The 272,718-nt window shown below is 43.3% G+C and overlaps 4 protein-coding genes and 1 long non-coding RNA gene across 25 annotated transcripts; 3 read left to right on the plus strand and 2 right to left on the minus strand.

The window, feature by feature from the left end:
* Window positions 1-19,898: 19,898 nt before the first annotated feature.
* Window positions 19,899-32,419, minus strand: LOC310686165. 3 transcript variants are annotated; one of them, XR_014515729.1, is made up of 4 exons: window positions 31,331-32,419; window positions 29,016-29,103; window positions 27,038-27,111; window positions 19,899-21,533 (listed from the first exon to the last, which is right to left on the minus strand). It is a non-coding gene; the product is annotated as an uncharacterized lncRNA (long non-coding RNA). The 3 variants fall into 3 exon arrangements; XR_014515730.1 differs by lacking the exon at window positions 31,331-32,419 and adding an exon at window positions 30,883-30,948; XR_014515731.1 differs by lacking the exon at window positions 31,331-32,419 and adding an exon at window positions 30,235-30,874.
* Window positions 31,029-61,775, plus strand: SGMS2 (sphingomyelin synthase 2). Of its 8 annotated transcripts, none has more exons than XM_083459305.1 (7): window positions 31,029-31,126; window positions 31,216-31,316; window positions 53,059-53,728; window positions 55,271-55,388; window positions 55,519-55,672; window positions 58,633-58,799; window positions 59,786-61,775. In XM_083459305.1, the coding sequence occupies exons 3-7, from the start codon at window positions 53,274-53,276 to the stop codon at window positions 59,987-59,989; spliced, it is 1,098 nt and encodes a 365-aa protein (XP_083315431.1). In that variant the 5' UTR covers window positions 31,029-31,126; window positions 31,216-31,316; window positions 53,059-53,273; the 3' UTR covers window positions 59,990-61,775. The 8 variants fall into 8 exon arrangements, with proteins under 8 accessions (XP_083315431.1, XP_083315430.1, XP_083315429.1 ...); XM_083459306.1 differs by lacking the exons at window positions 31,029-31,126; window positions 31,216-31,316 and adding exons at window positions 33,279-33,443; window positions 33,573-33,721; XM_083459309.1 differs by lacking the exons at window positions 31,029-31,126; window positions 31,216-31,316 and adding exons at window positions 33,279-33,443; window positions 33,573-33,717.
* Window positions 61,776-70,644: 8,869 nt separating this feature from the next.
* CYP2U1 (cytochrome P450 family 2 subfamily U member 1) lies at window positions 70,645-85,709 on the plus strand. Its single transcript, XM_083459242.1, has 6 exons — window positions 70,645-71,476; window positions 77,140-77,775; window positions 81,298-81,459; window positions 82,525-82,692; window positions 83,525-83,732; window positions 84,088-85,709. The coding sequence occupies exons 1-5, from the start codon at window positions 71,032-71,034 to the stop codon at window positions 83,701-83,703; spliced, it is 1,590 nt and encodes a 529-aa protein (XP_083315368.1). The 5' UTR covers window positions 70,645-71,031; the 3' UTR covers window positions 83,704-83,732; window positions 84,088-85,709.
* A 2,888-nt stretch (window positions 85,710-88,597) lies between these two features.
* On the plus strand, window positions 88,598-109,223 carry HADH (hydroxyacyl-CoA dehydrogenase). Its single transcript, XM_083459338.1, has 8 exons — window positions 88,598-88,807; window positions 94,262-94,390; window positions 96,695-96,852; window positions 100,975-101,101; window positions 103,077-103,166; window positions 104,243-104,315; window positions 107,267-107,383; window positions 108,769-109,223. Exons 1-8 carry the CDS (start codon window positions 88,688-88,690, stop codon window positions 108,885-108,887), a joined length of 933 nt encoding a protein of 310 aa, XP_083315464.1. The 5' UTR covers window positions 88,598-88,687; the 3' UTR covers window positions 108,888-109,223.
* A 4,232-nt stretch (window positions 109,224-113,455) lies between these two features.
* On the minus strand, window positions 113,456-216,192 carry LEF1 (lymphoid enhancer binding factor 1). 12 transcript variants are annotated; one of them, XM_083459279.1, is made up of 13 exons: window positions 215,596-216,192; window positions 214,575-214,812; window positions 211,298-211,361; window positions 209,328-209,461; window positions 154,030-154,162; window positions 146,754-146,844; window positions 142,777-142,860; window positions 140,451-140,573; window positions 138,889-139,051; window positions 132,180-132,287; window positions 130,202-130,250; window positions 129,125-129,165; window positions 113,456-114,668 (listed from the first exon to the last, which is right to left on the minus strand). In XM_083459279.1, the coding sequence occupies exons 2-12, from the start codon at window positions 214,788-214,790 to the stop codon at window positions 129,131-129,133; spliced, it is 1,200 nt and encodes a 399-aa protein (XP_083315405.1). In that variant the 5' UTR covers window positions 214,791-214,812; window positions 215,596-216,192; the 3' UTR covers window positions 113,456-114,668; window positions 129,125-129,130. The 12 variants fall into 12 exon arrangements, with proteins under 12 accessions (XP_083315405.1, XP_083315404.1, XP_083315400.1 ...); XM_083459278.1 differs by having other exon boundaries at window positions 214,575-214,815; window positions 215,551-216,169; XM_083459274.1 differs by lacking the exon at window positions 129,125-129,165 and having other exon boundaries at window positions 215,545-216,187.
* Between the last annotated feature and the right edge of the window lie 56,526 nt (window positions 216,193-272,718).

Genomic DNA, 272,718 nt, shown 5'->3' on the forward strand with positions numbered 1-272,718 from the left:
CTTGGCGGAGAGAGTAGCGGAGATGCGTGATGTCTTTGTTATATTTGTTTTGCATAATAAATACACAAGCAGAGCATACTCAAAGCAAATTGGCTTCTATAGCAGGAAGCAAAACCTTTCATTCTCCCTCAGATTTGTAGAGCAACAGTGGATGGGCCCCCAAGTCTGCCTCCTGTCAGTGTTAAAAGAATATTCAACAACTCTCTTAAGGAACTGAGAGTTAGTACAGTGGTACCTCAGGTTACATACGCTTCAGGTTACAGACTCCACTAACCCAGAAATAGTACCTCGGGTTAAGAACTTTGCTTCAGGATGAGAACAGAAATCGCGAGGCGGCAGCACGGCAGCAGCGGGAGGCCCCATTAGCTAAAGTGGTGCTTTAGATTAAGAACAGTTTCAGGTTAAGAACGGACCTCTGGAATGAATTAAGTATGTAACCAGAGGTACCACTGTATCTGGAGAAGGGGCCATCTGCATTCCAATGCAGTGTCAAAAGAAGAACCTAACTTTAACCTACAGGCTTCCCATTTCAGAACATTGCCATCCAACTTGTGGAAGGTGATCAGTGTCTTGCTCACTGCTTCAGGTCCCCAGTGTTGGTCTGAAGAAAACTCTGATTTGGATGATGCGCCAGTCACCCCAGACCCCTCAGGGAAGGCTCCTAAGAAGAAGAAGCACCTCCTCAGGATCAACCCCCCTGCATCCTGCTGCTTCTGAAGAGCTTTCCCTGTGGTGGAAGCTCTTGAGAAGCAGCACCTACAGAATTGAAGCCTTCCTCTCTGCCGGGAGGGAGGAAAGAAGGTCAACAACCATCCTTTATCCACCTCTTCCCTAACTTTCTCTTCAGTTTGGGGTGGAGCTGAAGCAGAATTCACCCCTCCCTGCCTTCGGCCTCTTTTTTAGCATTTCCCAGCCTGCCATTTCCTGTCCCTTTCTCCTTGCTTGTCCTCAGCTTTCCTGTTTCCTTTTCCTGGCCTGGAATTAATCATAGTTTCCAGGTCAAGCACCCCCATAGGATTTGCAACATGGTTGGCTCCTGTCATCGCTTTCTGACTGCCTGAATCTACAGCACAGACAACAGCCTCGGATGAGCTGCTTGGCTCCTGGACCTCCTCCAGCTGCCCCACCAGAGAGTGCAGAGTCCCCTCCTCTCCCCATCCTTTCTGTCTTGCTCTTACATACAAGGCACAGAATGGCAGATGTAATGAGTCACAATGTAAACAAATGGTTTTCTATGAATTCCTGCATTCCAAGCTGACTTTCCTTGGATGCATCACCGGACTATTATCCAGACCGTCTACCATTATCTTTATTCCCCAAACCATTAGGGGGAAAATACTGTTTCCGCAGGATGTTTCCAGATTTTGGTATGCTGGAATTAGTCAAGACATATATAAATAAATTTTCTGCAAAAACAGAAATTTGTCACCACCTGGAACAATTTCTGTCAGTCTTTTCACGTTGTGTTCTTTTTGGTTCACTGTGTGCTCTGCTTTTGTTTCTGGAGTCTACGAAATGTACACACACGGAATGTTGACAGTCCTTCCTAAGGCAACAAGAGTCCATAACTTGTTTGGGGTTAGATCTTTAAGTACCAACTCTCAGGGGTGAATACTGGCTACATAACAGAAACTGCCTGGTCGACAAGACCCTGGAGAGGGACTGTTTGTTTTTAAAAACATGCCGTGGGCAACAGCCCTCAGCAGGTGTTGGCCTATAACTAGTCTCAATGGATTCAGGTAGCAGGAGATCCTACTGAGAGCTCACCGTCCCTTCAAAAAAAGCAACATTGTGTAGAATTGCTCCTTGCGGAGGATAAATGTTCACAAAAAATATTGGTTAGTTGTGGTCGGTTGGGTGCTTCTTCAAAATACTTTCTCCTCTGTTTCTTTTTCCGTTCTCCATTCCAAAGCCAAACATGCTTGCAATCATTCCTTCTTCCAAACTGGATCCCCACCCCATCCAATCTTCCACCATTTGCAACCCCCATTGCCCTTTAATTCACCTTCCGTTCCATCTTTGCTCTTTGGAACATCTTGTTGCTGGCTTCCGTGCTTCTTTATAATATAAAGCAGAACACTTCTGGAACACCTATTTATCTTCGAAGGATAAACAGTTTATTCCATATCCCTTTTAAAGAGATTTGGAAACGCATCCATATCTCTAAGAATAGAGATAACAGGGGAGTAAATGCAGGCATGTCCAACGTGAAGCTGGAAAGGATCTGAATGTCATCACGTTCAGCCTCTGAACACCAGTGGAGAATCGATCACCATCATTTCTTAAAGTTTCTTATAGAAACCAGGCAAACAGTTTGGCTCCAGGGATCTGGGACAGCTAACAGCCTCTGTGTTCTAAAGTCAGCTTTTACTCAGACTGCACAGCTAAGGAAGGGAGCAAAATTCAATTCAGTTTGCATTCAAAGGTGAACTTACCTAATTCACATTTCTAAAACAACATATGGGTCCAAACTCAGCCATCCTTTGAAATCCACACTTCTCTGAACTTTGTGATGCGGTTCTTCACTCAAGTAAATGCATATACTAGGGTAAAGGGTGCTTATAAAGATATATATTAGCAAAAATACCATATGGAAATGCATTATATCAGGGGGAAATGCTTTACAAAATGTGTCCTGTATATTAGGCAAAATGGCATACAAAATGTATATGTTTGGACAAATTTGCACTAAAATGCTGGTGAAGACATGCTTTTAAAGAAAGACAAAGTGCAAACTGATGTGGAGAAGTGAATGTAAGATTGGGGAAATTAGAAAAAGATACCTTCATGGTCTTAGTGCAGCACTCTTAACCTCTATGCCACATGTGCTAATTGAATCCCACCTGAAAATAGTGTCAACCTGGAAGTGATCTCAGTTTAAGGCAGTTACCTATGTTCCGAAGATATATATTTTTCAAAGTGCAAATTACTATTTGTATACCTTTATGCAGTATGTTCAAAGGTTGTTGACTTTACTGATCAGATTTTAATCAAATATCTCTCTGAAATTAGATTGCAATCCTTCAATGTGCTGCAGAAAAGTATGTTAATAGGGAGCTTTTGTTCTCCAGAAAATTATAATGTGGAATCATACTTCAAAATGCTAGGGCAGAGTGGGGGGGGAATGAAACCTGCCAGTAATTTTTAAGAAGGGAGGGCAAAGGGGTATCAAAGAAGCTAGTAAAAAGCTAAAGAACAAAGAAAGCTTTGAATCAGAAGACCAAATGTTTTCTTTTTCTGGCAGAATTGCTAGAACGCAGGTGCCCAAACATTTGCCCTCTATTCCTCTTTCTGCCTCAACTTGCTGTTAATATAAAGAGAGCTCACCTGATGATTGCCGTTTAAACATCCTCACTCTGTGAACTGTTTTCTCTTGATATACTTTGTGCAATTGCACATTGTTTCCTCTAATAACCATATAGTAGTTCTGTTTGTTCTCTGTTGTAATCTTTTTTGTTTTAGATCACTATATAGCATCTTAATGTTAATTTTCTGAGCAAGCCCTCCTTCTATTTCCTTTGCAGTACCGGTCATTGCAATTGTTATCTGTAAGATTTTTTGTAGCTCACATGGTGTGAACTATTCGTATATCTTTTCTCTATGGCCCTACATAGTTTTCTTTTTCAGAGTCATCAGGTGAGGGTGTGCGTGTGCAGAGCTATTTGATATGCCCAGTGTGTAAAATACAGAGTTCTCTTTTCTGTGCTTGCATCTGCTGGATCACACCCTGAAAAGACTTCAGATGGGTTCTTTGAAATATATTTGGGAAGCCAGTTTTCAATTGCTCGCTTTTAGCAGTGGTACGGGAAACAAGAAATAGAAGCCTGCCACAAGGCAACCTTATGAATCTGTTCTTCAAGAGTATTAAACAACCCTTGTTAAAATTAGAACGTTGCTTAAATATTTGCCCAGCCCACAAAGGAACAGAGACTGAGGTCTTCTTTCAGTACCCAGGTCTAGCTGAATAGGAATATAGGAAGATGCCTTATAAAAGGTCAGCTGATGAGCTGGATCACGCAACACGTGCAGACTCTTCCCCGTGTCCTTCCTGCTGCTGTACTAAACTAAACTAAACCAAGGTTTGGCTTAGCATGTTGTCCAACTGGAACTCATGGCCAAGGCCCCTCCTCACTAAATGCAAGCTGTAGCCAAGAACAAACCCTGCCCTGCAAAATTCAGAGAAGTACAAATGTTGGAGAATGGGTGTGTTTTAGTTCTCGTGGTGTTTCAAATGGCGCCAATCTGGTTGGTTCACATTTAAATGCCAACTGAATTGAATTTCTCCTCCTTACCAATAGTGTTACTTTCCCCCTCCCTCATGTTTATGCTCCTTCTATAATGTTTTCTCTGAAGTACCATTCACCAAAGGTACCTTACAATGTTAATTAAAAGCTTATTCCTTGAAAGCACTGCCCCCTATCTTGCTTACTTTCCAGGGAGGCTAGGAGATTAGCAATATTCTAGGGAGAGGGGCTTAATTGCTCCCTAATTAGTCAGTTTCTGTTCTGAACTAGGATGGAAGAAGCTTTATTTACTGGGGGTTTTATTGGTTTTCTTGTACAGCCCTCACTCAAGGCAGCCCAGACAGTAGACACAACCCTGAATAGGGTCACCAAATGAAGAAACCAGCAGTTGTGTTTACACATTGAGAAAGAATGCTCTCAACTGTTACCTTTATTCATTCCTGCCAGAGGAACCGTCACCACATCTTGAAGATCCCTTTCATTACTACTGTGCCTATTACATAACATTTGCTTGCTTCTTTCCACTTATAACCAAGGAAAACAGACCTTTTAAACATGGCAACAAATCCCTTCAGTTTGAGAATTTGTTTTACCCACATACAAGGAAGCCTTTGGAAAAGTTACGCCATTCATTGGGGTGGGGATTCAAGTGAAGTCGCCCAAATTTCAACCCTATGATCTTTTCCTTAAATGGAAAGTCTCCTTGTATTTCAAAGAAAACCAAAACTTGTGTCTTTAATTTTGGTACAGTCTTCAAAGGTTTGTTTTTACCCCCTAAGAAATTACTAGCACATGGCAACAAATATAATTATCCATTTTGCCATACATGAGATTTAAAGCTAATGACTGAGCCCCTTGGGCTTGCCAATCAAAAGGCTGGCGGTTTGAATCCCCGCGATGGAGTGAGCTCCCGTTGCTCTGTCGCAGCTCCTGCCAACCTACCAGTTCAAAAGCATGCCAGTGCAAGTAGATAAATAGGTACCACTGTGGCGGGAAGGCAAATGGCATTTCCATGTGCTCTGGCACTTTTCACGGTGTCCCGTTGCGCCAGAAGTGGTTTAGTCATGCTGACCACATGACCCAGAAAGCTGTCTGTGGACAAATGCCGGCTCTCTCGGCCTGAAAGCGAGATGAGCGCCACAACCCCATAGTCGCCTTGACTGGACTTAACCATCCAGGGGTCCTTTACCCTTACCTTACCACATGAGATTTACAGCATCCAGTTTAACTTTGGGCATCTCCAGACATCCTTTTTATTGTGCTCATGTTGGTATTAGGGGAGCCATATGTGCTTCCCCTCTCAATACTTTTTGAACCTACAAAGGCTTTAGGGTGGTCATATGGCTTCATTTCCAGTCAGTGGGTAGCCTTTTATTTCCTGCTGAAATCCAATAACTTTTCATACTGCAAATGTTCTGGGGGAGGGGGTTTGTCCCACTTTTGCTGCAGCCCTTCCAGACAGCAGTGATATGGTAGCATTTGGGAAGCATCACAGAACAATTAAGCAGAATAAATACACCAGTAATGGCCTATTATTGCATTAAGAGAATCTGTGGCAAAATACACCATCAATTATCTCCAGTATGCTCCTCAATCCTGACTCTACTCTTTGCTTTTCTCTCTGCTTGAGCATAGGTCCACTGGAGCAAGCCTGGCCCAATACATTTTGGTACCTGAGGTAAACCACAAAATGGCACCCCTCTCCCCACCAGGGAAGAAGGCAGGAGCGAAGATCGACATCAGGGACAAGGTGGAATAAAGAGCAACATCAGGATCCATTGCCCCTATGGATCCTACCGCTTGAGGTGGTTGAATCTCCTCGTCTCATGGGTCTGCCAGACCAGCACTGGAGAAAGCTTTTATTTGTAAGGGGAAAGACAGCAAATAAAGGGAAGAAGTAACAGTCAGTGAGGCAGCACCTGTAGGACCTGACTGCTCTCTTGATGTTCGAACACTGGACCAGAATCACAGTAATTCCATTCCAAGCAACTTGGTATTGTGTGTGCTGGTCCCGGGGGTAAGGTACCGTGAGTGTAGCAGAGTCCACACGAAGAGGGGCGAGGTCCGATGCAGAGAGCCGGGCGGGGAACAGGAACTCTGGAACAGAAGGCTGAGCAGGTAACAGGAACACCGGATGGTCGGGAACAGGAGGCCGAGCAGGGAACAGGAGTACTGGATAGTCAGGAACAGGAAGCCGAGCAGGGAACAGGAGTACCGGATAGTCAGGAACAGGAGGCCAAGCAGGGATCAAGAACACAGGAAGGTCCGAAGCCAACAACGACGTTGCTCCCGCAACCTGGGGCCGGCCTGACTGGGCTTTTATCCTCTTCTAAGGTCAGGGGCGGTCCCGACCCCCAGGAGCCCCGCCTCCTCTGGCCTGAAGGCGAGCACTCCTCCTGGGGGCAACCAGTTCCCTTCGCCTCTCTGCCCTAAGCCTCTGCAGATCAGGAGAGGCCGAAGGGTTACTGGGCCCTGGAGGAGGCTCACCTGTGGCCACTGAGTCATCCAGCACCTCTGGGGCCAGAATGGTTTCACCTGGTGCCTGCTCTTGAGTTTCCTCAGCATCTAGGCCTTGCCCCAGTTCAGCCGGCCCTGGAGGCGGGGACTCCTGTGCTGGCTGGGATTCCTCCGGATCGCTCTCAGACTCAGAATCCCAGGCCATCACACCATCCCCCCTCCCAGGCCCCCCCCTCACTTGAGGGTCCGGACCCGGCTTGCTGGGGTACGCCGCATGAAACTCCCGGATGCAGGCAGGCGCGTGGACGTTGGCCACTGGTTCCCAGGAACGGTCCTCTGGCCCATACCCCTTCCAGTCAATGAGATACTGCAGCCTTCCCCTGCGGTATCGGGAGTCCAGAATGCGTTCCACCTCGTACTCAGGCTCTCCCTGCACCAAAACTGGCTGCGGCCGGGGACGGTTCGGGTGGAACTCGTCGGGTGGGGCCACCGGACTCAGAAGGGACCTGTGGAATACCGGGTGAACCTTCAGGTGTGCTGGCAACCGGAGACGGAATGCCACAGGCGAGACCTGGTTCACGATAGGGAACGGGCCGGTGAACCGGGCGTCCAGCTTCCGCGAAGGTCGAGAAGGGTGGAGGTGGCGAGTGGACAGCCACACCAGGTCACCGACGTGAAGTTCCGGCCCCACCTGGCGGTGGCGGTCGGCCTGGACCTTGTACGCCTCCTTGGCCTGGTGCAGCTGCTCCATCAACAGCTGTTGCTGGGACTGGAGCTCCTGAAGCCACTCTGTCACCGCAGGGACCGCAGATGCCGGCAGCACATCCGGAAACAACCGTGGATGAAAACCATAACTGGCTTGGAACGGGGTCTGCTGGGTGGACGCATTCACCGCGTTGTTATAAGCGAACTCCGCCAATGCTAGGTGGTCGACCCAGTCGTCCTGCTGGTAGCTGCAGTAACACCGGAGGTACTGTTCCAGCACCGCGTTCGCCCGTTCCGTCTGGCCATCAGTCTGTGGGTGGTAAGCAGATGAGAGACAGACCTCTGTCCCGAGGGCCTGGTGCAAAGCACGCCAAAACCGGGACGTGAACTGAACGCCACGGTCGGACACTACACGCTCAGGTAGGCCATGCAGGCGGAAGACATGCTGAAGGTACAGCTGCGCGGTTTCCTTAGCTGAGGGTACGGATGGGCAGGGGGCACAGTGCACCATCTTCGTGAAGTGGTCGGAGAAAACTAGAAGGCAGGTGCAGCCACGAGACGGGGGTAACTCCACTACAAAGTCCAAAGAAACTGTGTGCCAAGGACGTGGTGGAACCGGCAACGGCTGAAGAAGGCCGGGGGGTCGCCCGGTAGGCCCCTTGGCCCGCCTGCAGACGTCACAACCAGCGACGTAGCGAGCCACGTCGGCCTTCAAACGGGGCCACCAAAACTCACGGTTTACCAGATGGGTGGTCCGATACCGCCCAAAGTGCCCCGCCGCTGGCGCATCATGGGTCATCCGGAGAATCTCAGCCCGCAGCAGCCCTGATGGGATGTACAGGCGCCCGTGGTGCAGCAGAAGACCCTGATGCGAGACCAGCCCTGGATACTGAGGGCATGATCCTTCGGCCAGTTCCCGGAGTCGTTCCTGGGCCCAAGCGTCGACCCGCTGCTGTTCCCGCACCCGAGCCTGCAGTGGCTCAACCTCCTGGGTGGCCAGGAATGCAGCTGGCGGTAGGATCGTGGTGGGTGCTGCTTGCTGAACCGTGTCTACGTTGTCTTCGGGTTTCCGGGACAGGGCATCCGCCTTCTGGTTTTGGGAGCTAGGGATGTAGCGGATCCGGAACTGGAACCGGGAAAAGAACAATGCCCACCGGATCTGCCTTTGGTTCAGCTTGCGGGTGGTCTGGAGGTATTCCAGGTTCCGGTGGTCGGTTCTTACCTCCACCGGGTGTCGTGCTCCTTCAAGATGATGGCGCCAAACCTCAAAGGCCACCTTGATGGCCAGTAGTTCCCGCTCCCACACGGTATAGTTACGCTCCGCTGGGAGGAGCTGGCGGGAATAGAAGGCGCAGGGTAAAAGTGGCGCTTCCGGTCCGTGCTGCTGAGACAAGACGGCACCGAGAGCCGTACTGGAGGCGTCAGTCTCTACCACAAAGGGTCGAGAAGGATCCGGATGTTGCAAGATTGGCGCTCTCTGGAAACAGGCCTTCAACCCTTGAAACGCCTCCTCCGCCTCCTTGTCCCAGGAAAACGGCGTCTTGGGGCGCAGTAGTCGGGTCAACGGGGTGGTGCGGTGAGCATAGTCCGCAATGAAGGTCCGGTAATAGTTGGCGAACCCCAGGAAACGCTGTAGGTCCTTGCGGTTCCGAGGTGCCGCCCATTCTCGAACCGCTGCCACCTTCCCAGGATCCATCTGCACCCCACCTGGTGAGAGTCGGTGAGCCAGGAAGTCCACTGACCGCTGATGAAACTCGCACTTGCTGAGCTTTGCATACAGACGATGCTCGCGCAAGCGCTGCAGCACGGTCCGGACATGGCCTTCGTGGCACGCCGGGTCACGGGAGTAAACCAGAATGTCATCCAAGTACACCACCACGTACTTGTCTAGCAAGTCCTGGAACACGTGGTTGATGTACCGTTGGAACACAGCAGGCGCGTTGCACAAACCAAAGGGCATAACCAGGTATTCGAACTGTCCGTACCGGGTCCCAAATGCGGTCTTCCACTCATCCCCGGCGCGGATCCGAATCAAATTGTAGGCACCCCGGAGGTCTAGCTTGGTGAACACCTGCGCCCCTTGCACCCGCTCCAGTAACTCCGAAATAAGGGGCAAGGGGTACCGGTCCGGGATGGTAATTTTGTTCAGGGCCCGGTAATCATGGCAAAGGCGGAGCTCCCCACATTTCTTTTTAACAAAGAGCACTGGCGCAGCAGTGGGCGAGGTAGAAGGCCTAATGAACCCACGCTCCAGGTTCTTGCGCAAGAAGTCCTGTAAAGCCTCGCGCTCTGGCTCTGTTAACGAGTATAAGCGACTCACCGGTAGAGGCGCTCCGGGCTGGAGGTCTATGCCACAGTCAAAGGACCGATGCGGCGGCAGCTGGTCTGCCCCCCGTTCCTCAAACACGTCGTGATATTCCCGGTATTCAGCGGGGAGCGTTGCAGCAACCTCCTCAGTGGGCGCAGCTGCTAGCATCTCAGTCTCTGCAGGAGAACTGGGGTCTGGGAAGTGTACAGTCCGTTTGACCCAGTCAATCCGCACATTGTGAGCCTCCAGCCAGTCCATCCCAAGCACCAGGGGGAACCGGGGCATGGAGGCAATATCCAGAGTTCGCATCTCACGGTGCTGCTGGAGGCACAGGACCAGGGGCTGGGTCTCCTGAGTGACGGCACCCGAACGCAGGGGCCGTCCGTCGATTGCCTCCACCTGCACCGGTTCTGGCTTGTTCCGAAGTGGCACCCGATGCTGGGCAGCAAAAGCAGCGTCCATATAAGAGCGGGTTGCGCCCGAATCCACCAGCGCATGGGTAAGAATCCATGGCCCTCCTGGAGGGTATAGATGTACCGGAACCATAAGGTGTTGTAATTCAATTGGTGCGGCCCCATTCTGTGCTGTTTGGGACCCCAGGTAGCCAGGGCCATCAGCTACTGGGGTTTGGTGGTTTCCCTGCGGCTGGCGTTTCTCAGGACAGGACCTTGCATAGTGTCCGCTTCCGCCACAATAGAGACATAGATTCCCCTCCCGACGCCGCGACTTCTCTGCGGGGGAGAGGCGTGGCCGCACTGCCCCAAGCTGCATAGGTTCCTCCAATGACTTAGCTGGGCCCGTGGGGCTGCTGGTAGACACTGGGGCCAAGAACTGGAGATGCCGGCGGTCCCGAGCCTGACGCCGGTCCTCTAGCCGATCGTCAATCTGTAGACTCCATTGAATAAGGGTGTCTAGCGTGGTGGGGCGTTCCATTGTTGCCAGCTGGTCCAGTATCTCATCTGAAAGCCCCTCGAGATACTGGTCCCGGAGAGCCGAGTCGTTCCAGGTCAAGTCCTGTGCCAGCAGCCGGAATTCTGTGGTGTATGCGGCCACCGTGGTCTTGCCCTGCCTCAACCGCCGAATCGCCCGGTTGGCTTGACTCCCCTTCTGGGGGTTGCCGAACGCGGCCTCCAACAGATTGCAAAACCCCCCGTAGTCTGTCAGCAAGGGGGAGTCTTGCCTGAGCAGCGGCAACGCCCACTTGGCCGCCTGGTCCTTTAACAAACTAATCAAAAAATGCACCTTGGTGCGGTCGTCAGGGAAATTCCGGGCGCGGCCCTGAATATACAGCTTGGCCTGGGCAAGGAACATGGGAAAGCTGGCCGGGGCCCCATCAAATTTCTCAGGCAAGGCCACTGGGTACTTGCCAGAAGCCGGGGCGTCGGCCCCAGGAGCCGGTAGGGCGTCCAGACGCTGCTGCAGTGCCGTAACCGCGTTACTGAGCTGCTGCACGGTGTGCCTCAAAGCCTGGTTCTCCTGGGCTATTGCTAACAGTGTAGCCGCTTGGTCGGCCATGGCCTCTGACTCTTCCCGAACGCACCCCTACGAAGGGGGAGTGCGGGTGTGGCGGGAGCAAACTGTGCTGGTCCCGGGGGTAAGGTACCGTGAGTGTAGCAGAGTCCACACGAAGAGGGGCGAGGTCCGATGCAGAGAGCCGGGCGGGGAACAGGAACTCTGGAACAGAAGGCTGAGCAGGTAACAGGAACACCGGATGGTCGGGAACAGGAAGCCGAGCAGGGAACAGGAGTACCGGATAGTCAGGAACAGGAGGCCAAGCAGGGATAAAGAACACAGGAAGGTCCGAAGCCAACAACGACGTTTCTCCCGCAACCTGGGGCCGGCCTGACTGGGCTTTTATCCTCTTCTAAGGTCAGGGGCGGTCCCGACCCCCAGGAGCCCCGCCTCCTCTGGCCTTAAGGCGAGCACTCCTCCTGGGGGCAACCAGTTCCCTTCGCCTCTCTGCCCTAAGCCTCTGCAGATCAGGAGAGGCCGAAGGGTTACTGGGCCCTGGAGGAGGCTCACCTGTGGCCACTGAGTCATCCAGCACCTCTGGGGCCAGAATGGTTTCACCTGGTGCCTGCTCTTGAGTTTCCTCAGCATCTAGGCCTTGCCCCAGTTCAGCCGGCCCTGGAGGCGGGGACTCCTGTGCTGGCTGGGATTCCTCCGGATCGCTCTCAGACTCGGAATCCCAGGCCATCACATTGTGGTAGGACAGACCCCATAATAACCATGCTGTTCACGCAAACCCTGTTGTTCACCTGTACCCAGGTAGTAGCTGATGTGCTAGTTTTTGTCCCGTTCTCCCATTAATTCTTGACCCTTTGCTTTCATGGCTCTTAAACATGAGCAATCTTTGGTCCTTAGATGTGTTGGTTGCTAGACATGCAAATAGGTGAGAAATGAAGGAATCAGTGTTGATGCCAGAATTTTTCTGATGCTTTGAAAGCAGACCAAGTCCCTCCATGCAGGTCTGCAGGAAACAACATTTGGTGGGGCTCTCCCAGCACAAAGTCTAAAGGGACACACATATAGTCTCTAATTTACTTCTCTTGCTCAGCTTCCTGGTGGCACCTCTCCCACTCATCTGGGAAGTGGTTCAGAAGTGGAAGGTAAACAAACAAAGCATCGGAGCTGGTGTCATATGAGACATTATTATATAAGACACTTCTTAGGTAAAGATCACATCTTCAGCAGTATTGTTCTCCTTACCACCACACTCAAATCTGTAGGTTACCACAATACAGTAGGTGACTCACTATTGCCACTCCCTGTGGTAGAAACCAACAAGGGCAATGCTGTTGAAGCAAAGCATTTAGGATTTAGGATGCAACAATGTACGAACAAGTTTAAAGCACTTATGTTATTTGGAGGTTTAATTTTTCTTGTTTCTTTTTCAATCAAACCATACATTTAAGGCGCACATTTACTGCTTGGATAGCCTTTCATAGAATTACAGAGTTGACTCCAAGGGTTAGCTCGTCCAACCACCTGAAATGTGGGAATCTCAGCTCAGATTGCCATCCCACCTCTGTTTAAAAACCTCCAAAGGAGGAGACTCCACCACCTTCTGAGGGAGTCCATTACACTGTTGAACAGCTCTGATTGTCAGTAAGTTCTTCTTGGTGTTTAGTTGTATACCTGGAGGAGCATCTCCACCCCCATCATTCAGCCCAGACACTGAGGTCCAGTTCCAAGGGCCTTCTGGGAAAGTTACAGGGAACCAAGCAGAAGGCCTTCTCGGTAGTCATGCCTGCCCTGTGAAACGCCCTCCCGTCAGATGTCAAGGAAATAAACAACGGTCTGACTTTCAGAGGACATCTGAAGGCAGTCTTGTATAGGGAAGTTTTTAATGTTTGATGTTATGCTGTGTTTGATGTTTTAATTTGTTGGAAGCTGCCCAGGGTGGCTGGGGCAACCCAGTCAGATGAGCAACATATAAATGATAAATTGTTGTTGTTGGAATCTTCTTTCTTGTAACTTGAAGCCATTGGTTCAGGTCCTAGCCTCCTGAGCAGGAGAAAATAAGCTCGCTCCATCTTCCATGTGGTCAGCAACTCACAGGAACTCAGTTCCGGCACCTCTCTTGTCATTCTAAGAGAATGAGGGGTGGGTTCATGGTGAGCCCCGGCACCAATTTTTGTAGAAAAATAGCACTGCCAATGGATAGCCTTTTAAATATTTGAAGATTGATATACCTCCTCAGTCTCCTCCAGGCTCAACATACCCAGCTCCCCCAACCATTAAAAAGAGGGCTTGGTTTCCAGATCCTTTATCATCTTTGCTTCTCCCAAAGAAGCCTGAGAACTGTAGCTTAAGTGTGCTGGGAACTGCAGCTCTGTCACAAACTACACTTCCCATGATCCTTTTGGAGAAGCCAACACTTTAAATGTAGGTGGAAGGTGACCTTCTTTCTACTGTGTCTATTCCTTTCCTCTGATGGGCACTTTGGGTAGTTTCTTTAATCCTTGAGTTTTGGTCAGCCTTTACCAGGAACCAAGCCTTTAGTGTGGCAGGCCCTGAGCTGTGGAACTCCTTGCCAACAGACGTTCGGCAGGAGTCCTCCATGATTTCTTCCAGGCATCTTTTAAAAACAGTATCGTTCAGACAGACAGGAACAGGAAATTCGCCCATCAGTTTTTATTGATAGATGTTGTTGATGGTTTTTACTGTTACTATAGGATTGTGTTTTTAGGTGTTCCGTATACCAGCTTGCTATAATTTCTATGGATGTGCAGTTTGTAAATATTTAAATAAAAATAAATATTATTCATTGCCTTTGTTTGCTGCTTTGTACAAAAAGAAAAGCATCACAGCAACTTAAAAACAAGTTAAAATACAAAGAGGTAAAATAAATTAAAAACCAATAATAATAATAATAATAATAATAATAATAATAATAATAATAATATCTTAATATTCCTTTCTCTTTGTGTACTTTTGAGGGTCGAAATGTATAAAGATAATGCTTTTGGTTACAATGCACAAAATTGTATTGATTGCTTTGATTGTATTCTGCTTCTTCGCTGGAATCTCCAAGCAGCAAGCAACATTCAGAAAATAATACAGATACAGTACAAGTACTTCACAATCCCTTTCCTGACTCCTCCCCTCTGCTGCTTCACCTTTTCAGGGCAACTGCCCTGTCATCGCCATATGATAGGGAAGTGACAAAGGGCACAGTGCATCTGATGCAGAAGCAGGCAATATCTTGTCAGGGACTGGCAGGGCTCTGAAGAGTGTGTGGCAATGGCTGGGGGACGCTGACCCAGGAGAGGAGGTCAGCAATTTATGGGGTTTTGTGCCACCCATGAGGCATCTGTGAGGGCTGGAGGAAGGTGAATTTATTTATGAGTGTTTGTGAGAGCCAGTGTGGTGTAGTGGTTAAGAGCGGTAGTCTCGTAATCTGGGGACCCGGGTTTGAGTCTCCGCTCCTCCACATGCAGCTGCTGAGTGACCTTGGGCTAGTCACACTTCTCTGAAGTCTCTCAGCCCCACTCACCTCACAGAGTGTTTGTTGTGGGGGAGGAAGGGAGAGGAGAATGTTAGCCGCTTTGAGACTCCTTAAAGGGAGTGAAAGGCGGGATATCAAATCCAAACTCTTCTTCTTCTTCTTCTATGTCCCATCAATGTGAGGATTTCAGCCTGTGCAAGAAGACTGTCCCCTTTCTCTTCCCCCTGTGTGTTCCCTACCCATAGCTGTCAACCGTCCCTTATTTGGTGGGAAACTCCCTTATCCCAGCGCCATGTCCCGCTGCTGTCCCTTATTGATGATGTCCCTTAAATTTCCCGGGTTTCAAAGGAAGTAGCTCTTCTCCCTCCCTCCCTGCCGGCCAGGGAGGATCCAACTGCGTGGCTTGGCTGCCTGGCCCGCCCCCCCTCCGGCCTCCCCTCACCAGGGTAACCATAGAGAAAGCAGTTCAGAGAGAGAAAGAGGAGGCAGAGGCGCGGGCAGGTGTTTCAAGGGCTAACCATAGAGGGGGAAAGCGGAGGAAGGACCGCAAGTGCTTCTCCCATAGATTTGTAGTGGTAGACTAGCATAGATGGTCTGATCTGCGGGTTTACTTCAGGCACTATTCCCCCCCCCCTTCCTCCCACCCCACCTGATGGAACTGAGAGCTGCAGATGGAGCACAAGAGAAAAGATACAGAACTGCAGCAGCATCTTCGTAGCTTGGACTTCGTTTTGTGCAAAAAGTGGTTGCTGCTTGTAGTTATTTAATTGCAGTGTTTCATCAGCTGGTGTCTTGAGCAGCAACCTCTGGAAGCGAAGGGCTAAAAACCAGCGCTGCTCTCCCAAATTATCTGGTCCCTTTTAACTTCGTATTTCATCTGGTTGACTAAAATCCCTTATTTTGGCTGCTGGTCCCTTATTTTCAAATCTGTAAGTTGACAGCTATGTCCTTACCCCTTCCCCAAAAGCGATCTAGGAGCTTCCCCAACCCCATGGAACAGAGTTAGAGGGTGCACAAGAACAGACGAAGAGGGAGGGACTATTCCATTACACAAGGAGAAATAATTCTTCTGATGGTACAAGAGATTTACATAGCATTCCACCTTGTTTACTTTTTCTTCCTTTCTCTTTCTCTTTGATTTCTGCAGCATCCCTATAAGCCAGAGTTGGCATTTCACATCTAAATATTATAGACCCTTTCATTTTTCCAAGCCTATTTAAGTAATTTGTACAACAGTTCCACAAACTACTGATCTGTTAACAATCTAAAGCGCTGGTTATTTTCTATAAAGCCCTACACAGCTTGCATCCAAGCTATCTTTAGTACAGTGGTACCTCAGGTTACAGACGCTTCAAGTTACAGACTCCGCTAACCCAGAAATAGTACCTCAGGTTAAGAACTTTGCTTCAGGATGAGAACAGAAATTGTGTGGCAGCAGCGGGAGGCCCCATTAACTAAAGTGGTACCTCAGGTTAAGAACAGTTTCAGGTTAAGAATGGACCTCCAGAACAAATTAAGTTCTTAACTCGAGGTACCACTGAACTATATTCCCTCAAATGAACCTGCTCAGGGTTTGAGATCTTTGGGAGAGGCCCTTCTCTTAGTCCTGCCACCCTGACAGGCATGTAGATGAAGGCAGAGCCTTCTTGGTGGCTGCTCCTAGACTTTTGAACTCCATCCCTAGAGAAGCTAGAATGGCTCCCTCCTTGTTGTCCTTCTGCCAGTAGTTGAAGACTTTCTTCTTCCAACAGGCTTTTGGGAACTGACTGTTTTTAATGAAAGGGCTAGTGCCGTGCTGTTTTAATTGCAATTATTGGAATGGTTTTGATAGACTTTATATTTGTATACAGTTGCAATTCTATTAATGTTTGGGTTTTTTTTACTTTTTCTGTTTGAGTGATTCTTGTTTTTATCTGTAAGCTGCCTTGAGTCCCATCAGGGAAAAAGGAGGAATAATAATAATAATAATAATAATAATAATAATAATAATAATAATAAAAATAAAAATTATACACACACTCACCACCAACCTACATCCTTTGCTGAGAGAAATGACAATCCTAGAAGGGTCAGAAAAGAGTTAGCCAGTCAAAATTTGCAACAGAATAATACTTAGCAATAACTGTATATCAGAACAGACATACTATATACTGGAAAGAAGAATCTCATTAAAAGAGATGGATAGTTAAGTGATTATTCCTGAGACTGAAACACATTAAATTATTTTAAAAGATTGGGGGGGGGGGAATATGAACAAAGTTTATTGGTCTTTTTCTTGCCAACAGCTTTGATATGTGAGTAAGCAGATAAATATTTGGATTTTGTTACAGATGGCTACATTTCAAGCAGAATGAGTCTCGCAGGAAGGAGCTATGCATCACACACAACAGTAATCATCATGGTGATTTTGATTTATATATGGAATACCACCAATATAAAAGTTCAGGGCTGTGTTCAAGTCTATCTCAGATTTGAGGGAGTCCTGATGTTAACCCTCTCCCACACTGGGAGATCCTGAGACAAGGGTGTGGAACCTCAGACCCAGGAGACAAATGTGGCCCCCAACTCCTCTTTATCTGGTCCTTAGAATCCTCTCTAGGCCACACCTCCTCTCCCCACACTCTGTAAGAACTAGCCTACCGTAGAAGGAGTACATTTGTAGGTCTACCCACTTTTGAATCTGGCTCCACACACCACTGGCATGGGGCTCTCAGAAAGGTTGCAGCCCAGAGAAAAATGGGGCCGTCAGGCTGAGAAAGGTTTCCCACTCCTCACCTGAGGGGCTTATTGGACAGTACCTGGCCAGTAGCAGCGGGAACAGCAACAGTGCTGGGATCAGCACCAGAAAGCTGCGCCTGATTGGCAGGAGCGAGCCAGCAGCAAATCACATCGAGCAAGTCAGAGTTAACTAAGGTTACCAGACGTCCCCGTTTCCCGGGGACAGTCCCCAGATTTACGAATCAGTCCCCGTTCAAAATCCCAAAGGACCCCCAAAGTTGTTACAGGTGCCACATACTGCTGCTAAGCTTGTTGTTTAAGGTGCAAATAAACTAACCAATTGCCCATGTTAGCACTATGAATGATCTGTGGCCTAGAAAGCTCTCTTCAGATTGCTACCTGATTATAAATAAATGAAGTTTTTACTTAATTGAAATTTACTCAGGAGGAACAGGAGATGGTTTCAAATACCGTATTTTTCGCCCTATAGGACGCACTTTTTCCCCTCCAAAAATGAAGGGGAAATCTGGGTGCGTCCTATGGGGCAAATGCAGGCTAAGTCCCGCCCCGCTCGGGATGGCGGCGCAGAGCTGCCTGCTGTCCCGGGATCAGCGCAGCTCTGCGCGGCCACCGGGAGCCGGGGGCGAAGCCCGTCCCGCTCCAGATGGCGGCGCAAAGCTGCCTGCAGTCCCGGGACTGCAGGCAGATCTGCGCCGCCATCCCGAGCGGGGCGCTAAGTCCCGCCCCGCTCTGGATGGCGGCGCAGAGCTGTCTGCCGTCCCGGGACTGCAGGCAGCTTTGCGCGGCCATCTGGAGTGGGGCGGGCTTCGCCCCTGGCTCCCGGTGCCCGCGCAAAGCTGCCTGCAGTCCCGGGACTGCAGGCAGATCTGCGCCACCATCCCAAGCGGGGCGCTAAGTCCTGCCCCGCTCTGGATGGCGGCGCAGAGCTGTCTGCCGTCCCGGGACTGCAGGCAGATCTGCGCCGCCATCCCGAGCGGGGCGCTAAGTCCCGCCCCGCTCCGGATGGCGGTGCAGAGCTGCCTGCAGTCGCGGAATCAGCGCACTTCTCCCCATCGCCAGCCCCACAAGCTCGGGGGACAGCGGGGAGGCAGAGCGTGCCTTCCCACTGTTCCCCGAGCTGGTTCTTCCAGCCCCGCACCTGGGGGGGAAATAAATTTTTTTTTCTTTATTTCCCCCCAAAAAAACTAAGTGCGTCCTATGGGCCGGAGCGTCTTATGGGGCGCAAAATACGGTAAGTACCATATGAAAATGGGAGCATATCCATGTGAGCATAATCAGTCTGAAGACTGTGACTGCCCATTAAGGGCTTGTCCTTATATTTACTGAAATGAGAGAAGCAGTTGTACTTGAAGGTAACTAAAATAAACTTTTGGCTCATAGCTATAGGACAGCGGGTATACCACAGGTGTTATTAACTCCTGTCAAGAGTGTTTCCATGGCAAAGTACAACAGCAGTTGCTTGCAATGCTAAGAAATGGCTGTGGCTCATAGGAGGAGATTTCCATGACCAAGAATGCACAAACACCACAGGAGGTATTAAAAAAGAAACAGTAACTGTTTACAACTGATTACTTACTTGAAAACTACCCCTTATTTATAGCACGTTGGGTGTGTAGTGTGGGCATATTGCAAAGACCCTGGCTGGGGGAAGAAAGGGAGATGAAACTGTGGATTTCAATAACTCACAGAGTGTCTTTTAACCCAGTAACTCTGTAAAAGATCCAGGATTAGAAATATTATGGGAAATGATTTGGTAAGATCTTGCACAACTTGTCCTATGTTAGCTTTCTTGCCTTTGTGAATGGGCAAGAAAGATGGGAGAATGGCTTGTTCTTTCATCCTCTGTGTGACCAAGGGGGAGAAGGCAAGTTAAGCCTGCAGTTTTGGATAGAAATCACTTCCAGGTGACCTGTTTAATGAGAACTAGCAGTCTTATATCTGGCATTGCTTGGAAATTCTAAGAATAAATAAATAAAAATACCCTGCTCCATGATCTCAGAAACTATCCTGCCAAATTTGGTTAAACTCAGTGCCTTTTTGAAATGTTCAGTCTGCCATCTTGATTCAAAATGGCATCCAGCTATATCCAAGCAGAGATAAAAACTTGCTGTGATTTCAGGAACCACCTTGCAAAATGTTGTTAGATATCTTAAGACGTGTCCAAATGCACAAAAGAATAGACAGGCAAAGAAAAAAACCTGACCAAATTATATAGTAGCTTCACTTCCTTCATTTTGATTTGTTTGTGAGGAGGTTAGACAAGGTCACATCAAATATCCAGTGCATTTTCCTGCCACTTTCCTTACTTTAAAACATCCACACAAATTCATGAGGAGGAGCCGGAATCCAGCTTTCAGAAAATCTATGGCCGTTTTCATCACCAAAGAGGAATCTAAATTTGCCATATAAATAGCAGACTGTGGAGTACCAATCTGTAAGGAAAGATTCAAACTGAATATGCTAATTAAACGGTACATAATTATTTAACACCAATATATAGCAGTAATTACAGAGCATACACCACTCTCCATAAATATTATAAAAATGTCACACACCCTCCAGGAGATACAGTTTGATCAGAGACTTTCTATGTTAACCTTGGCTGGCATTATGTATATGCCACCCACAAGTTTGCTGCCCAGAAACTGCTCTGTAATTTTGTATCCAAGATTTGCTAGGTGGAAAAAAGAAAATAGAAAGATGAATTCTCAAAATCCTTTTAATTACGAACAGGGTAAATGTTTGATCTTTCCACCTTCATGCTTGCAACAAACCCAGCAAACCACCAGGCACATCTGATTTTTGTAAAAACATGCAACAGTTTTCTGTTTTAGGACAGAACCACACTCTTCTCCTTACACACTCCTAATTTATTCCTTAAATCACATAGATTACACTGCACCAAAAAGACTTTTTTCTTTTCTTTTGAAGGGTTGCAGTCTCTTGGGGCAATCTCTCATGGCCGACATGGCAACAGTCCTCCAAGCATATATTTTTAATTGTGCATTCATTCTGATTTGTGCTCAGGATGATATCAGGGCAGTTATATACTGTAGAATCCTGCATTGAATACCTGACATACTGCTTTGTTTCCAATCAATGTACATCCTGATACTTCCTGCAGAAATCCTGTAACTTTCTATACCATAATTGTGCTAAGGTTTTGTCCCGCTTTTGGTTCTGTATAGTGGAACAGCATCCCTGCAGAGAGCAAAAATGTAATAACACTGGGGCAGCACTGCAGAAGTGAAATGATGTGTTGGCGGTCCTGTATAAATCCATCACTAATGCGCTGATATTGCATCAATGAAATGTTGCAGAATACACCTGGGAGTGAGAAACTAGTCTATAAGGGCTCTCTACCATGCTTCTACCATCTCCTTTGATTTTGGCATGGGCAAATATTACATTTTGTGGTGTTGTGCTGGCATAGCTATTGGCACAGCTCAATCTTAAGTGTTTGCATACTAAAATCTGATTTGCAGCAGCAAATCTTGATGAGCATGCTGCTAGATAGGTTGGTAAATGAAACAGGAAATAAGGCTTAATAAATTGAATCAGTTCCACCCACCCTACAGCCTCCTTATTTCTTCTCAAAGAAAATCTTCAGAGTCCTTTTTATATCTTAGATTATTTCTTGATGATATTGAAACTCTTAAGGCTATGCCAGCATGAATAATCAAAAATAAGGCACTGTTATAGAGCACTGTGGGATGACTCAGCAGCAGTCCTATATTGCAAGGGCAGTTACTTGGAATTTGTCCCAGTTATAGATGCTAAAGCATTTCTATGTAATATCTAATTCCCATAATTTGCAATTTCCTTCCGAAGTCCTTTCAGGCACTACCTTGAATCAAATTAATATTCAGAACACAGACTGCAATTCAGCGGCACGCAGATTGCATGTTTCCAGAGAACCTCTGCATCATGCATTTGGTACTCTAAGCACAGTGATGTGAAGAAAATGTTTTACTGGAATTTCTTGTTCTTCTGCACCTGCTGATTTCATCCCATTTTCACCACCACTGTTATTTACTTCCCCTAGTGTAAATCTGTCCACAATTTCCACCTTTCTTTTCAGCGCGATTCAAATTAATAGCCAAAGTGGTACTGCCAAGAGTATGAACAGCTGTAGATGAGAGAGTTGGTAAGCATTTTATTTTTCTGACCGAATCTGCTCTGCTCTTCAAAATATTACATTGAAATACTGTAAATAACTTTTTAAAAACCCACAGGTGAAAGGTATACGTCTTGATTATTCCCCCTTCCCTCAAATTTCTCAAAATTCTTTCTGCCTATTATGTCTGTATCATCATTGTCATCATAAGGCCTGACAGAGGCATGGGGAATTCCAGACTAGGGACCTGAATGCAGCCCCCACCCCATCCTTTATTTCTGGTCCTTTAATCTCTCTCCAGGCCATACATGCACCACTTTGGTCCACACTTTTCTCAGGTGCTTTGGCCTGGCCGGAATGTGTCTTTGAACTATACTAAGGCCTCTTTACTTGATGTCATGTGCTGGCTGGACGCAGAGGAGTAGTGGGAGGCACTACCTGGTGAAACCCCAAGTAAAGAAGGCTCAGAGGGAGAAGAGAGAGCAGACTGGGGGGAGGAGGTGTTAGAAGCTAACGAGGTAACAGGGTTTAGTGAGATGGAAGAATCTGTGGTAGATAGCAGTCCAGAACTGGAGGCAGAAGGGGAGGCTAGAGAGGAAGGGGACTAAGAGACAGCTGTTGAGGAAGCCAGGCTGACTCCCCTCCTGCAGTGACCAGCTCCCTTCCCTGAATGTATATGTTGTGGTGGGAGGGGGAGAGGATGTTGAAAAGTTCTGGGTGGGCGTGCATTTCAACATTCAGTGTGGTTGTGACAGGATAAACAGAGACTTGTACATTCATTTCAAAATGGGATCTGGTATTACTTGAGTTAGTACAGGTTTGTTATAGCTGAGCCATTTCTTTGTTAGGGAGATTGGTTGATATTTTTCCAATGGGACATAATGGTTGGGAAATATTCTGAAGATCAAGAATTGGCTATCACAACTTTGAAAAAGTGATGCCTACCAACTGCCAGGGGAGCAGCTGACATAAAGGTGGGTGGATGCAGTTAGGAAACAAACCAGCTTGGAACAGAGACAAAGAAAGACAGAAGCAAAGAGAGACATCAACTGAAGACTAAGCACATCTTGGAAGTCATCTCTTGCTGAAGAGCTGGTGTAGGATAGCAGGTCTGCTGCTTATTGGGCTTGCTTCCACTTATGTTTGTATATTCACAAATAAATATACTAATATGAAATATTGTACAGATTCAGGCCGCAGCCTTTTTTATCAGGCTTTTAAAAGTTGTAATATTGGCTTGGAAAACTGACACCTTATTAATGTTATTTGGCATTTGAAGGGTTATAACTTAGTGGGAGGCAGTGGAAGACAGGAGGGCCTGGCGTGCACTGGTCCATGGGGTCACGAAGAGTCGGACACGACTAAACGACTAAACAACAGCAACAACTTAGTGGTAGAGCATCTGCTTAGCATGCAAAAGATCTCGGGTTCAATTCCCAGCATCTCCAGCTAGAACTGGGAGAGAACCCTGTCTGAAATCCTGGAGAGTTGCTGCCAGTCAGTGTAGATGGTACTGAGCTAGATGGGCCAATGGCCTGACTCAGTATAAGGCAGCATCCTATGCTCCTCGTAATTTGCTTTTAGGTATGTATGTTTTGTTTTTTGTATGCAACCTAGGCAATAGAAAGCTAACCTAGGTAGTATTGCCCCTGGAATTTCTTGCCACTGGTCAAGTGTGCAGAAAGTGTGCATCTATACATTCAGATCTGCACATTGCTTATGTGTGCATAATTACGGTATTTGATTTTAAAGTAAATTCTGGAGTTCTTTTAGAAATATTAAGCAGAACACAAGCAAACAACCATCACTTGGAAAACATCAGGAAACCAAGGCTTACAAATGTTGGGTTATGTGTGGAAAGAAAAGTGAACACTTTTAGCTGATGCTCACAAAGCAGGCCCACTGGGAACAAAACATAGTGTCTGGGAACAAAACATAGTGTCTGGACAAACACTGCCATAAAAAGTACTAATGGATTGGAAAGCACAGGGATTTCATTTTGGCAGGCTTTCAAGGTTTAGCTCAGCATCCCAGGCTTATGTGGAACTACCGGTTTCTTTTTGTAGCTGCTTTGACATGTGGTTACATTAAATAGACTCTGTAGCACTTTCCGTCCTTGGAATAGGTTCCAATTGAAGTACATTCTACGTTGCTTTTAGTAAACCAAGACCAGTATTGATGTCTTCTGCTGCCATTGTTGTCATGCAAAATAAATATGGAAGAAGGATGATGAGATGCATCCATCCTATCTAATTAGAATAGGAGGCAAAGGCACAGGCACCATTCTTAAAGACACTCTGACACCCAAAACTGATAGCACCAGCAACGGTACTGGCCTGCTACTTTGATCCAGCAGAGTTGCTGTCTGTCAAGAGACTGCCAATGTGCAGTCAGGGCATGATCATTACAGTGCAGGTCACATGAGTCACTTGAATGTCATCACCAAATCACAATTCGCCAGCTCATTCTTTTGCATTGGCTCAGCTAACAAATCTAAAGTACACAAAATTCTTGCAGCACTGTGTTTCCTGTAGAATGTAGACACATGCCATTTTTAGGTGTACAGCTAATGGCTTTTCAAATATTGTTTCAAGGCACAAAGTACGGATGTGACGAAAATCTGTTTGCAAACATATGTATCATAAAGACACACTAACTGGAAAGCTGTAGTTGGTTGCAGCCCTCTCTTGGCTATACATGCAGCAGCAAATATGTCTGGCAACATGAGAAATGGACTTCAGTTTCAATATTAATAATCCCAGTGAAAATTCTACCACACCTAGTTTTATGTGTTCCTGACTGATTTTCATCTGAGTCAAGCCCACACTTTTCCTGGACTGTCCCAAAACTCTTGCAACTATCCTGAGAGTTTCTCCTTAAAGTTCCAGAGATATCAGAACAACATTGCTGTCAAGATACAATAGGCACCCACTATCTGCACTTTTCAGAAACAATGGAAGACACTGTTGTTCTGATAAGCCTTCCTAGCTGGCTGAATACGTCTCTACCATAGGTGTCCATTTTGGATTGATTTTTAACTCCTCTCATTGTTTTTGTACTGTTTTGTAACTGGCTTTTAAATTGTTTTTATTATATGTTATAAATCAACTTGGAACATATGTGGAAGGTAAGATATTTCCATTTATTCAGGCTTTTGGCAGTTAAATTACAATCTGCTGTGGTGTTCATAATAATGTTTCAGGGTACGTTCCTCTTAAGGAAAGAATAAAGGCTTAAGAATTCTGGTTATTTATATTTATTTATTAACTACTTAGATTGCCAACCTAGTTTGGGTATTGCATTAGAGTTACTGGTTCCTGCCCCTCCTGCCCAAATTTATTATATAATGCAGGAAAATTGTGTGACTTGAAAGAAGATTTGGTTTCTGTGCTCAACCTGCTTACAATTTAAAATAGCAGCTTTGGCTTCTTGAATATATTTGTTTAGAAAACAAATCTTCTGGGGATTATCTGCCCTGCAATGCAATGCAGGTGGGCCAGCTGCAGAGCATTAAAAAGCGGAGCACAGATGGGAGGTCTGGCCTCAAAAGGAAGTGGGGAGGGGAGGTAATACCATTTGGGTGGGGATAATCCTGGGTTTAGAAGGTGAGACAGGGTAGGGTTGGTTGGGCAACACAGTGGAAGGTTAGCTAATTACTCAAGGTTTTGGCTGAATTCCTCGAAAATAGCTTACAGTCTTTTGCGTGTTAAGTGTAGTTTCAAAAGTATGGCGTTGAAATTACTGTCATTTTCTAACTTTAGATACTGGGTGTCCAAAAACAGTAAACAAAGTGTATTTTCACCACCACAACAGCATATCATAGGCGTATTTATTCCTAACCTCCCCTTTTTTATATTTCTTCTGGATGGAAAAGCAACACCGAATTATTACTTTCCCTGCAAGGGAAGCTTTGCAGTTAACCACTCCCATAAGTAGTCAAAAGTTTCAAAAGAAGAGCATTTGTGTGTGAAAAGAATACAGTACTGGATACCTTAAGTGTTTGCAGTAGTATTTGTTTAATTCATAAACATGGTGCTACTTTGCAAAGAAGTCTTCCCCTTCTACGCTATACAGACCTGCCCTTGAAACATACTTTGGGACCGGGTCAAATACATGTTGGCAATGTAAAGAAAAAGAAGGGATTTTTTATCATATGTGGTGGGAATGTAGAGAAGTTTTAAAAAGGGGGGGAAATGATATATAATGAATTGAAGAAAATGTTTAAAATGACATTTGTAAAAAAAACCAGAAGCATTTTTGTTAGAGATTGTAGGACGAAACCAGCCAAGGAAAACAAAGAATTTATTTATGTATGCAACAACAGCGGCAAGAGTCTTGATAGCACAAGGATGGAAGAATGAGGAAACCCTGACAAAAGAACAGTGGCAAGAGAAATTGATGAACTATACAGAACTGGCTAAACTGACATACAAACTACGAGATAAGGACAACTGTGACTTTAAAGAAGAATGGGAAATTTTCACAAAGTACTTAAAAAGACAACCAAATGAATTGGACTCCTTGGCAGGTTTTGAATAAACATACACAAATTTATCAATTGATAACATGGTAGACAGATAATGTGAGGATTTGTATAATTTTATAACATGCAGAGAATAATATGGGCTGAGAAATCAGAGAGAGGAGCTAAGGGAAGTCTCGGGGGGGGGGAGGGTTTGAGGGGTGCTGAAATAATCAATATGATATGTTTTGATATGTTGTTATGTTGAAATTGCTAATAAAAACATTGGGGGGGGGAGAAACATACTTTGGGAAACTGTAGATATAACTGTATAGAAAATTGCCTTAGACTAAGTTGTACGCTGACTGGCATTGGATCTTCAGGTTTTCAGATGGGAATCTTTCTGAGCCCCAGTTGGAAAGGTCAGGGGCTGAACTTTGGACCTTTTGGACCAGTGGCTTAGCGTGGGGGGTGCAGGGGGGACCGGCCGCACCGGGCGCAACATCTGGGGGTTAGGGTTAGGGGGCGCAAATCCACGGGTTAGGGGGCGCAAATTACTTGCCTTGCCCCGGGTGCTGACAACCCACGCTACGCCACTGTTTTGCACACAAAGTATGCACTCTACCCCTGAGCTGCAGACCTTCCGAAGTATACACTGAACATGCATACAAACTGTATGCACGCTTTTTCATAAGTTGTGCATCAGGAAGAGGGTCCAGTGCAATCTCCTACGCATGCTCAGTATCTCTTCCCAGTGGGATCATAGAAACTGCTTTATTCTGAGTAAGACATTCTGTTCATCTAGTTCAATATTGTCTACACTGACTGGCAGTGATTCTCTAGGATTTCAAACAGGGGTCTCTTCCCAGCCATACCTGAAGAAGTTGAGGAGTTATGCTGGGACCTTTTGCATGCAAAGCACTGAGTCACAGTCCTTCTTTTGGATGTGTGGCAGATGTCACAGCCCTAACATAGTTCCAACGATTAGTTAATCTATGCAAGTAAAGAGGTATAAAGGGGCTGAATAAGGATTATGAAGCTGTATTGACATTACCTGTGTTCATGTAATGGAGTCTTTAGTGGTTTCACTAAAAGATATGTTTCAGTCTGTTCATTTGTTTACGTATTCTGTGAAGGCATTCAGCAAACAATATAAGCTTTAAAACACCTACAGTTCCTCTTTACTTCAATTTTGAACACTGTGAATGTCCAGCACTCATAAAAAACCTATTCTAATAGGATTTGGTTTAAAACCAACACACCTCCCATTCAAAATAAAGAGCACATATAATCCTTTGCATTGTTGTGCTTCTCTCTCTAACATGCAAAATACAATATAAATCATGGTTTTGCATGAACAAATATATGCATGGCTTTATGGAATGAATATTATGGTCTCATTGCTTTGCTGCTGGTTGTGCTGCTGCTGCTGCTGCTGCTGCACTACCCATGACTAAACCTTGGTTTGGCTTAGTCAAAATAAAAAAATTCCTTCCAGTAGCACCTTAAAGACCAACTAAGTTAGTTCTTGGTATGAGCTTTCGTGTGCATGCACATGAAAGCTCATACCAAGAACTAACTTAGTTGGTCTTTAAGGTGCTACTGGAAGGAATTTTTTTATTTTGACTATGGCAGACCAACACGGCTACCTATCTGTAATTGGTTTGGCTTAGTGTTACATCCAAACATGTGGTTGTGGTTTGTCTCCACCAGACAAAATGCCAGAGGTAAGCAAAAAACAAGCTTTGGTTATGGCTCATGGTTTGTCTGGAACAAGACAAGCCACAAACCTGGGTTCAGACATAACACTAAGCCAAACCGTGGTTTAGTCACAGATAGTGCAGCAGCACCAAGGGAGGAGTGCTACATACACAGTCTTCAATCTGAAAACCCACACATAGTTTGGCTTAACGTGATGAGGAAACCAGATCAATGTATGACATCAGCAAAACAGTTTAGACAAAGAGACCTGAATTAGTTTACTATAGTAGATAAAATAGTCTAGATAAAGTAGTCATACTTGTTCTGATCAATGTATGCCGTAATGTTTGTAGAGCTGTGAATAGTATTCAATTAGTAGGAGTGAGATTGGGCAACAAACATCTAGCCAAGCAAGAATAGTGTTCATTCCAAAAACCTTTCTTCAATAGTGAACTCAACTTTTCCCATTCAGGAATTGCAGTTATGTAAACAGCTGCAGCACTGAATTTCCTGTCATGTTTCTCTTGCTGGCACAGGAGCCACATTAGCTAGGGAGTTGGCAACTATAGGTAATATGCATCTAGCCACTTTCTCCATCTTATACCTTCATATGTATGCCTGTATCCATGATTATAGACACCCAGCATTCTGAAATAAAAACTTTTTAAAATATTTGTTATCATTTTCAAATAATACACATACAATGCAATCTAGAGAGGAAGTCACACTTTCACAATCATTATGTGTTTCCATATTTTCTAAATAAGAAGTTGCAATTCTCAAAGTGCTTTAACAATCAGTCCCTCTTCCTAGGGAACTCTAGGAATTGCAGGTGAGTGAGGGGAATAGGGATGCCTCCAAAATTCTCAGCACCCTTACCAACTGTAGTTCCCAGGATTCTTTGGGGGAAGCCATGACTGCTAAATTGGCATAATGGTGCTTTAAATGTCTGGTGCAAATGTAGCTTCAGTATTTTGATGGAGTCAGTTGCAGCAGAAACTCTGCAGGAGTCTGGGCAATCTCAGGCAAAATTTATTGAACTGAGTTCTCTAATGTGCATATATTGTTGTGTTTCCCCTGGTGACAGCCACAAATTTAGCATATGTAGCATTTATTATTATGGAAGTGGAGATCTGTTAACTATCTGTATGACATGCAGATAATTATTAAAGGGAACCCAAAAATGTGGAAATTCTGCTGATGCTGATCTCATGATTCTGCATTTCCAGCCACCAGATAAAAGCAGAGGTGGAAGGAGCAAAATGGGTGTTCTGTGTGGTTTGTGGAGATTGTATTATTAGAATGCTGGGGTGAGGATTAGTTTCACATACTGAATTGCGCAGTTCCTGTATGGTCTTTGCTCTCTGACTCATTACCTTCCTTCAAAGTCGAGGGGTAATATCTCCTTACCTGACAAGCCTGTTATAAAGACAAAAGTCCATTAATGACGGAGGTGCTCAGGTGAGAGTTTGTTTTAAAATTTAACTATTTGGTGGAAAAAGTTGATGTAAAGCAGAGGTGGAACACAGAAGTCACATTGTACTGGTTAATAGACAAAGAAAAACTACTCAAATAAGTATACAGCAAGAGTGTAAAAATGGTCTAAACAAAGACTCCTGACAACAGTGCAGCCAGTCTAAGGGACACAATTTTTCATCTCTTTCCTTCCGAACTTTGGTGCGACTCCTGCATTCTAGCCACAATGCTTACTTAAAGAACTGCCTGGCATCTTTCTGGAAATCATCACAACTTTAATGCACGAGCTAGGCTGTGTCCATTTATAGTAATACCATCTCCAATAATACCACTGCTGATCTCATGAAAGAAATGCCGCAATGAAAAAGAAAATTGAGTTTGCTTCAGCTCAGATGAACAGAAAAGTTTGCCCTGGGAAGGATTTTTTTAAGAAAAGAAAAAGAAAATAGAAAAGAGGAGACTGGGATCAAATTTCCCCATCGAAAAGCAAATGCCCTACTGATAGGCTTTTGTTGAGAACAGAATTTTTCTTACATATTTAGAAATAAAAGCTCTTAATGTGTGGGGGGTTTTTTCTTATTCTACAGAATTTGTTTTATTTATTTAGTAAATTATGTACACTTCATCTGAGGATCACAGGGCAGTTTACAATATAAAACACAAAAATACATAATATAGTAACAAACAAAAAGAGTAATGCAACCCTTCCCAGTCATTGTACAGCATATCGCACTGAAATAATATGAAAAGGGTTGCATCTAATATTATAGTCATGCTCTATTTGGCCTGAAAATCCTGAAATCACAAAACAAGCGTTTCTGGGCTAACTGATCTGTTGTCAACTGTTGTTTGAAATATATAGTGGAATTTGCTGATCAACTGTATGTGATCAGTTAGTGAAATAATCTCAGTTTGGGAGGGAGAAATTAAAATTCTCATACTACAGTTATACCTTTCAATGCCTTATAAACCACTAAACGACAAAACAGGTTATATTATATGCAAGTTTTGTCATATGACCGTAAAAAGTTATACCTATAACTATAAAAAACAATTCATGGACCACTGACTTACAGAAACATCCCCATGCCTTTTGATGTACCAGTATGTGGAATATTGACTACATAATTTTGGCTCCACATAGGTGTTGGTAACTTTATAAATTTATTAGCAGGGCTTTTAGCACAGGCCTGCACTTGGGCTTTTCCTAAGGGGGAAGGTGAATTGTGCTTAAAAAGGCAATGTAGCATTAATTCACTGTGACCAAAGGCAACCCAAGAACTGTTTATCTGTTTTTACTGTTTATGAAGTAACTTGAATTTAAAGCTAAATATTGCTGTTGCTTAATATTGAGCCTTACGCAGGGCATAAAATGGCCAGAAGTGGCAAGCAACAATTTCATTAACATTCTGTACGAAGAACATAATAGCTTGGCTGTTTTGATCAACAGGAACCTGTTGTCCAAAAAAGCCCCAAACAAACAGGGTGACTTATGGTATTTATTTTGTTCTTATTTCCTACTCCGTCCCAGATTCTCAGGATGGCATCCTGATGATCTCATGTACCATCCAAACAACTTCATTGAGACAAAGATTGCAGGTGGCCATTCACTGAGTGATAGGAATTTGGAATTTGGGTATCCATACTGTACACTCCTATCCACTACATCTGGATAATGTACTCCAGATAAATGGGGCACACTTAATTCAAGCCTCTCTTCACTCTCCTCGCAGCCCTTTCCCTTTAACGCTGCTGTCGCCAGCATTGCTCATCTGCCACACAGGCAAAATGGCTGGCCTGGGAGAAGGGGCTGAGGTAAATCTGTCACCGTTGCTAAGCAACCGCAAGCCACACTTCCTAGGCACTGCCAAGCTGGCTGCTCAATGCTAGGCCTACCAAGCCACGCGGAAAATGGGGCAGCCATTCTTGTCTCAAGGACTACCACCACTTGTAGGAGTTTTCTGAGGTAAAATTTCCCCTTGACCACAGGTATTTATATAATATCCTGAGCTCAAAGCTTTCAAACCTAAGCATGATGTTCTTATTTCCTTCCAGGTTTAGGCCCTTGGTGCAGAAGACATACTTCTGGTGGGACCACCGGTTGTTAGTAAACATCAGCCGTGCAGAATTGAAATTCCGTGCGCAGCTTCCTCGAGGTGAACATTTTTACCTGTGAAATATTGCCAAATGTATTTCCATTCACAGATAATACAGATGGTCCTTGTTACGCTTCTCACTTCCGCTGCCCAATCACATTTGTACAGTTGCAATCACACACACCCTTTCTGTGTAAAGTCGCCACCGTTGTTTCACTAGCCTTGCTCCTCTGGCTTTAATAACATTTGGCAAAGATACTTAGCATGGTGCGGAGACAAAAGTGGTGGAAATAGCTTTATGAATTGCTACTGGTCTGCATATCGGGCTACTGACAAGGCCCAGAACTAGTTCTGATTCATTTCATTTGGCCTTTTATTTTTCAAAATGACTTTCTTATGTAAATATCTTTTCTCCTGCTCTATAATCGTGTTGAAAATGTCTTACTAGGACTCTTAATAGATGTGCAATCCGATATTAGGCCTGCTTACTTGGAATTAACCTCCATTGCTCAATGGGGCTTACTCCCAGGTAACAACACAGTCCTATCTATGCCTACTCTGAAGGAAAACTTAGGCCTCATCTGCATTATACACTGAAAGCAGTTTCATGCTGCTTTAGAAAAGTCACAGCTCCTCTTCCCTCCAAAGTATCCTGGGAACTGTAGTTTGGTAAAGGTGCTGAAAGTTGTTAGGAGGCGCCTATTCCCCTCCCAGAACTACAACTCTTAAGAGTGGTTGTCAACCTTTCCCTTTTCTTGCGAGGAATCCTATTCGGAATAAGGGAATTTCCCTTTAAAAAAGGGAAATGGTGACAGCTTGTCAGCTCCTCTTCCTAAGGAACTCTGGGAATTGTAGTTTTGCGAGGGGAATGTGTGTCTCCCAACAACTCTTGCCACCGTTAACCAACTACAGCTCCCAGGATTGGGGGTGGAAAGGAAGCCATGGCTGCTCTAAATGCGTAGTGCGGATGGCGCCCTATTGAAGTCAGTGGGATTTACTCCCAGGCAAGTTGAATTAGAATGGCAACCTGAGCATGCCTAGGGATTCTAGCCTTGGTTTATTTCCAATTAAGTACTGTAACTTCAAGCATCACTGCTGTAACTTGTACTTTGCTCTCTGGATACATGATGGTCTGGGAAACCTGAACTAATTTAGTGCAGGTTGGTCAGTGCTCTCTTACTTGAAGGCTAGGTGGGCTTTTTAAGTCACTGACTTTAACCCTTCAGCTAAATTGCTGGCAGTCAGCCAAGCACATTTCTCGGCAGGGCTGCCAACTTGAATAAAATATTGGAGGGGCAGGTAAGCCCCACCCTGCATAATTGTTCACATAACGCTACGTGCACATACTATTTGAATGTCAATGCCCATCAACTTGGAGGTCCCTTGGAGGCAAATATTTTTTTGTGGGGGGGGGGGCAGCGAAGGAACCTCGGTCCCTAGGAGTTGGCTCTTATGTTTGCAGTGGGTGGGGAAAGTTTGAAGGACGACAGCTGATATGAAAAGTGCGCCACGGAGGCATAAGAAACCATGAAAGAGGATCCTTGAAACGCTGAAAAGAGCAGCAGCAGTTAGAACGATCGGATTCTGCCCATGTTTGATCCTAAAGGGAGTTCCTTCTTTTGAAGAACGGTTTAAGGTAGCCGGAAGATCAGGAGCAGGATTATCCAGACAGGAGCTGGCTCGTTTCCTTGCAGAATCCGCTCCCCAACTCTCTCCACTCTCTTAATTGCAACGCGAGTTCAGTGCATGCACCAACCCGTGCCTTGATCCCTGTAGCAGATCCCTCCTATCCCCACCTTTAGCGACAGACTGTGGAGCAGGGCTTCCCACCCCGGTCGATTAATTTTTTTCCTCCCCTCATTTTATTTTTATTTCCCTTCCTGGGTCTCAACCGGTTTTTCTAGCCCAGCCTTCTTCGCATAGGAGCAGGGCTAGGCTGACTCACTGTTTGGAAATGGAGTGGGCGTGTGTGTGAATGTAAGAGAATGAATGATGTCAGGCGAGGCTGTGGCAGGGAGGCAGGGAGAGGGAGGGGACGAGCGGAGAGCATGAAACTGGCTGTAAACACAGCGGCGCCTCCAGAAGCAGCCACGGCCCCGCCAGTCCAGCCTGCCTCGAGGCTCCGTCTCCCAGGAGCCGCCCTCGCGCAGAGGAAACCTCTCCAGCTGTTGCACTGCCGAGGTAACGGTGCGTATGGCATTCGCGTAAAGAGGCTGGGATTAAATAAAGAAGAAGAAGGCGGGGGGGGGGGGGGGGAGAGCTGCCTGCAAGGGAAAAGGAAACTTTCTTCTAGCTGTTTCTTCTTGCGGCTCCTAGCCCAGTGGTGGGAGTGCCTGCCTCTAGTTCTGGCCAGAAGGAACTGCAAATGCCAAGGAGCTTGGTTGGAGGCTATGCAGGAGACTTTCCTGCTGAGTGCTGGAACGCAGAACTAGTTCGGAGGCTGTTCCCCTCTCCAAATTAAGTAGGTAAGTACAAGAGCTGGTGCGTCAGCCAAGGGGTTACTTGTGTATATTGGAAGGAACGAAAACTCCATGGCGCTCCCCCCCCCCCAGAAAAATCTAATGGGGGGATGGGGGAGGTTTGTGGTGCCAAATATGTGAATGAAACTAACCCAGTACTGCTTTTTCTTAAAATGCTTTATATTGCTTCCGAAACTTCTTTATCTCCAACAAAACCTTTTTATTTTTCTATCTGCTTGACTCCAGTTTTTAATAGGGCAGTCCTTTGCATGTCAGTTCACCAGTAAATCCCACTGAGTTCAATTGGCCTTACTCCCAGGGTAGTGCAGGTTGCATCCAAAGCAGAAGGACGTTTCTGGGGACTTAAATAAAAGTTGACTGTATAAGATGGTTTGTTGTAAATATGAAACAAACTGACAAAACATTTCTGGCTCAATTTCATTGCCGTAAAATACATGTATTGTGAAAACTTCAAATGTAGGTAAACTTTTCTTTAGCGTGTCACAATTACATAGTAGTTTTGAACTTGGTAATGCCCTGCTGGTTTTGACTGAGCTTTATTAGAAATGTGTAGAAATGTTCTGTAATTCAATTTATCTTGAATAGTTTTTAGAGACTTTGGAATAATGTTTTTTTAAAATGGTAAGGTTGCTTGTACACATAACATTGTTATACTACGTAGTTTATTATCTAAAAGCAGAGGTTGGACCACTACTGTATGAAATGCAGTTTGGGCTGGATTCAGGCTCAATCTTGCATAGAATACAGGCAGAACAATTTGAATCCTTTTTATGTAAGGCTGGGGGTGTTTAATTGGATGGAGGTGTACCTCTCCCAGCTGCTGTTAGCCAGTTACCTGTGCATCACTGCTGGAGTGGAGCTTCCCCACTTCTGTCTGCTGAATGTGGTATTTCAGGGGCAGGGCTGAGCCAGCCTTGGATCTGTTGGATCCAGAGCTGGCCCTGCATCTGTGTGACAGCGTTGCGTGCAATTTGGATCTGATTGCTGTACCAGGTCCAGGCCAGTATTGTGGTCCATCTTCAACCTCAGCTACATGCATAGCAGGGCTGCAATGTACTTGTGAGCCCTCTGCTCTGTAAAATCCAACCGGGGTGGAAGGAGTTTACCTTGCTCCATAAGGTTGTTGTGTCCAAATGACGTTTCATTGAATTTAATGGGTTTATGCTAAGCATGATTGAGCCTGGCTCCCATTATTGTTTTAAAACAAAAAAATTCGGCTTGCAAACAAAACGAAGTGCTTTCCATATTCCCATTGTTTTGCTTAGTAAGATTGTGTTTGGTAAGTCTGTTTCATGGATGTAGAAAGTCTTGTTAATAAAAGACAATTGTCGTCCCCCCCCCCACAAAAAGTGGTCTCATAGTCTTTCTGTCAGCTGTGTAGTGGGTACTGTAAGCACAAATGTTTGCAAATAACTGCTTTAAAAAAGTACTTGTATTCTTGAGTATTTCGCTTGAGGGATATGGTATAGAGATAGCAGCAGGTTTTTAGATATAGGTTTTAAATCTAAAACTTATTTGGAAGTGAAGGGTATTGACAACAGTAGGCCTGTCTTTAAAGTAAACAAATTTAGCATTCAGGTGTATTACTTTTTAAGGTAGCTTCCATCTGGTTGCAACCCAAAGCCATTCAATCCTGAGTAATCTTATAGATAACTCTGTAATGTGTGGAGGATTACACATAGCTACTGAATGAGGAAGACTAGGCAGGAAAAGAAGACAATCTATAACTAGCAAATATGTGACCTGTTACTTTGATGAGTTTACAGTTGTCAGTCTGTTCCCAGAAGACTTCTTTCTTTCTTTCTGTCATTGAAAGTACACTCCTGCCTGCCACATTCTTCAATCAGGCTGAGAAATCAGTCTCTCTCTGATCATAAAAGTCTTTATGATCAGTTCACAAACTTCATTTAAATAAATTAAAATATCATAAAAATCCTAATTATACTTTGATTGCTTTGTTTTGTATTCCAGCCTATAATCCCTTGAGCACTTGATACTGAAAGATTTTTGCAACTCTTCAACATACATATTCTTAATCAACACGTCTCATCGTTATACATCATTTGGGGTTTAAACTTTTAATGGCCACATATTGAAATCTCTCATTTCCTTCAGATTATATGTATATCATGTGAAACTGTTGCATGTAGTAATTTGCATCCAAAGAACCATGAGCAAAAGTCAATTAACTACTAGCAGTTCTCCACGAATGCTTGTCCAAGCATTCATTTAGTGCTACAATAGGTACCGGTAGATTCCTCTCAAGCTTCAGCAAGTAACAGAACATCTTTGAGTTTATAATAATGTGAGCAGAAGAAACTTTCTGCATCCAACTCAATGTTTTCTGAATTCTTAACTATATAGTAGAAAATTGGAAACTGCATGTTTGTTTTCCATTCACATAATTAATTATATTAATATTTGAACAAAATTAAGAAAGCAGATATCTAACAAGCATTTCTTTTCAACGTATTTAATCCTATTAAAACACAAGTATGTCTACAGTTAAAGAAATAGGAAAGCATGATAGTTTGCATACTTCATTATAAAGGGTAAAGGGACCCCTGACCATTAGGTCCAGTAGTGGCCGACTCTGGGGTTGCGGCGCTCATCTCGCTTTATTGGCCAAGGGAGCCAGTGTACAGCTCATGTGGCCAGCATGACTAAGCCGCTTCTGGCGAACCAGAGCAGCGCACGGAAACGCCGTTTACCTTCCCGCCGGAGCGGTACCTATTTATCTACTTGCACTTTGACGTGCTTTCAAACTGCTAGGTTGGCAGGAGCAGGGACTGAGCAACCGGAGCTCACCCCGTCGCAGGGATTCGAACTGTCGACCTTCTGATCGGCAAGCCCTAGGCTCTGTGGTTTAACCCACAGCGCCACTTGCATCCCATACTTCATTATAGATGGGATATAATTTGCACTCTAAGCCATTTTTTAACTGCAGTTATTTCCTTAGGGAGGTATCTTGAAGCATAAAACAGTTGAGAATTTTGGTTTACATTTTTAGTAACTGTTACGTTTATATTAAAGTTTGTGACTGCAATGGTTGCTAGCTTTAGGGTCTCTTTTTCTTAAGACCCCAGTTCCATCTACAGTCAAGGTTGTTTTATGGAACAGCGTGCATCTTCTAGTTTAAGAATTGCCATGTAGGTGTTTGCCTCTCATTCCCTTCTCCTTACAATACTCTCCTTGATTTTGATTCAGTTTCTGTATTGGGCAAAAAAAGAGCACAGCTACATCCATTTTCACATTGCAAAACAAGGATCAGCTTGTGTATATGAAATTGTAACATGAGAAGCAGCCCTTAATGGCTGTAACCACTGAGAATAATCATATTTACAAAAATGGGAGTACTTTGGAGTAAGTGGTTTGAAGACTGCAGCCAAGTAGACACTTTAATGTTCTAGGGCTGCCATCACCAACTGCTCAAAAAGAATGTGAGCAGAAAACTACCTTTGCCAACTTGTGCATTCCTCTATTGGTGTCCTCTGCATGTTTGCAGTCTATGTTACAAAGGGATGTATATTAATGGACTTTGCTTGTCTATAGGATTGAATGTGGACTTTCCCTTTTCTATGATTTACTCTAGCTTATGAATTATATTTTTATAGGCTATTATTTTTTATTTAATTTGTTTTATTTGCAAAATATTTATGGTAAGTATTAGCTTGTCTAATTTGCATTTAGGTAAGATAGTCTTTACACAATATTTTTAGCACTATATAAATGCGGGTACCATAACACTTCATTTTAATATGGATACAGAACAGCTATATGCCAAGCAGATGCTGGAAGAATGGCTCTTAACAGAGACATTGCTGTCTTTGCAGATCTCAGCCTGTTAGGAGGCTTATTGTACCATGGACACTACTGTCCCAGATTATTCCAAAGGGCATTAAGAATCACAGACAGTACTGTCCCAGCAGATGCTGTGAGATTTATTTAGGAACTAAAACAGGCATTGATGGGAAAGTTTCTGCAAGACAGATGAACTACTGTTTCCTCAGATGTGCATCTGCTCAGAGAACTGTTTAACTATACTGGCCATGAGCTGAAACTTGGGCAAAGTCAGTGCCATTGACCTTGGTGGGATTTGCTTTTGAGTAAATATGCATAGGATTGGGCTGGTAATAATAAAATAATAACAATTTATTATTATTTATTTATTTATTTATTTATTTATTTATTTATTCCACCCATCTGACTGGGTTGCCTTAACTACTGTGGGCGGCTTCCAACAACTTAAAACACAGTAAGACATCAAACATTAAAAACTTCCCTATACAGTGGTACCTCTGATTACGAACTTAATTCGTTCCGAAGGACCGTTCTTAACCTGAAACCTCAGGTACCACTTTAGCTAATGGGGCCTCCCACTGCCACTGCACTGCCAGCACGCGATTTCTGTTCTCATCCTGAGGTAACGTTCTTAACCCAAGATACTACTTCCGGGTTAGCGGAGTCTGTAATTCGAAGTGTTTGTATCCCAAGATACCACTGTAAAGGGCTGCCTTCAGATTTCTTCTAAAAGTCAGATAGTTGTTTATTTCCTTGACGTCTGATGGGACGGCATTCCACGGGGAGAGTGTGACTACCGAGAAGGCAGCAGTCCTATACAGTGGTACCTTGGTTTAAGAACAGCTTAGTTTATGAACAACTTGGATTAAGATCACTGCAAACCCAGAAGTAGGTGTTTCGGTTTGTGAACTTTGCCTTGGAAGCAGAACATGTTCCACTTCCTGTTGAGTGTAAATTGAGTCCCCCACAGCTATGGGAAAGCACACCTTGGTTTAAGAACGCTTTGGTTTAAGAATGGACTTCTGGAATGGATTAAGTTCGTAAACCAAGGTACCACATTTGGGAGTAAGGCCCATTCAACCTTCTGGGACTTATTCCCATATACAGGATTGAGCTACACTGCAGTTCAACTTATTTGTAAGTACATTCCAATTGAAATCAGTTGGATTTAGAGAGCCAGTGTGGTGTAGTGGTTAAGAGCGGTAGTCACGTAATCTGGGAAACCGGGTTCGTGTCTCCGCTCCTCCACATGCAGCTGCTGGGTGACCTTGGGCCACTTCTGTGAAGTCTCTCAGCCCCACTCACCTCACAGAGTGTTTGTTGTGGGGGAGGAAGGGAAAGGAGAATGTTAGCCGCTTTGAGACTCCTGAAGGGGAGTGAAAGGCGGGATATCAAATCCAAACTCTTCTTCTTCTTCTTCTTCTTCTTTACCGGTACATCTGACCTATGTAAAATATTCGGCTTTTGAAAATGTAAGTTGTACCGTCTCACTATTTTTTGCACATTTCCCAGTTTAAGTAGAGAAAAATAAAATAAAACATGGACTGTAAGATAGTAAAAATACACGTTTCTTGGTTAATGTGTATACCATGGTTATCCTGTTCAGAAAAACTGGGAGAGAAAAACCAAACAGATAATTGGCTGAACATGTGCCAACACTCTGGTTTTCTTTCTTCCTGTCATAGCACAAAGGGTGGGAACAGTTGAATAGCTGCTCATTCGTGGTAAATTGTGGTTAATAGCTTATCTTTGCATGCAAGAGTGGTTAATGACTGCATAGATATGTGGCATCATACTGCATAACCGATGCTGCCTGAATGAAGGCAATAACATGTTGGAGAGAAGTGCATGGTAGCAGTTATTGCTATAGAATTTTTGTTTTCAAGTTTAGTTGTTCTGTATATAGTCATTTTTTAATTTAAAAAACTTAATTTAGGTGAACCACCCATACTTTATTAGTTGTCCAAGATTACAAGGCCTATTATAGCACACTTTTGGGCTTTTTATTTCAAGTTTTTAATGGTAGGTAACTTTTTGGAATGCACATTGCTGTGGCTAGTATATATTATATGTCAATAGGTACTAGATGGAAGATAAAAGTGATTTGGTGCCAGTGCAAAGGACTCTCAGTCTTTCTCTTTAAACAAAACCAGGGGAATGCCAGTTTTTCTCAGTCACTGAAATCATAGTAAAATTATATAGAAATACTGTATGTTAGACATATACAGAACAGAGGTGAAGGGACTGTATCAGAAGACTAGTAAGAAAGGTCACAGTGTGGATTAGCTAATAAACTTTAGTTCAGATAAAGTATATAGTATAGATCAGGGGTCAGCAATGTTTTCTGAGACCAGTCCGGTCCACTCCCTGGCAGACCTCTTGGTGGGCCAGAGCGTGCGCACCCGCTTGTGCTCTCAAGTTATTTCCGGTATTCTTCTGGGTTGGAAGAGTGCCAGAAATAGGGTGTGCACAGCTGAGTGGGAGGAGGCAGGCAGACTCCTCGGAGGCCCCAAGGAGCATGCTGCCGCGGCTAGCCCCGTCCTTGGGCGCAGATGCCCCAGGTGCCTGATCAGCTTGCTCTGCCACTGTCTCACACAGGTACAATCCTATGCTCACAGAGATTTGTACAATACACTAAATCTGCTGCTGTTTAGGCCTGGTTCCACTTCATGGCTGCTTTGAAAATAAGAATTGTAAAAGGAAAAGTTACGTGCATATGTTGTGAACCACCCTGTAATCTTCAGATGAAGGGAGGTATACAGATTTAATAAATAGTAATAAAGTGATAATTGTACTGTCCATGGCTGTTCATCCAAGCATGGAGATCCATGCACGTCACAATATCTTTGAGCAAATCGTAGATGAATGTGGACGACACATCTGCTGAGGACTTGCATACATGTTAAACAATTATTGTGTCCTAATCTTAAATATGATAGACAGAAAAGCCTTCACCGATGTTATAAGTTTGTGGCTAGGCAATACTATCCTAAAATATCTGGATTCAGTAAAGGGTTAGAATTTAAGGCACCCCCATATTCCAAAGTCTAGTGGGGGCTGGAGTTTAAACCAGTTTTTCTGTGTCCAGGAAACAGCCTGGCAAGAGAACCATCAAGAAATAATAACTGGAATGGTTGGGCCTTTTAGGAAGGCCATTAACAGAGACTCTCTGGGTCAGAGAGAAACTGGGAAAGCTTCTCCATGAGATGAGAAAGTTAACAACAACAAAAAAGGCCATAGTTTTAGGAGGGAAGGGCAAAATTGCAGTGGGAGATGAGGTTAGCGAATTGGGGAAAGTCCCTTTTACAATCTGGAGGGGGGTGTGCAGAGCATGAAATGGGCAGTCTGTTTTATGCTGCAGAGAAGATCAGACATGATGTTTGGGGTCTCTTGGAATCCAATGCTGCAGCAATAGGAGGAACAAGACCCTCTTGGGGTGTGAATTCTCTGCCCTCTCTCCATCTAGGCCCAGGTTGTATACATGTGTAAATAAATCATATATCATAAAGACATCACAGTCTCCACTGTGTCTCTTTGTTCCAAAAGGAAACACAGAGCCTGGTAAGCGTGCCTGGTACTTCTAGAATCTCACACTTCTCAGAGATTGGGTTGCCTTGTAGCGATATGAAGTGGGGGGGATGTGGAAGAAATCACAGGAGGGAAATGGGTATTATTGAATTATTATCCAAAATAAAAAAATTGGCAAGATGTTGTTGGACAGACAAAACATTTCCCCCCAAGGAACAATAATTTGGATTAGTGAAATCCATTTTTTCAAGATAGCTATATTTTTAGATCAGTATTCTTAACTTGTAGTCCTGTAGATTACCCCTATTTGTTTTGTTGTAGTGCATCCTGAGGTTGTTTCATGAGGCCAACAGTCTTATTCTTAGATGCTCTTTATTATGTCAGCTGTGGATCATAACAAATAGGCTTAATCAGTATTGGACTGTTGTTTGTTATGTGAGCTTCCCTAGGTTTAGAAGTAAGTCTTATTGACTGAGGAAATAATGTTTCTATTTCTTGTCATTAAATCTAAGTTTGCTTAGTCTCTATGGATGTTGTCAGTAATTGTGGTTCATCCTCCTTTAGCCTGTTGGATCAGGCCAAATGCCTGTCTCATTCAGCAGTCTTCTCTCACATTGGTCAAACAGATGCCCTTGGGCAGATGCCCAGAAGCAGAACCAGAGCTCAACAGCACTCTCCTCACCTTCAACTCCCAACAACAGCCACACAGAGGTATAGTGCCTCAAATAGTGAAGGTAGAACCTCAGGCTTCATCACACACATTAATATGCTGTGCTACGAGTATCACTGTAGTGTAGTGGTTAGAGTGTTGGACTAGGACCTGAGAGACCAGGTGACCTAGGGGAAATGTATCTCAGCCTACCATTACAGGATTGTTGTGAGGATAAGTTGAACATACGGAGAACCATGTATGCCCTTTTGTGTACTTTTTAGAGGAAAGCTGGGATACAAATATAAATAAACAAACTATTGTTTGTTGTGAATGAGCTTCAGACTCATACCCCACCCCTTTTTGTGTGGCATTGGAGATGAGTTTCGAAACTTCTGCTTCTGTTTTTCTTTAGATATAGCTTGTTGTGTCATATGGTTAATATTAACTTCTTTCAGAGAAATGACAGTTAACATTAACCACAGTTAGCCAGTTGACAAGAAGCTGGGTAAGCAGAAACCTCCAAACTCCTCACAACTGCACTAGAGCAAAGAGGGTAAGTAGATTGTGAGCCTGAGGTTCACCTGGGCTTATTTGTGTCAAACTAAAAATATAGTTTAGTGTGATGCTTGAACACAGCCAATAAAATAAAATGTTTTGAGCATTTTTAGTAAAGTGAGAATTGAGTGGTGGAGCAATGTTGTGGTGTAAGGAGAGTCTGGTTGTTAAGTGATTGTGTATGTGGAGGTTGTGTATTTAGATTTGGGTAGTGTGAATCTGTATGTAAGCGATTTTGTTGATCGTATTATATTTTTAAAGTTCATGAGATTGTTTAGATGCTATATACTTGTGCTGCATTTTTATGTATCTTCTGTCATCAGAGCCAGCCCACCCATGAGGCAGGGCGAAGCAGCTGCCTCAGGTGGCAGAAAGCATAAGTGGCAACATCACCACTGGAATGTGCCTCTTGGTGAGAGGAACGCTTTCTGGCATGCAGCATTCTTATCTTCCCCAGCCTTGGGGCAGAGCAGACAAGCGGCAAGACCTTGACCTTGCAGAACTCCCTCCTCTGTTCTGTTTTGTTGCGGACGGAGGGTGTTCTAGCATTGGGGCAAACAGGCTTACACACAGCAGTTAATTACACATGCTCATCTAGCTAGGGATGTAGATGGCATCCTGCTTCCATATGCATAGTGCCTTTAATTAAGCTGGGGGAAATGCATTGTTTCTGTATTATGGTGGTAATACCATATTATAAATGTTATAGTGGTTCAAAGTTCCTCATCCACAGTTCCTTTTCTCTTTTATCTCTATTTAAACACGTCCATAATTATGCAGCATTATTTGAGATTGTTTTCTGCTTTAGTACTCTGATTGTATGCATGCCTGTATGAAAGCCAGGCATGGCATCTAGAATCATTTGGACATGTGTGAATCCACAATTTTAGCCTGTGCTTTGTTTTTGAAAGACTGATATATATATATATATATATATATATATATATATATATATATATATATATATATATATATATGTATGTATGTATATGTATATGTATATAGATATATATATCCCTGCTATCTTAGATATAGCTGTCAAGGAGCAATAGGGCTAAAAATCCAGCAAAACTGACAAGAGTTGTGGCCCAGGACATTCCTCTTTCTCATCATGAAATGCTTTTCTAATATACTGACTGCTCTTTTGATGTTCCTTTCTATGATAATGAAAGGATTACAATTTTACTTTTTTAAAAAAAAATGTAGTTGCTAATAATTCCAGAAAGCAGCTAGATCACAGTTGTCTATTTTTCTGTCAGGCAAGTGATAGTGATTCTCGATTATAGAGATAAATGGGTTAGGATTGTCTAATGTTGCTTCTGAATAACCGGGACCTCACTGATGTATGTTGCAATCATTTTACTGGTGAATAATAGTGTTAATGTGCCAGTTACTATGGTAAAAGGTAAAGGACCCCTGGATGATTAAGTCCAGTCAAAGGCAACTATGACAACATAATATAACATATTTCAGTGAGAGTTTTTAGCTGTGTCAATAGAAACCTCTTTAACTTAGACTTTTTGGGGTAAAGCCAGGCTGTCAAATGAGTATCATGCACACCTTTATTTGTGCTGGTATTTACAGTGGTCTAGCTAGGGCGGTTGGGACCATTTTGGTGTTATACAAAGGTTAAAAAGCCACCCATCCCAACTTCAGTGGGCCAACAGCAGAAAATAAGAGGCTGGCTATAATAAATGATATATGAAGTCCTGATACCGTACTGTTTGCTGTGCACCAATTGCGGAAATCTTTGATCACTAGTGTTGTATGGCTGATGCTTCAAGGAAGGGTTTTTCGTAACATTCTTCACATAAATGGGAACTAGTAGGTGAAGTGCCATAGCTCTGCGATAGAGCACATACTTGGAAGGCATAAAATCTTCATTCAATCCCTGGTACCTCCAGTTAGAACGATCATGGGTAGCAGGAGGTGGGCACTGCTGTCTGAGACCATAGAGAACTGGTGTCAGTCAAAGTTGACACTGGTTGCATTTAGGTATCATGCTGAACCATAGTTTATCTTGATGAGAATGACCCTAGATCAGGGGTCTGCAACCTTTAAGACAAAAAGAGCCACTTGGACCCGTTTCCGAAGAAAAAACAACTGGGAGCCGCAAAACCATTGCGACATTTAAAACATATCTCCGGAGCCATAATCTGACAGCGGGCGGGAAGGTGACATCGGGACGGTGCGTGACTAACGCACGCACCACCCCCATGCGCCGTCACAGCCAGTACAGCGCCCGCCACAGTGAGGAGTGTCCGGGGCACACAATGCGCCTCCTCCCCTCACTAGTATCCGCCCAGGAGCCGCAGCAAAGATGTAAAAGAGCCACATGCGGCTCCGGAGCCGCGGGTTGCAGACCCCTGCCCTAGATGATCCTTAAATTCCAGGGCTTTCTAACCCCATCTCCTCTTCCAGTGTGACTGCAATGAAGTGATTGGAAGCTTTCATTTAGCAGTTTAGCATTACATCTGACTCCTAAATTGTGGTTAATTTTGACTGTGGTTTGTTTGAAACAAGGCAACTTCATAAACCACAGTTTGAAGTTAGCTTAATTTAAACAAACCATAGTTTAGAGTTTAACCACAGCATTTCAAACAGCATTCTTTCCCAGCCCTGCATAGAGATGCTAGAAATCGAACCTTGAATCTTCTATATGCAAAGCATGTGGTAATTTTCTATTTCATACATTGGATCTTATCCTTCCTACAAGAAACTTAGGGGAATTCTAGTGTCCTAGCAACTTTATGAAATGGGTTTGGCTGAGAAAAAGTAACTTGATCTAGGAGGACTTACCTCTAGGTTTTTTAGAGGCTGACAGCAAGAAAATATTGTGTTCAAGGAAAAAGCTAAGGGGATCAATAAGAAGCAAAGTATTTATTTCACATAGTTGATACTACAGTTGAAAACATATTGATGGAAAACATCATTACTAACAGACCATTAAAATGAAACATTGACTAACGTAAGAAAGAATCTGAAATGTAAGACGTCTGATGAAAATTACCACCTACCAAATCTCTGCTCAGCAAAAGTTCTGAATAGGAATTTTTACACATCTGAATTACGATTACATCATAAACAGTTCCAACTTTGCCCTGAGTTGCCTCAGAATCTTTCTGAGTACATGTACAGCTCAGCCATTATGTAAAACTGTTGAGCATGAACTGGTTATGATGGCAGTTCAAAGTGTCACTTGGGACATTGTATTGTGCCTAGGATTTGGATCAAAGAACATCTTAAATAGTCAGGTCAGACGGAAAAGTAGGATGTTTTTCCCTTTTAAGCTTCTTGGACTTTCTTTAAACTTGTGTGTATGTTTACTGATTCCCAACCTAATGCATAGCCTACAGTGATTGGGCCACATAGATCCGCTGAGATTCTGCTGTGCAGCCTGCTGAATCCTCTTTTAATATGTATACTTAGTTTCTTTTATTATTTCTCCTCACCCCAAAGGAATTACATTCCTCTTTGATTATATGATGGCAGAAATATTTGGTATGATGTTAGTGGCAAAGAACATCTCCTTCTGTTGACTGCTCATCTTTTTGTTGTTGTTGGCGTCTGTCTGTCTCAAGAGACTATGGAAGAGTGTCTCATCAGGGGTAAAGGCAAACTATTGGAGAGTTACATCGTCTGCTGTGGGTGTAGAGACCAATACACAAGAGACATGTTTTATTGCAGCTGGGGCAGATGAAGGCTTCTGGTTTTGCTAATGCAGATGCACCGTGGCATTTCTTCTCTCTGCACTCCTCCTAGCTTCTGTGGTCATTGTTGTGGCTACATAACTTGACTGTTGCAAAGTGCCAGTATTTGACTGTAGGTACTGGCCTGCTAGAGGTGTTAAGAAGTATGTGCTATGCATTATCAAATTGTGATTTTTTTTTGCCCCCCCCCCTTTCTACTTTAAAAAGATAAAAGCAATACATTTTCTGGGAATAAGGCAAGTGCCACCAATGTTACACTAGCAAACTCACAACCTGAAACACATCAGAGGTCTAAACTCCCCTGGCCTTTAGTGACATCTTTGCCATGGAGATCATCTTGGGTAGAAAGATGAGGCGAAAATACTTTATATAAATGTGGGAAATGTCTGTGCTGGCAGTTTTGACAGTGCTAAAACTAGTTGCTCTTTGGTTGTTGTTGCTTTTTAAAGTTGATGAATATTTCATGCCTCAACTGGTTTGTTTATTTATTGCATTTATATATTACTTATCTGCCAGTGCACCGAAGGCAGCTTCAGTACAGCTATACCACCTAACAGACGCAGTGCAAAAAGAAATGGGTGGGGATGGAAAGGGGGAAATAGAATTGATACCTAAATTTGGTTATGTAATGTTGCATAGTTGCTGTTATGAATCATGACCAAGTGGAATGACCCATGAGACATTTGTGGGAAAGGAGGAGCCAGATAGCAACCACTCTTAGTGTGGTGTAGTGGTTAAGAGCGGTAGTCTCGTAATCTGGGGAACCGGGTTCGCGTCTCCGCTCCTCCACATGCAGCTGCTGGGTGACCTTGGGCCAGTCACACTTCTTTGAAGTCTCTCAGCCCCACTCACCTCACAGAGTGTTTGTTGTGGGGGAGGAAGGGAAAGGAGAATGTTAGCCGCTTTGAGACTCCTGAAGGGGAGTGAAAGGCAGGATATCAAATCCAAACTCTTCTTCTTCTTCCTTGTAGAGATACTATATGAGATGAAATGTATATTCCTTTTTCCATAGTGTTCATAGAAACAACATTGCTTCGCCTTTCACAGGGGCATTAGTTTCTGTTGTACCTCAATAGTAATAGTAGAAGGAAAGATGGACCACTTCATATCTCATCCTGTATGTCTGGTACCAAATGGACAAAGGACTCTCTCCAGAGTCCTTTGTCCAGAGTCCTGAAATATTGGGTGGTCTAAAAGAAAAGAGGACACCTGGCCATCTTAAATCAAATTTTGTCCTCCATAAGTGTTTTTTTCAGAGAAAGATAAGGGATTTAGATTTTTGCAGGAAATAACTTGTTTCTTGAATAAAGAGTGCTAAATTACAATCAAGTTTTGTATAAATTTTAGGAAATTGTTAAATAAAAATACAGTCGTATCTTGGTTCTCGAACGGAATTCATTCCAGAAGCCTGTTTGACGTTCAAAAACCAAGGCACAACTTTCAATTGGCTGCAGGAGCTTCCTGCACTCAATAGTAAGCTGCGTAAGCCGCGTCGGGTGTTCGGCTTCCAAAAAAGGTTTGCAAACTGGAACACTTCTGGGTTTGTGGTGTTCGGGAGCCAAAACATTCGAGTCATACATCAGCATAGCGTGTGTAGCTGCTTCCTGTCACACAAAATAATAAATCATGTGTCAGGAACAGCAAAAATAATCTAGGTATCTTTGGATTTAATTTTTAACTACTATAGTTGTTCTTGCCATCCCTTTATATTTATGTACCAATGCTAAAACTTTTCACTATGGACAGGGAGTCTATATTTTCAAGAAATGGAAAGAGAGACTACAGTAAAACTATAGTAAAGCTTCTTAACTTAAAATGTAACTGTATTTCTTTATCTCCATGTTTTCGTTGCTGTGTATTCTGTGGTAACATCTTGCCTCATTTAGGAACAAATTACAGTTAGGTATCAACTCTTATATAATTAATACACAAATATTCCAGATTCCTATGTCACTTGACAACCTCTCATGGTGATAATAAATATAAATGACACATCCTAAATATAGCTGAGCCACTTCTTCTTGGTGGGGCATGTGACTAATTACACTTTTCCTTTTGCTGACTGTTGACTCACACTTTTTAGCTGGGTAAAGGAAAGTACATATTACTCACTCACTCTCTTTTAATGCCTATGACTAAACTTTGGGCTTGTCCACATCAAACTTTACTGTGTGTTTGCAGCTGTTTGCATTCCCATTTAATTTGCATAGTCCACATCACATTACCCTCAAACAACACCAGTCTCTGTAAATTCAGGTTTACCCAATATGGGGATAATCCAATAATTCCAATCCACTTGGGGCCCCAAATGGTTTTGGAGAATACTTTATCATAGAATCACAGAATTCCATAATTTGGAAGGTACCACAAGGGTCTAGTCCCGTGGTTCCCAGCACGGGGCACATGCCCCACAGGAGGGCAATTCGAGCTTGTTTAGACTAAGTTAATGGCCTTTTAGGCTTCCTCCACGTGAATAGGAGTTCACTTTTGAATAATAAGAATTATATATCATTGGGCGGGGGGCATCAGGATTTTAGAGATGCTTAGGTGGGGCATGGCCAAAAAAATGTTGGGAACCTCTGATCTAGTCCAACCCAGATGGACAGTTATTTTTACCAAGTATGATAATTATGGAGTTCATCCCCACCCTGAACTCTGACTTCTTCTCTATTCCAGTGCACAACCAAAAGTTGACTCTACATCCCAACTTGCTTCATCCTTCTTCCTCAACATGCTTTGCTTATAATGTATTGTGTTTAAAATGCAGTGCTTGAAACTATGGTGATAATGGGTCACTGTGTTTTGCTCTTGCTCATAAAAGAAGCAATCATTTGTCTAATGAGCTTTATGCCTAATGTTTATAAATGATATTGCAAAGTAAAGTGCTTGATTAGAGAAAAGCTTGCTGTCTGCCTTGATTTGATGGTTCTCTCCTGTGTCTTGAAAGCTATACTTGGAGATCAGCCTTTTGGCCTGAAATAGCCTATGGCCAAAGCAAAAGCATAATGCAATTGTATTATGGTTCTTTATAACTGAGTATCTTAAAAGACATTGCCAGTTTTGTACACTAGCCAGTGGATATAAAAAACCTGGTAAAATCATTTTGTACAGTACAACACAAGGATGTAACAAATCCAATTAATGATGACTTTAAGCTATGATATTGGGAAAACCCGCAGGTTGTGCTGCAGAGTTATGAAGCATGTAGAATGCATTATTAAATACCACAACAACAGGGATAAGCTATCCAAAGAGAAGCACTACTGGACATAAAACTATCTCCTTTCAGTATATGTTCATTTACTGAAGCAGTGAAGTTTATCTTCTCATTTTGTAAACAGCTTAAACTGAACTGAATTTGAGTTTTAATAGGAGGCATTCCTTGCTTTGATATTCTGGTTTGTATGGAGCCCTGACATCAGTTTCCTCATTCAAATGTCATGGGAAATTCTGTTGTGTTTGATTTTTGATTTTTGATTTTGTTTTGTTTGCTGTCGGAGGAAGAAGAAAAAGGTGAGGCAAGAAGGAGTGCAGAGAAACACTAGTTCCTACTGTTTTAGGGACTCAACTCCGGATTTGTGTAGGGTTCTTAGCTTTTTTTCTTCCAAAGATATCCCATAAGGCAGCGGAGTTTCTCAAGCTTACAGGTTATACACATGAAGATACTTGTTTCTTTCTATACATACAGATGAGGTGCCAGGAGGGAGATGATTAAGCTGCTACTTGGAAGGCAAACATATTTCACACAAATTATTGCAATCTAAAGCAGTATTTCTCAAACACCTAATAATTAGTTTATCGCTCTCTCTTTTGTCTGGGTTAAAATTGAAGGCATGCTTAATTCTTGCATTCAAAGACATGGGAATGTACAGTGGTGCCTCGCAAGACGAAATTAATTCGTTCCGCAAGTTTTTTCTTCTTGCGGGTTTTTCGTCTTGCGAAGCACGGTTTCCCATAGGAATGCATTGAAAATCAATTAATGCGTTCCTAGGGAAACCGCTTGCCAGGCTGGCGGTGCGGAGAAGGGCTTTTCTCCGCACCGCAAGCCTTCAGGACAGGTACGGGAACAGAGGGGAAGGGGCGCAGCGCTTTCCCTCTGTTCCCGGGGCTTGCGTGGGAGGAGGGTTTTTCCTCCCCACCGCCAACATTCAGAACAGCATTCTGAATGTTGGCGGTGGGAAGGAAAACCCTCCTCCCACCCCAAGTCTTCAGGAAAGCCATCCGATGCCGGCGGCGGGAGAAGGCTTTCCCCCTCCCCCTCCCGGCATCGGAGCTTCGTCCCGATGCCGCGCGGCGGGGGGAGACGTTCCCCCTCCGCCGCCGGGCATCGGGAGGAGAAGTTCCCCCTCCGCCGCCCGGCATCGGGGCTTCGTCCCGATGCCGCGCGGCGGCGGGAGACGTTCCCCCTCCGCCGCCCGGCATCGGGGCTTCATCCCGATGCCGCGCAGCGGCGGGAGACGTTCCCCCTCCGCCGCCCGGCATCGGGGCTTCGTCCCGATGCCGCGCGGTGGCGGGAGGCTTTCCCCCTCCGCCGCCCGGCATCGGAGCTTCGTCCCGATGCCGCGCGGCGGGGGGAGACGTTCCCCCTCCGCCGCCCGGCATCGGGGCTTCGTCCCGATGCCGCGCGGCGGCGGGAGGCTTTCCCCCTCCCCCTCCCGGCATCGGAGCTTCGTCCCGATGCCGCGCGGCGGCGGGGGGCTTTCCCCCTCCGCCGCCCGGCATCGGGGCTTTGTCCCGATGCCGCGCGGCGGCGGGAGGCTTTCCCCCTCCCCCTCCCGGCATCGGAGCTTCGTCCCGATGCCGCGCGGCGGCGGGAGGCTTTCCCCCTCCGCCGCCCAGCATCGGAGCTTCGTTCCGAAGCCGGCGGCGGGAGGAGGTCCGAGGACAGTGGGGAAGACGCGCTGCGCTTCCCCGCTGTCCCTGAGATTTCCCTATGGGCTGTCGTCTTGCGAAGCAAGCCCATAGGGAAATTCGTTTTGCGAAGCGCCTCCAAAACGGAAAACCCTTTCGTCTAGCGGGTTTTCCGTCTTGCGAGGCGTTCGTCTTGCGGGGTACCACTGTATTTTCTAAACCCATTTCCTAAAACAATGTGTAGGCATCCTCCTTGCTAGTTCAGGGTAGTCTGTAATACTTGATCCTGTTGCAGAACAAGGCATCGGACTTCCTATACCCCAACCCCTATAAATAAGACTGGGTTTTGGGTAAAAACAGGCCACAAATTTATTGAACACAGATGAAAGAGGTTTGGCTTGGGCGTGGGGCAATCTAAATACTTCTGGCCCGCCTGCTGGAAGCGACGTGTGGTCAATCCAGGTGGGGGTTCCTACATCAAATAGGGTGTTCCCATCAAATAGGGTGGACATGGCCACTCCCTCTGATCCCTTTACCAGGATATCCCAGCGTTTGGAGGGGCAGGCGAGGACTACAACCTCCCCTCGGTCCGAAACAAGGGATTGCCCCAATGCTCAACTATTACTCAGTTTGAACTTAGGTATCAGCTGATATTTCTAGGACTCTTCCATGTCTGTTGGCTATAGTGTGACCTGCCTCAACAAATTCTTGCATTCCCCTCCTTCCCATGATATTTCTTTGTTGCCCTTAATACTGACCATAGGAAAATGTTCCACAATATCTTTTGGTTCTGAAGGGCATAGAATTATATCTAATATATTGCCTTAACTTTCAAAGCACACTTCAGCCTCTCTTGTGGCAATGACTTGACCAACCAATGCTAGCCTAACCATAGTTTACAGCACCACGTAAATAGAAAACTTAGATTTTGCTTACTGTCCGTAAAAATATAGTCATCATACGTTAAGGTTTTAGAACATTAGAAGCCAATGTCTGCCTGTTTGCTCATTCAAAATTGCACTTTGTGTTTTGAATGATTTTCATTTTCATTTTATTTTTAACTTCATTTGGATTTACAGTTACTGTACTGACTGCATTATTTCTAAAGGAGTGATATTGTAGTGACAGATTCTTTTATTTACACTGTTGTGAAAACAAAGGTGAGCCAGAACAAATAAACTTCAGTGACTAGAATGTTCAGGACTCATTCCTTTGACTGCTTACTTGGTTGTGTATTGTTCCTGGTGATCTTGACCCAACTGCTTTCAGTGTTTGGAGCATACAAATTACTTGGTTTCTAATGGCTACAGATTATTTGGTGCTGCTTCTAGAGATCAAAAGGATAGTGTCAGGCTTGGCTTGCATAATGGATAGGGGAGAGAGAAAGCAAAGATCAAAAAGAACTTTGCAGCTGTATCTAAGGGCAAGCATGTTAAAAGGGAAATGGTTGGACATTTAAGAGCAGAATAAGACATAGGGACAGAAATGTATTTTCCTCATTCTTAAGGACATTCTGTTCCCCTTTGTAAATGGGCATACTTTAAAAGCTGAAGTTTTATCTGTCCCATCAAACTTATCTGCCCTATCTGTATCTGATATTACTCATGAATTAAGTGACTTGCAGCACATGGAGACGCTTTGAACCAGTACCAAAAGGCATCTTCTCCTCCCTGGGGCAGGGCTCAGACTGGAAAACTGAAATAGTAAAGAGAATCAAAAGGAGTGTACACAGTGTAACTATCTGGCATTGCTGAATAGCCACAATTTATTCCCATATTTATGAAATTATAGTAGTTTGGCACAACTATGAAGTCAAATGCAGCCTACCAACTATCTAACTGCCCCCTAGCGCTCAAATGGGTCTATGTTTTAGAGATGTGTTTACCTGTGATTGGATAATAAATTTTGTGTGTGGTTGTTGTAAGGCTACTGGCGGGCTGCATTCTACATAATAGATCACAAGCTTGTAGAACTCTGATAAAAAGGAAGGACCTTATCGTATTGAAGTTGTGACTTCTGGATAAGCTTGATGACCAGCAACTTGCATTTTAGAATTGCTAGGTACTGAAAGCAACTATTAAGAGCTCAAATCTAATGTCCAGCCATCTCCCAGGAAAGCTGTACTGGACATTAGAAATGGTCGCCACCTGTGCTGTCCAACATACATGCAAAGGTAACTGTGACGATTTTTGCAAATTTTACATCTTTGTCAACTTTAATTGCAGAGAATGTATTGATGGTCCCTGGAGGAAAAGCTTGTGAGACACTCTCTGGAAAACTGAAGCCTTAATTGAAAGTTAAATTGGAATCTCCAGTTTCTACATGCTTATTAAAGGACCAAGATTGGCTGGAATTACGGGAGGCAGACTTTAAAAGAAGCAGGAGATAATATTAGAAATCAGACAAGAATTTTTTAATTTTGCTGCACGTGTTAGGCCTGATGGATACCATAGAGACAGCAAAGCTTGAAGAGCACATGGAAGTCCAGAACAATGAAACTGCAAATGGTTATGCTCGACCCACACTCACTGTCAGTGAGGAGAACAAGAACAGCAGCAGCAAACCAAAGGGTTTATCCAATGGCTTGCGGAAAGGCACTAAGAAGTATCCAGACTATATACAGATTTCTATGCCCGCTGAATCTAGAAACAAACTTCCTTTAGAATGGTGGAAAACAGGCATTGCCTTTGTGTATGCTGTCTTCAACTTAATTCTAACGACTGTCATTATCACAGCAGTACATGAGAGGGTGCCTCCCAAGGAGCTCAGTCCTCCATTGCCAGATAAGTTTTTTGATTATATTGATCGTGTAGAATGGGCTTTTTCTGTATCAGAAATAAATGGAATTATACTGTTTGGATTATGGACAATCCAGTGGCTGTTTCTCAGATACAAGTAAGTTGCACAGCTTCTTTTCTGCTTCTTATTAAAGACCAAACTAGATGTCAGTTAAATACATAGGCAATTATGTAACTTGTCTGTCTTTAACTAATTAATCACTTACCTACAGGGATCAGAATAGAAATCTGTTTTATGGCATGGCTAGGGATTTTAGAAAAAAACTGTATGAGGGGACTTCCATTCCAGTCTCATTGGGGGAGTGATTCCTTTACAGTGAGAACTGAGCTTCCTCAACTGTGCAGGTAGCTTAGGAAAAACTGAAATGTAGTGAACATTACACATATTAAGGACACATCTAGTTTGGCCCTCCCTGAGAGAATTCAGAGTTTTACCTATTAACCATAATTATTATTAATCATGTGGACTTGCAAAAGAAAGGACTGAGATACTAGAAAAAAGATACACGCAAGTCTGCAATAATGCTGCTATAGAAATGGTAAGTGGTGTTGCCTAACATTTTGGATTATCAGTTTTTCCTTCTTTATATAATTATGTTTAAAACAAATGGATTTGTAACAAAGATGCAACATATTTATATTTAATCTGAATGTGATTGAAGATGCAGTCCTATAGCAATTTATCTGGGATTAATTCCTGTTCAACTCAATGGGACATACTTCTGAGATCACACATGTAGAATTGTTCAATTCACCTAAAAGAAAACCAGCACAACAAATATTTAATATGTGCTACTATCTGTATTCCAGTTCATCAGTGCCAAACCCTTCATGCAGAGAGTAGTTCTATGGTCACAACCACATACAGGAAGAAGCTAGTAACATGATGAATTATGCAGCTTCCCAAAGTTGGTTGTATGGGAAATAAGCAATCAAGTCTTGCAGGAATTGTCACTGCTCTACAGCTGTTTTACTCAAAAATATGTATATGCCACCTTCCTAAAATCTAACCTTAAAAGTGATATACAACAATGATAACAGAACCCATAAGATACACTTGGGTGGTTAAATAATAGAGAAGTGCATGTCTTAGTAGTTCCACAAGTATGAATTGATCTTTTTGGAGTATATTGGTGCCCATAACATAGACATATTACAGTCAAACGTTGCAAATCTTGAAAAATGCACAACTTTACTGTAAAATTTATAGTGTCATTGGCCCAGTCCTGTGGAACATTCTTTCAGTAGAGATTCAGCAGGAAATTTCCATTTTAACTTTTAAACATCTGCTGAAAACTTTTCTATGCTGGCAGGTTTATGTGGACAATTAAGAAACATATTCTGCAATAGTTAGCTTGTTTGTGATTTTAAATTTTTGCTTGGTTTTTATTGTGTATGTATATATAATTGTTGCAAACCACTTTGATATTTTTTGACATTGCAGTAGAAAAGTATTTTTTATAAATGAATAAAGAAGAATGTGGCTGTAACAGTTTTCCTGTTGTACTCATTATCCTATGCTATGGAGTACAGATTAAGAGTGGGAAAGATATGTTGAATTTTGCAGACATAGTCTTTTTATGGAGTTGTACTTATAGCATAACTACATGAACAATCTCTCTTTAATATTATTTTTCAGATCAATAGTGGGGCGAAGGTTCTTCTTTATAATAGGAACTTTATACCTTTACCGCTGCATTACCATGTATGTCACCACTCTCCCTGTGCCTGGAATGCATTTTCAGTGTGCTCCAAAGGTAAACCTAGTAAATGCAAATTATATTTATTTTACAAATCAGTTGGCTTGGAGTTCTTTATCCAACCAAACACTTCCAGTCTCCTTCAGCTTGTGTTTCTTCTTATTTTGTTCTCCCTATGACAAACTAGCTAAATGGAAATTCTCAAGCCAAGGTTCAGCGGATCCTGCAACTAATTTCCGGCGGTGGACTGTCTATAACAGGCTCACACATCTTATGCGGAGATTTCCTGTTCAGTGGTCACACTGTAGTGCTAACACTCACTTACCTATTTATCAAGGAATGTAAGTTTCAATTATACATTTTTTTTTAAATTTCCATAAATGCTTAGCTATTCCACTGATTTTTATACTAGTTTCAGTATTCTGTATGTGCACCAATCTAACCAAATGCTTCTGATTTTGGATTGAAAATAGCAGAAAGTCTGGGCCAGTTCTGACGTTTTGGCCAGTGCATGAAATACTTTTAAAATTGCTCCATTTGGTGACTCTTACATGGTAGATCAGTCATGTGAAGCAGCTTACCAGGTTTTTCTGTGGGAATGTAATTATCCCAAGGAAAAGTTTGTACTTAAGTGGAAAATATGGGCAGGATTGAATTAATGAGTGCCACCAGGAAACCACAGGCAAGGACTTCCACTGGCCACAACTGGGGTTTCCCCTCTTCTTCCCCCCAGGTGTCCCCTGAAGTTGCCTTGGGTAAGGGAAGAGAACTCCTAGAACAGAATGTGGGTGGAGGAAAGAGCAAATTGATAAACCATGCAAGCAGCAATGCTTGCGCTAAGAGCAATCTGCTTTGCACTGCATTGAATTCCTGTCTGTTACTCAGTTCACTTGATGAACTGCTCCACACCTAAAGCCTTTATTTTCCTAAATGTTTCGTATGGTTTTAGGTGGTCTTAGTGTGGCAATCCTAATGTGCAAACTAGGCCTCATGGTCTTAGTTTTTGGTTGTTTTTTTAAACACAGCTATCTAATTTGGATGGCTTGTTGCAAACTGTTCCTTCAGTTAGAAAAAAGAAAAGATGTTTGTGTTCCCAAGCCTAATTCAGTTACTATAAATTGGTGTAGGACAGAAATAATTGCTTACCTTTCTCTTTGGCATTGTCTTCCTTGTTGTTTCTTTTTGCCACGAGGTCTCATAAAATAAATATTCCCTTATTTATTTACATGTTTATGCCACACTTCCTTCAGAGAACTTGGGGTTGCAGAGAAGGTCCCTTGTGCACTTCATCCTCATAACAACCTTACGGGGTCAAGTAGGCTGATAGAGAGTTCCTGGTCCAATGTCAACCAATGATGGGTCTTCCTAGTCATTGTCCAAAACTCTACCCACTTCACTACACCAATTTGTAGTTCTAGAAGACTTACGCATGAGTACTGTATTTTGGTTGTTAGAAGGCTGGTGCTACAAAGAACAAGCATGTCAAAAACTGGGTTCCATATAAACTGGAAAACATGCCTTTCATTGGCATATGCATGTTCCTATTAACATGAATATACCTATGTAGGTTCTGTGAAGCCTGAATATGTGACAGTTTCTGGTAATGTAATATACATATTACATTTTAATACATTAGTGGAGGTGGGAGGAGAACATTATGTGGACATAATGTTCCATGAGTAGTTGGTAAATAGCCGTTTCATGCACTATTTTATGTGAGGATGTTGTCACAGATGTACTGTGGTCATGTTTAATCATCCCATTTAATGTTGTTGTTTAGTTTACCTATCTAGCATTTAGCATATGCCCTTTGCAGAAAAAGAAAAAGGAAAGGAAAGGAAGGAAATTATTACTGACATGGGGCTATTACAGCCATTCTTCTTCACTAGATTGTCCTGTGAACCCTGGAATACTGCTGGCAGGGTTTTATAAATAAGTGGTGTGGACTGTACATCAGGATATTATCTACTAATTTCTTGTTCCTGTATGATTATGGGGTTGGGGGATGCTCTTTGAAGCAAGAGCAAATACTGCTCCATTATTCTGAAGCTGAGTGCAATATGCTCCACTGATCTTTCTGAACAGGCATTTTGCCAATCTGAAAGATGCTTCCTGTGTTCTCATCCCTGTTTATCAATATATTTAACTCCCTGGCCAGAGATGGCTGTACAAGCTTCCTTCCCTCCATTTTGACATTTATTTTTGGAATGAGCAATAAAATGCAGTAGTGCACTGGTTTGTTTGTATTTTTAGTTAATTACATAAATTGGATTGAATTTATTTGAAATAGGTACTGGTGCTGTTATTCTTCAAAAAACACAAAGGAAATGAATGATTCTCTGATCTAATTTCGCTATCTTCTTTCCTTCCTCAAATATAATTATGATTAGTGTGCTGCCATGTAAAAAGTGGCCATGGATTGAAAAAGAAAGATAGTATTATGGTGGTGGGAACCATTTACCCCTTTGAATAAATGGATTAATTTTCTTTTTTACTCGTATGCTTTTATGGATGTCAGATTGTTGCAGCACAATTTTAAGAGCTCTTAAATGTAAGTTTTGTATGAAGGGTTATGGTAGTGATGGTTCTGTAACACTCCTTCCATTACCTGCCAGTACAGTATGTTCCTTCCTCATAGTGCCAGATAGCAAGGACGAGTGACAGGAGGCTTGCAGCAAGTTGGAAGAATATGGGGAACAGGTAGTAAATCTGATCATTATTGAGCTAGGTGGTACTCTTTGGGTGCCAGATTGGAGCCCATATTGCTAACCCATCTTTATAAAGCAATGTTGGTGGTGCAGATTATACAATTGGCCTTGAACACAGGAAACTGCCATTGGTCCATCTAGTCCAGTGCTATTTACACCAAGGGCAGTAGCTCTCCAAAGTCTCAGGCAGAGGTTTTTTCCTTGATGGAAAATTCTTTTAATTGAATAATCCAAGGATTAAGCCCAAGACCTTCTGCATGGCAGTTGTGTATTCTGCCATATCCCCTAGGAGCATGAGTCAGATATGTATTGTATGGAAACCCAGCCGGCAACATAGTGCAAATTGAGCAAATCAGCTGATTAGCCAGCATTCATATATTTATCTCCTGTTAAATTTACTCTATGGGATCAAATTATATGGCAACCTGTTCCTGTGAACTAAATATAATATTTTAGTTTATGTCTCTGTGTGTGCATGTGCATATCTATGCATTTGCATTCACAAATTAGTTCAAATTCATATTCATCTGTTTTGCTGCTCTAGATACAATTCTCATATGAAACCTCTTTAACATGCTTTCCTTCTTGGGCAGATTCACCTCGTCACTTTTGGTGGTATCACTTGATCTGCTGGTGTATGAGTGTTGCTGGAATAATCTGCATCCTAGTAGGACATGAACATTATACTATAGATGTTGTCATTGCTTATTATATCACCACAAGGCTCTTCTGGTGGTATCACTCAATGGCTAATGAAAAGGTGAGTAACGGGAATACCAGCTTCTAAATTAATGTTAGGTACTTGAGATACATAGTACTGCTTTACAAAATGTATTATGTTAAAATGAGATTGCTGAATTATGCTGGACTTTCTAAAGGCATTTTTACTCCCCCCCTGGAAATCTCATGGGTCAACATCTAATAAAATATTGGTATAATCCAGAAAAAAAGTTAGTCATGGTGAAGTTTATTTGAATTTAAGGCACTAACATCCCAGTCCCACACTGAGGAGTAAGACCTGCCTTTTCAATCAGTTATCATTTCAAGTAAATGTGCACAGGAATCCCACCATAAACATCTAACTGCACACATTTGTTGCAACTGTGTTTTGGTAAATCATATCCAGTACCTTAACTACACTATACACGTGAATCTTTAAAAAAAAAAGTCTATCACAAATCTGGTTCAGTTTAAATGAATGCCTTTCTAAATTACTGGAACTTCCTTTACTTAATTGTGAACCAGTTAACTGTAAGTGGAGAGGCATTTTCACTACGTGAATGGAATGCTGGTCAAAAATATTGTAGTTAGTCTGGAAAACAAATAAAGCCATTTGCTGTAAGTAGCACAAAAAATGACCAAAAGAAAATTTCTATATGAGGTTAAGCAGGTTTGAGCTGCCTTCATGGGAGTCTAGGAATCCCACGTGTATGTCTCTGAACTCCTTGGAGTAATACGAGGAGTTAATAAATAATACTACTTTGCCTGGTTTTACTTTACTGCCCTCTGTTTCAAATGGCGTCAGTTATCACAAAATTCCAGCACGAAAACCAATATGGAGCTGAAGGACAGAGAGAAACTGATTGTCCTATCTGAATTATACCTATGTTTTATATGCTTTTTACTCCATGGAAGTGCTTTCTTTCTAAGGAAAAAATAAGAATTATTCCAGTGGTTTAAATATGTCTCTTTTTAAAGCAGTCTCAGCAGGATCTTAATATATTTTTCTCCCCCCTCTTAATGCAGAACTTGAAAATCTCATCACAGACAAACTTTCTCTCTCGAGCATGGTGGTTTCCAATATTCAATTTCTTTGAAAAGAATATACAGGGCTCCGTGCCTTGCTGTTTCTCATGGCCAATATCTTGGCCCCCTAGCTGTTTCAAGTCTTCATGCAAAAAGTATTCCCGAGTTCAGAAAACGGGAGAGGACAATGAAAAATCCACCTGAAGAAAACGAAGACAAGAGAATGTATTGTTCTTTACTTCTACCAAAACATTTGTGCTATAACCAAAGCTCTTAAGATGACTAGATTGTTAACTGCAGAAGTGGACCAAACTTTGTGCAACTGATCTGAGAAAAGACAATTGTAGACACAAACAAAATAATTATTGCCCCTTGGTATATTTTTCTAGTCATATTGTACAGTTTCATCCCACTCTTCAGCGCTAGTAGACACTGGCACTCAGTGGCACTCTGGTGCCAACAGAACACTTCCTGAGGAGGAGGAAAGCTAGGACATTGGTTTCTTAATGAGATTCAGAGGTGCCAAAGAACACATCACACCATCTGTTGTTAAATATCACTCATCCCACAGAAGCACTGAAACAAAATATCTGCTTTAGACTCGTGGAGTTTGAAGAGCAAAACCATAGTAAACGATAAAAGGCACAATACTGGTCTTTCTAGCTATATGCAGAGAGTAACAGAAGTTGGCAAGCAGTGGTCTTACTATTCTCACTAGTGAAGGCAAGACTTGTTTTACATAACTGGTGAAACCAGAAGTGAACCTTGATCTTTTTATACACTCTTATGGGAATGAATATATTATAACCCTGTAATGCCACCACTGTTTCCATATACTCTAGCTACCCTCTATTGTTTTTTACATTTTTTTAAAAAAATAAGTGGCAGTTTTATATATATATATATCTCCATATATGACCATAAAACCTATTTTACCTGATGATACTGTAAGTTAGAAATAATGTCTACTAACATCGTCAGCATTCAACAACAGGAAAAAATAATTTATTGTTAAAATGCATATATGTAAGGCAAGGGAATTATTTAAATTTCTGCTGGTCAGCTTGCATGAATGTGTGGTGCATGTGCATAACACATTTTGAGTATATGCACTTTGCAGCGAATGCTCAAAAAATGGAGGATCTGTAATTGAAAGAGAATGTTGATACTCCTTCAGGCAATGACTGAAAATACCACTGAGTGCGGACAACCACATTGTTGGCTCTCAGAGGTATAAATTTGTAATTTTAAATAGTCATAAAATTCCTGCAGGATTGTTAACATTGTTTTTGTGATTGTACGTGGCTGTGCATCTACACATGTATAGCAAATAATACATAAACTTGAGTGAACCATTTAAATGCTGTGGGAGACAAAACTTCTCCTGATCCTCCAGTCACTCACTGGCTTTGATCTTCTGTAACGATTTTTTGAAGACTTAAAAAGAAATGGTGCGATTTTTGCAAAAACTATGGAACAGTGGGCCTGAGAGCTGGATGTGATACATCTACAGATGAACATCACATTGTTTTTTTCCTTGGTGTGAATTTGAGTTGTTGTGCCAAGGGTATTCACTGCAATAGGTGTGTTTGTTTCACTATTACCTAACACTATATTTATTTATTAAATGGTCATGTGGCCAGTCTGCTACTTTATTGTTTACAGATTTTTTTGGTTGAACAAAATGTTTCTGTGTAATATAAAACTGTATATGTGAAAACACCCAAACATTTATTAAGTTAATGTTTAAGAAAGCTAACATGGCCCACTTTTTTTGTTCTGTTTTGTACAGGAATCAAACAGTGTCATTACCATTATAATATCTAGTAGTTAAATGTATTTTTCATTGTTGCCAATTACTTTTCTATAAAAAAATCAGTAAAAGGAGCAGCTAGAGAAATAACTATTGAATTTGCTTAAGTCTAATCAGTTACTATAACTTTTTTTAAAATAATGCTTTAAAGAGTGACATTAAAAAAAAGTAATGAGACAATTTGACTGGAAAATTTATTCTAATTTAAAATTCAGTGTGTAGGTCTGGGTGTTTCTTTCATTCACAGGCCAGGCCGTTAAGCTAATTCTGGTTTTCAGACTTATCACTTTGGCAACAACAAATCTTAGTACAACAAATAATGCATCATGGGAACAGAAGATAGTGAAGTATGATAATTCAGCCAGAAACCTTACTTTTATGGGTAATTTTTCCTTCCTAGAAATATTTAACTTACTTGTTCTCAGGCCAGTTACAGGTACATACATAACTTTTTTATGTTAATAACTAACAAGGTTAATAACTAACCAGTAAACGATTAGATGCAGTGGCTAATAAAATGACAAAATCAGATTTAAAACTCAAGGCTAAAACAAACTTAACTTATTTTGATTTGCATTGGAGATGGTGGTCACGGTCCTGATAAATACAAAGGAAAGTATGTAGAGGGACTCCTGATACATCAGTCACCCCAAGTCCTATTTCAGGGCCACTTCAAACATGGCAAAATGTATAAAGGAGAGAGCATTTCTGTATGAATATAGCATTCAAGCTGTGTAGATCAACAAAATGTGTGCATATGTTTGCACATTAACAACCTACACCTATCCTGCATGCAACTTTGCTACAACAAAGTGGTTCTCATGATGCATTTTATCACATTTGAAGCAACCCTCAAGCTGGACTGAAACTCACATGTTTCAAAAGCAAGTGGCAAAGTTCGTGGTAAATTTCTGTGTGGACAAAAGGCCTTGTGTCTTTTCAATACGTTGCATGTGTATTAGGGGTTCAGCCAGAAATTGAAAGCTACACTTGCAAAAATAGTCTCTTCCTTCAAGTCCTCAACCTGGTTTCTGTACATTAACATCAAATTGCTAACCTTTTAAATTTCTAAGGTAGACCACCTAGGTTTGAGGGCACCATCTGTGACTGAAACATGTACATTTTATCTCCTAGACGACAAGTGTAGATCAGAGAAAGTTGGACTGTTTATCTCCCATTCAAAATTGGTGAAACTTGAGCTGCAATTTTGTGCTTTTAAAAAAATTATTATTCAGAGGGACTTTGGCATGCTTCTCTAAATTGCTTTCAACACTAAAGCACAAGGATCTGGTATTCAAATAGTATATAAATGCACTGGCCAGTTAATTAAAATAAAGAGATATAATTGAACTTAATCAGCTATACATCTATTTCCATAATTCACAGTGAAATTTGAGCTTCTTGGTTTCTGATTATTCTTGTTTTGGACGAGAAATACTAAAGTGGAGAATAAATGAATCCATCTCCTTAGATGGCAAGTGTAATTTGATAAGCTTGTAGATAACTGTTAGCAAAGGAATGCCTAGTAAACTACAGTAGCACACAGCTTGAAAACAGCTTCAGGATTAATCACCTGACAAATAGGGAAATAGGGAGAATATTAAAAATGATGCAATTTTTGTTGACCATGTTTATTCTGGTCTTAGTGAGCTTTTTTGCTCTTGTTCATTTCAGTATATTGCTTAAAAGGCCTGCACAACTTATGACAGACATGTCTGCTGAATACCTTAGGGCTTAAATAATCCTCTTGGTTTTGCTGTCTACAAAACCAAACCAGGGGAGCTGTAGAGTACCTGGCTGACCATCATATTTGGCTGGGAGGCTGCATTTGGCAAGATGGTCACAGGCTATGAAGGCCTGGCCTCTGGTATTAACTTTATTGCCAAATATTTCCAATAACTTTATTGCTTGACAAACCGACTGAAAACAATCGTAAGAAAAGAAAGTATACAGGATAGGAAGGAGCTTAAATAAGTTTCATTATCTCTTTAAAACCATAAAAAATACCAGTCTGTACTCTGAAGTCTCCTTCAGCTGTCAAAGCAAAGGCATCCCAAAAGCATAGCTCAAAAGCTTGAAATATGATATACATAAAGTCAAATTTGTAACTGGCACAGCGAAGTAGATAACGTCCATCCCAAAGTAAAAACGAACCAACAAATGAGAAACAAACAAAAATCTTAGAATACATTCAAAATCATTATTGTGGTCACAGCCCATCCTCCTTTTGTTTCCTTCCAGTTTTATGGATTTTTATTGAATTAAATATTCTTTATACAAGCCACAGCAGTAAAGTTGAAATTTCTTGGGCATGTCCCCCCCCCCCCGGGGTGGGATGTGCATTTCTCTTGTGATGTCAGTGAAGTGCCTCTGATAACATTTCTAAAATAGCAAGTTCTGTTTTAGGTGCTTATTTAAAGATTTTGGCCATAGTTGTATCTTGTAAAGAAAAGGGGGGCAGGGAGAGTGCTTTAGTATGATGACTGGCAACAAAAGTCTTGGATATGTTACTAAACCTAGATATATAATCCAGTGTACGTAGCCTCTGTGTGTAGTGCCTGTTAGCCCCCTAATGGACACACATAGTGTTGCATTTCTGTTCAATGTCAATCAGTTTCAATGAGCATATTCTTGTGGCTGAATCTTTAAAGGTTTATTAATTCAAGTAAAAAAGGCACTGTATGCCCACATGTTTTGCATTAAATATAATTTCAGTTTACTTTTTGTCTACAACACTGTTGTAGTGTATGCTTCTTAGGTCTTTCTAGTTTGGCTCAAGAGGCAGAAGTGAATATATTATGACTAGATATGCAGTATTTTGTGGGTTTAAACCCAGCAGTTGTAAGTATAAGATAGTGCCATCTGGATGAAGTTTTCAAACCCTTTACCTATGATCTGTCAAAACAGATCCTATGGCTTGGATCTAGTTGCATTGAAGTCAGTTGGACTCTAATCATCATGACTATCAGCACAATCTTAGCCATGTCTCCTCAGAGGTAAATTCTATTGAATTCAGTAGGGCTTACTTCCAGGTAAGTGCGGTTATACTCAGGTTGTTTATTCCAGTGGCACCCGAGTTCAATTAACTTGGGCTACAATCTGATATTCATACTTTCCGGAGAGTAATGCCCACTGAACTCAATGGGACTTACTTCTGAGTGGACATGTGTAGAATTACACTGTTAGTCTGGATCCAGCTCGTTGTATTTAATTTTTAAAAATCCTCTGAACTTTTTGAGTGCTGATATATTTTGATATAAACACCCTGAGCAGAATAAATATTTCAAAGCTTGGATTTTCATCATACTACAGAAGCAGATGTTGAACTCCCTGCAAAATCAGGATAGTGAGAGTTGCACTTGTAGTCTAGCAGCAACTGGAGGTCACAATGTTGGCTACCCCTGCTCTAACATATCCTGCTTTTCCCCAGATAAAAGTTGACTGGGATTCGCTTCCTTTATGCTAAAGTAAGCAAAAAGAGCAGCTAAAATTTACTCTGGTAAATGTTGCTTGAGGATACCTTTCCCAGTATTATTAAAAAAAAAGTTGCACTACACTATCTGTATACTACCGCATAGAGGCGTGCCTAGGGGTTGGCAAATTTGGCCCCCACCAAGGGCACAGGCCTGCCCCCCCTTCCGTAAAAATCACCCCAGGCTTATATATTGCACTCGTTGCTCCCCACCTCCTTGCTCATCAGGCGCTTCTCCTTTTGCTCAGGGGAGAGAGACGGCTGATGGAAAGGGTACTCAAACCCTTCAGCCTCCTCCTCTTCCTTTCCACCTGTTGTTCCTGCTGACACCTTCCCTCCCCTCCCCTTCCCTTTTATTACAGCAGCCCAGCAATCAGCAAGGGAGCTACAGCATCTTGTTTACATTGGATTCACACACCGTTTACTGGTATTGCGAATGAACAAGACCCCTCCCATGGGTTGGGATGGGTGGGTGCATGAGTGTTGGGAAAGGCTTGGGAATATCCTTGATCTCAGTGGCGTAGCGTGGGGGGTGCAGGGGGGGCCGGCCGCACCGGGCGCAACATCTGGGGGTTAGGGTTAGGGGGCGCAAATCCACGGGTTAGGGGGCGCAAATCCATGGGTTAGGGGGTGCAAATTACTTGCCTTGCCCCGGGTGCTGACAACCCACGCTACGCCACTGCTTGATCTTACTTACTTTTTCCCTTTTCCCTCCACACTTTAATGTGGACATTAAAGTGATGGAGAGATCAGACCTCCCCCTGCTGTCCTTTTTGGAAACAGCCTTTGCCATGAATGAACATAAGGGCAAATTTGCAAGATAAGCACTAGGTATTTGTGTGTGCGCTTTTGGATTTAGAAGACAACATATATGTTTACACCAATGTGAATACATAAAAAGGGCATTGCTGCATACAATCAGCTACAAAAACAGAGTCCTGTTTATACTGAAAATAAAATACCTGAACTGAAGGAAGGAAGGAATGGTGAAGCTGACATACATTTTGAAGGAAAATGTAACCAATCCACTTGAAACTATTTAATTGTAATAGTTTCTCAGCCAGCATTTTTGTTGAGGAAACTCATGGAGTGTTTTATTCCTTTATTGTAAATAGAGCTTCACACTGCAAGCCTTTACATGTCTACTCAAAAGTAAGCTCCACTGAATTCAATAGAGCTTACTCCTAGGAACTGGATAATTACTTTGCAGTCTTACACTGTGCCTGGGCATTCTCACAGTTTTGTTTCATTCATTCATTCATTCATTCATTCATTCATTCATTTATAGCCCATCTTTTTCTCTAACAGGGACTGGAGGCTGCTTAATCTATCTAGTCTAGCATTCTGTTCTAACATCCTCTTGGCATTAAATCCACATCACACACCTGATATACTTTATTACTTCCTCCAGTGCTTTTTTTCTGAGGGGACGCAGGGGTACACATACCCCTAAACATTTTGTGAATCTAAGTTTGGTCTCATTGAGGGGTCAGTATTTCAATATGAGTAGGAAAATGAGAGTACCCCTAAAAATCTTTTTAGGAAAAAACTCACTGCCTGCAGGTATCACCGGAATAGCTTGGGAAGCTTGAGTTAAAAAAGAAGAAGCCCAAAATACCAGGGTTGGTTACTGCCGTATTTAGGATTTGCTATTTTCTGCTAGTTATGGATTTCTCCCTTCTGATTCCTTGCTAAAACTGTAATAAAGTGTGGGGATGAAGACATTTCTTTAGTTTTTCTTTTAGAACATGAAGCTCCAGTGCTAGTGCAACACACATTTACTTGTATGTGTATGATAGTCCTGTGCAAACTAATTTACACAAATGTATGTATAAGCCCTGTTAAACACAGAGTTACTTCCAAGTAAACATAGATAGGATTGGATTGCCTGCATTTCTTCAGTCCTGTACTCAACAGAGGTAAATCTGCAATCCATGCACATTTACTTTGGGGTAAACCAAAATTTTAAAATCTCCTTATTCCACCTTTAACAGGTTAATAGAGATGGCTGTGTTTCTACTTACACATAAATAAATGAAAAGACTAGTTCCTTAGATTGTGATCCTAATCACACAAGCAAGTAAGCCATATTGAACTCAATGGAACTTACTTAAACACTCACAGGATTGTAAATGTAGTTCCCCACCCCAGGCCACTGGGGGCTTTTTTTTGAAAATGTTACTACCGTATTTCCTAACTTGAGACAACTCAGTCCAGATAAGTGTGTTTGTTTAGCTGATTCCATTTGTTTGCAAGCAACACTCAAAACATCTGTGTGTTTTTTTAATCACTCAAATCGTGGCATTGTTTCCTCCAGCAGTCATGAAGCTATAGGAGCTCTATCTCTCCCACCCCATAGCCCAAAAGCAAACCTGTTTCCATTTTAAAAAGTACAGTATCCTGCTATGAAAAACACTTAGGTCTGCTCATTCTGATTAGGGGCAAATGACATTTAGAAAAGATGCCCTAGCAAAATACTAGTTGTGCAGGGAAAGGTTGTAAGCAGGGATATATCTGTGTGTTTGGAACTGCAAACTTGTAATAACACTTCAATACAGTACGATCATAAACTGCTCAGTAATGTTTCATTCACTAATGTTGAACCTTTACAAGCGCAAACATCCACTGTGAAAATCAATGGATGTGCTGCCCTTCTTAATAGAGGAACATTGTCAGCAAATCATTACCTAATATAAAACACCATTACACTGAAGATTAAAGACCTTCTCCTGCTGCAGTGAAACAATAGCGCAAGGGTAGTTAATGCGGTGTCCTCCAGATGTTTGGGGCTACAACCCCAGCCAACATGGCAGATTATCATGGTGGTGTAGTCCACAACATCTGTAGGCGGGGCAGCCCAACTTTTCATACCAAGTGGGCTGTAAGAGTACTTTGACATGAAACATGCAGGGCACACACTACCTTGTTACACTGAGGCCAAATTTTGATGCCCCCTCCAGCCCTCATACTGCTTTCTTAAAGCTGGCTAAGTTAGGTGCTGAGCTTTTGGAAGGAGGGGTGAGGCTCTGGCAGGGTCCCAAAGTCTAGCACCTCACCCAGCTTTGGAAAGGCAGCACAAGGGCTGGGAAGTACATCAAATGTTGCAGAGGACCGCAAAAAAGGCATGCTTGATCTGAAGGGCATTACGTTGGCTATCTCTGCAATAACCCTAGACACTTCCCTGAACATAGTCTGTTTCTACACTATACATATGTTTTAAACATATTTGAGTATTTCCACTCAATAAATCCTGTCCACTGTAGACCTATTACGAAGCTATCACTGCTAAGACACAGTTATCAGCATTTGCACAAAATCACAAATTCATGATCCTTGGGGGGGAAAGCAATACAATTTTAGCTAATTTAAATATGTGTGGTAGATGTGCCTTTTTGGTCTTGGTCCTATCCGGACAGTAGCTTTGTGACGTTCTACTTGTAATATACAAAATGGGTGTAGAGGATATATCCTAGGAAAAAAGAGAGATATCTCTTTCAACCAAGTCCTTCATTCACAATAGTTAGCAGCAGCAACTGATCAACATCTACCGATCAATTCTTGACAGTCCTGCAGTCTAAAAGAGCTTAGTACAGGCTGGCTTGACCTGTGCAGTGTTAAATGCAGTCAAACTGCACAATCTCTTAATAAACTATGTGAGTGTGTGCAGATCTCAGAAGCAGCACAGTATAAACACTTCTGTGTGGTAGAGAAGGAGAGAGCTGCCAAGAGCTGGCAGGTGCTGGAACAAACCTGTAATACTACTTAAAGGTAGGGCTTTTTTCAGCCAGAACTAACCAAAACTCAGTTCCAGCACCTCTCAGGTGGGCACCACTGCCATGATAAGAGAACAATGATAATTTCAGGCACCTCTTTTTCTAGAAAAATAACACTACATAAAGGCATATATTAGTGCTTTGCTACTACATTAAGAAATGGTGCCTTTTAAAATCTCATTCTAATAGCATTGTATGCCTGTGCTGTGATTGATAAGTTATACAATGAGAGATAAACATTATGGCAGGATTCTGATTTAGGTGACTGGCCTTATGCAAACATTTTTCTTTCATTCATGAATCTGTTTTCCATAGATTTTCACAGCCTTTGAAGTTATTTGTTCTGTAAATTGCAGACTTTATGTACACTTACCAGTATTAGCGGTGTGGTATGTTTTGTAATATTCTGAAAAACTTCACTGCAAAACAATGCTATAAGAATAAAGTGCCTACTGAAAAAATGGTTGAGAACTGCATTTTGAAATGTGTTTATTTAAAAAGTATAGTCTTCCTTGATCACCTATTATTCTCTGGTTCCTACTGTAGTGTGCTTTTTTTATTAAAGTTAATTCTGCGCAAGAATCCTTGCTTTCTGTAACCTGCTACATAATGCAATACTTTATTTTGCATAATATGACCAGTGGCACATGGAAAGATGAAGGCAAGTACTTGCCTGAAGTCCTGGGTACTGAAAACACCACAATCTCCCCGCTATGTTCAGAGGAACACAAACCCTGGTTAAGTGCCAAGACCCCTGAAATTTCTTGCTACCGCTCAGCAGGGATTGGAGTGGCCCTGTAACAGTAGAAATGGGATGGATAGATTAGGCACAGCAAGACAGACTAAGGACCTGGTCAGCTTCACTGTGGATCTCAAAATTGTATCACTGTCTGACGCGGGGCGCAAAATGGTTAATTCTATCCTGGTTGCCTCCTTGGTTTCTAAGGCTGATGATGAGTACGTTGTCAACAGTTTTGGTGACTTGTGTTGTTTATTGTCAAGGGCCTTTACAGTTCACATCACATAGTATAAACTATCACAAAATTAAGTGTAGAGCATCCTTATTATCAACAATGTGTTATTGTACATTATGGAGGGTGTGCTGGTTTGTATATGTTAAATGACAAGAGGAGGGAGCGGCCATGAGGTGGAGTTCAGAAGTTCAGAAGCAGGGCAGGGCGTGGAAAGGAGTTGAAGCGTTTGATAAACTTCAGTTCACTTGCTTTGGGTTTGAAACAGCTGATTTCAGGTACTATCTGTCAGAAATGGCTTGGTTTCTTTTGAGTAACAATAATAGCTCTGTAACACACAGAGTGGCCCTCTATGCATTGGCTGCAAAAAAATATCAGGATAACGCATTTAGATAAAATCCCTGTAAATTGTTGTGGTGACTGAGAGCTTTACTCTGAAATCAAGCTAGATTTAAGCTTGTTGATGTCTTTGGCACCTTCTCTCTCTTACATCATGGATGTCGGCTTATATTATGAATGCATGTTCTGTATTAGTTTATTAGCCCTATCGCCACAAGTTTAGTCAGCTGAACAATAAACTTATGAACTAGAAACTACTGCAGATGGGTGCAATGTGGCAGAATCAAGGGACGCGTCCTGAATCAACTAATAAAACTCCAATCCCACCCTGAGAGATATAAATACATAAAATAACAAGAACAAAACAATGCTTGCAGAATGCACCTGTCCTACAATAAACATGGGTCTGGAAGATGTCCCCCTCCTTTTCCGCTTTCTCTTCGCCTTTGACCCCTTCGCTTTCTCCTCCCTCCCCTCCCTCCCTCCCTCCCTGAACTCTGCAGCAGGCCGCTGCAAGTCGCCAGCGTCACCCAGCTTTTTGCAGCAATCTTTGCGCTGGGGTCTTGGGCAGAGAGAGAGAGAGAGAGAGAGAGAGATAGATGGGTTGGGGTGGAGCGCAGCGGAGAGATAAGGCTGCACGGTCAAAGCCAGGGAAGCCCTTTCCCCGGTGACGCAGCGCCTCGGGGGAGTTCTGTCCGGAGCTGGGCGTTCTGATTGCGCCTCCTCTCCCCCGCGGGCGGCCAACCAGAGGCGGAGGAGGAGGCGCCGCCGCGAAGAGGATGTAGCGGGATCCGCGGAGGGGGACTCCAGGGGGCCGCAGAGCGCGCGCAAGGGAGGTTCCGCGTTGCGCACGGCTTCTGTCTGGCGAGCCCGCCCTGATGGAGGATCCCGTTAGCTCGGCGCTGCTGGCGGCCGCCGGGCTGCTGCTGGCGCTGTGGTGGCTGCTGAGCCGCCGCCGCCGGCTGCTGCAGGGGCTCCCGCCGGGTCCCAAACCGTGGCCTTTGGTGGGCAACTTCGCCTTCGCCTTGGTGCGCAACCCGCTGGTGCGCAAGCGGCTTCTGAACATGGTCCGGCAGAAGCAGCTCCCCAAAGGCGAAGGCGGCGCCGGGAGGGAGCAGCAACCACAGCAGCAGAACCCCCCGCATCTGCTGCTCACCGCCCTGGCCAAGATCTACGGCAGCATCTTCAGCCTCTTCGTGGGCAGCCGGCCGCTCATCATACTCAGCGACTTCGAGGCCGTGCGGGACGCCCTGGTCAACCAGGCCGAGGTCTTCAGCGACCGGCCCAGCGTGCCCCTAGTGGCCCTCATCTCCAAGAGGAAAGGTAAGGCAAAGAGGGCGGCGTGGGGAAGGGGTCAGATCCGCAAAGGGGCAGTTCGGCCGCCCTTCCCCAGGGTCGTGGGTTTGGGGCCCGTCAGACAAAAGAGGCCTCCATTGCAGGGGGTGGAGACCCTTCTAACTCCCCAATTCTCTAATTCTGTGACTCCTGGCAGCTGCATACGTTGGCCCGTGAAGCGGAATGGCAGCAGCCGGGTGAATGTGGCACCTGTGGCTGGGGTATATAACTTGAATAATAATAAAAACCCAAGAAGGAAGTCCTATTAGGATTATTGAGTGGCAGGCCCAGCTGCAGGGCTCCCTTGGAGTGCCAGGCCCCGGGCATGACAGTTGGGCGACATGCCGTGATGAAGGGGTCAAGGAGGGAGTGAAATACGTCTTTGATTGAGGGGCTTGATGAGAGTATTTCTTAGGATTAACAGAGTGCTTTGCATATATTGCCATAAGCCAGATGTTCTTGGGCTTCAACTCCCATCTCTCATTGCCAATTTCGCTGGCATCAATCCCTGTAGCACTGGGGTTGCAAACCTTTCTTGGGCCTGTGAGCCCATTTGCAAACTGTCATGGGCATCCCCCACAAAAAACACACAACCAAGCACTATTCTGTTGGTAGTGAATCTTAGAATCCAAGAATGGCAGAGTTAGAAAGGGACCTCAAGGGTCCAACCCCTTGCAATACTGGAATCTCAGCATGCAGTTCCTCATCCAGTTTGAAACCTTACCGGATCCTGCTTAGCTTTGTAAATGTGCTAGCGGTTTTATTGCTGCAGCAATAAAGTTTAACAGGAGATAGCTGAGTACTTAACTTCTCAGATAGTTGGTTCTCAGATAGAGTAAGATAAGTTACTTCATTGAGGCCTCTGGTGATGCTGCAGGCTGCATCTTTTCTGCATTAATACATGTAGCTGTTTCCAGCATTTCTTTGCCAGCGACACCTGTGTGTTGAAAGCTGCAGACTGTTGTAGCTGATTGCATATGCAGATTTCCCGTTGCCTTTCAGGTTTCCCATATAACCTACTGCAAAGGGAAACCACAGGCACCTGTTGTTGAATACTGCGGTATAATATGACAGTGGTGAGAGAGATACGTTTGTGAGTTCTATCCCTATTCAGGATTCTTCTTTCTAACAAAGAAACTTTGCTATCTGATGCTGTGTTTGTTTTTGCAGCTTCCCTGTCAGTCTAAAATAGTTGGAGAGGAGCACCAGATAACTAGGCAATCTCCCAGTTCTGCCCAAACAATTCACTTGGACTTGTAAGAAGCGCTGCGCATAAATGTAGTTTCCAAATACACTAACAGGGATTTTTGTACAGTCAGCAAACACACACATACACCCCCGCCGTGTAGTCAGGAGTTGCAATTTCGACAGTCTTTGGAAGTTCCCCTCCAAAGTTTCTAGCAGGATGAAAGTAGAGTTTGAAAATATTGAGGCAGTTCTTCAAATGGCTCAGATGAAGAGACAGCTTGCTCCTCGTCTGCCTTCTGTTCCTTTATCCCTTGCTTGCCTTCTGTTGCCCATTTTCATAGTTTCTCTGCTAATTTTGCAAAACAATAAACAAACATAAACTCCCCCTAAAGTTCCAGATTAATATTGTGCAACTCTTTTGTATAATCGTACATGTCCAAATTTGGTTCTCCTGGGCAAAGAATAACTGTCTTCTGAAACATAGTCAATTCTTGGTTGTGCAAGTCCAAAAAACAGCAGCTCTGCCTTCTCAGGTAGCCCAACATCTAGCCTTTTAAGCACCATAGCAGCTTTCAGAGATTTGTACAAGGAGCAAAGGAATTTAGAGTAGCTCTCAGTAGCTACTTCAAAAAACGATGCTGCAAAGCTAACATGACTAGAAGCATTTGCCTTTTAACATGGGACCCATTCCTCTTGTCACCGAGACATTTGTACTAAGGAAGTTTTACACTTAGAGGTTTTTGAGCAGAGGTTGGATCATGGATGCTTTTTAGCTGAGATCCCTAAATTGTAGGGGGTTGGACTAGATGACCTTGGGTGCCCCCATTCCAACTCTATGATTCTATAAAATTGAATAAAAACTGCGGGAGGCAGTGGAAGACAGAAGTGCTTGGCGTGCTCTGGTCCATGGGGTCACGAAGAGTCAGACACGACTAAACAACAACGTTGCTTTGAAGTAAGCAGAATGTGATTCCAGCATGTGTCTTAAATTAAGGGCCTTATCTAATTAAAAGGCCCCCTTCTCCCATTGCCGCCCTGCTCCCTACTGATTGGAGGGATGGTATCGGGAAGGGCTCTGAGGAAGGCAGGTTGATGTGGCAGATGGTATGCCTTCAAAAGTCCAGGTCTCAAGCTGTATACAGCTTTGTACTAGGGTTTGTTAAAATGCGTATACAGTGGTGCCTCGCAAGACGAAATTAATTCGTTCCGCAAGTTTTTTCGTCTTGCGAGTTTTTCTTCTTGTGATGCACGGTTTCCCATAGGAATGCATTGAAAATCAATTAATGCGTTCCTATGGAAACCGCCTTCAGACCAGGTCCGGGGACAGTCTGTCCCCCGATCTCTTCTGAAGGCTGGGGGGGGGGCAAGGGCTTTTCTTCCCACCCCAGCATTTTAAAAAACCCCGGGACAGCGGAGGACTTCTCCGCTGTCCGGGGCGATCTTAAAATGCTGGCGGGCGGCATTTTAAAATCGCCTGGGACAGCGGAAGACTTCTCCGCTGTCCGGGGCGATGTAAAAGCCCCTGGGAAGGCAGGCAGGGGGGACAAAGAGTTTTGCCCTCCGCCCGCCTTCAGAAGAGGTCCTGGACCTCTTCTGAAGGCGGGCGGGGGGCGAAAGTCTTTGCCCCCCCCCCCGCCTGCCTTCCAAAGCCGTCCGGGACAGCGAAGAAACGTGCTGCCTTTCTCCGCTCTCCCGGGAAGGCAGGCAGGGGGGAGCAAAGACTTTCGCCCCCCGCCCGCCTTCAGAAGAGGTCCTGGACCTCTTCTGAAGGCGGGCGGGGGGCGAAAGTCTTTGCCCCCCCCCCGCCTGCCTTCAAAAGCCGTCTGGGACAGCGGAGAAACGCGCTGCCTTTCTCCGCTCTCCCGGGAAGGCAGGCAGGGGGGAGCAAAGACTTTTGCCACCACCCGCCTTCAGAAGAGGTCCTGGACCTCTTCTGAAGGCGGGCGGGGGGCAAAAGTATTTGCCCCCCCCGCCTGCCTTCAAAAGCCGTCCGGGACAGCGGAGAAACGCGCTGCCTTTCTCCGCTCTCCCGGGAAGGTAGGCAGGGGGGAGCAAAGACTTTCCAAAAGTCTTTGCTCCCCCCCGCCTGCCCTCAAAAGCCGTCCGCGATAGCCGGAAGCGCTTCCCTGCTATCCCGGACTGCTTTTAAAATGCTGGCAGTGGGGAGCAAAGCCTTTCGGCCCCCGCCGGCCTTCCTGGACCTCTTCTGAAGGCCGGGGGGGGGGGAAGGATTTGCTCCCCACCACCAGCATTTAAAAGAGGTCCCCGGAGATTTCCCTATGGGCTTTCGTCTTGCGAAGCGAGCCCATAGGGAAATTCGTCTTGCGAAGCGCCTCCAAAACAGAAAACCCTTTCGTCTTGCGGGTTTTCCGTCTTGCGAGGCATTCGTCTTGCGGGGTACCACTGTATTAGTGAAGATAACATACAGAAGTAAATTATATTTTGTGTATATTAAGCAAAGTTGCATATAAACATAGGTATAACAGTAGAAATTTGTGCTAAAATGCTGGTGTATTTTCATGGGGGCTTTTTAAAAATAAAGAATTGCAAACTGATGTGGAAATGTGGAGAACTGAATTGAACACTGGAAAAACGTGAAACTGGGAGAAGCTGAAATTGGCAGATTCACCCATACCTAATCATAAGTGATACCTCTTCAGCAGCTTACTGATAAAAGGGTCGGTGTGGTGTAATGGGATCCCTTGTGGCATTTTCAGCTGGAGCAACCAAATTCATACCCTTGCTTGGTCTCAAAGCCAATTGAGCAAGTTGATATCTTGGCAACAGTGCAACTACAGTTTCATCACAAGTATAAATGCCCTTGGGTATACAATAGATGGGAAGATATGGTACCCTTATAACTTGTTATCAAGACTGTGTGTAAATAATACTATTATGCAAGTTTGGACTTGAACATTGGAGCCAGAGTGTCCAACTTTCATGTGTATTCATGCACACACTACCAAGAGCTTTAGGGTCTTTTGCTAGAGTTAAGGTGTGTGTTTGTCATGAATATCTGTTTACCCTTCACTTTATGCTCACAAGAAGTTCTTGCATAAAATAAATAAATATTTATTTTATGGTTTATTACATGAAATGAAAGGGACGGAATATATAAATGCTGCTTGAGACAGCAAAATTGCAACTTAAGCAGGCAGCAAATTCTACAGTACAATCGCATCTGGATCTAAAGAGTGAAAGAATCTCAAAAGCATACTGAAAGTGAGCGTGGCAATTTTGCTGCAGAACCCATGCTACTAGCAAGGCAAGAAATGGAAGGGGGTACCAGTCCTGTAGTGAAGCATAGCGTCAGGCTGGTCCTTGAGAGCATAGAGTGAAAAGGGGTCCATGTTGGAGCTTTGAGAACTAACAGCCATTGAAAATCTAGGGCTTAAGTACTATTTTCAGCCAATGTATTCTAATGGAGAAGGGAAGGGGGTCTTTGAGATGAGCAGTTTTTATAATTCCAATAACTCTGGTTGTTCTGTTGCCTCTTCCTGTAATTTTCTATTTTCCATTTTGTATTTTTTTTCTGCTTAATTGAATATAATCCTAGTGAGCAATGACTAAACTGGCTATTCTTGTTTGTTTCTTGTCTTACTGTTATCTTGCTATTGCCTAGGTGGAAACCATTCTTTAACCGGAGTTGTTGTTTAAATTTTGCTGGTAACTAGATCCAATTATCATCATCAACAATAGCAACAACATGTGGTTATCTTTACACAAAGTATTAGAATCACATAATCATCGAGTTGGAAGGTACCCAGAGCATCATCTTGTCCATGCTCCTGCTGCACATTGAGGAAAAGATTCCTGCATTGCAGAGGGTTGGACTAGATGACCCTTGTGGTTTCATCCAACTCTGCAATTCCGCGATGCTATGATTCAATGAACTTTTTCATAAACCACTCTGAGGTTTTGGGGTTGTTGTTTTTTACAATCAAGCGGTGTGTAAATATTATGAAATATGAAATAGGTAAAGATAAAGGACCCCTGGATGGTTAAGTCCAGTCAAAGGCGACTATGGACTTGCAGCGCTCATCTCGCTTTCAGGCTGAGGGAGCCAGCGTTTGTCTACAGACAGCTTTCCGAGTCATGTGGTCAGCATGACTAAAATGGTTGTGGCACAACAGGACACCATGACAAGTGCCAGAGCGCATGGAAATGCCGTTTACTTTCACTATTTATCTACTTGCACTGGCATGCTTTTGAACTGCTAGGTTGGGAGAAGCTGGGACAGAGCAACAGGAGCTCACCCTGTCCTGTGGATTCAAACCACCGACTTTCCAATCAGCAAGCCCAAGAGGCTGAGTAGTTTAGACCACAGCGCCACCCACGTCCCATGAAATGAAAACAGGGGAGAACCCAGGATTTCCTGTAGTTCGAAGCTTCAAGGTATCTTACAAACAAAACCGAAAACTCTGTTCTCGATTCCAATGTTTTCCCCCTTTCTTTTCCTCCAGGTGTGGTTTTTGCGCCTTACGGTCCGGTGTGGAAGAAACAGAGGAAGTTCTCCCATTCAACCCTCCGTCACTTTGGATTAGGAAAGCACAGCTTGGAGCCTAAAATAATCGAAGAATTCAAGTATGTGAAAGCCGAGATCCTGAAGCACGGGGACAAGAAGTTCAACCCCTTCCCCATAATTGGCAACGCCGTGGCGAACGTCATCTGCTCGATGGCGTTTAGCAGGCGATTTGACTATGATGACGCCGGCTTCAAGACCATGTTGAAGCTCATGTCTCGTGGTCTGGAGATAAGCCTGAACAGTCACATGATTCTGGTCAACATCTGCCCTTGGCTCTACTACCTCCCAATCTATCCTTTCCGAGTGCTTAGGCAGATTGAGCTGGATATCACTGCCTTCCTGAAGTCTATTATCACACAGCACCGGGAAAGCCTCGATAGCCAGAATCCCCGAGACTTCATTGACATGTACCTCCTTCATGCAGATGAGGAAAGGAAGATAGACAGCGAGAGCAGCTTCACTGAAGACTACCTGTTTTTTATTATTGCGGACCTTTTCATCGCAGGCACAGACACCACATCCAATACCCTTCTCTGGAGTCTGCTTTATATGTCGCTTCACCCGCAGGAACAAAGTAAATGTCATCCTTTCTCCAGTGGCTGATTCTTAATTGGGTTTGCTCTTATTATGCAAGCTATCCATTTTGGGGGGTTTTTCCACAGCATTGTTCGGAAGAACTGGGTGTATAATATGGCCACAGCTGCACCCTTCTGATCAAATCTTGCATGGAAAACAATCACCCGCTGCCTCTAACAGGGAACACAGTACTTTGGTGCTGAAAGGCTATCCATGGGTACTAGTCAAAACGATGTCCCCCTCCCTCTCTAGGCACACACACACCAACACACAGGGCTGCCACCCCTGTTGCTCACTCTGCTTGCCAACCACACCTCCTCACCAACCCCTTTGCTAACTCTCTTCCCTCACACCTGGGTGACCAACCCCCCCCCTTGCTTTAGACTTCGCCCACGTCCCCTCACAGCTTGCCCCAATCCTCGCTCCCTTTTAAAGGAGGGTGGGAGGCGTTTCAGAGAGTGGTCCGGCAAACTCCTCTCTGAAGCGTCTGTCCCATTCTGTTATGTCTCGCTGCGACTGTGTTTAATATAGGGCACCTCCCCCCTCCTTCAAACAGCTTGCCTTGGCCAGTGGCCACCTGTGCTGCTCGCTTGCCTACCTGCCTGCTATTCTCTCATGCTACAGTGTAAAGACAGCTTTCCATTTTTATCTTATCTTATCTATGAGGCAGTATATACCTCTGAATTGTAGTAGCTGATGGAGGGAGCAGTTGTTCTCAGGTCTTCCTTTGGGGCTTGTTGCCATAGGCATCTGCTTGGCCATGTCAGGAGTTCAGCCTACACTCGAGTAGGACCCCGGCAGAGACACATGCCCGACTGGCATGTTCTCTCCCTCCTGGTCGATTGTTCCAGAGCTTTGTAAGCTTTCTTCAGTCCGAACATCACAGCGACTGATGCCAACCAACACTGGCACATTTAGAGATCCGCAGAGTTTGTGCATCATGCGCGTGACAGACCTCAGCATTTTGACTAATCTACTTTATCTACATATAAACACATGCGGAACACTGCAACATAGCTCCCTCTCTCTCCAGCATCAGACAGCAAAGAGAAAAAGAACAAAGGACAATAGTCCCACTTCACGGAACACAGTAACACAAACATCCTGTCTCCGTCACTTCCCACTCTGTGGAGTCAAAACATATACCGCCATGTGATAGACAAAAATCCCATGACTGCAATCATAGATCAAGAATTCTAACAGGCCATTGGGTGAATAGGGTCCCGAGCTAAATGAGGCTCTGTTGGATCCAAGAGGGCTCTTATTACGTTCTTATAGGAGCCCGAAACAGGGTCACTGAGGAAAAAGCAGATAGCTATGGGCATGCTTTTGTGAATCCCGAGGTATGCAAAGAGACAAAAAGCAAACTTCAAAATGACAACTCCCCCACACACTCATGCCTAAAGTTCAATGAGTACTGGACATAGAATCATTGAACTGCAGAGTTGGAAGCGACCCCAGTGGTCCTTTAGTTCAACCCATGCAATGCAGGAATTTCAGCCAAAGCATCCATGGCAGATGGCCATCCAAACTTGGCTTAAAATCCTCCAAGGAAGGGGAGTCCACCACCTTCCGAGGGAGACTGTTCAGCTCTTCCCACCAGAAAGTTCTTCCTAACATTTAGTTGGCATTTCCTTTCTTGTAACTTGAATCCATTGGTTTGGGTTATACCCTCCAGAGCAGGAGAAAACAAGTTTGCTCCATCCTCCATGTGACAGGTATTTGAAGATGGCCATCGTATCTCCTCTCAGTCTCTTCTTTCCCAGGCTAAACATTCCCAACTCCCTCAACCATTCCTCATAAGGCCTGGTTTCCAGACATGTTGTTTTCCCGGGAGCATGGCATTTTGAGTGTTGGTGGAAAAAGAAAAACTGGAAACCAAGGAGGAATAGCAAATTGGATTCCTTGAGACTCTTAACAGCTTATAGGAGTGTGGGAACTTGTTTGGCCTTTGAGGTATTGTTGGACTCTAACTCCCATCAGCCTCAGCCAGCATGGCCAATGATCAGGGATGATGGGAGTTGTAGCTGCAGGCAGAATCAGTGTTTCTGTGTTTTAATACATTTCTTCTCCTCTGCCACAACACTCTCTAACCCACTCCCCAATTCTGTAAAAAAAACCTGGACAGTTTCAAGTAGATGGCTGCAGATGGGGTTCATTTTAATAAGTTATTATACATACAGAGCCAGATTTTCTTATTACTGGGTTGTATGTCTCATGGGGCAAAGACCTAGAGTATCCTTGGAGTCAGGTTATATTAAATATTATATTAAATAATAGTTGGGTTATATTAAAAGTGTAAAGTTGGTTTTAATGGTCACCTAATGTTTTTAATATATTCCAGCTTTTATTCATTCTCTTTCCACCCCATAGCCATTTTGATTTCTAAATCACATAGCTGTGATGAGCAGCTAAAATCAGTCAATTTTACTGCTTGGTGTACATTTAATGCTTTCTGTTTCCCAAAAGTTGATTCTCTTAGTTTCTTCCAGAAAACAGACAGCTGCGTTTTGAGTGTTTGTTAGATGCGTAGTGGCATGAATGTCAAAAGATGATGGTGTGATGGCAGTCTGTGGTACACAAAGCTCTCTGAAAGGTGTTAACATGGCCTTCACTGTAAAGACCTTTTCTAATCTTATCTAATTCACATACAGTTCCATTTATTTACCGTGGCTAAAGTCGCTTCCAGGCAATCTGTTTATTGAGCATCCATCCTGTTTAATGTGGGCAAAGTTTGGGGGGATGTTAGGTGACATTGGCTACTTATTGAACATTTGTTTTGCTCTACGTGCAGAATAGCTGACCTCATCTCAAGCAATTTCCATCCCATACTTTCCAGTACATTTCCCATCACTTTCCTTATTGCAAAAAGCCTGATTGTATGTGTGCAAGAGCCCAGCAAACTTTTACTGCACAACCTGAATTTGCTAGTATTATATGATTAAATCCCACCTGAAAATAGCAAAAATCTGGAAGTGCCCTTAAGTCAAGTATGTTTAGGATCACAGCAGTAATACTTCTGATTGTAGACACTGGAGGGCAGTGTTTGACATGCAATTAGTATTTAATTTGTTAAAAGAGAGAGGTCTGAGTGTAATCTCTCTCTTCTTCTTTTTGCAGCCTTGCTCGCTAATCCCAGAAGTGCATGATGCCATCATAGAAACCTAATGTAAAGTAAATAAATTGCATAAAGCCCATTTAGCTAGGGTTGCCTAATTTGAAGAGCAAAAAGGAGGCGACTCTCATTTTAAATACCCCTACTATATGTAGGCTATAGAAGCTGTGATATATTGCTGAGAGGGGCAGGAGAAGAGAAGAGGAAAGCCTTCATCCACCAGCTATGTCTATGTCTCATCCAGAAAGTATAGCCAGAGACATTTTGGCAAATTTAACAAAATCCACCTGGACAGAAATTTTACCCCTGAAAAAGAGGATGTGTCCTGGAAAAAGAGGACACATGGCAACCCTAATTTAGCCATTTAGTCCCAGTGCTCATCTTACTGTCTCTTGTTTTGCACAGAAAAGGTCCAGGAAGAAATTGAGTTGGTCATTGGGCGCAGTAGGCCTCCAACTCTTGCGGACAAGGCATGTATGCCCTTCACAGAAGCAACCATTATGGAAGTTCAAAGGATGACGGTGGTTGTACCTCTTTCAATTCCTCGAATGGCCTCAGAAACTACAGGTAAGTGTTTTTGATGGGCTGCTGCTCTCATGTTTTGGTACGAGTTCATTTAGCCAAAAGCTGATTTTCACATTGGAGAGAAACAAGGAAGGCTGAAATTTGAACAAGCTTTCTTATACTAGGTCTGTCCTATCAGGTCTTTTGGTCTATCCTAGATTGGCAGCAGCTTTCCAGGGTTGCCAGGGAAAGGAGAGTCTGGAGTTTCACAGGCAAATTGCCCATTATCACGTATTTATCTGCTTTATAGAGCAATACCAGAGCTGAAGTGAGAATGGACTGTGGTCAGGCGTAAGAGAGCCAATGTGGTGTAGCGGTTAAGAGCGGTAGACTCGGAATCTGGTGAACGGGGTTCGCGTCTCCGCTCCTCCACATGCAGCTGCTGGGTGACCTTGGGCCAGTCACACTTCTTTGAAGTCTCTCAGCCCCACTCACCTCACAGAGTGTTTGTTGTGGGGGAGAAGGGAAAGGAGATTGTTAGCTGCTTTGAGACTCCTTCGGGTAGTGATAAAGCGGGATATCAAATCCAAACTCTTCTTAAGTGCTTGAACTGTTGTGCACCTCCAGGCATTGCACATGTAGTAGATACTTCATTAATGAGCTGCTTTTGCAACTAGTCAAGTCACCCAGGGCTGATTTTCAGCTGCTGTAAACTGCAGCTTGGACTTTGCAGTGTTGCTTCACGGAGTGTGCTCCTCCTTTAGTTCAGATCGTATCTGTTAGCAGCTGGCAAACTTAAAGCAAGCAACCCCTGTGTTTACAAAGTGCTCTGATAACAAAGGGTCTGTGTTTTTGGTAAGCTTTTCGTTTTCTGTGCCCTTGGTGAGGGTTTTATTTGCCCCTTCCCGCTCCCAGAGAAGTCCACAATACCATTTTAATGGCACGTAGAAATACACAAGTGTGCATTCTCTCAGTCACGAAGCAACACTTTCCCACAACCCAACCCAAACACAAGCATTTTATGTTCCTTTGATTAATATGTCTGTGTGTAAAATCTCTCCATAAGGGTAATGCCATTTATTAATTTGTGAACCTCTCTGGTTGTGTATATGTTGTTGTTGTTTTAAGTGCTCCAGGGCTACACTATTCCAAAGGGCAGTATAATCATTCCAAACTTGTGGTCCGTGCACCGAGATCCCAACATATGGGAGAATCCGGATGATTTCCACCCAGCAAGGTTTCTGGATGAAAATGGCCAGCTCATCAAAAAAGAAACATTTATTCCTTTTGGAATTGGTAATTCAACTCTGTTTGGTGTGTGTAGGGAGGGATGGGGGTGCAGATTGTGGGGACACCATTTCTTGATAGTAGGACATCTTTAAAGCAGTGTACATTAAGTATTGTATGTTCAGCATTTATGAAGGCCAGGAAAATGCTTGCTGGTCTCTCCTATTTATTTTTACTTTATTTTATTAGGGTTTATATACTGCCCTTCATCATAAGATCTCAGAGCCGTTCACAGTCTATTATAGTCCATTACAGGGGAGGAAAGTCTTCAGGCTTTGTTTTACTAAAACTCCAAGGTTTAAAGTGGTTCAAAAGTTAAAGAACAGGATTTACCTCTGAGCACATTCTAATGCTAGAAATTTGCTTTCAGTACCAGAACTGAATGGAGCTCATAGTCATTCCACACAATAGTCTGCTCCTCCTGCTGCTTCCTTCATTTCAGCAGCCTAATTTAGTTTGGAAGTTATTTTTTGTTGCAGTTATTGCTATTGTTGGAAACCCTTCCCAGTCAAATCACCCAGAGTTCAACAGGGAGATTCTAAGCTACCTTCTGCCCATCTCTGGTCTATTAAGTTATATTTAGCTGTCTTATATGGGACAGGATCCAGCAAAACCAGTTTAGTCTGATAGTGAATAAAGATTTATACCATTTCTTTTCAGGGGTCTTTGTGCTTAATAAATTTGGAAGCCTGGTTATCATAGCGTATGTCCTGGACCTCGTAGCATTTCTTTCTTTCCTTTTTTAAAAATGGATTCCCACAGAGATTATTAATATTTATTTAAACTGTGAAGTTTCCCCCCCCCCTTTCATCTCTCTCACCCACTTTGCTTTCCTTTTCAGGAAAACGTGTGTGCATGGGAGAACAACTTGCCAAGATGGAGCTGTTCTTGATGTTTGTGAGCCTCCTGCAAAATTTCACATTTCAATTTCCCGAAGACATGGAGAAGCCATCGATGGCAGGAAGATTTGGCCTGACTTTAGCTCCACTTCCATTCAACATCATTGCCTTAAAGAGATGAAGGAACCTCAGACAAGAACACTGCATGAAGTTTGTATTACTCTTACGAAAATTCAGGGCTATATATGAAATGCACTTCAGTAACAAAATCGCCAACCCTGAGCAGGGATGGGAAACCTGCAGCCCACAGGGTACTCACAGGCTCATAAAGCACTTTCCCCTTAGCCTGTGGGCTCTTCCATTAAATGTGTTGAAACTTTTTGAATGCGGAAAAGGAATAAAAGCTTCTAGTCTTCGAAGTTGCCGGATGACAAGTGACAACTGGTGCAGAGACTCTTAATGTCAGGCATTGAGTGGCTTTTTACATTAGCTTAGAAATGACGGAGGAAAAACATAAAAATTCAGTTTTACATACAACAACAGTGGGTATCCCTCTCTTATACAGGAGTTGTGACATCCTTTAAAATGGACACATTGAAGGTACAGAGAGATGTGTAATAAAAACAGGATTTGCTGTGGTTTTTGCTCCTGTGGGGTGAGTCTGACTTCTATCCGCCTTCACTGTGAAAAGAGCAGCCTTACACACCCCTGATTCAAGTCTTCAGGGTTGCCCTTCCCTCATGTTTCAGACTGATTGACTGCTTTTCTTTCTTTTAACTTTCAAAGCATTGAGTGTGCATTTGTTCCATTAAATGTGCATTTCATCCCCTTTAATACTAAAAACATAGAAGCATTTCTGAAGTGTTGAAAACTCTAGCGGAGGTGGGTTAGTGACATCACCATTCCAGACAATCAGTGCTGTGCACAGCTGGTTTCTAAGAACATAAAGAAGAGCCTGCTGGCCCATCTAGTCCAGCACCCTGTTCTCACAGGGGTCAACTAGATGTCTGTGGGAAACCAGCAAGCAGGATTTCATCAGAAGAAATCTCACCTCTCCTGTGGTTTCCAGCAACTGGTATTCAGAAGCATTGCTGCCTTCAACCATGCAGAATCTCTTTCCTCTTCGTCCAAGGAGGGAGAAGATCACTTCCACAGGAGGCTCACAGCTCAAATTATATGTACATCTGTAGGTACACGAGGTTTGTCTCTTGGTACCTCTGTTTATTCCTGCTAATGGGGATATGAAGGCACAAACGGTAATGCATGGATCCACACACAACAGGAACATTTTGTGTGCGTGGTTAGCATGAATTTAGGCAATTGCATCCCTTCACTGTGCTATCGTGTGTGCATCTGAAATACGGTAATTTTAAATAAGGGCCATCTAGGAAGATGGCTGGCACATAACAGTTCCCCCAGACACATGCATGTATGATAATAATACATGCATATCCTGGGAGGTAAAGCCATACTGCCAAAGCCTTGGGCTGGCCTTTTTGGCAGAGGATAAGCTGCTTTGATATAATCATGGAGTTCATTTCCAATTCATTACCTTGTAAAGGAAGTAGTGACTTGAGACAAACGGGGTAGGAGCTTATGAATCAACACTGTGCAGGTATGAGCTACAGAAAGCCTGCAGTGCAGAGGAACCTTTAGGAAAGGTGACTCGGACTCCTTGGGCCATTCTTAGTTAACTGGAAACTTCAATGGAAAAACTAAAATTGCACTGCTAATTTTCAGCTGACTGCTGTTAAACAGCCTGAGTGTGGCGGGGGCGACATGGCTGGCAATGCAACTGATTCTTTGTATGGCATGTAAGCCCTCTTGTAATAAGGCAGCCTTTTTAATGAAGCACTTTATAATTTTGTCAGGATCCAAAGATCTGTATTTCTATATTTTAGTAGTTGTTAAGAGCCTCGTGAATGATAATATATATTACATGGATTGCCTATATCTTGCTGATGTTTACCTTGCCTGCTTTATTTCTTCCCCTTCCCCCATGAAAAACAAAACAAAACGAATGCCTTGTTTAGAATTTTAGTATGGAATATATAATTGCTGTTAGAAACTAGCATTTGAGATCATTGCTGACTATTTTTAAAAGGTGCCTATCTTTCTAAATACAGCCTGAGATGTGTTTCTCAGTATGAATCTTTGTCTAAATAAACCTTTTTATTTTAAAAGCAATACTGTCTGGAAGCCGATTTTGCTTTTTAAACAGATATTTAGAGCATCTATTGTTACCTGGTTTCTTATTGGTCCCTCAAATAGATATTTCGAGTGAGTACTGTAAGTTTATGTAGCCGAAACAATACTATCACTGCACATAAGGGGAGTTATCAGAAGGCTCAGAGAAACCCTGAGATTTGCAGATACACAAAAAAACAGAGGGGGGACTCTGTTTTTGAAACTGGTGAGGAGTGAATATGCTTTTTTGCAGGAGGACTGGAATTGGCGATGTGGAAAGGAGGACATGCTAGGGATCTCTTAACAAATAATCCTGTTCCAATGATTCTTTCTAGGAAACCACAAACAAAGTGGTTTACAAAGTGCTGCAAAACAGATATGCCTTCAAATCATTTCTAAATCAGCTATATAATTTTAAATATATGCTAACGAGCTGCTGAGCTGGATCAGCTGTTGCTGTAGTGACTGGCTGGAAAAGTTGCACCCTAGCATAGGAACACAGGAAGTTGTCTTGTACCAACTTCTGCTCCATCTAGCTCAGTATTGTCTACACTGGTGGGCAGCAGCTCTCCAGAGGGTCTCTCAACTCTTCTAGGAGATCCTGGGGACTGAAACTGGGACCTTATGCACTCAAAGCAGGTGCTCTACCACTGAGCTGTGACTCTTCCCGTAATTTAGGGTACCTCACATAACAGTAAGTCCCAAAGGTCATAGCACACTTATTTAGCAGCTGGGATATTGGGGTGAATGGCAGGTAATAAATTGTAATAATAATAGACAACTGGATCATCTGGCAGTGTTTAATGCAAGTGGGCACACACACACACAGGGAATGTGTGCCGGGAATAATAATAATAATGTGTGCTGCCCTGTTTTCAAGTGGAATCCCGTTGGATGTTGTAGGAAACAAGAACGCTGGCCTGGATATAGCTTGGATGTGTTCTAGAAAAACACTTTATGTTCTTGCTGCAATTTTTTAATTGCTGTACTTTTAAAAGTGTATAAAATATTTCAGTTGACTGATGGCTATCTCCTGAACATCTCAGCCTGATTTACTTAGAATCAAAGCAACCTTTGATTGCACTGTAACTTTTAAGTGTGCACTCCTATGATCTGGATGTAATCCTCTTGCTGGAAATGGCATCCTTGTGCAATATTCATCTTTGAACTGCCCTGGAATTCATCATGTTCTTGTTAATTTTATGCCAATTACAAATAGCGCTGTCCTTTGGCTTATGATGCTGTTATGTATCTCTCCTTCCTTTCAAAGTTCTCTATTCCTACCCCCACCCCCACCCCCCAAAAAACCCACTATAACTTTGTAGAGTCAATTCTGCAAAGGTATAGTTTACAAAAGTTTAGCACAATCTGTAATGTGGGTGAAGGAGATAATTTCTCAACACCCCTTGTTTCTGCAAATGTTACTCAGGCACAACGCAAAACTCCAGTGTACACTCCATAAGAAACCTGTAGAAGTGTGGAGCACATGGCAATATACTAACAGCCAAGAGGACTGGATTTCTGCAGCTAGTACTGACTATGGTACTACCAGAATGTGGCAGCTAGACTGGTGACTTGGAGTGGCCGCCAAGACCACATTACACCCATCCTGAAAGACCTACATTGGCTCCCAGTACATTTCTGAGCACAATTCAAAGTGTTGCTGCTGACTTTAAAGCCCTAAACGGCCTCGGCCCAGTATACCTGAAGGAGCGTCTCCACCCCCATCATTCAGCCTGGACACTGAGGTCCAGGTCCGAGGGCCTTCTGGCAGTTCCCTCACTGTGAGAAGTGAGGTTACAGGAAACCAGGCAGAGGGCCTTCTCAGTAGTGGCACCCACCCTGTGGAACATCTTCCCATCAGATGTCAAGGAAATAGGCAACTATCTGAGTTTTAGAAGACATCTGAATGCAGCCCTGCTTAGGGAAATTTTTTAATGTTTGAAGTTTTATTCTGTTTTTAATGTTCTGTTGAAAGCCACCCAGAGTGGGGTAGAAATAATAATAATAATAATAATAATAATAATAATAAATAATATTACGGTAGGTCTTTTTAGATGGCAAACAGTCATTATTTGCTTTCACTTTTTTAAAGTAAACAATAGTTTTGTGGCTCCATATGTCATTGTGGCATAAGCTAGAGCCCATTTTATCTTCTACTTAATGGCGCAGCAAGTTCTAAAGTTTGCAGCGACAGACTTGCAGGGCGACCTCACAAACTCCATTTTACTCAAAATCAAAGACCATTGTGTTCCATGGGGTTTTCTCCCTAGAATGTTTTAGCACTGCAGCCGAATCCCTTTTATATATAATGGCAGTAACAAACTGACTCCTGCAGCTGCTGAGGCAGCCATGAAAAGTTTTAACGCCTAAGCATGGACCCCTAACAGAGCTGCACTCCTTAATCACCTACAGCAGGCATAGGCAAACTCAGCCCTCCAGATGTTTTGGGACTACAACTCCCATCATCCTTAGCTAACAGGAAAGGGGTGGTGGGAGTTGTAGTCCCAAAACATCTGGAGGGCCGGGTTTGCCCATGCTTGACCTACAGCCTTCACTACACTGACCGGTACAAACTACAAATCCCAGGATTCCTGGCGGGTGGTGGGTGGGGAGCCAGGTGCTTTAAATGCAGGCTTCAGATGTGACCTTTGCTACGAGTTTTCCCGGGGGAATATTTTGAGCGTGCATTTTTTTCTTTTCTTTTGCTGGAAAACAACGTCTGAAGCCCGGAGCGGGGTAGGGTCGGATATTCCAGGGGGAAACCAGCTGGACACCTACGTTTCCCCTAAGGGCCCTAAAGCAAGCAAGGCAATGCAGAGGAGAGCTGCCGAAGTGGCGGAGGCGGGGACGCCTTTAAGGCCCGAGCTCCCGCCCTCTTCCCCATTCTCCTCCTCCTCCGCCGCCTGGGCTGCAGCTCCGCGCGCGGCTCCGCGGCGCCCACCCCCTCGACCCTTCCTGCTCCTCCCCGGTTCGCCATGGCCTTCGCCACCCGCCCGTTCGTGCGCTTCTCGTCCGCCACCGCCGCCGCCAAGAAACTGGTGGTGAAGCATGTGGCGGTGATCGGCGGCGGCCTCATGGGCGCCGGGATCGCCCAGGTGAGCTGCGCGGGGGGCGGAAGGGGCGCTGCTGCTGCTTCAAAGGGGCGGCAGCTGCAGCAGTACTTAAGTACTTGCCAAGAAAGCATTTTCTCTTTTTTTATTCTTAAAAATTTAATCCCTCCTTGAATTGCACCGAGGAATTTGGGCGCCCCGAAACCTCACAAACTCCCAACAATCTTGTTCCTCTGTGTTGGCGAAAGAGCTTCTTGCCAGGAAAACTCCTTTCGAGTTTAATTTCTTAACGCCTCTTTACAAGTGAAGGATATTGGTAGGTTATGCAAATGTTATTGTAAGGGTGTCTCAGAGCAGCTGGGAAGCTTGGTCTCCCGACGTGGTAAACGCGCCCCGCCCCTTTGCCCCTGACACGTGTGTACGGTACACACGTGTGTGTTGCAGGTCTTATTAACTCGGAGGCTTCCCGCCCACTTGAGCGCATGGCTAGTGCAGGCTTGTTGCTCAGGTTCTCGTGCCTCGGCTGCGTGGCTTTTTGAAGAGCAGAAGCAAAATTGCGCTTGGGTGTTTTGGCTGGGAAGATGCACATTTCATATCAGATAGGCAGCAAAATGCATGTGGCCTGAGTGGAATGTGGTTGGGCAAATGTCATGGTAAGTGTTCAAGGTCTTAGGCAGGAGGAGAGAGCGTCAAATTTCAAGTTATTATTACATATTTACCCCGGAGGGTGGGAGAGAGAAATTAGAATTTTCTGCCCCTGCAGAAAATGCATTAACCATCCAGATATGTGGGATATTTACCTCAGGAGGACTAATAAAGAGTAGTGCAACTTAACCCCCCTCTATGATCACATGTTTTGTCATAGGGTTGCTTAATTTTTTTGCAGCTGTGAGGGCCCTTTGCAAGACTTGGTTGCCTGGAGTTGAGGGTTCCCACTTCAAAATTAACACTAGCAGCAAAGGAGCTCCCAAACCACCTGTCTATGCCAAGGGAGAAACCAGTATTGTGTTCAGTGGTCTTGGATTGTGCAAATAGTAGACCATAAAACACAATATACAAATTCACTGTACCCTGAGTTCCCTCTGTGTGAGGCTGTGAGCAGTGATAAGGGAGAGGGTTTTTTTGGGGTGTGGTGATAGGATTGTGGACCTTCTCTCCAGTCACGTGTGATTTTTATACCTCTCCTTGTAATCTGCCTTTCCGGATCTGTTAAGAGCTGGCGCCTGTCTCTCTTAGGTTGTGGATGTTGCTCAACAATATGCTGCAGGGGAGTAGACAATACTGCTGTTGCAAGTTACATGCATGTCACATTGGGTTTCACAGAGATTCTTTAATTGTGGTTTTGCTGTTGAATTGTAAACCGCTATTTGGAAAGGCAGAGGAAAAACTTTACAAATGTTTGCTCTTCTGCTTGTTTTTCCAGAGACTCAAAAGTGGTTAACGGCAGTGCTGTTTTTCTAGAAAAAGAGGTGCCAGAGCTCACCATGAACACCTCCCTCGTTCTATAATAATAATAATAATAATAATAATAATAATAATAATAATAATAATAATAATATTTATACCCCGCCCATCTGTCTGGGTTTCCCCAGCCACTCTGGGCAGCTCCCAACCGAATATTAAAAATACAATACAGCATTAAACATTAAAAACTTCCCTAAATAGGGCTGCCTTCAGATGTCTTTTAAAAGTAAGATAGTTGCTTATTGCAGTGTTCCCCAACCGGTGTTCCGTGGCACACTAGTGTGCCGCAAGACGTTGCCTGGTGTGCCGTGGGAGGGAGGCGGGCGAGTCGGGCAGCGAGAGGCGGGGCGGCGGCGGCGAGGAGAGGCCGCCCAGCGCGGGGCTCTCGCCGTCTGCCTGCCTGGCTGCCTGCGTGGCGCTGACGTCACGGGGCTGTAACGTGCCCCACATAGGCACACGCGGGGCGGCGAGCGAGCTCCCTCCCACATCCCATCGCCGCTCGCTTCGGCCGGCCTACTGGGCTGTCGCAGGCGGAAGGCCTGCGCATGCGCGAGGTTTTCACGCCTTCGGGATTCCCTTCACGCCTTCCTCCTCCCGGGTCCTTGAGAGCGTGGGAAGCGGCAGCGCGAGACCGGCGTTGAGCCTGGTAGGTATTGCGCTTGCCAAGGCAGTCATTTGGGAAATGAAAACTTGCAAAGCAAGCAACCAGTTCAATCTGAAGTACGTGTATGCTTAATATCCTGTATCTGAAACCTGTTCTGCCCCCTCCCCCCCACTTGGTGCCATTTTCATCTACACATGCAGCAGAGTAAGTTGACCCAGAATAGTACCAATTCAGATGGCAGATGGGAGAATGACAGTGCTGAATGCTTTCCCATGTAGAACAGTCCCTGCAAATAAAAACCTAGCATATTTGGAAGAGGGATGCTAGCCTAACCATTACCTTCTATGCTGTTACTATTTTTTTATTTTTTTTTACATAAGTAAAAAGTGACCTTTTCCCATCTGGCATGGTGGTGTGCCTCAAGATTTTTTTCATGAAACAAGTGTGCCTTTGCCCAAAAAAGGTTGGGAAACACTGGCTTATTGCCTTGACATCTGATGGGAGGGTGTTCCACAGGGCAGGCATCACTACCGAGAAGGCCCTCTGCCTGGTTCCCCGTAACCTCACTCCTTACAGTGAGGGAACCGCCAGAAGGCCTTTGGCGCTGAATGATGGGGCCTACCTAAGAGGTGCCGGAGGTGAGTTTGGGCTGGAAAAAAGCCCTGATAATAAAAACAGACTAAAGCACAAAAGTGGGAACACCAAAAGGTGTTTCCCACACACCCCTCCAACAGTACACCTCTGTCTTGTGGGGAAATTGAGTGAATTTTCAAATAAAAAATGATTTGAGCTTTGCATAATCCCTCTGTTTTGTTTTTTAAAAATTGGTCTGATCCATTCCTGTAATGCTGGTGCTTGTGTGTTTTTCTCTATAAGATAATAATAATAATAATAATAATAATAATAATAATAATAATAATTTTTATACCCCGCCCATCTGCCTGGGCTTCCCCAGCCACTCTGGGTGGCTTCCAAAAGAATATTAAAATACTATAATACATCAAACATTAAAAGCTTCCCGAAACAGGGCTGCCTTCAGATGTCTTCTAAAAGCCTGGTATTTGTTGTTCTCTTTGACATCTGGTGGGAGCGTGTTCCACAGGGAAGGCGCCACTACCGAGAAGGCCCTCTGCCTGGTTCCCTGTAACTTGGCTTCTCGCAGTGAGGGAACCGCCAGAAGGCCCTCGGTGCTGGACCTCAGTGTCCGGGTAGAACGATGGGGGTGGAGACGCTCCTTCAGATGTGTTGAAGTGAGAGGAATATAGCAATTAACTCTATAACCAGACTGTTACTATACTGTTCAAGTTTCTATTTTTAACATATCCAAGAAGCACTGCAGATTGGTTTTATAGTATCATTTCTGTGTTCTTTACTTAAATGTCTCTTTCATTCTTTGCTTATAAAAACATTAAAAACCCAACACCTGTAACTACTCCTAGCCTGCTTCCCATTGAGCACAGTCTTAAATAAGATTCATCTTCCTCTCCAGTTGGCTTCTATACATGCAGTGATAGGGGTAACATCTTGTTCTTTGTCTCAGGCAGCAAAATGCATTGTGCTGGCCTTCTTCCCAAAACTGCTTACTATCTTCCCTATTTTGTAGATTCTTTTATGTAGGAGTATGCAAGTCTTCAAGTTACTCATGGTCTGCAAGTGAAATGACCATTTTTGCTGTCTTGTATTCACTAAAAAGCTGGTGCAGTAAAAGGCAACCATTTATTTATATACACCCTATAAGGAAGGGTATTTTGCTAACATCATAAAAATGCACTACCCAGCTTATTGCAGAAACCTTTATATATATTTTTAAATATATATGTTAAATTTCCAAGAACATCTCATATTGCAGAGAAGAGATTTTCTTCTAGAACTAGGTCTTGCCATGTCAGAGAATGTCTGTTTTTTTGGGGGGTGGGAAATGATTGCTGTTACAAAGTAACTTTTCTAAAGCAGGAAATGAGTTCTGTTACCATGTTTCATCTCTGTGGGTGTGACAGGTGAAGGTTCATCTTGAAAACCTTGTCTCTTTTTGCTGAGTGCCTTTTGCTCCAGTAAGGAATGTGAGGGTTGGCTGAGGCACATTTTCCATTTGCAGTGATACTGCCTGCCCTTTGGTACCTAGGGAAATGTTTGGTCTTCCCTCACAATTCATCAGTTTCACCCCTCCCGCCTTTTTTTGTTTTTTCCCAGAAGGTAGAGGGCTGTAACTACCTCGCCCCACCACTTAAGACTGCTTGCTTAAATTCTTGTTCCCAATTGGGATCACTGGCACTTTGGGCACATAGCGATGACAGATGTTCGAAGTTCTTCAGAGCTCCTAGATTTTCTTATGGCCTGAAGGGAGGACTTCTCTAGGTGCACAGATGCATATGTTTTTGTTACTAAGCCCAACACTTCTCAAATTGAATTATTCTTTAGGGGGCACGCTTGGGCACAACCAGTTTCAGTTGCTAGTCTGAAGACTGTTGCAAAAGTTTGCTGCCGAGTTTGGGCACTAAAACTGGATAAGGTTGAGCTGAAGAAGATTCGAAACACTCAAACAAAACACACGTGGCATTTTCTTTTCTGCTTATCCTCTTTATGTACCCAGATGATAAACTGGACCAAGGCCCTTTGCTTTTTTGCTTTTATAATTTTGCAATTTTCATCATGGGTATATTTTGTTTGCAAGGATGTAACACTGGGAAGGTTGGATAATCTGTCTGATAAGGAGATAGGTTTAGAGATCTGAGCTCCATATAGAAGGTAGCTCTTTATCCTTGTTGGCAGCTGCTGAACAATGCTGGTTTCTTTCTGTAGATGTTTAGCTGCACTTTTTGGCACTGAAGGGCCATAGCTCAGTTATAGAGCCTCTGTTTTTCATGCAGAAGGTTTCCAGTTCAATCCCAGGCATGTCCGAATAGCATCGCAAATGGCCCCTGTCTGAAACCCTGAAGAGATGCTGCCAGTCATTGTAGACCAGGCATGGCCAAACTTGGCCCTCCAGCTGTTTTGGGACTACATCATCTCTGACCACTGGTCCTGTTAGCTAGGGATGGTGGGAGTTGTAGTCCCAAAACAGCTGGAGGGCCATGTTTGGCCATGCCTGGTATAGACAGTACTGAGGAAGCTGGAGTGATGGTCTGATTTGCTATAAGTAGGTTCCTGTGTTGCTGATCCAGAGCAGTATAGTGGTTAAGAGTGTTGGGCTAGGACTGGAGTTCTATGAAGCTAACTGAGTGATCCAGGCCAGCTACAATCTCAGCCACAAATCCACCTCACAGATTTGTTGTGAAGATAAAATGTGAGGACAGAACCATACCTTGAACTCTGGTTGTTAGCCAGATATAAATGTACTAAATAATTAAATATTAGTAATGGGTGCTCACCTCTTTTTCCCATGGGTTGCTTTCCTTTTTCATCATTATTTTTCTCCCCTGTTTTTCCTGTAGATTGCTGCAGCCACTGGCCACACTGTTATATTAGTGGACCAGTCAGATGAAATACTGAATAAATCCAAGAAAGGAATCGAGGATAGTTTGAAAAAGCTGACAAAGAAAAAGTTTGCAGACAAACCTGAGGTGGGATCTTTATTATTTATAAATATTGGAAATAATGGTTGCATGTGATAAATCTACCTTGTTTGTTTGGTTGTAATGCCTAGATAGACAATTGTTAGATTAGCATAATATTTTAAATAGATTCCTTTCAAGAGCTGGGGTGAATTCCACACTTATAACAACTCTGCTCTTTCCCCTACCCCCAACCTCGGTCAACAAGCAAAAGCAAACTTCCATACGTAGGCTGATTTTTTGCACGTTACCCTTGCAAAAGGGAATTGTAAGAAGGTGATCTTGCATTCAGTACCCAAGGCTGCCGACAGTCTACAACCCTTCTAACCACTTGCTTGTGTGGACCTGCACATACACACGTCTTAGCAAATTGGGGAACTGAATCTTGCCTTTCCCATCCTTACATATTGCGCCTAGTGATATGAAGATGACGTCAATCGTGTGTAGGGAAAAACCTTAAACACGATGCAGAGTTCCCAAAAAGAGACCAGAGGCAGTAGTACTTCATCCAGCAGAGCTTTACTTGTGCTGAAGGCAAAGGGGTGTAATGGTCACAAATCCAGATACATTCAGGATTGGCACAGTCCCTAAAAATATCCATTTGCAGCACTTGCAAAAACTTACAAACTTGTAACAAGGGTAAAACTTAACACTGTAGCATACAGAAACAAAACACCACACCAGAAGGCAGAGAGAGAGAAAGAGAAAGTAAAACCCAGGCTCCTTCTGGCCTATACAGTGGTACCTCGCAAGACGAATGCCTCGCAAGACGAAAGAGTTTTCCGTTTTTTGAGTCGTTCCGCAAGACGAATTTCCCTATGGGTTTGCTTCGCAAGACGAAACGTCTTGCAAGTTCTTGCGAGTTTGTTTCCTTTTTCTTAAAGCCGCTAAGCCGTTAATAGCCGCTAAGCCGCTAATAGCCGTGCTTCACAAGACGAAAAAACCGCAAGACGAAGAGACTCGCGGAACTGATTAATTTCGTCTTGCGAGGCACCACTGTATTTATAATCAGCATGATCTTAATTGGAAGAGATAAGAAAACCAGTTCAAACCAGCTTCCCAGAAGGTATAACCCAAACAACTCATGACCCTTCTGCCTGCTTCTCTCACGCAGAGAAGCTTCTAGTAGCTTATAGAATCGTCTTGTATTAATCAGAATAGGAAAGATCTGTACACATCAGTGCACTTTCTGCACTGACAGATAGTGGGAGGGCAATGCAGTCCTTTTCTCATGGCCAGACCGTTATTTAGTTAAGTTTGGACTGACAGTGGCAGTTCCCCGCTGTAAGGGTGGTGGACCCATTTGGATGGCCCACCCTCAGAGACTGATGGAGCCGGATATGTTCCTGGATGTTCTGGGGAGTTTTTCAGTTGATAAAGCTGGTGATCCTGTCAAAGCCCTGGTCTCTCGATATGAAATGATGAGATGAAATGGGAGGTTGACATTATCGCTCTTGAGTGTCCCTTCTGGCTTTGTGCAGCCCGAGCTGCTCCAGGCTATGAAAAGCCGGACAAGAACTGGAGCGCAAGTGGTTCAAGTCTTGCTGGAAAACTGGCTGAACACTGGTAAATAACACATAATCATGTGTACCATGTGGCAGTATGGACTGTGGAAAAAGTCTCATTTTTCAGCTTGCATTGCGTCCCCAAGTAGGTAGCCATCGGAATTATTTCTGTTCCATTGTCAAGTCAGTTATTGAGGCTATTCGCTTTTCTCTTGAGTTAATTTACCGTATTTACTCAAATCTAATGCTCACCATTTTTGGCCACCTTTTTTCACAAATTACATTGAGAAAATTAAGGGCGCACTAGATTCAAGTAAATACGGTACTTTGCTAGTGGCTCCCTATTTGTGGACTGTTCTCCCCAGGGACGTTCCGCTGGCGCCTTCATTATACACCTTTAGATGTCAGGCAAAAATGTTCCTTTTTAACTAGGTTAAACTTGGTTGATTGACATCTGCTGCCCTTTAAAATGTGTTTGTAAGGGGGGGGGAATTATTGGGTTGTCTTTGTTTTCATTATGTTTTTATTATGTATTTTCTGTTTTTTATGAACCGCCCTTCGATCTACAGATACAGGGCGGTATACAAATTTAATAATAATAATAGTCTATATTGTGTGTTAGGAGCAGCAGTGTGCTAGGAGACTGGGGGATTGCAGCATTCATGCACAGCTAGCAGGAGCTCTTAATTTCAATGTGCAGCACTATATTTGTTTTATTTGTTGAAACACACTTTTTCCGTTGAAATTGTAATCCTTCCCATGAAGGCAAATGAAATGCTCTGTGAACAGATTTTTGTTTTTTTCTCAGGCTGGTGCTGAGTTCATTGAGAAGACCTTAAAGAACCTGACCACGAGCACAGATCCAGTCTCTGTGGTCCACAGCACTGACCTTGTAGTGGAAGCCATTGTGGAAAACTTGGCAGTAAAAAACGAGCTCTTCAAGACATTGGATAAGTTTGCACCAGAGTATGTTCATAAAATGTTACAAAACTAATGCAGAATGTCCTTGTTATCTACTAGTTTTCACTAAAATATGGGCCTGTACAGAGGAGGGGAGGCAAACTGAAATTTCCTATCTAGTCACCCTTTCCCACTGATATTTAGCTCGATATTTAGACTTTTCGGATGCTTCCAGATGGGGACTTGAATTTGTAGACAGATTATTGGGATATCACAAAATAGGTTGTTGCTTCCAGGGTTTCTCTCCCCACTTTCTGAAAGCAGATTAAATGGGAGAGGGGACTGTGAGCTGGTATGTAAAACCTACGATCGTTAAGCAGACGGTGATTATTTCAAGATTCATTGGTGAGCTTTTACCTCCTCCCAAAAACTTGGGCAAAGAGGTGCCTCTTCAATTAAAAGTGAAAAAGAAAAAAAAATATTGCAGCTATTTCACCGGCAGTGCAAACTGAGATGCTTCAAAAGAAAGCATTCAGTATGAAGATTTAAGTTCTACAGGAAGTTTGGAAGTTCATCGTAATTCCGTATATATTATTCGGTGGTAGCTAATCATTTGAAGATTCCTGTTTCTTTCTTTTTTGCTCACGGGGAGAGAGGCCTGAGAACTGAGTGAAGATACTAACTTCTGAAGCGAACGGAGGTGGAGCAGTTCTCCGCTTGTGAGCAAAGATTAAAAAGATATCCCTGTGCCAAAGAGCCACCTCCAACCAATTATTTATGTAAAGTCCCGCCCAGGCCTCCAGCTGTTCATGCCAAAGAAATTTAATCTTTGCTACCACTGTAGTTTCTGAAGAATCCTACCCTTAAGTGAGCAGCGTTATACTTTCTTCTAGACTGATAAAATAACCAGCTAAGAAGGCTGAAGGGGGGGGGGGGAATAATATAATACAGACCTATTCTAAAGTGGTATATTTATCAGATTGACTTGGTTATTACTGAATGTTTGTGGGAAGTCTGCTGACTCCTATTCTTCTTCCACAGTAGACAGTAGTCTGTTACATTTTACATTTATTATTTATTAAAAACATTCTGTGCCACCTCTCGCATCAAGTCTCAAGGTGGTGTACAGTAACATTTTAAAAAATAACATTTCAGTGAGATAAAGATAACAGCTGACAATCCAGGGTAAAATTAAGGTCTCACTGAAATTAATTGCCCACAAATGCCTGGGAACATAAATATGCGTTTAACAGGCTTTGAAACACCATCAGTGTTGGTGCTTGCATCAGCTTTGACGGCAATCCCTAGACAGGGTACCACTGCGGAGAAGCCCTCTCTGGCCATAGAATCATAGTATTGCAGAGTTGAAAAGGGGCCACAAGGGCCATCTAGTCCAACCCCCTGCAATGCAGGAATCTTAGCTAAAGCATCCATAACAGACGGCCATCCAACCTTTGCTTTAAAACCTCCAAGGAAGGAGAGTCCACAACCTGCTGCTAAGCAAGTCTCCAAGGACTGGAGCACAACGTGGGGGCCTCAGACCAAGTAGGGTAAGGTGTTCCTTTGACTAACCAGGTCCCAAGTTTAGAGCTTTACAGGGGAGAACCAAAGCATCAGACTTGGCCCGTAACCTCTTGGCATGTAATAGCAGGACGCCCCAGTGAATAGCTTAGCTGCTGCATTTTGCAATACAGGCGACTCCCCACTTATGCAGAAGTTTCGTTCCAGGCCCCTCCGTGTGCATAAGTGAAATGTGTGTAAGTGGGTTGCCCATTGCAATGCCTGCAGCTTTCTGCCCAACAGCTGTTGAGCTGAGTAGTGTGGCAACAGCAAGAGCTCCCACGTGCCATTTTGGACCCCTTGGAGTCGTCCTCCTCTTGGACTTCTGGCTCATGGACATCCTCTTTGGCTCAGGCCATGGGGACTTTTCAGCTCTCTCCTGCCATTTCAGGTTAGAATTTAATTACTAACATATTTCCCTGCAGTTACGTGCAAGTGAGGAGTCGCCTGTATAGTTTCAGCCTCCAGACCAGCCTTTAAGGAAACCTCACAGTGCATTACGGTAGTCCAGTCTTGAGGTTATCCGTGCATGAATTGCAGTGGCAAAAGTACCTATGTCCAGGAAAAGTTGCAGCTGGCCTACCAGCCATAACTGCAAAAAGGCATTCCTACTGACTGCAGCCACCTGGGCTCTGGAACAAGGAGCGTCACACATAATCAGTTCAGAAGGGTACTAGATTAATCAAGTGGCAAACTTTAAACTGCAGCTAATATTATTATTAATTAATTGCACCACACAGTTGAGTAAATCTTGCATTAAACCTGTTAATAATTCACTGGAATTGATTGGGCTTTACCACTTCTAGAAGCCCCCCCTTTTTTGTACATTTGGACCACATTCCTGTCTTCCTGTTAACAGAGACTTTATAAGAGACTTATAAAATTAGTTCATCACAGAAAATGAGTTCACTAGCTGAAGCAGAATATAGAACAGTGAGTGGTGACTTCTGAACCATACTATTTTAATTTTTATTCCCATTATACAGCCCACAAGGTGGCGCTGCAAATATGGGAATAGATTTTATTAAGGGTATTGGAGTGGTGCTGGAATTTTAAAGGATGCACTTTAAAAGAGTGCGCCATGTAGACGCTTATTCTGAACTGAAAGCTTGTTGGAGGGACATCTGGCTATGACTTCTGTGTCACTGAATCTTTACTTGAGATTGAGAAAGACACAGCATTTTGAAGGCTGAAATAAAATGAAAGATGTAACTTTTTAACACTGCAGCTAGTAAGGTTTTGTTGTTTCTGGGTACATGGGACATAATGCAATTGCTGCATGTCTAAAGAGCAAGTAAATCACACAAATACAACCAACTTAAAATACAATTGCAATTTATTTTATATTAAGTGTCCTAAGCCTGCTGTTTATTAAATTCAACCTTAGAGCGGGGTAAAGGTAAAGGGACCCCTGACCATTAGGTCCAGTCGTGACCGACTCTGGGGTTGCGGCGCTCATCTCGCTTTATTGGCCGAGGGAGCCGGTGTACAGTTTCCAGGTCATGTGGCCAGCATGACTAAGCCGCTTCTGGCGAACCAGAGCAGCGCACGGAAATGCCGTTTACCTTCCCGCCAGAGCCGTACCTATTTATCTACTTGCACTTTGACGTGCTTTCGAACTGCTAGGTTGGCAGGAGTAGGGACTGAGCAATGGGAGCTCACCCCGTCACGGGGATTCGAGCCGCCGACCTTCTGATTGGCCAGTCCTAGGCTCTGTGGTTTAACCCACAGCGCCACCTGCGTCCATAGTAATCATGATGCTTAATAAAAACCACTTAATAGGCATAACTAATGTAAGTTAATATGTTGCATTACAGTATAAGTAGCAGAAGGCCAGGCCCCATTTCCAGCAATAACAACTAAGACAAAGGACTGGGTGAGGAAATACGTTTTTACCTGGTGCCAAAAAAACATTGGGGTAACTCAGAGGGAAGTTCACCCAGGAATTGTGATATCTTCTATAAACTATTACTTTAACATGCTCTATGTGGGGCTGCTTTGGGAAAGTGCTCAGAAACTTCATCTGACTCAAAGAACATTGCTAACTGGGGCTGGCTGTAGGAAGTATACAGCTGCCTTGCTAGAACAGCTTCATTTTCTACTGGTCTGTTTCTGGGCAGAATTCAAAGTACTGGTTATCACCTATAATGCTCTATATGGCTTTGGCCTAAGCTATCTGAAAGACCATACTGCCTCATACGAACCTGTTCAGGTTTTGACATGTTTAGTGGGAGGTCCTGCCACCCTCACAGGAACGCTTGGTCAGGAAGCAAGAGAGGGACTTATCTGTCCCTGCTCCCAGACATTTTAATTTCAAGCAGTAAATTTCCAGGGTTCTGTCTCTTTACTTCTGTAAAGTGTTGGACCAGGACCTGAGAGACCAGCATTTAAGTTCCCACTCATCTATGAAGCTCACTGTGTGGTGTTGGGCCAGTCACTGCTTCTCAGCCTAACCTACCTCACAGGATTGTTGTGGAAATTAAATGAGGAGAGAGAGAGAACCATGTATGCCACCTTGAACTCCTTGTAGGAAAAATGTGGGGTATGAATAAAAATAAATAATAGCCTATAGAGTCCTGGAAGCAGAGAACATGCAACTGATGCCAAATGCATGTCGTTTCTCCACAGGCATACCATATTTGCCAGCAATACTTCATCATTGCCCATCACGGAGATAGCCAATGCTACCACGAGGCAGGATCGCTTTGGCGGCCTACATTTCTTTAATCCGGTGCCTTTGATGAAACTTGTGGAGGTAAAGGGGTTTTGAAAATGTTCTAAAATGTTGCAGCATGGCTGGAGTGTCTTGCTACCTGTGTGTTGCAGAGGTTCTCCATGTTTGTTGGTTTGTTTGTTTCACCTTCTGTCTCCACGTTTGATCAGTCATGATCCCAGGGCAGGTTTTTGCACCACAGATAAAGGTAAAGGGACCCCTAGCCACTAGGTCCAGTTGTGGCCGACTCTGGGGTTGCGGCGCTCATCTCGCTTTATTGGCCGAGGGAGCCGGCATACAGCTTCCGGGTCATGTGGCCAGCATGACTAAGCTGCTTCTGGCGAACCAGAGCAGCACACGGAAACGCTGTTTACCTTCCCGCCGGAGCGGTACCTATTTATCTACTTGCACTTTGCTGTGCTTTCGACCTGCTAGGTTGGCAGCAGCAGGGACCGAGCAACGGGAGCTCACCCTGTTGCAGGTGATTCGAACTGCCGACCTTCCAATCGGCAAGTCCTAGGCTCTGTGGTTTAACCCACAGCGCCACCCATGTCCCAGCACCACAGATAGAATCATGTTAACTTACAGTAAAAACCAGGATGTGATTTAAACATCAGACTTTTTAAAACAAAATTTTAAAAAATTGAGCAGAAAGAATAGAATATTGATTCACAACTATCACATTATGTTAGCACCCTCAGAAGGCCTGGGGGGAAGATGTCACCAACAAGTGAGTGGGGTCTGTGCTAGCCACACCCGCCAAGTGAGGGTTTCCCATAGTGATGTTTGTTGTTCTGCTCTGGTCATTTCTAGTGCTATTTTGATAGCACAGGTGTTCAGAGGGTAAAAGCTGCTCAATTAAGCTGGCGCTCAATATTCAGGTGGGGCTCCATTATTCCCTCTAATGGTGAGAGTCGAGAGAACCGGAGCCACAAGAGGGCTTCTGAGGAACAGGTGAGCTTACCGTACTTCCGGCTGATCGTCCCCGAAAGAACAAGGAAAGTTCTTCAAAATGACTGTCCCGGGATAGGAAACTCCTCATGACCATAACCACATATACAGACCAGTGAGATCTTACATGTGAACAGAATGCAGCTTTTTATCCAGAAAAGAGTTAGATGATTTTTTTTTAAAATCACTGCATGTAGACTTTTTCTCATGAGTAGCTGACACAGGTATAGATTACTTGTACCTAAGGAAAGCATGGTATGTGTCCACCAAACCTCCACATTACCTGCCCCCCCCTGCAAGATCCATGGAATGTGAACCACCTTGAGATCTACAGATAAAGGATGGTATACAGATTTAATAAATATCAGTAATAATGTTCAACAAGTGGATAGTCTGCATACACAATAGTTGAGCTGTAGAAATCATAAAAGTGTATGCTGTCCTTCACCTGTTGATCTCAGGGCAATTCACAACATAAAATTACATTACAGTGGTACCTCACAAGACGAATGCCTCGCAAGGCAAAAAACTCGCTAGACGAAAGGGTTTTTTGTTTTTTGAGCTGCTTCGCAAGACGATTTTCCCTATGGGCTTGTTTCGCAAGACGGAAACGTCTTGCAAGTTTGTTTCCTTTTTCTTAACATCGTTAATACAGTTGTGACTTGACTTCGAGGAGCAACTCATAGAACATGGTGTGGTAGCCTTTTTTGAGGTTTTTAAAGACTTTGGTGATTTTTGAAGCTTTTCCAAAACTTTCCCGACACCGTGCTTCGCAAGACGAAAAAAATAGCAAGACGACAAAACTCGCGGAACGAATTAATTTCATCTTGCGAGGCACCACTGTATAAAAACCACAGAAGACATAATAAAAATAAGAACAGCAACAGAACAATAATCACCTCCCCCCCCTTCTGCATGTGTAGGGACAGCGTGTACCTGTGTTCAGTGTGAGCAAGTATTGTGTTGGTCCCTCTCTCAGGATGGCTTCTTTTATGAAAGTTAAACTTGTTGTTGACGTAAAGAGAACCCCCCCCAGCCCACCCACCTTTGATGATTTTGTTCTTAGGTTATCAAGACGCCAATGACCAGCCAAAAGACTTTCGAGTCCCTCATGGATTTCAGCAAAGCATTGGGGAAGAATCCGGTCTCTTGTAAGGCAAGTATATTTTATATTGTGGAAGGGGGGAGGTCCAGGTAAGTTCAGAGTGCTTCAGACTTGGCTGCATTGGGGAATTTTTCTTCTTTGCTCATGAAGTCATCCTTTAAATTTTAATTAAAAAAAAAAGTCACAGACAACAGGTTGCCAAAAATGATTTTTTTAATAAGACTCAGTGCTCTGCCAGCCCCCTCTGCCTGCCTCTTACCATCCGAGGGGTGGTTCTGGCTGTCAGCTGCCTCCTTAATTTCATTGCTGCCTTTGTAGAACTTGAGCAGGGAAGAGGATGGGCAGAAAACTAGAATTAGTTGGCTCTGTCTGCCCTTGGATGTGGTTCCACCGAGTGTTGGTCTCACTGCCTTCTTCCAGTCGCAGAGGCCAGTCACCGCCATTACTGACTAGATTGATTACTAATGATCATCATATCTGAAAGGCCAGTCCAAGCCAAATTGAAGAGATTTGGGGCAGGACGGGAAGAGAATAGTAGAAACGACAAATATTGTAGAACAATTCATGATGCTCATGAGATAAGCTAGTGTGCTGTAATGACTAAGACTAAGCTCAGGAAGTCATTGATTTAAATTTGCCAGTAGGTGATCTTAGACAAGTGCTTCTCAGCTTCAGCCACCATCACCAGCGGCTGCCAGATCTACATAATATAATTTATTGACTGTTCGTTTTGGCTCTTCACATTCTTGCTGTTTGGTTTCTGTTTTAGTAACTGCATTTTAATTATGGGTTGTTGTTGTTGTTGTTGTTGTTATTGTTGTTATTGTTTTTTGTAATCTGCTTTGAAGTGGAGGAGAAGGAGAAATAACACACAAACATTGGTTAATAATACTAGTCTAACTTGCAGAGTTACAAGCTAATGCACGTGAAGCACTTTGAACATTGGAATGCGTTCTGTAAATGCTAACATAGTATTTTTGTCAAAACAAGGAATGCATCAATTGTCCATTGTATTCTGTAGCTGATTCTCCTTCCTTTTGCTTTCAGCGTAGCAGGCACATTTTGAAATAACTTACCAGTATAGAACTTGATAGGGTCCACTTTAATCCCTGTCTTTCTGTTGACAGGACACTCCTGGGTTTATTGTCAACAGGCTTCTTGTGCCTTACCTGATGGAAGCAGTTCGGCTCTTTGAGAGGGGTAAAGATAAGCAGAGTTCTGCTTTGTGGGATATGAATGGCTTATTTGTGTTGTGCTGTGGAACGTTCTCGAGCAATCATTTTCTCTGGCATTTCATACTGTGTCAGAAATCAGAAAGAAAAATAAATTCTTGGAACTATTCCTGTTAATGTGGGCAAATTACCTCTATGAAGTAGGTACTTGTGTGAAAATGGTTGTTTTTTTGTTCAGTTAGATAAAACCCTTTTGGCATATGCACACAACTTGAGAGTCCACACCAGATCTGTTCTGACATGTGTTTCCTAATTTTCCCATCACTCTGCTTTTCTTTCATTGTAAGTGCAGCATTGCTCTTATATTCCCTGTGTGCTCAGTTTGTTCATTATCTAGCTGTGTTGACAATACAACATGGACTAGAGAGCTGGTGCCATTTTGCATACTCTGGTGGCACTTGGTTAGTACAGTCTGCATGGCCACAATCCAGCCTTTTTGATAGAGCACAGTGTGTTTCTTATCTGCCATTACAACTCTTACTCATTTGTTAAAGATACCCCCCCCCCAATACGCAAAATTAGCTTATTGGGCTATGGTACATAGGATATCTCTGGAACTGGACCTATTAATTACCATTTCAATTAAACTGGGAAGTGCCAAATTGCAGTTGGAGGCATTGTACTGAACAATGTTCTTAAGCTTTTTTATTTTAACTCTATGTACAAAATTGGAGCCAAAAAGAATCTAGATACATGAACTGAAAAGTGAGTATTAAAAAACATACATCAATAGGCATAATTAATAATGAGTTTTGTTCTTCTTGCCCAGGCTGGGTATACTCTGGGCTAAAATATCCAAATTGTACATTGGGTTCTGTAAAGACCTATGTCAGGTACAGGTGGCCTGCTGCAGCAGTGGGAAATCTTGCTCAGAGATTTTTTGTTTGCAAGCATGGTGCTCGCACTTTCAAACCCACCTTTATGTCATCAACATTAGCCTTGCATCTGGCATTGCTTGGGAATTTTAAGAAATCAGCAAAATAAGTGCAGTTTTACATCAGTGTTTAAAATCAGTGCAATTTTAAAAGATCCAGTCCGCCATCTTGATTCAAAATGGTGTCCATTTGCAGACAAAAAGCCTGATTCTTGATCTCAGGAACCATCGCACAAAATTTGGTTAAGATACCTTAGGCGGTTTCCAAATGCTGCATCGGGGACAAACAATTTCCCCAAAAGACATAGTTGATGCCGTTAGAGATAGGAAACTTGCTTTAAAAAGACTGGTCTTTGGGAGATTGGATCCTAGGATCTACCCATAGTTCTCTCTTTGCCAGTCTTTCTTACATTCCTGGGCCAGCACAAATACTTTTGAGCAATGAAAATGTCTTGGGGCATTGTGATCCATTTCTCTTCTCCGTGTACCATTTTACTGCTACAGTGGTTCATAGGGTAGATGGGGGTTGAAGAAAGCAGTTTGATGGGAGTAGGAATAATGAGCCGAGGGCAAATTAACTGCTAGCACAAAGTGCTGGACAGTTCCTGCCCTGGTACTGTGTTGATGGAAATAAGGAATTACTATTTTTGTCTTTCATACCTGAGAGCCTGGCTTGAAATGAGCCTTGTCGTCTTCAAAGGAAACACGCTTGTTGTGTGAAGAGCTAAAGAGAAAGTTACTCTGTTGTAACTGTTCAGATTAAGCCCCCTTTCATGGTTGTCTGCTATTAAGAATGTTATTTCAAACATTTTATTTGGAAAGCAGCCTTCCCTTGCAGATGAAAGACCTCCATTATCAGGATCTCCGCAAATATATTTTAAATATTAAAAGCTCCCTTTGTAGTTCATAAAAGTGTCTTCAGCTTGTGAAACAAAATTAACTATACTTCTTGCTTATCCATCAACAAATACTGCTAATTACTCCTCAAAGGCAGTATAAGAACAAATTAGAGTGATTTTTCAAAAAGCAAAGGAGTGGCATTATGGAAACAACTTTTGTTTTATCTGAAAGCTCACCATATAAAGTGCTTCAGTTAAATGTTGCATTCCTGCATGCATAAAATATATATCCATTTTAAATTTACATGGGTGAGAAACGGGATGTGGCTTTGTCTGATTAAATGTATTCTTTAATTTAAGTCTTCGCCCCCTCCCTTCGGCTAAGTAGCATCCTGATTTTTGTTTTTGATGTGGCTTTTAAAAAATTTAAGACTTGGGATTTTAAGAACTTGTTGGAAAATGTATTAAAACTAATGTGGTAAAAGAAAAAGAAAAAAGGTTGGCATCTCACTGCAACCCGATGTTTTGCTTTAATTGTGCCAGACTTGAGAGAGGTTTTATTCATTCCAGCAGGAGAGGTAAAGGCCAGTGTAATTCTATGTATTAAATTGTAGTTCATGGCTTGGTCCTTGGCCTTTTGCTCACACCCTCCTAAAAAAAATAAAAAAATCAAAGTAAGATGGAAGTTCTAGCATATGATTTTTCAGACTTTCCATTTTCAGGGAGCGCTTTCTACTTTAACACAGCTTTCTGAAGAATCGCCTAAGCCTCCTGCCATGGAATCTCTTTACACTGCACAGGATTCTGTTTGCTGTGCTCATGCTGGGCACTGAGCCTGCATTTTTGCATCAGCCTCAATGCCTGTGCCTACTGCCATGCAGACCCTGCTGCTGTGCCCACTCACCTCCATTTGCAGGTAAATGGGGAGAGGAGTGATTCAAGCTCAGAATGACGCCACTGACCCCTGTTAAAAGCAGCGCATCAGGTGGTCCCCATCCCAAACCACTGGGAAGCCACACCTTTTGTGATCTATTAACTGGTATTCGGACGTTGTGCAGTTTCTGCAGCAAAGCCCTTCTTAAAAGCTGCTGCTTTATTGAGTGCAGAGCGCAAATGCCTTAGTGAGTTGGAACCAAGTTTTAGGCCTCGAAAGAAGGGAGTACAGATGCTGACCTTTGTTAACCCACCTGTCAATTGTGTCCTTAGGAGATGCAGCAAAGGAAGATATTGACGTTGCCATGAAGCTCGGGGCTGGCTATCCCATGGGCCCGTTCGAACTCCTGGACTACGTTGGTCTGGATACCAGTAAATATATTATAGATGGTATGTACATTTTTCCTGACAAGCTTGATATATACCATATTTTTCGCTCCATAAGACGCACCTGAGGATAAGACACACCTAATTTTTAGAGGGGGAATGCAAGGGGGGGGATTCTTTAAAGGGAGCGCTGAGCAGAGCCTGTATGCATCCCAGGCTCTGCTCAGCTCTCCCTTTCACGAGCTGTGAGGAGTGCGTGTGGGGCGCTTGCAGGCTTTTCCCCGAGGAGGGAGAAGGGCAGCCCGTCAATGACGGGCTGCCCTTTTCCCTCCTCAGGTACAAGCCCCCAAGAGCCGCACACACGCTCCACGCTGCTCTCTCAAGGGAGCGCGGCTCTTGGGGGCTTTTCTGGGAGGTGGGGGAAGGGACAGAGCTGTGCGCTCTGTCCCTTCCCTCACCTCCTGCAAAAGCCAGGGATAGCCCCGCGAAGCCTCCGCGGGGTATGGGAGTGAAGGCTCCCTGTGCCCTGCGGAGGCTTTGTGCGGCTAAGCCAGAAGCTAGAACAGCTAGACGGAGTGCTGCACAGTGCTCCCTCTAGCTGTTCTGGCTTCTGGGATAGCCGCGCAGCCTGCATTCACTCCATAAGACGCGCACACATTTCCCCTTACTTTTTAGGAGGGAAAACGTGCATCTTACAGAGCGAAAAATACAGCATCTATTTTACATGCATCTTTCCTTATCAAAAGAAACCCAAAGTGGCTCACAAGTTGAAATAGATATGGTGTGTCCCCTGCCCCCTGTTCTTGCAAACTGCTAACGGGGCTTTGTGAAACTTCAGTTGTGTTGAATTCTGTTGCTGTTCTCACATGGGGGGAAAGTGGCTGTTCCTGAGAATCACAGAAGAGGGTTCCTTATTGTCTGTCTCAGTCTTGCTTCTGGTAAGAGTGAGCTTGACTAAACTACTGTTTATGGTAGGTTCCCCCCCTCCCCACTGCGAGGGGTCTTTGTCAACAGTTCCCTTGGAGGTGCTAAAGATGACAGTTGCATCAGCACAATCCCTATGTTAGGGAGAGTTTTAGTGGTCCTGGGGCTGTGTGTGTGTGTGTGTGTGTGTGTGTGTGTGTGTGTGTGCACTCCTAGAGCAGGCTCAGGGAACCTGTGGTTCTATTGATTTTGGACTATCGTTCTCATCACTATGGGAATCTGCATAACATCACCTGAGTCACTAAGACCTGTGCTTAGTGGAAGAGGTGCTGGATTTTCAGAATTTAGTCCTAGAATTCTCCTCCAGTCCTTTTTGAGCAGGTGAAGTGTGCAGTTCCTCCCTCCATTCTCCACTACCCCAGGTGAGTTAGTTGGGAATGAAGGCCTTGAAAATAACCAGCATCTGATCAAATTGAGACTTTACGTAACGGGCACGCGCTGCTCCTTTCCCCCTCTCTCACCAGGGTGGCATTTGTTAGAGCCAGACAACCCTCTCTTTGCTCCAAGCCCGCTGCTGGATAAACTCGTAGAGGAGAAGAAGCTGGGGAAGAAGACTGGAGAAGGATTTTACAAATACAAATGAACTTGGCCACGTTTTTCCAGAGTTAAGGATAACCTTCTTGTGCCATTTGGATGTACTTGGAATGCTGCTTAATCAGGCCTTTTAAAAAGAAGTAGTCAACACTACTATATAATCAAAATGCACAATGTGTCTTGAGGCAATTGTTTTCCCGGGTTAATGATTTTCTCGATCTATGATTCTGAGAGCTTTACATTCTCAAAGTGCCTTTCTTTCATAAGCTCCCTGTCTCAAAGGCCAAATAAAAGGGGTCTGAGTTAATAAGACTTGTAACAAGCATCCTGTTTAAGAGGCGGACACTTGAATGCGAATAAAATAGTCCCGAGATCATCTTGATAAGCAGCACACTGCTTTTAATTTATCTTTTTCCTTCTTGGCCAGTAGGTGGCATTATGACAGCATTGTTGTGAATGCAAGTGGAAACACAGTTTTTGCATGTCAACCAGTGACATTTTATGAAAGGCAAGCTTGCACCTACTGGTGCAAATGAGTGATACCTTAACCACTATCTCCTTTATTCTATTGTCTCTGTATAGGTTTTCAGCTTTAAACCTGGACGCGTGTACTTGCCTTACTTAATAAATAGAGGTGAAGGAGACAGCAGCCGAGAGTTCCTAAGCTACTTAATAATTTTAAAAGGGGGGGAGGAGGCTCCCTTGCTAAGGAAACTGAGGTATGATCTTTCGAGCCTTCGTTTTTCTTCATTTAAAAGCCACCCATCTAAGTGTGGCTACAACTGCAACTAAAGCTTATGCAGATTCCACTAAATTCACAGCACAGGTTTCCACCTCTGCTTTAGAGTCTCAGGTAGGAAAAATACTAGAGCCTTGCAGAAATTATGCATGAAGTTTGAGACAACTGCTTTTGGCTATGGGGGGGGGGGCGGTACCTAAGAACTGGATACAATGCCAAGATAGCGAGTACAGTGGTACCTCGGGTTACATACGCTTCAGGTTACAGACTCCGCTAACCCAGAAATAGTACCTCGGGTTAAGAACTTTGCTTCAGGATGAGAACAGAAATCGTGCTCCGGCGGCGCGGCAGCAGTGGGAGGCCCCATTAGCTAAAGTGGTGCTCCAGGTTAAGAACAGTTTCAGGTTAAGAACGGACCTCCAGAATGAATTAAGTTCTTAACCTGAGGTACCACTGTATAACTGTTTGGGGTTTACTTCTTTTTCCATATACCTGGCTAAAATTACATTAAGAGTCTGGCAAGGATGCAAAGCCAAAAGGAGTGAAAGTGCTTTGCATGAGTGATATTTTTGTTCAGGTTAAACTATATAGAGTTTAAATTCTCCATATAGATGCAATCCCCACGAAAGAGAGCCTCGTATTGCCTAATCCCTTCCCAGTATTATTATTAATTACTACAACTACTATTTTAATAGGTTGTCCTCCGTTCACCCTAAGGTCCCAAGGTAGGTTACAACAGTTAAAATACAATGTTAAAAACAGCTTAAACAATCGACGCCTGCAAAAATAGGGTGGCAGGTGTCAAAGAGTTGGGTCTTCTGCATTTGCCGAAAGCTGTATTTTCACAACTAAGGGGCTGCCACAGTGGATGTCCTCTCCCAGCTCACCATTTCCCTGAGATTCTGAGGGTGGTGGAACTACCAAGAGGGACCTTTCTGCTGAACTTTGACTTTCCCTTCCCTTTTGGAGAATACTGGGCTGGCAAAGGAAGAAAATTAGTGTTTGGATCTGCATTATTTTATGGCTAGAGATAGGAAGGAACTGGAGCGAACAGAAATGCAGGAAAATAAGTGGGAGTCAGAGGCTTGTTAGAAAGTTGTACTGTGACAAGTGTTTCTGTCGGCAGCATAGCTGTAAACCAGGCATAGGCAAACTCGACCCTCCAGATGTTTTGGGACTACAACTCCCATCATCCCTAGCTAACAGGACCGGTGGTCAGGGATGATGGGAGTTGTAGTCCTAAAAAAACATCTAGAGGGCCAAGTTTGCCTATGCCTGCTGTAAACCAAGATGATAAATGGATACCTGTCAGAGCCCTAAATTGTCAAGATTTAATTGTGAATTAAACATTCACTGAAGTGAATATATAGTTCACTGTGAAGCTTGCTTGTCTCCCCCTGCCGCCACCTCCTATCAAAAAAGACTATTGGTACTATCACTGATCATCTGAGTTGGGCACCTGACTGATGGTGCAATGTTTTTCTCCTACCACTATTGGTGCAGAACGAAACGTGATGTTTGCTGTTCATAGTTATCCTCTCCCTACAACATTTAGGAAAAGCCGTGGCTTCCTGCCAGCAACAGCCAGTCACATGGAACAGAAGTAAGGGAGTGGTTTAACAGTTAATCCCGCTTCCCAGGGAACTCTGCGAATTGTAGCTCTGTGAGGGGAATAGGGGGGATTCCTAACAACTCTCAGCACCCTTAATGAACTACAGCTCCCAGAATACTTTGGCGGAAGACACGGCTGTTTAAAGTCATAGTGCTTTTATACGTATGGTGTGAATGTGGCCTCAATATTATATATATTACTCTGGCAACGGCTCTTGAGGGTTTCAGGTAGGGGACATTCCCAGAAGATGCTGGGGATTCCACTTCTCTCAAGGGCCTAAATCACTCTTAAAACAATAGAAAAGTCATGCTAAAACTAGTGAATCATTACATTTTATGTATGACCTTTGGGTGGAAAAGTGCAAGTATTCAGCCTGAATTTTGGACACTGTTAAAGGATAGTCTTGCAGGTTACCCTTGAAGTGCTAATTGAAAAATTGAGTCCACCTGTGCATCGGAGTGCCATTTTTGTCCTCATAGGTTGTACCAAGTTTCTGTAAAACATGTGCTTTGCAAGCGTAATTGAATGCTCACAGCAGATCCCCAAGGGCCGTATGTGAAGTTGGTGCATAGGAAAAGTGGCTGCTAATCTCTCAAAACAGAGGTCACTGTTCAAAGCCAACAGCCTTTCTGTTCCAGAGCTCAAGACCCCTAACTTGCTCAGCTGTCTGCGATATCAACAACATATCGAACAAGGAGGCCTAAGCTAAGACAGTAGAAACTTCTCAAGTGAGGCAGTCACAGCAGCAGGTTGCAGTACTATGTCAGACTTCAGAAGATGAAGCAGCACAAAACGGTAGGATACACATAAGTACTTAAAGGGGGGAAAGGGGAATGCTTAAGATAAGAGCAGCTGTTTTCAGGCCTTGTCAAGGCATCCTTTGCCAGCTGTTCCAATTTGTGGTGTAAACATCAAAATGAACGTGCAGACTCTGCTGCACATTGTTCAAATTTCAGGGGCTCACATAGACACATAAAAGCTGCAATGAGGTTAGAGGTTCAGAAGTGGCGTTGAAAAGGTCTACAGGCTTACAAGAGTTGCTCTCAGACCTTAAGAACCACCAGTGCGGCAGTGAACAAGGTTCAGGTGGCAGAAGGCAAGGCGGCTGATGGCCTTGCATGAGTTGGGATACTTGGAAACAGGCTGTGCGTGCCATGGCAGCAGCAAAACTAACCACATCTTCCCCCAATAAACACTGAGACATACCCCTGAAAGTCAAATTCCAGCCCACCACTCGAAGGCAGCTTGTAGGGGGATGGGGCTGGGGAAAAAAACAGAGGCCACTGCTCAAACAAGGCAGTGCCTTGTGCAGCCTGTTTTATAACCATCTATCTAGACCAGGCATGGCCAAATGTGGCCCTCCAGCTGTTTTGGGGCTACAATTCCCATCATCCCTGACCACTGGTCCTGTTTGCTAGGGATGCTGGAAGTTGTAGTCCCAAAACTGGAGGGCCACATTTGGCCATGCCTGATCTAGACGAAGCAACCTAAGTCCAGATGCAAACTCTAGGACAGCAGTGGGGGGAACCTTTTGGACTTGGCAGACCAGTACCTCCTCACCAGCTTGGCAGGCAAAGTTGGTATCATGTGACTGAGAACTGGCTTGACCAGCCCACCTGGTGAAGTTGGGGAAGATAGTGATTTCAAAGCATCACTCAAGGCTTCCAAAGAGCCATGCTTTGAAGCTGCAGATTAGCAAGCTTGAATTCCCTGCCCTGCTTTGAGTTCCACCCTGCTTTCCGCGTGGATTTAACTGCACGCAACATTTTCCTATGGCGAACTTGATCATGAAGCTGAACCAGCCACATCTCTTACCTGCCCCATACCTGACATGTGATGTCAGGGGTGGGGGCTTGTTCTGGAGAAGAGCCACCTGCTGGACAAAATGTAGTCCATGGGCTGAAGGCCCCCCCCCCCAAGGACTCACTTGTCAGGTTTTAATTGGGATTCACTCCCACAAAGGCATTTAAAACTAACGGAACAGCTGATTATTTTCCCCCAGCGGGTCCTCTTGCACTTGTTTTGGAGAGCATTGTATAACTATTGGAAGTGGCCTTACACTGAGTCTGGGTATATTAGTCCTTTTAGCTCAGGTATTATCTGCACTGACTTTCAGTGGCTCGCCAGGGTTACAAGGCAGGCAATCTGTCCTATCCAGCCAGATGTTGCAGATTGAACCAGGAAACTTTTTGCATGCAAAGCAAATGTTCTTCCTGCTGAGTTATGGCCCCTTCTTCCCCTGACTCATTTAAACAGCCATAAAGTATTTTGTAGTTTTATTACAAAGCTTTTATTTTTTAAAAAAACAAACAAACAAAAATGCTCAGCACATTAACTCATACTGGAATGACAAAATATATATTGGTTGACAGGTATTTTTGGCAAAAAGGTTTTTTTTAACTATTTTTTTTAAAAAAATGGGTACATCGATGCTCATTTCAACAACTGGCATAAAATCCCACTAAACAGGCTAACAAAAACAGATACAAATACAGAACAATTGAAGTAATAATAATTCAAGTGCTGGGCTTTTTTTTTTTCTTTACAAGGAAATTCAGGGTAGGTGGAGGAGGAGAGCTCGCTGTAGTCAGACCTGATGAAATATCTTGCCTTTACACATACTGAGTAAATGAAATAGATGAACATGGCTGGTGATCAGCTGATGGGTTATGTTTAGTATTAACTCCATAGTACACATATACAATGAGGATGGTTATGCTACAAAGTGTTAACAGAACAAAAAGCCACAGTCCTCCAAACATTTTGGTTCCTCTCCTGCAGGGTGGGGCAGCGGGGGGGGGGAGAGGATAGGAATTTCCTTTTCTTAAAAAATAAAGGGGGGGCGCGTTTGGATGCTTCTTTAAAAGCTCAAAAAAATGTACACCAAGGAAATAACTAAAACATAAAAAGCATTCAAGTTTTCTTTTTTTAAAAGCTAAAAATCCAAGATCGATCCTTTTGCAGCATTTAAATAAACTGGGTTGTGCCTTCCTTGACGAATTTAAAGTGTGTTCATTTCGGTGTGAAGGGCCAGGATGGGAGTTGCTGCTGGTTTTTTACATCATTCTGCTGGCTGAAGCAAAACAAAAACACAGCCGAACTATATTTGCTGCTGACTCAGCACTGACAACGCATGAGAGATACAAACAGGAGTGTAAGGCGGAGCGAAGACCGAAAAGGAAAGAAGCTACTCTGCTGACTGGGGAAGTTCTGACATGTTCTCCTTGCTCTCTTTTATTGTGTTAAGATTTGGGACTCCATGATAGCAAAGGGGCCTGGCAGTGATTGTCTTTATGGTTCAGTGTCTTTTTAAGCAGTGACATTGGGGCAAGTGTTGTCGGCATCCTAGACATACTCCTTGATGGTGGTCTGTGCAGATGAAGGACATGCCTGGAGATTTTAACAAGCTTCCATTTCGAGAAGGGGCCCTGATGTCGCTGCCTTTGCTTTGCACGTTGAGAAAGCGTTTCTCTTTCCACCTGCAGGGAACAGAAAGGTGAAAAGTTTTAGGGTATATATTTAAGTATGAAGACACTTTGTTATTTGTTTGATTATACTACTTTTTAGCATTTAGAGTAGGGGCATGGAACCTCAGGGTCTGTACCTGACTTCCACATGCATAGCTGTCAACGTTTCCCTTATTCCGAATAGGATTCCTCACAAGAAAAGGGAAAAGTTGACAGCTATGTCCACATGTCCAGCATAAGAATAGAACACAGCTGTGCCCATGTTGCTTATATATGTGTGTGAGACTGGGATCACACAGTGATTGGTACTTGTGTGTGCATATAAAATACACAATTGTACAGATAAACACATGGATAGTTCCTTTCACACATGACCAGGGATGGGAGCCAACAGGTGTGATTCTGCTTTTCCTTCACATACTCTGTGAATGTAGTTTGAAGGTCAGACTAGGATTTTATAAGCACACTAACTGAAATACATTATACTGTTTTTTCCATTGTTCACAGTGGTTACAAAACAAGGTCATTGCTAACAATAGCCAACGATTAAGACTAAGCACCCACAGAAGGACTGCAGTCAAAAGATAGCTTGAAACAACAGGTCCCACAGACTTTGTGTAACGACAGAAACACAATAATGTCCTAACTGCTACGGGGAAGAGAGGATTCCTTAGCGTCATAGTAAAAAGCCTACACTCTGCGCTGTTGCTCTTTGTACAGTGCTTCTCGCTTACAGAGCCTCAGGCTATTGTTGTTGCTTTGAAAAACAATACAGCCCTAGGGAAAACCTGGAGCGCTTAAGGCAAATGTATCAAGCCAGGTATATGGCTGGCTGGCAATTTTTCATATTGACCTCCAATAATGGGTTGATACAGGATATTCCCTTATTACAGGAATCCCCAAACTCGGCCCTCCAGATGTTTTGGGACTACAGTTCCCATCATACCTGACCACTGGTTCTGTTAGCTAGGGATGATGGAGTTGTGGTCCCAAAACACCTGGAGGGCTGAGTTTGGGGATGCCTGCCTTACTACTTAGGCATGAGGCATGGTGATGTTGCTACATGGTTTATCCAGCTGTTGACTAATACTACGGTTGCATTTTGAGAGGCTGACTCCATTTTTCAAAAAGAAAAAAAAATCTAGTGTTTTCAAATCTGTGTGCTTGGCTGATTAAATTTAACATGAAACATCACAATTCTAGCACATCACAATTCTAGCACACCTTTATCAGAACTTAAGCATGGACACTCAACAAGCAGTACATAGATGCACCCAACACCTGTATTTGTTCTCCAGGTTATTTAAGTGCACAGAAGATTGCACTGACTGTCTTTCCACAGCGCTAATCATATATTTTTTATTTTGCCCATCAACATATATGGCACCTGCCTTACAATCAAGTGTACGTAATCACATGTATGTATGAGCGAGGGGAGGAATGAACCCAAAATGCTTCATGAATAAAACTGCTACAGAAACACAAAGACTGTTGCACAGTGCTTAAGATTACAGTGTATAGTTTCTTTTTTCTGTACTTGCTCATATGACGTGCACCTGCTAGGACCCTGATTTTTACGTTACTGTTTGTTGCAGTTAAATCTTCCTGATGTTTTTAAACAGCATAGTCAAGTGCTTTCTGGGAAAGTGCTGCTTTCAGTGGAGGTGGTCTGTAACTGACTAACCTACTGTGGCATCTGAATATAGACTGCATTTTTAATCAAGGCATATATTGGCTTATATCTTGATCAGGTTCCTAAATTAAAGAGAGAGTTTAAAGATTTTCAAAAGTTTCATGCCAGGCAAGAAGGCTAGCTGCTTAAGAAAACACTGACAGTGTTTTCTTCCTAGACAAGGGGCCCCTTGATTGATAGCAGAAAACAATTCTCAAAGTCGTAAAAGCTGGAATTACAGGCTGAAGAGCAAGGTTACGGACCCAACATAATTAAGAGTTAGTAAACAGTAAAATAAAACCATGTGCCTTAAACTTGAGCCACAGGACAAAAGGTCAAGAGCACATGGAAAACAAGCAACTGGCTGGAGAAGGGGGGGGGAGTATGAACAGGGGAAGAGGCTCTTTATTTCCTATTTTATTTTGAGGCTGTAAACTGTTCCTTCCTTTTACAAAGGCCTTATTTCTTTTAAGAGGCTACCTGTGTTGTGTATGAAATATGCTGGCTTAAATGTAATTATGCAAAGGATCTAGAAAGAAAGAAATGTTAAATTCTTATTTCATAGAGTCATATTGCTGTAGGAGACCACAGGGGCCATTGAGCCCAGCCCCCTGCCAGAAATGAGACGCCAATCGAGCACTCATGACAAATGGCTGTCAGACATTTGTTTAAAGACCTCCAAAAGGAGATATTTCATTGATGATGCATGAGAATATGAACCCAAGGTCTCTGACATCTGTTCAAGATAAAAATTTAAAATTATTAACCATTTGTTTTAGAAGGCAATAGGGCAAGGAGGGCAAGAGGTGAGCTGGTAATTAAGATTCCTTGTTGAGACACATGTAAGATATATTAATACTTATTTGTCATTTATAGATGTAACAATATATAGCTCTTTGTATTCCATATAAGGACAGAAGGATATGGGTGTATCTTAAAATTGGTTATAGCAATCAGCCAATAGGAAATTCGAGCAGGCTGATTGAACAGAGGCAGCCACAGGAGGAACAAAGGGGGGTGGATTAAGGAAATATAAGTGCTGGCCATAATGGCAGGAGGGCAGGCCAGAGCTTGGTAATCATATACCACTGTGCCTCTTATTTATTTGTCTGACAAATAAATTATTATTTTAATTTCTCTGTTGCTGCGTTGAATATTTCATTCCAGCTAAGCGTTAACCACAAGCAGGGTGCTACACTACTTCCCATTTCCTCATAAAACTCTTACTCCCCAAATTAAAAACCAAAACCAAAAAACTGCCTCAGCTTCCTGTCTCAGAAAACTGCTCCAGAAAACATGGGGATCAAAAGAGCCATGTGACAAGGGCTTTGGTTTTCCAGGGAGCACAAAGGAGAGAGGCAAAGCAAACAGCAGAGGAACACTGGCAAGAGAGGGAGAGAGCAAGAGAGCGCCACCCTGCTGATTTATATTTACTTTGGGCCTTTTCATCCCAGATTTTCAAAGGTTTGGTCCAGGTTGCTCTTCCTGGGAAGGTTTTCCTCTCAGTCTTACATTAAAACATTGTGTTTCCTGTTGAGGAGCGGCCTTGAGGCGCCAGGCCAGCAGTTCACAGAGCCCGATACAAACACTCCAATTCAGAGTCATTCCCCGTTACCAGCCAGGAATGCACTCCTTGCTGAAGGAAATGAAATGCCCTTCTGTTGAGATGGTTCCCGCTTTTCCTCCTCTTACCAGCAGCCCTCCTTTGAAGTGAGGAGGTTAAAATAATGTTCGTGGCCTCGCTCTGGCCGCCTCCTTCACGATAGCGGACCTTTTTAATTGCCATAATTTTCCTTCAAACTGCCACAGTTGCACTTTCTTAACAACCTTCTACCTCTTTCCTACACTGGACTACCCTTCCCCCAAAGTGGAGGGGGTCTGCAAATACAATAGTTAAAATTTCCCTGGAGGCTACCCAGAGTTCAAGATTTTATGCCTCTGATTTTGGTTCGTGCGTTTGTCTGTGCTTACACATTTGCCAAGAAATCATATAGTGAATCAATTCAGTAGCTCTGCTGAAGTCCGTGAACTAAAAGTCCTTTGCCGGCTCTAAATACCTATAGCAATAAATATTAATAAACATCCAAACTCCTGCAAGCATGAGCTACAAAGGGGAAGCGGCTTCCATTCCTTGCCAATAAGTTGATTGGAGCCTTAAAGGAACAGCTATGGTGTTGCCTTACAGATATAAAACAGGTCAAGCCAGGATTCTTTTCAAGAAACCACAGGTATGTGCTACAGAGACTGAAGACTTCCCACATCTAAGGCTTCACTGGAGGGCTGCAGCTGAAGTCTCGCCAAGCCAGGCATGCCCAAGCAAAGTCCAAGCCGCAAGTGAAGTCGGCGCAATCAAAGACGGCAATTACAGCTCCCTGGCTGTGGTTAGGCTTCAAAGCAAAGCGCTGCGAGTCACATTTTAGCATATGTGAAGCCTTGAGCCCGAGCCACAACGAGATCCCAGTATGCTGGGTTATGGTGTAGTGCAGAGAACTGACTGCAGAGAAATGAAGGAAACCGTTCCTCAGAAATAAAAGTTGGGCAGAAAGGGGGAAGAAAACGGTCCACTGTTAAAAGATAACACTGAAATTTTGGCAGCGAGAAAGGGTGCATAATTTGAGACCTGCGACATGCAGAGATCAGAGGCTGAAATTTAATTCCCCCCACAAAAAGTACCCAACAAGGTCTTGCCTTTTTTGCACTGCATTTTTAAAAGGGGTGTGTGAGCGAGTGGAGACACATTTACATAGGAGTACGTTTTTTCGTTATTTCAGTTGGATTTGCTCATGAATAAATATGTTTTCAGGCTAACGTTTATGAGTGAGTCGGAGCTTAAAAGGGACAGGAAAGTGAATCAAACCCAAGTTCTGCCATGACAGCAACCTCATGATTAAAACCACAGAGAAATGACAGCCCTTTTACTCCAGAGCTGCTTAGAGGGTGCCCTTCCATTCCCCCAGGCATTTTGTTCCTTTCTACAACACTTTATAGTTAAGCTCTATAGTGTACTTGGTTGCATCCTAAACAAACTTCCCATTGGCATTTCCTTAACTGGTCCAGTGATCAGTGCCCATGCTTTAAAATATACGAGAAAAGCTACATTCCATAATCTCCGTCCCCCCCCCAATCTAAGCAACATCTGACCATCGCCTTCCAACATTTCCTCATTTGTCATGCATTCCATGTCAGTCATTATCATTTTTATTGCACCCCTCTGAGTTCAGTTATCAGTTCCATCCCACAGTTCTTAAACCCCGATGATCTAAACCCAAGCTCACTAATTTAATAGGGTGCAATGTCAAGGAATCACTAACTCCCTTGTGTCATTCTGTCAGGGCTGCAAGTTTTATAAATCACTAGATTGACCAACTAAACTTCTGGCTATTTGATATTAATCAGTCGGGGGTGCAATTTAAGGACACACTGGTTGTATCAAATCAAGGCTTCAGGATGGGGGAAGACTATAAATCTAAGGCAGGCAGATGCCATTTCCTGCTGATTGTAATATCTAGGGCAGCCAACCAAGTAAATTTGATTATTAATTAATTAAACTGTATATTAATATAACCTCAATACAGGTGCTAATCTTTTGATATTTTCATTATAATAGTGTACCAGAATTATTGTTTTAATTAGATAAATATATATTCATATGCATTTTACTTAGTTAATTTAAAAGGCAAAGGATTCATCCATTGTTGGCAATCCTAGGTTATCATCAACAGGAAATGGCATTTACCTTCCTTGCCCCATCTGATTTGATACAATCCAGTTGACATTATGATCAGTGATTTGTGCATCAGGATTCTTTTCCCAATAATGATCAGTAATTGGGGGAGAGGCAATAGTGACACTTGCAATGCTTTGTCTTCTCATGGCAGATTTTAGAGAGAAGCAATACTTCAAGCAGTGCAACCCCATCGCCCGTGAGAAACATGGGCTTCAATCCATTTCAATAAATGACTGCAAATAAACCGGTTCAAAAATTAATTAGACTTTGAAAAAGGGGAAAGTTTCACTTTAAGGTTTTACTTTATGCATGAATACATCTATACATCTATCTACTTTCTGCTATATTTCTAGAGCACCTGGGGCAGCTCACATCTAAAAACTTATCATATGAAAAATGTTAAACCAGCTAAACTATAGTCGTCGTGCCATATAAGAGCAATCTAATAAGGGAAATAACACAAAATCAGCCCACTAAGTTAAAGTGATTATAAATGGTGCCCAAACACCATTACCAAGAGGGCAGGGAGTGGATATCTTAGAGCAGGGAGTTCCACATCCTCTTGGGTGTCCTAATCAGCTACAACTCTGATGGCAGCAGGATGTAATGGCGAGTTTCCATTGATGAGCTGAGAAAGCAAGGCCACATTGGAGGAGGCAGCCTTTCAGGTAACCTGGATCCAAGCAGTTTAGGGTTTAAAGGTAATTGCCTATATTTTGAGTTTAGCTGAAAACAGACTAGAAGCTAGTGAATCTTGCACAACAATGGAGTCTTAAGCTCTAAAGAAATGACTCTTATCACACAACTGGCTGCACCATTTTGCACCAGCTGTAGTTTCCAAATACTTTTTAAAGACAACCTTACACAGAGAGCCCTACAGTAGTCTAAACTGGATGTAACCAAATCATGCACAACTGTGGCCTGGTCTGCCTTATCCAGGAACAGGTGTAGTTAGTACACCAACCAAAGCCAGTCAAAGTCAGCACCAGAAAATCTAGGAGCAAAATGGGAGGTAGTAGCACTCCGAAACCGAACTGATTCTTTTAAGGGTAGAGCAACATCGTCAAATCGGGTTGAACCTATGTCGCTACACCATGTACTTCTTGTCTAGGTTAAGTTTCAGTTTCTTAGCCCACATCCAATCCTTCAATGACTTCAAATACCCAATCATGACCTTCGCAGACATGATGGAGAGTATTGGTGTCAGCATACCGATGGCACCATACCCCAAATTGCCAGATGAACATGTCCAGTGGCTTTGTGCATATTTTAAATGGTTTGGAGGGGCACAGGAGAAAGAGAGAACCTTGTAGGACACATAAGCTAAAGTCCTGGTTGTCAAAAGCATAATTCCACCAGCACAACCTTCTAATACCTAGAAGCTTAAAGAGGAGGAGGCCAGGACAGAGAATAAAGAAAGAGCTGTGAGTGGAGGGGGGGTGTCTTTTCCCATCCTTTGGGCCCCTTGGAAAACTCAGCAAACCTGCTGCACTTGGCACTGGGTGTGGAGAGTGCAGCTGAATGGGACACAGCCATGGGAAGCCTGAGGAAGTACAATCCACCTTGGGCCTGCCCATAAAAAGCAAGTCTAGATTGAGGCACTAGGGTGATGCCTGCTGTTTCCAGAAATTCTTCTTGTTGTGTGACTTTTGTGGGTGACCTAGGTGTTTGTTTGGACCCTGGGTGTGAACCTGGAGGGAGGGAAGGAGGGTGTGTCAGAAGGAAAATGAATTGATGTGTTTTGTGTGTGTGTGTGTGTGTGTGCGCGCGCGTATTAGTAACTTTGTTTTAGTCTAACATTTTTATATGTAACTCTACTTTTGTAACATTTTGTTCAAGTTGTCTGTTGTTGCTTCCTTTTTTACACCACTTATAGATACTTCAAATATATTAAGCGGTAAAGAATTTTTTTAAAAAATCTGATAATCAAATCTACTCTCTAGGAAGGATTAGAACCACACTGTAAAACACTACTCCCCCAAATTCCATCCCCAGCTCTATTCATATGAAGCCATTGTCAATGGAGTTTTAGATTATGCAATTATTTAAAAGTGTACATATTTGGCCCTAAATCTGCAAGACAGTCAGAGACCGGGGAGAGGTGGAAAGATACTGCCTAAGATCTGGAAATTTGGATTTAAATGTAATTTCCAACAGACAGTCTTTGAAGGGGCTGTGAAACATGATATTCCCATGGAAGTCAGTTTGAACGGGTCTATTTACATGGGCTCTGACCACAGTTATTTCCGGGTCGGAGATAAAAGTAATGTGATCATGATGACATTATAGGCGGCTGAACCAGAAATAGCCTAGAGTTCATCTGTCCTGTTAAACTGAGGTCTGGACAACTGGAAAGCAACTGGGTTCATACAGCTCTCATAGTAATAGCAGGTGCTGCAAAAGCCATTTTTTATCTGAGACCCATCAATTCTTCATCAATCTGCACTGTCAAAGAGGAACATCCAGATTCAGCACTAACCATGGATACTACAATTCCCTTGTCTTTTCTGGACATTTGCGCCACAAGATGGGTTAGACAAAACCACAGTCAACTATAAGTCATAACAGCAAAAGGGAGCTTTCATGTCCATAGTGCTGCGTTTCCCAATCTGGTGTCCTTCAAATCTTTTCCATTCCAGTTCCCATTCCTAGCCAGTCCCTTTCCTAGCCAGCATGGCCTGTGGTTCAGGGATGGTGGGAGAGGAGTTGTAGTCTTAACAATTTTTGCTGGCCCCAGACTGGGGAAAGCAACACAACAGTTCTTGCTATCAGGTACCAGACTCAAGAGTTCAACAACAATGGAGGGTTGTTGCCTTATGCAAGGAATCAGGAACTTGTCTTCCAGATGTTGTTGGATTACAGCTCCCACAATCCCTCACTGTTAGCTATGCTGTCTGAGGTTGATGAGGGCTGGAGAACAACAATTGGAGAGCCACAGGTTCTTCATTCACCCCTGCCTTATGGCATCCTTTGAGCCTCCCAGATGCATTTGATTGGGCACACACAACTGACTAGATTAGCCTTTAACTTGGTCAAGTGAAGTTGTTCTAGGATGACAGCATGAAATACACATGTTTGCAACAGCAACACTTAACTGGGAAAGAAGCAAGTCCAATTAAGCATTTCATTCTCCCTCTCTCCCACCAGGTGTCACCCTGTTATACACAAAACAAGAAGACTGAAGTTGTTACCTCTCTGCAGTCTTAACAGTTTAATAGTGAAGGCTGGACTGTACGTCTGGTGTGCCTTTGCTCTACTCAGTGGGAGTTGCACAGAATGCATTTGCTGCTACATCTTACTGAGTTAGTGATGTCATCATATTATACACTAAACAGTTATCAACAAATAGACTTGCACTCTCATTTATGCCCAAGAGTTGAGATAACAGCTGAAGAATTTTAATTTACTAGCTGTAGGTGTCACCAAACCTCAATCAATCAATCAATCAATCTTACCACGATTGCAGATCAGCGACAAGTTTAAACCTGGATTTCATACAATTAACTGAAAATCACAAATATTTTTTTCCTTCCAATAGTTAGAGACGTAATCTTCCCCATCACTTCCCCTGTCACATAATGGCTGATTTTCAAGGCTTGTTCTATAGATATACAACTAGTCTGGGGCAACCAATTTCTTAGAAGACTCAGAGCAAGATCCCCTTCTGACTCTTCACATGTTAGCACTTTAAAGAAGATTGCCATGCAGTGAAATTTTGATGTATTGGTTTTGCACAACTGTTCCCTCATTTAAATACATCCTCAAATTTATCATAATGGGGCTGATGATTCCAGCTTCTTGCCACTAGAGAGTGCTTTTCAATCAAATGTATTTGCCATAGAAGGACAGCAACAATGTGCTTAAATTTCACTTTGTGTGAGAAAAAGTAATATGCAATCTGGGCCTAAATCAAAGTACAACATGGTGTTATCTTCAAAATGGTCTTGATGGGAGGCTTTGCTCAGTACTGTACTCTTAGCTGGCTGGCTGTCTTGTTCTCTCTGGCAGACTAATTTTCCCTAATTAGACAAATGGGCTTGGTCTCCTCTTTGAAACGGCTTAGGAAAAATCACAGCCGCACAGCAGGGGCAGGGAGACACTTTCAGCCAATAAAGACAGCGGTTTCTGCTAAGAGCAGCTAGCAAGTAGCGGGGTCAAAGAGGAAGAGGGGTGTGTGGCCACTGGGAAAACATAAAGGAAGGAGAGCAGAGTGCTTGCCTTCCTTTGTTAAGAGAGTATTATATGAACCTGCCTTATAGGTCTTTACGTAGATAAAGATTACTGCACTATTTTGGCTTTTCTGTTTGCCTTACTTTACCAGAGCAGTAATAATAGCCATTGTCACTGTGGGCATTGTACATGGGGATGAGAACATATATATAATCATTAATGAAGTTACAGGTAGGTAGCCATGCTGGTCTGCCGTAGTCAAAACAAAATTAAAAAATTCCTTCCAGTAGCACCTTAGAGACCAACTAAGTTATTGGTATGAGCTTTTGTGTGCATGCACACTTCTTGAAGTGTAGCTGAAGTGTTAATTTTGCTGTGAATTCACATGTGGAAAGAGACAGGAAAGGGAGGAAACATCACAGACAACAGCCAATAGATGGCCATCAAGGCACCTGCACAAGTACGAAGTGGAATTAGGGTATATACTAGCTGGTAAGGAAGAGCCATGTTTTCTAGGTAAAGATACAGCACACCCAGCTCTGGAAAAATACAAATAGCTTTCTAGAGAACTTGTCAGGACTGATTCCCCCCACCCTTACACCTAGCTGAAATCCATACTTACGATGAAAGCTACTGCTGATAAGTATTAGGAAATGCAAACAGGACAAAAAAAAGGCATACTCTAAAAGGGGAATGCAAGATGAATATAATCATCCAATTTTTACCTATTGAGCTACTTAATTCTTTTTATTTCAATACAGGGGCACCTCCGGTTACAAACACTTCAGTTTACAGACTCCGCTAACCCAGAAATAGTACCTCGGATTAAGAACTTTGCTTCAGGATGAGAACAGAAATTGCGTGGTGGCGGCAGCAGGAAGCCCCATTAGCTAAAGTGTACCCCAGGTTAAGAACAGTTTCAGGTTAAGAACAGACCTCCAGAATGAATTAAGTTCTTAACCCGAGGTACCACTGTAAAAGCAAACACACACACACACACACACACACACACACACACACACACACACACACATATTTCAGTGTTTAGGGAAGCTATGTGTGTTGCAGCAAGACATTATGAGCTGCACAACTGAAGGTATGGCTAGCCAGACATGTTTACATATTCCCACCATTTAGCACATGGGCTTTTTCATTTTCTATTATATATCCTTAGACATTTCAAAGCAATAGTTATTAGCAGGCAAATACATAAACCACATAATTTCTCTACTACTCTATGTTGCCTCTGGATAACTTAGTATATAGTCTCATATCAGAGAAATTTTGCTTAGCAGTTAAGTTTTTCCTCTAAAGAACTAGGGATATGGGATAGATTTGGTTCATTCCACAGTTTGAAGCAAACCTCCTTGGTTCACAACTCCTGTGCCAGTGTTCAAATCAGAACATGGAAATGCAGATTGGATTGCATTTCTTAAAAAAAAAAAATTCCATGGCATAGTTCACTCATGGCATACTACTACAACATCTGATGGGAGGGCATATTTTTACAAAGTGGGCCAAGGGCTGTCTAAAATGTTCTGTCATTTTCAATATGCTTGAAGTAGCCAGAGGGCACCATGATTACTGCACTCATTGAAAATATTACCTAAAAATCCAGGTGTTTTATGATATCAGCCTCTATCATGCCCTCCTCAGCAGGCTGCAATCCTATACATGCTTGGTGCAAATGAGCCCTATAGGACATGGTGAGATTTACTTCTGAATAAACATGCATAGGATTGTGCTGCTAGTCTCAGTTGAAGTCATCAGTTTAAGAGGTCCCAAATACCGTATTTTTTGCTCTATAAGACGCACAAGACCACAAGACGCACCTAGTTTTGGGAGGAGGAAAACAAGAAAAAAAAAATCTGAATCTCAGAAGCCAGAACAGCAAGAGGGATCGCTGCGCAGCAAAAGCTGCAATCCCTCTTGCTGTTCTGGCTTCTGGGATAGCAACGCAGCCTGCATTCGCTCCATAAGACGCACACACATTTCCCCTTACTTTTTAGGAAGGAAAAAGTGAGTCTTATAGAGCAAAAAATACGGTACTTTAGCCTTTCCTTATCGGAAAGAGATTCAAGCCGTGATCATTTTGGTTGACTTTTTCTTCACCATTCCCAACTCTACAATAGGGATTTCCTCAGTCACTAAGGTCATTAGTTAAGCCCCGCCCCCCCGTGGAGTCACATGTCCACTTAGCAGCCAGTCAGAGTAGGGCCTTTACTAGCACCTATCATGTTAAACAGCCTCCAGAAATTAAGGCATGCAGAAACTATTTTGTGTTTTTGGCACTTGCTGTAAACCTTTTTGTTTACCCAAGTGTTCCTGGGTGGTTTACACCGACTGACTACTTGTACTGGATTCTCTTGGATTCTGTGGGCACTGCATTTCTCTTGTTTTCACAATGCAAATGTTTTAAAATAAATGAAAATAAAATACTACCCTTTTCTGAGACAAGGGCAGCAGAACTGTACACAGTGTTAAAAATGTGGCCAAACCATAGAACTGGATAATGAAAAAACTGACAGTTTTATTTTCATTTTCCCTCCTAATAGTTATTTATATTTGTAACTAATAATTTAAAGTCATATTCGTAACTGTAGGTCATAAAACAGCAAACACACACACACACACACACACACACACCACAAACAGCTTAATAAAACTCTAATGATTAAAGTATATCACATTATGCAACAGCTGGACTTGGGGGGCAAGTGTGAAACCACCCTGAGAAATTATTAAGTAATGGCCATGTTAGAGGCTTTTCCCCACAATAAGTCACATTCTGCCGTGTGTGTTGGAAGCTTTTATCATCTGCATTTGTTTTGCTGGAAGCCCATTTCCTATGATGGGTACTTCCTGGTCCTGCTCTCTGCTTAGGGCAAGCTATAGCAGCAGCTGTGTGTACACAGTGCCAACCCCCCCCCCCCAATTCTATCAACAGGATTATGAAAATTAAGCCAATTTGCATATATCTACTTTTTTTGCACAAGAGATTTGGGGATTTAGAGGAGTCTGGATTAAGAAGAGGGACAGCACTAGGAAATGAAGGAGAGGGTAAGGAGAGTTGTGTTGGCAGCCCAATGAGGTCAGGAAGACAAGTGAAAGGAGCTCATAGGAGCTATCCAGGATATTTAATGCCTTTCTTCCTGATCACTGGATGCTTTCGGCTAGAGTCTCATTTGGTTCCTAAACTCACAAGGCTTTTTAGATGATCAATTTATAGCACAAAAAAACGAGCAGTGGTTCGGTCATCTGTTGTATTGAATCCTCAGAGAAGCCTATCTATTTAAGGATATCTAATTCTCCCAAAAGCAATAGCTTGGTGGGAAAATGTGATGTTCAAGATAACTGATCCAGACGACATGCCTTTAACTTGAGACACAAGACTTTTATTCATTCGTTCATTCCATCACTCACTCCAACCTCATGTTTTGCGATTTCTATGCATGGAATTGGTGTGACTACATTCTATATCAGGCTTCCTCAAACTCGGCCCTCCAATTCCCATGATCCCTAGTTAGTAGGACCAGTGATCAGGGATGATGGGAACTGTAGTCTCAAAACATCTGGAGGGCTGAGTCTGAGGAAGCCTGTTCTGTATTATTCAAACTTTCAATGAAAAATGTGAGATGAACTGCTGTAGGATCATTAAGTTCCAAATCCACCACAGAAAAAAGTAGAGAAAGGTTCACTTGGATTAAAAAAATATGAAACAAAACAAAACCTCCAAAACTGCTTAAGGATAGGCTACAGTTTCCGTCATCATTACATTTCCTTTCATAAAATTAGTCTGAGCAGCAGATATAAAGCATCCATTTGCAAATGAGCCAGCAGAGGGCTTTCTAGAGGTAGGCAAAGAAACAAAATCTGTGTGATGTTATTGAACCCTTAACACCATATCCCAAATTCAATAGCATCAAAGCTAATTTATATCTAGATTTCTGCAAACACACCATGCAACACATTAGCTCATTTGCTAGTAAACTAAGCAGTAGAAAAGCCTATCATGGCAATGCAAACTTAACTTTTGCATTTTTAGCAGACATTTAGTTACATAACCATTGCTTGTTTGTTTAGTCGTTTAGTCGTGTCCGACTCTTTGTGACCCCATGGACCAGAGCATGCCAGGCACTCCTGTCTTCACATAACCATTACTGGCATTAATTTCAATATCTACCTTAACCTCCGCAACTTTAATCCCTTTGTAAGTACTGCAGTATTTACCACACCCAACATTTAACACATGCATTTATAGGAGATAGGAGTCAAAAGAGATTAAATAAAGATCCACTTCCTTATAGCATTCATAACTATGACGTTCAAACATAACAGAACATTAGAATGTCAAGCCAGTGCTCCCTTCTGCTGCCCAGCCTGCAATATACTTGTAACTGATTATGGCGATTTAATTTCGGTGCTTAGAAACCATTCTAACTCGCTTCTAATGAGGATTTGTGCAGTACACTGCCAGCCAAAATGGTTCAACTACTTAATGCAGGGATAGGGAGCCTGTGGGTCCCCAGAAGATGCTGGACTCCAAGTCCCATGACCCCACTAGCTGGGGCTGATGGGAGTCAGAGTCCAACAACATCCAGAGGGCCAGAAGCTCCCCATCCCTGACTTTGTGAAATCATTTTTGTGCCCTACAGGCAGACTTGCAGCTAGTCAGTGAGGTATGATCAGTTTGGTTCATGCAAGTTAAATAACAAAAAGAGTTGGGGCTAAAATACACAGCCGGTATAAAAACCATCAATTGTGAGAGCATTCATTTGAGGAGAAAGCACTTTAAAAAGCCATGTGCTATATAGTTCAAGAGTCAAAGTGAGAGAGACAATTTTTAAAATAATAATAATAATAATAAATTTAGCAGAAAGGCTTTAGAAATATTCTTACCATGCTTCAGATGTAGGCAGCTGTCATTCGTGGGGCTGCACCTGTAGAAGATTGTTGCTTTTAACAAATTTCCATTGAAGAATTTATTTTATTTTTTGCACACTCCAAATAAAAGGTATTTTACTAGGATATTGATTGCCGATTGATTTCCTCTGCCTTTCATGGTTCTTATACCAGCCATTTTGTTTTATTTAATATACAAAAAAGTGAAAGGACCTCACTGATGCTTTGAGCCAACCTACCAGGCAGCTGTAAAGACCAGCTCCTCCTGTCTTTTTTAAAATGTTTAATTACATTAGAGAACTATAGGAGAATATATGAAACAGTGCAGCATCCCCATACCAAATCAGTCAACCAGTTATCTTCACAGTGAGGGAATGTGTAGACCCGAGATACCTGTTGCTGCCTGTTCCCTCCCCACCCCCCTACTCCTGGAGGTCAGTAGAGTCAGTAGGGACTATGATTCAACCAGTAGTGGCTCCCAGCTACTACTTGTTGAAGCTAGACCAGGATGCAGATTGGAAACAAAGGAAACAGCCCTTTTTAAAACAGCCATGCCTGTATGTGTAGGGGTAGTGGTGGCAATTCTGCAGCTACTGCAAACAATTTTCAGCTGCCATTGCCATTAGAGCATGAGCTTGTACAAAGAAGCAGCAAAGGTTGGATGCCCTATAAATGGTGCTGCTTCTGTCAGTGCAGACCTCTGGCGAAGAGCACTTGGAAAGTATTGTAAACTGCGCTTGCAGGTGTTATCAGTGATCTCCAGGCTTTCTGCCTGTACTGACCTCCAAGAAAAGGGAAGGCCACGCTTCCCTTCCAAATGTCGAAACACAGTACAGAGCTGGATTCCATACATTCCCTCAAAATGAGAGCAAGTCTACAGTTTGACACCCCACTGAGTGTAGAAGGAAAAGGCAATAAAGACAGCAGTAGTATCCATTAGAATATGTACTATTTGATACAGAAGTGTTTGTGCGAAGAATTCTATATATAGAACCAGAAATAAGCATTAAAGGAAGTGCTGAATTTTTAAAGTAGCACACATATTTAACATGAAGCTCTACTCATAAAGCATACCTGCGGTAGACTCTTGTAGCTTTTCTCTCTTCCTCTTCTTTTTCTTTCCCTATATTAGGCAAGAAAAGTGGGGAGGGGGGCAGACACTTTTTACAATCATATAATCACCTTCCTACTTAACATTTCTGAAAGGGTGATAGCACATCAAAAGCCATTTCTGATTATCTCCATGTTATTTTTAACTATTATATTCATTTGGGGTTTTCCAGCCAAAGCAAATTCAATATCTCCATATTTATGTGATCCCACAAGGATTATTCTTCTGACAATTTTGCCTATATTCAGGTACAAAAAACTTAGGAGTTTCAGTGTAGTGTAAAAAGATCCTCCTCAAAACTGAGCTCTAGGCTCTGCAAAGTGCCTTAAACCTTACTCAGTTGTTTAAGTGTGAAGAGTACTTCTTTTAGTAGAAATCATTTCAAGGAAGAAAATATCCTAGATGACTATACTTGCAGGAAGCAGACACATTGAAACTTGTTTCAGAAAAATGCTACCGGACCCCAGTTACATATATTATAATGAGTAATAGACTAAAACAACATTTGAAGCCATGATTCAAGTTGTAGGCCTGTATTTGTAAGCCAAAAGCTCTATATAACTGTAATAAGGAGTGGTAACGTGAAATGCTGCAAAATGATGCATTTCTGCAACAAAGAGTAACATATAAATCTGTGCTCTTGCAAATACTCATGACTGCCTCAAAACATTTTGGTCAGGGTGTTTGACAGAAAGCAAAGCATTTTCCAACTGGAAAGAGATCGCAGTTTTAAAGGTCGGACTGGCTATCACATGTTTTCAGCATAAACTCTCAGTATAACCAATCTATACTCTGCAGCACATGTTCTTAGCTCCTAGTAGCTGCATGGTTACAGTACTACCCTCCTCTTGCCCATTTTAACACAATTCATTATGATAAAACAAGTCTTTCAGAAGAGATTTAAATTAAGAGCAGACAAAAGGTTTTATTAAGTGAATGTAGGTTCTGGGCAAAAGAGATTCTCTCTGCTCTGAAGCTCAGTGGCTCTTTTATGGAGTTTTACTCAGGGGCAAGTCTATTTACCTATCATTAACTAGGCATACTGGATTATGGCTGTAGCAAACAAAGGATTGAGGGTTTTTTATGAATGTGTGACACACTGCATTTTCAAAGTAAGAACTAGGTCTGGGATTAGGCTTCTCTTTGAATTCTTTATTTAGGAGTGATCAAGGCTCAATCTTAGCTAATTCCCAGACAAATAGTTTCTAGGCTATCATGGGTATGGAATTTTTTTTTAATACAGACAGATAAGTTTCAATGAGTAAATGGCAAAATGTTCAACATTAACAGTATCATCATTGGGTTTTGGTATGAGCGGTGTAGCTTGTTAATTTTTTTTCATAATTAAATATGTATAATTTTTTAAAGCAGCACTGACTAAACAATTTAATTTTTATAATTAATTTATAATACATCTGCAGCTGAAGATGACTGTTCTTTTCAAATCAAGGTGTAAAATTTAGTTCACATCCATTCTACCTACTTAATAAAATAAAATAAAAGCCATACACAAGCCTTAAACACAAAGCACAAACATACAGCTCAGATTAGTTCCAGGAAAATCCAACAAGCCACCTTCAGAAGAGATTCATTGTCTCTGTTTTTATTAACCATGTGATAAGCATGCGTCAAAAGAGTTATCAGGTGGGGGACATATGTGAATTAGTGCTCCAGATGTTTGCAAAGCTATCTATCCCTTAATTGCCGTTTTGATGTTATTTGTCACATGGCATAAAGCTGGACCAGGAACACACCCATGGCCAATTCCAGATTAGTTTGGGATATGCAGAAGCAATCTAAAGAAAGGCAAGAGAATCAATGGCACTTAATTCAAAGTGAACACAAGGCCGACAGTGCATCTCATTGCCCAGCTGCTACCCTCACCTAGACTTTTAACTACTGCAAATTGCGAGCTGAAGAAAGTGTAAATAATCGGCTTACGTAGTTGTCCCTTGCAGACCAGCCTGGGTAGAGCTGCATGTGTAGCTGCCTTTCTTTCCGAGCTAGTTCATAATATTTAGCTTGTTCTTCACGGGACAATGCGTGCCACTGCAAATAAGGAGAGAAAGAACGAATGTTACGTTTTTGTACAAGAACGTGCTAAAAATAAAGGACAGCATTAGTTCTAATTTCTCTGGGTCATGGGAAAACACAGAGTGCTCAATGATAAGGTAAGAGAAGCTCCATATTATACACAGAGGATTATTTAAGTAGTAAGATCCGTATGAATTCTAACCCACTTTGTTGGCATACCCACGGTGATAGTGTTTCAAGATAGACTCAATCTCCATGGAAGACTATCAACCACGATGACTATGCTCTGCCTCCAAAGTCAGAGGCAGTATACCTCTCAATACTAGATGCTGAGAATCACATGGGGGGAGAGAGTGCTGTTGTGCGTTTCTCCTGTCTGAGAGCTTCCCATAGAGATCTGGTTGGCCACTGGCAGAAGAGGACGCTTTGACTGGATGGCCCTTCAGCCAGCAGGGCTCTTCTAATGTTCTTAGGCAGGGGTCGGCAAACTAAAGCCCGGGGGCCGGATATGGCCCACCGGGCTCGTTAATCCAGCCTGCGGACCTTGCGAACTCTGCCATCCATTCGGTCAGTCCCTGCTCTAAACCGGCGTGGTGCGGAGGCCTCACCACTCAGGGACTGACTTCCATGATGCTGGCGTGGCAATTCAACTTGGAAAATTCTCTTTTCATCATACTGCTAAAGATGTTGAACTGATACTTGGAAAGAAAAAGAAATCTGGACAGCAGGATCTGAAGTTACTATTAGAACAAAAAATGGCCTGAAACCTAGAATATATTTAGTTTTGGTACATAAGAGACCCAAAAGCCATTGCAAAGTTTTGAGACCATGAAGTGAGTACCATCTGAACAGACAGACAGGTGAAAGCAGTCTATCTTGATAGTTGCTTTCTGCAAGTGAGATTAATGGTAGCAGTTGAGAGGTGGGACACAGAAGCAGGAGATAGGGGCTTGGAGTAAGAAGTCACCCTAGTTATAAAAAATAACAATCTTTTTAAAGTCAGCTACTCTTACTCATTGTGTACATTCATGTCCTTGCATGGTCAGAAGCATCACTGGCTCTAATCTGAGCACCAGTGATGGGGCAATAGAATATCATGTTTTTCCATCTCTCAAAAGGGTAGCAGGTATGTTCATTCTTTAGTGGGAGCTCTGTCACACTTCCAGTCATTCCTTTCCTTTGGGAGCATTTATATTTCCCGATTTCCATCACAGACTGAGGCTGGAACAACATTTTTTATTGCTGTGGTTACTACTATAGTCTTCAATGAACTTTTGAGTTTAATGTTTCAAAACCCATTCTGATTAATTGGCATTTCAGGACTGGACTTCAGCTGTTCCAGCGCAAGGCAATCTTTAGAACAAGTGAACAGCACTCTCTCTCTCGCTCTCTCTCCACATACACACACCTTCTCCAAGCCACAGCAGCTTTTGCTCTCAAGAAGCAGCCAGTTCCAGCCCCCGCAGCTGCCTGTCAGCTGTTTCACAGCAGGAAGTGAGGGTAGAAGCTTAGGGCTTCCAAGAGCCAAACAGCAGGGAACAGGGGAGGGAGCCAGCAGGGGACAGAGCAGTAGCACAGAAGGTATGCTGCTTTCCTCCCAAGGGGCTGATAGTTTTCTTATAAAAAGGTTTGGGGTCCTCCAGAGGGAATCACAAAGGTTAGATCATCATCTCTGCATCTATGTTTTATCACCCAAATGTAATATTCTGAATAATTTGCCATCATTATGCAAGACACTGTTGTTACCCAACATTTTAGCAACTCCTCATTTTTTCCTGTCTCCTTTGTTTGTTTATTGTTTGCTGTTGGTGGGCAATTACACATGTGGTCAGTTTTAATTTAATTAACTGATGGGATCGGTTAGGGTTTAGGAGCAATAGCAACCCGAGAGCTGTGGAAACATGTAGCACAGTTATCCCAGACTTCTATACAAATGTACAAACAGTGCTTAAAACACTGTATTAATTTATTTGGTAAGTGGGAAAGGTTTTGCGGCAGCAACATTTCAACGCTTTTAAACAGAACTCTCTCTCTCTCTTAGTTTGTGTACTGAAGTTGCTTTGGAAAGAAGTCTCAACAGAAGTCTGGAAAGATTCCCACAACACCGTTCTCTCCTCCCTCCAACCCCCAGCTACAAGGTGATTTCAGTTGTGCGCCATCTGCCACTGTGTTCAAAGTTTGGCTTTTAGCAGGCCATCGCAAATACTATAAAAGTGATATTTGATGTAACATGCCAATAGTCAAATCCTCTTGTGTGTTGGCAGATGCACAGAGCCAGCTGACCTCAGGCTAAAGCGACTTGTGTACAGACACAGGAAAGACTTTCCCTTCAAATATGTCCTTCGGAGGCAGCGTGAGCAAACAGTCCATTTATTACCCCATAAGTTCTGCCTACGTAGGACGGGCCTCAGTGAGAAGCCAGTGTGCTTCCCTCATCCTTGAACAGCGTGTGTTTAGCAAGCAAATTAAACATTCGGTGGCTGGGAAAACCCAAACACGGTGCATAAAGTGGTGGGCAAACATAATGCCCCCTCTATCGCTAGCTGAAATGTTGGAATAACCATTCTCTGTTCTTCTTTGTCAAACGTGGTTAGCTGTAGAGAATGTCGGATTTACAACTCGGGGCGGGGGGGAAGGGCTGGTAACTTTACAATATGTGCAACGCTGCACAGAAATGCAGCCTAAAGTAAGAGCGGAGAATGAGAAAATACAAAATGAGCAGGTCCCTTGGCTGAGCCCTGCAAAGGGCTTCCTCCAGGCATGGAAGCTACAGACATGCACTTCAACAAAATGAATACTCACTTGGCCGTCAGACACACTGTACACCCTTACTTAAGGCAAGTTGTCCTCTGAATACTAGTTACTAGGAATTGCAGATGGGCAGAGAGTGCTGTTGTGCTCATGGTCTGCCTACAGGCTTCCATAGGCATCTGGTTGGCCACTGTGAGAACAGGCTGCTTAACGAGATGTTCCCTTGGCCTGATCCTGCAGGCTTGTCTTACAGGGAACAAGGCAAAGGCAAAGGGAACACCCTCCCATCAGATGTCAAACAGATAAACAATTTTCTGAAGACATCTGAAGGTAGCCCTGTATTGGGAAGTTTTTAATGTTTGATGTTTGCTGTGTTTTTAATATGTTGGAAGCTGCCCAGAATGGCTGGGGCAACCCAGTCATATGGGTGGGGTATACGTATTATTATTTTCTTATATTTTTATTTCTTAAAGCAGCATACATACATTTTTTTCCCTCCCCATCCTTCACTCAGTGCTCTTAAGTAAAAATGTTTTATTGCTGTTGTGGTTTAGACTGGCGTGGTAATTCAACTACATAGATCCATCAAAATTGATGGACCTAACTCAGTCATGTTCATTAATATCAACGGGTCTACTCTGAGTAAAACTTAGTTGACTACCACCCTAAATTGTTTATTAGCTAATTATGTATTTTAACTTTGCATACAACCTTGAACCTGCTGAAGCACAAAGAATAATAATCATGATATACATTTGAAAATAAATAATCCATCACCTTCTCATTAACTTTTAGAAGGAACCCTTTTCCTTAAGGAATGTTCTGGGACTGGGGAACCTTGTAGTAGGCAATAGCCAGCCAGTACAGTGAACAACCAGCTTATGTAGCAAATTTTCATCCATCCTCCAGAACTCAAAGCTAGAGCACGATGAGAAATTTGGACTGAATACACCTACAATGCTTCCAAATTGTCAACACTATTTTAACAATGTTACATCTGCCTTCATCTAGGACAGAGTGGTCCAGCATACTGCTCAAGGGCCACGTGCAGCCTGAAATACCATTTTTGGTGGCCCTTGACAACATTTGATGCCCGCTCCCAGCCCTCGGGATGCCTTCCCAAAGCTTGGTAAGTGAGACACTGGGCTTTGGGAAGGAAGCACGAGGGCTCTGACAGGGTCCTAAGTTAGTGCTTTCCCAACTTTGGGAAGGAGGAAGGAGGGCTCCAGGATCCTACCAGAACCTCGTGACTTCTTCCCAAAGCATGGCACCTCACTTAGCTTCCAGAAGACAGTGTGAGGGCTTGGAGAGTGTCAAATTTTAGCCTTTGGGTTCCGTGTCAAAGTACTCTTGCAGTCCACTTTGTATGAAATTTTGGACTGCCCTGATCTAGGAGGACTATCAATTGTTTTGACCCATGCCATGGGTTCTGAAATGTATGCATATTATTGAATGTGGTGTGGAAGTTTCTCTCAATCTGCCCAATAATCTTCAAACTTCTATACCCCAAAAGTGGTTTGTTTCACAACACAAGTGTAGCAGACAGTACATTCAGACTCTTTTGTCCTTTAAATACCAAAATATTTGGCATGAAAAGTTTTTTAAAGGTTCTGAAGAGGTACTTCCATGGAACTAAATTTGAGTGTACTTTCTAGAGTACAGCTACAGCTGTCTACCCAGAAAGGCAGCACTTGGATTCCTGCCTAGGTGCTATCCTTTGTAAACCATTATCAAACACTGAGACCAATCATGGAATAAAGGACATAGGAGCTACCTTGGGAGACGAGAGGTAATTGGACTTGTAAGTCTTGCAGAAAGCTGTCAAAATATAGACAAGAGCTTAAGCTAATTCAGTGTTTGTGAAAACCAAAGAAGGTATATTCTGTCCTATGGTGTATTTACACAGCATAATAATAAAACACAGAGAACGTGCTTTGATAGAACCCAAGCAATAAACATTATAGTATTCTTTGCAAATAGAGCCCTAATCACTCTGACGCCAAGTCTCATTTTAAAAGCCAAGGGTTTAAGTAACTGGCAAGCATAGTGAAAGCTAAAGAAATATCAGAAGAGAATTAAAATTCAGACTTAAAATGAAAGTCTCAACTTGCAAATTCAACAAAATAGTAGTCATATTGCTAATACCAGTGGGTTTTTTCTGCGGGACGCAGGGATATGCATACCCCTAAACATTTTGTGAATCTAAGTTTGGCCTCATTGAGGGGCAGTATTTCAATATGAGAAGGAAAATGAGAGTACCCCTAAACTTTTTTTTAGAAAAAAAAAGTACTGGCTAATAGTTTAAGGAAAGTATCACATGAAAATATTGCAGAAGAAAAGGAAGCATGTACTGCAAAATGTAATTCTTTCTTCCAGCACAACTTCTGCATATTTTACCATGGCTATTTGTATACATTTGTTCAAATCAAAGCATGAAAACAAGTGGCTAACAAAGGCCAATCTAGTGTAGCATTCTCTTACTACAGTGGACAGCTAGATGTGTATGGGAAGCTCGCAAACAGGACATACCGTATATTTCGTCCTACAGGGCACACCGGCCCATAGGACGCACCACAGGAAAAATTATTCCCTCCCCCCAGCCGCAGCTGCCGCCCCAAGCCTTGCGCACACCTGCCCGAAGCACGGGGCACCCTCCAGAGGGCTCCGCGTGCTTCGGGCTGCAGGCTGCCGCCCCAAGCCTCGCGCGCCCGGCGGGACCTCCCGCCGGGTGCGCAAGGCTTGCGGACACTCGCCGGGGCTGCAGGCTGCTGCCTGCAAGCCTTGTGAGCCTGCAGGAACTCCCGCCGGGCTTGCAAGGCTTGCGGATAGCTTCCTGAAGCCTAGAGAGTGAGAGGGGTCGGTGCGCACCGATGCCTCTCGCTCTCCAGGCTTCAGCGAAAGCCTGCATTCGCCCCATAGGACGCACACACATTTCCCTTTCATTTTTGGAGGGGAAAAAGTGCGTCCTATGGGGCGAAAAATACGGTAAGTGCAACAGGATTTCCCCCACTCATGTTCCACTGCCACTGACAGTCTTATGACACATGGCGAGCACACCTGCGTGAAATATGAAGCTGCCTTTTACTACTGGTGCGTCTAGGGCAGAGGACTGCTTTCATGTGGCAGGCCAGAATCTTATCTCCCCTCCATCTCCACAAACGAACTTTGACAGGTGTATAGGACAGCCCACCTGCCAATCATCTGACATCCTAATGATGCCAATGATTGACACTTGTAAAGGTCTTTTGTGCTGCTTGTTGGGCTCTTTGGAAGCACTGTGCAACAGAGCTTTGTGAGCACTGCCAATTGGTAGAGCCTGCAAAGCCCCTTTTGGCCAACACCTGCCTTTACCTGCCACACACCTGGTGTCATATATGACTGCAGGTGTGGGGCTGGTGGGTGTGGCTGGTGAGTGTGGCCACCAGCCTGGGAAGTCTCATGAATCCATAGCTGTCAACGTTCCCCCTTTTTAAAGGGAAATTCCCTTATTCTGAATAGGATTCCTCGCAAGAAAAGGGAAAAGTTGACAGCTATGTGAATCAGAGATTCCCCACTTCTGGTCTAGCCTAGTGTTGACTTCTCTGAAAAGCAGGTCAGGAGTCTTTTTGGTTCTCCTACCTGAGAGCCTTGTAAATGGAGGTCTGTGGACTTAAATTTGACCCTTTATGCATGCAAAACACGTGCTTTACCTTATGGGCCCCAGCTTTATGACACAACAAGACTACTTGCTTTCATTTTAAACTGCATCACATAGCTCCCAGTAGCCAGTGACTACGTTGTCGAGGTGGGTACCGGGGCAAGGGTTTGTTGGACGGCACATACTGAACACCGAACATGCACATACACAAATACGGTTGTGTCATACCCTTCTGCCAAGAATCTGATTGATAGCTGCACTTTCTTTCAGAGTACACTCTGCTACGACATTCGCTCTCATCTCTTTCATGTATAACATGAAAGCATTCAGAGGCTTCTTAATGTGAGGTCTTTTGGGCTCCTGTTCTTTCCTCTGTTCATGCTGAGGCTTCCTAAAGGTAGCAGGAGGAAAGGAAATACAGAAAGAGCAACTGTTACCATTTTCAACACGTTATTTCAGATGACCAACTATTTTTCTGAGCAGCCGTGCTTGATTGGTTATCACATTTTTGGAGAGAAGAGGAAACACCCTATATGTTCTATCACAATGTTCCTCCACCAGTGGATTGGGTAGTCCTCAGTGCCACAGCCTATCCAGTGCCTCCTAACTGGCTTGCCCCACCAACCCCTGATATAACCCCAGGCTTCTAGTTAGATGAGTGCTAGCACCAGCAACCCCTTGCATGCTGAGTCAAGATGGTCAGGGGCCAGAGAAGTTCCAGGAGTGGGGCAGGGGTGGGGAAAGGCATGAAGGAAGGGGCTAGAAGATGGGAAATGTTGTAGGAAGGAGAAGGGAATATAAAAGAACCAGGAGGGAGGGAGGGAGGAAATAAACTGGCAATGTGTTGTGTTGTTCTTTTGCAGGAGGGTGGTGGTGGGTACAAGTTGAGTACAAAGAAGAGCATGAAAATAGCTTACAGGATATGGGTAAAAATCTTTTGAGAGACAGGTGGGGATGTGAAGCAGAGAAAGAAAGAAAGTAAGTAAGTCTTTTCCACTTAAGAACATTTGGATCAGCAAATTCTGCCTAAAATCATGAGGACATCACATCAACTCCAGAACAAATATCTGTACTTGAGGAAAGCTGAGCTATGGAATTTCATTCTAGGGTTCAGTTCCCAAAAGACCCATTTCGTCAAGCTTGGGAACTTTATCACTGAAGAATGCCACTGGTCCTAGGGATGGAGGCAACTTTTCTAGACCCTTGTCACTTTTGCAAAATTCCACGTTTTGCATAATTATTTTGGCTAATTCCATTCTATCTCTGCATTAACTTGCATTTTAAATAATATTTAAATACATATTTAATATTTTAATATGTACTTTCATGTGTCTCCTCTTAAAACTCTGAAAACATTGGAGAAGCCTGAAGTCCAGTGGACAGCTGCATCCCGATATACTCATTACTCTGAGAGGTGAGGATTTTGTAAGCATGCAACTAACATGGGAGTTACGTTCCGGGGATTGCACCTAAAGCCAAAATTATGTAAAGTCAAAACCCATTGGGTACAATGGCGGGCAGGATTGCCAAAGTCATTTCCCCCAGAACCCTGCCCCCTTTCCATCCCCCTTTTAATTTTTTTATATATTTTTAAAATACTAATGCAATCACTATTTCTTTGTTGAAGAATACCAAACATTGACATGATATTTAGACACAGATTCAGTGATTTCCCATGGGAAGTGAAAAAGAGAGAGACTGAGACTACTTATTTGCCATGCTTACTCAACTTTTAAGGCATTGCAGATGAAAGACCAGAGATTGCAATTAAAGACCAGAGGAAAACTCACACGTGCATTAAGTCACTGTCTGTGTGTGGATGTTCTTGTTTGACTTGAGGTGTTACAATAGCTGGGTGAGGGATTCCAGTTGTGTGGGGTCCTGGAGGACCAGGGATCATATGATGTGAAAACCTACAAAAAAGAAAAAAAGTGCAGTCTTCTTCATAATGGGAACTCAAACACAGTATAGGATACCTACACATCACTCAAGACAGGCCTAGGAGGCAGTTAAGACACCATGATACACCAATGTGGGAAACAATTATTTGGCTAAAACGTGTGTTACAAATAGGGTTTTTAGTCTCCTGTTATCTGTGGCTTTGGGAATCTGGAATTAGACACAAGTGAATTTAACATGGCCAATAATTTCAAAAGAATAAAGCCCTTAACCAAAAAAACTGTTTCCACACAAGTATAAAAGATATTGAGTTATCCACCACCAGCCAACAAAAGGTAGTAATTGTCATGCAGAAAATTAAAAAAAAACCTCCAACAAAGGTAACTTGCGTATCTTTAGAAAGGGACATTAAAACCTGTCTTACATTTCATCAACCTTACTTGATCACATATCAAACTTTTAAGTCCCCAAGCGTGTGGGGGAAAGAATATGGGCTAGTGTTTTGCCTTAGGCACAGATCCAAATCAGTGTGCTTCTATTGGGATGGCTCATACTACAGATAAATTGAAATAAATATTTAAAATGGAATTACTGAACTAGTTTACTACTTCCCCTTTGAGGCTTCTTTGGTTTTATCTCCCCCCCCCGCCCCCCGCCTGAAATGTGTTGGTAAGGTAACCTTCTTGCATATTCCATCAAGAAACTCACAGGGCAGGGAAATTAGCCTGTGCTCTTAAAGAGCACACTGAAATGTTTTTAATGGTGGCTTGCTCAACTAGGAATTTGCAAGACATCTTATTCCTAAAGATGCATAAAAACAGTGATTAAAGGGGGAATCCTATGACAAAATCCACCAGGATGAGCAGTTTAGGATGCAGCAGATCTATGGCTCAGCCAGCTGATTCCTGTCTTGGCCAGCATTAAGTCCCAACCCTGGCTCAGCTGAAGCTCATCCTGCCTTAACCAAAGCTGGCGTAAATCAGCAGAAAGGGATGTGGTGGGGCGTGATCAGAGGGGAGGACTTAGGCTGGATCCTAAACCCATTCAACTTGATCACGTGACTTGGCAACCTGGCATAGAACACTACTTTAAATACCAGGTTTAGGCACAGCAGCAGTTCTACTGCTGAATGAGGTTTGGATCTGGTGTAACTTTATGCAAGTTTAACTTACACCAGTGTGCTCTACACCGGCTTCTTGTGCATAGGATTGGTCCCTACGTGATAAAAGCACATGTAAAGAAATGTGATAGAACCCACACCTAAATAGCAAATGCCTGTGTTAATCAACAGTTGTGTGTTTTAAATATGTGTAAAATATGCAGAGGTTCACTGAAACCTTTGGGTACACCAAGCACAGGATATAGAGGCCACCTTCCCATAGTGCGGAAATGTAAAGTGTGACGCGAAAGTGTTGTCCTTGCCATGTCCCAGTTAGTGCTGCTTGCTTGCACTAACACTGCCACCCATTCACACGCCACTATTACAGATATAACCATGTGTACACAGCTTCTTTGCCTTTATTTTAAAACAGATTTGGGCTTGGAAATTTCTTTGAGGTGCTGCAACCTACATGAAAAGAGTAAAGCACAGGAGCAGGGAGTGAAGCCAAAGCGACTCTGATCAAAGGAGTGACCATTTTATATTTAGTGGTTATATTCATGGGGTGCAAAACGACAAACACCAGTGCAGTTTGAATGACTATCTGGTCTTTTATTATAATTATTTTACATTTATATTCCACCATTCTTTGCATTACCCATAGTATTACTTAGGGTTTCCAAGAAGTCTTCTATTCAGGCACTGATCAAACCCAGACCTGTTTAGCTTCAGCAAGGCTGCGGTAACATGTGCCTTTAGACCAACGTTCCCCAACCTGGTGCTCTCCAGATGTTTGGGACTATAACTCCCATCCCTCCTGACTACTGGGCCATGTTGGCTGGGACTGATGGGAGATGTAGTCCAAAATATCTGGAGGGCACCAGATATTGGGGTAGGCTGTTTCAGATTCCAGCCTTGACTATATGCTGAAGGTCATTAAAATGAGATTTAGGTAAGCTGTATAAACACAGTATAGTTTATAGGTATAAATGCATTTTAGCTGACTGGGGGAAGGGGGTAGCAAGCAGAGGCATACACCAGGATGCAAGCAGGGGAGCAAACTGCCCCTCTAATTCCAGCAGTTACACCTCAGCCACTCATTCCGCACCTAGACCTACCTTGACATGGAAGTGTCGACTGAAAGTGAGGGTGGGTAGGGCTGCCTGAATCCACTTGAGATGGGATATACAGGCTGACCTTGCCTGAGGTCACAGAAGAAAGGAACCCATCAATAATACTGTAACAGAAGTGAGCCTGCCTTTTTACCAAACACCAATGAGTTGAGATGCGAGCTATCAACGAAAGCATACTGCACTGCATTCTGATTTAGGATTCTACAGCAGGCTTCCTCAACCTTGGCCCTCCAGATGTTTTTGGCCTACAACTCCCATGATCCCTAGCTAGCAGGACCAGTTGTCAAGGATGACGGGAATTGTAGTCTCAAAACATTTGGAGGGCTGAGGTTGTGGAAGCCCGTTCTACAGATTCCCTACTGAGAAAGACCACCACCACGGATCTTGGGAACATTAACTTGAAGTGGATAACCTTCAACGCTACCTTTAACCTTTAACACTTTCTATAAAATGGATTCGAATAAACTAGAATTTGCTTTGTGATAAGGGGTGCAGTATCGACTTGCCAATGAAACCCTAGAAACTATAGTTCTGTAAAAAGAGGGTGGGTGTCTATTGACCTCTAACAAAGAATCCTCTGTAAACTGCAGTTCCCATGATTCTTTGAGGGGGGCTCCATGGCAGTCAAAGTGAGACAAAACTTATACTCATAGTTCCACTGCAACCAACAGATGTTTATACGTCAGTCTGCCAATATAGTACATTAAAAGTGGGAAGGTTTTTACCATGGGACTAATTATATTTCTGAAAAGTGTTAGTAGCATCAGTAACTCCCAAAGAACATTAATTTGTCAGTAAAGTCACTTCAGGGTGTTGCAAGATATCATTATGATGATTATCTGGGAAGATAAACCTCCACATCTAGCAAAAAGAGCATATATGAGGCCTAGATCCTAAGAACAGCTAGCTTAACAAACATATTCTTAAATTAACAGGATTTAGGAGTAAAGGATAGGTTTTTGTCATGCAAAATAAAGAAATAATGAAATGTTACTCAAATAACCATTAAAGTAAATATAAATTTCAATTTCAGTGGTACTTCAAATTTATATATATTCTTCTATCAGGATGAGGTGAAGAGGACATACGGTACATTGGAAATGTTAAATTTTGGAAGCTGATGTTACTTCATATGTTTTGGACTTTTCCTTATTTATCTATTTTCTGGCAAAAAGTGCTGGTAATAATATAACTGGCTGCAACATTCCTAAAACATCTAAACTGATTCTCTCTGCATATTTAAATGAGATCTTAAATGAAGAGGATTTGGATTAATGACTACTATCTTACCTATTGCTAGATTGCTAGATCAGTGGTAACTAAAAATCTTTAAAATCCTTCTTTCAGTGAGTGGATAGTAGCTTTTGATAAGCAGCACGCTTTACTAAAGTTAGCTATTACAAAAAAGGCCAAGAGGGTGAACACACAATAAATTTATGGAAAAAATAAGATGATACATAATAAATACAGGTTAAAGATAACATCAAACCTAGTTCTTTAGTATAATTAATATAATTCCTTTCTGGCAACTATACTGATTATAGGGTGCTGAGTTAATTATTTTAACAGTCCTGCCAAATCTTATTGGATCAATATATTTGGGGAAAGATTGTGTATATTTGTAAACCAATTGCATTTTTTAATATTTATGATTTCTATATGAAGGCGGCATAGTGGATTCAGATTCCTGAAATGCGGTAGTTTGAGTGCACCATACAGACAAGCATAAGAAGCACCACTGCAGCTTCATAAGATTCTATTTTTGCCTAGTCTTTTCTAGGCAAGGTATTGAGGCAGCTTATTGTTTTGTTGACAGCATCACTTTTCCATGACCTACTGAAGTTACCTAGTATGGTTTGAAACGATGCAAACAGTTCTCTTTTTTCGGTAGTGAAAACTAAGCATGTATTTTTACCGAAAGATGTGTATGCAAGCAACTTGAGTGCAAAACATGAATCTTAAGAGAGGGAGAGAGAAAGCAGGGCACACAGAAAACAAACCAATGAACTCTTGGTTTGAAGTTCCAGTCTTCTTCAGAATGCCATATCTCACTAGCACAAATTGATTGCTTCAACTACTTTGAACTTTTTCTGCTTAGTTTACATTGTCTTTTCCTCCAGCTTGCATTGATGCAACTTCTGAGCAGGATTCAACACACTTAAGTAGCAAAGTTCAGAGAGAATAATTGATCTACTCTTGAAAGGCTTCGCTCAATTCTATTTAAGCAGAGCTATCGATTGACAGATTTAATGTTTTAAGAAATTGGCATTTCCAAAGCTATTGGCCCTTTCTTTTGCTCACCATGACGGTCTTCACACTTAAACAGAGCTCCGCGTGTGTGCAGTAGGGAGGGCCAGTGCACCAAAGGGTTGGGAGAAAAGAAAAAGAAATCCAAATATAGCACATTTTCAGCTACAGTAAGCAGAGTGTAAGAGTAATCTCTGCTAGACTTCATCATTTGTGTTATCAGCATTTTCCTCCAGATTCACCCTCTTTGCAAAAACATCTGCATTGAGAAAGCATTTCGAGGAAATGCCAAAACTTAAAAGCTGGAATCAAAACCATGAGAAAGGCTTCCATAGTGTAAAAGCAGCTGTGCAAAAGAGAACAGGCACCACACATCCTGCTCTTTCAAATTCTCTTCTAATTACAAGGTCATTTTGAAAAGTTGCAGCCATTTTTTACTCATGGTGCTGACAGCCATTTTGCTGTTATTTTCCAAAATATTGAGGGAAGATTACTCAAAGATTTGGGCCCAATCTAACAAGGTGCAGAGAGCCTACAGCTGTGGAATTTTCATGTCTGATGTGTGTGGCAAAATGCCAAAATGCACACTCCCAGTATAACAAATCCAAAGAGGTGCAGAAATTGCCAACTATAGAACTCTAAAGAATATATCATTTTAGCTCACTACACTCCAGATGTCATTCTTTTGTTGTCCGTGTCTGAATCACTCTCTTGCTGGATGGCAGTGCAATTTATTAACATGACTGGGGGAAGGTTTACTGAAGGTATACACAGGAATACACAGTCACTCTGCAATGGCTCTTCTTTAGATGTGATTGCACCATGAAGTGCTCGAATAATTGTGTTTTCACTCTGTGCCCAATGGTGGCGCAATGGGTCAGTGTGTCTGTCTGGTAATGGGAAGGATGGTGTCTCAAGCCCACTCAGGGATACCTGTGGACAGGATTCCTGCATGGCAAGGTGGCTGGACTCTTAGGGGTCTCTTCCATCGCTACAATTCTAGGACTCTATGAAAAGGACCCATCTGCCACATGGACAGTGCCTTGAGCAAATCAATTGCAATTATTCAGTGGCAAGAAGGCAGTGCACATGCTCAGTGGCATTCATGTGCCTGACCCGATCCTGAACCCTACAAACATTTAGAGGAAAGGCCTTGTGAGCACTGGGCCAAATGAACCATGTTGAAGGTACAATACATACTAGAGTTCAGTACAGTCATACCTCGGGCTGCGAACGTGTTCCATGTGGGAGGCACATTCGCAACCCACAGCATTCGCAACCCACAGCGCAGCACCACGTCTGTGCACATGTGTGAAGCGATCCAGCACTTCTGCGCATGCGCATGATGTCATTTTGCGCTTCCGCGCATGTGCGAGCACCGAAACCCAGAAGTAACCCGTTCTGGTACTTCTGGGTTCGGCACGGTCTGCAACCCGAAAACATGCAACCTGCAGCGTTCGTAACCCGAGGTATGACTGTAAATACAAATCTACAGTTTATGAAACAATTGCTAGTTATAATCAATTGCTACTTTGTTATTTACTCATTGGCATTTCCACGGATTTCTACTTTTTAAAAAATGTAAACAGGTAGGAGATACTTCCCAAGCCCATAAAGGCAGCAATTATTATTATTTTAAAACAAAAACAAACACGCACATACACAACTATGCAAGCACACACAAACTTAGTTCGGAAGCACCAGGAGGTTCTTACCAGCCAAGAGGTGGGGTAATCTGCCCAACACCACTGGGAGACAAGGGATAGAAAGTGGGCATATCAGGACCTGGAGGATGTCTGGACATGCCTGTTGAAAAGTATAGAGCGCAAGTTGTCATTTTGGTCATCAAATTATGCTATACTGTGTTAAAAAGAAATAGAAGCAACTCGTCCATAAATTAAAAGAAGAAAATGGAACAAAGCCTCTAAGACCGTAGTGCATTTAGCATTTAGATTCACTTTAAAAACAAACACCCGCACGACTCATTTCATCAGCCCAGATTATGAATGATTAAATTTCAATTTTGGGGGGGGTCTAAGAGTTTTCCCTACCTACTTGATAGCAACAGGGCAACTAGGACTGAACTGTCAACCAAACCAAAGACACACAGAGGAAAGACTAAAAGCTGGCATGTTCTCTGCCAAAACTAATTCTTAGATGCTACAGCTGGGATATGATCTGGGTCAGAAATGTGCTTGCTACAGCTGCTTTGTGCAACAGAGCTATTGACCCCAAGATATTAAGGGTTGGATCCAGATACATGCTTGGGCCCCATTTAAATTAAGGGACTTAAGTTGTTACTTACTTAACCACATCATTTATGGTAAAAAAAATTAAAAACCACTATGTCATTCAACGAAAAAGTCACAGAGTCTATCATAGGATTCTAGAGTTGGAAGGAACAATCAAATTAGTGATTTTACATGCCATATAGCTACTTTGTAAGAATGGCTGGTGTCAGCATCTAGCAAATTCAGATAGCTACCCAAGGCCCACAGATGTTTGTAAGAACCTGTTAATCCAAGCCTTGGATCTGGTGTGAATAGCTATAGTAAAATCTAGACACTGGCTCTCAGAATGCATTTCATGTTCCAGGGGGATAGTTATAGCTGTCTATCTGTTGCAACAACAACAAAATCTTACAGCATCTTAAGTGCTAATAAATTGATTGTGGCATAAGCTTTCATGCACCAGAGCCCACTTTGTCAGATATATACTCTACTCAGTAGGTAAGTATATACACCCCGAGTACAAAGAGAAGGAAAAGTGATTGATTGTGTTTCTAAAGCAAAGTCAAAAGGTCAAGCAATACAGGACATAGCAGTAAGTGAATCACAGTGCTATGCAGAACACAAATGACTTCAAGATCCAATCGGAACGGATGTAACCCACTGACGAGTGGATGCTGATAATGAACAGGCATTGCAAGATCAATAGCTTAAACACACACCTAACAATTGCTTTCTGCAGTGATCTAGCGATTCCTAGGATTTGCTCAGATGAAACATCAGAGCACCAAATTTGCTAAGAGAATCATACTCATCACATTTGAAACTTACATAGGAATACCGTGATCCTGTGATCTCCTGGAACCACAAAATGCCCTGGGAATTGAAATGCTCCCCTGCTGGTATTCAAATATCACCAATTTGTCCCCATTTATCTTCTTGCATGAGAAATACAGTGGTGCCCCGCAAGACGAATGCCTCGCAAGATGGAAAACCTGCTAGACGAAAGGGTTTTCCGTTTTTGAGCTCAAGACGATTTTCCCTATGGGCTTGCTTTGCAAGACGAAAACGTCTTGCGAGTGTTCCAATTTTTTCCGCTCCCCCCCTTTTTCTAAGCCGCTAAGCCGCTAATAGCCTTTTAGCCACTAATCCGCTAAGCCTTTAATAGCCGCTAAGCCTTTAATAGCCGCTAAGCCTTTAATAGCCGCTAAACCACTAATAGCACTAATCCGCTAATAGGGTTGCTTCGCAAGATGAAAAAACCGCTAGACGAAGAGACTTGCGTAACGGATTAATTTCGTCTTGTGAGGCACCACTGTAAACTTATTTAAGGCAATGATAGAAGGACATCACTGCTCAGTCATACAATGTTAGAGGATGGGTAGATGAACAAGACTTTGATTTTATGGCCATTGTAGTTTGGTCCCATGACAGTGTTGCCAGAATAGCTAGGGTAGCAAAATGGCACCAGTTTATATATTTTTAAACTCCATTAAGTGGCCTATTGCTGCTAGTTAGCAGTTGCTTCAGTTAAGAAGTGCTATCTGTTAAGAAGGTGTTGTGAGGTGGAATTATCATCTTCCAGGATGAGCTGTAGACAGCAAATGGCACTCAGTTAGCCTTTTGCTGGGTCCAATCCACTGACAGCAACTCCAGTGTGGTGTAGTGGTTAAGAGCGGTAGTCACGTAATCTGGGGAACCGGGTTCGCGTCTCCGCTCCTCCACATGCAGCTGCTGGGTGACCTTGGGCCAGTCACACTTCTGTGAAGTCTCTCAGCCCCACTCACCTCACAGAGTGTTTGTTGTGGGGGAGGAAGGGAAAGGAGAATGTTAGCCGCTTTGAGACTCCTGAAGGGGAGTGAAAGGCGGGATATCAAATCCAAACTCTTCTTCTTCTTCTTCTCTGTACCTGCCTTGACTTAGTTGATCTGGTTTTCCTTCTTCCCAAGTGAGTGCTCCTGTTTTAAGAATGCATTATGTAAAGCTTGAAGGTGGTAGTCTCTAACCAAAGGAATGGATAAATGCAGTTACATCATCCAGTAGACAATGTATTCTGCGGTATGACCTGGATGGCAGCTTGAAGCATATACGGTAAGTATGTCAGCAAATTGTAGTTTCCAGGAAGACTGTGATGCCCGGAAGATAAGTATGACTGCAGGTGATTTTGGTCCTAAGAATAAACTCTTCTTAGTAAGGCACCTGTCCTGTGAGAATGCCAAAATATGAAACAGGATTATCTAGTTTCTGCATTTGGGGTAGCAGCTAGGATAATATTGGGCGTGTCTGCGTAGATTTGTTCCTGAAATTCTGTAGGAAGGTTCCCCCTGCAGCTCTGAGCCCGGCAAGCTGCATGAAGATATAAACGTTCCATGTAAAAGTCCAATCTATATTGAAACCACCAGGAGAGGTCCACACATTAACCCTTTTCCAGTGTCGAGAGGATAGTTGCTGTCACCAGTGCACTGCTGAGTGATGTGACTGCAGTATTCCTTGAATTGGGGATGGTGGAAATAAACTTCCATCACTGTAAACCTCTGCAACATATATGCAGATGTCACTGAGCCAAAAGAGAGTTTCCAAGACAAGACGTGGCTCTTCTGCCTAAGTTAGCATGAGACTGAGCAGGTTAACAATTTTGCCAGGTGAGTTAAGGGCACCACTCTTGTGGGTCCTTGCAACATGCAGGAGTTTCGCATAGAAAATAACGTTGAAAAATATAGATGGATTGCTTTGTTTTGGGAACATACTGCGAAGTGCAAACTTGTGGAAAAGGTTGGGTCTATGTAAGGCTCTGTCCTTGAGAGTTCATCATTCTTCATGCTCAACTGTTTGCCCCACTGCACAGCAGCCTTATATCAAGCCACACCATTTGTCCACCTAGGCCAGTACTGTCAACACTGATTGGCAGCAGTTCCCCACAGTTTCAAACAGGAATCATCCCCGGCCCAACCTGGAAATGATGGGGATTGAACCTGTGGCCTTGTGCATGCAAGGCAGATGGCCTTCCACTGAGCTACAGAGACCCTTCCCCAGACTGCTTACCAGATTGGATTCAGTTTTCATTTGTGCTCTGGTTGGTACTGTGATGCACCAGCTGTCCTGCCTTGCACTGACTGACCTTTTGTCTTCAGTATTTATACGTGATACGTAATTTTTAAAAGATTCCTTCTCTCTATACTAGGATATACATATATATACCTACCCACTTAGGTGACTGCTTCGTCTTTCTGATGGAGGAGGATCTGGTTCACAAAAGCTTAGGCCACAAGACCAGTAGTTTTTATATAGCATGGTTAATTTTCACTCTGATTTAAAAAGAAAGAGAGGAAGAAGGTTACAGCCTATAAGTCAAGGGTGGAGTACCTCTGGCCTGCTGGATGTTATTGGACAATAACTCCCTTAATCCCTAACCATTGGGCTTTGCTGTCTGAGGGAGATTTTTTTGGGTCCAACAACTTCTAGAAGACCACAGATTCTCCACCCTGCGAAAAGTAATAAAATAAAAGTATATGGCGTAGCTTATCTGATCTCTCTCTCTCTTAAAGGAAAGAAGTCTTGTAAAACAAATCAGAATGAAACATTTTCAGAGGGGCTGAGAGAGCAGAAAAACAGCAGCTCCAAACAGGCAGCAGACCAGACTTATTAGATTAGGTAAATTGCTGCTTGTACATTTTCTGTGGTTCCCTTGTGATTCACAGATTTTGGAAACTTGCTACCACAGAGGATCGGTGGTTAATTAAGAATCATTTTCAGGCGTGTAATGGTCACACTTGATATGATTCATTTGGCTCCTGATTGTCACTCCAGCTTCAGCTAAGCTCCTTGTCTCTGACTCTTGTGGGCGCCAAGGTCAATCTTTTGTATTGGTTAGTATTTTTGCAATGGCATAAGGAAGTCCCACTGGAAATGATCCATCAACTCACATTCTCAAGAACGTAGAAATGCTACAAACTCAAAAAAAAAAAAAAAAAAAAAACCACCTCAAGGATTAAAGCTAATCCTAGTCCCAGATGAGCCCTATGGTTTTCATGCTCTACCTAAATCTCAGGCCCCAAGGAGGCACACAGAATTATGGTCACAGAGACCATTAAACCATTGATTTATTTAGTGCATTAAAGAACCAACGCAAAAATCACAGGTCTCTTTTCATATGTAAAGTCCTCTATTCTAAGTGAGAGGAGGTATAAGTGATCCTGCCATTTTGTGGGGGGGGGGAGGGAGGAGCTGACTACATCAAAATTCAATATAATCAAAACAGGTTTCAACATTTGGGGGGGGGGCATGAAGGAAAGCCATAATGGCAGAAAGGTTTATGTGGCAAATAGATGGTGTGGGACCCCTGGTTCAGGCTACCATCACCAGGGAGACAAAAGCTTAAAGTCCCCGTTCCTACACTCCCATTATTGTCCTTATCTGTTATTGTTGTTTTTTTTGTTTTAACTATTTATTTTGTGTTTTTATCCTGTATTTTTTATCTTGGGAACTGTCCTGAGATCTTTGGATGAAGGGTGGTATATTAATCAATCAATTAATAACAATAAAAGCTTTCGGAGCAGCTTTCAAGAATCAGTTCTAAGATGGTCCCTACTCTCAAGCTCAAAATCTAAAAAGACACGAGACATGAGAAAAACAGTGGCTGTTCTGGCTCTTTTACCCTTGATAAAGGCAAGTGCTCCTCTGTTTCCCCACATTCAGAAACAGAACTGGTGACAATGTCTAGACCAAGGAGATGGGGTCGGTCTTGCCACACTATTCTTCCCTCACCACACATGTTGCTAAACTGCATGCTAGACCATGGAGCATTGCCCAGAGACACAAGACAATGTCAAGCACGTCAAAGTGCAAGTAGATAAATAGGTACCACTCCAGCGGAAAGGTAAACGCCGTTTCCGTGTGCTGCTCTGGTTCACCAGAAGTGGCTTAGTCATGCTGGCCACATGACCCAGAAGCTGTATGCCGGCTCCCTCAGCCAGTAAAGTGAGATGAGTGCCGTAACCCCAGAGTCGTCCGCAACTGGACCTAACGGTCAGGGTACATTAACCTTTCCTTCTTTTATGTGTGTGAATATTTTATATACAGAATGGGGACAAATACAAATTTCACAAATACAAGGAACATTTATAATTAAAGAAGTTTACAATGAGCAATCATTATGTACCGATGTGAATAGAGGGGAGAGAGAATTAGATTATCACCCCAAACTATGCAAGCAAGTCTGTGTAGAGGGTCCATATATCTGAGTATTTCCCATCATTTTCCTGCTTACGGAAGGCTCTTTGTGATAACGGCCAGTTGGATCATATTTTCTGTCCATCGTATGATGGAGAGGAGGGAGAGAGGAAGTTTCCTTCCAGTTAAACATTTAGCCACTGTGAGTGAATGCAACAGCCAATCTCATTGCCCTTTGGTTAAATTCCAATGGGTTGGTATATAATTCAGCAACATGTCAACATCTGAGAGGATCAGGGATATGTCCAAAACCACATTTATGTGGCTGGTCACTTCTTTCCAAAATGGCATGTTTGGACAGGACCACATCATGTGACACAACATTGCTTAGGAGACACGAAAGAGCCAACAGCACCTTATTTCTAAGTTTTTCCTCCCTCTCACCATAGATTTTTCAGTTGTTTTCAGAAATGGCACTGCCAAACATAGCATGGTCTACCAAGCCTAAACGGTCACAACCACTCTAACCTATGTATATTCTACTAGATTCTAACCAATTGGAACAGTAGATATCACCAGCAATGATTGCAGAGTGGCCTCAATGCAGTGGCCACTCCTGAAGCCAGCTAAGCTGTCTCTTGCACTCCAAAATTCAAAGGAACAACAACTACGCTCCAGCAGTCTAGGCAATAAAATACAGGAACAACAGAAGCTGCCTTATACCAAGTCAGTCCATCGGTCTGTCCAGCTCAATTCTGTCTACAGTGGCTGGCTGTGACTGCTCAGTGTTTCAGACAGAAGACCTTTCTGGCCCCACCTGGAGATGCTGAGGATTGAAAATGAGACCTTCTGGACACAAAGCAAATGCTCTACCACTCAACTAGGCACATACAGCCTCTACATTTTTATCCATTAGAAACTTCATATATTACTGTAAGAAAAACTTGGGGAATACTTCTTTAAAGGAAAACACACACACACACGAAATTTTTATTACAAAGCAAAGTTAAAAATTCAGGTATCCGAAAGCAAACACACACATAATAATGCAAGATCAGTTTCATATTCTGAAAGCACACCATAAACAGCATTTAAGATTCTGTGGTAATATTTTAAATTAAGATTAGTGTCCAAGCTAAACTTTCAGAAAACCAACCAGCCAAGTAAGAAATGGCTATTATTTATTCAAACGCAGATGAAAAAGCTGGATGAAAGGGAACGCTTCAGGTTGAATAGCCTCTTGGTTTCCTCTAAAGGAAGCCTAATCTAAACTTTAAAACAGAATTTGGTTAGTCATTAAGAAAGGTTCATAGGATCTGCTTTTCACCTATCAGAAGCCAATTTGGGGGAAAGTACCTCCTAATGCACTGGTAATTTAGAATGTATGTACTACACTGGTAAAATGGCAGGGGGCGCCAAGGACTTCAATTGCGGTTATTTCCACAAAAGTGAACCAGGAAAACCTAGGCATTTGGCTCCTTGATTAATATATATTTTAGGACAGAATAACTGTTGCCTTTAGCATGCCTGAGCTAAGGGCAAAACGCGGTTGGCTATTCTGCCGAACGGCTGCAAATAAATTAAGGCCTCTCACCTTGTTTGGAGTTGACGTCTGTGGGGAGGTGTGATGGATGCGTCCCTGGAGAAAAGTGCTCATCACTGTAGGTGATAAGTGGGGTGAGAGGGTGGACCGCATGGGAAGGCTGCACCACCGGTACTTTGTTGGACTGCAAACAAAAAACAAAAAGCATTGGTAGCGATTTTTTATTTTATTTTAAATAGGGCTTGTCACGTTTTTGTGAGGTTTTTTTTTTTTTTTAAAGCATGTTTATCTGCCTAGCTTTTAAATAACCAAGCAGTTAAATGTACATAAAGGTGACAGTTTAAACACCCACCCACACACAGAGAGCACACGTTCAGGTCACTGGACTAGGCAAGTTCTCCACAATCTCCTTACTCCACCCGGATCCGCACAACATTTACTCCACTAGCCTTTTAAGGTGACTTGCCTTCTGGTTTTGCAATCTACCTGGGACTAAAAATGCAAGGTGTGCTAGCTATAACTAATGGCTGCTGGGGTAGCATTTGTTGCGATTGGTCAGAAGTCATACAGGCCTGCTTCACACACAGCAATATTCTCATCAGGGGGGTGGGAACCCACCAAACAGCAGGATGGGCACATTATCCACTACAGTTCAAAAGGGCAGGTACGAGGAGCTGCCCACCTCTTCGGGAATACGTATTAATCGATGTATTATGGTAAAAATGTCAGAGATGCAGCCAGGGATCTAGCAGTAAACAACAACTGGTGTAAACAGTGTGACTGTCAGGTTGGAGCGCCCATTATTTTCTATTTGGGTTCTGCCATGACGTTTCCAGAATTAAACATGGGAATGTTTAAGGCTCAGTGGAGTCATTCATAGAGTTCAGTGGTGGGGAGCCTGCAGTCCGCCAAATGTTGTCAGGACTACAACTCCCATCATCCCTGGCTAATGGTCATGTTAGCTGGGGTGGATGGGAATTGAGAGTACAGAAACATCTGGGTGGTCACATGTACCCCACCTTTGATTACAGATGCAGCGCTGGTGTCTGTCATCACCTTATTTTTGTTTCCAGTGCCTAAGGATAATCTGTGCCAAGTCTTACAAGCTTTTTTAAAAAATTGTTAAAGACGTGTATATTATTGTTATTTTGATAACATACTCTGGTCCATGGGGTCACGAAGAGTCGGACACGACTAAACGACTAAACAACAACAACTATGAAAGGCAGACTTCTATAGCACTGGTAAAGTAATATTCACTACTGCCTCTCTGCATTTAATCTGCCCACCACCATAGTTCATAGACCTACTCTCCAAGGCAAGTCCGCTTCTCACTGCAATATCACCGAGTGTATCTTCTTCCCAAGATATCATATGAAGATTCCCAATACTGCTTCATTTTCATTTAGACCATTCCACTCCCAAACTGCATCTAACCCCAAAATTAGGTTACTCTGGAAGACACAAGATCTACCCACCCGGGAAGAATGGCAGATGAAGCTGATGGACTACATGGAATTGGCGGAAATGACTGGCAGAATCCGAGACCAGGGAGAAGAGTTGGTGGAAGAAGATTGGAAAAAAATTAAAGTATATTTACAGAAATATTGCAAAATTACTGAATGTTAGAAGGATGCTGGAACGAAGTTATATGGCTTTAGCAGAAATGTTATAAAGAATTAAGTAAAAATAGATTGTTAATGGACCAAAGTGGAAAATTTAAGGTTAGAATGTCTTAAGTTAAATTTTAGAACGAAAATTGAGAAAGATGGAAAGGACTTGCTGAAATAGCTAATTGAACTAGAATACAAAAAAGGGAGGTGCGAGGAGGTCAATGAAACAAGTATATGAAAGGTAAAGACATGGAAAGGCTGGATGTGTTTTTAAATGTTTTTGTTCTGTTTTTTCGTTGTTTTATTGTTTTTTTGTTTCTTCTTTTTCTTTTTGTTTTTTATGTATTGTAAGATATTGTTTTGTTATGTTTAAATTTCTATTGCTTTTTTTCTCTTTCTGTAATTTTCAAACTCCTAATAAATATCATTTAAAAAAACAAAACACAAAGTTAGGTTACTCTGAAAGTGATACTACAATGCTGCGGGGGGGGGGGAGAGTTTATTTCATATCAAACAAAAAGAATAATAATGGAAGTGTGCTTAAAAAACCCCACCACCACCACCACATTACTGAATCATAGTCATTTCTATCAGAGTAGTGCTACCATAGATGTTAAGGTAAAACAAAGCTCATATAACAAAACTGTATCCAGTATTTGCTAGAAATTAGCAAAGCATTTTTTTATATAAAAAAATCAAGATATCCCACTACTACATGCAGAAATCCCCTCAAGCTGAAAAAAATGCTGGAGTTACCAGAATAATTCCTAATTTTCTCCCCACAGGCTAAGTCTATGCAAAACACAGAAAATGTTTGAGACTCATTTGCATTATTACACCATGTAGTTTAATTTTCTCTTTTTCTGTAGATGGGCGCTATGCTATCTAGAAAGAAACCTTAGCGTATTTTTACGAGACTCCTACTGGATCCCCCTTAAGCAATATTTTTTTGCTCATAAATTTAAGATCACGACGGATGGTTGTACAGGGAAGGAAGGGTTCAGATCAAAATGCAGATACGGCTTAAAAAGAACTTCAAATAATGTAAAATATTGGGAGCTAAGGAAAGAGGAAACTGATCCAGATTTAGTCGAATGCTAATATGATCAGAATTTGTTGGCCCATATTTAAAAATACAATGCAGGAGAAGTGTCTGTGTATAATAAGCCTTTCTAGTTTAGAACGAACGAACACAAAGCCAGAGACATATATTTTTTTCTTTGTGTGTTTCCTCCCCCCCCCCCTTGCATACTTCCCCTTGTTTTCAGAGCACCACCTTAAGGAGCCTGCTTTAGCAAGTGGTATCATCTTAATGTCTGACCTATCCCTCCAGTCATATAGGCTCAGAATCTTCTGCCATGAATTTTTGCTAAATTATGCTATCCTTGCTCTCCTCTTAATTTTACGGTTTTCAACACAGATTTGCTTTCCTGTGGGAAGGAGATAAGAACCTGAGGATTTTAATTTAAGCTTTGGCCTTGTCTTATATTTTGCAAGAGGGAGACAGTGCACAGGCAGGAGAGAAAAAGCAGTGCTACTCATAGGTGTTTTAAAGCCAACAAGCATTAGGCCCATTATTTGTGGCCAAATAATACAAGCTGTATGGATTCTCATTAAGGTATAGGAGCTGGCTTCCAAGGGTGATAGCTCAAGCGGCCATCATCTCTCCTTTTTCAAAAGATGCAAATTGGATACCCAGATTCAGATTATCTAGAACTACACGCCTCCGTTATCTGGGAAGAAAACCGTATTAGTTTTACTGTTACTTACAAATACTTTAGAAACAAAGAAAAAAAAGGTCGGAAAACAGTACTGAGTAAGCAACATTTTCAAAGATGAGCATTTAGGGGAACTTTTGTCACCACCATGCATTAGGAGGTGCTGAACTGCTGTTTGGGCTCAGTAACTGGCCAGTATGGAAGTGAGAGCTGGACCATAAAGAAGGCTGATCGCCAAAGAATTGATGCTTTTGAATTATGGTGCTGGAGGAGATTCTTGAGAGTCCCATGGACTGCAAGATGATCAAACCTATCCATTCTGAAGGAAATCAGCCCTGAGTGCTCACTGGAAGGACAGATCCTGAAGCTGAGGCTCCAATACTTTGGCCACCTCATGAGAAGAGAAGACTCCCTGGAAAAGACCCTGATGTTGGGAAAGATGGAGGGCACAAGGAGAAGGGGACGACAGAGGACAAGATGGTTGGACAGTGCTCTCGAAGCTACGAACATGAGTTTGACCAAACTGCGGGAGGCGGTGGAAGACAGAAGTGCCTGGCGTGCTCTGGTCCATGGGGTCATGAAGAGTCGGACACGACTAAATGACTAAACAACAATAAAATCTGGCCAGTAACTAAAGATGAATCCTGATAAGATGAATGCACTGTGAATTGATCATTCCTGGGATCAGGAATGGGCTGTGCATGTGCTGAATGAGCTTGCATTCCCTCTTGAAGGATCAGAAATGCAGCTTAGTGATGCTTATTGATCTAGTATTGTCACTAGAGACCTTAGCCAGCTTATGCTGGTTTGTTAGCTGAGCTTCAACTAGGATAGCCTGGCTGCAGCAATCCATGCTTTGTTAACCTCCAAGTAGGATCATGTGGGGCTGCCCTTAAAAATGGTTAAGAAGTGCAATTAGTGTGGAATTCTGCTGCCAGAGCTCCTACCTTTAGGAAGGTGATGGGAGGGTTCTAGGACCCTGCCAGAGCCTCACACCTCCTTCCCAAAGCCCAGTGCCTCATTCAGTCAGCTTTGGGAATACAGCGCAAGGTCTAGGAGGTAGGGCTCCCCCCCCCCCACTATGCGTGCACACATGACAAGGCAGTATGCAGCCCACAGGTTCTGTGTCAAAGTAATCTTGCAGCCCCCTTGGTATGAAAAGTTGGACCACCTTGGTCTAGATGGGAGCTATGCAGCATATATACTGAAGGAATTACAGTACATTGGATGTCGTTTTGTTCCCAAGCCCAGTTCCAAGTACTTTAAGTACCTTTAAAGGGCTAAATCACTTGAACACCTCCTCCCACCCCATATCTACCTGCCCCTCACATGAAGACCTTCAGATTAGGTCCTTTTCCAAGTTCTATCTCTAGGAAAGGTGTATTAGGAAGGACAGGGCCTTTTTGGCGATTGACTTTGGAATACCCTCCTGAATGAGGTAAGACAAGTAGCCTCAGTGTTTCTTTTTGGTACCCAATTAATTGCCCAAGCTATTTACTGTATTGTTTTAGCTGGTTGAATAGATTTGATGTATTACCTCTCAGATATTATTTTGATTTTTGATTTTTATTGGCTTTTTCCTTCAAAAATACTACAATGATGTTTTGGGAGAATCCATGTTTGAATGAATGAGTGGTTATTATTATTATTATTTAAAAGATTATAAAAGTGTATTTAAAAAATGAATAGCCAACTGAGGGTTTGTGGGCTCATTTTAGCCTCCAAATTTCCCCCCTTCCAATTTAACCTCCTCCTTTCATCAGAGAGTCACGAGCGGTGGGGGGCAGCCCAGTGTTTTTTGTGGACAAAAAAAACACCGATAAGCCGAGATTGGTTGTGGACTTTAGGGCCCTCAATGCCGTGTCGGAACCCCTGGCTTTTCCGATGCCCCGAATTGATGACCTTTTGACCCGGGTGAGGAAGGGGAAAATTTTTACAAAGCTGGACCTGCGGGGGGCGTACAATCTGATACGCATAAGGAAGGGGGATGAATGGAAGACCACCATGTTCACCCCTTTGGGGGCCTTTGAATACCTCGTTATGCCCTTCGGTCTACAAGCAGGCTCGGCGTGCTTTCAAGCTTTTATGAACCACGTCCTGGGACCTTTGCTCTACAAGAATTGTGTGGCCTTTTTAGACGACGTGTTGGTGTATTCGGAGGATGAGGAGCAGCACGTGAAGGACGTTCGAGAAGTGTTGGGCAAGCTGCAAGCCAACCAGCTGTGGGTGAAACTGGAGAAGTGCCAGTTTCATACCAAGGAGGTGGAATTCCTGGGGTACCGCTTGTCAGACAAGGGATTGGCCATGGACCCAGGCAAGGTCCAAGCGGTACTGGAATGGAAGACACCGAAGACCAAGAAGGATGTGCAAAGATTCCTGGGGTTTGGGAACTTTTATAGGAAGTTCATCAAGAACTTTGCACATTTGACGGCGCCCATCACCGACTGCCTCAGCAGCAAGAAGAAATTTGTTTGGACGGCGGAGGCGGAGCGAGCATTTGAAGAACTAAAAAGGGCTTTCGCCTCGGAAGAACAACTTCTGCATGTGGACTTACGAAAACCCATGAGAGTGGAAACCGATGCGTCCGACCGGGCTATCGGAGCAGTACTTCTTCAACCCGGGAGGAGTACGTTGGAGTGGAGACCTTGTGCCTTCTTCTCGAGGAAGCTGAATAAATCCGAGAGGAACTACACGGTGTATGACAGGGAACTACTCGCCATCCACGAAGCGTTCCGGAGGTGGAGACATTTATTGATTGGGGCACAACACAAGGTGCAAGTGTGCACCGACCACAAGAATTTAGAGTATTGGAGAACAGCTCGAGTACTCAACCAACGACAAGTCAGATGGGCCCAGGAATTTTCCAAATTCCACTTTGAAATTTGTTATGTGCCAGGCCCAGAAAACGTCAGGGCGGATGCCCTCTCGCGCAAACCAGAGTATTTGGAGGGGGAGGGGGCAATCGAAGAGAGACATGTCATCCCTGAGGACCGCTGGGTGTGTGGGGCGGTGATGGTGGGGCAACGTGAACTGGTACAGGAAACGGAAAATGATGAATATGCCCAGGATAAGCTCAGAGGTCTCAGGGGGGAGGGCGAGAGCCCCGGAGGTTTTGAGGAAAGAAATGGGGCATTGTATTACAAAGGGGCACTGTATATACCCGAAGGTGAATTGAGGGGAAGAATACTCAAGCAGTTGCACGATAGCCCCACGGCGGGACATTTTGGGCAACACAAGACCATGTGGTTGGTGACCCGGGAATTTTGGTGGCCCAAGGTGAGGGAAGATGTAAAGGAGTATGTAAGAGGGTGTGACCAATGTCAGCGAGCCAAAGGGGAAAGGAGGGCACCGGCAGGGTTATTAGAACCATTACCCACACCAGAACGGCCTTGGGAAGCGGTATCAATAGATTTTATGACGGATCTGCCAAAATCCAAGGGGAAAACAGCCATCATGGTAGTAGTAGACCTGTTAACTAAGATGTGCCACTTTGTGGCATGCTCACATGCAGTCACAGCGGAAGAAACAGCGAAGTTGTTTGTAGAACACATCTTTAGGTTGCACGGCGCCCCCTTGAGGGTGATCTCAGACCGCGGCAAACAATTTACTTCCAGGTTCTGGAGGAAGCTCATGAGCTTGCTGCATGTGGAAGTCAATTTTTCGACTGCCCGGCACCCAGAAACCAACGGGCAGGCGGAAAGAGCAAATGGCATACTCCAACAATATCTGAGGTGTTATGTCAATGACAGAGAGAACGATTGGGCCGAAAAGTTGGCGCTGGCAGAATTTGCCTACAATAATGCGGAGAATGTGTCCACAGGGATGAGCCCCTTTTTGGCTAATTACGGGTGTCACCCCAGGGCTTTTCCAGGGGAGGGAGGGGAGAGATGGAGCGTCCCAGCGGCCGAGCATTTTGTAGAAGAGATGGAAGCGATCCATCAGCAGCTCCAGCTCAACTTAGAAAGGGCCAAGGCACAATATAAGAAGCAGGCAGACAAGAACAGGAGGGAAGGTGAAACCATAAGGGTGGGCGATCAGGTGTGGCTGTCAACCCAAGGGTTGCCGTTCAAAGGGGGCTGTAAGAAATTGAGGCCCAAAAGATTGGGACCCTTCGAGGTCATTCAGCAGGTCAACCCAGTGGCTTTCAAACTCCGGTTACCCAACCACATGAAATTGCACCCAGTGTTCCACAGGTCGTTACTGTCACCATACAGGGGGGGGGGGCGTGCAGGGGAGCACGCCAGGGGACCAGCCTTGGAAGAAAGGGAACGCAGCAACCATGTAGCGGAAATTCTCGATTCCAGGTGGAAGGGAAATCAGGTAGAGTATTTGGTGGCGTGGGAAGGGGAACCGGAGTCGGAAAACACCTGGGTGACTGCAGGGGAGGTCAATGACGAGGTTTTAACAGAAACGTTCCACCGAAGATTCCCTAGGAAACCACAGCCGGTAGAAAGGTTTAGGAGGGAGTACTTTGGCACCACCGACGAGGAACAGGAAATGGAAGGATTCGCGGAGTCGGATTTGGAAGAGGGAATAGACTCCGATGACGAGGAGTATCGAGAGACGAGGGACAGTAGCAGGTGGAGGGAAGTGTTCGAAACTTCGGACGATGATGAAGGTTCTTTCAGGGGTTTTACTTCCTCCCAGCCCGGAGGGGAGGAGACGGGAGGGGGTGAAGGGGGCCCTGGAGGGGAGGAAGGTGATGGGAGGGTTCTAGGACCCTGCCAGAGCCTCACACCTCCTTCCCAAAGCCCAGTGCCTCATTCAGTCAGCTTTGGGAATACAGCGCAAGGTCTAGGAGGTAGGGCTCCCCCCCCCCCACTATGCGTGCACACATGACAAGGCAGTATGCAGCCCACAGGTTCTGTGTCAAAGTAATCTTGCAGCCCCCTTGGTATGAAAAGTTGGACCACCTTGGTCTAGATGGGAGCTATGCAGCATATATACTGAAGGAATTACAGTACATTGGATGTCGTTTTGTTCCCAAGCCCAGTTCCAAGTACTTTAAGTACCTTTAAAGGGCTAAATCACTTGAACACCTCCTCCCACCCCATATCTACCTGCCCCTCACATGAAGACCTTCAGATTAGGTCCTTTTCCAAGTTCTATCTCTAGGAAAGGTGTATTAGGAAGGACAGGGCCTTTTTGGCGATTGACTTTGGAATACCCTCCTGAATGAGGTAAGACAAGTAGCCTCAGTGTTTCTTTTTGGTACCCAATTAATTGCCCAAGCTATTTACTGTATTGTTTTAGCTGGTTGAATAGATTTGATGTATTACCTCTCAGATATTATTTTGATTTTTGATTTTTATTGGCTTTTTCCTTCAAAAATACTACAATGATGTTTTGGGAGAATCCATGTTTGAATGAATGAGTGGTTATTATTATTATTATTTAAAAGATTATAAAAGTGTATTTAAAAAATGAATAGCCAACTGAGGGTTTGTGGGCTCATTTTAGCCTCCAAATTTCCCCCCTTCCAATTTAACCTCCATGCAAAAGGCTCTCAATATAGCACAAAAGCTGCTTTCTTCTGCATAAGACATCCAGAAAGAGCTTTCCCCCCTTCTGCCCCCTTTAAAAACAACGTTTTCTATTTGTGCACTTTGGCTGGCTGCCTTAGTTCAGACATCACTGAGGTGTATAAAAAGTTGAGGGCACTGTGGAAAACCATTGCTGACGTGCATAACAGGGAACAGCAAAGATTTGTGTCATACAGGAGTGTAGCCAACAGTGGTGTGCGGTCAGTGGACGAGGGGGGCTAGGTTAGTTCCTTAAAGGGTCCAAGAGCCTTTATGCCACCTTCCCAAAGCCCACCCAGCTTTGGGAAGGAGACAGCAGGGCTCTAGCATCCTCTCAGAGGCCTGGCACTACCTTCCCAAAGCCTGGAAAGCTTCTGCCCGGCTTTGGAAGGAAGGAGCAATGCTCACATATTAGACGTTGTGACATCACACGAGAGACATCCCCCCCCCCACATATCACCCTCGCAAGCCAGTGCCTCTGTTCCCCTATGAAAAATGGTGCTGATTCTTCAGTCCTTAGTTCAAAAAAATATAGCCTCTTCTAATACTTGCCAAGGTAGACACACATCATACTGCAGTTAAGAACCAATATGGCACACTGGGTGTTACAAAGAATTTATTTCTGATACTATGTTTCCTAAATAGTGGTTAGGAAACAAAACGCAACAAAAACAAGTCAAAACTGAGTTGATAAACCACAAAAGTGCTTCTCGCAATAGCCAGCATAAGTGTGCCAAGGTTTGCAAAGTGAATTAAGGCAGTGGCATTTTAGATCTAATATTGGCAATATGAAAACAAAATGAACTTTCAAGCACTTTTAAGAACATCATCTGTATTATTCTAATACTTATATTATCTGACCCAATAATTATACTGCAACAAGAAACAAGCACTATTAGGCCTTTTGCATTTCTAAATATTTTTATAAACTGGCTTGCTGTTTGTTAAATATGTAGGGTGGGGTTGCACGTTTAAAACAAATAAAGGTCTAGGAATCTCTAGGACAGGGTAACCTGAAAATCTTCCTGCTAGTATTTTGAAGCTTTGCAGGTCTGTCTGCACCTTTCTTTATGAACTGAAGTTTTTAAAACAATTCTTCTTCTGTCCCAGCAGACATGGTGGCAACCTAACTCATGCACAAAACCCTATACCGCTCCTGTAAGAAAGAACCTTGCCCGGGTACAACATGCTGCCATTATCTCAGGGACTCAATGGACAACACTTAACTATTTTTGCTCTAGAAAGCTATATCTGAAAATGTGCATGGGGGGAAATGGTTTGGGAACCAATGGTCTCAAGGGTTTAAAAAGAAGAAGCAGTAGAATCTTGTGTTCCACTGCCACATACACATCTGCCTCCTACTAGTTCAGACCATTAGTTCACTTAAGACTAGTGGTTTGTCAGGGAACTGCCATCGGAAGGACAGGAGGTGCAAAGGCTCCCTGAGGTTGAAAGAGACGTAGCAGCTGAAGAGGGAACCAGTAGGGGGCGAGCAGGAACTTCCAGGGAAAGTGAGTCGGAGGGATGGCTCAGAGACGTTTCCAGCGAAAACAGTGGAGAGGTTTCAGGACCTCCTATAGGGACACCCACTCCTCGCCGGAAACTGTCACGCAGAGAGTCCAGAAGACGTGTTTCCGTGAAAGAGCTCTTATGTTGGAAACGTTTCCGAAAACAACCACTTTCGGATTCTACTAGCGATTGACGCAGCCATGCCGGAGGGGCTCCGTCACAGGCAGAGGTTTGAAAACCTGATCAAACTCTGAGGGACTTGCATTTTACGCACAAGCAGCTCATCATCCCATCACATGGTTCTTCAGGGTCTTAGACAGAGGTCTCTCTCAGCCCCAGCTGCTAGAGATCCCTTCATCTGGAGAAGCCAGAGACTGAGCCTGGGACCTTCTCATGTCAGAGCTCATCACCTAAAAGGTGAGGTGAAGATGGCGAAGGGAGTGCCAAATGTCCAGTCCAATAGTATGCTCACAGTTTTTCTCTTATGGTACAGGAATACCATACATGGAAGGCAGTTTCGCATATAAAGACTCCCGTCTCCATCTCACGCAAAAAAATCAATAGCAGATTTCACTCTCTTTTTACTTGTTTTCTTGATGTTACATCACTCCACTTTCCACGCCCCCCAATAAAATGTTTATATATGTTGCAGGCAGGATGCAATTTAAGTTAGTTGGAAGGTGGTTGTAGACAAGAACAAAAAAAAAAATATTCCAAAAATAACATCAAGGCATCTAACTACAACTCTCGACTAGACAGTACTTAGGAATTCACTGCAAAAGACCAAGCACAACTCCCCCAATTCAGAATTGAATAGGAACAGAAACAATCACGCAGTACTAAATTCAATTGAGCTAACTTATCAGGTGTGGGGAACCTCAGGCTCTCCATAACTCTTTATACGGCCCTCAGGACTCTCTGCAGGCCATGCCGCCTTGCCAGGTCAACATACCCCTCACTTGCCCTGCTTCACATCTTTCTTGAGTGCGTTTGACTGACTAGAATGTGTCATTGAACTGTCATAATGCCTCTTGCCTCCCTGTGGAAATTCTGATTTTTGCTTGTATAGATTGTACTCTACTATACAAAGGTAAGAATCACATATGTTGCTCTGCTCAATTTTTCCGCTGGTCTCCAGAAGGTTATCCACAAGGAAATGATAGCCCCCAGGCTTAAAAGGATTCCCTGTCCCTGTGACATACATATCCACCTTGCACCACAGCTGCTGTGGAATGTCAAGATTCTTCAAATTTGTCAGAATCTGGAGAAAATTCAATTACACAAAATGAAACACCATTATGACTACATGGTAGGCAATGGACAATGGATTAAAATGCAAAGCATGTAGCAACCCAGGGGTGCCAACTTGAATAAAATATGGGGGGAGGGCAGGTAAGCCCCACCCTGCATAATCTATCACATGACACGGCACATGCATACCGTTTGAATGGTGATGCCTATCAACTCTGCAGGCGGTGCCCTCCTCAAATATTTTAGGGTGTGTGTGAAGCTACCTTGGCCCCTAGGAGTTGGCTCCTGTGTAGCAACCTGAGATACAAAGACAACACAGAATTGTCCATAAACTAACCAGGAAAAATAAGTGAACTTGCAGGGATTAATACAACAGGATATGTATCCAACCTGCAAAATTGTATTTGCAACCAGTAGGGAGAAGCTGCTCAGAGTAAGCCAGCATGGTGTTGCTAATCTTTAATCAGGAGCCATCTTCTAAACCATTGTTCCAACATAGCTGAAGCAGGAAACTGATTGCAGAGATGTCCCCTTAGGAGCCAATTCGGAAGCCTCCAATGAATTTCACAGTTATGCATAGATCAATTAGAGTTGTCTTTGCCTGGAAGCAGCTCCAAATGATGGCAAGCAGAGCTGCTTAGCAATCCTTTGGGTCCCGTCTCTCCTAAACTAAAGCATAGCTTTGGGACAGCTGATGTAAGGAGAGAGGCTGGACCTGGACTTTGTTTGACCAACAACTCATTGATTCCTTCTCAGCTAAACAACTGCACAAGTTACTTATATCTTCCTTCTAAACAATGTTGCTGCTAACCTGGTTTTGCTTAGGGCTCCTTCCACACAACCTGTTTATTCAGTATTCACCCTAATTTGCTTACACATAGTTTACGTGGTGGTTAGACTATGTCCAATGTTTATTGAGCATTCGTTCTGAAATTTTTATGGGGTGGCTATATGACAATGAATGTTCAACCTACATTCATCCTGATTTGCTTATGGTGTGATTACACGTCAGCTATTTGTCCATCTCACAGTTTTCAGTGCATTTCCTTGTCACTTTCTTAACCAAAAAAGGTCAATTTTTAAAGTGAATTTATTGCACCAGGGCAACAGAGCACTTTATCCGGCTTCAAACGAGAAAAAACTAACACTCCAGGTCAGTATGCACTTGAATCACTCCTGCAAAGCACTGACAGTCTGGAAGCTCCCTTAAACAAGTTGCTTTCTGATTATCTCTGACTAATCTCATGCTTGAAAAAGTTATACAAGATTTTGTTTTTCTTCCCAGAAGGGCTACCATTCAAAGCAAACATTCCTCTGAACACAGTATTACACCCAGAGGGAGAAGAAAAACAAAGACAATCCTTTGAGCAGATATCTAAAGAAATATATTCAGCAAACAGATTTGGTGTGATTCATCGCATATTGGACCCATTAGATAATCACAGAATCACATTGCAACTAAATCTAATGGGGAGGGGTGCAAATTGGGGCAAACTTCTTACTTTATAGCCAATTAGATGGGTGTGCGAAACCTGTAGACTTCCAGATATTGTTGGACATCAGTTACCATCAGCCCCAGTCAATATGGTCAGTGGTCAGGAATGATGAAAGTTTAGCCCAGCAACATCCCCACCCATACCTAGAACATAAGCTACGTATCTTTCCCTTAGACCAGCTAACCATATTCAAAACAGCTGCATACCCTCTCCAAGGTCAACATGAAGTATCTTCCCTTCCATATGCACTTTCAGTCTCAGAAACCAACACCTGTATATACTAAGTAGTGTAAACAAAGTGGAGCCACTCCTGCTCAGCAGTAATGTTACACAGTGTTCCATTTCTTTGTCTCTTAAGCAACAGGGCCCTGGCTGGCCAACTCATTGTTGGATGAGATGACTAATGAGTATGGATATGTGAAAGAGAAATAAACGATTTCCATTGTGGAATGGTGATGATAACAGTCACAAAAGGGTGAAAGGTTGAGTACCTACATTGCCTCTAACTAGTTACTCACTGGGGGAAATGATATAGGTCAGTGGTAGATCATCTGCCTGACATTCAGAAGATGTCAGGTTCAACTGCTAGCATCTCTGGGTTGGTCTGGGAATGTTTCCTACTGAAACCCTAGAGAGCTATTGTCAGTCATTATAGACAATGTTGTGCAATATGGACCAACAGTCTGAATCAGAATTAGGCAGTTTCCTATGTTCTTATAGTTTATAAAGGCCTTATACCTGGAAAAGTCAAAGGTCTGCATTGAAGCATCACTTTTCAGATGCAGATGTAGCTGAACAAAAACTCTTTCACTTAGCATCTAAGTGTCTAGGCTACAGGTTGCACCACACACTGATGACTGGATGAGCAAAGCAAAAGTATCAGAAAAATGCAGAACTTCACAGGCCTGTAAAACTAAATAGCCCAGTGTCATGCTTAAAAGCACCTTGTCACACGGATGCCATAATGTATTATGAACATGAAAGGGTAACGGCAAAGGAACACTCAAGCCTGTTAACCTGAGAGTGTGCCTATAATGCCCCCACTGACCAGTTTGAAAAGGGCGGGGGGTATTTTACAAATAGAGCTATAGAGTTTCACGGCACCTTTTAAAGAAGTTACATACAATACTAGGCTCCAGCTCTTTTGCAATATTAGATACTAAAAACAAACAAAAAATAACACATTGTGTTCACCCAATAAACAAAGCCAAAATTATTATCTTGTAGAACTTAAAAAAGTATTCAAGCACATTTGCACATTTTTAAACAAATAAAATAACACTTTTTCATCTGACTTTAGTGGCAATTTGAATGTGGTCTTTATGATTCAAGCTTTAAGGAATATTTTGCATTCTGAGTGGACGGGTGAACTGCTTTACTTTCCAGTTAGCAATTTATTTGCCTGAGGCACAGTCAGTAGAGCATGTTCTCAAGGTTGTGGATTTGAGCCCCACGTTGGGCCAAAGGATTCTTGCATTCCAGGGGGTTGGACTAGATGAACCTCATGGTTCCTTCCAACTCTACAACTCTATGACAACTCTATGAGGCAGTTCATTATTATTTCCCACAGCACTACAAAGCTTTGGAATGCCTTTGCTTGTGTCACTCTCTCTCATCGTGCAACTTTCCCCCAACTTTTTTTTTTAAAAAAAAAATGAACAGTAGCAGCTGGAGGCCACAATTAGAAATGCAGAAAAGGGGAGGGGGGAGAATTTCCTTCCTGCCATTTGCCGATTCAAAACCATTCCCCTCTTATAGAATATAGACACTAGGTGATGAAGCTGCACAATGAGGATGCTGCCTGAAAAAGCTTATTACCCTGAACGCTTAAAGGGATCCATAATAACACAGTAAGATCACTGCTGGATCAGACCACAGGTGTCTCTAGTCTAGAATCCTGTTCCCCACACAGGCTGACAAAATGCCTATGGGAAGCTTGTGGCCATGAACAGATTGAATGACTTCCCTGTTCAAGCAGAAGAGCCTACTGTGGCGATCACACAGGGTCCCCGGACGTTTAATGGTCTATTGATCCCTGTGCCACCACTGTGCTTGCTTCCCCGCTGCCACCAACCAGTTACTCTCTGGTAAAACACTGAGTCCAGTCAGTTGTTAAAAGTGAACCAAAAAAATAAGTTTATTTTACAAACATTAACAAGTTTATGGTTTCTCAGATAATATTCCTGTCAGTATCTTAACTTTAGTTTCCTTACTAGCCTATACCTTCCTAATACCTTCTGACTGATCTCAACTGTTTGACTGACTCCTCTTAAAACAAATTCTCTCACTCTCTCACACCAGACTAGCCCAACCCATAGACTTATCTTCTCCGTCTCTCCTAACTCCAGACTGTCTTCTCAACAACTCTAACTCCCTAAAAAACCCTCTGTGCTTAAACCTTATACACAGTTAACTCTGCCCCCTGGATTCCCATTGGTTAGTCATTTTACAATTAGTTAACCCTTTCCCTATGAACCCAGTATGATGTCACACACATGGGAGGGCAAACACCACACCTACTATTGTCACATACCATCACATAGTTAAACTACAGAATTCCTTCCCGCAGGAGGCAATGATGGCCATCAACTTGGATGGCTTCCAAAGAGGGTTAGACAAATTCATGGAGGACAAGGCTAGAATCATGTCCTCCTTTTCTGGCTTCTTATGGGCATCTGGTTGGCCATTGCGACTTCTCAATTCCCAAGCCCACATGTCTTTTTTCGCAGCAGAACATGGTAGCCCAACTAAAGAAATACCTCTAGAACAAACAAACAAGCATGTCACTGTCTTCCCTTATTTGTGTATTGTGTTCTACAAAAAGTGGCGTGGCTCTCAAGAAAAAAGTATTAAAATAGCATTCAAGTAAAGGTTGCCATACAGAAGCAGTGCAATGCAAGTGCTAAGGAAGGAAGTAAAAAATGTTGCATGTGCAGTATGAGCCTTGGATTGGTTTCTGAATAATGAAAATTACTATGTAAAAGAGGGACGTCAGCAAAAACCCAAACGTGAGTACAGTATTTCAATTAAACACAGGAAATATGAAAGCTGCCAAGTGAAATGTATTACACATAAGCAGGTCATAAAAACCTAAGCCAAACTCTGCTGGATTAGACCAAAGGCCTATCTGGTTCAGCATCCTGCTCTCACAGTGGCCAACAAGATGCTTATGAGATGCCTGCATACATGACATGAGTGCAACAGCCACTCTCCCACTCATGGGCCCAACAACTGCCACATTTGAAGTATTACACACACAGCCATCATGACTAGTTGTTGACAGCCCTATCCTCCATGAATTTGTCTAATCCCTTTTTAAAGTAAGCTAGGTTGGCAGCCTACTGCAGCTTCTGGTCAGCCAATGTGGTGCACTCCAGATGTTGGAGTACAACTTCCATCATCCCTTTCCACTGGTCATGCTAACAGGAGCTGATGGGTGTTGGACTCCAACAACATCCGAAGGGTACCTGACGGGCTACTTCAGCCATAGTTTATGCACTGTGTCAGACTGGATCACAGTACCTTACTGACTGCCTTTCCCAACAAGAAGATATCAAAGACTCTACACATGTTAACTGAAGTCATCTTTAGTGTGCTCCCTCTGGAAGAAACGTGTAGGTTTAGAATTAGGGAAAGGGCCTTTTTGGCTGTGCCATCAACCCATGGGCTTTCTCAAGCCATGCCCACCTGGAGCTAGAATTGAATTCTATTCAGCACCAGCATTTTAAGATTTTCCTCTGCAGCTGGGCATGGTTAGCTTTAGTGGCAGAATCTGGTTTTTCTTTACCTAGTCCTGTTTAATTCAGGTTGTGAGGAAAGGGGGAAAGATTACCCTGCAAGGGCTGGGGACAGATACATGCATGGACCAGAGAAAATTGCTGTTAGACAAGATAAAAAGAATGCTCCATCAATGGAAAACTTGTCACCAACCTGGCAATTGTGATCGACTGATCTCAGAGTGTATCCAGCACCTTGGCTGGTGTGTTGCATGACCTTTTGGAGACTAATATGAAAATGCAGAGGAAGCCAGCATTGGATGACATCCCCACCACACCAGGGGGGGAATTCCAGCATCTGTCAGGAACTCAAAGATTGTGTGGTTCATCTGCAGCTCTTGATTCTGTAGGAATCATGGGCTGGTGAAGTTGACAGCCTCTAAATTTCTGTCCAAAGGACTTTCGATTATAGAATCTATCCATAAAGAGTGATATTGTATAAATGGGGGACAGGGGAAGAGCTATTGGGTTTGCTAGCCAGGGTCTGAGTATTTTCCAATCCTGCAAGAAAAACATTCCCAAACTCACCTCTTGAAGACCCACAGTATCACAGGAGGACAGTTAATCCCACACCTCTAGCAACAGCAGCAGAGCTTAATGGAGTGCTGCAGGCAGTGTCACATTCACAGCCCCAGCGCTCATGCCAGCCAGGATGGGAGGTGGAGAAGGGAATGGAAAGGGGGAAAAATGCCCCTCTACTGAGCCAAGTTGCAGGCTGGCACCGTAAGGAGGACCAAATTGGGACTCTATGCTGTCACATGACAACAGTAGGGTTCTCATAGATATTGTGCCAGCCCTACTTCCCACCCTGAAACACCCATTTTGGGGTTCTCTGCTGGCTACTGCCAGCAGGGATACTACTGGTGGTAGCTTTCACTCACCAGCTATTTGGGTGAGTACACTGAGGTGCTCGCCAGCGGGCTTCCCTCCTGAAATTATACAGAGGCTAGCAAAACATCTCTGCTTCATCCAAAGCCCTCCAGCACAACAGATTCTCCGTTTGGACTGTTCTGCCTGACAGCTTTAGCTGTTGCTCATCTGAAATATTTTGCCAGGGACCTCTCATTGGCACTGAGGCCAGAAAGAGAGATGAGATTATTTCTGTCCATATCCCAAGCTGGAGCGTTGCTATTAGCCAAGTTTCATGTGTTTGACTTAGAACTGCCTGCTTATTCCTGTAGCAGCTGAAGCACACATTTCAAATTTGTCAAAGGAAAACAGGCAGAATCCTTTCTTTTAATGGATTTGAAACCTACGGTACACAAACATTAGATCTCCCAGTTACTCAGATTGCACCTTTTTCATACTGTATTTTGCAAATGTGTACTTTTTTGTTATGAAATGTTCTGCTCCCAGAATTCTACAAGATTAGAAATTCTTAAAATTTAATACATATTAGGCAAGTCATAAGATTCAGTTCCCAACTCAGTACATACTGTGGGCTTAATCTGCAACTCAGTTGTGCCATGCCAATGCCTTTTGATCATTCCCAGCTCTGACTGTATTATTCCAGCAGAATCTTAGGTTCACACTACATGTTATGGTTAATGAATAGCATGCAGTTATGCCTCCTCATTTTCTGTAATTAATTACAGCTGTGTGTAAGGGAAGGGGGGGGTATTGGGAGCACAGCATGAGATGAATTATAATTTTCTTCCCTTGCCATGATAACCCCCTCCACGCACACACACACCCCATTGGTGTGGCTTAAGGGGAAAGTTCCAATTGGCACATTTTTATTTTTATTTTTTTAAAAGCACAGCCCATTTATATGCCATTGTAAAACTGATCCAGAGGGAGAAGGGAAGGGGAACTACAGCATCTAGACCAGGGTGGTCCAACGCATGGCCCAAGGGCCTCTTGTGGCCCTCAATGCCTTTTCTGGTGGCCCTCAGCAATGTTTGAGCCACTCCCTTGCACTACTTTCCCAAAGCTAAATAAGGGAGGTGCCAGAGTCCTCTTTCCTCCTTCCCAAAGCCTAGTTAGTGTTTTCCTATCTTTGGGAAGGAAATGGAAGGGCTCTAGGACCCTGTCAGAGCCTTGTGCCTCCTTCCCAAAGCACTTGTTTAGCCAACTTTGGGAAGGTAGTACAAGGGCATAAAATTTTGGGCTCATTCCCCCACCCTGCCCAGCACAACAAGGCTGTATGTGGCACGCAGGCTAGTTGTCAAAATACTCTTGTGGTCCACTTGGTATAAAAATTTGAACCGCCCTGATCTAGACAATCATTGCTGTGCACAACTATCCACTAACCTCTTGGTGCTGTGCATACCACTTTTACAAAACATACAGAGCTTGTTTATCTGCCCCGCACCTCACCCCCATAATCAGTTCTGGAGGGGAACACATTTCTGAAGTATCAAGTATCATTTCCAAAGTGTAGTGGCTTTAATTGCTTATGAGTTTCTATGTACAGCCTTAGCTGTCTTGGGGGAGTGGGGTGTTTGTGTGTGTGTGAGAAGTGGACCTCTGGGGCAATTTTCAAACTGAAAGGGAATATATCTATATCCATCTAGAAACTTGGCCTTTCTTTGAAATATTCAGACACATAGAATGTGTATGTGCCATAAAACAAATACTGTGAGTTGCCTGAACAATTAAGAATGCTGGCAAGCATTTCCAAGACTATGATCTGCCAATCTATATTCCAGCAAGGCAGGACTGTGTGCATTTCATTCGTATGGAAAACTGGCAACACTTGGAACACATCATTTAAAAACAATAGCAGATTGGAATAAAGCTGACCTAATCAGTCAGTCATGCTGCTCTGCTCTTTCTTATCCCACATCAGTGCCAGGGTAGCCTTAGAAGACAATTGTGGTTGACCCCAAACTGATTCTCACTGCAGTGCTAACTGGAGGACTTCTTTGAAGGGTTAGGGTAGAAGCCAAAAGTGATACACAGGGTTTTTTTAATACCTCCAAACAGAATAGTACATAGGGCTATTTACTACTCAAATGTAGCAGGGATATATTTGTACCCATCAAACCCATTTACCCCATTTGTTTTAATTCTTCTTACAGCAAAATGAATTCATATCTTGAGTGACTGTCTAGTTAGGCTCAATGTGCAACAAGATAATGAGTGCAATGAGTTCATTTCCTGATATTACTGAATATATTATATCATTTGAACTTCAAACCCAAGTATGTTAATTATCTAGGATTTAGTGCATCACATCTTAGAAAACATCTGTGTGAATAGTGTAGCCTTGTGCTAAAAAATGGCCTATCTACTAAAAAAAAAAAGGTTTGATTAGGATTTTTTTCTTTTAAAGAAAGCTACAGAACAGGTGTTCCAAATTCAGTAGTATGGAATTCAGATTGTCAAAATCTAACTACACAGCAGCAGTTGACTATCTGATCCACACACAGTCACTCAATATATTATGCTCTCCTTTTTTTTAGATAAATAACATCTTTGAGACCCATGCCAGATCAGACATTAGGAAAAAGTCATGCATCACCTGAGAACTAACTGTGGACAGCCTCCCCGCCCCCCAAATCCTCCAGAGCAAACTGGAGGTGGGGAGGCAGGGAGCCTATGGGGAGAGGAAAGGGTGAGTAAATCCCATTGTGCAGGCTGAGGTGGTTTCATTGGATACAACCCCTTCTCTTTCAAGACATGTGCAACCTCATCCAGAACTGGTTAAATGCAATCCTCCTCGAGTTAGAACCATTCACCCATACTGCCAGGATGAGCTTCAGTTTATTGGGCACATTAAACTCTGCATTCATTCTACCACGGTGTGAGAAACCTTCCCTAATATAGGCTCATCTCACATAGCTATCAACGTTTCCCTTTTTTTAAGGGAAATTCCCTCATTCCGAATAGGATTCCTCGCAAGAAAAGAAAAAAGCTGACAGCTGTGGCATCTCATATTTTTTTACACTGAACTACTAACACAAGGTGTGTGAAAGGATAAAAGAAGGCAAATTCTCCAAATTAGTACTGCACTGCTCTTAGGATATACTGGTACACAAAAGGTTTGCCCAGGAGTGCTTGCTAAAGATGAACACAAGTTTAATGCAGGACTACTATGAAAATCAGGACTACTTAAAGAGTTTATTTTAGGACACAGTCACACAATAATTAAGGCAGCTGGCATGCAAAGAGAAAAGGTTTTCAAAAGCACAGGACGTGCTGGTTTGTTGTCTATGACTACAGAACCATGCTCACCTGCCAGAAAACCATATCACTGCCTGCAACCTTCACTTCACTTCTACAGTCCCTGTGAAGGCAGGACGCCTCCATGTAATTAGTGTGCTTCTATTAAGATGAGTTAATTAAAAGAGAAATGAAGAATAGGATTGCCACCTGGCCCTTTTCGTTTGTTTGATAAACATCTTGCCATTTGTCAATGGCTTCTGCCCAAGAAAAGGAACTGTTAGCTTTTAAGTTACTCCAGGTACTGTCCTGTGCCATAGATTACAATCAGTGCTGTATATGACTGTAGAAATAACAGCTACAGTGCTCAGCTTTAGGGAAGGGGGATGGAGTCAGAGCTGTTTCTCTTAAGGGGGGTGGGCACATGCCAGATATTCAGTTGATAGTGCATATATACAGTGGTACCTCGGGTTGAGTACTTAATTCGTTCCGGAGGTCCGTTCTTAATCTGAAACTGTTCTTAACCTGAAGCTGATGGGGCCTCCTGCTGCTGCCACGCAGCCAGAGCACGATTTCTGTTCTTATCCTGAAGCAAAGTTCTTAACCTGAAGCACTATTTCTGGGTTAGCGGAGTCTGTAACCTGAAGCGTATGTAACCCGAGGTACCACTGTATTACAGTGCTGGGCAGGACAGGAGCATACTGATGAAAATAGGGACATCCTATTCCACAATAATAATAATTTTACTATTTATACACTACCCATCTGACTGGGATGCCTCAGCCACTCTGCGTGGATTCCAACATATATAAAAGCATAATAAAACATTAAACTTTTTTTTAAAAAAAACAACCTTCCCTATACAGGGCTGCCTTCAGATGGCTCAGGGGTCAGATAGCTCCATACCCTCCAACATTTATCCAGTGAAAATCCTAAGGAAAAACAGGACAGTCCAGGATCAAATCAGAAACCAGGGCAGCTTCTTTAGAATCGGGACTGTCACTGGAAAATAGGGACAACATCTGGAGGGCCATATGTTCCCCATTCCTGCTCTAAATCATTGTAACAGGAAGTTCCTATTCATTAATGTAATTTCAAAGAACTAGCTGCAATTTTAGTGGCAATGGGTTGTTTTATTTTTTAAAAAATTATGCATGCCTATTTCAGCAAATGCTCGAGTCCTCTAAGTAGGACTTCCCAAGCAAGGCCTGAAATCTGGGTATATTACATATACTGATGGTGGGGGAGGGGTGGGGGAGGTAACCAGCAACCACAAGAGTCTTCACCAAGGCTCAAGCTAAGAAAGTTAACAATATTTTTTCTCACAAGCCTCAGTGCTGAATACAAATTAGATGTTTTTAAGTATTGGCTAGTTCTCTGGTTTTCTATATCCATGTAGGGTGGGATTTAATAGAGAAAAGGCGGAGGAGGTAGGAAACATAATAACAATTATTGGGTGACTGGAAAAGAATAGAAAAGCCACTACCTGTGGCTTTGGAGGGCAAGGAAAAGGCAATGTGGGGAGGGAAGACCATGGAGGAACACCTCCAAGAGGAGAGAAGTGGTTTGGCAAGTGCAAAGGAGACAGGTGAGTGGGCATGGCAAGCTTTAGGGCAGGCATAGGCAAATTTGGCCCTCCAGATGTTTTGGGACTACAACTCCCATCATCCCTAACTAACAGGACCAGTGGTTAGGGATGACGGGAGTTGTAGTCCAAAAACATCTGGAAGGCTGAGTTTGCCTATGCCTGCTTTAAGGGTTTGACTCAGAAGGGAAACTATACAGCAGGTCTAATTGCCAGTCCTGTTGGACCCTGTTTCTTCTCCTTAATTATCTATTAACCTACATTTTTAATAACTATTACTCTACCATTCCACTGCTCCCAAACGTCTACCTCCCTTTTTCACATGTGAAGCCAACAATTAATAAGGAAAAAATTACAGTACACAAAGTACCATATTTTTCGCCCCATAGGACGCACCACCCCATAAGACACACCTAGTTTTTTTGGGGGGGGGAATAAAGAAAAAAAATTATTTTCCCCCCAGGCACGGGGGAAGCCCGAGCTTCCCCCGACCCCGGCCCCCAGAACAGGCTTCTGCCTGCAAGCCTTGCGAGCCCGGCAGGACCTCCCCCCCCCCCGGCGCGCAAGGCTTGCGGACACCTGCCCAAAGCACGGGGTGTCCTCTGGAGGGCACCCCGTGCTTCGGGATGCAAGCTTCCCCCCCAAGCCTTGTGCGGGAGGCTTGCGGATAGCTTCCTGAAGCCTGGAGAGCGAGAGGGGTCAGTGCGCACCGATGCCTCTCGCTCTCCAGGCTTCAGCGAAAGCCTGCATTCGCCCCATAGGACGCACACACATTTCCCCTTCATTTTTGGAGGGGAAAAAGTGTGTCCTATAGGGCGAAAAATACGGTAATGAGCAAGTTCTTGGGGGGGGGAGCCAAATATGCTGCTTATGTCAACTAGTTCTGCAGCTGATCATATATTTTAGCGTGGCCCTCGGTGTAAACCAAGCGGCCCTCCCAGAGTGGTGGTATCCCCCTGGAGTTAAAGCAATATGCAGGGAGTTCACATTAAGAAGCAGTCGGAAGGATATTCATTATTTGTAGCTCCCTGTGTGCTTTAGGATGCTGCGTTTTAATTAGCTGTTATAACCAATGCTGAATTGGTTTTATTGTAGTGTTGCTGACTTGTAACTTGTCATTTGTTTTATTTCATAAAATTTATATACTGCTTGATTGTAAAAAAAAACCACCTCAAAGCAGTTTACAAAATGGAAAGAATTTAAAGGGCAAGCTAGAAATTCTCTTGTTCCATTATATATATATATATATATATATATATATATATATATATATATATATTCCTGACCCCATTAGAAAGAATATTTATAGAGATGAAATATCCAAGAGATAAGAGAAATAATTTTTGCCATCAATCTTGCCATATAGTGAAAACCATCAGAAATCCTTGTGGTTAACACTAGGGGTAGGACTACAGCTAACATCCCTTTAAAGTATTTACATACCCCAATATCTGCCAGATTAAATTCTGCCAAGAATTGAAAAGACAATTAAAAGGTATTGTAAGAAACGCAACCAGTGAAGCAAGCAATAACCAGCAGACACCAATAAGACTTTAGTTCAATACTACATTCATATCATGTGGGTGGGTGTGAGCACATGCATGCATACAGACAGACACATTTGCATAAATTGGTCTAATCCAACCATGGTTTGGTGCAAATGCATAGGTTCCCAGATAGGACAGCTTCACTCCTGCTGCTGCACTGCTGTGACCTAAGCCATGGTTTAGCTAACCATGTCATCTGAACCCAAGCTTCTGGTTTGTCTTGCTCCAGACAACCTACAAGCTGTAACCAAGGCTTGTTCTTGAGCTTACAGCTTATGGTTTTTCTGGTGCAAGATAAACCATGAGCCCTAGTTCAGACAACATGCTAAGCAAAACCATGACGTTGCTCACTGTAGTGCAGCAGGACTAGAGGAAGCATGTGTGTTCATCATGTGAAGACATGGGTTGGCTTAGCATCATGTGCGAACTCAAAACAATTTCAGAGTGTGCCTCAAATCTAGTTCACAAGGACCTTAATTTTTGAAGTTTTGATGTAATGCTAACCAACAGAGATGAAATGCACCACAACAGAGAAAGCAGGTAGTTTAATATATTTGCAGTGTTAGACTGATAGCAGCAACTGTACGCATAATGAGAAACTTCAGTAACTTAAGGTGGATAAAACTAAAGGATATATATTAGTTTAATGTTTTTCTGTTTACAGAACAGAGCTGTGTACCAAGAGCTAGATCGTGTATCAAACACTTGTAACACAAACACAAAGCCATTTTTCAGTGTTCTCCCCAAAGAATTAGACAGTTATGAGCAAAATTGTTAAAGCAAGCCTATTTTCAGCATACATAAAAACAGGCTGGGTGCTTATGTGGCTTTAGTTATAGCTTAAAGAAAATGAATCAAGATTTATCTAATTAGCACATTCCTGCCCAAACCTCCAGATGTGAAATGCTTAGCATCCTATTTATATTTAGGCAAGCAGCTGTGGGACTAATTCAGATGGGCTGAAGCAGCAGTATTTTATACAAGGATGCAGACAGTCAGATGCATACAGTCAGTGGAAGGAAATTTCTTTTTTATCCTATCTCGAAGTTGTACAATGGAAGCTAATATACATAAGCTACTTGCAAAACCTGAAGGAAAGCACCACCACATGCACTGGAGTGCTAGACATTATAACAACCGTATATAGGTTTTATACCACTTTTAGCTGCTTTGATCATTTTTAGTTGTATCCAGACGATCTATACTTGGATATGAAGTTTGTTGACATGCTGAGAATTTTGTTGCTGTTGTTGCTTTGGCCCCTTCCCACACCCCCTTGAAGTGAATGACTACTAAGCCAGTTTGAGTCTGTGGTAGGATATGCCCCAGATACCGCAGTCTCAACACAACATTGAATGGAAACCACAGTTTCATGATATCCTGTGATTTTTCCGATTTGGCTGCTTTCGCTGGGCACACAAGAGTTCTCGGTTACTGTGTAAAAGTTCTTTTTTAAAAAAAGTAAAGGTAATCATATTCTGAAATCAGTGCATACACATTTAGGACACGGACACACACACACACACACACACACACACACACACACACAACTGAGAACATGGGCAAGAGACCAGGAACACAGGTAAGAGGTTAAAAATTAAAAAACCCATCAAAGCTGCCTCTAAACCCCCCACCCCACACACCCTTCCAGATTCTGCAAAGGGCTCATTATCTCAAACTGTGAGCCTGCATGATCAAAGCCCTGGGAAAGGTCAGACATTCCACTAGGAGTGAGACTGATGCCTGCAAGCACTCTTCCAGCCTACATTTCTCACAGCAGAAGCTTCAGCCCAGCACCTAACGGAAGCGCTTTATCTGGTTACCAGGTGAACTTGCAGATTAGACTTTTGAGTAAAGCCAGGCAAGCTGCTGTCTCTTCTCTGAGCTTTCGGGAAGAAGAAAAGCACTTTTCACATATTTCTCTACAATTGGCTCCCCCCCCCCAAGAATAGGCCTATATTTAACTGGGGTGTGCGCACGCGCCTGAATATCAAATAAATGCTCTTCGGTGTGCTGTCTGTCCTCAGACTGTACAGTGCAAAGTCAAATCATAGAGATACATCATTCTATGGACATTTTTAGAAGCACAGCCACATGATTCGCATAGCACAAATATTCTGTGCAATTGTTTCAGGTTTGGAAAGGCTTTATTGTTACACCACCCTTCATCCAAGGATCACAGGACAGTTTATAACATAAAAACAAAAATGCATAACACATCTCTTCCGACATCTATTAGACAAAGTAGCTTTCACAATTCTTAAACTTGCCGAGTCATGCACATTTTGTGGTTTAGTAGGACCATGGCATGAAGTAGATATTGACAGAGCAACACACTGTGTCCAGGAGGAACAAAATTTAAGAACTATATTATTATTATTATTATTATTATTATTATTATTATTATTATTATTATTATTTTGGGGGGATAGTCGGAATGAACTTTTGCCAGTATGGAAAAGTCCATGTGTACACTGCACTGCAGTTCAGTTCAGCAGGTGCCCATGCAATTTTCCATGTACTGTCCAAATTGATGCTTGAATATTTATTTGGAGCCAGCTGAAACCACAGAAATAAAAATGAGTCTGCCTTTGATACTGCACCACGCTAGGCAAGGCCTCCTCCTCCTCCCCCTCCTGATGACATGTGTGTCAACATCACAGGAACACAATGCGCTGCTGCCCCCCCCCCAATATTTGGCCCAAGTTGGCGCCTCTGACAACATAGACCACTGAAGAAAGCTAATGAGCAGATGCGGGACGGGTGCAGAGGCATGCAGGAATAGAGGAGGGAAGGGAAGTCCCATGGCACAGGCAGAAGGCCTCATGCAAATGGGACTACTTCATCGGATGCAACCCTAGGAATACCATTTTTAACCTGTTCTAAATGTTACTTTGTGACATGGGTGGCACTGGGGGTTAAACCACAGAGACTAGGGCTTGCCAATCAGAACGTTGGTGGTTTGAATCCCTGTGACGGGGTGAGCTCCCGTTGCTCGGTCCCTGCTCCTGCCAACCTAGCAGTTCGAAAGCACGTCAAAGTGCAAGTAGATAAATAGGTACTGCTTCGGCAGGAAGATAAATGGCATTTCCGTGTTCTGCTCTGATTCGCCAGAAGCGGCTTAGTCATGCCGGCCACATGACCCAGAAGCTGTACACCGGCTCCCTCGGCCAATAAAGCAAGATGAGTGCCGCAACCTCAGAGTCATTCACAACTGGACCTAATGGTCAGGGGTACCTTTACCTTTAAATGTTACTTTAACTAACCCAGCACCAGCGGCGGAGCGTATGCCTGTGCTTCCCAGAGCGAGTGTGCTCCTGAGGGGTGTGGGGTGTGGAGGGTACCCTCCCAGGCGTGGGATCACCGCTCGGGTGCACCGAACTGGGGGCAGAGCGAGCCCCCCATGGTGGACATTCAGTGGGCCCATGACTCCCAAGTCTCTCCCAGCTGTCAAAATGAAGGGGGAAGGGGGGAATGCCACTGGCAAGGCAGCATAGCTCCCCCCTTCCCCTGATGGCTTGAAGTAGACTTGGGAGTCATGGGCGGGCAGCGCTCCAAACGTTACCCCCCTCAGCAAAGACACCTGGGGTGGTCCAACCCCTTCCTCCGCCCCTGCCCAGTACAGGTTTGCTTAAATGACAGTAATGAGACAAATTACAGCTTTAGGAAGTCGTTCTGGATAGGAATCATAGGATGAGGCTCTTGCATACTGTCCTCAAGCCGAAGTAACTGGTGCATTTCCTCCTTTCACTGCTTCTTGCAGTACAGTAGTATCTCTTCACAGTCTGCTGGTCTGCCTGGGCTTTCTTCCTCGGCAACCAGTTCACAGAATGTTGCCATCCAGCTATTCCCCTTACATAGCTTCTGACTCAGCCTACAGTTTGCTTCCCTGACCTAGTACAGTGGTACCTCGGGTTAAGAACTTAATTCGTTCCAGAGGTCTGTTCTTAACCTGAAACTGTTCTTAATCTGAAGCACCACTTTAGCTAATGGGGCCTCCTGCTGCTGCCGCACCGCCAAAGCATGATTTCTGTTCTCATCCTGAAGCAAAGTTCTTAACCCGAGGTACTATTTCTGGGTTAGCGGAGTCTGTAACCTGAAGCGTTTGTAACCTGAAGCATCTGTAACCCGAGGTACCACTGTACTATAATTCATCTGACCCAGATCAACAGCCAAGCTGCCCCCAAAAGATAGCTGGACCCATCATTGAGTTAGATTTATTGCAAACAGAAATGGGCAAAACACTACCACAAAAGAAAGCTGGACAAAGGTAATATGCAGGCAAAGAAGTAGCAACATCTTTACAGAATGTGCATGTTGAGGGGTGGGGTGCCATTGGGAGAACTGGAATTAAAGGGTGAAAATGGAAATGAAAATCCAACTGTTGATATTCAAAATAGTTTCTGGTCATTTTTAAATCAAATGTCCAATGCTGAATAATGATGAACTCACGCTGCAGTGCAATGTTAAGCATGTTTACGCAGAAGTAAGTCCAATAGGGAATATTCCCTAGTAGCTATATTTAGTATTGCAGCCCAAGTCCATGTTAGAGATAAAGGAACCCTATAAAGCTTTGCGGATCGTTATTATATTTTGCCCACTGTCCTTTTAAATGGATGAAGTTGGGTTAAGCATTCCAGCTGGAGGAGATCAAGATGTTGATTAAGAATAAAATGAAATAAAATAGTTGATTTGCCAGATTACAGCAAGAGAGAGAGAGAGAGAGAGAGAGAGAGAAGAGAGAAAGAGAGAAAGAGAGAAAGAGAGAAAGAGAGAAAGAGAGAAAGAGAGAAAGAGAGAAAGAGAGAAAGAAAGAAAGAAAGAAAGAAAGAAAGAAAGAAAGAAAGAAAGAAAGAAAGACAGACCATGGATAATAGAATTCAAATTTCATGAATACATCTACTTAACTAGCTGTAGATGTATTTTCCTCTAAGCTTTGGAGTCAGCTAAGTCAAACATGCTGTTTATTAATAACGTATGAGCATGGCTGCTTTTCTGGTGTACGGCTTTGACTGTAGCACTTTTAAGATGCTGTTCCCCATTATAATTTTGTAAAGTAACCAGAAACCATTTCTGAATCCTGCAATCCCTGTTGTAAGACGGGTAAGCTAGAAAGTGTAGCAGCCATACCAAAAACAACAGGCATTGCATTTGTAGCGTATTATTGCCTTATAGCATCCATTCAACGTACAAAGCCATTCACAAGAGAGCAGCTGGCTTTATCTCCATGTAGAAAAAGAAGTGTATCTCAAGTGGTCCCACCTGGAGTCGGTCTTTATACCTTGGGCTGCAGAATTGCTTTTACACTTGTAGCTGTCCTTCTCACAAAGGAAGCTGTAGGGCTCGGGAAGGTTCTTTGGTTACTTTGGCTTTAAAATAGTAAGCATAAGAAGTTGTAAATGAAAGCAATCACTATGTCACTGCATTGAGTAAAAACTCTGGAACCCATTCAGTGTCATTTCCACCTGCTATTATAAATTATAAAAGGTTTCTAAGACCTTTCTTAACTGTAATCTAATTATTTTAAGATGAGAAAGCAGATTCGGTTGTCTGTCAGAATGCTTCCTCTTTTGGATAACAAACTGGACTACCGGGTCCTTTTACACAGAACTTAAAAGCAAGAGCAGACACAAACATGCACACAGCCAGCTAAGTAACCTGGTAGCATAAATATTTGATAGCAAAAGTTTAGAAGGTGTTGCTATAAAAAATAAAAAGAAACTGATTTCAGGCAGCCTTAAAATCGCTGAATGTGACATATGGAAACTTATTCCACTCGATCTTGCCACATCTACTGCCACCATCACCACCCAGCCTTATGCACATCTTGATAATTAAGTGGGCTTTACCTTCTTGTGGCTTTAATTGAAACCATAAATTTGAATATGCTTATGGAGACACAAATAATTTTCCTTCTCAAAAGTGTTGAAAGTTTTGTGGTGTAGACATTTTGTCTGTGATGCGCACAGCCTGTCATAACCTCTAGTCTGACAACTTCTGTAACAACACAGAGGGTGAAAAAATAAAACAAAAGCACAATTTTAAATGCTCTGCAAGTGACAATGGTACCTATATACTACCTTAATTTCTTATAAACTATTGTGTCTAAGGAGACACAAGGACACCACACAACATAACTGTAAGTTAACATGAGCTTAAGTTGAGTATATGTATCAGAATCAGTTTAGTAAATTGTTTTAAATGGTTCTCTCCCCCCCCCCCAAAGTAAGAATCTACACAGTTGAGTTACCTGATATCATAACGTGACATTCTACAATATGCTTTAATAAGATTACTTGGTCAGCCTGGATGGCTTAGCTGGTTATTGTATGATGCTGATCATTGCTAAGGTTGCAGTTTCAATCCCTGTATGGAACAGCTGCATATACTGCACTATAGGGGGGTCGGACTAGATGATCCTCAGGCTCCCCTCCAACTTTAAAATTCTATGATCTTGCTAGTGGTCAAGCTCAGTCAGTCTTGCTAGAATCACCATTATATCAATTATGTTCCTAGTACTCTGCTGTTTCCAGAACCTCAGGTAGAGTGACAACAACAACAACAGCTAAACATTATGCCAAACATATACATATATTCGGAGTTAATTTCAAATGGAGGAAAATAGCTAGTCTAAACAATTCTACTTAGGAGTTGTGTAATTTCAGCTCAGTCATGTTGTTTGTCTCTGATTTGCTGCATACTGTGCAGAGGGAAAAATTAAATTTGCTCTTTGGCAGAAGGACCACTGTAATTAAATTGCCTTAGAAAGCTGTAGGGAGAATCAGAAAGGGAAAGAAAGCTTTAAAGGGGACAATTTATCTTTAAAGGGTGTATATACCAAAATACTTGATTAATGCATCATTGCAGATTGATAAACTCTCCCATGGTGTCCTTTGAAGAGATGGTACTTTTGTACCCATTTCAAAGACATGAATTATATGACTAATGAGAGACTTGGTAGATTCAAAATTATCTTTGGGGTGGTGTTTTGTTTTTGTTTAGAGGTAGTTCATTACATCCAACTTAAGCTGCAACACTGCACACAGTTACAATCCCATGGAAGTCAATGGTATTTAAAAGCAAAGATAACCTAAAAATGCCCCTCTCTGAGAACTTCCCGGCACCCAATTTTATCTTCACAACAATCCTGTGAGGTAGATTAAGCTGAGATGCAGTGACTGGCCCAGGGACACCCAGTAAGTTACATGGCTGAGTGGGTATTTTGACACTGATCTCCCAGATCCTAGTCTGACATTCTAACCAGGCACCCCCGAACTCGACCCTCCAGCTGTTTTGGAACTACAATTCCCAGCATCCCTGACCACTGGTCCTGTTAGCTAGGGATGATGGGAGTTGTAGTCCCAAAACAGCTGGAGGGCCAAATTTGGGGGTGCCTGCACTACACCATGCTTAGGACATCCATAATTATCTTCCCCTCCCTAAAGTAATATGGAATGTGGAGTGAATACAACAGCCTTGTTAAGTAATCAATATTATGGCAAGAAAATATACTGGAAAATACTCCTCGCATTTAAAGCACTGTTTAGGGAAGTTTTAAATGTTTGAAGTTTTATTCTGTTTTAAGTCCTCTGTTGGGAGCCGACCAGAGTGGCTGGGGAAACCCAGCCTGATGGGCGGGGTATAAATATAATAATAATAATAATAATAATAATAAGAAGAAGAAGAAGAAGAAGAAGAAGAAGAAGTTTTATTCTTACTTAATATAATATTAACAATTATGCAAGTATTGTGAAAGAGAATCCCCCTTCTAAGGAAATGGAATGAGGCAACAAATAACAACGTATAATCTGAAATTAGATAGCAGCCCTGTAAGTTTCCAGTAGCAGAAATATAACCTGTAGTTACCATTTACTTTAAATGCAAGGCAAATAAAAAGTATATTTGGTTTAAATTCACTCATACAAAGCATAGGGAGATAGCCCCTGACTGGCTAGCAGCACATGCAAACATGATACTGGCTACTCAGGTTCTAATAAATTTGTACTCTGTACTTCAAATAAAATTCTGTAGTAAGGGAATCTCTTGTGCTCCAAAAAAGCTGAATTTTGGAACTCATAAAAATTCTGAAAAAATTCCACGCTTCTCCTCCTGGAGGAACTGTTCAGAAGCTTCTGTTTTTGCTTGACAATGGTTTCTCATGTTGTGTGGATCAACAAACTGTGGTTAGCATTAACTATCATACTTAAAACCATAACTAGGGAGGCTGGCTTGTTAAATTAATCACAATAAGGAGACTAATAACCACAGTTCTGGGTCCCAAAGGTGGTTAATCCGAAGTGGAAGCAAAAGCTTCTGAACCCCTCCTCCCAGCCCCAGTGGAAGATATGTCAGGGGAGCACATGGCCCAAAGCTTTGCTGCAATAATTCATGCTTTTGCATACCATGCTAACTTCTGGTTTAGCATGACATACAAGTACAGCCATTACATTGTATAGCCTCTCGTAAGATGCATGCTGCAAAAGTGACAGGCATTATCTAAAACAAGTTAATCCCTCCTCTCCTTCGAAATTGTGTTATTCATATACAAATTTTTGCAGATTTAATCAATTAAAACTGTAAGAAATCTTGGTTTATCCACTTGTATAAGTCGAAATGACAGCACTAGTTTTAATCCAGATTTAATTGACATTAGCGGGAAGGTGTCCACTGATTTTAATTGCCATGCATGGTTATCCTCAAGTAGGAGAGTCTCAAAAATGTGAGGATTTTAAAAGGGAGCATGCTAAAAGCATACATTGGAAGTCCCATGCCGCAAAAAGTATTCTGCATGAATTTGGTGACTTGCAAAACCCAGCTTCTGGACAGCTGCTACTACAGTGTGGTGACTACATTATTGCAAACAGCAGGTTGCAGAAACTTGGCTACCATCTCCATCTTATCCCCGTCCCTGAAGAAAATAAGGAGGGCTACCTTACATTCATCTGGACATTCAAGATTCAATTTTGAATAGGATACAAAACTTATAAATTCCCAAGATTCTGGCATGAAACACACAAAACAGATAATTGTAATTTGTAGCTTATTTGCAATGTTACGTTATGGTAGCTAAAGAAATAGTTTGCATGAAAAGGCATATACAGTACTGTATATGAAAAAGTATCCATTTAAACAGGTGGGGGCCCATCTTTTTGCCTATGTCCAGCTATTAGCCCGCACAACACAAAAATGTATTCAACACACACAATACTGTGTTTTTTTCCATAGTGTTTCAGGTTCTAAAGCACCGTATACAGGGCTGGCCCAAGACATTTTTGGCACCTGAGGCGAAGCACAAAATGGTGCCTCCCTCCCACCAGGAAAGAATCGGCGAGTAAATATCTACATTAAGAACAATGGGGGAATAAAAATCTGCATTGGGGTATGCTGCCCCTGTGGTCCTACCAGCTGAGGCAGAAGCCTCACCTTGCCTAATGAGTGGGCCAGCCCTGTCTGAAAACAAGCATATAGATCAGGCTTCCTCAAACTTGGCCCTCCAGATGTTTTGAGACTACAATTCCCATCAACCCTGACCACTGGTCCTGCTAGCTAGGGATCATGGGAGTTTTAAGCCTGGAGGGCTGAGTTTGAGGAAGCCTGATATAGATGCTCAATATTTATTATTTTGCAAATATGTAGGGCAGTTGAAGTCTTCAGCTGTATTTGTGCTAGGCAAAAACTAGATTTCTTATGAAACTGCAAAACATTTGGGCCAAATCTGAGATTCCCCAAGTGGTGTTTTTCTTGTGTAACAGGCAAAAATGTAATCCAAATATGATCAGAACAGTGGCACTAGGGGATGTGCTATCTGTGGCTCTTTCCTTCTGAACTTTCTCCATTCTGTAACACTTAGGGTGGTCATTTCTCTATATATATATTCTTTCAACTTGCAGCCCACCCTTCAACCCAGACATTCCCAGGGGAACACATAGCATTTCATGAAACTGGAACATGCACATGATAAAAACAGTTAAGCAAAATATAACATGGCCCAATATAAAAACTACAATGCAAAAACAGCAATTCATAGAAGCAGAGTTGGAAGGGACCATGAGGGTCATCTAGTACAACTCCCTACGATGCAGAAATCCTTCGCCCATAACCCATCGCCTTGAACCCATAACCCTGCAATTAAGAGACTCATGTTCTACCAACTGAGCTATCCGAGTTGTCAGTAGCAAGGAGTGCAGTTCTTTAACTGAGTCACCCACATAAGCCTGCTGAAAGATAAAACTTAATATATTGCTGAAGCGCCGTCAGTGCAGGGGCTAAGGGCATCACTGGGGAGGGGGTGTCATACCATATCTCAGGTGCAGGAACAGAGAGGCCCCTGCTCTGCATTGCTGTGTAGTGAGCCACAACCACAAGCAGAGCTTGTCTGCAGATCATTAAACATGGGGGGGTGGCAGATAAGGGCAGATATCCTTCAAAATATTTGGGTCTCAGTCTGTTTAAGGCTTCCTATTATCCTGCACCTTAAATTTAGCCAGGTAGCAAAGATGAAGTTTCTTAAAACCTGATAAATTCTTAATCCCATGCTGTGGTGCTGTGTGCTGCTCAGCATCCTGGCAACCACATTCTGAACTAGCTGCAGCTCTTTGATCAACTCCAAGGGCAGCCACACATAGTGACCATTGCAGCCATCTAGTCAAGAGATTGCCACAGCATCTACCAATGCAGCTAGGCTGTCTTGGCCCAAGAGAGGTAATACCTGTAGCTAGGAATAGCCTCTTTGCCCCTAAGGCTATGCAACCCCCTCAAGTGATAAGGATAACTCTCAGAGCACCCTCACACTATTAATCTGCTCCCTTGGGAGAGGTGCAACACCATCCAGAATGTGCACTTAACAAGCTTCCTGGCTCAGGAAGTAACCACTGGCCACAACCATTTTGCTGCCCAAAGTCAAAGGACAAGATAACGCTTCCCTCATGCTATGCACCAAAGCTGGCTGGACTGGCAGGTGAGTTTATACTAATACTGGCAACAGATTGTCAGCTTCTACTACACCCTGAGTGCAAAAGGTTAGTTTAGGGTGTGTGTGACAGGCTATGTAACATATATATACTGCTCTGATCTCCAATATAAGTGAATGGTCAAGGTTTCAGACCCCAGGCACCTGACACCTGCCTCGCTCTGCCAGTGACATACAATCATAGAATTTCAGAGTTGAAAGGATGCCCAAGGGTCATCTAAGTCCAAGCTCTGCAATGTAGTTTCCATTTCTTTCCCTTGGTTACAGAAAGTTACACTTTTGCCTCAAATAGACAAAAAACTTTTGCAGTGGCTTTGAGAACGGGAAATGAGAAACGGGAAACTCAATATGCATTTGTCATTTTTTCTTGTTCGTATATGCCTTTCAACATTTTAAAGAGATCTCAATTTATATTCCATTTAGCAAAGGGAGGATTATTCCAGTCTTTAATTTATTATTGAAGCATGTGGCAAAGTTTTACACTTGTGAGTGAAATGTATTATAATTCCTCTGTAGCTATATTTAAGAGTGGAAGAAAGTGACTTTATTGAAGCCAGTGCTTCAGGCTACCCTGGAGCAGGCTGGGTCCAGACTGAAAAGAATTGGCAACCCTAAAACTTTTTGATAAGATAAAAATTCATTGATGTTGGCTCACACTGGGCCCACTTCAACTCTGCACTTGTCCTCTGTGTTTCCTTGGCATATCTGTTCCTTTCCTCTATCTGCTTTAGCATAACTTTATTTTTCTCTTTTATCTCTAGATAACTGCAGCCAGGGACCGGAGGGATTGATTTTTTGTTTTGACTTATTGTTTGAAGATCTGTAACTCAAAGCAGCTCTCACGCCTCTGATGTCTAAAGCCTGAGCAGCATAAAAGGTAAACCTAGTCCTGTGTATCAAACTGAGCAGTGATGCCATTTATAATAAGCCATCTCTCTGCATTTTATTTTGCTTGGGGATGGGGAAGCGAGCATGTATTTTAAGGTGAAGTGACATTTTTTGGGGGGGAAACAACAACACCCACCTATGAATGATGCTCTCTATATAAAATTCTATTTTAAAAAAATATCTAGTATGTTGTTCCGTCACCCCCACTATTCCAAATGCATCTTGTTCCTTTAAAAAAAAGGAGAGAGGGGAGGGGGGAAAAAACCCTTTTAAGTAGTCTGCTTGCATATTAAATAGAGTATTACAGCTGAAATGTTTTGATAGGTGCTTTAAGATCTCTGCACGTAAAAAAAGGCACAGCTCTACAAAAAGATGGTTATGAAGCCACCTGAATGTCCAACTTGGATGGGAAAGCAGTGGGGAGCATTCATTCTTGCAATTCAAACAAACAGCAATTCATCAGACCACCACTAGCACTAGAAAGCAACCTTAGAGCTTATTTCAGAATTACCCTGCCCCTTCCAACTCTTCTTTCAGATTCCCCTGCCCCTTCCAAGTCTTCATGATCCATTCTCTCCATCCCCCTAACCTTCACATCTTCAAACATTGCTGGGATACTTGTCGACATAATCATTTGACAACATTCTCCAATATATAATTTATCTCCGTATTTATATCAAGTGCCACGACTACCCCACCCCACACCCTTTCCCCCCCTCGCCACAGCCCAGCTAGCCTGTTCCCTGAAGTTGCCCAGCTTGATGAAATATGGTTACATATGCAAACATTATCTCCCAATTGTAACCTCATTTTCTGCTCTGCTGGACAGTGTGCCCGGCATTTGTCATCACGCCTCCCCTGCCTGCTACATCATTCATATGTCTATAATTGTCATCAAGATGTGGCATGTCAGCAGGACTCCTGTGTTCAGAGTTCCCCCATCTCTACGCAGTCACTCAGGTAACAAACCCATAATCTCGTCCTGTTTTCATGATGGTTGAATTACACATAATTGTTTCTGCACAGTGATTGATTTCTGCCTGAATAGAGACCTCTGCCTTTTTTCAATGCAAGCGAGTGGCAGCCAAGTCTCTCCATCTAGGAGGAGGCAGCAGCCTTTGAAGAGATCAAAGCCAAGGCCGCAAGCAGTTGTGCGCCCTGGGAATATGGAAAGCCTTTATGTTCTCAACCCCATTTCCAGCATCATGTTGGACTGCAGCTGCATTGCATTCTGCCAGCATTCTTAATGCTTTTAGTATTGACTCTGACATCACCGATAGCTGTTTTAAAGAAACAAAAAGCTGAAAGATGACTTATTTTCACAACTCTGTAATTGGAACATGCAAAGTTAAAGCAGGGAAGCATTTGTTTTTAATTCAAAATAATAAAGAAAAGCGTGTGAGCACACACAGGGGGGGAAAAATTATGCAAAATTTCTCAAAATGAAAACCATGTTTTTCATTCGGAAAGAACACAAGGGGCATTTTTATAGCTTGGACCACACAAAACGAACTGCTTATTATTCACACACATTTTGAGGCTTGAAGAGTAAAATAAAGAGTGACTTCACAGAGAAAGGCAGGCTAGAAAAATTAGTGCTTTAAAATTAGCCACTAAAGCAGCAGCATCTTATCTAAGATAGAACAATATGGACACCTTTCCTTGTAGTAATATATTCCCTGAAATCAATCAACTTTTTAATATTCTCATAGTACAAAATTTTCATTAAGAAATGCAAAACCAAATTCATTTTTAATCCCTTAAATTAGTAATGAATGCTTCAGTGAATTACCACTTTAAAAAAAGAAAGAAAAAAGAAATCAAGTACATGGATTTATCAAGTTGTGAAACAAACCATTTCAAACTTCACTCATAATAATAATAATAATTAAAAAAGAAAAGAAAGATGCAAGTCCTTGGCCCAAGACATGAAAGCCTTCAGTCCTTTACACAAAGAAGTCCTGTTTAAAATCATTTTGGTGCAGGATAGATGGCAATATGCCACCCGAAAAGTACAAATTCATTTTGAAGCAACTTCTGTTGATTTAATGAAACATACTTCGCCAATGTGTGTGTGCTCAGTTACACATATTAAAGCCAAAAGATGTCAGCTGAATTTAATAGTGCATTTAAAATACAGAGGCCAATAAATGCTCCTGTGCAGCTTATGCAGCCCACACCTAATCCTGGGCTGTACCCAAATTGGGACTCACCTAGACAGACACTATGCAAAAAAAATTCCACTACAACAAATAAACATCTGGTCTGGGAAGGGTGAGATAAACCAGAATGAGGGTATGGTACTGGAATAGTGGCGCATTCAAGGACTAGTCTTTGTAAATGATAAATAACAAAAAGGGCAACAGTGAGATCATGTATGAGCACCAGCAGTGTGAGGTTGTCCAGTGATCAGATGGCCTCTTCAACCACCTAAGAGTGCAGAAAAGAGCTTGGCAGATCCTCATCAGGTCCTGCTTGACTTCAATTTATTTTGGCTTCACCCTTTCATAGAATTATGGAGTCAGAGAATTGTAGAGTTGGAAGGGAACACAATGGTCATCTAGTCCAACCTCCTGCGATGCAAGGATCTTAGCTAAAGCATCCATGACAGATGGCCATCAAACCTCTTGCTTAAAAACCTCCAAGAAAGGAGAGTTCACAACCTCCCGAGCGAGACAGTTCCACTGTGGAACAGCTCTTACTGTCAGAATGTTTTTTCTGAGGTTTAGGAAAGCTCTCATGCACCTCTGATGTCTAAAGCCTAGGCAGCATAAACCTCATCCTGTGTATCAAAGAGAGCAAGTTACAACTAAATACTCTAACCACTGCACCATGTGCACATACGTAATGATGATCAAGGGTCTGGAAACCGAGCCTTATGAGGAACAGTTGAAGGAGCTGGGTATGTTTAGACAGGAAAAGAGAAGACTTGAGAGAAGGTGTGATAGCCATCTTCAACTATCTCAAGGGCCATCACATGGAAGAGCGAACAAGCTTGTTTTCTCCTGCTCTGGAGGAAGAGGAATGGGGCAGCTGTGGAGAAGCAATGGAGAAAGTAGATGGCGAGGGGGTAAACAATAATGGGATGGTCTAATAATTCTGTTATGACTGTAGGCTTATAGTGCTGAAGTTCTTGTTTATATTATGTTGGTCTTCAACCGAAATTCACTAAATTGCCTTCCAGGAAAATAACATTTTCTATCAGGTAAGGGAAACTCTTGGCAAAATTATGAAAAGCTAAAGTCCAGAGCAACAGCAGGAATGCTTTCCTATTTAATCTACTTTTTCTGCAACACTGTATTCCCATTTATTACTTTACCTGCACAACCATTTCTTTTATGTCCCTCCAAGGAAACCAGCTGCACAACTCCCTAGACATCTTTGTTCTTCTACAAGTTTCCCTTACTATTTTGACTCCTATATCTTACCTACCTAGAATTTGAAACCCAATGCTTCTTATTCTCAAATGAGTGGGCAATTACTTATTCTTGCATCCATTATCCTTTCAGTTCAATGAAAGCTGTCCTTATTCCCTAATAGTGGCATTGCCAAATCCACAGTTTCGTCTTTCAGTGAATAGTTTTCAGGTGGTCTATGGGATGGGAAATAGGATGCTTAGCCTTTGGGGGAGTGCAGAAACAGGGAAATGTTACCAACGCATTTGTTTATTAATTAAAAAGGTTTATTTACACTCCACCCTTTCATTATAGAACAATTTCCTAGGGAAGCTCCTATTAATATTGTATTAAAACTGTGCAAGATAAACATCATTAAGAAAAGCAAATCAGAGACAGGCACAGCAGACAAAAACACTCTTTTGTAGCAAGAAGGCAGCTGGTTCAGGGCAGTTCCATTATCCTGACAGTACAAACGCCTGCCAGAAATGTTTTAACCAGGTAACAGAAAGCCAGCAGAAATGGAATTAAGTGAACCTCCTTATGCAACAGTCTACCCAAAGTTAAGCCCGCCTGGTGAACACCTATTATGTAGAAGTTGTAAGCACCCAATTGGAAGAAAGGTAGAATATACCGTACTTTTCCATGTATAAGACGAGGATTTTTTATGTTAAAGTAGTGTTGAAGTATTGGGCTAGTCTTATACACGGGTAGTGCAGTGGGGGGACGGGGGATTGGCTGCTGCCGGGAGCTGGAGATTGTTTCGGTGGGGGAGTGATTCTCGGCAAATCCCCCCCAGAAAGCTCAACAACTCTGGGCAACCCTCCCCCAAAAATCTCCACCCATTTTCTTAACTTTGAGTCCCCCCAAATAGGGGGCATCTTATACAGGGGGGCATATTATACACAGAAAAATACGGTAAGTGTAATAAATAACATTTATGAAGTATGTTAAAATAAAAGGGCTGGTATTCAACTAAGTTTTACCTAGATTAGACCCACTGAAATTAATGGACCCCAAAATTAAAGTTCAGAGTCCAGGGCACCTACCTGCCTAGAGCACCACTGGAAGTTTTCACAGGCAACATGGTACCTGCAAGGGCTGGACTAGCAACCTCTGGCTTAGAGAAATACCCGTTTGAATAAATTCTTCATCAACAAATCAGTTTGGCAATCTATCTATCTATCTATCTATCTATCTATCTATATTTAATGGTATGTTTTCAATATCTTTTCAATAGTTAGAAATGCCCATCGGACTATTGGAATGCACACTAAAACTTAGCAACGGAAACCCCCACTCTGTAGACATGGACCGACCATTCCTAAGTAACCTTGCCATGATTGATCAAGATCACTCACTATCTCAGCCAAAGTACACGTAGCCATCTTTTCATCTTGACAAACACTGCATTCTTGTTCCATGATCCAGCATTCTGATATAGATTTTTAAGCCTTCCCACCCCCTTCTCTCTCTCACACACACAATCTAAGTTACATATACATACTTTCGGTTCTGTCCTGAGAATTTCTGGCTGATTAATCCAGTTGGGAAAACACATTAAATTACTAATGCATTTAGCTAGAGTTTCTCAAAATTCAGTAAAACCAGAGTTAATTAACTATTGGCTCTTATGGTGGAGAACAAGAAACCAGCAGCTAAACACGTGCATAGCATTTGAATGCTAAAGAAGCCATCCCTAGTCAGATCGTCGCTGTGTCTTTCTCCATTCCATCATGCAACCCTCAACACCTAATAAACGTAACTGAGAAATCAATTATGGTGACCACTGTTCTACTTCCGAACAGGGGCAAGCTTGGTCAGCTTCTACACATACTGCTCCGTAAGCAGTCCTTTAGCAAAACTTCCACCCAAGGAAGAACTAATTCGGCCTCTCCAGTTAGATACCCCTTTGTCTTCTCTGCAAGTGAAGTATGCAGGAAGTCCATTTTCCTAGACAGCAGTGATCACTAGCTTATTTCAGTACCTACCCTCTTACTGTTTAACACAAATCTCTCTGAACTATGCAAAAGCCAATACTAAACACCTTGCTTTTTGAAAAAAGGTTGAAAGACTAAGCCAAGGGTACTCTCATTTTCCTACTGATATTGAAATACTGCCCCTCAATGAGGCCAAACTTAGATTCACAAAATGTTTAGGGGGTATGCGTACCCCTGCGTACCCCCGGGGGGGGGGGAGCACTGGACTATGCCAAACCTATTTCAGTGATGAACGCAAAAACTCTATACTTGCACCAATCTCTAACAGCTATTTCATCTTCTTCTGGGTAGGTTCTTATGCAAGCAAATTAACTTTTGTTTAAAAGGCAATAGTGATAGCACCTGTAGCAGCACAAAATACATACATATTACACCAGTTATGTTATATGTTATAATTCATTTATATACCTCATTTTGGTCAAAAGGCCCCCAAAGCAGTGAACAGCATGTTATTACAAAAGAAAGAGACAACAAAAGTACAATAAATATAAAACCATAAATTCCCCATCAATCACGCTGTATGAAGGGCAAATCTTTGCTCGAATCACGGTTTCCCCCTTCAACATAAGGCAACTAGGAAAGGGTTTATGTGCCATTTTGAAGAATAAAAATGATAATCTACACAGATGTGTGCCCCATTCATTATAACCGACATGACAGACATGCATTTTATACTTGGGTATCTGAACAAAGTACAAAATGTCTTGTAAGAAGCAGCCTGCGGAGTCTTGTGGAAACCCACTATTTGGTTGAATATTTCCGTACTACTTTCCACAGTATGAGTTGGACCTGCCAACTTGGTTTGAGCCCAAAGCATTTGAAATGTATTCCAGCTTAGGCAGGAAGAGCACATCTTAAGAACTCTTTAAACCAGCTCCAATGCCAATGGCCTCTGCAAGTGCAGCAACAGAATAATGTTCTCCATATGTGCAATGCAGTGATCTATTTGTTCTCAATTTGTGCTACACAGAGATCCTGCTCCCAAGCGTCCAAGCGGCTTAGGGACTTTTATTTATGTTGATTTTTCCCTATGCGCACCTTTAAGTTGAGGCTGTTGGGGCAGGTTTTAAAGACATGCAGTCAGGACTCTCGCCAAAGCCAAGTATATGTGGGTCCAGTCAGGGCCCACCTAGAAACCAATGTACGCTACCTTGAATGTTATGGCAGAAATGTGAGGTATAAATCAAATCAAATGTGCATGGAAAATGGCAGGATAGTCACTTCTTTGTAACATGCAACATGTCAGATATGTCTCTTGAGACATTTTGCAAGTATCTTGGAAGCTTACTAATAATCATGCATATGACTAGTCACAAACAACAAGAGAAGCTCATTTTCGCATGTGAGAATTTTGTATATAAAATGGTATAATGAAGTGGTGCCTTCAGTAGTAAACTACACACAACACACACAAAAAGTAAAGCTACCCAGATGCAGGAATTACCACAGTAAGAGATACAAATTCCTCCTCAGGTGGCAAGTCAGAAAGAATAGTTTCACCACATATTTCGGAGCTTCATGCTGCAGGCTGCTTAAAATGCTTATGTCTAACTTTGCATTAGAACAGTGGTTATTCTGTGAACCGCTCAGACCTCTGATTATAGGGTGGTTTATAAATTCAACAGAGGAGGAGGAGGAGGTAGGAGCTGCTTCCTCCCTCCTACACAAACCTTGGTACTATTCTGTACACCAGTTTAAGAACCCCTGTGCTGTAACAACTAACAGCAGTTGTCTTGGTTAGCTTTTGGTTTCAGCTCACCTGCTACCTGGTCTCTACCCTAAGGAAGCCAGGTTAAAGTCTCAGACCACTGAGCCTGCAAGCATTTGGCCTCTACCTTCTCCAAGACTGGATTTGTTTACTTACAAGTCTACCTTTAGCCCACTCAATGCAGGTAGCACAGCATTAAAAAAGAAACACCATACAAAGAAACCTATAACAGCAGCAACCTCATTTAAAAACACAGGACAATTAAAACAAGTAGAAACAATATAAAATTCCTGCAAATGTGGCAAGAGAATTTAATTAGGAATACATTATTTAAGAGGAGAAGGTCTGAAATAAATAGGTTTTTAAGAGGTTGGATGCCTCAAATTTCCACTTGTCCTTGTAGAACAACACATTTGCTAGTGCTCTCATCTAAACCTGTTAAACCAGAAGATCTAGGCTTAAGTCCATTTAGTCCAGGCATGTTCCTAAGACTGGGGCACATCTCTCTTGGGTTTCAGACAGAGTGGAAATCTTTTAAGTCAGTATTTGTGCTGCATTTCAGTCTTCTGGCATGAGTGAACTTATCCCTCATCAACCCTAATGCTAACAAAATAATTGAGTCCCCAGATAATCCAACTGTGTTTAAAATATTATGGGTTCTCTTTTATTTGACTTCTGATTTCAGTGCATTTAGCATCCATGTTGCAGATTCTTCTCCAGTAGTTTTCCTGAGAGACACGGCGGCCAGGAGCAAAGGAGGACAGGACTGCAGTTCTTGCAAACAATGGATCTTTTCGATTACTAGCTTTGCAAGTAGGTATCTATGTTTTTAATAGTCCTGAAAAGTGAATTCTTTTCTCCTGCATTTGTGGGCTCAGGTGCAGTGTGCTCACAGCAATCTAGGCCCTCATCAAAACCAGTAAATGAAGCCACAGGACAACAACCTTGGGGCTGAATAGACTAGGCCACAACTTTTATATATTACAGATGTAAGCAGGCATTGGCTGCCCATTGATTATTCCAGCTGGATTGACCATGGTTTTAAGGGCATCAAGGTTGCCCCCCCCCAAGAGACTACAAACCCAATGCCTTATCCGCCACCAATGAAAGTTGTGACAATTGCTATTAGGCAAGCAAAACTTCCAGACAGGCCCAATTTGTCTGCAGGAAAATTCCTCCCTGGTCCTAAATATGGCAGCTGAGTAGTACCATAGCAAAGTCTTTAGTAAGGACTGGCTGCTTATCAGCCACTAAATTCGGGGAAGGAGGTTGGGGAATCCAGCTCAGAATGAGCTGTTCAGAACAGCTGCAGTCCCATTATATGGGTGGCTAATGGACCTGAGTGAAGCCTAAGCACCCCAGGTCTGCCAGCCAAGCTGCCCCCCCTCGCCCTGCCTACCCACAATTGGCCAATTTAAATGGCCAGGCTCTCATGGGCACTGGGCTGCAACCACCATCTCAATGGAGTAACCCAGTGAGTGTTCTTTCTTAGCAGGCTGCACCTGCTATTATTTCCCCTTTTCTATCACCCTTAAGGTTACATCCGCAGTATACATTTAAAGGATTCTCAAACCACTTTAACAGTCACTGTTCCCTGCAGGGAATCCTAGGAAGTGTTATTTGTTAATGGTGCTGGGAATTAAAGCTCTGTGAGGGGTCATTCTAAACAACTTTTGGCATCCATAACAAACTACATTTCCCAATCAACAGAAGCCCAATTCTCCTTTGCATGTGGTGAGACCTCAGAATTCTGCTAAAATCTATCCTTCCCTGAATCCTTTGATTCTCTTCAACACAACTACTAAAGGTGCACAACAAGCACTGTCTTCTTTTTTTGTTGAATAGCTTGAAAAACAACAAGCCATTCCTTTAGAAATCCTAAATTTTGTATACTTTTTGAACAGATAAAATGCTATCAATACCATATACTTGTCTCCAATATAGCCTGGAATATAAATGATTTTGATGGAGGGTTGCCACCCAAAACTCACAAAGCATATTTACATAAGGAGGGCAGTTTGATCCATATTTCTCTATCAAGCTACTTGAACACAGTGGTATCTCAAGTTAAGAACTTAATTCGTTCTGGAGGTCAGTTCTTAACCTGAAACTGTTCTTAACCTGAGGTACTAATGGGGCCTCCCGCTGCCACTGCGCTGCCGCCGCACGATTTCTGTTCTCATCCTGAAGCAAAGTTCTTAACCCAAGGTACTATTTCTGGGTTTGCAGAGTCTGTAACCTCAAGCGTCTGTAACCCGAGGTACCATTGTACTTCTTACCCCTAGCAAGTGGCTGGCTCTGCAACCATATCATCTTTGCTGTTACTGTTTCTTTCTCATGAAAGATTAAAAACAAGAACCAGACGACCTCAAACATACACAAACACTTTGGATAGTCAGAGCTGATTCACACAATCCTTTCAGGAGGCTAGCACTGAATTGGATGTGAAGACAATCTGGAACGCTTATTTCATCTTCTGCAAGGAGGAGGAAGATATAAGCAGAGATTACAGTAAGAATTCACTTTCTGGATAACAGAGCCATCAAGCAAATACAGTGGTACCTCAGGTTACATACGCCTCAGGTTACAGACTCCGCTAACCCAGAAATATTACCTCGGGTTAAGAACTTTGCTTCAGGATGAGAAAAAAATTGTGCTCCGGCGGCGCAGCAGCAGCAGGAGGCCCCATTAGCTAAAGTGGTGCTTCAGGTTAAGAACAGTTTCAGGTTAAGAATGGACCTCCAGAACGAATTGAGAACTTAACCTGAGGTACCACTGTAGAATGTTAATTTTAAACCTTAATAAGTTACAAGTGCTATATAAACTGAGAGTTAGCTAGCCTTTTTTATTTCACATTATAGAATAACCAAGTACACACCACACTTCAAAATACTTTGAGCTAAAATGTTAGGCTACATAAACTCACCCTAATCTTAAACCTGCTTACTTGGAAACAAATCACCAATTTCAACAGGACTTGAAATTCAGGGTATGTTTAGATTTTCAGCCAAGTCCAGTATGTTAACAACCAGGTAATCAGCTACATTTGTATCCAAGCAATGCTTTTCTAACCAAGCACAACAAGCCAAGCCAAAACTGCAATACACAGCAAAAGCAGCTAGTTGCACAATGTCTCTTTGCTAATAAAATACACACGGGGGCATTGTGGCTCTCCTTGCTAATTGATTATTTCTGAGGGCAGAACTGCAAGAACTGAGAGCCTCTGCCTTGTTTATTCAAAGCCCAGCTGCAACTAGTACTTTGTGAGAAGAGGCTGAGGAGGTCACGATTTCCACTGAAGAGTTGGTGGGTGCTTAACCTTTCAACGTCCCCACCACCTTACCCTTCCAACTTCTCCTTTTTATTAGCTACTTTCCCCATGCCCATGTTCTAGACCTGCGCTTGTGATGGAAATGCAGAATCGGGGCCCTACTGGGCAGACGCTGAAAAAGAACAGCAGGTTCTCTTCCAGCCCCCTCCTCCCATCCACTGCTTCTCTACTGGGAAACATGCTTTCCATGCCAGGTTGCAAAAGCAACACCAGAGCTTTGATTTCACACAGTGGAGGTAGACATGGGGTTCCAATCCTAAGCCTATGAAAGCTAACAAAGTGCAATTATTTTAAAATACCACGTGACCTTTCACCGTCTGTGGCATTTAAATTACAGAGGAGTGCACATCTATGGTACCAGTAAGAGTCTTCGTTTAGCTGTTGTGGGGGTGGAGGGTACACACACACACAAACACAGAATAAAATGTGAGAAACTCAACAAGTGTGGAAAGGAAAAGCTCTTCATCAACTCAATAGCAAATGCTGAAAAGGGGTGTTGTGTGCAGGGGATTCATCAACAGCTAGACAGTGTTTTGTATGTTCATTTTGTCCCACCCCCCCACCAAAATGCTATGTATTCCTTAACAAATCAATACCCCACAAACGAGTTCTTTTTTTACTAGAGCAGTCAGAGAAGTTCTGCTTCTTGCACCATTTTAACTGCATAGCTAATTTTAAATAAATATATATGATACATAATACATCCCCCCTCTCTCTCTGAGTTTGCGCATTGTATCGTCATGTTTAAAAAAATATCATGATTTGGATATCCTTGAATGACACCCCCCAAACGGACGACTATATAAATATTAAAAATTATTCTACCTACAGGAGGTTTTGCATTTTACTTTGGTGGTACTGAAGATGCGCCTTTTATTCAATGGTCTTTCAGCACATCAACAATTACTATTTCACTATAATTCTTTTAAAAACAATTATACTGATGAAGTTTCAGTACACTAGGCAACTTTTTAATGTCTGCTGAATAAAGAGTTCAGCAACTCACAATTCAACTTAGAATTGATATAGGGATAACATCTAACAAGGAAAGTATTGAATTTTGTACGAATGCCAGCCTCAAGATTGATTCTGTTGTACAGGGTCCCCCCCCCCCCCTTATAAAAGCTCTCCTGATGCATCCGCAGGTTTCCTATTATATGCAGAAATGCAAGCATGAGCTGGACAGATGTGTTCAACGTTATCTTAATGTATTCCTGCCACTTGCCTTTTTGTCTTCTTGTGAGGAGGATGTGTTGCATTTTTAAAAGTAACCTTACTTCTGACTTACCTTGTCTCAGCCCAGCTAAGCAGCAGCATGCCAGTGAAATGTGCCTTACTGAAACTTCTTTTTTGCGGGGAGTGGAATTTAGATACAAAACATAGGACCTATTACTTCCACATAGTGTTCAAACTTTTGCATTTAGGCTAAAAACTAAAGAGTATAAAGTTGAGGCAAGACACGCTTCAATGAGGAAGTCATTCACAAATGTGGAGCTACCACCATAAAGTATTTTCCATTACACACATCATTTAATGCAGGGACCACTAGGAAGGCAGAGGGGGGACGGGCGATTGGTGGCAGCAGCCAGCAGGAGATTGGCAGCGGCGATTGGGGGTGTGATTGGTTGCTGCAGCAAGGCCTGCTGATGATTGGCTCCAGCTGCAGCAATTGGATATTGATCTATGGCAGCGGCGAGGCATGTGTGCAATCTGATGCTGTTGCGTCAAGTGGGCAGGTGTGCTTTTGGCGGCGAGCGTGCAGCATACTGATGGCACTTTACTCCAAATCTCCAGATGACTGCTCCCAGAAGTTTATGATAGATATTAAAGATCATGGGCAACAAGACAGATTCCTAAGGAACCCCACAGGATCACTCATACAGGGCCAAGTGTAAGTCACGCAGTGCTACTTTCTTTAAACCCCCCTCAAGAAAATGGAATGAAACCACCACAAAACATTATTCCCAACTTCCAAATCCTGAAGGCAGTCCAGGAGGATACCATGGTATCAAATATGCTTGAGAGTTCTAGAATAATATTTCTCCTGACAAAGTTCATTGACCAGGGTGAGCAAGGCAGTTTTAGTCCCCAAACCAGGCCTGAGGCCAGATTGAAATAGGTCTTGATAACTGTTTTTTATTCAAGCATGCCTGAAGGGGATATTAGACCCATAGTTATCATGGAGGCAATGTGGAGTCAGGGGCAAAGGAAGGAGAACCAGACCAGGGGGCAAACCGCCTGGTGGCGCATGCGCCGTACGTACGGTGCATGTGTGGCACCACTATGTAGGGCGCATGTGCTCACACTGCTATGTACAATGCATGTGCGTGTGCTGTACGAAGGGTGCATGTGCAGCGCCGTATGTAGTGCCGTCACTCATGCGCCGCCTGGCGGTTTGCCAACAGAGCCGCTCAAGCAGCGTATGGACAGTAGTGGAGGGTGTAGCCGTGAACGGAGGATCCTCATGCGGCTGTGAAGGAGCAATGGAGGTGGCTTGCGCCACCACCCCCGGGGACAGCAGGGCAAGCTCCCCACAGGGTGCCTTCTTGTCATCCCCCTCAAATATGGCACCTGGAGTGGACTGCTCCCTTCCTCCGCCACTGTGTGGAGTTGGCTTCAGCATGGATGTTGAAGTCCCAACTACCGTTACTGTGAAGAGGTTCTCTGAAGCCACTCGCACACCCATGGAGGCTGTTGGGCAGTGGGGTGGGTGGTACACCAACAGCATCCCTATTCTGCCTATTCAGGCCCAACACAAATAACAGACCACTGAATTCAATTACAGGGTGGATTGGCTTCCTGGTGAGGACAATGGAAATCTAATGGATGAAAGTAACTTCCAGTCTAGGCTGGTGCTGTACTGGGTACCATGGGAGGCAAGCTTGCCCACCAAGATCTTCTCCATGACACATACCAGGTCAGCCTTCATCTCATAATTGAATCACGGAGCACAGACGTTTTATTCAGGCCAACCTGGCATTCATCAACAGCACAACCAGACTAGGAAATGGACTGATGTGATCACCCGAATTCAGAGAGCTGGGAAGTGACTGAAAAGGGCTTACAGTGGCTATCAGCCCTTTTACAAGATCTTCTTTACCACTCCCCCAGCACCATCTCCCCCCTTGCCAGTAATCACTCTGTGCCTCAGACCCCACCGCCTAAAAAGTATAAACATTTCCTGTCCCCAAAAAAGCACAATAAAGAATGCAGGGTGAATATGTCTACACATCATTTGGCAAGTTCTGTGTACATGAATAAGATATCCCAATTACACCCATATTTCTAAGCATACAAGCTGACTGTGTTATCTCAAGCTTATTAGTAATCGTGAGGTCTCTGGTGTAAAAAAGAGTTGCTGACTTCTATAGGAGATCCATACCTTGGATACAGTAATAATGTGTATGTACCTTCAATGGAGGAATCGCGTCATTTATAGTTTTGCTGCCTTCCCTGACTGCACGTGTTTCATGAGCTACACATGAGAACTTCAAAATAAAATAAATGCATTATGATTTGAAGCTAAATTGGGTCTCTCTGGCCGTATCATCAAGCGTTTAGTAGCAGCCTGATTTTCAAACATGGTCTCAGCTGACTGTGAGGCATCTTTCAACAGAACAGGGAGGGAAACAATTTTCCGTGATTCTGCCTCCCCACTAAATTCAGGGGGTGGGTGGGTGGGAGAGGAGAGAGAGATGGGAGCTTGCTGCAGGAATAAGGAGGCATCACTGAAAATTGTTTCCTTCCCTGTTCCACTGATGGAAGCCTTACCATCAGTTGAGTGACCCCCACTGTACACAACCCTCGGCATGTACTTCCTGCAATCTAAAACCATAAGCCACAATCTTTGGATATCACCAAGACTGAGGTCTGTGAAAAGTACAAGATGAAGTCCAGCTTCAAATACTAACAAATAGCATTGTGAGAGTTTAAGTTAAAATTGGCATTTAGTTCACTGCCTATACCAGAACATATGGGGGCTCTTTCATTGCTGCCAAGAGGCCTATTGTTCAGTCTAATTATTCCAGCTGGGAATGAAAACCAGGATGCTTAGATGCAAAGGGTGGCAGAGAGGGGGAGCCTTCTTTTTCTTGCCAAGAACACAGGCCACATAATATAGAATGACTTAAACTTGCCACCCTACATCTTACTCAAGCCTTAATCTAATTGCTTTGGAAAGAGATACATATAAATAGCCTAATAATGTGAGATAATTAGACGAACTCTCAAGAAATGCGGGATAGATCCCGCTCCAGGATAGATACCTAAAACCAATCTCACTTGAAGTGCCATAATATAGAGGGAACCAATCTTTATACTCTCTCTCTCTCTCTCTCTCTCTCTCTCTCTCTCTCACACACACACACACACACACACCACACTTATGCTAGGATGGAAGCCGCCAAAAGGCACACAAGGCTATGTTCACAAGTATTGTAGTCTCCCTCTTGACATATGTGCTGCATTAGCACTTGCTTTATGAAGAACAACATTGCTGCCATTTGCTGCTCCAGCTGTTCATACCATTTTCTTCTATGGTTATAGCAGTTTTTCTCCCAGTAAGTCGGAAGCCTGAAAGCCGAGATGTTCAGAATAAAAAACAAGCTAGGTGAAAATTAACAGAGCTGGTGACTTTTTGAACAACAGGTCTGGTGGCAAGATTGTCACAAAAAGTTGTATTACAATCCTTTCTTCTTAGGCCACTGCTCCAGGATGTGCTTTTCGCAAGCATCTCATGAGTTGACCCCCAAAGCCTTGCGTCTTATAATGCCTTATAGTGACCCATATTGTTTCATCTTTCCCAGTATTATCTGCTAAGTGAAGCTTTTCTTCATTTCTGCATGAACTGTCTTAAGAAAAGGGTTCAGAACATGAGATGGTAAGGGAGCCAGACTGCCACATGAAAATGATACATTTCAAAGCCTAATATTATGAGTTAAATTCACTGAAATCCAAGACACAGAAATATGTCCAAACTGATACCCAAACCGGATTTGCTCATATATTCAGAAGGCTGCCACTTCTGTGAATCTTCCTGAGAGATAACTGAACATATCATATACATAGATGTGCAACTCAAAAGCCATTTACATAAAACCATAGGGGAAACAGTTTTTACAAACTGGCTGGCTCTCGTTATTTCAGTTCCTTCACACATTGAAAACCATGCAAATACTGTTATTCAACCCATGCAAACACTGTTATTCAACGAAAAATTGGTAAAAACTCGCATAGAATACAAGTCTATATTGTAGCCTTATATAAGCTTAATATAAAGATGTTAGAATTTCTGTGAAACATTATATGCATATTTCTGTCTGTGGAATTCCCCATCACCACCAGCAGTAGTCAGAAGTGCAAAATTAGGTCATCATCTTAAGGAGAAATAATCACTATGAATTTGTAGCATCTGATAAAAAAATAAATCTTATTTACATACAGCAAAAAACTTTTGCAGCAGAATATTCATCAGCAGTAGGCCGTTCGACTAATCATGATTCCCAAGCCACTCAATTTAAATAAGCAGTGGTATTCATCAGTTTCCCTGCACATTAAGAAAATCAGGCTGTCCAGAATAGTGTGAAAAAATTCACTCCCCCCAAGATGGTTCAAATCCTACCTAACACCTCTGGGGCAACAGATGTAGCCGGCCGATGCTTTGTTATGCTAATGAAAAATTCCACAGGAATCAAATCCACAAACAAATGGTCAGTCCAACACAACTTTTTTAAAAAGTAAAGTCTATCTTTTAAATCTATCTGAACCATCTTCACCTTGGAGAGAAAGAGTTCAACTAAGTTTGATTCAGAGTATGCCTATTGAAATTAATGGACCTTACTTTGTCATGCTAATTTATTTTAGTGGTCCACCCTAAATAAAACTTGGTTGAATAATAGACAAGGAAACCAGAAGGTGAAGCCATGATAAAATGTAGGATAGCTAATGGCAAAACTGCATTACCCTGGAAAACATGTTTGACAAGAGTCACCAACATGAAGGTGAAGGGAGGATTTCTAGCGGAAAAATAGCAAGTAAGAAGAGGAATGTCAAATTCCTCCCATGGTCATCAGTTTTCCCTCCAAATATTCCTCTAGGCAATTTTTCCTCTGTCAAGCTTAGTCCCAATCAGATGGGGCTTTTCCTCAAGGGAACTCTAGTTGCCTCAGATCAGGCAAGTTTTGCAAGAATATTCTGTTTTAAAATGTCATGATTTCTATCACCGAATACCATTATAACCATACCCACAAAGGCACAGACCTTTATATAACTTAAAGCACAATGTGGCAAGACAAAACCAACCTGATGTCAACAGGGCAGAAAATGTAAGGGCAGAAAATGCGCTAAAATGCAAGAACAGTCCTTAGTTTTCACTTCTGATAAGTTCTCCTCTCACTTCTTATGCACAATACACTTCAAAAAAATTTAAATGCCCAAACACACGATTTTGTCAATCATCTGCCTTTTTATTCAAGACACGGTAATGAAGCAGAATGCACAGCAGTTTCAAGTAACTGTTTCGCTATGTAGCAAGATTTTGTTTCAGAAAGCCAAAAATCTAGTCCCATCATTGTAACTCTATTTTGACAATAGTGCTTTATGTAAGCTCCTAGAGTTTGCTATTAAAACTATCTCTGTGTTTATAAACACATTGTTATTTTGCATGTTGTTAACACACACACTCTCTTCCCTTTTCTAGTATTAACCACCACTATGTGCTTAGAACATCCAGGAAGCATTGGTTCCTCCAACAGGATTCTGCCAGTGTTTGATGATTTATATACAACTAGTGTTAGATTATATGTGTACATTATTTCCTTCAATAACCATCTTGGAAGTTTATGAGGCAATAAACACAAATGCAATGACAACTTACTAGTACACTATTTGTATTCTCAGGTGAATGTGCCAAATACAGATAGCCAAAGCAATTATTAACCTCTAGAGTAAGCCAGTCACAAACATGAACGAGATGCACTCAACCAGGAAATAACTTTAATAAAATTTTGGATCTCAGCTGTTTCACATACTGAATCTTTAACTATTTGGCTTGTTTCCAGAACTTGCAAAGATTAACATACTTCCTTCGTGTTCAGAAGCATAAGTAATGCATACTTATAAAAAGAAGAAGAAAATGCACTATATATAACCAGTTTTATCTGTCCATTTCACTCAAGGTCAGTGGTACAGAATACAGTGGTGCCTCGCAAGACAAAATTAATTCGTTCCGCGAGTTTTTTCGTCTAGCGAATTTTTCGTCTTGCGAAGCAAGGTGTCGGAAAAGTTTTGGAAAAGCTTCAAAAATCACCAAAAACCTCAAAAAAGGCTACCACACCGCGTTCTATGAGTTGCTCCTCGAAGTCAAGTCACAACTGTATTAACGGTGTTAAGAAAAAGGAAACAAACTTGCAAAAAAGGCAAGACGTTTTCGTCTTGTGAAGCAAGCCCATAGGGAAATTCGTCTTGCGAAGCAGCTCAAAAACTGCAAAACCCTTTCGTCTAGCGAGTTTTTTGTCTTGCGAGGCATTCGTCTTGCAGGGCACCACTGTATATGTCCCTATAGATCCTAACCCCTATAGTCATCATCATCCTTTCAATTGACAAGAGAGGGATATTTACATCAAGAGTCCTCAGAGAGACAGTGCAATCATTACGCTTGCTCTGAAGCTCCACTTACTTCAGTGGGACTATCTCTAAAATAAGTAAGCACAGAATTAGAACTTTAGGGTCACTTCAATAATCACAAAGTGATAAATCATGTTCACCACCAAACATATTTGTCACAGAGATGCAGCCAATCCCAGTGTTCTGTCTACGTAAATACATGCACTGAAAACACTCAACACATGCCAAAGTTAACAGTTTCATGTTTATATGAAAAATGTACTGAATTTCAGCACCAGAGGTAAAAAGGAATGCAAACTGGGGTCTCTTCCAGTGTACCAACGACTCAGAGGTAGCTTGTTCACTTAACCCACTCACAACTTACAATAAGAAATACAGTTTAATGCAACAGCCCTTAAAATCAGATTGCTTTTTTGTTCTTACACAATTATTGTTAATAAAAAATAATAATAATAATAATTAAGTAAACCCAAACTAGCATGTTCAGGTATACTAGAAAATGTCCAACAAAGAGGAAAAAAGATAGAATTTAGGACTTTTGAGAAGTTAGCATATTTTAAGTAGCTTTCAATGAAGAAGAAAAACCTAACTTACTTTAGATAACTATAGCTATCATTGATAGGTTACTGAGACCATCAAGGAGGTATAACATCCCTTATACAGATGATGATGATAATAAATAATAATAATAATAATAATAATAATAATAATAATAATAATAATATTCAAGTTAGAAGGAGGCATTAGGAGGGCTACAAGGGCACTGAGAATGCATTCTCTCAGAAAAAGGGTGTTAAAGCAGGAAAAAGTTTGCAAGACCCTGTATATACTATTAGATTGATCGCCAATTCTGATACAAAAGGATTACTGCCATATTGCATGGTTCAACATAGGCTGGCTTGAGATTGTAACTCAGCTTCTTCAGCCCAACCAAGACAAACACTAAGAGCAGTCTCCACCTCCTCTAGCAACCACCTGCAACTTCCTAGGGAAGCCAAGTTCACAATGGGTACCAGAAACATATACCACTTGCCAATGGGTTCACACCACTATGCCATTCTGTATGATTCACCTCTTATGCTCCACCGTAAACTCTACAAGATTCCTAGAAAGCATATACAGAGCTAGAAATGAGCCTAAGGATCAGGTATGCACTGTCAGCACCTTAATTAGCAGTAAGATGCATTCCTCTCAAATCCTGCCAAAACCGAGGCTTGCTAATCAGTAAACAAAGCTTGTACTTCCAAAGAATGATTTGTGAGTGTACATATGCATGCATACATATATTTTTTTTAAAAAAAGTAAACTTACTGTTCTGGGGATTGGTGGAGAAAGAGATCCATTAGACATATATGGATCGTTATTCATATTTGGCATCATGATATACCCAGAATAACCAGAGTAAGAAGGTCCTTTACTATATAAGCCACCATCACTGTGTTTCCCTGTAAAAAGCAAGAGTTACTCATTTAGCCCCGTCATTTAATTTTCCAATGTATCTCTCTATAAGATGACACTCATTCTTCCAGCAGTCCTACATTTTTATTTTTATTTTGGAAGGTGGGTGGGTGGGGGGGTTGCATTCTGCTCAAGGTTTGCATCTTTAAGTTCTTAGACCTAGTAAAAGGACTGCACTAAAGTATACCTTAGACCACCACATTTTAATGGGTTGTGTTATATCTGAAGCTATGACATTTCCAGGCAGGAGGAAGCTCAGCCCACTAAGCATCACAGATATTAAAACTTTGAATACGTCCATTTACAACCACATCTTAGAACAGGTTAATCTTTAGAGGAAAGTGTCCTGCATGTTCTGTTCTCCAGTTAAGAACCAGGACATTATAACTAGTTTTTTGATGGGGTTTTTTCCCTTTATTCTTTTTAAGGCTTCCTTCTGGTAGTCTATACCAGCAGCAGGAAAAAGTTTGTTCTGACCGTGCCAATTAGAAGCAATTAATAAGAGAGTTCGGCCTTCTGTACAACAACACCTGCTGCTAATGGTGAGCCTATTCAACACAGGGGGTTCCATTCCTAATCTGCTTAATATGTAATTTAAATAATAATGGCTATTTTGCAATCAAATGAAATGCTGAATTTTACAGACTCCATGTTACAAGTCTTACTGACAGAGTTCCCCCCAACTCTTCACTACCATTCCATGGTGACAAAAAAAACCAAACAAAACACATTTCTATATTGAGAATTTAACTGAAACTGATACGTATTTGCAGTAAGAATCATGCTGATCTAATCAGCTTCACTGGAAAAAAACAAAACCCTCATCTAACCTAGTGGCTTGGGGGGCATCCAAAATATTTGGTTAATTAGCAGATAACCACTGTGCTGCTTGAATTATGCTTCCTACATCGTGTTATAGAACAAGTGAGTACTTGCCAGAATAACTCCTTCTAAACTTTTTTTAAAAGTCTGAAAAAAGCCAGCAAATACAATTACCTATAGCTGCCGGTGGGAGAGAAGCACATACGTGCTTCAGTAAATAAATATTCATACCACAGGAATTGATCAAAATGTTTTGTACACAGGACTGATTTGTTGAAAATGGCACAACACAAAAAGTGGCTCATATGGAAAAACCATAAGATTAACATTAGTTGGGGCCAGGCTTTATGTGACTTTACTTAGTCGCTTGTCTTTTGAGTATAAGCTTTTTTTATTTATATTTGAATGCCAATGTGGGTGTTTCCAGTTGTGACCCCCACAGTTGGGTTGGGGGCATGCAACCCACTATGATCCAGGTCAGGCTGCCTGAAGTTGCAACTTGCATCTAAAAAATCTGCTACTGAAGCCAAAGGGTGCTTCCAGTCCCTATGGAAAATTGCAGGCACCAGGGACCCCAAACTCATAGTGGGTGGCAAAAAGTTAAGCCCACTACCCCCCAAACACACACACATGTCCCAGTGCAGACCAGACTCACTCACACACATACATGCAGGCAATTTTTGAAACAGAATACTTGCATGCAGATTGGCCTCAATAACCAACATCCAGATCTACTGTTACTTGATGCGAGCGTGCAAGGCATTTATTTAAGGACTGCGGAGAAAGATTGCACTTTTTGCCTCACCCCTAACATACAAGCAAAAGTGCTTCTGCGCAATTGCTGCAATGGCAGCAATTGCAGGAAGGAGTTGTGAAGTTGTGGGTGGGGCTAAAAGTACAACCCACAGTCAATACAAAAATGCCCTTCATGCAAGCAAAGCATGAATTGGGGCAAAATAGCAGCAAAATCTATAACTTGTGTAAAGAAAGATCTATCTTACCTTCTTCAGGGTGTTCTCTGCCTTTCTCGTGGTAAGACTCCTGAGACTGGCCTTGCCTGGACACCTGGACAAAAAACATCACATGCCATTATTACCTTTCCATCCATTTTTACCTTATTTTGTTCCTTATACCTTCCCTTAATAAAAATGTATTATAATGTCCAATTCCCACATAAACACTTCTATGTCTCTCCCTCTCTCTACCTATCTATCCACAGGATAGTGTGCTTTAAAACAAAATGTTTTATGTTTTTGTTTAATTTGCACCACTTTGCTAGTATTTAGTTTTATAGTGATGCAAGAATAGCTTCCATTCTCCTTAATTTGCACAAACCTCATTTTAGTGAAAAATATATTGTGGGTGTTTCTGAACTATCCTTGGTTTATATATATATAAGAATAAATCCGTATTTTGTTTCAGTGTTGGTAAGTTGCCCAACAGTTTATGCAAATCCTTTAAAGAGTTTATGACTAATGCTCTGACCTTGCTGATTTTAACCCGAGAAATTTCATGGCTACTCTTAAGGCCTAATGCTATTATATGATCCTGTGATTCATACAAACCTGCCTTTTCCTGTGCCATGAAAACTGATTTAGGGAAGAAAGCACTCACACTGCATTCCATACTCAGGGAAAATAATGAATTACAATTTTTTGCACTCACAATCATTATCATTAAATTCATCACCAGCAGGTCCCAAGGCAGATTGCAACAATTTCAAATCCAGCATTAAAAGCAGTTTAAATTAGAGTCATAGGAACAGAGTGGGTCCTGAAAACACATGTCTCAGGTGCCGAGGCCAGGGCAGAGGTGCATTCACTGAAAGCTATATAGTGAAGATGCCAGACACACCTCTGTGCTGAGCGAACTCCAGAACTTAGGGGGTGCCACAGGTAACGCCCTCTTCTAGACCACCACTTCCCTGAACTTTTTAGGGCAGCAGAACTACCAGGAGGAGCCCCCCCCATATTACCAGCCAAGAGCATCTTAAATTGAACCTGAAAGCAAATGGGTAAACCAACGCAGCTGTTTTAGAACAGAGGTTATAGGAGTTCTAGCAGCAGCCCAGCATTTTGAACCAGTTGGAAGTTTTTGATAAGTCTTCCAGAGCAGCCCTACATAGAGCACATTGCAACAGCCCAATGTGGAAAGTTAATGTGGGAATACCATGGCCAAGTCACCTCTGCCCAATAAGGAATATGTAGTTAATGATTGCAAATAACACACACCAGTACGCATTAAGTAACTAAATACATTTCAAAGACCTTAACTCCATTTGAATCAATGCAAGCTCCTACAAATTTAAAAGGCAATCCAGAAACATTGAAATTCAAACTAAACCTTTAATGCACAACCCAACACTGAAGGTTTGCAGGTCATTTCTCAGTGTGCTGGAAGTCGTTTCTTGGAAACAAGTTCTTACTCTGAAGGATTCAGAAAACAAAACCCTTCACTGTAAGTGGTATTGATCATTAGTGAAATTTAGTTGACTTAAGTGTACTTGGGACCATTTCCCCAACTGTTAGTAGTAGAGTGAAGCACCTTGGCTAGGTTCCTAAGGTACCCCTATAGCAAAATAACACCAAAAGCAATGATGGGAAGGAGCTCTTTCAATTTGTAAGCCACAGATGCTACAAAAATAGTTTATTTTAAAAAAAATGATGGACCAGCCATTAACCATGTCATCTGGGCAGATCACAAAAACAATAACCATCTGATAAAATACTAAGAGCAATAAAAATTCCCACAAGCATTCTATCATCATTCATAAACAGAAGACCCAGTAAGAAATAATTTAAAATTGCTGGGGAGAAGGAAAAATAGTATTTGCCTGGTGCTGAAAATACTTTAATGCAGGCACCAGGAAAGCCTGAGAAGACATTCCATAGCTAGGGTACCAGCACAGAAAAGGCCCTCTCCATCCTCTGATGAATAACTTAAAAGTATATGCAGGTATGAAGGGGTGGAGTCAATCTTTTAAGTAACCTGCCCCCCCCAAACCATTTACTTAAATTGCTCAAAATCTCTGATTCTTCTGTCTTTTCACAGCAAGCAAACTTCTGATCTAGGCATGAGTCAGTTCAGCCTGCAGATATTTCTTTTGGCAACAAATATACATAGGTCTGTCTACTTAAGGCTCCTCACTGATTTTCTGCAGCACAGCCCTAAAACCTGTGGTTTGCCTTTAGAAAAAAGTCTGAACTTTGTTGTGACGTACTGTTCCCAAAAATCTCTCACTGAAAGATGTACAGGAAGTTAACTTTCTAGTGTTTTTCTTGCTCTGCCCATGCTACATTCATTTATCTCTGCAGAGTTAGGGAGCTACCACCTAACCACCCACGTGTCTCTATGTACTCTTATTTGCATCACAGCGAGGCAGGGCAGCAAGAGTAACCATGGTAATGTAAGGAATACGGCACCAAACTCAAGTTTTAATCTCAGACCAGGTTTACGTTTGAGCCACGATAGCCATCCGCAAACGCACAAGGAACAAAACCAAAGGAGGCCAGTTTAGCCATACATGCCTCCCCACCACTCAGAAAATGGGTTTAAACTGGGGGAAAGGTAACAGGAAAATTAAAGAGTAGCTTCACAACAATACAACCGCTCCTCTTCAACTGCTCTGCCTGCCCCCACCCCCAATTTCAAGGCAGCAAGCGGAGCTTTCAACTCCACTCCCTCCGCCGCCGCGCCAAGCGCTACTCATTCATGGGGAACTGCGGAGTATCGGTTTTCAAAGCGCCGTGGTCAAAACAGTATCCCACTTGGCGGCTTACAGTTTCCCGTTTTCCACGCTGCGCGCACACACGCCCTTTCCTTAGCTAGCCTGAAAGAAAGAAAAACCCTTCTACACTTGGGGAAAAAAACAACAGCCCCCAAAATCCCTGAAAAGGAGCGGTAGTCTTGAGTTTGCCAGAAACCTACTCTTCCACCCCCGACCCCCCCATCCTTTCCTCTAGCCCCAGAATAGCAAAGCCACCCACTCGAACGCATTCCAGCGACTTTATCAAGCTCAGGCTGATTTACTGCTTGATTTACTGCTTGAGATAAGAGGGCAAAAGGATCAAGACGAAGCCTCCCCCCACAACCCACCCCGAAGCCCACCCAAAGAGTGAAACCGGATTGTTCCCTGTGCACAACTTTTATTGTGCTACTTGACCGTCGCCCTTCCCGGAAAGTTTGCGCTATTCCACCAGCTGTTGTGCGCGTCCCCCTTGCCCTTCGCACAGACCCCCAACCGTTTGTGCCCATCTCTCCCTCTCTCTCCATACCTACCTCATGCCCATTGCTGTTTGGGATCGTCTCCGACTCGTTCACCAGCGACGACTTGATGTCGGCCAAGTCGCCCTCTTCCTCCGGGTGGCTGATCTCGGCGAAGATCTTCTCCTTCTGGGGGTCGCCTTCGTCTTTGAACGGGATCATCTCGTCGGTAGCACAAAGCTCCGGGTCCCCGCCGCCGCCGCCTCCTCCGGCTCCCGAGAGCTGAGGCATAGTGGCTGCTGCTCCGGAGAGGCTGCTCCACCCCGGGAATCAAGGGAGAGGAAGGAAAGGGAAGAAGGGAGGGCAGGGAGAGGAGGAGGAGGAGGAGGAGAACAGAAGGAACGAGGGAAGTTAAAAGTCTTCGGCGATCACTTTCCCCGGCTCCCGAGCCGCGCAGCCCACGCGCCTCGCCGCCTAAGCCCAGCTCCCTCCTCCTCCTCCTCGCCCGCCCCTCTCCATGCCATCCAGACCCAAACACCTGGGGGAGGGGAGAAGAGGAAAGGGCTCGAGCGCGGCCGGGCCCGGCTGCCTTTAAAAGAGGCGTCACCCCTCCGCTCCCGGTTTCTGTTGTGTCTGCAGCGAAGAGGACAGGAAAGTCTGGGCAAGACCGCGTCCCTTCCCGTCGAGGCGTTTATCTCCTCTAGCCTCCCCCTCCCCGCCCCTCTTTTGATAAACAAGAAGCGAGAAGACCTCTGTGGGCTTCTCCGTGGACCCCGGGGTTATTCCTGCGCCACGTTCTTGGATATCAATAAATACAACTGTCCGGGTTTTTCCTTCTCCAAAAAGTAACAGCACTATTTGGATGTTTGGAAGCTGTGAGAGAGAGGTGGGTGGGTGCTTGGCTGGCTTAAAAGAGGCTCTCCCACCCCCACCCCCTTTTCTGTGGTAACTTGGAGATGGGGAAGAAAACGCCAGAGAGACACCTCCGCTTGGGGTGGGAGAGGTGGAAGGAGGGAAAGGCGCGCGCGCGCACACAAACACACACCAGGACGCCTCTGCCTTTGTCCCTTGGCTACGGAAGAGGGTTCCCCCCCACCTTCTCGCCCCTCTTTCTCCTTTTTGCTGCTCGCTGTCCTCGCCCCTCTCTCTTGAAGAAGAAGAAGTGGTGCCGGAAAAATCCCTCGAGTGAAGAAGTTCTTGCGTGACAGGAAAGGGGTGGGAGTGTCTCCTCGAAAGAAACTTTTAAAGTCAGCTCCCTCAGGAAGATGGAAACGCCGAGAGCTCCTCCAGGGTCCCCCGCTTCTCAAACGGAGTGTGCGGGGTCGGGCTGCCGGAGTCTGAGGGGGAGAAGGGCGATTCCTCTCCGTCGACTTCTCCGTCCAGGTGTCGCAGCTTCCCCGCCGCGGCCCAATTAGCGCGGCAAAGAAATCCAGCCAGGTGCGCGCGCGGAAACGCGCTCTCTCTCCCTCTCCCGCGCGGGAGAGGTGAGCGGGTTCTCTCTCGCCTGAGGCGCTTGCTGGGCTCCTCGGGCGCCTCGGACACGTGTTCCCGCGGTCGTGCGAGCGCGTGGGGACGACGCGCGGGCGGCCAGCTCTGGAGCTGCTCAGCTAGGATGAGCTGGCTGACGCGGGGCCGTGTGAAGTGGGAAGCCAGTTGTGTCTCTCTCCCTCTCTCTCTCTCTGGCTCCCTCTGTAATGTAACTTTAACATCCCCTCCACCCACTTCTTCTCCACCTCCTCTCTCCGTCTCTCCCCCTCTCGCCCGCCCTGTTGAAAGGGTGGGGGCGGGAGGAAAGAAGATGAAAGAGAAGCCGCCGCTTTGATTGACAGCGCATTGATAGACGCTCTTGAGAGAGGGAGAGGAAAAAGGAAATGTATCCATACAGAGAAGGAGGGGAGGAAAAACAACCTAAACCCAGCTTAGAAAGCACAGGAGTGGGATGGAAGCTCTCTCCTTATTAGATGCACCCGAAGCCATCCCAGCAATCCAAGTTTAAAACAATTTCAGCCATCCACTTCCACGCAAGGGAAAGGTGCCCGCGTGAGAATAAAGCAAAGGTGTAGCTGAAAAAGGAAGGGAAGAGGTAGCAATGCGCGCTTGTGGCTCCCCCTCCCCTCGACCAAGAAAGGCTCCCTTATCTCTTTCCTAATTGTTTGCTCTTTAATCACTTTAACTCTGATAACTGCCCTCTTCCCCAATTCTCCTGGCGTCGCTTATTATTCTTATTTATTATTATCTGAGATGGGCTGAGTTTAAAAAGACAGAAAAAAGAGATGAGGGCGGAAAGGGAATTGCTATTCCAAGGGGTGGAGGTTTCTAATTCACTCTCCCCCTCCCCAAGGAAGCCTCTCCAGAGAGGGCAAATAATAGTTATCTGAACATCTTCAGACAAATCTGGAACAAGGATGTTTTTCTAGGGCTGCTTTGTTAAGACTTCCCCCTTTTTGGAGAGGAGGGGGGAGCTTATACATACACAATTGTTTTGTGGCTGAAAAGGGGGAGCTTGTTTGTGTGGGTGTGTTTTTTGCTTGTTTATTTACAGTTTTAGACACAGACACACACACAGTCGCTAAAATCGGTAATGCAGGAAGAGAGAGAGAAAGGGATCCAAAATGAACAAAGCTACATAGTTTCCCGGTTCTCAGGACGGAATAGTAATGAGTTCTAGCATCTTGAATTAGGAAGCAAAAATGGAAAGGAGGACGCTTACAACCACCCATTCACCTACCATTTTACGGTTGCTGTCTTGAGTGCATTAAATTTGTTGAAAAGTAAGTTCAATTGAACTGAATGGTACATACTTTCAAGTACACAAGCATAGGTTATGGCTGCATTAAAAAAACAAAACACAGTACATATAACTAAAACCATCCTTACCAGTAACAATGTGTAGTTACTAGTATGATAAAGTGAAATAAAGAGCATGCTATTATGTTTTTAAATCAGTGATGTGCAAAAGGAAAATCCAAACTCTTAGCGTGATGCTTTGCATGTTTTACTCGGAAGCAACTGCCGTTAAGTTAGACAGGTCTTCCCAATAACTGTGCGCTTTGCATCCTTTCTATCTTGTGCGAGAATTACTGTTGTTTTTAAGTCGACCGAAAAGCACACGAGAAAGGTACATTAGGAATATCATAGCCCATGAGTGCAGTCCTATCCTTCGTCCGTTCCCCAAGAACGTTTTCAACTCTTCCTAAGACATCGGGGTATGTGTGCAAGGATAAACGGCTCCTGGTGACGAGACTGCTTCAAAAATTGAGGTGGAATAAGCAAATGTGGCATATTTTCGTGACACTACTTCCTTCCTGCAACCTGTAATCAAAACCCCCCTGAAGTACAAAATCCCCTAGAAAAGTACGAGGGGAAGGAGCGAGAGAAATGAGACCCTACGGTGCTAGCTAGGAGCAAGTGCATTCCATAGAAAAAGGGGGCAGCTCCTCTTTCTCATAAAAAACATGGGGTGTTGCTTGGATTCTCAGATCCCAGGTCTGCAATCCTATTCCTAGCCACTGAACGCAATGGGTCTTGCTCCCGAGTAAACATGTAGGGTTTCCGAGGCATGACCCTACGCCTGTTTACTCAGAAGTAAGCCCCATCGGGGCACAATGGGGCACATAGTGTTGCATGGGACATGCGGAAGAGAACCCCACTCTGTTCAAAAGGGGCTTCATTCTCAAATTCCTAGAGGACTATAGTTGGAATCGGTTCTATTCATATCAGTGGGATAGGGCAAGTTTCCATTGAAATGCGTGGGGCTTACCTTTACGTAAAGGTGTGCTTGTCAGAGTTGTGCTACAAAACTACACGCCCCCTCTCTGCTGAGGCGGCTGCTCGGGACCTGGAGGAAGTTGAAGGGGCGATTTGTGAAGTTTTGATCTTGTTCCTCCTAATTCGAATCCTATTTCCTCCTTCATGTTAATTGTTGTGACTGCCACACTCATTTGCAGAACCCCTCCCTTTGCCCTCGAGATCATTGTAGTCTGAACTACCTAATGGGGACTGCTTAAGTAGATTGGGGTGGGGGGGTGGGACAGAGAAGATGGAGAGGAGGAGGGCTGAGAATCAGTGCGTAAAGGGAAGGATCCATTTGATGTATTTTAGCACAGAGATCTTCTGCTTCGGAAAACCAAAGAGCCCCTTTCGATAAGCTTAAGGATTTTCTTTAACAGGCATGTGTGATTTTAATGTTTTGCTGTTTATAGCTCCATTTACGTGGGATCCCCTTTAAAAAGGCAGAGAGGGTTTGCCTTTTTTTTAAAAAAAACGTATATATATTAGTAGGGAACCTTGAAATAAATTATATTTTTAACAGCCTTTTTCAATAAAAAGGAAGAGAAACATTTCTCATAACTAACAGCAAATATAATACCCTCGGAAAGGCATTGTTTTGAAAAGAACTCTATTAGCTGTCATAACGATTAGGCATTTGGGTCTCCAATTAGCATGTGTCTAATCGATTGTTATTGCCATTAAAAAAAAATCGAGGAAGGGTGCTGAAATCCTTTCCACTTCCAACGAGATTTGTGTCAATTTCGGTGCTGTTTACCGTTCCTGGACCCTGGAGGAGGGTGGCGGGGGAGGAGAGGAGCTTTCTCCAGGGAGTACTGTTCACACGGAGGTTTAGTATTAATCTGATCCCTCTAATAAAACAATTAGGGAAGGATTTGTGCCTCTTTCTGAAATTTGCCCTAAATCTATTATTCCCCCTCCTCCCTTCTCTATCAGCCTGCATCCCCACCGGCTGGTAAACACGCTTTCCCTCCTAGCACCGCCACACTCTTTGCAAAAGACATGCTCTTGATGCTAATTTTTTGAAAAATAAAAAATAAAATTGAGTTACTGGAGCGGGGGGGGGCGGGGAGTAGAGGCATGTTGTGCGCAGTTCCGCCGGGTTGCAGCGATGCCCTTCTTCTGCGTAGCCAGAGGGGCTAAAATCGGAACAGCAGCAGCGCTGCCTTGCGCCAAATTGGTCTCCTGCAAAATAAACTGTGTGTTTAATTAAAGGGAAAGGCGCGGTTGTTTTGTTTTCTTTTAATTGAAGCAAAAAAGGATCCCCTCTTGCCTTTCATGTGGGCTGGAGGTTTTCCCAATCCCAGTTTTTTTGTTCGGAGGGAGCCTTTTAAAGAGGAAGAGGGGGGAGCTGGGATGGCGGGGGGCTAGAAACTTAATGATTTATGACAAGGGGATAAACTCAGGAAAACCTCAACTCCAACGCCAGATTTGACTGGAGACAACGCAACTGGTATCTTCTCGAGTTCATAGGTTGGATGGAGGGCTAGAGATTCCTCGTGGTACAGAAGTGGGTGGAGGTGAAAAGAAAAAAGAAAAGACTGCGAGGTTAAGAAAGCGGGAGAGTTACGAGAAAGGGAAAGGGGGCGTTCAAGCACCCCTGTGCTGAACTGCATACAGGCTTGCTTAGAAGTAAGTAACTCTTACTTAGGCGGTTAATCTGGCGTAAGCAGGAGCTACCTCCGATTAAGCCCGTATAAGGCCTATCCGTAAGACTGCCACCCTAATACCCACACGTCTGGCATCATTGAACTGCGTAGGACTTTCTTCTGATTAAGTGTCTATAGGATCGGGCTGCGCATAGCGCCCAGGAGGCTCGACGTTCCTGGGCATCTCCAGAGACAAAGCTCAAAGGAAGCATGTTTCCCAGGGAACAGGGTCCTGTTTCGCTGAGATTTCTCCCTTTCCAGCTTCAGCACGCCTAGGATCGCTACTTTAGGTGATAATCCAATACAGCACACTATCTTATTTGGGATTTAGTCAACATCCAAATAAAAACGCATAGGGTCGGGCTGAGCCAGATTTACAATGCAGTTCTCTGCTGTAAGCTGTACTAGGTTCAATAGGAATGACTCCCTGGTTGAGAGTGCGATCCTACACACCGCGCCTTAACTCATGAGCAAGTCCAATTGCATTGAGGTGTGCATAGGATGAACTCAGTGGGCCTCACCTCCGAGTAAGCGCACATAGGATTGCACCGGATGCTTGATTGGACGCATTAAAGAGAGAGACAGAGGTAGAGAGTTCTTGACTTATGGTCTGAGATGTTAAAAACTGGCTGAGGGAAAAGAAACCATGTTAGGAAACCTAACTGGAATGGGGAAAGCACGTTCTGGTAGCAAGCTACTACTGTCCAAACCAGAGACAGCATTGGTGGTTCTTTGGCAGGGCCGGATTTAGGTTTGATGAGGCCCTAAACTACTGAAGGTAATGGGGCCCTTTATATAGCAGGCGGGGCCCATTACTTACATCATAGGAGCCTACACAACCCAAAACACTGTTGCTGTATGTAGCTTTTATTTTATTTGTTTTTTATCTTATATTTTGGAAATGTACATCCATCTATTTTTTTCCTTCAATTTTTTTTGGGGCCCCCCAAGAGAGTGGGGCCCTAAGCTATAGCTTGTCTAGCTTATACGTAAATCCGGCACTGTGCATTGCAGATGTTTTGAACTCCCATCCCCATTGGCCATACTTACTGCCTGGGGCAGGTGGAAGTCGTCGGGAGGAGCGCACCACCACGTTGGCTACGTCTGATGCTTGGGGCATCAAAGCAGGAACACAATGGGTTTTTCAGCAGCTTCGCTCTCTCTCGAAGGAACAAGGGAAACTCGCGGCATTGTTGCTAATTCCACTCCCTTCGCCTCCCGCTAAACATACCCTTCATCATGACGCGCATCCAAAGCTCTCAGGCCACGTCTACCTAAGTAATTATTAACCACTTAATAGGTTTAGGACTCTCATGGGCGCGAGAGGGTTAAATAAGGGACAAAACCAGGGGAGGTCTAGTTGAAAGGTGTCGATTTGAAACCCTTGTCAGAGAGTGAAACTTCCGAAGGGGGGGGGGGGACTCTGCAAGGCCAATAATGGTGGGTGGGGGTCAGATTCTCTAATCGATAAACGAGCCGAATAAACCGCGTCAGATTGCATAGATGGGTAGATGCGTGATGGAGCAACGGGGATGAATCGAACTTGGGAGTTGAATGTCACTGAGTGGAAGGGATGTGATTTCCAAGCGTCACAGACAGACAATCAGGATATGACTACGGCGGCTGTAAAGCAATAATCATCTGCAAACTCGCATCATCAAAGAGAAAAGTTGCATGCAGACAGCACGGCTGCCAACCATAAAGGAGAAGAGGCAAACCGAGAAAGGACCTTGCGCAGGCTCAGGAGCGAAGTTTCTGAACTGAGAGATGCAGGGGCTCAAAGTTATCTGGGAGCCCTGGCTTTTCAGATCTGTGGCGAAAGGCGAGCGCGAAGCCACTCAGCGCACATGCAGCTAAAAACGCCCCTTCTCTTATCCCTGAACCGAGGAATCATTGCAAACAGGTTTTCGGGGGCCGACCCCGCTTGAAGCGCTGCTGTGTGGATCGCACCCAGAAAGTACTGCGCTGCAGTGGCGTAGCGTGGGGGGTGCAGGGGGGGGGCCGGCCGCACCGGGCGCAACATCTGGGGGTTAGGGTTAGGGGGCACAAATCCACGGGTTAGGGGGCGCAAATCCACGGGTTAGGGGGCACAAATCCACGGGTTAGGGGGCGCAAATCCACGGGTTAGGGGGCGCAAATTACTTGCCTTGCCCCGGGTGCTGACAACCCACGCTACGCCACTGCTGCGCTGTTGTTGTTTTGAAACCCCTCTCTACCTAAATATCCTCGTCTGGTCTACTCGGCAGAAAGTCCCATTTACTCTCTAGTAAGCAAACGTATACTCCCACTCCCTCTCTAGTCTTCCAATGGAGTTTACTCCTGCGAGGAGCGTGCAGAAGGTTGCAGCAACCACGATCTTAAGAAAAAGAAATAAACCGGGATGGAAAGTGGAAGGAATAATTGTGTGTATGTGTGTAGGACGGGAAGGGACATTTGCTTCCTAGCAAGAGAGCTACGACGGCTGTCTTAAAAAGCGAGCATTCTTTATAAATTAATCTTTTTGTTGAGTTGCGGGGGAAGAGGAAAGTGTAGCAATTCAGTGGAAAAAGCGAAGCAGGGAATCGCAGGGGAATGCGTAAGGCGCAGCGCAGTAGTTGCGTGAGAAAAGACCACCTCGGCGAGGCTGTCCTTATATAGGCAGAGGGCGGGGTTAGCGGGGCCCGCGGGGGCGGGGCGGCGGCTCCCTTTGATGTCCCGCCGGCTGCCTCTTTCATCCTCTTGTTCTTCCCCTTTCTGGCCTCTTTGTGTGACTAAATTTGGCAAGAACATGGAGCCGCGCCAGGTTTTCCACGTGTGCTTAGAGCTCCCAGCTGAGCAGGCGAGGGTTCTCTTCCGGGTAAGGAGACAGAAAGAAAGATCAAAGAGTTTCGGGAGTTGGATCTGAAATGCGAATTGAAAATAATAAAAAGGAAAGGGGGAAAAAAGAAAAAGAAGATCAGCTAAGCCTGGACGCATTCCAGCCCCCTCAACAGACTGACTGGAGGGAACACATGGTGTAAAAATAAAAAGCAATCAGCGGAAACTAGTTAGATTTCCCTCCCCGCGCCTCCTTTTCCAGATTTCTGTTTGGCAATTTGGCAATTATTTTGGGAGAAGAAAAATGGCTTGTTCTCAATTTGCACTCCGTGCAGCTCGATGTCTTCCACTGTCAATATTATTTCAGCAACAAATATATGCCTCGCACGTCTCTCCTCCAGCTGAAACAATCAGAACAAAGGTGCTGATGAAAGGTTTTATTATTATTATCCCTCCTCCCCCCCTTATGACTCACTGCAAAAACCTTAATCATAACAGTGCTACACTGAGGAGAGAGAGGGAGAGAGAGCTGCCTCCCAGATTAATCCCTAATTAGGGAGCCTCCTTTCAGACACAGTAAGCTCTGGCAGATCTGCAGCGATTGGGGGTGGGGGAGTCAGAGAATACCACCGAGTGACAGCCCCTTTAAAAACAGAGCAATTTTGCCAGGGCAAATATATTTAGAACCAAATGCGTGTAATGTTGCTGATTATAATAGGCTCTTCAAATGGAGCCGTTTCCTATGGAATTAGCCTTAGCTATGATATTGCTAACATAGCAACTGCATCGTATCAGAGCCATTGCAAGAATTTGTAGATGGTGCTATTTCTGAACCATAAACTAAAATGGTTTTCAAAAATTGTAACTATATAATCCCTCCCCTGTCAGTGATCTGGGTGATTCCATTGGATAAACTGAACACCCTTGCAGAGGCTGATGTAAAGCAGAGATTTTGACCCCGAGTCAGCTGCGGAACATCTGGAGTAATAGTGAGGTGGCGGTCCTACACTTACTTGGGAGTAAGCATATTTGCAATCAGTGGGACTTAATTACGGAATAAATCTGCATAGGATCAAACTTCTCTGAAGTCAGTGCCTCTAATTATGTGCAGAGTGATGTTTCCCTATTCCCTGTGTGGATGTGATCCAAAGCAGTCTGCACAAATTAGTTGTATCAAAGACACTGCATTGTTGTAAATGAATTCAATATACTCCCAGACTCAGGCAAGGTGTGCTAAGAGTTTTGCCCAAATAACAAATTATTTGTAAGTGTTATAGGAGGGAGGGAGCTCCTTTTACTAAACGAAATATCCTCAAAATGGCTTTCAGCTAAATATAGGAGCTTAATAGCTACTATAAGCTGTTATAACACGCCACTAGAAATACTGGAGTATAAAGACTATGCTGTAATTTTTTTGTAAGCCACAATGCAAATTTGTTTGAAGGGTAGAATTCCCTGTAATAATTAAAATAATTCACGAAGGTGGGTAATTAAAATTATGAAAGGCAAATGGAATAGAACAGCGATTTCTCTGCACAAACCTATCTATGCACGTCTACTTGGAAATGAGACACATTGAGTCCAGCTGAACTGAATCTTGCTTCCAGGGAAGCATGGATAGGCTGCATTCATTTGTCTACTTACCAGGTAGATAGCCGAGACCTATTGAATACAGTGGTACTTACATCCAAGTAAATATGGGTAAGATTTCATTACATGACTGCAGGCCTCTGCAATGGAGTAAGCACAGCACATGATTCTCCTGTAAACTTGTCTCTTAAGGAACCTGTTGAGTAGAACATCAGCCTACTGATATTGCACACGTTTCATTGGAACTAATTGTCACCAGGTTCAATGGGAATTACTCCCAAGTAAGTATGCAGAGGATTGTAACCTAAATTGCCCTTGCCATTGTTTTGAATCCTATGTACAATGGGGAAGTCCATTTTACAGGTGGTTATTTACTTCTGAGTAAACATTAATAGGGGTTTAGGATCCCAATTTGTCTTGAGTCCTGTTCACATAATTGTTCACTTTATTTTTAGCCTAGGCTGCATTGTGCAATAGTAGCCTGATAATCTTGACGGCACATTGTAAACACAATCCACAAATCTGCCTACAACTAGCTGAGTGGTCTTGGGTTTTGGGAAGAAGAGATTTCAGGTGCAGCAAAAGAGGGGAAGATTAATTACTGGCATGTGTTCAGTATATTCAAAGCAGTGTATTTCAAGAGCATTTATGGTGTGTTAAGTATATATATATATATATCAGAATAACCAGAAGTATAGATATTCTGGAGGATTAGCTAATCAGAGGTATAAAAGAGGTGTGCAGCTCCTTCCCCTCCAGTCCCCAAACATCACTTCAGTACATTTGTAGATGTATGCAAAATCTTCCATTGTGCTATTGGCAAACTATTCACATGAGTCATTTACTAGGTGCAGTGTGTATTCTGGGCTATGTGGTGGCTCAGTTGCCCCACCCCCAGCAAATCTCAAAGGAGATTAGTGATAAGATACGAATAGACTTCTTGTTTGGATGTCTTTCCTGTCAAGTGTATATTTTTCTTGCTTTTTGGGATGTGTTGTGCTTCATGAGTGAAAGAGTGACTAGCATCAGATAGATGAGAATGAAAGGAAAGCCACTACCAGGGCTGGCCCAGTATGTTTTGGCACCTGAAGCAAACTACAAAATGGCAGGCACACATACCTGCCTGGGAAGAAGTGGGGAAATGTGCATCAGGAACAAGGGAGTGAAAATGTGCATTGGGAACAATAGGCAGAATAAAATCAACCTTACTTGATGGTTGAAGTGGGAAACAAAGGCCGTCAAGGGGGCCGGGGTGGGGAAGGGGCCCATTCTGAATTAGGCTAGTCAGGTGCAGAGTCCTGGAGACCCCAGAGGGCCCTCGCCATTTCCTCTCTGGGTGCGGAAGGAGAGAAACAGTGCCTTCTCTTTGTCGAGAGGCCACGGTAGAGGTGGCATGGGGAAAGGCTGCTAAGAAAGTGGCAGATCTGTCCTCCAAAGGAATACACGGCCGCTGCCACTGCTGCAGCAGGCAATACATTCCAGGTCTGCCACCCCTGTGGATCCTGCCACCTGAGGCAGTTGGCTCACCTTGCCTCATGGGTGGGCAGCTACTCTGCATAAGGCTGAGTCACAATTCTTTATGATGCAGCATTTGGCCCCTCTGGGATAACTGCCCGAATCTGCAAGCAGCCTAAAACAAGGTATAAGCACAGTTAATGTTTTTGTCCTCTGCTGTCATCTCAAAATCTGAGACAAGAGGATCAAATCTGGTGGTCTTCAGTAGGTGAAGGAAGAAGCCGATTCACATGATTTGCAAGCACAAAAAAGGTGTTACAGCCATTGTATTCATATAAGAATAAGCATGCTGTGTAGGCCATGTTTGAGCTCAAAGAGCTAGTACAGTGGTACCTTGGGTTAAGTACTTAATTCGTTCCGGAGGTCCGTTCTTAACCCGAAACTGTTCTTAACCTGAAGCACCACTTTAGCTAATGGGGTCTCCTGCTGCCGCCGCGCCACAAGAGCACAATTCCTGTTCTCATCCTGAAGCAAAGTTTTTAACCCGAGGTACTATTTCTGGGTTAGCGGAGTCTGTAACCTGAAGCGTCTGTAACCTGAAGCGTATGTAACCCAAGGTACCACTGTAATAGCTCTGTGGCAGCTGAAATCCACTTTCATCACTGCTTCAGAATTCTGTCTACCGAAAGTGGCCAGCTGATATACTTAAAGCAAAGCTGAATAGCACTATCCAGCCCTTGTTAATTTCTAGCACCTGGAACGCAGCAGTATACATTTCCACAGGTATTTCTGCAACCATCAGGGCTAGAAACTCACTTAAAAAGTTGACTGAGATTCTCAGCATTCTAGCAAGAGAACATAGCTACAAAGAATAGTCTCGTGACGTGTGAGAAGATTGCACGCTGTACAGTTTAAGTCAAGATTGGACATCATATAAATCCTCACAGGGACTACACTTACCTTAATATCATGGGGACCAGTGAAGCTATGGGGGGGGGAATCACAAGATTAAATCAATAAGAGTGCTTAATGCATGGTTTAAACAGCTGTTCACCTTCCGTTGAGGCTGCTGCAACCAGACAAAGCACTCCTAACAGCTTCCAGCCAGATGTTTTGTGTGCAGGATGCCTGGAGAAACCAGGAATACTGGGCCTGCAACGTTTGACCAAGATGTTGTTGTGACTGCTCTGGTCAGTTACAAATAGCAACAGTGGTGTCGTATTGTATACCCCTACCCAGATATGTCTGGAACTTGTCAGGGCTTGGCTGCCTGCAATGGTAGTACTGCTGGAAAGGGGCAAGTGTCACCAAAGGGCAGCTGTTTGTGCATTGCACCCAAAGGGGTGGAAAGGGCTAAAAGTTTAACTACTTTCCCAGAACAGGAATGTTTCTCCAGTACCAGCATTCTCCAGCAAAATATAACCGAGAGAGAAATCGCTCCAAGCATAAAAAGGTCATGCCTTTTACCCAGTGCCTTTGGATATTAAAGCTGCAATCCTGTACTTACTAGAGAAAGTTGCTTGCCATAAACATGCATAGGATTGTACCGTGCAAGAAGCAAGGGCTTAGAGATCAGTAGTGCTTGTGGCAAGAACTTGGATTCTCTAGGCCCTAATTAATATGGGCAACTTAAGCACTGTACAAATTTGGTTGTAGGTCATCTAGCATTGTGCCAGAGGAACAGCTAAAATATTTAAATATGTTGCTCAGCCTTATCATAGGAGCACTGAAAAATGTCTTGCAGCCCAAGCCTATGTGTCCCCTGAGTTTTCTAGGGCTTAGTCTTCAGTACATAGGGAAGGATTGCAAACTTGGGGCTAGTTCCTTGAGGGTTTGCTCACTGTGGACACTTTCACATAATTCTGTTTTCTACATAGGTGCATTCCAATTATTTCAGGAGTGCACTTATGTAGAAGACTGTGTGATGTGAATCAGTGACCACGATGCAAGCTGCTTCCAGGCTATCAGTGCTTTGTGAGTGAGATTCAGCTGCATACCAGCAAATTCAGGTTGCTCAGCTAGTGGATTTGACATTCTTGCACAGTGCACACCAAACTTGCTTCCAAAAAGAAAAAGAAAAAAAGAACTTTCTGCAGTAAGGAAAGGGATGAGACAACTGGAAAGCACGGTATAACAATTGCTTTATGTAACATCATATAAACCCACTGCAATCATCTCTTTTTATAAGTTTGGTTTGGTTTTTAAATCTGATCAAATGCTTATGTTAATTGCTTCCAGTTTCACAATGGCCAAGACCTAGGGACTGCTGCATCATGAGATTGTATCAGTGGCAAGGAGCAATATCCCCTTCTTTTTCTGCTGTTTCTCCCTGTTTAAATACTACATATGTCGGCAGAGAGTTTGCAGTGATAATACAAATGCCTTGTATTCATAGGTAATTTTCAATATTATCTTGCAAAGGTCAGCTCCAGAGGTTAAAATCGGCCCCTTTAGGTGAGCCTAGCATCAAAAAGTACCAGCTGGTGTTTCTGGGTGTGATTGTAACACCTCTTTCCCAGAAACAACCCCCAACCCTCCAGCTCATTTCACACAGGGCACCGAGCTGTCAGCAGATGGTAAGAGCTTTCTGTCACCACTGACATGGGCCAGATTCAAACCTGTGACCTAGAGGTGACAGGCAGTATCTCAAACAAGAAGCAGACGAACATGAAGCTCTTTGATTTTCCCTGAAACTGGTCTGAACTCGGATAATGAGGAAGATGGTTCAACACATAGGCTCATCAGTGGGTCACTTAGCACAAAGAAAGGCATTGCCCCATTTGGGTGATTGATAATCTGAAAATACATGATGCAGCGATGGGAAGTCATTTCAATAGGGTATGTCTTTAGAAGTTTCATTAATACTGTTCCAGGAAAAAACCACATACACTGTCCTTGGTGGCACAAGTCACCTTATTTATTCCTGCCTTGCCCCCAGGCATAAGTATCAAGCAAAGCCCTAATTGTGAAATCAGTGTGGTTCAGTGGATTAGGATTTTTTTTAATCAGCCCACTAGCCTCTTATAGTCCAATCTTATGCAAATTAACTCAGAAATAAGTCCCATTAAGTTCAATGGTATTGACTCTCAGGTTAACCATGTGTATAGGATTGTAGCCTCAGTTCTCAGTCCCTAAAATGGAGAATAGAAATCTGCTTTGGGGGAAGCATTGAAGAAAGCACAGTAAAGATGTCAAGTACAGTGCAAATGTATATATGTGCTTGTGTACTGATGTGTGCATAAGAAACGATGAGTAGTGACATTATGCTCTAATTCTATTACTTTTTTTTGTGTGTGCTGTAAATCTTTTTAAGAGAAGGAAGCAGGCTGACTGAGTTGCACAGATGTGGGACAGCTGTGAAATACTGCCTGCCTGTTCTCTTCTCCTGAATGGCTTTGTACCATAAGTAACACGGCAATTCCCAGCAAGAGGAAGAGACAAATGAATAACTTTCCATAGGCATGAAAAAGTGCAAGACTTGCAGTTATCAAGCAAGTCACTAATGCAATGCAACAGGACAGAATCTGCATGTTTGTTCTAGGTTTATGGTCTTTGCCCATTCTCTTGTGGTGTTCTGACCTTTTTTTTCTGATCCACTGCACATTGGCAAAGGGCAGAGCCAGTTTGTGAGTGGTTTGCAATAATAAAATTGTGCATTGAGTATGGAGTAAACTTTTCTTGGTCATCATGAAACAGATGAAAATACTGTTTTATTTTGGAGAGGAATAATCCTTTCAACCTCCCACTGAAAGTAACTGAAACTAATGTCTCAAGACAGGTACAAAAGGTTTGTAAATGATAGGAACTTATAAATGTGGGTAGAAACCAGGACTGGAGAAATGTGTTGTCTTGAATAGAGATTTGTAGTATTGTTTAGAAGATGTCTTATCTCTGTGTCATGGTGTCTTCTTTGTGGAGTCTGGCAGTACTCAAGAAGCAGACAGCTAAATGATGACTAAAACAGAGATTGTAAAGAGCAAACAACAAGAGCGAGGAAATCTAAATTGAGGTCTGTGTTGAATTCAGCCTTCTTTTGGATTTAGGCACATAATATTAGGTGAAATGTGGTAGCTGCCTCAAGCAGCAAATTTGGGCAGGGCTGGCACCAGGTTCAAGAGGCCCTAGGCAAGCTGCCACCCAGGTGGCCATTCCAAAAATGAAGATAACGGCGGTGGCTGCAGCTACTTAACCTGCCACTTCTCTGCTGGGTGCTGCCACCTGTACTGGAAACTGTGTGCCACTGCCTGTCCTGCTGTAAGCTTAGCAGGCCAGAAGAGGGTGGGCAGTGGTGTTCAGCAGAGAAGCCCTGAGTAAAGCAGCCATCACAATCTTCATTACCACAGAAAAAAGGGATACAGTTGAGGCACTTGGCCCGGTGCTCCTCTTCAGAGCATCAGGCCCCAATAAAATGTTTCCTCTTGCAAGCCCTTGTTTTCACCCAGCTAGAGATGTCACATTTCTTTAGATACAGTAGCTTTGCATCAGAAGAGTTCTATCATTTGAGAGAAGAGCAACTAAAGCAAAGGAACTGCAGGCTAAAGTGCTACAGCTTTTAACTGTTGCAAGTATTGTGGTTTAAGCTACACAGTAATTGCTAGACTCTCAACTGGGAACTATGAATGGTGAATTCTTTAATTCATTGCATTGCAATGTAGTTTAGATTCACTAAAACCTACAATGCTTCTATTGGTATTTTCTCACCGGGCATTCCTATGGCACTTTTAGCCATGATTTCTGTTTTTGCTGTTGCTGTTGTTGTTGCTTATTTAGGTTATATCCCACCTTTTCCCCTAACAGGGCTCAAGGCAATTTACAGATAGAAACAATAATAGCTAAAAACAGAAAAAAACCAACAACAGAAAAATCAAAATACAATTAAACATTGATAAAATCACAATGACACACACACACACACACACACACACACACAGAGAGAGAGAGAGAGAGAGAGATAGAGAGAGAGAGGGAGAGAGCGCTTAAAAAACATGCAAAAAGAACAGCATAGCACCTTCCCTTTCATTAAAAGTAGTCAATTCCCAAAGGCCAGTTGGAACAAGAAAGTATTCACCTGATGGCAGAAGAACAACAAGGAGGGAGCCTGCCTGGCTTCTCTAGGGAGGGAATTCCAAAATCTGGGAGCAGTCACCAAGAAGGTCCTCTCCCGTGTGCCCACCAAGTGTGCCTGCGAGGGGGGTGGTGGGACTGAGAGCAAGGTCCTCCCTTGAAGATCTGAAAACCTAGGCAGGTTTGTATGAGGGTATAGAGTCTTTCAGATAGCTTGGATCTAAGTTGTGTAGGGCATTGCAGGTGATAAACAGCACTTTCAATTGTGCCCAGAACCAGATGGGTAGCCAGTGGAGTTCTTCTAGCAAGGGACTCATATGCTCCCTATAACCAGCCCCAATCAATGACCTGACTGTGGCTCTTGGAGCCAGTTGACATTTCTGAGCACTTTCCAAAGGCAGTTCCATGTAGAGACCACAATCCAAAAGGGATGTGACTAAGGCATGTGTCACTGTGGCTAGATCAGACATCTAGAGGAATGCATGAAGCTGGCACAGTAACTAACTGTGCAAATGCACTCCTGGCCACCTCAGAGACCTGGACATCTATTGCTCTGGGCAGAGTTCAGGTGTATGCCCAAACAGTGAACCTGTGTCTTCAGGGGAAGTGTTACTCCATCCAGCGCAAGCCAAGCCCCTATTCCCAGTTCTCCCTTGTGACTGACCAAGAACACCTCTGTCTTGTCTGCATTAAGTTTCAGTTTGCTCATCCTTATCCAGTCCATTACTGATGACAGACACTGGTTTAGAACCAAGACAGCTTCCTTGGATTTAGGTGGAAAAGAGAAGTAGAGATGGGTGTCATCAGAATGCTGGTGACACCAAACCCCCAAACTCCAGGCAATGCCTCCGAGCAGATTCATGTAAATAGTAAATAGCATGGGGGACAGAAAAGAACCTGAGGGACCACACAGACCAATGATCCAGACATCAAACAGGAGTCTTCCTGCACCACCTTCTGGGTTTGCCCCTCCAGGATGGAACAGTGCCTCCAAGTCCCACCCCAACAAGGTGACCCAGAAGGATACCATGATCCATGGTATTGAAAGCTACCAAAAGGTCTAGCAGAACCAACAAGCACATAGTCCCGCTGTCCAGTTCCCAGACTAAGTCATCCACCAAGGTGACCAGCTTTGGCTGATGGCCCAGCTACATCCCTATCTGGATAGGGACAGTCTAACTTCTGTTGTCTATCTTCTGGTAACCTCTAGGTTAGATTACTTTAATTACTGAAGACAGTTTGGAAACTTCAGCTACTGCAGAATTCTGTCGCCAAGTTGCTCAGCGGGGAAAGATGGTTAGAGCATGTTACACCGATCCTGGCCAGACTGCACTGACTGCCAATTAGTTTCCAGGCCCAATTCAAAGTGCTAGTTTTGACCTATAAAGCCTTAAACAGATTAGGACTGCAATACCTCAAGGACCATCTCTCTGCATATGAACTTACCCAGACCCTGAGATCATCCTCTGAGGCCCTTCTTCATATGCCCGGTGGCAAGTAAATTGAATGAAGTTCCTGTACGTAGCTTTAGTGAAGTTGGCAACAGAGACAGCCAATGAAATACAGTCATACCTCGGGTTACAGATGCTTCAGTTTGCGTGTTTTCGGGTTGCACACCGGAACGGGTTACTTCTGGGTTTCGGCGCTTGCACATGTGCAAACATGCTAAATCACGCTTTTTGCATGCGCAGTCACGGCACTGCGGGTTGTGAATGCTGCGGGTTGTGAACGTGCCTCCCGCACGGATCACATTCGCAACCCGAGTGTCCACTGTAATGAATAATGGGCTACGTGAAGTTCAGATAATGGAATCCTAAGATCTAGGATGACTCTTTAGCTCTTGAAGGAGATTGGAAAATTGTTGCACACTAAAGTAAGATGTTGCCCACTTGGATTTCCATTGTAATGGTAAAGAATGTGGCATTGGGGAGGTTTAGTTCACCTGCAGCAAGGTTTTCTTCTCCCCTCCTAGCCTAATCTTTATAGTATACAAATGTGAGATTGTTAATTCAGTTTATAGTTTGTACAAACCCTGGAGCCTGAGTCAGTGCTGTTATCTATTATAGAAATGCAAACACGCTCTTTGATGTGTAACTCTTGGTGACTTGGGAGGATAAATACGGAATACTCTATGGACATGTATAAAAAGAAATCCACAAATTGCAAGTCTACTAGGATTTCTTTTCATAAATGTTACACATTGAAACTGACGTACATGGTGGACACACAGTGCACTTGGATAACCAAATGTTTTGGAGAGTGACAGAATTTATGCGGGGTATATTTTAGATCTTTTGTATTTTTTTGGGTGGGAATGTTACATTGACTTCTTTTTAATGTTAAACACGGTGTGAGCTGAAGATCTGGCAATAATCAGTGTCATATCTGCTGTGTTAGTGTCAAGTTATGCACAGAGGGTGGGTTCCATTATCAAACCCAACTCCCTCTGGCATATCTGTAGAGTGAGCAAGTGGAATGTCCACTGAAATGTGGCTAATGAGGAGTATTGTATTCAGAAGCAGTTTTACTATGAGACAAGATGAGTTGGTTGCCTGAAGTGGTAGATTTGCCAGCAGATAAAATCTTTCAGAAGCTGCCCTCAGGGCAGTTGGGATTGCTATTTAGATTTCACTCTTGACTCTAGACGCTTGAGTATCAAAATGGATTGACCTGGCTGGGCCGCTTAACAACCGTCCTTAAACTGACCAGCCATGGCTTGGGTCTCTTCACAAGAGCAAAAAGCATCTTCACTAATGCAAAGACACCACTTGCTGAATTCTGCTGGTTTCCTCTGCCCTGAGCTGAAGCCCCAAATACAGCAATTCATAGCAATGTAGGAAGCTGCCTTATACAGGGTCAGACCATTGTTCATTTTGCTCATCTCGCCTACATCAGTGGTTTTCACCCAGTGTTCTGTGGCACCCTAGGGTGCCTTGAATGTTGGTCAGGGGTGCCACAGGCAACATTGACCTCTGTCCCTCTTTCCTTCCCTCCCTCCTCACCTCTCTGCCTCCCAAAGGCTTGCACAGCTGTTTGTTGCAGCAGCCAAGGCTACAAGCTCCACTGGTGAATGGTGCCTCTGGGGTTGGCCAGGGGGTGCTGGTTGCCAGGAGCTGAAGTGGCCTTGGAGTAAGCAAGCAAGTGGGTGAGGGAGCCCAGCCAGCCAGTCCGCCAACACTTGCTGTTGGGAATGGATAGACAAGTGGGAGGCCGGGCAGGCAGGCAGGCAGGCAGGCAGGCAGGCAGGCAGGCAGGCAGTGTGCTGGCCTTTCTTGTGCTTGCTGTGTGTAATGCCTGCTTGGGAGCTGAGTGCCCAGTGCTGAAGGGGAACCTTTTCAACATGCAGGCCCAGCAGCGCCCGCTGCTGCAACTTCTGCCTCCCAAAATAAGATGCTGGCCTCATGTTCACCTTTGGCCAGTCTCTGTTCGGCCACTAAGGCTGGGGGCATCCTCTTCCTAGGCTCCTGTGGGGCTGTGTGAGGAGACACTTCTCTTTGAGGCAGAGGTGGGCAGCTCAGAGACCAGGGGCAGCAGCAGCAGCTGCTGCCTGGAGGACTCTCAGGGAGAGGAAAGGAGGCTGAGGGAACACTCCACAAGGGAGGGTGTTCAAGAAAGGGTGAGAAGCTGCCAGCTCTGTAGGCAAGGGGTGACATATCTGGGCTTCTGAGGGGTGCTGCAGAAAGAGTGTAGTTGATCAAGAGAGTCGTGGACTCAAAAAGATTGAAAACCTTTGGTCTACATTGATTGGAAGCAACTCTCCAGGGTTTCAGACAGGAACTACTCCCAGCCCTACTTAGAAAGACTCAGTCTGATGGCACGTTCATGTCTAATGGAACTTACTCTCTGTTAAGTGTGTTGAGGATTGCAGTCTTTATCTGGTTGTTGTTGTTTTTTGTACAAGTTTGCTTTTTTCATATTATTTGTTTAAAATATTTTTAATGACCCTTCAACAGAAAGTTTCAGGGCAGGGTAGAAAAGTGTGAATAAAATTATTCACAGACGATATAAATACAATTAAAACATAAAGTGTATATTTCTGATAAGATATGAGACAAACTAAAAACATAGCACTTGAGACCAGAGTACAGCAATTCCAACAAACCATGCTATCTAAAATGCCTGAGCAAATAGAAAAAGTCTTAACCCAGTGCTAAAAGGATTGTAATGTTGGCGCCAGTTGCAATTCTTCACGTGAACAGTGAAGGTAAAGGTGAGCAATGGGAAACTGATGGGAGAGAAGGGCCTGATTGCTGCATAACATTCCTATATATTGATCGCCATAGTCATCTGTGTGACCCATGGTTTCCAGCACAATTCTGCTTTTTTCTGCACATGGAAGTTCCATGGATGGGTGAGTAAAAGGGGTGGGAAAGAGGAAGGTCTTATCCTATTTCTGCTTTTCTTCTTGTTTTTCTTCCCTTGCCTTCTTTTCGTTAATGCCAACTGGGTGGTGAGAACAATCCTTCAGAGGCTTCCATCATGTCAATGGCAAGTAGGAATGGGGGATAAATTTGATTCAGTTCACCTTTAAAGCCAAATCTATCATATTTGCACTTTCGAAAGCAACATTAGAACTGACATACAGCCATCTTTCAAAATTCATTGTTTTGTAAACAATGCACCGATTGGGGGGAAATGCATAAAAATGAAAGTAACATACAAAAATGCATCATATATTAGGACAAATTGCTTCCAAGAATGTGTACGTTAGTAAAAAATATGAACACAGAATTGTTCATTAGGAGAAATTTGCTCTAAAATATTGAAGAATTTATGAGGATTTAAAAAAACAAAAAGTACCGATGGGTTATATGGATACTCTCACACTGCCCCAGATGCTACCAGGAAAGTTACTGCAGAGAAGTGGTGAACTGAATTTCAGACTGGAAAAATGAGAAACCAAGAGAACCAAAATTAACAAATTCTTCCATCCTTAGTGGCAAGCAAAAAAAAAAGGAGACAGGGAGAAGAAAAGAGAGAATGCCAACCCATTTCTTACCCCCATCCATCTTGGAGGAGCCTTGATGGTGCGCTTACTTCTGTTCCTGACAGACATTACACTGCTACAGGTTACAGTGAGTAATGCTGGCCGTGACATTGCTCTACCATGACCTGATGTATTGTTGCATGTCCAGCAGCTTCTGCCTCCTGCACGTGAGCTCCTTGGACTGTGTAACACGCAACAAAAAAGCTGTATTTTTTATAAGACTTAATTCCATTGGCATTCACCTTCGCCCCCACCAAAGTGCACAGGGACCAAAGCTATGCAACTATGTAGCAAGCCTAGAAGTACCGGTACTAGGTCCAGAAAATTGTTGGTGTTGGAATTTTTGGTAGAAGGATAAATAAGTATATAAGTATATAAAATAATTCCTGGATGTCTAGATCCAGGTTTGGGGCAAGTATTATTTGGTGGGAGAATCCCAGCAGAGATATAAAATCACACACACACACACACACACATACACACACACAACTTTATTGCAGTCCATAGACTCAAAATTCACAGTACAACAATGGTATACAGTCATACCTTGGAAGTCGAACAGAATCCATTCCGGAAGTCCTTTCAACTTCCAAAATGTTCGGAAACCAATGTATGGATTCTGATTGGCTGCAGGAAGCTCCTGCAGCCAATCAGAAGCCGCGGAAACCCTGTTGGATGTTTGGCTTCCAAAAACAGTTCTCAAATCAGAGCACCCTGGGTTTACGCGTTCGGGAGCCAAAACGTTCGAGAACTAAGCTGTTTGAAAACCAAGGTATGACTGTATATCAACAGTTATTAAGGCATAAGAGCAGCCTTGCTAGCCAACAGAGATTTGGTCTGCCTATACTGATTTCTGAATCTGAATCACAAAATATAGAAAATATAGGCTGCTAGAGCTTTAAAATACCCGCTTCTAAGTTGCTTCCAACGTCAGGCAGTAAAACTTAGGTTCCAAAGCTGTTTCTGAATTATTTGTATAGAAGCACAAAGATGGCTTGCGTAAGCCACTTCATAGGAGTTAACATGGTAGTCTGGGAGAATGAAGAGCTTGACAACTGTTCCTTCCAAGGTGAGGGGCAGTGACCTAGCTAAGCCTGGCAGGACATCTTACTCTATGGTCTTAACCCCTTCATGCATTTATTAGAGTTAAGCATGCTGGTTATATGAGGCTGGTTATCCCACAGAAACTAGATACCAAAATGGCTTGGATTTTATGTTTTGTTTTAATAATTGATGATCAACCAATGCTTTTATTAAAAGATGTGTCAGAATCCTTCTCTCTTCAATGGGAGGAAGATTGATTATTTTACTGAAAAGCTGACTTAATACTTGAACTCAAACAAAAAAGAGCAATTACAAATTGAAACTACAGAATAGTGCCTGAGGGTGTAATGCAAAATAAATGATACTTTGGTGTGATAAGAAGTTTTTATTGGCAAGAGGTTAAGCTGGCTGAATTTTTCAGGTGTGGTGAAGCCATGATTGAATTATGGAGCATTGCCGAATGAGTGCCAGTACAATCCCCAGTGTCACAGAGTCTGTACATGCCACATATTTTACAAGGAAAAACATGATTTTAAGGCACTATTCAAAAATATCATTGGGATGAACTTTGATATTTTTGCTTGATCAGGCAAGCTCTCAGAACAGTCAGTCAGCCCAATCTTACAGATCAAAGCAGAAGAAAGTAATTAAGACATTTTCGTAACATTATAAGCACTCATTGCTCCTTTTATCATATTGTTCTTAGGATTTTTGAACCATTTAAAGCAGATTTTAGCTCGAGTCCAGTTAAAGTAAAAATGGAACATAAGGAGTTTATACATACACACAGTCTAAATCCCTGTGAACATATGTATTTTATTTTCTTCTTTAGAAAATTTCTAGACCACTTAACTTAAAAAAAAGCACCTAACAAACATTACTGGAAGCAATGACTTGGATTCAGCAGGGTTCTTTCATGAACAGAAGTGGAGGGACAATTTTTGTCAATTTCCCCTTTCACTTGTAACTCCCCTTTCACTTGTAACTCCCTGCCCCCATACGATTGTACAGAAAATACAGAATCATTTGCAATAATTTTTCCAACCTAATGTCACAAGTGAAGAAACTGGAAAATAATTCAGCATACAGCAAAAGCTTTGTAATAGGTTTTAAAAAAATAAATAGGTCAAATTATCAGCATTCTAAATTAAAGAAGATAAAGAATTTAGAATAGCATAAAGTTATAATATGAGATAGTACATGTGCAGACTTGAGAACTATAGAAATTTGTTTGATCTGCAAAATGTTTACAAAGCAGAATGTTGAATTTTACTCAATATAAAATAATGATTAAATATATAATTTTACTCAATATAAATATTTTGAGAAAGAAAACAAAGCTGATAAGCTGTTAGCATGTAAACTAGCATGGAGCAAGATAAAAAATGGATTCCATTTAGAACAAAATAGACTAACTGAGAGAGAGTATCCCCCTCCCTCAATAAACTATACCAGTCAACACAACCAGAGGGGTATATATATAAAACTGGTGGAATAAAACTTCATTTCCAACATTGACTGAAGATATCAGCACTCAATAAACTTATGACACTATAAAATCTCTTACTAATAAGAATACAGCTGGTCTGGATGGATTACCTGCAGAATTTTATGCAACTTTCTCAGATATCTTCATGAGATTATTAAATAACCTTTAGAGAATATAGAATAACTAAGTGTATGACAGAACCTGGAAAAGTACAAAAATAGTATTAATTTATAAGAAAGGAAAAGATGCAATGTTACCTGCATCTTATGGTCCAGTATCTTTATTAAATTAAAATTATAAAATCATTGACACAATGATACATGGAGGCTAAATAGAATTATAACTATAAATATCCACCCAGACCAGACAGGTTTTATTATGAGTCATTTACTATCTACTAGTACAAAAAAGAGTGTTGAATTTGATCAACAAAAGATGCCAAAATAAAATGGAAACAGCTTTGTTTTTCAAAAAAAGCATTTGATTGTATAGAATGAAAGTACTTATATTCTCTCTCAGAGAAATGACATATTGGCAAGCTATTTCAGGATTATGTTAAAGCTCTCTACAATGATCCATGTGCTATATTATGTTTCAAAGGCTACTCCACATTGTAAAGAAGAGCAGAGTTGTGTAAAAATCCTTCCATAGTACAGTAGAGACAGTAGGACAACAAATATTTGGTAAAATATAATGTTTGTATAGAAGCAGCCTTAGGTGTTTGGAATAGCTTGAAAATAATGTTAACATCTAATATATCCTTGCTTACATCTTTTATGTTTAACAAATATTTTAAGATTTGAGGCCAAATATCTAATTGTGTAATTGCATATAAAAAGGAATTGTTAACAATGGTTACTGCAAAACAATGGTGGAAATAACCCAAATGTGTCTGACTCCACAATGGTTTCAGTGCAAACAACTAAGAAGGAGGGAGATCATTTTCTCAACAAGAAAAGGAATGTTGTTTTTTTTTACTTGGGAACCAGCACAGTCTCTTTGTGAGGAAATTATTACGAACCGCTCAGTGGTGTATGGCTGCCCATAGATTGAGTAAAATTCACACTGCCTGTGTTGGAAAGTGTTGGTGATGTGGACTATTAAAGGCATATATGGAACACATTTAGTGGACCTGTTGAGCAACTGTGTAGTGTGGGCAGTCAGGGCGGGGCAAGTGTTGTTTCTTCCCTGGTGGACTGGGCAGCTGAGGTGGTATTGCAAACCCGGGGGGGGGTATGGAGCCCACCCACAATAGACTCCTCGTCTGCTGCCTCCACCCACCTGACCACTAGACCAACCCGCCTGCTGCTGTGCCTCAGCTGCCAGGCTCTGTGCCTGTTGTGGGGGGCGCCTGATTGCGCCCCCTCAAAAATGGGCACCCAGGGCCATGGCTCCCCCCCCCGGCCCCCTATTTCTATGCCTCTGCTGTCGAGTAATTTTAATCTTTTTGGGGAGAGTAGTACGTAATGATAATATCGTTAATAACATCTTACACTTTCGGCTATACAGACCCAGACAAACACCATTAAACATTTACCGTATATGGAATTTAATAGTAGCTGCTCACATGCCTGTTGCACAAAAATGGAAAAATAGGCCACCATCAACAGTGAAAGAATGGTTAATGAAAATTTGGAAGGTAGCAACAATGTAGAAGCCTATGGAATTGATTAGAGCAATGGAAGGCAAAAAAAGAAATGGAAGATTTTAAAAACAAATCGTGGTATCTTTTTGTAAATTGCTTTGAGAGTTTTGGGTTGTTCCCCCCCCCCTCACTCAAGCAGTGTACAGATTTTATGAAATAAATAAAACAAACCCACTTACTGAATTTAGGAATAAACATAGGAGAATACAATAATTTTTCTATGTAGTTAAATGATAAATACTGTTTCATGTAATTATTTTGTGTGTGTGTAGTTTGTTAAAGAGAAAAGAACGTGGCTAGCATAAGTTTGTTCAATAAGTTCATAACTGAGATTTGAACCAGGGGTATCCGGACAAAATGTTCACTTTTCAGCAACTAACGCTATATCTTCATGCTAAAATCTCCGTGTGTGCTATCCAGATTTTTTCTAGCAAAGATGCATAAATAAATCAGCAGTGAATAAATTAGGATTACAAGTATCTGTAATTTTCCCATAAGGCGCCCACATTCCATCCTTGGGAGTCCAACAAAGCTACAGCAAAGAGATGTTGTATTTATCTTTGGGATTTCCAGTGTGCCACATCTGTTGCTTGCGCCATCGGCAGAAAGAGATTCAGGAATAATGTTTCACACCACTTGTTATGTGGGACAACTACTGGAATATATTTTATAAACAGAGAACTAACAGGCTACCACTTCATTTCTCTGTGGCCTCCAAAGGCAGAAAGGAAGTGAGTCTTCTCTTCGAAGAGTTAAAACCTGCACTTTGTCAAAAATGCTTCCAACTGCCTATTAGTTCTGACTGCATGCCAGTTGCAGCTGTCAGGACTGCATCCCTCTCTGCTTGTTACATTGGTTACCTATAAAGGTTTGATTTAAAGTCGCACTGTTAAGAGCTTCTAAACGTATAGGCCATCCAAATGGAATCTCCAGAGTCCTTCTATGGCTTCCATTCACTGGGTGTTACGTCTAAAGCATACTTCACTACTACAGTCATACCTTGGAAGCTGAACGCCTTGGCACTCGTACGTTTTGGCTCCTGAACGCCGCAGACCTGGAAATGAGTGTTCCAGTTTGGAAGCGAACGTTCTTTGGAAGCCAAACATCCAGCGCGGCTTCTGCAGTTTCTGATTGGCTGCAGGAGCTTCCAGCAGCCAATTGAAAGCCACGCCTTGGTTTCCCAATGTTTTGAAAGTCAAATGGACTTCCAGAACGGCTTCCATTCAGCTTCCAGGGTATGACTGTAGTTTCTAAACTTTTCCCTTTTCAAGTGTGTACCAAAAACCCCTATCAAAATCCTATATGGCAATATCAGAATAAATTACATAACCCCTATTTCCCTCACAGGGCTACAATTTCCAGAGTGGTTTAACAACCAATCCCACTTTCCAGGATACTCTAGGAAATGCAGACCCTTAACAAACCAGACTTTCCAGGATTCTTAGCGGGAATGCATGACTGCTTAAAGTAGTATAATACTGCTTTAAATGTATAGTGCACTTAGTGTCTCAGTTGCAGTCATTGATGCTTTGCATTTGAAAGGTGCTATAGACCAATTGTCTGAACCAGTTCAACTCAGTGTCACAGAATGAGAGTGTTTGCTAGCTAATATCTGAATTGGATGCCACTTACTGTTTGAAGAATTTACTGCCATTTTTTAAATAGGCTACTGAGAGTGCCTTTGCTAGACCCCACCTCAGTTAAGCTATCTTCTCTGTTTATGTAAAATAAATATAAAAGGTACAAAATCCTGCAGTTTCTGGAATCTGAAGACCTTAATTGGAAATAGCTCAGAAATTGGGAGGGGGAAGAAATCATGCAAATCAAATTAGAACAAGGAAATGTGAGATTAAAACCCTAATACGTGAGTTAATTGGGGAAGATCATTATAAAACAACTCACCACAATATAACTTTGAGGGATATATGCTCATGTAAAATAAGTTTTGAGTATGCTTCTACAAAACATGTAATTTCAAGAGAAAATAACCAGCTTAAAATTAATATAATTGATTAACAATTAAAAATTATAACACAAGTAGAATGAGGTTGGAGGTGAAATATTGAGTTTCCTTTGATAGGTAGAGTAATTATGAAGTGTGCTTTTGAAGTTCAAGAAGACAGCCTTAGGACACAACATTTTTTAAAGTAAAAATTGGCTTGCACTCTGTTAGAATGATTTATTTTGCACTAAGAAATGGGTGTGAGACATGATGTGATTTAAAATTTCATCCCTTGATGGAACTGCTTGAGGGTGACATGTTTCTCTCTCTCATTCGAGAATGGGGGTGGTGGAAGGTTTTCTGTCTCTAAAACCTACTGTATAAAAAGCCAAGCTGCTAGTTTCTTTTTAAAAGGAATTTTGAAAAACAGGATGTAAACTTCCTCCTGCTACCAGGAAGCTAGAACCTTGATTCTTCAGAGAGCCACGGGCCATGAATAAAATTTGTATAGAATTATCAAGGTTGGTCGTTTTCTCTGGCCACCTGATAATTCCTCCCTGAGTAGAATAACACTTCATACCAGGTAATAGACATCTTTTGAAGAATTTTTTTTTTTTTTTTTTACTGAATAAAAGCCAATCTTTCAGCAGCTACTGTATATGTTCAGCCTGGAATGGTCATCGTACATTTTAACAATCCCACCAAAACCTGCTTGTCCCTACTGTCAGAAAACTTGAACCAATGCTCTCCTGTTTGGATTAAGCTCACACCCAGCCCATTACTGATTTTAGGCACTGATTCAGAACTTCTATGGTTTCTTTGGCTTTGTTATTTATTTATTAAAGATTTTCTTGGTTTACAAAAGGAAATGCCTTGTCTCTTTTTTTCAGGTTGTACAGTCTTTCTTACAAATCAGTTACATTTGTTGTGAGACATTAGTGTTGAGTACAGTATAAGGTTGAGGAAGAAGAGGCAGGGAGAGGAGGGGTGGTGAGGCTTATATTCTTTTGTATATTGTATGTGTGGGGTTTTGTGTCAGTGTCAACTGGGTAGGTTCTCTTTCTATTCATTTATTACATTCCCTTGGTAGTGAGAGGTATTGGGGGGCAGGGTGTGGTTGGTTGTCTGTGGTTGGCTGCGGTGGGGTTTGTTTGCATTTGCGGCGGAGGGCTTCTTGGGTCAGGTAAACAAGACTGATTTGTATGCTGTCGGTGGATTCCTGTTGTTGTCTTGTTGGGCTGTGTGTGATAAAGGGGAGCCATACTGGGGTGAAGGCGTCCTCTTCTATTGTCCCCATGCCAGTTTCAGTTTGTTGGTTAGCTTTTCTAGTAAGTCCGTTTCCCATACAATTTGATACCATTGGTCTATGTCATGGGTAGGCAAACTAAGGCCGGGGGCCAGATCCAGCCCAATCGCCTTCTAAATCCGGTCCTTGGACAATCTGGGAACCAGCATGTTTTTACATGAGTAGAATGTGTGCCTTTATTTAAAATGCATCTCTGGGTTATTTGTGGGACCTGCCTGGTGTTTTTACATGAGTAGATTGTGTCCTTTTATTTAAAATGCATCTCTGGGTTATTTGTGGGATCTGCCTGGTGTTTTTACATGAGTAGCATGTGTGCTTTTATTTAAAATGCATCTTTGGGTTATTTGTGGGGCAGAGGAATTTGTTCATTATCCCCCCCCCCCCAAATGCATCTCTGGGTTATTTGTGGGGCCTGCAAGGTCTGAGGGACAGTGGAACGGCCTCCTGTTGAGAAGGTTTGCTGACCCCTGGTCTATGTTTACTCCTGATAGGTCTCTCCAGTGTGTGGCTATGAGGCTTCTAGGTGCTGAGAGTAGGTGGATTATAAGCTCTGCATGATGTGTGTGGTCATTATGATCTTGGAAGATGTTCAGCAGGGCCAGTTCTGAGGTGAGTTCTAATACCTGTTTAGTTATTTTGCATATCTCTTGTAGGACTGCAGTCCAGAATGGTTCGATTTTAGGGCATTCCCACCACATGTGGAGGTATGCGCCTGTGGAGGTGCAGCCTCTCCAACATCTTGGTGAGGTTCCTGGGCGTATTGGCACCAGATTCCATGGTGTTAAGTACCACCCAAAGGTGAGTTTCAAAGTGAGTTCCCTTCTTTTGGATGATATGGACTTAAAGGGAGGTTCAGACCACATTCTAGCCCATTGGGTGGGATTAATTTCACAGTTTATGTTGTGCTCCCATTTTTCTTTGATTGCATCAAAGGGTTTTTTGGGGGGATTATGGGGCAGTATATTGAATATTGTGGATACCATCCCTTTGCCATGTCCCTCTGCTGTCAGGAGAAGGTCTCTCACAGAGCCCCTTCCTTTGTTCTCCTTAATGGCTCATCACCCAGGCTATCACCTTACTAGGAAGCTAGCTTGGCTATTCCAGGAATTACAATGGGGCCCAGGCCTAACCCCCACAAAAATACTCTTAACAGCAGCTAGTGCTGATAAATCAGAAGTACAGTAGTACCTTGGTTCTCAAACTCAATCCGTTCAAAACGTTCGAAAACAAAGTTGTTGTTATTGTTTTAAAATAGAAACTGGTACTTCTACAAGAAGATGACATGTCACTGAATCACATCTACAGTGGTACCTCGGGTTACATACGCTTCAGGTTACAGACTCTGCTAACCCAGAAATGGTACCTCAGGTTAAGAACTTTGCTTCAGGATGAGAACAGAAATCGTGCTCCAGCGGCGCGGCAGCAGCAGGAGGCCCCATTAGCTAAAGTGGTGCTTCAGGTTAAGAACAGTTTCAGGTTAAGAACGGACCTCCGGAACAAATTAAGTACTTAACCCGAGGTACCACTGTAGAGCCATAGGAGGCTTAGGAGCAGAACAGTAAACTTTTCTTAGCACTATGGAGCTAAGGTCTGTGGACAGGGAGCCTAGTAACCGGAGAGGGAGAGGCAACTCCAACGTGAGGAGCAATAACCAAAAAGGCCCTGTCCCTTATTGCCACATACTTAATTGCAGACGGTAGAGACATTCTGAGTAGGAATGTTCGGGTTAAGAACTTTGCTTCAGGATGAGAACAGAAATTGTGCTCCGGCAGCGCGGTGGCAGCGGGAGGCCCCATTAGCTAAAGTGGTGCTTCAGGTTAAGAACAGTTTCAGGTTAAGTACAGACCTCCGGAACGAATTAAGTGTTTAACCCGAGGCACCACTGTATTGGGTGGTACTCTGGCCAGAACTTTTCATGTTCATGATACAGACTCAGAATATGCGTGCTATCAGCAGCTCCACATTTTTAGATCGAAATTTATCCCAGTCTTGTATGAATCAGGGGGTCAGAGGCATATTAAGAGCAAAATGGACACATATAGGGATATTAAACCTGCCCCCACCTGTGCCTTATTTCCCTGCAGACTGACTCCCTGACATCACTTCCCCATTAGCTGGGCTTTGATACTGGAACTTAGCCTGGCTGGGAGTCTTTAACACATGGATCTGCCGCGGGCCTATGCAGCCTGAACAGACTATGCAATATAAATGTTGCTTAATGTTAAAAACATATTTTACCTTTCGCATGAGGGGAAGAGTCTGGAATTGTGCCTAGCATATCTACTGATTTATGGAACTTGAAATATTTTTCAAAAGAGTGTCACAAATGCACGTAATGTCTCCAGATGCTAAATTTTGTATTTGCATCTCTGAATAAAAATGTAGCCAGCAAGATAGAGCTCCCTATTGGCAATACATCAGAGGAGAGAACAGAGCGTGACTTATTCCAGCAAGGGTCTGGTATACATTACACCCCATTAAATTGGCTCCAGAGAGGCCTATTTTGGATGATAAAACATAGAGAGTTTGTGTGATTTGCTAAAGCCTCTTGCTTTTGCCTAGGCCCTGTCCTTTCTGAGGAGTAATGGAACTTATCATCATACTGTAAATGTGGAAGACTCATCAATCTGGAGTTGGATCCATCTTGGATGGCATAATCATCACAGCCATCATATTTTGGGCAAAGTCTGCAGGAGTCTGTATACTGCTCTGTGTGTTTTTAAAATAAAGACACCAAATAATCTCCAACTGGTATTAATGATTGGGTAGTGGAAGCTCCTAGCACTGGCATTTGGGGCATGTAACATTAATAAAAGGAATACCTTTTATAAATTGAATGCCATAGGCGACAGTTTTCTGGAGTGCCTTGATGACCAACGGTATTGTCCGAAGCAACAGCCATTCTGTGTTGAGATCTTTAAACCTCCCCCTTAAATAAATTCACACAAGACCCAAATTTCGGTTTGGTTTTTGGCAGAATTTAGGCCACAACTTTATTGATTACAGCAAGTGACTGGTTGCATAGGCTCTGGTTCGACTAGCTCCCTGCACCATTGCAGGTAGCGCTAACCCAGGGCACCAGCATAGGTCAGCCTAGGGTGAACACCTGGATAAGTGGAAAGCCAGGAGTAGGCTATTTCCACCACCCAAATGCCCCCCTGGACTCAGGCACAGGCACAGGCACAGGCACAGGCACAACCCCCTCACAGGGTTGACCAAACCATCGAGTCCCTGGATTCCTTTAACGGAATACCCTTCACATAGGGATGGCAAGTGCGTTCTCCCATCCCTATCACCTGAACCAGAGCCTATCCATAAACTTACAAGTTGTGATGATTTGCTACGCAGCAGGCGATAACCCAAATGGCACCAGCCAATCAGTCAAGTGGGAAAATTCCTGCTGTGCCCCTGTCCCAATGAGAGATGACACGCAATAGCATAGTAAGTTCAAGCGCGCAAGCCCTAAATATAGGGAGAGGTGGGCAGGTGTTCCGATGCATGCACCGAAAGAGGAAACTCTGGGTCACGTGCATAGGTATATATAGGTCCCTTGATCCGTTTAGGCTGCGTCCCATTGGCCTGATTGAACCCTGCATCAAGGGACCTACCAATCGGGTGTTGTGGCTATCCAAACGTACCCACCCACAACACAGGGTTAGGTTGCCAGGTCCCACCACAACACGTGCCCTCTTTAAGGGAGGACCCGATTTATGACAATATATCTCAGCTGATTCTTTTCATAGCTGACATGCAGCAACTTCCTTCCTTCCTTCTGTAGTATCTGGTGTGTATAAAAATGGATAAAGTTCAGTTTCCCCTTCTAATTCTAGAATTTAGGGTCACTCATGTAACTACAGGGACGCGGGTGGCGCTGTGGGTTAAACCACAGAGCCTAGGACTTGCTGATCAGAAGGTTGGCGGTTCGAATCCCCGCGACGGGGTGAGCTCCCATTGCTCGGTCCCTACTCCTGCCAACCTAGCAGTTCAAAAGCACGTCAAAGTGCAAGTAGATAAATAGGTACCGCTCCGGTGGGAAGGTAAACGGTGTTTCCGTGTGCTGCTCTGGTTCACCAGAAGCGGCTTAGTCATGCTGGCCACATGACCTGGAAGCTGTACACCAGCTCCCTCGGCCAATAAAACGAGATGAGCACCGCAACCCCAGAGTCGGCCACGACTGGACCTAATGGTCAGCGGTCCCTTTACCTTTACCTTTATGTAACTGATCAGCAGTAATTTCATGAAAGACAAAAGAAAGCAGTGAACACAATTGTATGGAATTTGCTACCACTTTGTAGCTCTTTTTTTAAAAAAACGGATTAGATGCATTAATAAGCCTATCAATGGATTCTAGCCATGATAGTTCCATGAGACCAGGACCAGCTCAACCATGAGGCAAGGTGAGGCGTCTGCCTTGGGTGGTAGGATCCAAAGGGGCAGCAGATCCAAGGAATGCATTGCCTGCTGCCACTGCCACTTCTGTGATGATGGCAACTGCGGTGGCGTGCACCTTGGAGGGTGGATCTGCCACGTCATTGGCAGCCCCACCCCAGTGCTGCCCCTACAGTGGCCTCTTGGCAAATAGGAGGCTCTGCTGGTCTCCTGCCACCCTTGTTCCCAATGTGGATCTTTATTCCCCCTCCCCTTGTTCCGGACGTGAATCTTCACTTACCTTCTCTACCTTGGTGGTGGTGGGGATTTTGTGGTTCACCTCAGGGCCAGCCCTGCATGAGACCTTCATGGGCAGCATGAATACCAGTTTCTGGGCAGTCACTGAATACCAGATTCTGGGAGTGAAGTGAAAAAGGAATGGGAGTGCCTAAATGAACACCTTAAAAGCCAAGGTTCGAGGACAGAAATCTGGCTGAGTCTGGAATAACCTTGTGAAAGGATAAGAAAGAGGGATTTATATCTAGATGCTAGGATAGCGATGATAAGGAAAACAGGATGACACAATGAGAGGTAAAGGAGGTGCTGTGGGATTGGTGGAAGTCAATGTTTGTTTTTCTTTTTAGTGTTTCTGTTATTAACTTGTAATATATGGATTTGTGGGGGTTTTTTTGTATGCTGGTTTTTGTGTTTTGTGTATTGCTATTTTTCGATATTTTTCGTGTTGTTGTTGTGTTGCTTTCAGATTCTGTTTGTGGGCTTCCCAAAGGGAGCTAGTTGGATACTCTGGAAAACATGCCTTATTATTATCATTTTTTTAAAAAAAGCAACCCTGAACAAAACACACACCCAAATCCAATATAGTTCTGCCTCTACCTCACAACTAGGGAAGAATTTTACCTTTTATTTATTGTGTTTTATCTGTCACCCACATCTTAGGCTCAATAGAGCACGTTAAGTTTGGGATGGATGATAATTTGCGTTTGTTTGTGAATATTCTAATGCAGTACAGAATTCTAGACATGTGATCTTCCAGTTTTTTTGTGTTTTTTTGTAAGTTTTTTTATTGGCTTTCATAGATGTATAGCAAAATATACATAGAAAACAAAACATTATCATAATATCTCTCCCCCTGCATCTTGCCAGCGACTAAGTAAATATTCATGTTTTTGTAACAGTTATTCCTCTTTTAGTTTTTCTATAGGATTCTCTTGTGTTATTCCATCACAGTTGCATGGAAGCATCCATGCACATTGATCTTCCATTTATGAGGTATGGGTTGTTGACACTGTCAAATTCCTCCTTCTGAACCTGACCACATATATGGATAGTTAAAGCACACATACATAAATCTTGGCAGCAAGTGTGACATGATCCATATTGTGGAATTCCTCCATAAGTTCATATGCTAACCAAGATAACCCATTTTTATTGGCTCTGTTCCTGTGGCTTTAAAAGCCTTTCTTATTGGGAAATGTGCTTTATGTGTGCACTCCAAAGTAAATTATCCTCCCACCCTGGGATTCCTTGAGTGGTGAAAGGGAAGTCTCCTAACCACTGAAACAATAATTTGGGCAGTTACACTTAGCATTTCTCTGTCAATCCTGGAGTCAATTTTGCCCCACTCCCCTTGCTCACTAATGTCATCACATAAATTTAGAGCCTGATGAATTGAGGGGAAAGTCTGCAAGCTACATGAGAGGCAGCCCGAATAATATCACCCTAACAAAAGGTGTTCAGGTATGTGTGTGACTAGTGTCATAAAGTATCCAGTCACTGGCATGGCTTATAGTATTTTGCATTTGGGTACACGTTTCAGTAGAAAATTCACAGAGCATTAACTCATGTGTTTTAAATGCAGTGTTCCTGTTTAAAATACATGAAAATAATTGTGTCCTTGTTTCCATGTGTTTTGAACAGCATGTTGTCATTTGAAATGGGCACCATTCTGAACTGACGCAATAAAGCATGTATTATCAAATTTGTTTTCCAAATTAATATTCTCCCTATACTGGCTATGAGACTTGCAGTAAAAGCTATCATTGGAAAAACACATTAAAAACTACACCTATCAAGCAATAACATTTCTTAAATGGCAAAAGTGAATAAAATTTGGCAACGTATAAAACAAAGTAGATTGGCCTAGAACTCCAAACTCTGAATTTAAATAGCATTTGCCTAACTGTGATCTTGACTAGGAAATGAGAGTCACAACCTAAAAAAAAAGCCCTGGCTGTTCTGCTTACCCTGGCAGTATATGTGAGGGTCAGAGAACTTGGAACCAGGGGTGTACTAGGGGTTGACAAAACTGGCCCCCATCAGAGGCACAGCACCACCACCACAAAAATATCACCCCAGATTATACCTACCGAGGAAAGAGAGTGAATTGTGTGAGGCAAGAGGTGCAAGAAATTGAGATTGGGGGTGGGTGGGTGATGGGAGAGGTGGCGATTCCACTGCCATCTTCTTTACACTGGCTACCAATGGGGGCTTTTAACTCTTCCCAACTCTTGTGTGTGTGCACGGCCTCTGAAGTTCTCCCTTCCTGGGGGATCTGATTAGGCCCTGCCTTCCTCCCCACTTGCTTCCTGTGTGGGACTCGCTTAGCTGGTGACTATTGTGTTAAAGTGTTTTTTTTTCTGGGAGGAACGGTTGCTGATACAGTCGTACCTTGGTTCTCAAATGCCTTGATACTTGTATGTTTTGGCTCCCAAATGCTGCAAACCCAGAAATAAATGTTCCAGTTTGCGAACTTTTTGGAAGCCAAACATCTGACGCGGCTTCTGTTCGACTGCTGGAAGCTCCTGCAGCCAATCTGAAGCTGCACCTTGGTTTTTGAATGGTTTCAGGAGTCGAATGGACTCCCGGAACAGATTAAGTTCAAGAACCAAGGTACGACTGTACAGCAGCTTGCTAAGGGCGCAAGGGACCTTAAGTATGCCTCTGCTTGGAACAGGGATTCTCCTGGTGACCCAAGCTTCTGGGCAGAATATATGTAGGAGAAGGAGATCCTAGAGTATCCTTAACTTGAAACATTTATGGCTTAAAGCAAGGGGAACTGTGGCTCTCCAGTTATAGGATTACATCTCCCAACATCACTGACCATTTGACAAGCTGGCTGGTGATGATGGAAGTCCAACAACAGCTTGGCTTCTCCATTCCTGGCATAAAGGTTAGAACCTTGATGTTTCCATTACTGACGAGATGTATCCTTCTTCCCTGGGTTGGATTATCCTTAACAATGTAATCTTCTTCACCACATTCCACATACCTTGAGGCCTGTATATATTGCCCGAGAGGCTTTAACAGGTTAAGGTGCAAGCAATGAACAAGGCACTGGTGTTTATTTTAAAAGCTTTGAAAGCTTCTGCTGAGTCAGAGAGTTGCCCTACAGTCAAAGGAATGGCTTGTTTTAATTAGGTTACATCTGTACCATGCTCATTCGGTAAACCACTCCCTACCGCCCTCCACAGAAAAAAAAAGTGAAGATAATAACAGGATGTTGTGGAGATTTTCGAAGACTGCAGTTTTATTGTGCCAAGGCACCAGTGAAAATACTTCAAGCACTAAAATAAACAGTACTCCTTTGGATTACCATATCTATAGGAGCTGGATTGAGTCACTCGGTGTTTCTTTTCCAAAAGCAGGGATTTCCAGGTTGGAAATAATGCTCTCAGATTCAGAAACAGACAGTGAAGAGGAATGGGAACTTTGCACATGCTTAAAAGTTCGCCTTCTCTGGCACTAAAAAGGCTGTGAAGCTGCCAAGGACTCACCATCAGATGTTTCAGGCACAGACAGACTAAATTCCCAGCTCCTTCCCAGAAGGATAGACTACCTCTGTTATGAGAGAAACATAAGAAGAAAAACCTTTGCTCTAATGAATAAGGGTGTTGTGTTGAGTAGTATATTGCATTATTAGTATATACTGATCCAGAAGTTCATCTCAGGGTTTGCAAGAAGAGGCAAGACCTGCCCAAATAAATTTAGATTTGGGCTTTGGGCAAACATTTGGGTCAGACTCTAAAGTACGTAAATTTGTGTCAGGCTTATTTAGGATGCGTAGATATTGAAACTGGAATTAAAATGTTGAAAAGATCAATTTTCTATTCATATGGACATTTATTCCCAACTTGACTATAGTTTAAATTTATGTCTCCACATTTATTCCCCAAGTTCCGGTGCCTTAGTTCCAAAGTTTCCTGTCTTATCCATATTACATGCTTCTTTGATCTTTTCTGGTCAAGAACTATATTGGTAGCCTTCATGATACTGTAGGAGCTGCACATCTGGGGCTGGGATCCTTTATCAGTGGGAGACAACAGCTGATGCTCAGTTTGAATTTAAATAAATGAAAACATCTATAGCAATTATGAAGACACAAAGTAAGCCAGGCTTGTTGGTGAATGCAGCATAATAACCTACAGTTGGAAATATTTTTTAAAAGAAATAAAAATAAATAAATCACTTGTGGTTATGTGGTCTTCCTCTGACAGGATAAGACTTTTAAGTGTGATCCAACAACCTTCTTCAGAAGTGCTGAGTATTAGACTGAGCCAAAAATCTCTTTGAAAAGGCATTAAACTTAAAGATGCCAGTATTACAGAGCGTAAGAAGAATTATATTATTTTCCTTCAAATTTCTGCAGTATATCTTTATTTATCCATAAATAGCAAATTAATATATTTGGCTTCCAACCTGTAGTTTAAGGAGTGATGTTCTTAGATGCTCCTTTCTGCATTCTCTCTTTCTTAGTATTTGTGTACATCGCACAGAAAAGCAGTGTTTGCAGTAGCTCAGGGGTGGGGAACATTTTTCAAGGGCCAGCTTCCTTCCTGGGCAACTTTCTGGGGGCCAAATGCTAGTGGCAGGCAGGGCCAGTGACAAAAGTGGGTGGAGCAATGGATGTAAATGTTACTTTTGTGCAGAAGGCTAGTTTCTACACAACATGCACAAACAAACACACGCACCGCTCTCTCTATCCTTAATCCAGGCAAGCGATAATCATGATCAGAGTTCAAATATGCATTCCAGCCAGGCAAACACACTCAATGAGGATATGTCTGTGCAAAGGGTGTGGCTTTGAGATATTCCAAAAGTAAAGACCTGACATTTCCCACCCTTTCACTGACACGTTATTATTTTGTGAAAGTGCCTTGACTGTTGAAGTTTAGTGGGAAATGTTGTTAAAAGAGATTTACTGCTGAATGCTATTAGGTACAGTGCCACAGGCAGTGATCTTTAGTTCTGCAGCTAAAATTGATCCTAGTTTTGGGATTAAGATAGGATCAGTATAAGTTTGGGATGGTCATGTTAGCTCTTATGGGCCACCAACATCTCATAGGATATCATGCAAAATGGCAGACAGCAGACATGAGATCAGTTTGTTAGACCACTTGTAACATGATTTGGAACTTTTAAGATCAGTGGTGAGGTGTTTTTATATATTCAGGACAGACAAAAGAAGGTACTTATTCAGACAGAACCTAGCAGAAGTTATGTATTCAATTCCCCGGGAAGCAATGATGGCCACCAACTTGGATGGTTTAAAATGCGTATTTAACAGATTCATGGAGCAACAGGGTGGGATACTCAAGTGAGCCTAATTCACACCACTCAAGGAAAAGCTTAACACAAAACATTTGGGGGGGGGGGCAGAATTCATGGAGGATAAGGCTGCTAGCCACAATGGCTATGTTCTACCATCACTGTCAGAGGCCACGTGTCCCTGGATACCTGGTCCAGGTGCTGGGAATTTCAAGTGGGCGGAGTGCTGTTCTGCTTTCAGTCTTCCCTTAGGCATCTGGCTGGCCACTGTGATAATAGGACTAGATGGGCCATTGGCATGATTCAGCTTCTTCTTCTTATGCTGTTATAGAACTCGACAATGTTTTGCCAGTATTTGGAATGGTGCCATGCCTAAATCGGTCCTCTGGTTTCTCAAAAGCTTTCTTTCTCTGCAAAAGAGGCTTCCATTTCCCCCCTTTATGCTCAGGACATTTGAGTTCTAGTTCATGTAGAGTGGTGAGCTTACCTTGTTATTTTAAGGTGGCTAACCTGTGGGATAAGAAAGCTGGCATCTGTTTTATGTGGTTTAGGAGGTGGGAAGACCCTAAATCCTATAAAAGGCCTTGGTCTTGTAGAAGAAAGGGTTTAGGCAGATGTTTTGTGGTCAGCACTGTAAAGTTTTTTTGTTTTTGCCTTGGTTGTCAAATTTCTTGCGTAAATAGGTCTATACTTACACACACACACACACACACACACACACACCCCACTGAGGAAGTACAGTAGACTAGATCATTCGACTTTATAATTTCTAGTCAATCATGAGTCCAGCATAACTGCAGGCCAGCTACCATATAAACATACTTCTCTTATTTATGAGATTTTCAGAATATTAATCCTTCATGAGTAATCAGGATGCACTATGCAGTTGCTTTAGAGAGCTTCATGCTCTCCTGACCTCCTGGGTCAGAACTTTTGTGTGTGTGGTATTTTCATGACAAATGCAGGGCACAACACTTAAGGATTCGTCAACCACCAAACAGGAACTGCTTCAGCTTGTCATCAGTACTGATCATCTGGTCTTTTTTCCTTTTATAACTCTGCTTCCTGAAGTTAAGTCTTTGATGGCAAGTTTGGGCCAGAATGAATAGAATCCATTGTTTCTGTACGCATGCCTCAAAGAGCTAGTATTCATAATCATTTCTTTCAGTCGGTTTTCTCATAGTCCAAAATACTATTTAAGTTCGTCTTCCATCAGAATGTGTGTGTGTATTTGTGAAGGGTTCAGATACCTCCAGACTTGTAATAAGGAAAGAAAAGATGGCGTAAGTTGGATATTATTTTTGAAACTCTCGCACTTTTCAATGCAGAAATTTCTTCAGCTCTTACTCTTTCTGCTTCTTTCTGTTTAATAATTAGTGCTGCTACATATGGCTGACCATGTCTTTTAATTTTTAGCAGTTTAATGCAACCTCATTTCTTTTCAAATGTGAGGCTTCCCATCATCTAGGAAGGGGGAACAGTATGGAGTAATGGTTAGAGCGTTAGACTAGGACCTGGGAGAGCAGGGTTTGAAACCCTACTCACCCATGAAGCTCACAGGGTGATTTTGGGCCAGTCACAGCCTCTTACCCTCACCTACCTCTCAGGGCTGTTGTGAGGCCGAATTGGGGAGGAAGGGAACCATGTACACCAACTTGAGATCCTGGGAAGATAAGGTTTTATGTCATAACACAAGCAAGCAAGCAAGCAAGCAAGCAACCAACCAACCAACCAACACTTTCAGTGTTATATAGACAACACAAATCTACCTTACAATTTCATTTTACAGTGGTACCTCGGGTTAAGAACTTAATTTGTTCTGGAGGTCCGTTCTTAACCTGAAACAGTTCATAACCTGAGGTACCACTTTAGCTAATGGGGCCTCCTGGCCGCCACACGATTTCTGTTCTCATCTTGAGGTAAAGTTCTTAACCCGAGGTACTATTTCTGTGTTAGCAGAGTCTGTAACCTGAAGCATCTGTAACCCGAGGTACCACTGTACTAATATTCACTTTACTATTAAGATATCTGTAGAATGAACAATGAACAATAATAACAATTCAATAATAATTGGAATCGGATATGATTAGCTGGCAATTATATCAAAGGACCACTTGCAGTAAGATGCAACTCTTACTGAGGTTCTTGATTGCTCCTACGCCTCAGGTGTGAGTCTGCTCACGCGAAGCAAGTTCTTTTGACTACAAACAGAGGCGTAGGAAGGGGTGTGTGGTGGGTGCGGTCCACCCCGGGTGTCATGACTGAGGGGGGTGACAAAATGGCAGGCAAGTGGGCTGCACACCTTGACCCATGGCGAAGCACACCCAGCCGCAGCAGCTCCATTGCCATGTCATGTCTGACCTGGCTGTGGAGAGCAGGAGGAGAGTGAGCAGCAGCTTCCCCACCCCTCTCCTACCCTGAACTGTGGTGTGTGGGAGGGCACCCTTTGTGCCCCCTCCCTTGGGAGTATGCCCTCCCTGGGCAGCGCGGACATATGCTCCACTGCTGACTACAAAGGACCCACCTCCAGTGTCCGTACATTGAGCATGGCGACACCTACAGAAGGGAAGTCTGCATGTGTGGGCTCCCAGAAGAGCTTGAATCCTGCACAATTGAGGTACCGAGACATTTAACCACTGCCTATGTTTGCTAACAGGGGTAAAGCCAGGGAAGCCACACAGCATCAAGGGTAGGGCCAGTGCCATAGTAACTTGTAGAAAGTGATAATAATTTCCAGCGCAGTGTACTGAGGACAAAATGGCAGACTGTAGTTTTGGATCGCGGGTGCGCCAGAGCTTTCTTCTCTTCAGTCCTGCAGCTCTGAAACAAAAAAATGTGGGGTTCTCGTGTGCTCCTCTCTGAGGAGAAATCCATCCATCTGATTAGCATACTCCCTATTAAAGCACGGGGGGGGGGGCATGCCCGTTCTTTAGAATTGTGCCTTTTCTTCTTTATATGGCAACTCCATCAAGTGTGCATTTTTAAAGTACTGTACATGAGTGAGAAATCACCTAATGCCCTGGATTCTGGCATGGAAATTACATTTAACATCTAAACCCAATATACTCTCTTCATTCTTATCCTTTGTTTAATAAAATATGTTTGTGGCATTATATAAATGCGATTTACATATATAATATAAATACATGAAATATATTATGTTTAATATATGTCAACAAGATGTATTTAATGACAGAAAAGGAAGTACATAATTTCTGAGATCCTTTGGTAAAACTCAAAAATCCAAAGTGCTATCAACGAACTTTGCCCTCATTTCCAGAATTTACTTGTGATTGTCAATATTTACTAGTGGCTGACATCTACCATGACAGAGAGGCAATTTTTTATTATAGACTTAAAAAGCTGGTAACATTGTGTGTAGGCACTTGTTCCACTATAATCACTCATTTGTTGTTATGAAATAAAGCACTTGTTCCACTATAATCCCTCATTTGTTCTTTTCAAACTCAGTAGCTACTATGAAATCAAGGGGGGAAGAGAGAGATGAATGAAAGATTTGTAGACCTGGAAAAGTTTTTGCTCTGAATGCTCTGGTTTGTTGGTGTTGATAATAAAGTTTGAAGTTCTGGTCACAGGTGCTGGGAAAGGCCTCTGCCTGGGACCTTAAAGAGTCAAAGCAAACAATATTGGCTTAGATGGTCAAATAGTCTGACCCAGGGAGGCTGTGAGCAGAGAAGTCTGGAAATTCCTGTTGACACCCTTGCCAGGTATAAGGCATCCTTTCATGATCATCATTATGGTGTTGGTAATGGTGGCTCGTGTGGGAGATGGAGGCAGTGCTGTCCTCTGGGTTGTGGAGGTGACACTGCACTCACTGGGATGGCAAGGAGGCAAGGAGGCGGCAAGAAGAGGAGCTCTACACACCTGCAGGGCTGCCACCATCCAAAAGCTACCCAGACCTGGCTACCTAACTCTAACCCCATCTCTATCCCAACACGTTCAGCATCACTGGCTGGAGAATAGCTTCACCACAGTTGTGGCTGGAAGACTCTACCTTTCTAAGACCCCAGACCTTAAATCAAGTAGTTAAAATACTTGCACATTTATACCCTGTGATAAAAAACACCCAGAGATGGAGTTGTATGTAATTAAAAACTGATTACTGTCAGGATCAGTATAGCAAGAGCCAAGTGTTTGTGGCTAATATCTGATGTTATCTCAGAAAGGAACAGCCCTGGAGCTTGAATGCATTTAATGCTGATTTGGTTTCCTCCCATACATAAATTATATTGATTAGCTTGAGATAACATGTCATCGTTGTGCACTCGTGTGTGTGTGTGTGTGTGTGTGTGTGTGTGTGTGTGTGTGTGTGTGTTAGAGGATATCTCTGCTTCAATAAGACAATAAATAAACTTTGATGAAGCGTACCTTCCTCAAGACAGATGAGGAATGGATTGTGATCATGGAGACTGAATGACAGCAGATTGTGCTGCTTGCAACATAGGCAGCCAGGGTATATAAGCATGTGTTGGGATCGATAAGGACCGAAACTGATAAGAAAAGAAGAAAACAGGAGAAAAGAAGGCAACAGGAGAAGAAAAGTCAGTCAAAAGATAAAAGGAGCATCTCCCTCTTTAAAAGGACCATTATTCAGCCTCTTGTGGAGACCCTCTGAACCCAGAAATGCTACTATGCTACAGAATAGAAATTTTTATCAGGCCTGGCTATTTCACCTGTGGCACCCTTGGGAAAATGAGTCCTAGCCACAGTTACAAGTGCCTTGATAACATCCAGATTGGATCACTGAGATACCCTGCATGTCAGTCTGCTTTGGAAGGCTTTCAGAAATGACGATTGCTACAACACACAGCAACCAGAAACTAGCGGGTACTAGCTGTATTAATATTTTATTTATATATGAATTTATTTATAGGACTGACCTGCTGGGAACCTGAAGGGACCTGCCCTGCTTCTCTTCACCTGGCTTGGGGCGGGGCCTGACAGGCTCCATAAAGGACTGCTGTTGCTGGGCAGAGACTGCTCCATTTCTGTTTCTGTTTTTTAAATGGCTTTTATTTTTTATCTATGTCATTTTAAATTGTGATTGATCTTAATGCTGTATTCTTAGTTTTAGATTTTATGATTTATGTGGAAATTGTTTTCCATTTGGTTGTGTCCTTTTAGATGTGTTTTATTTATTGCTTATGACTTTTGTTATGTTGGTAATTGTGTAAATCTTGTCATGTTGTAAGCCGCCTTGGGCACTGTTTTAGCTATGGAAAGGTGGCATACAAATAATATGATGATGATGGTGATTTATATGCTAACTTTGGGGCATCACCAACACAAGGCAGTTTACATATTGCAAATACACCATGCAGTTCAAAAAACCAGGGGGAACAGCTAGCAGTGATTCCCCTGAAGATCTCATTTATTGAACAGGAATACAGTGGTGCCTCGCAAGACGAAATTAATTCGTTCCGCGAGTTTTTTCATCTAGCGAATTTTTCGTCTTGTGAAGCACAGTGTCGGAAAAGTTTTGGAAAAGCTTCAAAAATCACCAAAAACCTCAAAAAAGGCTACCACACCACGTTCTATGAGTTGCTCCTCGAAGTCAAGTCGCAACTGTATTAACGGTGTTAAGAAAAAGAAAACAAACTTGCAAAAAACGCAAGACATTTTCGTCTTGTGAAGCAAGCCCATAGGGGAATTCGTCTTGCGAAGCAGCTCAAAAACAGCAAAACCCTTTCGTCTAGCGTGTTTTTCGTCTTGCGAGGCATTCGTCTTGTGGGGCACCACTGTATAGCAGTGCAGTGTTGAGCCTGCCCAATGAAGATCTTCTTCAGAGATCCTACTCAGAATGCCCCTATTGTCTGCAATTAGTTATGTGGCAATAAGGGACAGGGCCTTTTTGGTTATTGAACCTCACCTTGAAGTTGCCTCTCCCTCTCCATTTACTAGGCTCCCTGTCCACTGACCTTAGCTCCATAGTGCTAAGAAAAGTTTACTATTCTGCTCCTAAGCCACCTATAGCACTACTTCCCTAAGTTTACCATGTCAAGGAGTTTACCACCAAGGAGGAGACAGGGGACTCCCCTGAGAAGGAGGCTAGTTCACCAACACAGGAGCCAGATATATTGAGAAATGTGACTCAAAGAAGTAGGAGGCCCAGGGTTCGCTCTGATTGTTTAGAAATACACAATCGCTTTGAGGTCCACTCCCCTAGCATGGAAGACGAAGAGCAGACTCCATTTGAGGATCTCTCCCTCATTACAGTTGATCAGGTATATGAAGACGAGCAGCAAAGTCAGTCCTCAGGGAATGTGCAGGCGACCTTGGAACGGACAGCTCATGGAAGAACCCCGACCAAACCTAAGAGGAGGCGTGTAGAGGTGATAGGGGATTCCCTACTGAGGGGAACAGAAGCAGTGATCTGTGGGCCTGACAAGATGTCTCAGGAAGTGTGCTGTCTCCCCGGGGCTAAGATCCAAGATGTAACTGAACGACTGCAAGGAATCATAAAACCCACTGACAAATACCCCTTCCTCTTGGTTCATGTGGGAACCAATGACACTGCAAGCAATAGCCCCCAGAAGATCAAAAGAGACTACGAGGCTCTGGGCAGGAAACTGAAGCAATTAAATGCACAAATTGTCATCTCATCTGTCCTCCCAGTTGAACGACGTGGCCCAGGGAGAGAGGGGAAAATAGTGGAAGTGAACAGCTGGCTTTGCAAATGGCGTAAACAGGAACGGTTTGGATTCTTAGATCACGGACTGCAGTTTCTTGAAGATGGACTTCTGGCAAGCGATGGGCTGCACCTCACAACGGTTGGGAGGAATGTTTTTGCCAAAAATCTCAGAAACCTCATCAGGAGGGCTTTAAACTGACTAATGTGGGGGAGGGAGACAGTGCTCCTGAAGGTAGGAGTCTATCAATTGATGAAGATGATCATCCAAATGTCATAGACCAAATGGAGCAAACAGCACGCAGACCTAGTGGTGGGAGGAAAAAATCCTTAAATAAGAGACACGGGGGAATGATTAATGGACTTCAATGTCTGTACACTAATGCGCAAAGCATGGGAAATAAACAAGATGAGCTTGAGCTCTTGGTACAGCAAACTAAATATGACATAATAGGCATCACTGAAACCTGGTGGGATAAGTCCCACGATTGGAATGTAATAATGGAGGGGTACAATCTATTTCAGAGAAACAGACCAGACAAGAAAGGAGGAGGAGTGGCGTTATATGTCAGGGATGTGTATACCTGTGAAGAGATCCAAGATTTAGAACCTCAAAGCCAAAGTGAGAGCATTTGGGTCAAAATTAAGGGAGAGAAGAATAACAGTGACCTCATTGTGGGAGTTTACTATAGATCCCTAAGCCAAACGGAGGACATAGATGATGCTTTCCTGGAACAGATGGCCAAGCATGCAAAAGGAAGGGAGATAGTAGTAATGGGGGACTTCAATTACCCGGATATTTGTTGGATGTCAAACTCAGCCAAGAGCATAAGGTCAAACAGATTCCTCACTGGCCTTGAAGACAACTTCATTGTCCAGAAAGTGGGAGAAGCAACAAGAGGAACAGCCATTTTAGATCTGGTCCTAACCAATGTTGATGACCTGGTTAGTGGGGTAGAAGTGGAAGGATCATTAGGCGCCAGTGATCATGCTCTTCTGAAGTTTACTATACAGCAGAAAGGAGCAGCCAAGCATACTAGGACTCAATTTCTTGACTTTAAGAAAGCCGACTTCATAAAACTTAGGGAAGTGCTGGGTGAGATCCCATGGACAGTAATACTAAAAGGAAAGGGAGTTCATGAAGGCTGGGAGTTTGTTAAGAGGGAGATAGTAAAAGCACAACTTCAAGCAATACCAATGAGACAGAAGCATGGAAGGTGCCTAAAAAAGCCAGGGTGGCTATCTAAAGAACTTTTAACTGAGTTAATATTAAAAAAGGATGTGTACAAAAAATGGAAAAGGGGGGAAACCACCAAAGAGGAATTCAAACAAATAGCCAGCACGTGTAGACACAAAGTCAGAAAAGCTAAAGCACAGAATGAACTCAGGCTTGCTAGAGAGGTTAAAAGCAACAAAAAAGGCTTTTATGGGTATGTTTGTAGCAAAAGGAAGAACAAAGAAACAGTGGGGTCACTCAGAGGAGAAGATGGTGAAATGCAAACAGGGGGCACAGAAAGGGCTGAACTCCTCAATGCCTTCTTTGCCTCAGTCTTCTCCGATAAAGAAAACAATGCCCGACCTGAAGAATTTGGAGCAAATGATTCAGCAAAGGAAACACAGCCCAGAATAACTAAGGAGATAGTACAAGAATACTTGGCTAGTTTAGATGTATTCAAGTCTCCAGGGCCAGATGAACTGCATCCAAGAGTATTAAAAGAACTGGCAGATGTGATCTCAGAACCACTGGCAGTCATCTTTGAGAATTCCTGGAGAACAGGCAAAGTCCCGGCAGACTGGAGGAGGGCAAATGTTGTCCCTATTTTCAAAAAGGGGAAAAGAGAGGACCCAAATAATTACCGCCCAGTCAGTCTGACATCAATACCAGGGAAGATTCTGGAGCAGATCATTAAGTAAACAGTCTGTGAGCACCTAGAAAGGAATGCTGTGATCACCAATAGTCAGCATGGATTTCTGAAAAATAAGTCATGTCAGACTAACCTGATCTCGTTTTTTGACAGAATTACAAGCCTGGTAGATGAAGGGAATGCAGTGGATGTAGCCTACCTTGATTTCAGCAAGGCATTTGACAAGGTGCCCCATGAAATTCTTGTAAAGAAGCTGGTAAAATGCGGTCTTGACTATGCTACCACTCAGTGGATTTGTAACTGGCTGGCTGACTGAACCCAAAGGGTGCTCATCAATGGTTCCTCTTCATCCTGGAGAAGAGTGACTAGTGGGGTGCCACAGGGTTGTGTCTTGGGCCCGGTCTTATTCAACATCTTTATCAATGACTTGGATGATGGACTCAAGGGCATCCTGATCAAATTTGCAGATGACACCAAACTGGGAGGGGTGGCTAACACCCCAGAGGACAGGATCACACTTCAAAACGACCTTGACAGATTAGAGAACTGGACAAAAACAAACAAGATGAATTTTAACAGGGAGAAATGTAAAGTATTGCACTTGGGCAAAAAAAATGAGAGGCACAAATACAAGATGGGTGACACCTGGCTTGAGAGCAGTACATGTGAAAAGGATCTAGGAGTCTTGGTTGACCACAAACTTGACATGAGCCAACAGTGTGACGCGGCAGCTAAAAAAGCCAATGCAATTCTGGGCTGCATCAATAGGAGTATAGCATCTAGATCAAGGGAAGTAATAGTGCCACTGTATTCTGCTCTGGTCAGACCTCACCTGGAGTACTGTGTCCAGTTCTGGGCACCACAGTTCAAGAAGGACACTGACAAACTGGAACGTGTCCAGAGGAGGGCAACCAAAATGGTCAAAGGCCTGGAAATGATGCCTTATGAGGAACGGCTAAGGGAGCTGGGCATGTTTAGCCTGGAGAAGAGGAGGTTAAGGGATGATATGATAGCCATGTTCAAATATATAAAAGGATGTTACATAGAGGAGGGAGAAAGGTTGTTTTCTGCTGCTCCAGAGAAGCGGACACGGAGCAATGGATCCAAACTACAAGAAAGAAGATTCCACCTAAACATTAGGAAGAACTTCCTGACAATAAGAGCTGTTCGACAGTGGAATTTGCTGCCAAGGAGTGTGGTGGAGTCTCCTACTTTGGAGGTCTTTAAGCAGAGGCTTGACAACCATATGTCAGGAGTGCTCTGATGGTGTTTCCTGCTTGGCAGGGGGTTGGACTCGATGGCCCTTGTGGTCTCTTCCAACTCTGTGATTCTATGATTCTATGAAATAATACATGAATTGAAGGGCGTTGGATTGAAGATTCAACAAAAATGGAAACTTTAATGACCAGCTAAAGCCTCCAGGAAGGTCGAAGTTTGACATAAATGTTGTGGAGAACTGGAGAAGGTGCATTGTAAGTGGAGCATATAAGAAAGATGAGAGACTTCACTCAAATCATCTTCAGTTTCATGACAATGGATAAGGCAGAAAGAGAGAGAGAAGGGGAAAAAATTCAAGTGTTGACTATTGCATTAGAAACTCTGCTCCTAGGAACAACTGTTGCATATGAAAAGCAGCACAAATTCTTCAAATCAGAGAGAGAATAGCTGGGGGCCAAGCTAGATTCAGCAGTTCGAATCCCCACGACGGGGTGAGCTCCCGTTGCTTGCTCCCTGCTCCTGCCAACCTAGCAGTTCGAAAGCACAAAGTGTAAGTAGATAAATAGGTACCACTCCGGCGGGAAGGTAAATGGCGTTTCTGTGCACTGCTCTGGTTTGCCAGAAGCAGCTTAGTCATGCTGGTCACATGACCCGGAAGCTGTACACTAGCTCCCTCGGCCAATAAAGCGAGATGAGCGCCGCAACCCCAGAGTCGTCCGCGACTGGACCTAATGGTCAGGGGTCCCTTTACCTTTACCTTTACCTTTACCTTTACCTTTACGTGCTGAGACATGGTGTACAGGGCACAGGGGGCTTTAAACCTCCTCCCTCCCCCCACTTTGGTCCTGACTAGAAATGGGGAGTCCAATGGGAACAAGCTCAGCCCCTTCCCAACTGCAGTAAGACCACCATGATGGGAGAACAAAGCCAATTTCGCCACCCACAACCACCTCATGCCATAGTTCTTACACTATTGGTTCTCATTAAAGGTAAAGGTAAAGGTACCCCTGCCCGTACGGGCCAGTCTTGCCAGACTCTAGGGTTGTGCGCTCATCTCACTCTATAGGCCGGGAGCCAGCGCTGTCCGCAGACACTTCCGGGTCACGTGGCCAGTGTGACAAGCTGCATCTGGTGGGTCAGCGCAGCACACGGAATGCCGTTTACCTTCCCACTGGTAAGCAGTCCCTATTTATCTACTTGCACCCGGAGGTGCTTTCGAACTGCTAGGTTGGCAGGCGCTGGGACCGAACGACGGGAGCGCACCCCGCTGCGGGGATTCGAACCGCCGACCATGCGATTGGCAAGTCCTAGGCGCTGAGATTTTACCCACAGCGCCACCTGCGTCCCACTTGGTTCTCATTACTTGCTTACAAATATTGTACCACAGGGCTAACCACATGGCAAATGTCATGTCTAGCTTGGCCCTGGTTTTAAGCTCCTTTGCACAAACCTGTGAATTTGGGGAGCTTTGTGCATTGCTTATTAAAATACGGTTACCAGATTTTATTTTATTTTTGAAACTGAGTAGCAACAGGGAGTCAGTAGTGGGGATGGTGAGGCAAAAGATCCTGGGCCCAGGCACACATGCATATTGTATAAAGGTGCACAACCCTTCTTTCGCACCCTGTGAAACATAAATGCACAGAGTTTTCTTAAAAACTGGGCAATGGCTACCCGCCCGCAACTCCCGAGCCTCCCCCGATCAGTCAAAACAAAGGCGGAAGGGGGCAGGAGATCTGTACCGCCGGACATCCCCGGTTCCCCTTTGGCAGTGGCGGTAGCAGCGGCAATCAGCAGCCCGGAGCCAGCCTGAGCCAACTGCCCTACCAGGCTGGCTCCGGGCTGCTGAGGCTGCCGCTGTCACATTTCCTGGGGACAGATTTGCAAATCTGGGGACATTCCGGGGAAGGAATTTGTCCAGGGTCAGATTTGCAAATCCGGGGCTGTCCCCAGAAACTGGGGACATCTGGTAACTCTTTATTAAAATCATATTGCATGTGGCATAAAGTCAGAAAGGATTAGAGTTGGGCAGATCCACATATGCTGTGGATCTTACCAGATTGATCTAACCCTGGAGTAGGCATAGAATAGTAGGCAGGTCTAAGGAAACTGCTGCAAAGCTGATGAGTGAGCTGGACGACTTACAAAAATGTTTTTTTTTTAATACCAAAACACAGGGATTTCTTACAAGTATTGGAGTGGGCAATTAGCTTGCTTTACAGGGTAAAACAGTGCATTTTGGTGGGCAACATATTTACTGGTAAATTAGTATTACTCCGATTTATAAGATTTAGCTGTCTCCTTTATTTTCAAACTTCATCCATATTCTGCTCATCCAAAGAACATTATGCTTAGTTTCTCTCTTCAAATTGGGCGATGGAATTATCCAAAGAGGGGGGAATACATTGGATGGCATCCAACATTAGTCAGAGTAGACCCAATGAAATTAATGGGCCTAGCTAACTAACTACATGGCTTCTACCATGTAGTTCAATAGCCTAAACAAATCTCTCTTATCTTCTAATTCAAATAGACTGCCCAAAGCTAAAAATAAATGCCCTGTTCCAACCAAGGAAATCCACATGCATAAACATGCATACATTTATGGTGACATAAATTAAATTAACATTCAAATGTGCAGCCCAAATGAAGATGCAATCTGCCTCACTGCAGTACTCTGGATGGGAGTCCCAAAGTGTATTCAGATGCAAAACTCTATCTACATAGAGCTGGGCTACTCTTGCAACTCACACAAATGACTAAAGCTGGATTAGGGCCAAGGTTTAGTAATAGTCATTATGACCTATGAAAGTTGTTTGTAGGATCGTGAACCTTTCAGTTACGGTGAAATGAGGGAAATTATTTTAACTTTTAGAATACTGGGATTAAATCCAATAGGTTCAACAAGCAAAATAAACAGAATTAATCCGCCTGAAAGAACAATATTAGTGATTAATTTTGATGGTGTATTTTTATTGTTTCTTAGTTTTTATAAGAGAAATGCATGCCTCGACAATATTAGGCCTTATCATTCCATTCTGGCCTGATTGTTGGTTGAAATGTCCTCTTCTTCCTTTGGGGCAGTGGAATAAAGCAGTGTTAATGTGGAGAGCCTTCAAAAGACCAAGAGGATGATCACCTATGTGATGCATGGGTAATGTAAATCTAACAGCAGAGCTTATGTCAGGGGTCAGCAAACTTTTTCAGCAGGGGGCCAGTCCACTGTCCCTCAGACCTTGTGGGGGGGCAGACTACATTTTGGGGAAAAATATGAATGAATTCCTATGCTCCACAAATAACCCAGAGATGCATTTTAAATAAAAGGACACATTCTACTCATGTAAAAACACACTGATTCCTGGACCGTCCGTGGGCCAGATTTAGAAGGCAATTGGACCGGGTCCGGCCCCCGGGCATTAGTTTGGCTACCCAGGTGTTATGTACTGAGTTGAATAGGATCCAAACTGCAGCAGTCTGATTGGTCCTAGAACAATAGGATCCAAATTACAGCAGTCTGATTGGTCCTAGAACAATAGGATTCAGAATGCAGCAGTCTGATTGGTCCAAGAACAATGCAGCAGTATGATTGGTTGGCAGGAACCACCCAATCATGCTCCAGATATAAGTGAATCCACAACCTGATTGGCTTACAGTAGAATTCCAGAATTAACCAATCATGTGCAGCCCATTGTGTAAATAATGTATATAAAGCAGATACCTTGAGGGGACATTGATTCATTCCTCCTCACCACTATGAGCTGAATAAAGAGCATGAAATCACTTTGCGACTCTGAGTATATTTCACTGGCGACGAAGGTGGGATCCCGCTGAGCTGACTGCCACACACAGCACCGCAGCACCGCCACCTGCCGCACCGCTGCCCCGCACCGTGTATCCAGGCTTCAGCTCCGGGACACAAGGAACTCAGAATGGCAGCCAACAGCAGCTTCTCGCCGTTCAACCCAGCATCTGGAGACTGGGAAGCGTACGCCTCCCGTTTCACCTTCCTCCTAGAAGCCAAAGGGGTCACCGATGAAGAAGACGCCAAGAAGAGGGCGATATTCTTCAGCGTCTGCGGAGAGGAGACGTTTGAAGTCGCCCGGGCTCTCCTTGCACCTGAAGACGTCGCTACTGTTCCATACAAAACAATAATGGAACAGCTGAAGGGGCACTTTTCGCCGCAGCCCTCAGTGGTGGCTCGTCGAAATGCCTTCTATGCAAAGCGGCAAGCCCCTGGGGAAACCATAACTGGGTTTGTGACCTCTCTCCGCCAAGCCGCCCGGTTCTGCAACTTCTCAGAGCTGGAGAACATGCTTCGTGACCGCCTCGTCGGTGGCCTGAAGGATGAGAAGCTGCAACGACGCCTCTACGCTAAGAAGGACCTAACGTTCCAGGTCGCTCTGGAGGAGGCCCTGGCAACGGAAGCTGCCGAGAGGTCGGCGCAAGAGGCACGGCCGAGCCTGCCATCCCAACCAGGGGTCCACCACGAAGACCTCACCGACGACTCAGGATCCGACAGGGAGGAGGTGCACCGAGTACAGCAGCGCACTCAAGCAGCGCACAGACCACAGCTGCCTCGACGAGAAGGAGGAAACTGCGCAAGCTGCGGGGAAAGTCACGAGAGGAGGACCTGCCGTTTCCGCAACGCAGAGTGCAGGCAGTGCAGAAAATTGGGACACATCGCCCGGGTGTGTCGGGCTCGGCCCACCCGACACCAGGCATCAGATGACCAACCCAAGAGCCCCAGGTCCCGGGGCCCAACGCACCAAGGCAACTCGACGGAGCTCACGGACTGCCAGGTATACCAGTTGCCCCACCCCAACGTAGAGAAAATTTATGTAGAGGTACAGATAGAGGGGGCCCCATGCCGCATGGAGCTTGACACGGGTTCAACTCTATCCATAATCTCAGCAAGGACCTTAAGGAAACTGTGTCCTACTGGGGGTCCCAAACTCAGGCCGGCCCCATTCACCCTACGGGACTTCCAGAAACGTAAGGTCCCTACAATGGGGGTGGGGACCTTCAGGGTGCAATACCGAGGGCGGACTCGGCAACTGGACTTGCTTGTAGTCAAGGGCCCCTACATTAGCTTACTGGGATTGGCATGGTTTGGACCACTGGGGCTAGCTGTCACCGGGGTGAACCACACTAGCTTACAAGTGGACGTGGACGCCATATGCAAGGAATTTCCAGGGGTTTTCGACGGGAAATTGGGACAGTATACGGGCCCCCCCATTGCGCTACAGCTTGACCCCGCAGTACGACCGGTCAGGCTCAAGGCCCGCCGGGTCCCGTTTGCCCTGAAACCCCGTATAGACGAGGAATTGGACCGGCTTGTGGAGCAAGGAGTGCTGGAGCCGGTGCCTAATGCCCCCTGGGAAACACCAATCGTCACACCCGTCAAGCCTAATGGTTCGGTCCGCATCTGCGCAGACTACAAATGTACCATAAACAAGGCCCTCACGGCCCATGCATACCCAGTGCCAGTGGTCAGCCATGTCCTTGCCACCCTGGCTGGGTCGAAAATTTTTGGCAAACTGGACTTGGCCCAAGCATATCAACAGCTGCCAGTAGATGAAGCCACAGCAGAGGCACAGACGATTGTGACGCACAGAGGAGCGTTCAGGGTAAAGCGGCTGCAATTTGGTGTCAGCGTGGCACCAGGCATATTCCAGAATCTAATGGACTCGCTCCTTAAAGGGATTCCTGGCGTCACCCCCTTCTTCGATGATGTGTTGATTGCCGGGCCCACACCAGAGGAGTTTGAGGACCGCCTCCGCACCGTTCTGCACCGTTTCCAGACGGCGGGTCTCAAGGTGAAGCGGGAAAAATGTCTACTAGGAGTGCCTCAGGTGGACTTTCTGGGATTTATGGTGGACGCAGAAGGGGTCCACCCGACTGGGGACAAGGTACGGGCCATTTGTGATGCCCCAGCGCCCAAGAGCAAGACTGAACTGCAGGCCTTCTTGGGACTATTGAACTTTTACCATTCCTTCCTTCCCCACAAGGCGGCGGTAGCGGAGCCCCTACACAGACTCCTGGACAAGCGGGCCCCTTGGGTGTGGGGCCAGCGCCAGGAGGCTGCATTCCAGGCAGTCAAGGACTTGCTTGTCTCAAACTCGGTCTTGGCACACTTCGACGAGAGGCTACCGGTGGTGCTAGCATGCGACGCCTCACCCTATGGCATTGGCGCTGTCCTGGGGCACCAACTCCCAGATGGAAGAGAGGTACCGGTGGCGTACTTTTCCCAGACACTCAACGCAACCGAGCGGAACTACTCGCAAATCGACAAGGAGGGGCTGGCAATCGTGAAGGGAGTAAAAAAATTCCATGATTTCTTGTACGGGCGGCCCTTCACCGTGGTGACTGACCACAAGCCGTTGCTTGGCTTGTTTGCCCCTGAAAAGCAGACCCCCCAAGTGCTGTCCCCTCGCGTCCTCAGATGGTCAATTTTCCTTGCCAGCTACCAGTATGCACTGATTCACCGACCTGGGAAGGCGATGGGCCATGCGGACGCCCTCAGCAGGCTACCACTACCGGAAACAGGCCCTGACCCAGCACCTGCACAAGAGGTTATGAGCCTGGAGCTGCTTCCCGACCGCCCCATTCAGGCACAAGAAGTTGCACACCATTCCAAGAAAGATAGGGTCATCTCCCGGGTCCTGGACTGGGTGTGGAGGGGATGGCCCAGCAGCAGCCCCGGGCCAGAATTCGCCGGCTACACAACCCGCAAACATGAACTGTCGGCCCACAAGGGGTGCCTGTTATGGGGAAGCAGAGTCGTTGTTCCCCAGCCCCTCCGCAAAAGGGTCCTCACAGCCCTACATGAGACACATCCAGGAGTAGTAAGAATGAAGGCCCTTGCCAGGAGTTATGTGTGGTGGCCAGGGATCGATGGAGAGATAGAGGCCTGGGTCAAACACTGCCAGGCCTGCCAAGAATCCCGCCCAGATCCCCCAAGGGCCCCAGTCCAGTCCTGGGAGTCCGCCCGAGCACCATGGTCACGCCTGCATGTGGACTTCGCTGGCCCCTTTCAGGGGAAAACATTCTTCATAGTGGTGGACTCCTACACCAAATGGCTGGACGTCGCACTGGTACCGTCCACTTCCACATCCGCAGCCATCCGGGTACTACGCAGGCTGTTTGCAACCCACGGGCTCCCTGACACTCTCGTCTCAGACAACGGGACTGCATTTACGTCAGGAGAATTCCAAACCTTCACAGCGCAGAACGCCATTCGCCACATCCGTTCGGCGCCATTCCACCCTGCCACCAATGGCCAAGCAGAACGCATGGTGCGGACCACCAAGGACACCCTTCGCCGCATGACGCAAGGGGATTGGGAGTACCGCCTTGCCACATTCCTCCTAGCACAGCACAGCACCCCCAGCTCAACGACTGGCCGGAGCCCCGCTGAACTACTAATGGGTCGGCGCCTTGCAATCAGATTGGACCGCCTTCACCCCGATAGAGCTCAGGATGAGGTAGTGGTGGGGGAAGGCAGGAACCCCCGGACCTTCAAGGCCCAGGACCCAGTGTACGCAAAGAATTTTGGGGCAGGCCCAGCATGGGTACCCGCCACAGTCACCAGGGTCACTGGCCCCGTGTCGTACGAGGTGCTAACGGATGGGGGGCAATGCTGGCGCCGCCACTGCGACCAGATACGGCGACGATTCCCGGGAGAAAACCAGGAGGAGGAAAGGTCAGAGGAGTCCCAAGGGAACAGAGGGGCAGTGAGGCCCATAGAGCAGGAGGGGCCAGCAGGAGAGGCAGAATCAGTAAATACAGAGAGGACCCGCGAGGCCGAAAGGACACCGGAACCAGAACCACGACTGAGCGAGCCGGTTGCGCCAGACCAAACAGGCCCATCACAGCCAGCATCCTTGGAACACGAGCCAGAACCTGAACCCCGGACCAGGGAACACCACAGGCCGCAACGCACACGTAGGCCGCCGGCGTACCTCGAGGACTATGAATGTGACCTCCCGGGCAGGACCGGAACTTAGAGGGAGGGGTGTTATGTACTGAGTTGAATAGGATCCAAACTGCAGCAGTCTGATTGGTCCTAGAACAATAGGATCCAAATTACAGAAGTCTGATTGGTCCTAGAACAATAGGATTCAGAATGCAGCAGTCTGATTGGTCCAAGAACAATGCAGCAGTATGATTGGTTGGCAGGAACCACCCAATCATGCTCCAGATATAAGTGAATCCACAACCTGATTGGCTTACAGTAGAATTCCAGAATTAACCAATCATGTGCAGCCCATTGTGTAAATAATGTATATAAAGCAGATACCTTGAGGGGACATTGATTCATTCCTCCTCACCACTATGAGCTGAATAAAGAGCATGAAATCACTTTGCGACTCTGAGTATATTTCACCATGGCTTATGTGGAGGCAGGAAGCAAACAACAGAGAACAATGGAGAGAACCTGAAGAGGTGTATATACCAATATGGTTGTGCGGTGTTAGAAACTGGAATAGAAAAGCTAGGAGCCAAATAGCTTCTGGGACCTGGGTTGTGGGTGCCAAATCAGAATGTCTAGTCCTCATTCGGGGGGGGGGGTCGGCAACATTTTTTATTAATTATTTTGATAAGCATGAATTAATTTGCAATTCACATAAGTGACACATTGTTAATATCACATTTTTAGCAGAAATTGTTATTACATGTTTAGTGTGGTGTTTACAATAAAAATATTGGCACCATACTTCAGTTTTCAAAACACCCTACTCTTATTGTTACTCTTTAACATATTGCCTATGCTTAACATACTCTTAGAGGTATCAAAACTCATACATCTCAGTAATCCTTGAGTGTCAGCCAGGTGCAAAAAATGGCACCCAGACTTTGGGAGGTGCTCGCAAATGGAGAAACTTTAGGAGCAAAATGCACCTGGCTCCCTGCTAATTTCGAACCTTGCGGTTGTGAGATGCCGCAAAGGAAGAAGAAATGCATCCAAGATATGCACAGCTTGAAATATTAATAAGTGTATTATTACAAGTACAGCTATATGCTGCTACAGCGCTACTATCCTTAGTTATCTGGAGATATTCTCTTTCCTTTAGCAACTCTGTCCTTTCTCCCCCTACGAACCCCTGTGTGATGCACCTTGTTTTCTTCCTTCAGCTAAAGTATTTGATAATTTCTGCGCTTATTGTTAACAATTGTGAATAACATCAACAGATTCAATGATGAAAATACTCCTTATGCATTTCATTAAAGTAGGTTTGCCTAGCTAGTGAATTGACATTCATAGCTATTAATGAATGTATCATGATTGCATGCTTAAACTATATAATACATGAATTACGTAGTTATTCCATGTACTTTAAATATGCTATGTTATCTGCTGATAGCATATGGTGGGTTGGAGAAGGACCCCAAGGCTATATTTTGCCCTGGGATCCAGGTTATCTCTCTGCAGCCTTGCAATTTTCTTTCCGATCGGGACATAATTTTTTTCATTGCTATATCACCCAAACTATTCTATTGGAAATATTTTTCTTCCATTACTGATCTTATTGAGGAATTTCTGATAAGTTTCTAATGTATCTCAGGGTCTCCTAGAGTAGGGTTTTGTTTTTTTTTAAGGGACGCAGGTGGTGCTGTGGTCTAAACCACTGAGCCTGTTGGGCTTACCAATTGGAAGGTTGGCGGTTCAAATCCCCATGACGGGGTGAGCTCCTGTTGCTCTGTCCCAGCTCCTGCCAACCTAGCAGTTCAAAAGCATACCAGTGCAAGTAGATAAATAGGTACTGCTGTGGCAGGAAGGTAAACGGTGTTTCTGTG

The sequence above is a fragment of the Podarcis liolepis genome, assembly GCF_965112155.1.
Source record: "Podarcis liolepis genome assembly, chromosome: 9".
Taxonomy (NCBI): domain Eukaryota; kingdom Metazoa; phylum Chordata; class Lepidosauria; order Squamata; family Lacertidae; genus Podarcis; species Podarcis liolepis.

What these genes read in the sequence shown, in the direction of transcription:
- LEF1 (XM_083459274.1), bottom strand. Translation starts at nt 214,790, where the DNA reads ATGCCTCAGCTCTCGGGAGCCGGAGGAGGCGGCGGCGGCGGGGACCCG. An exon ending in GTCGACACTTCCATGTCAAG is followed by an intron (nt 140,574 to 142,776) that starts GTAGGTCTAGGT and finishes TCTTTTTTGTAG; the next exon opens with GTTTTCACATCATATGATCC. An exon ending in ATCAGATTCTTGGCAGAAGG is followed by an intron (nt 132,288 to 138,888) that starts GTATGACACAAC and finishes CCTTATTTGCAG; the next exon opens with TGGCACGCATTGTCCCGTGA.
- CYP2U1 (XM_083459242.1), top strand. Translation starts at nt 71,032, where the DNA reads ATGGAGGATCCCGTTAGCTCGGCGCTGCTGGCGGCCGCCGGGCTGCTG. An exon ending in CCTCATCTCCAAGAGGAAAG is followed by an intron (nt 71,477 to 77,139) that starts GTAAGGCAAAGA and finishes CTTTTCCTCCAG; the next exon opens with GTGTGGTTTTTGCGCCTTAC. An exon ending in ATTTATTCCTTTTGGAATTG is followed by an intron (nt 82,693 to 83,524) that starts GTAATTCAACTC and finishes TTTCCTTTTCAG; the next exon opens with GAAAACGTGTGTGCATGGGA.
- SGMS2 (XM_083459305.1), top strand. Translation starts at nt 53,274, where the DNA reads ATGGATACCATAGAGACAGCAAAGCTTGAAGAGCACATGGAAGTCCAG. An exon ending in TGGCTGTTTCTCAGATACAA is followed by an intron (nt 53,729 to 55,270) that starts GTAAGTTGCACA and finishes ATTATTTTTCAG; the next exon opens with ATCAATAGTGGGGCGAAGGT. An exon ending in ATTTTCAGTGTGCTCCAAAG is followed by an intron (nt 55,389 to 55,518) that starts GTAAACCTAGTA and finishes ATGACAAACTAG; the next exon opens with CTAAATGGAAATTCTCAAGC.
- HADH (XM_083459338.1), top strand. Translation starts at nt 88,688, where the DNA reads ATGGCCTTCGCCACCCGCCCGTTCGTGCGCTTCTCGTCCGCCACCGCC. An exon ending in TTGGATAAGTTTGCACCAGA is followed by an intron (nt 96,853 to 100,974) that starts GTATGTTCATAA and finishes GTTTCTCCACAG; the next exon opens with GCATACCATATTTGCCAGCA. An exon ending in CAGTAAATATATTATAGATG is followed by an intron (nt 107,384 to 108,768) that starts GTATGTACATTT and finishes CTCTCTCACCAG; the next exon opens with GGTGGCATTTGTTAGAGCCA.